General features: G+C 52.4%; 11 protein-coding genes and 2 long non-coding RNA genes across 27 annotated transcripts; 6 read left to right on the top strand and 7 right to left on the bottom strand.

Moving 5' to 3' along the window:
• The first annotated feature begins 13,650 nt into the window (after positions 1–13,650).
• Positions 13,651–52,948, top strand: SGIP1 (SH3GL interacting endocytic adaptor 1). Its single transcript, XM_063406991.1, has 26 exons — positions 13,651–13,656; positions 18,527–18,557; positions 19,844–19,907; positions 22,804–22,828; positions 25,346–25,402; positions 25,767–25,821; positions 26,650–26,825; positions 28,546–28,557; positions 29,042–29,053; positions 29,587–29,611; positions 29,945–29,996; positions 31,419–31,504; positions 33,254–33,346; positions 34,176–34,250; positions 36,329–36,775; positions 39,239–39,360; positions 40,093–40,219; positions 42,513–42,572; positions 43,332–43,391; positions 47,475–47,586; positions 48,583–48,738; positions 49,625–49,757; positions 50,044–50,246; positions 50,987–51,051; positions 52,028–52,192; positions 52,926–52,948. The coding sequence occupies exons 1-26, from the start codon at positions 13,651–13,653 to the stop codon at positions 52,946–52,948; spliced, it is 2,442 nt and encodes an 813-aa protein (XP_063263061.1).
• Positions 52,949–59,287: 6,339 nt separating this feature from the next.
• Positions 59,288–61,363, top strand: DYNLT5 (dynein light chain Tctex-type family member 5). The gene is made up of 3 exons (XM_063406791.1): positions 59,288–59,397; positions 59,474–59,598; positions 60,507–61,363. The coding sequence occupies exons 1-3, from the start codon at positions 59,361–59,363 to the stop codon at positions 60,708–60,710; spliced, it is 366 nt and encodes a 121-aa protein (XP_063262861.1). The 5' UTR covers positions 59,288–59,360; the 3' UTR covers positions 60,711–61,363.
• Positions 61,364–61,420: 57 nt separating this feature from the next.
• Positions 61,421–63,470, bottom strand: INSL5 (insulin like 5). The gene is made up of 2 exons (XM_063406790.1): positions 62,934–63,470; positions 61,421–61,670 (listed from the first exon to the last, which is right to left on the bottom strand). Exons 1-2 carry the CDS (start codon positions 63,106–63,108, stop codon positions 61,441–61,443), a joined length of 405 nt encoding a protein of 134 aa, XP_063262860.1. The 5' UTR covers positions 63,109–63,470; the 3' UTR covers positions 61,421–61,440.
• A 1,245-nt stretch (positions 63,471–64,715) lies between these two features.
• DNAI4 (dynein axonemal intermediate chain 4) lies at positions 64,716–79,902 on the bottom strand. Of its 6 annotated transcripts, none has more exons than XM_063406877.1 (17): positions 79,723–79,902; positions 78,060–78,174; positions 76,599–76,672; positions 75,792–75,871; positions 75,482–75,629; positions 73,617–73,756; positions 72,743–72,898; positions 72,046–72,306; positions 71,234–71,454; positions 70,100–70,186; positions 69,295–69,446; positions 67,979–68,136; positions 67,709–67,830; positions 67,027–67,125; positions 65,914–66,140; positions 65,145–65,298; positions 64,716–64,857 (listed from the first exon to the last, which is right to left on the bottom strand). In XM_063406877.1, the coding sequence occupies exons 1-17, from the start codon at positions 79,770–79,772 to the stop codon at positions 64,813–64,815; spliced, it is 2,289 nt and encodes a 762-aa protein (XP_063262947.1). In that variant the 5' UTR covers positions 79,773–79,902; the 3' UTR covers positions 64,716–64,812. The 6 variants fall into 6 exon arrangements, with proteins under 6 accessions (XP_063262947.1, XP_063262948.1, XP_063262949.1 ...); XM_063406878.1 differs by having other exon boundaries at positions 65,992–66,140; XM_063406879.1 differs by having other exon boundaries at positions 72,046–72,210.
• An 82-nt stretch (positions 79,903–79,984) lies between these two features.
• Positions 79,985–117,134, top strand: MIER1 (MIER1 transcriptional regulator). 3 transcript variants are annotated; one of them, XM_063406886.1, is made up of 14 exons: positions 79,985–80,256; positions 80,380–80,472; positions 93,106–93,130; positions 94,125–94,270; positions 98,421–98,588; positions 102,821–102,953; positions 104,737–104,801; positions 105,203–105,275; positions 106,894–107,045; positions 107,682–107,763; positions 109,142–109,236; positions 109,905–110,032; positions 113,093–113,229; positions 114,245–117,134. In XM_063406886.1, exons 4-14 carry the CDS (start codon positions 94,172–94,174, stop codon positions 114,568–114,570), a joined length of 1,458 nt encoding a protein of 485 aa, XP_063262956.1. In that variant the 5' UTR covers positions 79,985–80,256; positions 80,380–80,472; positions 93,106–93,130; positions 94,125–94,171; the 3' UTR covers positions 114,571–117,134. The 3 variants fall into 3 exon arrangements, with proteins under 3 accessions (XP_063262956.1, XP_063262955.1, XP_063262954.1); XM_063406885.1 differs by lacking the exons at positions 79,985–80,256; positions 80,380–80,472 and adding an exon at positions 80,889–81,295 and having other exon boundaries at positions 102,821–102,935; XM_063406884.1 differs by lacking the exons at positions 79,985–80,256; positions 80,380–80,472 and adding an exon at positions 81,053–81,295.
• A 334-nt stretch (positions 117,135–117,468) lies between these two features.
• Positions 117,469–127,065, bottom strand: SLC35D1 (solute carrier family 35 member D1). The gene is made up of 12 exons (XM_063406887.1): positions 126,809–127,065; positions 126,269–126,302; positions 126,111–126,197; positions 125,582–125,649; positions 124,933–125,004; positions 124,280–124,348; positions 123,862–123,964; positions 123,272–123,364; positions 121,077–121,144; positions 120,640–120,718; positions 120,387–120,469; positions 117,469–119,543 (listed from the first exon to the last, which is right to left on the bottom strand). Exons 1-12 carry the CDS (start codon positions 127,021–127,023, stop codon positions 119,435–119,437), a joined length of 1,080 nt encoding a protein of 359 aa, XP_063262957.1. The 5' UTR covers positions 127,024–127,065; the 3' UTR covers positions 117,469–119,434.
• Positions 127,066–130,572: 3,507 nt separating this feature from the next.
• LOC134555365 (uncharacterized) lies at positions 130,573–132,781 on the bottom strand. The gene is made up of 3 exons (XR_010081415.1): positions 132,276–132,781; positions 131,871–132,059; positions 130,573–131,364 (listed from the first exon to the last, which is right to left on the bottom strand). It is a non-coding gene; the product is annotated as an uncharacterized LOC134555365 (long non-coding RNA).
• Positions 132,777–137,928, bottom strand: LOC134555364 (uncharacterized). 2 transcript variants are annotated; one of them, XR_010081413.1, is made up of 6 exons: positions 137,797–137,928; positions 137,508–137,609; positions 136,749–136,878; positions 135,451–135,563; positions 135,190–135,307; positions 132,777–132,860 (listed from the first exon to the last, which is right to left on the bottom strand). It is a non-coding gene; the product is annotated as an uncharacterized LOC134555364 (long non-coding RNA). The 2 variants fall into 2 exon arrangements; XR_010081414.1 differs by lacking the exon at positions 137,797–137,928 and having other exon boundaries at positions 137,508–137,644.
• Positions 132,785–145,776, top strand: IL23R (interleukin 23 receptor). 3 transcript variants are annotated; one of them, XM_063406876.1, is made up of 14 exons: positions 132,785–133,652; positions 134,516–134,809; positions 134,902–135,025; positions 135,827–135,996; positions 136,496–136,641; positions 137,204–137,363; positions 137,939–138,021; positions 138,274–138,487; positions 140,108–140,302; positions 140,721–140,801; positions 143,112–143,162; positions 143,694–143,790; positions 144,180–144,270; positions 144,871–145,776. In XM_063406876.1, the coding sequence occupies exons 1-14, from the start codon at positions 133,595–133,597 to the stop codon at positions 145,462–145,464; spliced, it is 2,358 nt and encodes a 785-aa protein (XP_063262946.1). In that variant the 5' UTR covers positions 132,785–133,594; the 3' UTR covers positions 145,465–145,776. The 3 variants fall into 3 exon arrangements, 2 of the variants coding, with proteins under 2 accessions (XP_063262946.1, XP_063262945.1); XM_063406875.1 differs by lacking the exon at positions 132,785–133,652 and having other exon boundaries at positions 133,726–134,809; XR_010081412.1 differs by lacking the exons at positions 132,785–133,652; positions 143,694–143,790 and having other exon boundaries at positions 133,726–134,809; positions 143,112–143,632; positions 144,871–144,910.
• A 5,838-nt stretch (positions 145,777–151,614) lies between these two features.
• IL12RB2 (interleukin 12 receptor subunit beta 2) lies at positions 151,615–169,910 on the top strand. Its single transcript, XM_063406873.1, has 18 exons — positions 151,615–151,744; positions 153,767–153,832; positions 154,724–154,914; positions 155,530–155,647; positions 156,572–156,686; positions 157,412–157,587; positions 158,243–158,385; positions 159,505–159,649; positions 161,137–161,216; positions 162,976–163,192; positions 163,781–163,969; positions 164,576–164,677; positions 164,786–164,941; positions 165,887–166,024; positions 166,304–166,391; positions 167,113–167,212; positions 167,513–167,904; positions 168,321–169,910. Exons 2-18 carry the CDS (start codon positions 153,775–153,777, stop codon positions 168,367–168,369), a joined length of 2,457 nt encoding a protein of 818 aa, XP_063262943.1. The 5' UTR covers positions 151,615–151,744; positions 153,767–153,774; the 3' UTR covers positions 168,370–169,910.
• Positions 169,911–172,979: 3,069 nt separating this feature from the next.
• On the bottom strand, positions 172,980–188,715 carry SERBP1 (SERPINE1 mRNA binding protein 1). Of its 4 annotated transcripts, none has more exons than XM_063406869.1 (10): positions 188,245–188,715; positions 185,039–185,201; positions 183,820–183,957; positions 183,612–183,707; positions 182,967–183,041; positions 181,106–181,283; positions 177,642–177,689; positions 175,154–175,327; positions 174,228–174,266; positions 172,980–173,395 (listed from the first exon to the last, which is right to left on the bottom strand). In XM_063406869.1, exons 1-10 carry the CDS (start codon positions 188,603–188,605, stop codon positions 173,339–173,341), a joined length of 1,329 nt encoding a protein of 442 aa, XP_063262939.1. In that variant the 5' UTR covers positions 188,606–188,715; the 3' UTR covers positions 172,980–173,338. The 4 variants fall into 4 exon arrangements, with proteins under 4 accessions (XP_063262939.1, XP_063262940.1, XP_063262941.1 ...); XM_063406870.1 differs by having other exon boundaries at positions 183,612–183,683; positions 188,245–188,714; XM_063406871.1 differs by lacking the exon at positions 177,642–177,689 and having other exon boundaries at positions 188,245–188,713.
• Positions 188,716–203,221: 14,506 nt separating this feature from the next.
• GADD45A (growth arrest and DNA damage inducible alpha) lies at positions 203,222–205,209 on the top strand. Its single transcript, XM_063406866.1, has 4 exons — positions 203,222–203,472; positions 203,555–203,656; positions 203,729–203,942; positions 204,491–205,209. The coding sequence occupies exons 1-4, from the start codon at positions 203,231–203,233 to the stop codon at positions 204,602–204,604; spliced, it is 672 nt and encodes a 223-aa protein (XP_063262936.1). The 5' UTR covers positions 203,222–203,230; the 3' UTR covers positions 204,605–205,209.
• Positions 205,210–207,099: 1,890 nt separating this feature from the next.
• GNG12 (G protein subunit gamma 12) lies at positions 207,100–225,106 on the bottom strand. 2 transcript variants are annotated; one of them, XM_063406868.1, is made up of 4 exons: positions 224,974–225,106; positions 217,132–217,189; positions 208,582–208,701; positions 207,100–208,119 (listed from the first exon to the last, which is right to left on the bottom strand). In XM_063406868.1, exons 3-4 carry the CDS (start codon positions 208,675–208,677, stop codon positions 207,994–207,996), a joined length of 222 nt encoding a protein of 73 aa, XP_063262938.1. In that variant the 5' UTR covers positions 208,678–208,701; positions 217,132–217,189; positions 224,974–225,106; the 3' UTR covers positions 207,100–207,993. The 2 variants fall into 2 exon arrangements, with proteins under 2 accessions (XP_063262938.1, XP_063262937.1); XM_063406867.1 differs by having other exon boundaries at positions 208,582–208,698.
• Positions 225,107–234,082: the final 8,976 nt, after the last annotated feature.

The raw sequence follows: 234,082 nt of genomic DNA, 5'->3' as shown, positions 1-234,082 counted from the left end.
TCAAGTGGCACCAGGGGAGGTTTAGGTTGGATATTTGGGAAAATTTCTTCCTGGGAAGGGTGGGCAGGGCAGTGGGGAGCCCCCATCCCCGGAGGGATTTCAAATCCGTGTGGATGTGGCACTTGGGGACATGCTCAGTGGTGGCCTCAGGGCTTTTCCAGCCTCAGTGGTTCCATATTTCTGTCCCTGGTGCACAGCCCCGTGTCCCTCTGTCTGGGACGGAGCATTCCCTGGTTTTGATCCCGCCACGAGGATCTGCAGAATGCCGGGAGCCCTTTGGCAGCCCGGGGGATTTGGGTGCGGAGTTCACCTGGAATTCCCGCGGATGAGAAAGGAGAAGTGAAAAACGCGAAGCACTGACAGCTCTGCAGTCAAAAACAGGAAGGAGCCGGGGCAGGGCACAGAGCACAGATTTTATCGGGGCTGGAGCGGGGCCGAGGGCGCCGGCGGCAGCAGCGTCCACGGGAAGGGCAGCCGGGACTCCCAGCCTGGCACTGGGGACACTGGAGGGACAGGGGGTGGCCAGCAGGGACAGGGTAGGTGGTGGCCCAGCCGATGGGGTTTGAGATGGGTTTGGGCATTTTAGCTCCCCCAAATGTCCCTTTTGGGGCGACACAAGCAGCCCAAACCCACGAATTCCCGAGGTCTCCCTGTCCCCAGGCCCTGCTCCTGCTGCCCAATTTCCCGCTCTGCCCAGGGAATTTGTGCCACCCTGGTGTGGCACCGTCCCCGCCTGTGTCACTGCCCTGCTGGGGACGCTGGGGACAGCAAAGCTCCGCCCGCCTGGGGGCGGCGGGGGGCGGCAGGGCCAGCTGAGCACACGGTGTCTGCACATCTGCCCTGCCCTGCACATCTGTCCGGCCCTGCACATCTGCCCGGCCCTGCACACCTGCCCGGCCCTGCACATCTGCCCGGCCTTGCACATCTGCCCGGCCCTGCTCATCTGCCCGGCCCTGCACACCTGCCCGGGCCGGCCCTGCACACCTGCCCGGCCCTGCACATCTGCCCGGCCCTGCACACCTGCCCGGCCCTGCACATCTGTCCGGCCCTGCACATCTGCCCGGCCCTGCACATCTGCCCGGCCCTGCACACCTGCCCGGGCCTGCCCTGCACAGCCGCACAGCTCCATCTGCCGAGCTCCCGGCGCTGCACAGGGCGCGGGACGCTCCAGGGCCGGGACGTGCCCCGGGAACGGGGAATGTCCGCTCTGGGGACACGGCGGGGACACGCGGGAGGCGGCACGTGCCCTGCAGGGCTCACCCAGCGAGGGTGGCACAGCTGGAACTCCGCACAGCTGGATCCCTGCACAGCTGGAGCCCGGCACAGCTGGATCCCCGCACAGCTGGAGGGAGCAGCTCCAGGGCTGCTCTGGGGACTCCTCTGCCTTTTCTGCCCCAGATGTTTCCCCCACCTCTCCCCCCTCCCCATCCTGTTTCTTTTTCATGAATAAGTTAATTTTAGGAAGAATCCGATGTCCTTTATTAGCAGACAGGCCCCAAAGTGATCAGGATGATACCTAAAGGATGAGGATAGCTTGGATTTGAATGAAAGACCCTGCTGGCATTGCTGAAGCTCTGGGTTTTGTCAGGGCAGAATTTGTTTCTCTGGATTTCTTTACAGAGCTGCGAAATTTTACCTAAAGGAGGCAAAAGCTCCGTTCCAGTCCCAGGAATCAAAGCCCATAGGAATGGCCTGGGCAGGTGGAGAAACTCCTGCAGCACCGACTCCCAGGCGGGCTCGGGGGCGCAGGGGGATGGATCCATTCCCATCCTAAAGCACATTCCAGGCCGATGCTCCTGGGATCAAACCCAAAATGGGCTCAATAATATTTCGGGTGAGGCACGTGGTGTGAAATGGGGGTGCTGGCTGCAGGCCCCAAAGCCTGCATGAGGACTCTGCCAGTGTTCCTGAATGCCTTTTCCCCCCGAAAAGTAACGATTAATCAATTATCAATATTCTGGAGCACCCGGGGCAGCTGCAGCTCGTCCCCCTCGGGGTGGTGCTGATTGCCCTGATTAGGGCCGGGTTATCAGGGGTGGGATGGGGGCTGCTCCTGCAGCAGGAGCAGAGTGAGGCGGGGTCACCTGTGGGGTGAGCAGGGATGTTCCTTTGGGATTTTGGGGGCTGCTGGTCCGTGGGTGCTCCTGGGTGTGGCTGTGGTGGGATTTGTGGGATTGGAGTGGGAATCCAGCAGAAATTGAGGGGGAATCCAGTGGGAATCCAGTGGTGCCGGCAGGAGCAGCCCCGGGGCTGTGGGACCCTCCCCTCTGTGCCCCGGGGCTCAGCCCGGTCACCTCTGGCAAACCCTCCAGGGAGGCAGCGCTGGTTCGGGGGGTTAAATCCCTCCTGAGGGTCCCCTTTGTGTCCTCAGCCCTGGGGACACCGGGCTGGCAGAGGGGCCCTGCTGGCCAAAATGCGAGGTTTGGTGGCCCTGGGCAGAGCTGCTGGCCCACGGGGGGTGCCACCCTCCCTGTCCCATGTCCTGCCCACTGCTCGGTCCCACAAATGCTCCATTTTAGGGAATTCCTGCCCAGCTCCCCTGTGACACTGCCGTGGAATTGCTCATTCCAGAACGGATTGGGCTCCTCTGGGATTTCAGGGCTGGCTCCCAGCCTGGGCTGGGGTTTGGGGGTGCAGGGAATTTTTGGAGCCCTCCTGGTGGGGGACAGGAGGGGCCAGGGCTGCAGCTGCGATCCCGCTGCCTCCCTGGGGAGCTCCTTCCATGCGGGAACGCGGCTGTTCCCTGTGCCTGCTGCTGTGTCTCCATGGGAAACTCCTCTTTCCCAGCGCCGCTCTCCAGCCCCATCCTCCTCTCCCTCCTGGTCCCGGGCTCATCCCTGCATCCCTCGTGCCCTCCTGGCATGGAAGCGGCTCCGTGGCTCTCTGAGCCTGGGAAAACCGAGGTTCATGGAGCAGAAGGGAAGGGAGTAGGGGGCTGCTGTGTCCCTGATCCCGGGCACTGCAGGGATCCAGGAGCTGCCCCAGCCCTGGACACCCCTGGGATGAGCTGGGGGCTGGCAGGGGTTGCTCCCATGGATTCTCCAGCTCTGGGATGAGCTGGGGGCTGGCAGGGGTTGCTCCCATGGATTCTCCAGCTCTGGGATGAGCTGGGGGCTGGCAGGGGTTGCTCCCATAGATTCTCCAGCTCTGGGATGAGCTGGGGGCTCACAAAATGCTTTGGTTGTCCAAAGCACAGCGTGGGGCTGCCCCAGGAGCGTTTGGGGTGCACCCTCCCGGGTGGTGGCACCCAGGAGTCCCCGTGGTGCCGTTGGGTTTTCAGGAACTGGGGGTGGATTGATCCCCCCTGTGCCCCCCTGAGCTCGGGGAGGGTTGGAGCTGCCCCAGGGGGGTCTCCCCTCTCCCGGGGTCCTTCCCTGCTGGGGAGACCCTCTGAGGAGGGAATGCTGCGAACTGGCTCCAGGGAGAGCTCAGAGCCCCTGGCAGGGCCTGAAGGGGCTCCAGGAGAGCTGCAGAGGGGCTGGGGACAAGGGCTGGAGGGACAGGACACAGAATGGCTGTAAGCTGGAAAAGGGGGGATTTAGGTGGATTTTGGGCAGGAATTGTTCCCTGTGAGGGTGGGCAGGCCCTGGCACAGGGTGCCCAGAGCAGCTGTGGCTGCCCCTGGATCCTGGCAGTGCCCAAGGCCAGGCTGGAGCAGCCTGGGACAGTGGGGGTGTCCCTGCCCGTGTCTCCTGTAAATTCAGTTTTTTAGGGAAAGAGGCAAAAGGCTGAACTTCCCGGGAATGTCCATCCTGCCGTGCCCGGGGCTGCGGGAGCCCCTGGCCAGGCGGGGCCGCCGCTCCCTCCGCATTCCCGGCGGGATCAGCTCGGGGCTGAGCCGGTCCCCATCCAGGTTTAACCGCGGCCCATCCGCAGGGGCGTGGGGCGATATAAACAACCCCTGGCTGCTCTTAATGCCGAGGATTTGCCAGGGCCACGTCCTGCCCGCGGCTGAGGATTGGGGTTTTATTTAGCAAATCCCATCGCTGCTGCGGGGCCGGGCCGGGCTCCTCCGCCGCTGTCACATGGAGCTGTGGCTGACTCTGCCGGCGATGAGTAATGCGCTCCGTGACTCATTTGCTGCCTTTTTTATTTGATTTTTTTTCTTCCTTCTTTTTTTTTTTTTTTTTTTCTTTTTTTTTTTTTTTTTTTTTTTTAATCTTCAGGCCCTGGGCTTGGTCTCTTGCTGGCAGCTCCTGGCGCGTCTCCTTCGGGAGCTGCTGGAGATTTCCAGTGGTTTTTGTGGGGATTGTCCTCGTGGCAGCCCAGTGGGGTTGGGGGCGTTTTGGAAGTCGAATTGCAGGTTCCAGAATTTGGAAGGATCGGTTTTGCCTCGGGAAGAGGGTTTGGTGGCAGCTGCCCTCCCCAGGGATGTGGGAATGCTCCAGCAGGGGCCTGGCTCTCCCTGTGCTCTCCCTGTTTTTGGGAAGAGCCCGTTCCAGGAGCAGCCTTGTGGTGTCCTTGGGGTTCATTTTGGCCACAGGAAGGGCAGTTTTGGTCTGGCCCCATGGCAGGAGGTGTTTTATCAGGCTGAGACTTCCCTGGATGGATCCAGGGAAAGCTGGGGCTGCCTGGGATGAGCAGCAGCCAAAGGATTCCCAGGTGTGATGGGGAAGCCACCCAAACCCGGAGCTGAAATGGGAAAATTCAGTGAAAAGGATTTTTTAAATCCATGGCCTGGCCTGGAAGGGATTTGCTGGGATATCCTGGCTCTCCTGGTCTGGTTAAGGAAAATCAACCCCCTGGAGCTGTGGGAAGGGGCACTGGCTCTGTCCTGGAGCCACAGTGGGATCCCACGGGATGTGGGATCGCAGAATTCCCAGATTTAGGATTGGAAGGCCCTTAAGGCTCCTCCCATTCCAGCCCTGCCTTCCCCTGGGTTTGCTCCCCTGTCCAGCCCGGCCTGGGACGCTCCCAGGGATGGGAATTCTGGTGCCCTGCAGCTGCTCCATGAATTTTTGGGGTGTTATTTTGGTGTGTCCAGGAGGAGTTTGGGCACAGGAGTTTCCTGCCCACCCCTGGGACACGGTCCCACGTGTGCCAGCCTGGCTCGGGTGGCGGGCTCGGGGACAGTGGAACAACATTCCAGGGGTTGTGCTCAGCCTGGGATTACAGCCGGAATTCCCGAGGGCGCTGGGCTCCCTTCCCGCGCTGGAAGCGGGGCAGGCAGGTCACAGGAGCTCCTTGCAGGGATTAGAGGAACCATCTGTTCAATAATCCCGTCCTGTGGCCGCTGCTGTGGCATTTCCCACCGGCGGGGATGGGCAGGGTAGTGCTGGGGACGGGGACCCTGCTGGGCTCCTGTTCCCTCGCTGATTTATCCAGACCCTCGGAGACGCTCAGCTTTTGGATTAATTTTTTTTAATAGGAGGGAAAAATATTTGCTTTTTTGCCTGGGAGGGTTTCTTTTATCGTTGTTGTTTTGTTTTGTTTTTGGGTTTTTTCCCTCCAGAGTAATTATATTTTAATGCGGCAAAAACTTGTTTTTCATTCATGAAAGACAGCGTTTTATTTTATTTTTTTTTCAATGGGAAAAATGATGTGGGCATCGCTCCCGAGCGGGTGAAATCCTGCCGGGGCTGATCCCGAGCCGCCGGTGCAGGGCGAGCGGCGGAGGGGAGGTTTCCATCCCCGCTCCGCGGTCACGTTGAGCGGCCACACCGGGCAGCGCGGGCTGTCCCCAAACCACCGGGGCTGTGCCCGGCAGGGAGAGGAGGGGCAGGGGCAGCTCCGGCACGGGCTGCTGGTGCCAATCCCGGGTTTTCGGGGCTGTCCCGTCCAGCCGCGGGTGCGGTTTGGGATGAGGATCCCGGGGATGCGCTCCGGGAGAAGCCTGGGGGGGTTAGAGCGCCTTTTCTGCCAGGGGAAAAAAAAAAAAAAATCAACCGGACTTTGGGAGCTGGTCACAGCCGATTTTACCAGGGACCGTTTTTAAATCCCGAGTTTTCTTGGATAAACCAGGCGGGATGCCGATAATTTAGGCTGAGCTTTCCCCCGGCCCCAGCGGCAGCTCTGGGAACAGGTTGGGAAGGGGGAGAGGGACCCGCATCCACCCCGGGGACTCTTCCAGGGGAACAGGTGCCGGGAATGGCAGAAAAACGGGACACGGGGCAGGGTGGCACCCTGGGGACACCGGGCAGGGTGGCACCGCGGGGACACAGCCCAGGCCGGCCTCGGCGCTCGCAGCCCCCCCGCCGCCTCCCCGGCCTCTTTTGTTCCCCGCTCCGCTTTCCCTTCATGCGAGATTAATTCCCGGGCGCTGTTGGAAGCAGTCGGGGAGAAATTTCTCCCGCATCCTCCTTTCGGGGCTAATTGGTGGCGCCGTGACGTCAGCGATGGATTTGTCCCCGGGATGGCTGCGGGAGCGGCTGCGGGGAGGGCCCGGCGCTGCCCCGCTGCGTCCCCGCGCTCCGCTGCCTTCTCCAGCCGGGATTGATCCCCTTTTCCCGGTTCCCCATTCCCAGCCCCGCACGCTCCTAATCTGACAGCGGCCGGGAATTAATCGGGGAGGCTGCGATAGGATTAAGGGAGGGGGAAGTGCGTCACGAGGTGCGGACAGGGGTTCTGGTTTTGGGGAGAGCGGCGGTGGGGAGGGTGGAAAAGGGGAAAAAAAAAAAGAAAATCTGGGAAATAGGTTGGAGTGTTCCCGGGGGGTGTGTCGGGAGCGAGCGCGCATGTGAGGAGTGCGGGGCGGGAGGCACCGAGCCCGCCTCGTCCTCCCTTTCTCCGAGCATCCTCCGCGATGCCATCCTGGAGGTGATACAGGCGCAGCAGCATCCATGGCCTGCCCGTAGCCGCGGCATTCCCGCTTCCTCCTCCTCCTCGCCCTCCCCGCCGCCTGGGAAGCGCTGGCGCCGAGCGCTGCCGACCGGGGATCGCGTTCTCCCGTGTTTTTCCAGGCTCCTTGGGAAGTGAGGAATGCAATTCTGCCACCATGATGGAAGGTAGGTGATGAGCCGGGCGCGTTCTCCCCGCTTGGCGAAGGAGGAGGCACCGAGCCCGTGCCGGGGGGGGGGTGGTTTGATCCTTTCCGAAATCAAATAATAATGATAATAATAATGATGATAATAATAATCCGGCCGAAGCCTCCCCTCCCCCTAATCCCCAGCAGTTCGCGGCTCTGCCGAGCGGCAGGGTGGTGATATAATATCGAGCCCATCAGATTATTTGCAATTCCATCCCCAGCCCTGTGTAGGCAGCTCGGGCTGTGCGAATTCCCGGCTTTCCATGGAGCTGCCGCTTCCTCCCGGCCCAGACCCGGCTGGATCCGTCGGGATTTGGATCCTGGGATTATTATTTTACCCTGGCGTGCTGCACGGAGGATGGAGCTGGGGGTGTGCAGCTGTCAGATGCATTCGGTGCTTTTCCCTGGATGGATGAGAAGCGTTTCAGTGGGAAACAGGGGAATTGGAACTTGAGATGATTTTTATTTTCCCTTGCCGTGTCGTGGAGATGCAGGTCTGAGGAAGGAGGAGATGTTGGATCGGGGTTTTTTGGCATAAAAAATAGGAATGAGGAGAGAATATGGGCTTCAGGCTCAGGATGCTTCAGGGAGCTGTGTCTGATCCTGTGTGGGAAAAGCCTCTGGGCACGACAGGAATTTTATCCTCTGTCGTCTGTCTCGGCCGTATGTAAAGCTCTCCTTTATTATTTATCATTTTAATTCCTCCTGGAGCAGGGTGCAGGGAAAGGATGTCTTGGGTTTAATTATATTTCAGCAGGATGGATACTCCAGGGCCAATGAGAGCAGAATATCTGGAATTTTGGGGGGGATTTCTGGCCCGTTGGTGGCAGCAGCAGCAGGGCCTGGCTTGGTGGAGCCTCTTCCAGCCCAGGGAGCTTCCCGGGATGACAGGCAGAAATTGGGATGGTTCCCCGAGTATCCCTGAAATCTGGGGCTGCCCCCTGCCCAAATTCACCTGGAGAGGCCTCGGGATCTGAGGAATTTTATGGTTTAAAATATTTCCCTGCTCGGGGGGTTCAGGCGTCGTCACGGCCGTGTGTGGGCACATGGAATGGCCTCTCCAGGATGGGGTCTGGATGCTCTGGTGCCAAGGAAATGAGTTGAGGTGCTGGGAAAAGCCTTCCCTGCTTTCCCTGGTGCTGATGAGAGTCACAAGCAGAAGAGGTTTTAATTTTAGCCCGTGACATCAAACCCATCCCACGACAGGAGCAGGTCATGGCAGGGAAAATGCCATTCAAAACCTGGCTTCTCCCAAAATTCCAGCCTTTATGGAGGAATCAGTGTGGGTAAACTGAAGTTGTCTTGTTCTAGGCCTTGGTTTGAGTTATTGATTCAGTTTTGAGGCTGCTTGGGGGAAGTAAATTTGGATTTTGAGGCTCTTTTAGGATTTGGGGTTTTTGGTTTGGGGGATTTTTTTGGGGTTTGGTTTTATTCCTTGAGGATTTTGGCCTGGCAGGAGCTTTGGTCACTGCCCAGCCCCACACTGGGGATGGGTCCAGGGCTGGGGCACTGGGCTCTGGTGGAGGTGGAATCACCTTCCATGACCCAGTCATGCATGGAAAAGAAAATTGGGGAAAAATTACATGCTAATCATAAGAAGGGAATTATTTAACAGCTTGAAATGGTGTAAATCTTGATGCAAACCTAGAACAGCAGTTGGAAAATGAGAAACAATTCCTGGGGGGTTTTTTGAGTTTTGCAGTAGTTGGAAATTGGTTGGATTTGTGGGAGAGTGGAACTTCAATCTGAGATCCCACTGAAACCCTGGCCCCTTGCAGGTGTGATTTATTTAATATTAATTTAATTAACTCAATGATTTTAACAAGCTTGGCTTAATTGGAGCTGAAACTTCTAAACCTGGGCAAAACATGGAGAGTTCCTTGCAGTGAACATCTTAAAGGGGTTTAATTATTACCGTAATTAATTATTTAAATCATTTTTGGTGCTGAAGTGTTGGACACGGAGCTGGAAGTGGAGGCAGGACCTGAGGCCACCCATGGCCAGCAGGATGGAGCTGGCTCACGGATTCTTTTTGAATCCTTTTCCTTGGAAAAAAGAGAATTCACCTCACTGGGAACCGTGCAGAATGAGCAATTCTTGCTGGATATGGAATTACCCTCAATACATGGAATATTTTTTTCATTCTTCTGGGAGAAAAATGTTTATTTTTCATGGATGTCTGAAAATCCCAAATAAACCAAGTGTGGGAGATATTTCCAGAGCCCAGTCCCTGCTGGAGGACACCGAGGGTGTCACAGGTGTCTCCAGCAGCGGAAATTCCTCCGTGGAGGGGTGGGATGGTGGGATGCAGGAACATTCCATGGATTTGTTGTTCTTGGCGCCGCTCAGCAGGGTGGGAAGCAGGGCTGGGACGGGGATCAAACCCCACCACGTGTGGAATGGGAGGGGTTTGGCTGTTCCATGGGATTGTGAAAGGCTCGGAAGCGCCCCGGGCACGCGGCGGGGGTGAACATCGGGCACAGAACGGGTTTGACTCCTTTTGGAATCCTCTCCTGGATCTCCAGGGCGTTGGGAGGCTCCAGTGAGGTTTGGGAGTCGCTGCTCACTGGGGAGGAGCTCTGGGTGACGGGAGCAGATTGGAGAAGGAATTCCTGCTTTTCCTGGGGGCGCTCCCTGTGCTTCTCCACACCCCAAAAATGAGGAGAAGCCTTCCCAGAGCGGGGATTTCTCTGAACCTCTCCAAACTGGGAGGTTGGGTCACTCAGGGAATTCCCATGGGAATGTTCTGTGCAGCCAGGGATGGTGGAAGGAGTCCAAGCCACGGCAGGGGTGGGATGAGATGGGATTTAAGGTCCTCCCACCCCAAACCAGTCTGGGATTCTCTGGTCACGTCCAAACTGGGAATATCTTTCTGGAATCATCTTGCAGCCCTGGTGGTCTCCATTTTTGGAATGCTGGGCCCAGAGGCGTCAATGGTGCATCCAAAAAAATCCTTTTTGTTGACTGAAAATTGACTTTATTTTATTTTCAGTTTCAGTAAATTTCATTTGAATGTGTTCAGTGCTGTCTGCAGGACTCAGCAAGGAAATGACCTGGGAAAATTTGGAGGGTTTGGGATTTGAGAAGGTGAATTTGGGATTTTTTTGAGGAGGCAAATTTGGGGTTTTTTTCAGAAAACCACCAGCTGGTTTGATGGAAATATCAAAAATTCAGGATGGAAAACTATCCCCGAAAATTCCCAGAACACCGAATCAGGACCTGGATTTTCCTGTGTTTGGTCAGAAATCCACGGTTGTGCTTGGATCCAGGGAAAATCAGGGCTCGGTAGGACACCTCCACCTTCACCCTCTGAGATGGATTTTTCCAGACCTGCTGGAATTTTCTGCAGAACTGGGAAGGAAACAATTTTTTCAGGATGTAGGAGAAGATTTTTTTACCCTCCTCTTTCCATGCCCAGCCCAGGAAATGCTGAGCCTGATCCAGGGATTTGGCTCCTCTTGTATCCCAGGATGGGCATTCCCAAGACCAAAGGTGTCCTTTAGGATTTTGGGATGTTTTTGGGGGAACTTTGTGGAAATGGGGCCTTGGAAGTTAAAAGCTTGGAAGAGAAATGGGGAAAAGCTCTGGAGCTCTTGGGTTTGGGGTTCAAAGGGCAAAATCTGGGAAAAGAGATGTGGAAAAACCTTAAAAAAAAAAAAAGGGGGGGGGGAGGGAACCCTCCAAAAATATGGCAAAACCTAAAAAAAAAAAGAGGCAAAGCTCCTCCTTGGGGTGAGCCCAGTTTAAAATGTGCCCTTGGGCATCCAGAACTGGTGCCCAAACACAGGAATTTGGGTTTTCCTGCCAAGACAGGAATTTCCTGAGTGATTCACCGGCCTCAGTTGTGTTTTAAGGATTTGGGGAAAATAAAATTCCAGGTGAAGTCAGGTGCTGCTCACCTCGAACCTCCCGCAGGGTGGGGTTTTATCTGTTAAAAATGTGGATTTGGGTGGAAATCCTGCCCTAAATGTTGATGTTGAGCCCCCAGAGCTGTTGGAGATGTAAAATGGGATTTGCCCAGGGTTTATGGCAGGAATCCCAATCCGATATTGGGAGAGGAGGAACAGGAAGGAGAATGGGATTTATCCAGAGTTTGTGGCAGGAATCCTGACCCAATATTGAGTTTGGAAAGGAGAAATATGAAGGGACATGGGATTTACCCAGGGTTTGTGGCAGGAATTCCAACCCAATGTTGGGTTTGGAGAGGAGGAACATGAGGGAAAATGGGATTTACCCAGGGTTTGTGGCAGGAATCCTGACCCAATATTGGGAGAAGAGGAATAGGAAGGAAAATGGGATTTATCCAGAGTTTGTGGCAGGAATTCTGACCCAATGTTGGGAGAGGAGGAACAAGAAGGAAAATGGGATTTATCCAGAGTTTGTGGTGACAATCCTGACCCAGTTTTGGGAGAGGAGGAATAGGAAGGAAAATGGGATTTATCCAGAGTTTGTGGCAGGAATTCCAACCCAGTGTTGGGAGAGGAGGAACAGGATGGAAAATGGGATTTATCCAGAGTTTGTGGCGACAATCCTGACCCAATATTGTGACTGGAGAGGAGGAACATGAAGGAGGAATCAGGAAGGAGGGGAATGCAGAGCTCCTCCCCAGAGCAGTGACCTGGAAGCGCTGGGATGCTCCCAACCTGTCAGGAAGGATCCGTCTGCCTGCCAGGGACGGGCTGGGATTCAGCTCATCCCCATTTTCCCCGCCAGCCGATTTTAAACTCATTTCTTCAACCCCAGGCCGTGCATGTGATTTTTTTTTCCCCAGATTTGGGAGGAAAAACTCCCAAAAAAAGCCCTTGAGTGGGGTGCAGGTGGATTTTTAGGGGAGGGTTTTTTCCAGGAGCACAAAGTGTGGCCCTGTTTGCTGTGCCAGCCATTGAGGAGCCGAGCTCTTTGTCTGGAACCCCAATTCCGCTGCAGGCGGCTGTTCCCGGGCACTTCCGAAGGGTTTTCTGCTCTGGCTGTGGGAATGAAAGAGGATCCAGGCTGGAAGTGCTTCCAGCTGCTGCGCTTTTGTACTTAAATCCTCAAAAATGGGTTTATTTTCAGTTTACATTTAGTTTTAGGTGTTGGAGGGGGTTTTAAAAATTTTAATTTAATTTTAGGTTTTTCCCATTTTAATTTTTCCCATTTTAATTTTTTCGTTTTTCATTTGATTTTTCCTTTATAATTTTTTCCTGTCCAATTTTTATGTTTTTCCTGTCTAATAATTTTTATGGTTTTCCTGTCTAATTTTTATGTTGTCCCTTTTCATTTTTCCATTCTAATTTTAATTTTTTCTATTTTGATTTTAATTTTTTAAATTTTTTTTTCATTTTTAATTCCTGGAGCCAGAGATTTTGGGGCTGTGCTGTAGGAATTCCTGCCCTTCTCCTACAAACATCTCCTCCCCTGTACAGAAAGTTTTGATGTGGGATTGGGGAGGGGGAATTCCCAAAGTTTACACTGGATCAGCACTGACAGTGATAAGATGGTTTAAAAGCAGATTTTTAAATCCTGTATTACCTGGGAAATATTCCTTGCCCAGCCCAGCCTTGGAAAAGCACTTCTGGAATTGGAACTTTTTAATTTTTAAATTCTGACCTTTTTTTTTTTTTTTTTTTTTTTGTGTGTGTGTGTCATTTGTGTTTAATTTCTTTTTTTTTAGGCAATGTATTAAGGAAAAAAAATCTTAAAATTCTCTACCTACACATGGTCAGGAATATAAAACCTCTAGACGGGATTAATTTGTGGAAAATTGCAGGAATTTTGGGATGAGGTGGAGCAGGAATGATGACGTTTCCCAGCCTGCCCTTGCTTCAGGTGCATCAAGAATTTCAAGCAGCCCCACAGATATATTAAATATAAAAAATAATATATCATGTTCGATTTATGGGTATCATTAAAGGTGCACCTTGTTATTAGATTTAATATTAATAATTAATGAATAATTAATTATTAATAATAAAATCCTGGCATGGTTTGGGTTGGGAACAGCTCAAAGCTCATCCCATTCCAGCCCTGCCAGGTCAGGGACAATTCCTAATATCCCAATGTCCCAGCCTAGCCTTGGACACTTAAACAGCCTTAAATTAATAATATATAATAATATAATTATTATATTTAATTAATATATAAACAATAATATGAAAATAATATATATAATTAATAAAACAGTAGAAAATGCAATATATAAATATATAAAATAGGAAATAATAATATAGAATATATATAATATTCTATATAATTAATATAACAATATAATATAATTAACACAATGTATACTGCACAGTTAATTAATAAAAATATCATTAATGCTTGGTGTTTACCTGGCTGCTCTCACCTGGAGCTCTGCAGGGTGAGGATGGGAAAATCTCCCTCAGCTCAGAAATTAAACCTGGCTTTAGGTCAGGCCTGCTGCTCCTATTTTTAGTCCCAGACTTAATCACTGCTGGAGAATCCAGGTGCTCCTTGGGCAGCGGGAGCTGGATGGTCTCAGGAATTCCGGGCAAGGTTTGGGTGCCTCATTTTGGGTACAAACCCCTGGAAATGGGAATATTGCAGGGGTTTGGTGACCACACCGGGATGCTTTTCCTTTGTTGTGGCAGCCCAGGGGTTCCCTTTCCCACCTGGAAACCGGGAATGGGAATTCCTGGAGTGGCCTTGGCCACGGGCTGGAGCCAAAGCTGCTTCAGGCGAGGATGGAGGTGAGGTTTAACAAATCTCTGTTCCACACCCTCAAAAAATGGGGGTTTTCCCATAAATATTGTCAGAGCTGTTGCAGGGGATGGATTTTGAGGAGACTCTTTGGAAAACAGGGCTGGGACAGATGGAATGGCAAAAAAATTCTTCCAATAGGATTTTTTAATAGATATGGTTTTTTTTGAGGAAAAGATACCAACTTGGGGTTTTAATGTCGATTTATATATAATAATATGTTTTCAAATTGACGTTTCGGTGTGTGGGGAAGGGAAGGGAAGGTAACCGGGGGCTCATTTATCCCCCAAAGCCCTGAGATGCCCTGAAATGGCGCTGTGGGCGTGAGCGGGGGCTGAGGCCGGGCCGGGCGGGCTCGGGAGCGCATCCGGCCCGGCTGCGGCCGTGCCAGCGGGAATGAAAGGCACAGCTGTGCTCCTGGGAATCCTGGGGATCCTGGGGGAGCGATCGACCTGGGGACTGTCCCTCAGGATTGTCCCTCAGGATTGTCTCCCCTGGCCTGGGGACTGTCCCTCAGGATTGTCCCCCCTGGCCTGGGGACTGTCCCTCAGGATTGTCCCCCCTGGCCTGGAGATTGTCCCTCAGGATTGTCCCCCCTGGCCTGGGGACTGTCCCTCAGGATTGTCCCCCCTGGCCTGGGGACTGTCCCTCAGGATTGTCCCCCCTGGCCTGGGGATTGTCCCTCAGGATTGTCCCTCAGGATTGTCCTCCCTGGCCTGGGGATTGTCCCTCAGGATTGTCCCTCAGGATTGTCCCTCAGGGTTGTCCCCCCGGCCTGGGGACTGTCCCTCGGGATTGTCTCCCCCAGCCCTCAGGATTGTGCCTGGGGCAAGCTTGTCCCCATAGCCTCGGGATTGTCCCTGGGGATTGTCCTCCCACCCCAGTCCTGGGAATTGTCCCTGGGGATTGTTCCCCCAGCCCCGGGGATTGTCCCTCAGGATTGTCCCCCTGGCCTGGGGATTGTCCCTCAGGACTGTCCCTCGGGGTTGTCCCCACCCCCAGGCCCTCAGGATTGTCCCCGCAGCCCTTGGGATTTTCCCTTGTGATTGTCCCTCAGGATTGTCCCCCTGGCCCTCAGGATTGTCCCTGGGAATTGTCCCCCCCAGCTGTTGGGATTGTCCCTCAGGATTGTCCTCCCGATCCTGGGAATTGTACCTTGGGGTTGTCCCTCAGGTTTGGCCCTGGGGATTGTCCTGTGGGATTGTCCCCCCTGGCCCTCTGGATTGTCCTCTAACCCCGGGCCCTGGTGATTGTCCCTCAGGATTGTCCCTGGGGATTGTCCCTGCATGCCCGGGGCTCTCTGGGCTGAGGGTCCAAATCTGATCTCGGGGGAAGGTGGGAGCTGAGAGATTCCTGAGGAGCCTCTGAGCAGGGATTTGCATCCTTCTGCTGCTGGGTATTCCTGAAACCCTGCAGACATTGCTGGGATTTCATTGGGATGCGTCCTGCTGGTGCTGGGTATTCCTGAAACCCTGCAGACATTGCTGGGATTTCATTGGGATGCATCCTGCTGCTGGGTATTCCTGGAATACTGACAGGATTGCTGGAATTTTATTGGGATGCATCCTGCTGGTGCTGCCCTGGGTTTTAAGGAGAGTTTTTCTCCCCAGTGCTGAGCTTTGCTTTGGGCTCGGGCCTTGCCCTGTGTAGTTTATTCCATTTAAATGTGGAATATCAGTAATTTCCGTGGTTTGGGTTTTGTGGTGTTTTGTGGTTTTGTGGTATTCCCACATCCTGGGAATATTCTGCAGCTGGAATCTTGTCCCTGGTACCGGAGTTATTTGAGCTGAGCTCTGCTTGCAGAGTGATTTGGGTTTTTATATCTGGCTGTATTTGATGCCAGGGAGGTTTAGGTTGGATTTTTGGGAATATTTCCTCATGGGAAGGGTTTTCCAGCCCTGGCACAGGTGGAGTCCCCATCCCTGGGGGGATCTAACAGCCCTGTGGATGTGGCACTTGGGAACATGGGACAGTGTTGGCCTTAGCAGTGCTGGGAATGGTTGGATTTGATCTTGGGAAGCTTTTCCAGCCTAGAAATTCCATGATTCCAAACCACCCCTCACCGTGCACGGAGCAGGATTTCACCCCAGGGCTCTGGCATTCTCCAATCCCGTGAATATTTGGGGAGCTGGAAAGGGAGGAAGGTGCTGAAGGTCTGGGGAGGTCCTGGGAGCCCGAATCCCACTGGGAATGTGGTGCTGGATCCTGCTCTGGGACTGGGGGACACAGTCCCAAAGCCAGGGGTGGCCCCAGAAGCTCCAGGGATCCCTTCCCACCTGGAATGGGATGGGAGTTGGGAGAAAGGGGTTGGATGTGAGTTCAGCCCCCCTGGGAGGAGTTCAGCTCATCAGAGGCTGGATTCAGGGCTGGGAATGGGGCTGGATCTGGGATCAGCCATGGGATTTTGGATCACCTCTGTCCACTGGGACAGATCCACTGGGAATGAGGGAGAGCCTTCATTCCCACATTCCCATCCCTGGACTGACGCTGTTATTCCTTCAGTGCCTTTCTACTGAAATTTCTGATCAGGACCAAACTCTTCAGCATTTATTTGTGTTTTTTAAAGAAACCCAAGCCCAGGATTGTTGCAGCTCACTTTGATTTTCAAGGATTTATTTTCCTTGGAGCCAAAGGCAAAATGCCAACAATGTCCTGCTCTGGGGGAGTGTGATGGAACATCCCTTTTGCCTTTTTTGTTTCTTTTCGTTTTCCAACAGGGGGGAACTGTTGTAAGCCTGGGGAGGGTTGTAATCATAAAATCATGGAATTGTTCAGTGGAAGGGACCTTAAAGCTCATCCCATGGGCAGGGAAACCTCCCGCCACCCCAGGGTGCTCCAGCCTGACCTGGGACACTGCCAGGGATCCAGGGGCAGCCACAGCTGCTCTGGGAATTCCAGCCCAGTCCCATCCCACCCTCACAGCCAGGAATTCCTTACCAATATCCTATTTGGGATATTGGGAAGTGGCACTGGAAGCCATTCCCTGTGTCCTGTCCCTCCATCCCTTGTCCCCAGCCCCTCTCCAGCTCTCCTGGAGCCCCTTCAGGCCCTGCCAGGGGCTCTGAGCTCTCCCTGGAGCCTTCTCCTCTCCAGGTGAGCATTCCCAACTCCCCGGGTGCTGGATTTGTGGCTGGATCCCGGTGGCACCGGGGCCAATCCCAAAGGATTTTTGCCACAGCCCCTCCCAGGGCAGTGCAGGACCAGGCTCCGGGTGCTGCTGCTCCAGGGGCTCCTCCCTGGAACGGGATCTGGGATTAGACTTGGAAATGAGGGAAGCTGAAATATTAATGCTGTGTCGGAGGGCTCAGGTTATCCCCGAGCTCTGCTGCACAGCCAGGGGCAGGGGAAGCCTTTGGAATATTAGGAAGGCATTAATTAACTTAATTACCCAGAATAAATTGGACAAAATTAGAAGCAGCAGTGGCTGCAGCAAGGTGGTGACTGGGGCTCGGATTTTGTGCTGCAGAGGGTGAAGCAGTTGAGGGTTTTGGGGTGTGCAGAGGACCAAAAGTGCCCATTTTTGTGTCAAAATGGCCTTGGTGGTGTCCAGGCTGCTGCTGTGGCGGAGCAGGGGAATCTTCTGGGCAACCTGCAGAGACCCAGCAGTTGGGATGTTGATTTAGGGCCTTAAAATTGAATTTACTGAGAGACTTTTCCCTCTGGGAATGCCTGAGGGTTCCGGGAGCTTTGTTCTGCTGTGCTCAGCACAGGGAAGGTTCTTCCTCCTTTCAGTTCCCACGTCCCTGGGCTCACCCAAGGAAAATCCAGGAGGAATGTGCAGCTCTGTGTGGTGGGCAAAGCAGAGGCTGCCCAAATCCAGCTCTGAACGCCCCCATGCCTAAACCAAAGAAAAATCAAACCTAAGAGTGATTATTTCATTTCCCCCTTCTCTCCCTTCTTTCCCTGTGCTTGAGTCAGTCACAAGCCATAGATAAATTTTATCTTTGTGCACAGATGAAGTAGAATTCATTTTAAGCATTTCAATTTTTTTGCTTTAATCATCACAGAGAGCACCAATACTCTGCCTTTCCTCTTGGAGAGGTGTTTTCCTTATGAGTTCCATCTCCCAAGTGAATCATTTTTCTCCCTCAACATTTGGGGGTCCAGAGGCAGCAGCTGAGGGTGGAGGGTGAAGGACTGGATTTGGGAGAATGGGGATGGTTTGCTCCTAGAATTAAATTTTTGGTGCAGAAAATGATGTTGGCCCTTCTTAAGAATGAAACAGAGAAAGTTTCGCAGTGTTAAACAGTAAATTGTGGTTCTCAGATGGAATCCTTATGGATAGCAGGAAAAAGGGATTTGAGAGGTGAATAATGCCGTGGATTTGGAGAGACTTTTGTGTTTGAAGTGAGATGAACCAACACAGGGGTGGGTTCAGCCTGGGTCTGTCCTGGAAGTCCTGGAATCTCCAGTCCAGAGAATTCCACATGGAATTTCTGTGGTTGAAGGCTGAGATCTTTGCAAAAAGATTTGATTATTTTTTAGAAGGCCGAGTCTTGCCAGGACAGGTCTGAGGGTGCTTCAGCCCTAAAACCACCTGAGAGGGGGCTTGAGGAATCCCAACCCTGCACCTCTGGTTGGGGAATTTTCCTGTAGCAGGGAAGCTCCTGGGAAATCCCATTCCTGGGAAGTCCCAGCCTTGTCCCGCTCTGAGCTCTGTCCCTTTTGGTGTCCCCCTCGGGGCAGTCACTGGGATGAACGGGGTGGGTTTTTGTGGGGGATCTGCTCTCAGCACCCCTTTCCCCTCTCCTTTTTGTTCTCCCTTTCCCAAACATCCCTGTTTTTCCCCCAGTCCAGGCAGATGGAACTCTTACATAACGAGCTGCTGGACAAATTTCAGCCAGATTGGTTCTGCTTCAGAGGAGAGCAAACAGCAGCTCAGTCCTGGGGGGTTCTGCCCTTCTCGTTCCGCTCGGGGTTTGGAGGATGAGGATTTTCCAGGGGGGAGATCAATGGGAACATTCCTCTGTTATTTACGGACTCTCCTGAGCCTTGGTGGGCATGGGGAAAAGGATGGATTTGGGAAAGCAGAGCCATCCAGGAATGGGGCAGGATGGATGAGCCCGTGGGGTTCAGCTGGTTTTATGGAATATATGGATCCCACAGGCTGGAAAATTGGGATAGGGGAAGCTATCCCTGCCCATGGGGAACAGGAAAAGCTTTAAAATCCCCAAACAATCCTGGCATTCTGCAAAAAGAGGGAAAAGCTTGGAGAAACCCACCCTGTCTGCTTTCCAAGGGTTGTGGTGGTGCTGCTCCTGGGGCTCTGCAATTCCAGGATTTCCCAGCTGGCTCCAGGATCCTTGGTCCTGGGCATTGTGCAGATAAAAACCAGTGCTGAGCACAGCCAACCTCAGGGTTTAAAGTGGATTTTAACACCCAGGAGGGCTTTTCCTCCTTTCATCAGTGCCCACAAACAGCACTGAAAAGGAGGGAGTCATTAGGACAAATATTGGGAATATTCACTGGGAAATAAGAACCTTGGAACAAATATTAACTGGGAAATAACTATGAAACAATTAACTGAAATAAATATTGACTGTGAAATAATAACTGGGAAATAACTGTTGAGTGAGAAATATTAACTGGGAAATATTAACTGGGAAACAAATATTAACAGAGAAATAATATCTGTGAAACAATTCACTGGGAAATAAATATTGACTGTGAAATAATAACTGGGAAATAAATGTTGAGTGGGAGATATTAATTGTGTTACAATTATGAAATGGGAAATATTAACTGTGAAACAAATAGTATCAGGGAAATAATAACTGTGAAACAATTAACTGGGAAACAATAACTGTGAACCAAATATTAAGTGAGAAGTAATAACTGAACCAAATATTAGGTGAGAAATAATAACTGCGAAACAAATATTGACTGGGAAATATTAACTGTGAAACAAATATTGATAGTGGAATATGAAGTGGGAAATAACTCAGCCCCACACACTGGGAGGGAGCTAATGAGTGTTAAATGAACAAATAAATGGCAGAAACAAATGTCCACACAGCCTCTGGCAGCTCCTCGATTCTGTGATCCTCTGCCTTTGGCTTTTCCCTTTTTCACTGCATTTATGGATTGCAGCCGGCGAGGGAAGGAGGAACTTTAGGAGGATTTATTTTGGGGGTTATATTAATATTGCCTTTCCCTTTGTGTTCCTTTCCCCCTCAGGATTGAAAAAACGTACCAGGAAGGCCTTTGGCATACGGAAGAAAGAAAAGGACACTGATTCCACGTAAGCTGATCTGGGCTCATGGGATTTTAATGTGGTTTGCAGCAGGCAGGAGCTGCTCCCCTGTGCCAGCACAGGCAGGAATTTGGGGCATCCCAGGCCGTTGTTATCTTTGTTATCTCTGGATGGGGTTTTTGACAGCAAACACATTCCAGCTGTTTCCCTGCACACCCGGCCAGTGTGGGATTTCCTGGGAGCTGCCGAGGAGTTCTCAGTGCAGGGGGATTTTTGGGGACCATGGAAAATGACTCCTCGGAGCAGGAGCAGATTCATCTCTGCACAAACTGCTCCTCGGAGCTCCTTAGAGATGCAAATTCGATTTACACTGATGGTTTGGGGGGTGAGGAGGGTGCAGGGGCTGGTGCAGCACAAGGATTTCACTTCCCGGAAAATATCTGGCAGGGGATTCGTCCCACATCTGGTGGGGGATGCTCTGTGTGGGGACTGGGAAGGGTCTGGAGCCCCAGGAGAGGCTGAGGGAGCTGGAAAGGGGCTCAGCCTGGAGTAAAGGAGGTTCGGGGGACCTTGTGGCTCTGCACAGCTCCTGACAGGAGGGGACAGCCAGGGGGGATTTGGGAACAGGGACAGGAGAAGAGGGAACGGCCTCAGGCTGGGCCAGGGGAGGCTCAGGGTGGATATTTGGGACAATTCCTTCATGGAAAGGTTGTCCAGCCCTGGCACAGGTGGAGCCCCCATCCCTGGAGGGGTTTAAAAGCCCTGGGGATGTGGCACTTGGGGACAGAGGGCAGTGCTGGCCTTGGCAGAGCTGGGAGTGGTTGGATTTGATGATCTCCGAGGGCTTTTCCAGCCCAAACAATTCCATGGTTCTCAGCCGCCGCTGCTGTGGCTTTGGGGTGGATGTCCCCAAGGGCTGTGGAAAAGGAGCCTGTGCCACCACGTCCTGGGGACAGCGGGGGACAGGCAGCAGGGAGTCCCTCCTGCAGCTCTGCTCGGGTGTCTGTCAGCAGGAACTCTGAGCTTTCACTTTTATTCCGTTTGGATTTGCTTCCCTGAGCTGTTTTATGTCCTGGTGGGAGTTGTTTGGAGGTTCCCCATGCCAAGGGACACATCCCCAGGCCTGGCCGGGTGACCCTGGTGGCACTGGCAGCTCTGCCAGGCTTCTCCTGCTGCAAAGAGGGGCCGAGCGCAGGGGACACAGGGAGGTGCCACCCCCGAGGTGCCATCCTGCTGTCCCCAGGGATGGTGGCATCCATCCACCGAGCAGTGGGACAGCCAGGAGCTCCAGCTGGGTGTGAGTCCATCCATAATTTATCCGGATGGGCGGGAATGAGGCTCCTCTGCATCTTCTCCTCCTGGAAAACCGCTGGAGCCGGGGCTGGGCGCTGCCTTTACCCAGCGCTGAGATTCCCATGGCTCCATCCCGCCGATCCCGGCAAGTTGGGGACGGGCTGGCAGGGACAGCAGGGATCCCAGGGTGCCGGGGAGGTCGCGGAGAGGCCACCCCGGAGGACGCTGCAATTAGCAGCAGCAGTGATTAGCACGGCGGGGTCACGGCGCGGTCGCGCCCCCAAGGGCTTTTGGCGCTCTCCAAATCCCCGGCGGCAGCGGGGACGGAGCCGGGAGAAGGGAGGGATGGAAAAGGGGGACGGAGCCGGGAGAAGGGAGGGATGGAAAAGGGGGATGGAGCCGGGAGAAGAGAGGGATAGAAAAGGGGGACGGAGCCGGGAGAAGGGAGGGATGGAAAAGGAGGACGGAGCCGGGAGAAGGGAGGGATGGAAAAGGGGGACGGAGCCGGGAGAAGGGAGGGATGGAAAAGGGGGATGGAGCCGGGAGAAGGGAGGGATGGAAAGAGGGATGGAGCCGGGAGAAGGGAAGGATGGAAAGAGGGATGGAGCCGGGAGAAGGGAGGGATGGAAAGAGGGATGGAGCCGGGAGAAGGGAGGGAGAGATGATGGCATCTGCCACCCCCTGCAGCCACCCCCGGCCGTGGCCGGGCCACCACAGCCCCAGGACACCGCGCTGGGGTCCCTGGAGCTGCTGGTGGCTCTAGGGTGGTTCTGCTGGAGCTGCAGTGGGGAAGGAGCTGCTGCTCTTCCCCCCCTGGGGAGGGTCTCCACAGCAATTCCAGCTGGGATGGGGGCAGGGGGTGACATCTCTGTGCTGGGGATCACGCACTGAGGAGGAAATGCAAAAGCAGAAGGGATTTGTGCCACTTCCCAAGGATTTCAGAGGCTTTTGTGCAAAGAGATGGAGCCTAAATAGGAGAGGTGGGACACAAGCGTGGATTAAGTTGGGAAGATTTAAGGCATGGTCAGTAAGAAACCAAGGAGCTCCCGGCAGGGTTTCCGTGGTGCCCCAGTCAGGTGTGAACTGGTGGCACATCCTGGGCAGTGCAGAGAGCTCGGGATGTGCCAGGAGCTCTTCCACCTGCATTCCCGAAATCCCTGGGCATCCCTGGGCGGTGCTGGGATGTGGCTGCGGGGCTGCCTGAGCCAGCCCAGATCCCAAATCCCATAAGCAGCTGGGGATTAGGGCCCCGGAGAGCCTCAGCAGTTCCCGATCCATTCAGCAGAGAGGCTCTGTCCTTCTGGCAGGGCTGAAGCCTGGAGATGCCTCCAGGGGGGATTTTTGTCACCTGCAGAAGGATGGACACGGGGCAGGGATGTGGCAGTGGGAGGGGCACTGCCAGCCCCAGCAGCACTTCATTGACTGATAAACCCAAAATTTATCAGCTGATAAATTAATCATAATTAATAATGAGGGTAAAAAAAATTCTGTGACCTTGTGTGGGTTCCACGGGGAGCAGGTAACTCAGACATGCTGACCATGTCGTAATTCCAGTCTTTTCTGCCATGAATTGATTTAAAAAACACAATTTCCCTGAGTTAATTTGGTGTGGTTTGGGCACTAACCCAGCTCCTTTTTCTGCTCTTTCCAGAGGGTCACCGGACAGGGATGGCATCGTGAGTATTGTCCAGCCCTCTGCTCCTCCAGTGTCACCTCCCCTTCCACCACCATCAGCATCTGTGAACAGTTTTCTGCTTAATATAGAAAATAAATTAACAAACTCCATGTAAAAAAAGGCAAATCCCAGGTTTTCTACAAAAATATCAACAGAGGGAGTGCCAGGGGCAGAGGGATCAGGTGTCCTGCCAAAGCAGCTCCTCATCCTCGTTTCCAGCCCTGCTAATTGGCTTGGGCCAGATTTGCTGCCTGAGGAGTTCAGGGGAAATTGCCAGAGCAGCTGTTTCCAACCTCTATTTTTATTTTCTATATTAACCTGAAAACAAGGAGATATTTGTGGGGATTTTTTGTTTGTTTTGGTTTTTTTTAATGATTTCTGCTTGTATTCCTGGTGTTAGACTGAAATGCCCCTGCTAGAGCTGGGTAGGAGGTGGGCCCTGTCTCCTTTAGTGTTTGATATCAAAAAATGCTGGGTTCAGACTGGGCTTTGCTTCTTCAGCAAATCCAGACTTTAGAATTTCACCTCAAAATTAAGATGAGCTCCTTGTGAGGCTCAGCAGGGAGAGCAGAGCTGGGATATCTTTTAAAAAGATAAAAAAAAAATGGGGGATCAAGCTGCTCCTTGCAAGAAATCATTTTTGTTTTCCCCCAATCTGACCCCAAATCCTCGGCTTTGGGCCCTCATTGTGTTTTTAAGCTGCTTGTTAGGAAATAGAGATGAAAGTAAAGGTAGTGCCTTCAGCACGGCTCTATTCAGCAGGGATAAATTAATAACTGGCAGGTTTACGCTGGATAAATTAATAACTGGCAGGTTTAGGCTGGATAAATTAATAACTAGCAGGTTTAGGCTGGATAAATTAATAACTGGCAGGTTTAGGCTGGATAAATTAGTAAATAGCAGGTTCAGGTTGGATATCCCAAGGAATTTCTCCACAGAAAGGGTGGTCAGGGAGGAGTCCCCATCCCTGGAGGTGTCCAGGGAACACCGGGATGTGGCACTTGGTGACAAGGTGGGGACAGGGCACAGCTCAGACTGGATGATCCTGGAGGATTTTTCCATCTGTAATTCTGTGAATATCCCGGGAACATCCCAGGTTGTTCCCTCTCACAGCAGAAATCCCATGGGCAGCTTTTCCTTGCCAGGTGTGGGCAGAGGGGCCTCAGGTGTCCTCTCCCAGGATGCAGAAATTTTCCCAATTTTTAGGGAATAAAGTGAAGCTGCTGAAGGTGATTGAGGCAGAGGGATTGGAGGTGGAGACATCTAATATCATTTTTCATCCTCCAGACCCTTTTCCACATAATTTTTGCAGCCACTGGAGTGGCCAGGAGGCAAATCCTGACTGCTGAATAGAGCCCACAGGAAAATCCACCTTTAATCCTGGTGGAGCCACAGCTGAGCCTTCCTTTCCTGACAAATCCCTGTTCCCTAGCTCCTACAACTTAGTTTTGTGCATTTAAAAAGAAAAACCAAAAAACCCAGCCAAGGAGCAGGTATTTTAACCCTTTTTCTGCCACCCCCATGCCTGCAGCAGCCCAGCCCTCATCCCAATGATCCAACTTCCAATAGCAAAGCCGAGGGCACGCAGGAAGGAGGAAATAAAAACGGGGTAAGGAAAACTGAGCTCGGCTCCCAGCTCCCACAGGGGTGTGGAAAACAGGGAGTCACCCTTGCCTTGGAATCCAGAGCGCAGGGAAAACCCTCTGGGGCCAGCCGGGCTGGTGGAAATGGGGTTAAGTAGAAATGGAGGGGGAAAGCAGGAATCCCATGGAACAGCATCCAGAATTCCCACGGAACAGGATCCAGAGGAGGTTTTCCTGCTTTCCTGAGCTTCCAGGGAAGCTGCTCCATCCTTGGGCAATGTGGGGAGCAGAGATGTGGAGGTGAGGGGCTGGATCAGGGATGGGAATGTTCCCTCTGGAAGCTCAGGTTTGCTGGGTTATCCCACTCAGGATCCCAAAATCGTGGTGGCCACGGGACTTAGGATGGGTTTGGGTGCCCAGAGCCCAGCAGGGAAGGGTTCCAGAGGTGACGGATGCCCAGAGCCTCTTCCAAACGGAATTCCCTGCATCCCAGGCAGCAGTTCCTGTGTGTGTTGGTGTTTCATGGCATGGACTCATCCCAGAGCCTTCCCAGTGCTCCATCCCGAGTTCACAATGCCTGGCATGCGGGATAATGGGATCTGAATCCTTCCTGGGATTGTTCTTTCTTGGGAAGGGGTTTATCTCCCAGGAAATGATTCCCTGCTCCCCTGGGAGCTTCCACTGCTGCCAGCCCTTCCCAGGGGCTGGAACATCCCAGTGCAGGGAGAAACAGCCAATTCCTCCTTTTCCCTAAGGAATGTTGGATGTCCTCATAAAGAATATTCCAAAACTCCCCCTCCTTTCATCTCTCTGGGATGGGAGAATTCCAGAGACGGGGAGTGCTGCTGGATTTCTGATGAGGGTGTGGGATCCCACTCTGGGATGTGCTGTGTTCCTGCTTCCTCCATTTAAACCATGGGGATTTTCCTTTCCAGAAGAAAACCAACGGAGCCCCAAATGGATTTTATGCAGAGATCGACTGGGACAGATACGTAAGTGTCCCCTGGAGCTTCCAGCTGCATCCCATGGGAATCCCAGGCTCATTTTGGGCTTTTTGGGTGGAATCAGCTCTGTCCAGACACCAATTCCATACCTCGACCAGAATTCCCAGGAATGAGGTGGCTCTGGAGAGCTCTGTCCTGGCCCAGGGGCGGTTGCAGTTTATGCAGAGAAAACTTGGAGTTATAAACAAGGATTAAAACCTTTCCTTCTGCAAAATTAAGGGTGGAGTTTGAGGTGCCCTTTGCTCTCACAGGGGCCTGGGCTGTGCAGGAGGAAAGAGCTGCTCCAGCTTTCCAAGGGTTAACATTCCTAATTTTCCTGGTTTGTTTGGATTTTTGTTTGTTCCCTATCCAGAACTCACCCGAGCTGGATGAGGAGGGATACAGCATCCGACCCGAGGAACCAGGATATATCCTTTGGGTTTGGCTTTGCCTCTTGGCTTACAGCCTGGAACAGGAGCTGGGGTTCACAGGCAGGCCACTGGCTCTTTTTATGTCATTATTAATAATTATTATTAATGATTATTGTTAATTATTATTACTTATTATTCATTCTCACCTTTTGATTTTCATTTGGAGCTGGCACTCTGCAGGTGAAGCTGAATTCCCCAGGGAATTACCTGAGGCATTGGAATTGCCTTTGGTTCACTGCTATGAAAGGAGGAGTGGGGGAGCTTCCCATGGGATGGAGACCAAAATGTCCATGGTTATCCTGGAGAAAAGGAGGATCAGGGAGGAGCTTGTGGCTCTCAACAAGGAGGGGTCGGGCTCTGCTCCCAGGGAACAGGGACAGGAGGAGAGGGAACAGCCTCAAGTTCCAGGAGAGGTCCAGGTTGGAAATTTGGGAAAACTCCTTCATGGAAAAGGCTGGTCAGGCCTTGGAACAGCTTCCCAGGGCAGGGGTGGAGTCCCCATTCCTGGAGGGATTTAAAATCCATGTGGATGTGGCACCTGGGGACACGGGGCAGTGCTGGGGGATGGTTGGACCCAATTTTCTCACAGGGCTTTTCCAGCCTGGACAATCCCGTGAAATCCAGATGTGGATACAACCCCTGGGCTGGGTTTATCCCTGGGAGCAGCAGCTCCACCTGCTCTGGCTGCACTGGGATGCAGCAGGGACAGGCCCAGCACCATCCCCTCTCCCCATTTGGGGTCAGCACTTTGGAATCCCCAAGATTCCCACTCTCCAGCCAGCCTTGGAATGCCGAGGAAGGGAAAATTCCTTAACTGTGCTGTACCTACCAAAGGAAAGCACTTCTACTCGTCCAGCGAGTCGGAGGAGGAGGAGGAGGCGCACAAGAAATTCAACATCAAGATCAAGCCACTGCAGGCCAAGGACGTCCTGCGCAGCGCCGCCACCGTGGATGAGCTCAAGGCCTCCATAGGCAACATTGCACTTTCTCCCTCCCCCGTGGTGAGTCCCTCCCAATTCCCACCTTCCCCAGCTCCCGGGGCACGGCTGATCCACTGGGATCATCCCAGACTTGTCATTCTGCTTGGATTTGGTGTCTTTATTTTGGGGTCTGGCCCGCAGGGATGTGGCTGCAGGGGTTGCTCAGATATATTGAAATTATGTTTCCAGTTCAAAATGTCTGAAAAATTCCCTTTCCTACTCCTAAAAGAGATCAGGATGTATTGTTCCCTGATTTTTTTCCCTCCCTCTTCTCCTCATTTTTCAATGAGGAAAAAGGGGATTTTCAATCAAGGGGAATTTTCAGTCGTTGTCATTCAGGGTCTTGCCCTGATTCCCAAGCCAAGGAAGGCACCTGTGGGATTTTCCATGGGATTTTCGAGGGATGTTTCTCACCCTGGAGGTGAATCCAGGCTCCAGGCAGGAAAGGTCATTTCTCCTTAGTCCATCCTGGCACAGAGACCATCCTCCTCTATTTTCCCAAGGCTTGTTGAGATTCCTGTTGGCTCATCCCAATCTGTTCAGCCATGAAAAGATTGGATTCTGGGCTTTCAGGAGGTTGGAGTGTGGGCTTTAGTGGCTTCCCAGATGGAGATTTCTGTGATTTATAAATAACCTGCATCTGAAGTGTGAATGACTCTCCAAGCCAAACTGAAATAAAATCCCTGTGTTTTGTTCCTGCTTCCCAACCAGGGGGTTTCTGTCTGTTGGCATTCCAGGATTAGAAATGGCAGTCGGGTGCTTTGGGAAGCACAAAAAAAAGGGGGGAAAACCCAGTCTCAAAATGAACAATTCAATAATTATGATATTAGGAAAAGCAGATTCTCGTGGAACGTGCATTTCACCAAATGGGATTTTTGTCTGCTCTTTTCCGTGGTGTTGTTCCTGCTGAGGTTGGAGGTTGTTTGGGAAGGGGTGAGGAGGATCCCAGTGTGGGCTGGGTTCACTGCTGGGCCTGGGGGGATCCCTGGGGCTGCAGCCAGAGCCCCCCTGTGGAATGAGCTCAGGGAAAAGCCGGGCTGGGCAGGAGGATCCCAGATCCGGGTGTGGAGCCAAAGGGAGCAGATGGGCTGGGGACTGGGGCTGCTCTGGATCCTGGCACGGGCCAGGAAAGCACCAGAGCCCCGGGCAGGAGCTGCCTGCAGGAATCTGGCATCCACAGGAATTGCAGCTCTCGCTGCCAGCTCCCTGCCCCTCTCCTGGGCTTGTCTTCTCTCCTGAAGCAAAGCCCTGCTGGGGCACCACTGCGGGAGGGAGAGCAGAAACCCCACGGGTTGGGCTGGGAGGGACCTGGAATCCCCTCCCATTCCATGGCAGGGACGCCTGGCACTGTCCCAGGGTGCTGCAGCCTGGCCTTGGGCACTGCCAGGGATGCAGGGGCAGCCCCAGCTCCGCTGGGCACCCTGTGCCAGGGCTGTGTCTGCAGCCACCATCATTCCCAGCCCCCTGAGCTGGAGTTCTGCTGCCTTCACTGGGAATGCCCAGCGGGGCCTGCAATGATAAAACCATGGAATTCTTTCCATAAGATGGCTCAGACACAACTTTAATATTCCCAAACGCCCCCTCTCCCTCCAGTCTCCCATGTGATGGGTGAAGCTGGAGCACTCCTGTCCCTCTGCTTTGCTGTGTCTTTAACCTGACACAAATCTTTGATTCCTCTTTATTTTAAACCCCTCACCTTCTCATTCTCTCTTTTTTTTTCCCTCTCTCTGCCTTCTTTTAGAGGAAAAGTCCGGTAAGGAATGCAATTTTTATCTCCTGGAGTATTTTAACCCAGCTTTGTGTGCTCTTGTCCTGTCACTAGGGCTGAAATGCCAAAAGCAAATAACAAGTCCTGCCCTTCTAGAATGAAGTTTAATTTCCTTTATCGCTGGCTTGGAGCATCTTAAAATAGACTGTGCAAAAATAGAGCTGGGCTTGGCTCTGAGCGTGCTTTGGGTGCAAGGATTTGCACAGGGTGTGCAAGGGCTGGGTTTTACCTGGATTGTGGCACATCCAAAGGTAGGAGAGGGCAGGAATCCCACCCATGGTGCCATTGAGGTTTCTCCAAGAGAACTCAGCTTCCAGTGGGGAAATCCCCCCCATTTCCCAGGATTTGGGTTCCCCTGGGGGCTCTCCCAGGGTGACCCTGGAGGTGTGGTGGCTGTTGGGGACCCTGGGGTGCTGACCTGTCACTCTCTGACCAGGTGTCTCTTCTCTCCCCTTCTCGCTGACCGCAGCGGCGCAGCCCGGTAAGAACCCGCTCCTGGGACTGGGAACGGGCTCCTGGAGGGGTCCCTGCCCGTGCCAGGGCTCCGGGGTGGGCACAGGGCGTGGGGACAGCTGCCAGGGGTGTCACACACCCCACTGTGTGACCCCAGTGATGGTGGGACCTCGATGACGCAAAGGGGCGCTCAGGGATGGGAATCCCTGGAGATCCCACTCCGGTTCTGGGATGTCCCTGCTCCCATGGTTGGGAGGGTTTGGCTTTTGCTCCACGAGCCATTGGCACAGCCACCCATGGCAGTGCTGAGTGCCCATCCCCAGAGAGTTTAAAATCCCTGCGGATGTGGCACTTGGGATAACTCCGAAGGCAGCGGCGGCTTCGTGTGGCTCAGTGGTGTTCTGCGGGGTTTTCTGTGGGGTTTTCTGCTCCCTGGAGTTCAGCCACCTCTGGGAATGTCCCCTCAGCCAGCTCCTGCTGGGCTGCCTTGCTTCTGGGGTGACAAGGGCCATGCAGCCGTGTCCCCGTGCACCCCACTCATCCCTGTGTTTCTCCTTCCAGGGGACGATTAAAAGGAATTTATCCAGTAAGTATCTCCTGCAGCCTGTAAAAACATCATTGCACCTGCTGGAGGGGCTTTGTAGGGTGGGGGAGGGAAGAAGGGGCGAGTTAAATTTGGTTTGAAGTGGTCCTGGCAGAGCTGGTGGCTCCCAGGAGTTTTCCTTGGAGCAGGATGTGGGCGACATCCTCGGGATACCTGCAGCAGTGCAGTTCCCTGATTTAGTTCTGTGCAGAAATAAATTTGGAACCAAAAGCAGGTTTTTCCTGCCAGGATCTGCACAGCAGGGCGGGTGGGACGCCGGGTGTGACAGCCCTGGGGTGGGGATGTCACACCTCACCCGTGTGTGTCCTGTCCCAGGTGAGGAGATCACGCGGCCCCGGCGCTCCACGCCCACGCCAGACCCTGCCAGGTCAGTGCAGAGCTGGGCTGGGATTATCCAAGGTCCAGGATCCTCATCCCAGGGTGGGCTTTGGGACATTCCCGCTCACACAGCGCTTGGTGGGAAGCTGGAGGGGTTGGGTGGGATATTGGGAAGGAATCCCTGGGAGGGGGAGGAAGGGAATTCCCAGAGCAGCTGTGGCTGCCCCTGGATCCCTGGCAGTGCCCAAGGCCAGGCTGGACAGGGCTTGGAGCAGCCTGGGACAGTGGGAGGTGTCCCTGCCATGGCAGGGGTGGCCCTGGGTGGGCTTTGAGGTCTTTCCAACAGAAACCATTCCAGGATTTTGGCAGGGCTGAGGGGCTGGTGGTGGTTGGGATGCTCCATCCCTGCTCTCCACCAAAAGCTCCAAGGACGTTCCCTGGTGGAGCCACCTTGAGCCTGCTCTGTCCAGAGCTCTGTACAGCCGAGCTTTGGGGGATGCACTGATTTAGGACAGCAAACGTGCAAGGTTTGATGGAGCAAAGCCAAATCCCTCTGGGAATGTGCCCTGTGCAGCTCCAGGGTTCGACTCGAGGTGTGTTGGACCAGAGCAGGGTCCAACATAAACCAACATCCAATTTAGGTCCTATACCTAAACTTTCTGTTTAGGTATTTCTAAACAATGTTTATGTACAGAGCAAAGCAGTCTCAGTTTTTTTAAAAAAATGTGCTTTTATCCCTATATACTTTTTAAAAGACACCCTTACTAGCACCTCCAAATGTCCAGTTGGCAAAGTACTTCCCTTTCCCTGTTTCACATTTGGCGTGGCATTCAGTATTGAAACTCGGGGAGGAATTCTTATTCCTACCTCCAGAAAAGCCACATAATACAAAAAAAGCAGGATGCTCTTTGCATTTTGCATTTAAACTTTACAGATTTTCTTTCCACCCCATGATTTTTCTCTGTAAGTAGAGATTTAACTCTTACTTAAACTAAAAACCTCAAAAATCATGCATTTCTCATGATATGACACAAAAACTAAGGATTATAGATTTTCAAATTCAACCTTCCACCCTCAGAGTTCATGACACTGTGCAATACTTTCTTGCACTTTGTGTGAATAATCTCTGCGTCCCCCAGCTTCCAAACAGATGAAAGCCAACATCAGCACCCCATCTACAGCTGCCCTCTCCTACCCACAGAACTTGAGATGGTCCAGACCCCAAGTGTTTCTTTTTTTAAACCCTTTCCTGTGAAGTTTTGGGTAATCCCGAAGCAACTCAGCGTCCCAGCAGCTGCTGTGGCACCGCAAGGTTGGATCTGTGGTGCTGCCGCTCTCCTTTCCCCTTTCCCACCTGGAATTCTGTGTTTGGCCAGCTCCTCGTTGGCCTGGGATCAAACAAAAAGCCCTTGGAAAGGTCAGAGCACAAACCTGCCCCTCACGGCTGCTCTGTGCTCGTCTCACCCCACAGCAAGAAACCCACGGAGGACCCGGCGGCGCTGGCCCCGCTCTTCGGGCCCCCGCTGGAGTCGGCCTTCGAGGAGCACAAGCTGGATGGTGAGTCTGGGGGGAGTCTGGGGGGAGTCTGGGGGGAGTCTGGGGGGAGTCTGGGGGGAGTCTGGGGGGAGTCTGGGGGGGCCCTGGGGGAGTCTGGGGGGAGTCTGGGGGGAGTCTGGGGGGAGTCTGGGGGGAGTCTGGGGGGAGTCTGGGGGAGTCTGGGGACCTGGGACAAGGGAGTTTGGGGCTTTAGTGAGCTTGGGGTCGTGGTGAGTTTGGTGATGGAGTTTTGGGGACATGGTGATTTTGTGGCCGGGGTGAGTGAGTTTGGGAATCTGGCAGGTTTGGGGCCAGGGTGGGCAAGTTTGGGGCTGTGGCAAGTGAGCTTGGGGACCTGGTGATTTTGGGGCTGTAGTGGGTGAGTTTGAGGACCTGGTGAGTGAGTTTGGGGCTGGGTCGGGTGAGTCTGGGGCTGGGTCGGGTCAGTTTGGGGACAGTGTAAGTTTGGGGCTGGGATGGGTGAGTTTGGGGCCATGGTGACTTTGGGACCTGGTGGCATCTGGTGGCATGGACATGGCAATGTTCCCCAGCCCTGGCAGGGGTGGAGCCCCCATCCTGGAGGGATTTCAGAGCTGTGGGGATGTGGCACTCGGGGACGTGCTCAGTGTGTGCATGTGGCACTTGGGGACGTGCTCAGTGTGTGCATGTGGCACTTGGGGACGTGCTCAGTGTGTGCATGTGACACTCAGAGACATGCTCGGGGTGGGATTCACCGTGTGGGCTCCATGGGCTCCGAGGGCTTTTCCAAGAGGAACAATTCCCTGATTCCCAGATCCCAGCCCTCCTGCTGGAGGAGGAAGGAGCCCAGGCAGAGGGTGAAGGACAGGTGACGTCGGGCTGGCTGGAAACAGAGCAAGTGCTTAAGTCAATTAGTTAATTATGAGGTCTGGGCGAGATCCTGACAGGGAACAGCTCAAGAATAGCAAAACTCAGGATTTTCCAGTCCAACCATCCCCCTGGAGCAGGGGGTTTAACTCCATCCAGGATTCTGGAGGCAGCTGTTGGACAAACCTTGCACCCCTCATTCCCAGGAAATGCCATCTCAAAAAAGTCTTTTTTCTCTCCTTTAGCACACGGACACTTTGCTTCCTTCCAAACCCGATTTTTTCCCAAATCCCAGGAGCCTTGCAAGACTTGTTTTCCTCAAAACCAACCCCACTCATGCCCTGGAGGGAGCTGTTCCCAGAGATTTTTTCCTCCTCCTGGAGTCTCCGGGACCTCAGGGAGTGGCCACTGCCCTGGTAGCCTCGTTATGTCTTGTCCTTAACGACTCCAATTAATTCTTTTAATCAGAGCAATGTTTGCAAGCAGTCTTCTTGGAGATTGCAAAAATCTCCAAGAAATCCAAATTACATATAAAAATATTTCCCCCCCAGGAATACAATTATCTTTTCATTTTAATACCTGATGGGTTGGGTGGGTTTTTTTACATATCCCAAAATCCCAGACCACTTTTGCCATCAATACAATATTTTCCTTCCCATAACAAGCCTCCAAATCCATCCCTGGCATTGTTTTGTTTGTCAAGCAGCATAAGTGTCAAACTAATTGTTTGTCCTGCTTCAAAATCAGACAGGATTTTAATTATCCACCATGACAGAACCCTCTGTCTTTAATTAATGAGGTTTCTGTCACTGCCTGGGCCCTCTTTTCCCAGAGCCTCAGTGTCTCATTTGTGTGTTTGGGTGATTGGAAGAAAATATTTGAGTTTTTTTCATTGCTTTCAAATGTTTATTTTTGTTTTTTCAGCTGCCCTGGACCAGCCTGAGGTATGGGGGTCAGTCCAGCCCATGAACACAAACGTAGAATCCCCAAAACTTCCAAGACCTTTTCCAACTGGAAGTAAGTGACCATAAAAATAAATTAATATATCCAGAGATGGGGTCAAGGATTTGAGTTTCCCTCATCCAGGCCGTGCAGTTCCATAATATTTTAAATTAAAGGGGTTTTTCCCTTTTGTTTGACTCGTGGAATGGAGGAGGGAGTGGGATTGCTAAGGGATGGAGGGGTGAATGGATCCTGATCCTGTACGTGGTTACCTGGCTGGAAAAGTTGGGAGCTCCGGTTTTCCCAGGTTTTTCCAGGATAACCTCGGGAAGAGCAGCACAGCCCCGAGTCCCTGATTTTTATTGCAGCTTTCCCTGAGCCCGGGGCAGCTGCGGAACCATTCCCTTCGCAGAAATGCCCCTGTAAAGCATTGCTGGTTAATTAGCCACTGTTAATTAGCACCAGCATTCCCGATCCCCGCTTCACCTCCCGGATCCACTTGGGATGGGCAGGGGAGAAAGGTGGAGGCGGCTCCGTGCCTCGGAGAATCCAGGTTTAATTAAAATGCTAATTAAGGGGGTTGAAACAGGAGCGCAGGCTGAGACGTAGAAAAAAGGGGGGAAATCCCATCAACCCCCAAAAAATTGCACTTCCCAGTGGCAGGGGCAGGGATGGGTGGGATTTGGGGAAGGAATTCCTCCCTGTGAGGATGGGGAAGGCTGGGCTGGAATTCCCAGAGAAGCTGCGGCTGCTCCATCCCTGGCAGTGTCCGGGGCCGGGCGGGGCGTGGAGCTCATCCCCGCCTCATCCCCCTTTCCCGGGAATGCTGTTTGATGCTCCATGGGATGTCCCGCACTCCCTGCTGCTCCCCGGCTGAATTTCCCCTCTCTGTGCTCTGTTCCAGCCCCTCCGCCGCTCCCCCCGAAGAACGTCCCGGCCACGCCGCCGCGCACCGGCTCCCCCCTGCCCCCGGCCATCGGTAACGGCGCCGGGCACCGCCCCGGGGACACCGGGGACAGGGGCCACCCCCGGCTCGGGGGGGACACCGGGGACAGGGGCCACCCCCGGCTCGGGGGGGACACCGGGGACAGGGGCCACCCCCGGCTCGGGGGGGACACCGGGGACACGGGCCACCCCCGGCTCGGGGGGGACACCGGGGACACGGGCCACCCCCGGCTCGGGGGGGACACCGGGGATGGGACAGGTGCCATCCTGAGCTCTGGGAGGGACAAGTCCCATTCCTGGCTCTGGTGTGGCACTGGGGATGGGACAGGTGCTATCCCAAGCTCTGGGGTGGCACCAGGAGGGACAGGTCCCATCCCGAGCTCTGGGGTGGCACTGGGGATGGGACAAGTCCCCATGGCTGCGTTTTGGACCCAGATCTGGTCCCTGTGCATCCCCTTCCCTTGGCATTCAGAGAATTCCGGACTGGGCTGGGTTGGGAGGAGCTCATATCCAGTTCCCTGTCCAGGGACTCTTCCCACTGCCCAGGGTGCTCCGAGCCCTGTCCAGCCCGGCCTTGGGCACTGCCAGGGATCCAGGGGCAGCCACAGCTTTGAAGTGTCTCAGTGGATGCTGCAGTAGAAGCAGCACAAAGATATTTTTGGCTCCCAAGCTGGTCTCACCCTGGTGAAATTAATGTCCTTTACACCATCCCTGCCTTTGGATCAGTCACTCTGGGAAGGCAGTGCAGGATTAGCCTTAATATCCTGCTGAGAACTGGGATATATTCCCAATTCCAGAGCCCTGCCCCTGCCTGTGCTGAGGGAATAACGGGGTGTGCAGGGTCTGCCTGTGGCAGGGGGCTGCTCCTGCATTCCCTGCCCCCCAAATTCCTGCTGCAAGGTGGGAAAAGCCCCCCGGTGGTGCAGCCCAGGGCAGGGAGATGGTGCTGGGAATGAAGAACACCCCGAGGGCAGGGATGGGAGAGGGTTGGATGCAGCCAGAGGACAGCAGGTGTTTCCAAGCATATAATTCATGGTGCTGGCTGATGGAAAAGCAGGATTGGAGCAGGGAAGGCAGCGCCTTTGGAGAGGGCCCTGCATGGGCAGAGCCCCTGGGGATGAAACTCCTTTGGCTCAAGGAGCTGCCCTGCTCTGTCCATCACCATCTCCTGTGCTGCCACATCCCGATTTCTGTCTGTGGGAGCAGCCAGGCTGGCAGCGTGTCCGTGTCCATCCATCCATCCATTCCCAGCAGCAAATGCCCGATCATTTGCTGGGCTGTGCCTCGTGTATCTGTAAAGCAAGTGGCTGAGGTCTGGTTTTGTGTGGTGGAGCAAATTCCTCTTCTATCCCCCCCACCCTAAATGTGGAACCCAAAATAGGGGAGCAGGAATGGGGCGATGCTGCCACGAGGATCTCGGAGGGCATTTAGTGTTAGGATCTCCCTTGCCTGGATGTGAAGTGCTTGGCTGAGGGTCTGTGGTGCTTCTGGAGTCAGGTGGGAATGTTGGTGTGTGGTGGCTCAGTGAGCAGAGCCCTCAGTCCCCGATCTGTGCCCTCAAATCCCAACCTGTTCCTGCTTGTGGCTGGAATTCACTCCCTGTGGCTGGAATTCACTCCCTGTGGCTGGAATACACTCCCCGTGTGCGTCTTTTGCTGCATGCCCAGACTCCAGCAGTGTCCAACCAGCATGTCTAAATATATATATATATATATATTTATACCTGAGTGTTTATAAATATATATAGATAGAGAGAGTGGGGTGTGCCAGAGTGCTGAGTGCACACCTTTGATATCTGCTGATAACTCAGAGTTGCTGATAAGGACGTGATGTGGTTTAGAGGACAGAAAAGGCTGTAAATTCGGGGGGAATTTGGGATTCTTGGCTGTGAGTGCTGGCTCGTGGTGCATGCTCCCTCCTCCAGCCTTTGGATCCCACAGGATTCATTCCATGTCGCACCTGGCTGTGCTGGAAAACGTTCTTGCCCATGAATTATATAAATATAAATAAGAAAAGGTGATTTTAGAGCCTCTCCCGTAGAAGTAGAGCCCGTAGAGAGTAGCTCAGCCCTCGCTTAATGCTCGGTGTAAAATAAACCTCCTCTGACCACAGGAGGGGACCAGGCAGCAGCAGAGCCCAAACGGGACAAACTCCCGTCCATCAATGACTTGGACAGCATTTTTGGCCCCGTGCCGTCCCCCAAATCTGCTGCTGCCACCGCAGAAGACAAGTGGGTCAATTTTTCCGATCAATCCCCGGAAAACGCTCCTCCGGCACTGTCGCCCCGGGACAAGGCGCCGTCGCCGCCGGCGGCCGCGGGCAGCCCGGCCAGCGCTGCGGCCGAGCCTCCGCGCCCGCTGCCCTCGCCGCTGCAGCTGGAAGACGCTCCCAAGAAGCTTCCCGAGCAGCCCCACCTTAAGGATGATTCTGCCGAGCCTGTCGCCTCTCCCAAAGATTTTGGGCCGGGCCAAAGAGCCACCCCGCCGCCCCCTCCGCCGCCCACCTACCGCGCGGTGGTGTCGTCCCCCGGACCGGGCGCCAGCACGGGAAGCACCAGCGGTACGTGCTGTGAGCTCGGGTGTGCTTCGGTGTGGCCGTGGTGACCCTCCCGCCTGGCGCTGTCCCACCCAGCCGTGTCCCGCCATGCTGCCAGCCTGTGTCCCGCGCCTCCCGTGTCCTTCCCTGTGCTCCCGTGCGGCACAGAGGCTCCCGGAGCCCTTCCCACCCCAAAGCGGGGTGCGGGGTTGTTGTTGCTGCAGTTGTGTCCTCCGTGAGAATGGAAGTGTTTGAGGCAAATCATCTGAGCAAGGCTCGGAGCCAGGGTTTGTTTGGTTTTGTTGTTGTTCGTTTTAAATCACGTCCTCTCATCCCGGTAATTCAGGGGTGTGGATGGTGCTTGGTCCTTCCTGGCTCTGGGGATGGGGAGATGTCCCACGGGAGAAGCTGCTGGCTCTGCCTGCCTTCACCTGCTTAATTATGAATGTTCATTAGGGCACATGAGCCAGGGGAGGCTCAGTTTACTCACGCCCCTTGAGGAGCTGCAGGCTGAGCCTGTTCTCTCGGGGCCTGAGCCCGGCTCAGCCCCTGTGCCCTGCATCCACCAGAGGTGATTTTTGTGGGAGTCACCCCACAGAGCCTTGGGGAACCCGCACTGGTGGTGGGGCGGGTGTGCAGCCCCCAGCTCCGTCTCCCACCCCTGTCACCCTCCTCACGGGAGCTTGGCCTTTGTGTCACTGCCTGGGGGCTCTGTCACCTCCAGCAGGGTCCCCTGAGTGTGGCTGGTGCTGCAAGTGTGGCTTTGCTTCAGTGCTGGTGGCTTTTCTGTGCTGGCTCGGGGGGTGGCTGGGGTCTCTGTGGGGGCTGCAGTGTCCAGCTGGAGCTGGAACTTCTCCAGGAGCTTCCAGGAGCAGGAATTTCCAGAATCCTGCTGGAAACACCGGGATTCACCCTGCACTGCTCTCCAGCCCGTTCCCCACTGAGCACAGGATGGAGAAGTGCCAGGGGCTCCCCACGGGGGGAGGGATGGATGGAGAGGCTCAGCCTGTCCCAGAAGATCCACATCCCTTCTCCAGGAATTCCTCCTGCCTCAGTCTGGATTGCTTTGCATCCCCGGTGCAGCCAGCTGGGAAACAAAAGTGTGGACACAGCCACACAAAAACGGTGCAAATCCTCCAAAAGCTGCACCAGGGTGTGCGGCACAGATCCAGCACCTCTCCCGCTCCTCCCACCTTGGCAAAGCTCCTCTTTGGGTGCTGTGGAGCAGAGCCACCCCAGGATCTCCTCCTGCCTTCGGAGCCCGTGGCTGTCACCAAGGCAGGGTCACCGTGGAAGAGTTGGGTTGGAAGGGATTTCAAAGCTCCTCTTGTTCCACCCCCCTTCCACCACCCCACATTGCTCCAAGCCCGACATTCCAGCAGATTTCTGATTCCGTGCTGGTTTCCACATCCTACCAGTTGCTGGTGTAGGAAATATCCCTTCCCTGGATGGGAGCCACCCCCTGCCCAGGCTTTGGCTGCCTGGTGGTCCCAGAGCCCTCCCTGCAAGGCTCCATCCCCTGACAGTCCTGCAAGGTTATTTCCCCTCAATATTTCCTATTGTGTCAGACTTTTAGTGGGATAAGGAAGGAAAAATTCAAACTCTGGTTCCCAAATTAGGCTTTGAAATAAAAGTGGTTTGAATTTTGGAGTTGTGCAAAGGAAGGACTGGAGTTTACTGCCTTTAAGCCAGGCCCTCTCTTGTGTGAGCCTGCTCTCGTTCACCTCTTCTTGTTTCTATTATTCCAGCTTTGATCTTTGCTTAATCTGAGCTATCACCCAAAAAACATAGGAAATTATTCTCTTGTAAGTGGGAAAATGATAAAGTTTTCATCTCATCAGTGTGAGCCAAGCACAGAGCTGCTGGGCTCTGTGGAAGTTGGTGACAAACATTGGGTCAGTTTTCCTGGGAATGAGGTCTGAGTTCCCTCCCATTCCTGCTGCTCTTCGTGTCCTGGTGCCACCTCTGCCATCTCTGTACAGTTCTTGTTATAGCTGGACTTCTCCTGGAAGGAATTCCTGTGTGTGGAGCAAAGCAGGCTCCTGGATCTCCTGTGAAGGACCTGCTGAAATTCCCATTTGATGACAGAAATCCCCTTTGCAGCAGGGCCAGGGCCCGTGTGAGCCCTGGGATCAGCACCCCTTCTCTGGGAGACTCTTCCAGGGGTTGGGAGCTGTGTAATGCTCCCAGCAAATCCCGGAACCTTCCTCTTCCACCCTTAAGCTTCCCCCTGTGATGAGGATCCCTAATTGTGTCACCCCTGGAGGGGTTCACCCATCATCCCATCCCTCCTGCCCGTATTTTTTTGGGAAAGCTGCGAGACTCCTCTGATAATTTCACAGAGGGAACCGGGCTTTGAGCATCCCCCGCCAGGAATCCACGAGCATCGGCCCTCCTGGAATGCTGTGCCCTGGCTCGGGGGGGCTCTGGGGCGGGCAGCAGCGGGGGCAGAGCCTGCGGGGCGCTCACGGCTCCCGTTCCTTGCAGGTTCCTCATCCCCGGCCCGGCCCGGGACGCCGCTGGCCGCCTGCGGGACGCCGCCGCCGCCGCCGCCCCGGCCCCCGTCCCGGCCCAAGCTGCCCCCCGGCAAGCCCCCCGTCAGCGACGTGGTAGGTGGGGAGGGCTGGGGGCACGCAGGGCTGTGCCCGGGGCTGGGGGTGGCATTCCCGGCCTGGGACGGGAGGGAGCGACCCGCGGGCACCGGGAGGGGCCGGGCTTTTCTGGGATTTGTCCACCGGGGTCAATTCCCTGCGGGAAGGGCTCTGCCCTGCCAGGCTGGCGATGCCAGCCGCGGGTCTGCAGCCACGGCAAGGGCAGGGAATGGGCTGGGGTGGGAATGTGCCCCCGGGCAGGGTGTGGGGCAGAGCAGTGCCAGTGTCCCAGGAGTGGTGCCCGGCTCAGGGGGTGCCCAGCCCCAGCTGGGCCCTGTGTGCCACCCCAGGCTGCTTCAGGTAAGGTGTGAGGGCTTTAGGGTGGATGGTGAGGGTATGAAATGACCCCCAAAAGATCCCAAAGGTCCTGGGCAGCTGGCACCAGGTGGGCACTGCTCCGTCCCCGATGCTCAGCCCATTCCCTCCACCCCACAGCCCCTGGAGCTCCCATCCTCGGTGTGGATGGTGGGAATCTCAACACCCACCCCCACACCGTGGTGGGGATGAAGTCTTTTCCCAGCTCCAAGCTCAAATGCCATTGGTGCCAAAACAACTCAAGTCATTCAGATTTTTTCCTCTGGGACAGCAGCAGAGCAATCGGGGAGGGTCCAGGCAAAATTTGATTTGTTTGTTGCAAACATTTCTGTGCGGATTTTGTTTAACTTTGTGTTATTTTATGTTTCTCTCCAGTCCAGGCCTTTTAGCCCTCCCATCCACTCCTCCAGCCCTCCTCCGATAGCACCTTTAGCCCGTGCTGAAAGTACTTCTTCCATATCTTCCACCAATTCCCTGAGCGCAGCCACCACTCCCACCGTTGGTAAACACTCACAGCGCTGCTGTTCTTTCACCTTTCCTCCAATAACCCCCGAGGCTTTTCCATTCGCTGGAGCATTCTGTGGGGGCAGAGTCCTTAGTTCCCATCAGGGCTTTAAAGGGATTTGAGGGGGGTGATGGATCAGGAGGGTGATGTTGTGAGGGAAGTTTTTCCAAATGTGGTGGGAAACGGATGTTTGGTGAAAGTCAAGGGAAGTAGAATATAAAATGTGGTTCTGGGATGTAAACTGAGGCAAAATAAGCTTTTTTTTTGCCGGGGATGCTTGTGCCTGGAGGGGAGTGGGGCTGGAAGCCAGACCTTGGGATCCAGGAATAGTAAATCTCTTGGAATGTCTTAAATTCACACTTGCCCCTAAAGCAGTAGCAGGACAAGGGGTCTTGGAAAAGCCTCTTCCCAGTCACTGGGCATGTCCTAGAGCAGAACCAAACAATGCAGTTTCCTTTTGGAGGAGTGTCCTGAAAAAAAATGGGGTTTGCCAAAACCCCGGGGCTGAGATGAGGAACGGGAATCAAGTCTGGCTGGCAGCTCCCAGCTCCGGGTGCTGGGTCCCCCCAATGCCTCCCTCCTCCGTCCCCTCTGTCCCCTCCTGTCCCCTCTGTCCCCGCTGCCGGCGCTCCCCCCTCCATCCCTGCCAGCCCCTGGCTTCCTGCAGCTCCATCTCCTCCAGGAACTCCTCCCTCCTTTGGCTTTTCTTCCCAACCCTCTGGAAAACCCAGCCTGGCGGGAGCTCCCGTGCGCTCGGCCGCCGCGCCGGCTGCAGCGTTTGTCACCGCGGGGAGCGGTGGCACTGCCACCAAGCCCTCCTGCGGTGGCTGGAAGGTGCTGGTGACAAGGTGCTGGTGCTGGTGGCACCGAGCCCTGCCCGTGGCTTTGCTGGAGTGTCCGGCTGCGTCTCCATCCTGTCGTTGCTTCACTCTCAGGTGTTGTGGGTGCTCGTACCTGTTCCGGCTGTTGGTCACTGTCACAGCGCCTTGCTGGAAAAATGTCCCCTGGACAGTGAGCCCTGAGTGTCCCCTGGGCCACAGGCCACCGCTGGTGGCACTGGCAGTGGCCTGGAGCCGTGCCTGAGGGCACGGTGGCCACAGGGACATGGCTTTAGTGGAGGGGACAGCCAGGCTGAAGACAGGGACAGTCCCAGGGGCTGGGGAGGGTGATGGGAGCCAGCTGAGGGCTGCTCCTGCCACCCTCAGGCTCTCAGTTTGGATTTCTTTTTTTTCTCTCATGAATTTTTGGGAGCAAAAATCGCTGTTTGATGATTTACTGACCTCACCATGCTGAGCAGAGGTTGCTGGGCTGGGGGAGAAACGGGGATCCCACACCCTCCATGGAGGTTTCCTTGGAGGAGAGCCAAAATCAGGGCCCTGGGGCCACCCTGACGGGAGAACTCCAAATGGGGCAGCCAGGAGGAGCACCCCAGATTTTGTAGGTGTTGCACTTCCATAGATTATGCTGAGTGGGAAGGGATCCACTGAGATCACAGATCCAACTCCTGCCCTGCACAGACACCCCAACATTCCCACCCTGTGCATCCCTGGAGTGCTGTCCAAACGCTCCTGGAGCTCTGGCAGCCTCAGGGCTGTGCCCATTCCCTGGGGAGCCTGGGCAGTGCCCCAGCACCCTCTGGATGAGGAACCTTTTCCACTGGCATCCAACTTAAACCTTAGGAAAAGCTGGATGGGGCACAAGCAGAGACAGACAGGGTTTGGGATCTGGTTTGGGGAAGCGTCTCCTTGTCCCCACCACGGCCAGGGCAGGCACTGGTGATGGGTGAGCATTGGGGAAAACCCACAGCAGAGGAGGGAGAACTCCCAGTTCCCAAAAGAGGAAAAGCTGGGGTGGGAGCTGTGCAGGGATGGGCAGGTTGGGGCTCAGGGAGCACTGCAGGTCCCGGGGGGCTGGGACACCCCGATCCAGCTGGGGCTGGAGTCTGTCTCCACCGCATTCCCCGTCTCCCGTTCCCTGGGGCAAAGTCCAATGGAGTTTGTCCGCGAGCCGGGAAGGGCTGTTCCATCTCCGTGTCCTCCGTGCTGTTCTGGTGTGCTTTCCTCGTTGGCTGCATGTCAGTCTGGGCAATTCCTGGCAGAGCAAGGAGCTGTTTGGTTCCCGTGTCGGTGCCCCTTCCGTCACCTCTCTGTCTCTGCGTTGGTACAAGTGCGCTGCTTGGTTTCACTTGGGATCCGTGTTTTCATTCTTTTTGTGTTCTTTTTTTCCTTCTTCTTCTTTTGTTTTTTTTCTTTCTTTCTTTCCTTTGCGTTTCTTCTGCTTGTGTTATCAGAGGATGATGCTTTTATTGACAAACTGCCCGCGTTTGAACGGCGCAGTGAAACGCCGGCAGGTACTGTACTAGCAGGGAGTTTTCCAAGAATTCCGCCTCCGGAGCGGCACCCACCGCTCGCAGCACCTTGCATGACAGTTTCTCAGTGCCTCAAAGGACTCGGAGGTGGAAGGTTGGCACCTCCAGAATTCCAAAAGGTTCATTTAGCAGCTCGAAAAGCTGTTTGCCCACACCCACCCCCGCCCCGGCCCTCACACCCCGAGTTATTCCAGCGTGGTGGCTTTGGAGTGGGACGCAGGGAGCTGGTTGTGATGGGAAGGGAAGACTCCAGCTAGGATCCGCTGCTCTGTGTGCGTGTGTCCGGTTCTCCGCAAGTGTCGTGTCCTGAGATGCGAGCGCAAACAGCCACGTGTCACTGTCCCTGAGTGTCCCTGCGGGGTGGCGTGCGGAGCAGCATCCCGCCGGGAATGCTGAGCAGCGCCGGCCCCGCTCCGCGCAGGCAGAACCCGCGGACGGAGCGCATGAGCCGACAAACCTCTTCTACCGCGGCCAAAAAAAAAGCGAGAGCGCCCCTCCAAAGTGCTCAGCCGGCGGGCAGAACGACTCTTCCATCTGGGCTTCCATAGCTTTGCTTCCCGCTTTCTGTGTCCCGAGCCGGCGGCCGGGTGTCACGCCCCTGTCCCTGCACGTGTGACCGCCCTGCAGCGCCTCGCCCCCTCCCCGTAGCGACATTAATGACCTGCTCTGTGACTCACACTGTGTCCTTCTCTCTCCCTCTCCTTAACCTTTCCCATCCCGCTTCAACTCCTGGCCATACAGAGAATGAACAGCCTTCCCTCGTTTGGTTTGACAGAGGAAAGTTTTATTTGACTTTCGAAGGTAAGTAGTGCACAGCACGCCCGGTAACCACCCGCTCCCCTCGCTCTCTCGCTCCCGGGGTTCCCTTCCAAGGCTCCATCCAATCCAGCTTTCCAGGCTCCATCTAATCCAGCTTCCCGTGCGGAATGCTATGGCTACTTAGATGACATCGCCAGTCCGACCGGAATCGTTTTGATTTGATTTTTGTTCCATTTGTCCCGCTGATCTCTTTTTACCCCGTTGATTTCCTTTAAAAAAAAAATGGAAAAAGGAAAAAGAAAAAATCGGGCCCAAGCAAACCAAAACCCAAAGGAACACTCCGAATATTCCCAGACGGAGGTGAAAACCAGGGAGCGGAGCCGCTTGCACTGCCGAGGATCCTGACTCTGCCAGCCAGGGCTTCTCCGCACCCTCCCCGCGAGCTGCTCCTTCCCTGGGCGCGGGCAATTCAGACCCAGAGGTGTCGGCTTCGCTGCCTCCTCCCCACCTCCCGTCCCAGTCTGCGGCAGGAAGGGCTCCGGGAATGCGCCCCCGAGGTGATGCCAGCATGTGCTGCTGCTGGAGGTGCTGGAGGTTTTGGGGAGGATGCAGGGAGGGGAAGAGCTCGGTTTGGGGCTGATGGCGCCTTCTCCGAGCAGTGTCACATCCCGGAGAGGACAAAGGGGGAGCGACCAGTCCCGCTGGGCACTGAGCCAGCATTTGCATTTTAACACCAGAAGGAAAAGCAGGAGGTTTGCTTGCAGCAGGGAGGGATCCCTGCACATCCCGGGGAAGAACCTGGGAGCTGCTGTGGCGCCTGCAGGCAGAGCTGGGGGATGCTGCTGGCACAGGCCAGGGCAGAAGATGGCTCAGTGTGTGATTCCCTAAGTGTCCCCTCCTGCAAAGGAGTGGCCCAGGGTGGCCCTGCCTGGCTAGGGAGCAGAGCAGTGACCGGGGGTGGCACTGCCTGGCTGGGGAGCAGAGCAGTGGCCCAGGGTGGCACTGCCTGGCTGGGGAGTGACCCAGGGTGGCCCTGCCTGGCTGGGGACAAAAGGAGTGGCCCAGGGTGGCCCTGCCTGGCTGGGGAGCAGAGCAGTGGCCCAGGGTGGCACTGCCTGGCTGGGGACAAAAGGAGTGGCCCAGGGTGGCACTCCCTGGCGTGGGCTGCTTGGGGCCACGGAGCAAACCCATGCTGGTGGCAGTGATGGCTGAGCAGAACACAAGGCAGGGGTCAAGGTGGTGACCAGGGGGGTTGGGTCCTTCCTTTCCTCCTTTTTTTCCTTCATCTCAAGGTCCCCACTCCGACGGCATGTCCCAGTTAGGCCCAGGAGGGCTCGTGGAGGAGCTGCTCCCTCCTGCTGCTCAGGGCAGTTTTGCTGTTCCAGCCCAAATCCCTGTTTGGGTTTCCTTTCTCAGGGGCTTGTTGGGAGCTCTGGGAAGAGCTGAGGACAGCAGGGACAGTGTTATCCCTCAGCTCCACATTCCCCCTACTCCGCGCTTCCTTCCTGCCCCTCACTCAGTGCAGCCCCAGCACTGCACATTTGGGGTTTTCCTTGTGCCTTGGAATCTCAACCTTGCATTGGAATTTTTGGACTTGGTTCTGGTGGTGTGAAAGGTCTGGAGCATGGGGTGGGATAATCCCAGGACTGCAGGAGTGTGGCACTGCTGCTCTGGGAGGGGAGCAAGGATTTGCTCCAGGGGTGTCTTTGGGAGGATTTTCAGAAAATGTGTTGTCCCATGTCCTGCAGGTCCCCTCAGCTGTGGGGTTTGGGGTGTGGTGCCCTGTGGTTTTGGAGAGCTGCCCATGCCCTCGTCTGGATCTATGTCTGTTCTTCAGCAGGAATTCCATCAGGGAATCCCTACTGGATGTCCTGGGCTGTGGCCTCAGGAGCAGGAGGCTCGTTAGGATAATGAACGTGTGTGTGGCACCGGGGCTGCTGTGTGTGGGTGAGGTGTTCCTGCTGCCCCTCCCGGAACAGCCGGATCTGCTCCCTGAGCTGGATCCGCTCCCTGAGCTGGATCCCCATCCCTGAGCCGGATCCGCTCCCTGAGCTGGATCCGCTCCTTGAGCTGGATCCCCATCCCGGCACAGCCGGATCTGCTCCCTGAGCTGGATCCGCTCCCTGAGCTGGATCCCCATCCCTGAGCCGGATCCGCTCCCTGAGCTGGATCCGCTCCTTGAGCTGGATCCCCATCCCGGCACAGCCGGATCCGCTCCCTGAGCTGGATCCGCTCCTTGAGCTGGATCCGCTCCCTGAGCTGGATCCCCATCCCGGCACAGCCGGATCTGCTCCCTGAGCTGGATCCGCTCCCTGAGCTGGATCCGCTCCCTGAGCTGGATCCCCATCCCAGGCTGCAGCTGGAATCTCGGATTCCCCTGGGCCTCTCTGGGTGTATGACCACGTGTGGCTGCATCAGTTTTTTACACTTTTAGGCTGCATTGGGCATTGGAAGGGAAAATCCCTCATCTGTGCCTCTAGGAAAGAGCACTTAGGGTTTCTGCATTACACACGGGCGCCTTGGAAAGGTGTGAGGATTCCTCCTTGTTGGTGGAAACCATAACTTTGATATCCCCAGACTCAAAGGGTGATTGAAGTGACAGCAGTGCTTCCCCCCAGGAGATGTCACAACCCCAAATTTCCTGCTCCCAAACCCCCGCTATTCCCAGGGGCAGCAAGGGGAAGCAGCAGAGAAAGAAGGGAAGGGATCATTTCTGAGGATGGTTGGAGCAGAAGAGCTCACCAGGAACGTGACACGTTTTGCTTGGCTTTGCTTCCCCCTCATCCACTGCCTGTGGCAGTGCTGCCCTTCCCGGGGCTGGCATTGGAATTCCTGTGGCTCTGGAATTCCTGTGGCTCTGGAATTCCTGTGGCTTTCTGAGCAAACCCTGGACTGGATCCATCCCCCCTTCCACCCGCCTGGCAGTGACGGTGATGGAGTGAGGGTGTCCCTGGATAAGCTGCCCCCTCTGGAGTCCTTTGCTGTCCTTTTTTAGCTGGTTTGGGGCAAAAATAATCCCCTAATCCTCGTGCTTCACCTGATATACAGGATGTGGTATTAAAAAGAGGTTCCAAACTGGTGTACAGCAGGAAACAGATGAGGCTGAAGGGCAGTGACCTCCCCAGGATTTTTTGGGTGTCTGGGGGATCAACACTTTGGACATCTGGGCTGTTCTTTGGATACTTTCCATGGGGAAGAGGTGAGGGCTTGGCTGTGCCAACCCCTTGGAGGTGGGCACAGGACTTGTGCCCACAGAGGGTTTCCAGCACACCTGGAGCTCCTGAGGAGCACTTGCAGTGATGATTTCACCCTCAAATGTCTTTTGGAAACAGCAATTCCTGGTCAGAGAAGGGAAACCCGTGTGTGATCCCGCAGGGCTGAATTATTTTAGAGCCTGGTGAGTGTCCATGGATGCACAGCACCACCGAAAGAAACTTTTCCCCTTTTCCAAATCACAGAATCCTAGAATGGTTTGGAAATTAAATCTCAGCTTGTTGCAGCTCGTTCCAACTTCCACTACCCCACGTGGCTCCTGTCCAAGCTGGCCTTGGACACTTCCAGGGGTGGGGCGGTTTCTCTGGACAGCCTGTGCCAGTGCCTCTGTTTTTCTGGTTTCTGGTGCTTTGCAGGTTTCCTGTCGGGCACTGAGGGTTTCGTGGAGCGAGTGGGGCGTGGAGGATGCTCCCGGCATCCACAGGGCAGCAGAGGAGAGCAGAGCGTGCCGGGGGTGGCAGGAGTCCCCTCAGCTTGGGGGGACATCAGGGGGACACTGCCAACACCCCGACTGACCCCGGGGGCAGCCTGAGCTCCCGCTGGTGACACAATGAACCCCCCCAGCCCCTTTTTGCGGGGCCCAAAAAGCGACTGCAAAAACTGTCATGCAAAGCCTGCCGTGTGGCAGCCCCGCATGCTGCTCCCGCCTGGCCACCTCCATCCTTTTCTTTGCTTGCTTTTGGCAGCGGAGGGGTGGGGAGGGGAAAATTCATCTTCCAAACGTTTCAAAAGCCTCATCCGAAAGCCGGGGGGGATTTTTGGCGATGGTTTGCCCGTGCAGTCAGGCCGGGGGCACGGTGAGCCGCCGCGGTGCCCGGCGCGTGCCAAGGGGAGATGTTTGCTCTGTTGCAGGCTCGTCACGGGGGCCCAGCCCCCTGACCATGGGGGCTCAGGACACCCTGCCCGTGGCCGCCGCCTTCACCGAGACCGTCAACGCGTACTTCAAAGGGGCCGACCCCAACAAGTAGGTGCCGACCCCTGGGGGGGTTTGGGGTGGGGGTGCAGGAGAGGCTTTGTGAGGGATGAGGAGGGGTGATGCAGTGCACCCCGACACTCGAGCAGGGGTTCTTATGTTAGGAAAAGAGTTAAAGTTTCACTTCTAAGCTTCTAAGGAAGAAGAATTAGAAACTTCTATGCTTCCCTTACTATAACTGGCCTAGTGCCGAGGCAGAGGTACTTGTTGGGTCTTTGAGCTGTCCCTCAAAGAATGGAGCTGTTTTCCATTAGGCAACATGCCAAAAACTCTCCTGAATTGTTGAATACTTAAGAAAGAGCACAGAGATTCTCAAGGCTTTTCAAGGTGGCTTAGCAAGTGCAAGAGACCTTCTGCACTCTGCATGGCTGTTACTCTTTATTTTGAATAGTTTGTTATTTTCTTCTTCAATTAAAACCCGTTTGCCTTTTCAAAACACCTCTGATCAGCTGTCTCGCTGATTATTTTGGAGCCATTCCCAGGGAGTTGCTAGCAGCCCTCAAAGTGAGATGAGGGGCTAATAACCAGCTAGCCTCACACAAAAATTCATCAGAGGGGGACAGGAGGTGATGGGGCCTGGGGTGGCCAAGGGCAGGACTCTGCTGTGGTTTAAAAACATTTCATCTGTGGGAGAGGGAGGTGAGGACTTTGTGTGAGGAATCTCAGCACAAGGAGGGTGGCAGGGGTGGCATTCCAATTTCCCCACCTGTGCTTTGAGAGCCTCTGACAGATAAAACCCAAAAGGGCAGGCTGCAGACAAATTCATTCCACCAAAATGACAGCAAAAATAAGAAGCTTTAAGCAGGGCAGTGACAAGAAGATCCCTGTCAGGCCTTGTGCTGTTTCTGCTCTCTCTGAGGCCACCAGAGGCTCAGACTGGGTGGGGAGGGGGGGACTGTCCCCACGCCGTGCCTGGTGCCAGCCCTCCCTCGCTTCTGCATTTTGAGCCTCCTTTGCTCCCCCGGCTGTGTGTGCCGGGCGCTGCAGGTGCATCGTGAAGATCACGGGGGAGATGGTGCTGTCCTTCCCGGCGGGCATCACCCGACACTTTGCCAACAACCCCTCTCCAGCCGTGCTCACCTTCCGTGTGCTCAACTTCAACCGGCTGGAGCACGTCCTGCCAAACCCGCAGCTCCTCTGCTGGTAAGCCCTGCCCTCCCCAGCGTCCCAGGGGAGGTGGGATCATCCCAGAAACATCCTGGAGTGGTGCTGGGAAAAATGTACGGCCTGAAGCATCTTCCTTGGAAGCATGAGCTGATTTTGGGAATGAAACTCTCAAATCCTTAAATACTTGATAAAATCCCGGAATGGTTTGGGTTGATGGATCATCGGGATTACCCTGACAGGTATCAGGATTATCTCATGGGCAGGGTCACCTTCCACTGTCCCAGGTTGCTGCAAGTCCCATCCAGCGCGGCCTTGGGCACTGCCAGGGATCCAGGGGCAGCCACAGCTGCTCTGGGAATTCTATTCCAGGGCCTGCCCACCCTGCCAGGGAACAATTCCTGCCCAATCTCCCATCCAGCCCTGCCCTCTGGCAGTGGGAGCCATTCCCTGTGTCCTGTCCCTCCATCCCTTGTCCCCAGCCCCTCTCCAGCTCTCCTGGAGCCCCTTCAGGCCCTGCCAGGGGCTCTGAGCTCTCCCTGGAGCCTTCTCCTCTCCAGGGGAGCCCCCCCAGCTCTCCCAGCCTGGCTCCAGAGGGGCTCCAGCCCTGGAGAGGCTCCAGGGGCTCCAGCAGGGCTCCAAATCCTCCTGATGTTGGCCCCAGGGCTGGGGCAGCTCTGCAGGTGAGCTCTCACCTGAGAGGAACTGAAGGGCAGAATCCTCCCCTTTCCTGCTGCCCACACTGGGGGATCAGCCCGGGACTTGGGGGATTCTGAATCCCAGTGCAGATGGATGAGGACAAGGCGGAGCTGTGTGGGAGGGAGCCAATATTCCCTGTGGGAGATGGGATTGAGTCCTGTGGTGTGTGGAACAGCTCTCTCCTGCCCAGGCAGCTTATCCCAAGGGTTCATTCTCCTCTGTGCAGTGACACCGTGCAGAGTGACTCCAACTCCAAGGAGTTCTGGGTCAACATGCCAAATCTGATGACTCACCTAAAGAAGGTATCGGAACAGAAACCTCAAGCCACCTATTACAATGTGGATATGCTCAAATACCAGGTAGGGGTTTTTTTGTGAGATAAAACCGTGCAAAAAAAAAAAAAGTGTGCTGAATTATAGCTGTAAAAAATGGTGTTTCCCTAGTGCAGAGTGGAGCTAATGTGAGGTGGGGGCTTGTTGTCCCACTGTCCCCTCTGTGTGGCACTGGGTTGCCTGGCTTTAAGCCCAGGACTAAATTCAGTGGGAATTCAAGGTCTAGCCTCCAAATGCGATGTCCGGGTCTGTAAATTGGGATTTCTCCCTTCAGCCCTATGGAAACTAAATGTTTTTTCTGTCATTTTGGAAGGTGTCTGCCCAGGGTATTCAGTCTACTCCATTAAACCTTGCAGTGAGCTGGCGCTGTGACCCTGCAAGCACTGACCTGCGCATCGACTACAAATACAATACAGAGGCCATGACCACACCCGTGGCTCTAAACAACGTCCAGTTCCTCGTCCCCGTCGACGGAGGAGTAACCAAACTTCAAGCTGTGCTTCCTCCTGCTGTCTGGTAGGGATTGCTCATCCTGTCCCTGCCTAGAGTTCCCACCCTGCTGCAGGAGGGGCTGTGGGTGGGAGCTGGGGGGACGCTGGGGACCCAAACCTGCCCTCCTCTTGTAGGAGGAAACATTTAACCCCACTCTGATCCCCTGTCTCTTGCCATTCCCACAAGAAAATGGTCATGAAGAAAAGGAAGGGAGCTCTGCAGGCAGCAGAGCTTCAGCCCTTGTTTTGTGTTTTGGCTGCTTTATCCAGGGTTTAGAGGGATGCACAGCCAGGCACTGGCACAGGGTGCCCAGAGAAGCTGTGGCTGCCCCTGGATCCCTGGAAGTGTCCAAGGCCAGGCTGGAGCAGCCTGGGACAGTGGAAATTGTCCCTGCCTGTGGCAAGGAGTGGGACAGGATGAGTTTTAAGGTTCCTTCCAACCAAAGCAGTTTGGGATTCTGGGATTCCATGGAAGGATGTGTCATGCCATAGGCACTGGCACATTTCCATGTCTCTTGCCCATTGCTCACCTGCAATCCTCATAACAATCATACAATTACTTTGTTTGGAAAAGCCTTCTAAGACCATCAAATCCATCCATGAACCCAGCACTGTGGAACCCAAATCCAAGCTCCCAGAACTGCTGCTCCAGAGAGCAGCACCAGAGAAGTTTCCCCAACCACCCCCCAGCCTTTAGCAAAATTCAAATTACTCCTTGGCACTTTTTTGATTCCTACAGAAATGCTCTTCTCCGTGTGTTTGCAGGAATGCTGAACAGCAAAGGATATTGTGGAAGATCCCTGATATCTCCCAGAAGTCAGAGAATGGAGGTAATCCTGCAAATATGCACGTCATTAACTGGGACTCCTTCAGTCAGACACTGACCCGCTGCTGGTGCCGGCACACAGGCCCAGACACTCACATTCCTGCTGGGGCTTGCTGGGGACAAAGCTATTTAATGTTGGAGCTTAAAAAGCAGGGCTGTGTGCCACAGCGCTGCTTTGCCAACCACCTTGGCATCGCCAGGGGCATTCACACACCGGGCTGGGATGTGGTGGTTGCCAAGTCCTTGGCTCTCCTCTGTTCGGAGGCTGAGGCCCCACTTGAATCCCATTGCTGTCTCCCACAGGAGTTTTTCCATGTGGAAAGCTGTTCCTAGTGCTGGGATGTGTGAAAAGCCTGCAGGGAGGGTGAGGGGGTTTGGCTCTGCCCTGCCCCAGGGATGCTGCGGGGTCGGGCCCCGCCGTGGCTCCGGTGCAGCACTTTGGACAGGCCCTTGTCCATGCTGGAGCTGGAAAAAACTTTTTTTTTGACTTAGAGATGGGGCTCCTGAGAGGCATTTTTATTCCATTTTCAGTCCCATGAGAAGGGTGAGATGGTACAGATGTTACAATTCACGCCATCACAATCAGAAGCCAAACTATTTCCTAATTACAATCCATTATCAGCATTTCTTGGCCTATCAGCTTTGGTCAGACAATGCTGTTAATGCTTCTGAACCAATAATCTATTGAAATACCCCACATGGGTCTTGCTACTGTAAGTTTTATAGTTCTGTTTTTCCAAAATATCTAATCTATTTGCAAGGCCATCATTTGAAACTTGTTTCTAGCTCAGTTTTTCTCTCGCCAATGTCAGTCCTGTCCCAGTCCCAGGACTGACATTTCTCAGTCAGCACACTTCATCCCAAGTTTGCACACAGATGCACAAGGCAGTGAGAGCCTTCTGCCAGGCTTTGGGAATTCTGTAAATCCATTTCCCCTCTGTGCTGCCCCTCGGTGCTCACGGCTCTCCCTGGCTTTGCAGGCGTGGGCTCGCTGCTGGCGCGGTTCCAGCTGGCCGAGGGGCCCAGCTCGCCGGCCCCGCTGGCCGTGCAGTTCACCAGCGAGGGCAGCACCTTGTCCGGCTGTGACATCGAGCTGGTGGGCGCCGGCTACCGCTTCTCGCTCATCAAGAAGAGGTTTGCAGCAGGTGAGTGTCCCGGGGGGCTCCCTGGGGACAGCAGGGTCCCCCGGGCTGTGCCCGCACGCTGGCAGTGCTGGTGGCTGTGGCTGCTGCAGCCCCGAGCTGAGCTGGGGACACAGGGACAGCAGCTCCCCTGAGTGACATCAATCCTGCTGCCCCTTACCAGCCTGGATTTCATGGCTCATCCCTGCTCCTACGTGAAAGGCAGGGGCTGGGACCTCCAGGGCATCTCCAGGGAGAGCTTTTGCCCCGTTGCAGCAGAGAATAACGGGGATTTTTCCTCGTGTTCGTTCTTGCAGAGAATAACGAGGATTTTTCCTCGTGCTCATTTAACGAGGATTTTTCCTCGTGTTCATTCCTGCACAGAATAACGAGGATTTTTCCTCGAGTTCATTCATGAACAGAATAACGGGGATTTTTCCTCGTGTTCATTCCCACACAGAATAACGAGGAATTTTCCTCGTGCTCATTCCTGCACAGAATAACGAGGACTTTTCCTCGTGTTCGTTCCTGCACAGAATAACGAGGATTTTTCCTCGTGTTCGTTCTTGCACAGAATAACGAGGATTTTTCCTCGTGTTCGTTCTTGCACAGAATAACGAGGATTTTTCCTCATGCTCATTTCTGCACAGAATAACGAGGATCTTCCCGTGGGCAGCAGGGTTGGTGGAGGTGGGCAAAACCTCCTGGGAATCAGGGCTGCTCCCTCTCCCCTGCTGATTTCTGATCCCATTTCTAGGTAAATATTTGGCGGATAACTGATGGAAGCTTATGCAAGTCTGTGGAAAATACTATGGAAAATACCCAAGGACTGCTGTGCGTGGAACGGGTTTTAATTACAGTTTAAGGAAAATGAACTTAATCCTGCACTCGGGACATTTCTGTTGGAAGTGTCGACAACTTTCAGCATTTTTTTTCCTTGGAAAACACCGTCTTGACCAGTCCTCCAGTATTTACTTCTAGATGTAACATTGTTAATGGTTTTAAAATGTAATTATTGTATTTGTAAATTGTACTCATTCCAGTAAGGCTGTATTTTGGCAGTTAGACACTTGAGTTTTAGCATTTTACCATTCATGAAATGGATGTAATTTAAACTGTGGTATATAAATCTAATAGTAGTACTGTTGAATGGCACAATGCTTACAGAGGTAGATTGCATTTTGTCAATATATACAATTTAAATACGATACTGGTAGCTGTTATGAAGGGGGTGCCTCATCGAAAGAGAGTTCAGTAGAGCCCACAGGCTGATTTTATTTTCCTTCAGTCCTTAGTACGTCTCACAGCAATCAATAAAATCTCAACCTGCAGGTTTAGCTGGTCTAACTCCAGAAAATACTGCTGGAAGGGTGGAGGTTCCTAGGGCAGTCTCCCAGGAAGAAAATCTCACTTCTGCAAGGAGTATTTCCTCCAGATTTCCAACCCTGTGTTCTCTTACAGCTGCAGATTCCCTGTTGGAATTCCGGCAGCCTTTCCCTGCCCCGTGCCTGTGTATTTTGCAGGGATACAGATGAGGAAAGAAGCAGCAAAGAGGCTGGGTGGTCACTCTGAGCTCACAGCACTGGCACAAAATGTCATTGCTGGTTCAAGGATGCGTTTTCTGAGCTGCCTCAGGAGGTTCAGTTGTGTTTTTACGTTGCTTTGCTGGCTTTTTTTCTGCCTTCCCCCCCAATTTTTGAAAGCTCTACGGGTTTAGAAAATGCTTTAAAGAATTGCAGCTGCACCTGCTTCTCTATTTTAGCACTCAGGCAGGAAAATGTCTATGGAGAATCACTGGGGACAATTCCCCAGGGAGCAGGAGCAGCACGGGGGCTGCTGATGGCAGTCAGGGCAGGAGCCCAGCCCTGCAATGGGAGCAGCTGTCTTGTAGAGATGGGAAAACACATGGAAGTGCTAAACTGGAGAATGGGGGATAAAATATTATCCCTCTGTGTTTTCCTTTTCCCACTGTGCGCTGCTCATTCCCGTGGATCTCGGGCTCATCCTACTCCTGGCAACACGGTGGGAGCGTTGGTGGCATCCATGGTGCTGCAGCTGCTGAGCTGGGCTTGTTCAACAGGAGAATTTGGCAATATTGGGAGGAAAAACGAAGGGAGAATGAATCTTTTTGTGAGATTTAACACAGATGCACAGAGGAGCACAGGAGCACCCACTGAACGGGGTGCTGGTACTTTGGGAATGAGTGAGGTGACAAAAAATGCTGATTTCACAAGTGTTGCCAGGATTAGGGTGGTGCATTCCCAAACAGCCTGGGGGTGTTGGGAAGTGCTGGCTCATGGAGCAGTTTGATGTAGGGAAACAGAGATCTGTGCCCATCTTAAAATAAAAGAAGGAAATGTGGGGATATTTCAGGTGTGAGGTGGCTCCCAGGCTGAGATAGGGGGGTGAGCTGTGTGTGAGCTGACAAAAGGCAGCAGCAGGAAAGGAAAAGCACAATTCACTCCTGCAGCTTCCCACATCCTCATGGATTCTGGTTGGATGATTTTCCCCCTGAACTGGAAATTTGTATAAAATGTGGACATCACCCCTTTCTGACACGGAAATATAGGGCACACCCTAAGAATGAGGTTTATGGTGTATACAACTGTTCCAAACCCATCATTCCAAAAGAGATCTACAGCACAGACCTGAAAGGAAAAAGGATTTATAATGTAAATATTACCAGAACATAGAGATTTTACTTTATATTTCATTTGAAAGACAAGGTGTTTACATTAGCATTGGGTTTTTGAGTGCTTTTTGAACAGAAAAACCCATAACCCAAAGCTCCCAAGCTCATCCTGTTTGAGCTGGTGAACAAAACAGAGGTCACTTTTTTGGGATGCAGCTCCCAGGAATGGCCTGGGGAGAGAGATGGGAACAGCCTGGGACATTTTCTCCTATTTCTGGGACACGTGAGATGTGCCAGCACCCCCAGCCCCGCAGGGGCACAGTCCCAGCTCCAGCCACTGGCAGGTGACACCAACCCTGTGACACTGGCACCAAAAGCAGCGATCTGGGACAGGTTTTTCCATACTGCAGTTTTTGGCAGTGTTTTCTCAGAGTGCCCCAGGGAAGCTGGGTTTGTTGGGAGTTTGGAGAGAGCACCTGGCTCCAGAGAGGGACCTGTGGTGTTCAGGGCATTCAGGCTCTGCAGGCTTCACTTTGCTTTTTAGGTAGGAAAATCTGTGTTTTTTGGGGAATTTGTCTGTCTGGGGTTGCCTGCCCACTCATAGAGAGCACAGAGGTGACATGGCTGGGATTTGGTTTCATACAGATCCCAGACTGGTTTAGGTGGGAACAGATCTTAAAAATCCACCCCTGCCATGGCAGGGACACCTCCCACTGTCCCAGGGTGCTCCAGCCTGGCCTTGGGCACTGCCAGGGATCCAGGGGCAGCCACAGCTGCTCTGGGAATTCTATTCCAGGGCCTGCCCACCCTGCCAGGGAACAATTCCTGCCCAATCTCCCATCCAGCCCTGCCCTCTGGCAGTGGGAGCCATTCCCTGTGTCCTGTCCCTCCACCCCTTGTCCCCAGTCCCTCTCCAGCTCTCCTGGAGCCCCTTCAGGCCCTGCCAGGGGCTCTGAGCTCTCCCTGGAGCCTTCTCCTCTCCAGGGGAGCCCCCCCAGCTCTCCCAGCCTGGCTCCAGCCCTGGAGCATTCCCAGAGGGAGGCACCACAGCTCCTTTTCCCAGCAGGGCTTTTTTGAGAGGGGGCTCAGCCCTCTGGCACTGCCCAGCCCCGGCACCCCTGAGCTCAGCAGCACCAGGATCCATCTGAGTGAAGAGAAGGATAAATAAAGGAGGTGTTAAACCATAAATATGTGGATGCATGCACAGAAAGGCTTTAGCTCCGTTCCTTCCATGGACATTTCCCTTTGGACTCTGTCCTCAGCAACCTCTCCCAAAGGAATTTTCCCCTGGGAATTTGGCAGCCCACACCTGCAGGGTCAAGGTCCCGCTGACAGAGCAGGAGAGGTTTTTCCCCATGGACACCTTCAGACTTGGAATTTTACATGGTAGGGGCAGGATGTAAATTTTTTGCCACCTTTCTCTTGTTTGTTGCAAATACTCACAATTCTCAGCCAGATCATGGTGCTCCTTATGAGACCTTTCAGAGCAGTTTTCTACTTTAATATTTCTTAATAACTCTGAAATCTCTCAATAGTAGGAAAACCCACCAAATAATGAGCTTTTTGTTTGGTGTCTGCATTTGGTTCTTAAATTTATCACTGCCCTGTTTAAATCTTCTTGGTTTTGCTGTCATTTGGTATTTCAGTTAAATTAATTTGTCTTCACTCTGCTCTTTCAGGTTTTATCTATCAGTTTTTAGAACATTAAGTGGGAAATCTCTGGAAGTTTCTGTTGGAATGTCATCTTTATTTAAGCCAGGCAGAGTGGGGATGGGAAGGTACAGCCACCCTGCCACCCTTCCCGTGCTGCTCTCTGAGATTCCTCCAGCAGGAACATCCTAAAAAGACTCACCACCTCTCTTTCTCCCAGCAGAAACATTTTTAAATGGCTGGAGTACACTGAAAAGGTGACAGATTTTTAATTTACCTATGAGAGAGTCAAACTATTTTTCCCTGCCCTTTTGTTGTTTTTATGTGAAAATATCCTGGTTAAAACCCCCTAACTTTGAAGCTTGTCATGACCAAAATATGCAATATCATCTTGTTGTACTTTCCTGGTTAGAAAATACTGTCTCAAAGATTTCATTTCATAGCCAGAATTCTTCTGTTCCCCTTTTCCTCACAATTTCCCAAGGAAATGAATCCATGCAGAGCCAGGGAGGGTTTTATGATAATCAGGATTATTCCAGTCAGGATTTTAATTCTTCTTCCACTGCAAATCAAGGAAAAGATTTGCAGGAATGCGCCCTGCTCCTGCCTGGCTTCCCTTTAGGAGGGGTGATGCTGCTGGCAGTGATTTTTGGGACCACAGATGGATGGTGGTGATGCTCTTCAGAGGTTTGTGGACAAGCAGGATGTGGAACACACCCAATCCCAGTGAGGCTTTTGGGATAATTTGTCCATCCATTAGAAATCCCAGGTTTTCTGGGACAGCGGGATTGTTTGTGGATGTGCTGTCCTGATGTGGGTTCCTCATCCATGCAGGAAGGGGGTTTCACTCCCAAACGTTCTAAGGTTGGTGAAATCCCCTGGATGCTTGGATGACATAAAACAAACGGAGCTGTGCCGTGGTCTGAGCCAGGAATGGAGTCGGGATGTGCCGGGAAGCTCCCAGGGCTGATGGGAGGAGGGCCCAGGGTGTGGGACAGCCCCACTGTGACCCCCCAGCAGTGAATCAGATATCCCCAGGTATCACCCTAGACCAGTTCATGAACTCCCTCATGTATAAAATGTTTATAAATATTTGTGGATGAAGATACACAGGTCTATTTTTCAGATTTAAGTTAAATAAGTTAATGAATGGCTGGCCTTTTCTGCCTAAACGTGCAATGAGATATACCTTTAGTCTACGATGGCCTAGGTACTGCTTAGTCTGTGATGAAAACTTTGCTGCTTTCCTACTGTTCTCAGAGAAAAAAAACCTATAAAAGACGTACAGGTTTGTTGCACAGGGACTACTGCAGCGAAGCTTTGTATTTGACCACTGGTAATATGAATGTGTTGTATTGACTTGTTGAAGATAATCATGAAACAACATATTTTAAATGTTACTTGCCTTATAGATTAGAGTACGACTATGTGGATATCATTTTTGTAAATACTGTTTTTTATAAATGTCTCTCCTCCATCCTCCCCGTCACCCATTTCACCGACTCTCAAATATGCAATTATTTACCATGCAGAGCGTTGTGACAAAGAAATCCCCACGTCAGAACAAAGTTTATTCATTCTATACATAAGAACCACATGAAATACCCAACTGAGTTGCAATTTAAATGTGATTATTATTATTTTTTTCCTTGAAAATAAACAAAAAAACGTAAAACATTTCTTTTCCTGAGCGAGTTTTGCTTCCACCTGCAGGAGCACCCAGAAGAGCGGGCAGAGGGATTGAGGGCTGGCCAAAAAAAGGGTCCCTCACCCCAAAAAAGGGTCCCTGTTCCAAAAACCATCATTGCTGCTGGAGTTATGTGCAGTGTCCCAGCATGGGGACAGGTCGAGGGTGGCATGTGGAGACACACGAGGATCCGCAGGGACCATGGGGATGGATGGAGCTTGAGGGAATGGGGCTGTGGGGACATGAGGGGTGTGGGGACAGGAGACCCATGGAAGCCCTGGGGACACTTCAGGGCTGTGGGGACACGGGAGATCCCTGGATCCACAGGGATCTCGGGAATCTCTGTGGGCTCTGGGGACCCATGGGTGCCACAGGGACCCACAGCGGCCATAGGGACATCTGGGGGGGCTGTGGGGACCTGAGGAGGTCACAGGGAGCCTCAGGAGCCTTGAGAACATAAAGGAGCTGTGGGGACATGTGGGGACACTTGGAGGCCATGGGGCCACCTGGAATCTTTAGGTTAATGTGGGGACATGTGGGGAGGTGGGCAGCTGAGGGGATATGTGGAAGTTATGGGACCGTGCTGGGACCTGTGGAAGCTGTGGGGACACAGAGGGACCTGTGGAAGCCATGGGGACCTGTGGAAACTGTGGAGATACAGAGAGACTTGTGGAAACTCTAGGGATATGTGGGAGCCATGAGAACCTCTGGGAATTGGAAAGGAATAGAGAGACCTGTGGAAAATACGGGGACATGCGGCAGTCACGGGAACCTGTGGGGACACACAGGGAGCTGTGGGGACACCAGGGACTGCAGGAACGTGCGGAAACCATGGGGACACCCAGGGAGCTGTGGGGACATCAGGGACAGCAGGAACATGCAGAAACCATGGGGACACACAGGGAGCTGTGGGGACACCAGGGACTGCAGGAACATGCGGAAACCATGGGGACACACAGGGAGCTGCGGGGACCCGTGGGAGCCATGGGCACCTGTGGGGACACGCAGGGACCGCTGGAGACCCCGGGGAGCCGTGGGAGCCGCAGGAACACACAGCGTTGAGTGTGGGAATGCCGGGGGCCGGGAATGCGGATGGACGGCAAGAATCCGAAAGGATGGAGGCCGGGAATACGGAGGGATGGAGGCGGGAACGGGAACGAGGCGGGAACGGGAACGAGGCGGGCCCCGCTGCCGGCACCGCCTCCCCGCCTCAGCTGAGGGCGATGGAGGGCGGTGAAACTCCTGACGAGCCCGGCTCGGGTGGGTTTCGGTTGCCCTTTCAAAAACCCTCCAGCGCTGGGATTTTTCCTCCATAAACTCGGGCTTTGCCTCGCAGGGCCTGCCAGGCGCTTCCCGGTGTTGGCGGTGGATGAGATCCTGAGGGATGTGGTGGGCAGCGCCCTGAGGGAGCAGCGCTACGAGCCGGGGCCGTGCCGGGAGGCGGCCAAGGACATCGCCGAGGTGGGACTGGACATTGGGCCTCCATGGGGTGCCCCAAATATCCCCCGAAATACCCATAAAGTGTAAGATAAAGGCTGGAGGCGGTTGGGGTTGCTCAGAGGGGGGGTACAGGCATGTACGAGTTAATGAATTGATTTACAGGCTGGTTTGGGTGGAAGGGACCACACAGCTCATCCGGCCTCACCCCTGCCAGGGCAGGGACACCTTCCCCTGTCCCAGGTGGATCCAAGCCCTGTCCGACCTGGCCTTGGGCACTGCCAGGGGACGGGGACAGCCACAGCTGCTCTGGGCACCCTGTGCCAGGGCTGCCCACCCTGCCGGGGAACAATTCCTGCCCCAGATCCCATCCAGCTCTGCCCTCTGTTAGTTTAATACCATTCTCCCTTGCCCTGTTCCTGGAAACTGACTCCTTGGGAAGGCTGACCTGGAACAGAGACTGGACAGAGCTAAGAGAATAAAGCAGGTGTTTATTGAAACACCTCCAGGATACACCTTGGGCAGGACAAGAGCCTGGTTAGGGCTACACTCAAGGTGGACCCAAAATGGGCACAAAATGGGTGACCCATCACGAGGTCTCACACTTTGATAAGTTTTGGTCCATTTGCATATTGGGGTTTAATTGTCCAATTCCAGCTCCAGGCTGTGAGGTCCCATCCTTTCTCGTTCTTCCCTCCAGCCACCCTTGTTTGTGCTTTTGGGCTGAAAGTTGTCCTTGTGTGCAGCAGGAGAAGGATTTGTTTTGTGTCCCTGCTGTGTGCAGAGCTGAGTGACCCTGAGTGTGAGCTCAGAGCTGCACCCCTGAGCACCACAGAGTCTGAAATACAGGAAAGATCAAACTTAAGGCATCACTGCTATAAACCCATCCCCATCTTTGAACACGTGTGTACCAAATTTGTTTTTCTCTGCAGGTTGTTAAGGCGCGGGTGAAAGCCCTGGCGGTGCCCCGGTACAAGGTCGTGGTGGTGGCACACGTTGGGCAGCTGGGCGGGCAGAGCCTGCAGGTGGGCAGCAGGTGCCTCTGGGACCCCCAGAGTGACACCTTCTCCTCGTACGTCTTCCAGAACTCCTCGCTGTTCGCTGTGACAAATGTCTACGGTGTCTATTTTGAGTAGGGAGGTAGCTGAGTTTAACAGCAGGAGAAATGAATGTTCAGCCTGACTCTTCCTGTCTCTGTAGCTGAAAATGTCTGTGAAGGACCAAGGTACTCTCACCTGCTTTCAAATGTGAGCCTTTGGGTGAATGGAGTAAGGGTGCTTCCCACAGTTTTCTCTGGGAATTGGCTTTCTGTGACAGTTTTGTAGCTGATTGCTGCTTTCAGAACTTGTCCTGGAGGGGAAACATTTTCAGAATATTCCCTGTAAGTAATGTTTTCCAACATTACTGGAAGCATCTGGAGTAGGAGATAAACAATGAGTTTTGCCTGCCTGGTGTTGGGGCAGGTGCTGATGGTTCAAAGTCTCTCCTGTTGCAGCCATTCCCCACTGAGGTGAATCTGAATCTGAAACCAGACCTTTTGCTGCCCCTGTTTCCCAGCTGAAACCTGCTGTTAGGTTTTCCTGAGTCAGAGAGCAAATCTATCACAAATTACTTATTTTATTACATTTTAGGTGCAAAGCTGAAACTGGAGCAGTAGTTAGCTGGGCAGAAATACTTCATGTACTCATGACTAAAAGTTTAACCCACTGTAAACACTGTGAAATGCAGACAACCTGAAGCCACTTGCTGGTATGCACTGTGACATTTAACTCCCCAAACTACAATTAAAGAACACAACTGCAAGGATCGTGGTTTCTGTCATGATTATTTTAATCCCTGGAGGCTGTGGCACCGAGCTGCTGCATTTCAGCACAGGGAGCTGATCTCTCTCCTGCTGCAGCCCACGTTGCAGCAGGATGTGGCGAGCACGTTGGCTGCCTCACGTTTGTTCAGCTCAGAAGTTTTGCTGGTGCTTTGCAAGTCTTGCTCGGGTTTGACATCCTGGGGTTCCTGGCTGTGGATCCTCAGCTCTGCCTGTGCTGAGAAGTCAGCATCACCCTCGTCCTCCTGTGGGAAATGCTGGGGGTTTTCACTCCCTGTCGCAGGAAAATGAGAAGCTGAAAGTTAAAAGTCATGGCAAGAAGAGTAATTAATGCTTTTTGTCTTTACTAGAAAGACAGACCAAGCTACAGCCGGGGAGCTGAGTGTTACCCTCTGGTTTGAGCACCACATCACGGACTCCTCACTGTGAGGAATAATCTGTGATCACCATGGTAAAACTGAGTTCAGGGATTTATATTGGAGAGTGTCCTGTGTTGCATTGAGTCTTACACTGATATATTTACTTCTCCAGGAAAAACTGTGATTTGATGTGTCAGAGGCTCTTCACCAGCACGTTAAGCTGGACCTGGGGGGTTCCTTAGTGGCAGGTGTTGCATTAAGGCATCAGCTACCCCAAAATTCTGGGTGTTCCACAGAAATGACAATCCAGATGCAGCAGGAACACCTCAGTGCAGCTGGGCTGTAGCAGGTGAAGTAGTTCTCACTCTTTAAAAGCAAGGTTTTTCAACAGATTTTGAGGAGGGGGTTGCCCATGTTAGCGCTTTTGTATTTGTTGAAAGCTGCTGCTACAAGAGAATTTTCCAAAAATGCAGATGTAGGAAGTGCAGAAGCCTCTGTTGCTGTCATCTGCCTCAGTTATTTTCTTGTTCTCTATTTATTTTAACCTGTCAGAGATTTCTAGCTGTGCATGTAATGGTTGAATTTTCTGACTATCAAATTAATATTTTCTGAGTATCAAGAAATGTGCTAATAAGTATAAATATACACAAAAGCACGTGAAGGTGCTTAAATTGCAGAGTAGATATTCAGCATGCTTTAACTACGAAGTTTTATAAAGTTTCTGTTTCCTAGTGGGGAAAGTGAAGACCACAGTTAGGGACTTGCACTGACTTCAGCAAAACTCGTCACTGTCACTTGAAATGTGATGGCAGGGAGACTTTCAGTGATAGCCTTGCCTTGAATCCTGAGCTGGTGAAAATCCTGAATCAGGTGAGCTGGGAAATTCTTGGTCTAAATTATTTTTCTTTGGAAAAACAGCCCAGGACGCTGAGGCAGAGAAGGAGAACACGAGGAGCTGCAGCTCTTTGCTGGCTGTGGGGCTGGAGCTGCGGGGATTGAGGGGAGCAGGGTGTGCCGGTCCCCCTGGATCCCCCTGGATCCCCGGATCCCCAGATCCCCCCCGATCCCCCTGGATCCCTCTGGATCCCCCGGATCCCCAGATCCCCCTGGATCCCCCGGATCCCCCCGGGTCCCGGTGCGGCGGGCAGGAGCAGCCGGGGATGTCTCACTGTACTCACCCCGCGGGTCGTGGCGCTCAGCCAGGAGCCTTTTCCAGCGGGAGCCGCCGCAGGTGAACACCACGGCTCGGATGAAATCCCTCCCGCAGAGCCGCACCGCGTTCCCTTCCCCTGTCCCCTGCCGTGCCAGGAGCAGGAGAACCAGGCAGCCCAGAGCCAGCGCCGTGCCCCTCATGCTGCCAGCGCGGGGCTCCCCAGCCGGGCGTGGGCAGGGCAGGAGGGATTGAATGGGGAATCCTGCTGGAACCTTCCCGTTTATATCTGACCAACAGCTCACTGGGAGGGTGGCAATGTTTGCTAAAAACAAATAAACTGCTTGTTTCTGCTCATGTTTGAAGTGCTTTGGGATCTCAGTCAGGTGTTAAAGGTTTCTGAAGGCTACGTGGCTGCTTTACGGGAACACCTGAGGTGTAACACGTTTATGGGTATGGCTGAGGTGGGTGCAGTTAATGTGTGTTCTGGCAGAACTGAAGGGTGTTTATGACGTGATTGGTATTTAATGGGTTTGGTGTCTGTGCTCCCCACACAGCCTGATGCCCAGTCCTGATTCGGGTCTTTTTGTGTTGGTGATCCCAAAGAAAAATGGAATTAACTGGATGGAATTTTTAAATTCCACTTTAAAATGGAATTAACTCCTTCCTGTGATGTCTGCACCGTGCACCTCTTCATTCCCCAGCTTGTTTACTGGTAACTGTGGATGCTTGTGGGGAAAACCCTGCCAGTGCCAAGCTGAGAAAATCCACTGCAGAGGGGGTTTGTGGCATGTATTGGTACCCCAGCCAGCATTCCCAGTGTGCCAAGAGATGGGATGTGATCCTGCAGCACATGGAGCTGGGTCTCTGCTCAGGGAGCAGAGCTTGGTTCTGAGTTATTGATTCCTAATATTGGCTTCAGTGTATTTACGTTTCTATAAAAAAATCCTTGCAATAAAATGCCTCTAGGAGGAAACTTCTCAATTATATGGTCAGAAATTCCATGTTTAAGGACAAAATACATGAGGAACTTTGGAGACCTTGAGCCCTTCCTGGCACCACAAGGATTTTTCCAGCACCATAATGTTCCAGGTAATTAATTTTCACTGTGTGCAGGGTGGGTTATGATGTGTTGTAGAAAGCTTGTTTTTTAGCAGTAAGCAAACAGTCGTGGGCATGAATGGAAAATATAGGGTGTATTTCGGTCAGATTTATAATAATGATTAACAAATGATTCACCTTAATGAGTGTTCTTCTTTGGAACTCACCAAGATGAATTTTATGTCGGGGGAAGTTTGCATGTCCCCTGTCAGATGTGCAGCACACAGAAGGAAGTGGATGTTAATGCAGCACAAATGAGCCTTAATTCAGTGATGTGTTTGAGTGCTGGCTGTTTATTGTCAGGATAATGGGAGAGGCTGGATGTTCTGCATCTATAAAATACACCTTTCCATACGAAATGTGCTCAGCAGCAGGGCTACAACTTGTGCTTCATCACTCCTCTGGATGCTCCCTGTTTCCTGTGGGCAGGAACTGCCTGGAAATCCTCCAGCTGGGATTTTTTTTTCTCTTTCTTCTGCTCTGCCCCCCAAAAAACCAGCCTGGCAGCCAAATACTGCCTGCCTTCAACCCAAGGAGAAAAGACCTTGGGGGAAAAGCAGAAAGGGATAAAGGTCCAAGGAGAAAAGACTACAGAGACCTTTCCATGAGCAGGATTCTGGAGAAGCCATCCATGTATGAACACTGATGGTGCAATGAGGGGACTTCCAGGAGGAAATTGAGGGCATTTGAAAAAAGTTCCTAAGCAGTGTGGCTTCAAAGAGAAACTTTATTGATTAAAAAGGATAAGAAGTTTATGTTCATACTACAGCAAGAGTTTTCTGGAGGAGAAGAGATGTCAGCTACTGTTAAACAGCTCCAGCAGGAGCAACAATGTCACACAAGGAACCAACCTGGAAAACAAGAGGAAAAAGAGAAGATTCTTCTTTGGAATTCTGTTAAATCACACTTTTTGGCAGGCCAGCTCAGGTTGCATTTGTGCTGTCCTATTTGGCAGCATGCAAACCTTTCTCTTGTTTATAAAGGAAATGAATTCCCAGTGGTGTGGCAGCGGAGGAGCAGGAACCACCCCCTTTTCCCAGGTGCTGGAGCTGTGATCCCCCCACTGCAGTATTCCCCAGCTGGGTTTCCCAGGGTGGCCTTGCCTGGAAGGGCACAGGCCCTGTGGGCACGGCTGTACCTGCTGGGCGCTGGGGACAGCCAGGGCGTGCAGCTGCCACACGCCCACCTGGCCACTGCTGTCCCCCAGGAGCAGGCACTCGGCGTTCCTGGCAAACAGCAGTGAGCTGAGATTCCCCTCGGGGCTGGCAGGGCAGGAGAGCACGGGGTTGAAGCTGCAAGCCAAGAATTTATGGGTATCGTGCATTTATCAGCTGAAAAACTGCACATTTCACTGTTCTAGGTTATCTCAAAAATTGGGAAGCGAGGCAGTGTTTGGTTTGGGGTCTGCCAGAAGAAAAATCCCAGCTGCTGTTAACTAAGGAATCCTGCTTGTCTAAAATCTGTCCGAACTGGAGAGTGGTGGTTAATATTTTTATTAGATGAATAACTTGCAGGATGTGGCAGGGCTCTGGATCCACCAGGGCTTCACACTGTCAGTAACACAGAACCCAGAGCAGCTGGACAAGGCCACAGGTAACTGAGCCACCTCAACTTCAGACCATCCAATCTTTACCAAAGTAGCTCCGTTTTGTTATTTTCCCTTCTAACTCTGCCACAATTTCTGCAGAAAAGGGGCAGTTTGTCAGCTCCATGAGGCATCCAGCTCCTTCTCTTTTAACCCCAAATCTCTGGTAGCCACCATCTGCTTTTACACAAGGAGTATTTCAAATTGCAACGGTTTGAGGCAGCAAAGTGTGGAGCTGTAATGACCTGACAAAAATACTGATGAGGTAACAACGTGTGACAAATAAATGTCGGACTCTTCCTTGAGAAGAGCCCTTACTCACATGCTGACAGTCAGGTCCCAAATCTCCACCCTGCTCTCCTTCACTGCTGCGAAGATGAAGGGTGACTTTGGAGCCCACCTGATGTCGTGAACAAAAGCTGGGACAGAAGTGAAGGTCAGAAGGGGGGTGTGGGAATCCCGGTGCCACAGAAGGACGCTCCAGTCTGCAGAGCAGCTGAGGAACATCTCCGTGCTGCAGGGGTTCCAGGCGACTTTGTACACAGGGCCCTGTTTGGAGAGAAACAAAACAGAACTTGGCGTTGCTGCAGAGCTGCAGGATCCATTCTGATCTACCCGGCTGCTGCATTGTATCTCTACACTGAAGTAAATGTTTCATTTTATTCTGAACTTTTATGGGAGGAGCACCAGAACTTTCTGCATTTCTCTCACTGTAATTGGCCTGGTGCTAGCACAGAGAAACTTGTTGGGCCTTTGAAATGTTTCTCAGGGCCTGTGGCTGATTCTGTCAAGCAGCAAGCCAAAGAAATCTCCTAAATCATTAAGTACATAAGGGGGAGCACAGAGGTGCTCAGGGCTTTTTCAGGGTGTCTCAGCCAGGTGTGAGGGGCTTCCCTGCACGTGTGCATGGCTTTTGTTTTTTGTTTTATATTGTTTGTTATTTTCTCTTTAATTAAAACCTTTTCCTTTTTCAAAACACCTCTGATCAAGCAGTCTCGCAATTCTTATTAAGAATTATTAATTATTATTATTAATTCTTATTAATTAGGAAGTTGCTAGTCCACCCTCAGAACCTGGTACACCTTTGTGGGGCTCATTACACACTAGCCTCAAGCCAGATTGTATCACCCAGCCTTCCTCCCACAGGTAAGACTATTGAACCCTACACATTTCTGATTGCTGGCCTAAAATAAAGCCAGAACTAAAGCTTTAAACCAGTTTATAGCACCAGTTTTAATAAATTACTTGAAAAAATCCTGACAGAGTAGAGAGTAATCCTGTAAGACTGTGATGTTTTATACTATGGGAATTCATTCCCAGTATAAGAGAAGTTTAGGTTTCTTTTGTTGCAGATGTTCACTAAAAATGAGCAAAGAAACTGTTACATTTTTGAACTGAGCATTTCCTGCTGTCCTTGTTTACAGTGTGTACTCACCTTATGGCCTCTGTATGTCCCCAGAATCTGCTCCTTGCCTGAGCAAGAGCAGCAGTAAATGTGGCCCTCTTCTGTTCCAGCAAGGAAAATATCAGGATCCTGAAAGAAAGGGAAAATTAGCCCAGGCTGGATGAAGCCATCACTGGTGCAGAAATCATCCAGGGCTGGATGAGCTCAGAGCCAGAGCTCTGCAGAGCCCAGGAGGAGCTCGTGGGAGTGGTGGGGAAAGGGGAACCACAACGCTGCACATCTGCTGGGTGTGTTCTCCAACAATGCCCAACGTGCCGGGGTTTGACTCCTGCAAATCTCGGATTTTCAGCAATCCATGTGGAAAATGCAGGAATCCTTCGAGTGCTCTGTGGAGGAAGTACTCAGCAGGATGGGGAGAAGCTCAGCTGAGCCCTGGATGTGGGAGGTGGTGAACAAATTCTCCCAGGCTTGGCCATCATACAGAGGGGAACTGCCCCAAGGAAATGTGAGTAACATGGCTGGGAGGGCTTCTTTTACCATTTCACCCATTTGGGGTAAATCTTAGAAAGCAATTTATTTCAAAATTAATATGCTTTAAATAGCAGTGCCAAATCCTGGCTAGTTCCCATTACAGCAGCTCAGCTGAGCATCCCCCCTCTGCTGCAGAGTTCTCCTGGGAACACTTCAGCCAGGATGGGCTTTCTGAGCCTACCTCTGGGTGGAAGTCAAAGCACATCCCAGCTGCCTGCTGTGATATGGGAGCTTCACTTCTCCTTTCTCTCTCACCCGGGAATTTTTTCTTCCCACTTTCTGTTCGCTTGATTTTCATCACATCTGTGCAAAGAGCAGGAAGGAGGTTTTGTCAAAGAGGTGTGAAGGACTCGAGCTGCTTTGGGATGCCCAGCAGCTCTGAGATGCTTTGTGGGGTCACTGGTGTAAAGAATGTCAGCTGGGACCAGAGAGAGCAGTCTCAGGGGCTCACCAGAGCAATCCAGCCTTTGCTGGATGAACCACTGTGTCACTCGCCCATCTCCAGAGATACACATCAGTGTCTCTTTTTTGTCACCTGCTGTTGCACCTCTGTCCTGTTCCACCCACCTCAGCTGCCACACAGGGCCTTTGTGTTTATTCAGGGATGCACTGGGACAAAAGAAAATGCAGGTGGTAAATCACAGATGAGCAAAGACAATGCAACATGTTTGAAAAATAATTAAGCTTCTGCTTCGTAATGAGTGTTAAGTCTTGTAACAGAAATGTTTTGCTTTTCTTTAAAAAAATTGGTCTGAACATTGGTTGTTTTCTCCAGGAGAATGCTTCCCTCATTAAATGTGTTTGATAATTCATCTTGGGGCACTGTTTATGTGTTTGCACCATGAAATCAGTCTGCACCTTTAGACAGTGCCCGAAATGTGGGGAGCTGCCCTTAGGGCAGATGCTTCCCTTATCACCCACCCATCCTCTCTCTCATTTTCTTTGTAATTCCTGCTCACCCCTCACCTCTTCTGATGTTCTCTCCATTTTTGGCAAGAGGGATCAGAGAGAAAGCACCAAAAGCTACCACTGGTCTCCCCTAAGGATTTATTATCCAGGGCTGGATTGTCCCAGTTAGGACATGGAATATAAATGGTAGGTGGGGGTAAATAGCTGCAAGTCCTTAAAGGGCGAGGGAGTGGCACTCCTTTGTTGCCCCTGCTGGAGCCCTGGGCACAGAGAGTTCCAGACTTTCTGTGCTCACAGGCACTGACCCCCAAACAAACCCTGCATTGACCTGAGGCTGTGGAAAAGGCTCCCAAAATTGAGTGACAGCACTGGGACTGTGGGTGTGGAGTTTGAATAGCAGTGTGTGATAGCACAGGGTGCAAAACTCAGAGTTTAAGGGTTTAGAATACAGTAATAGATATAAAGCAAGATTGAGGTTTTAGGGCAGAGGCTGAGTCCTTCTTTTTCACCTTCTTCTCCATGGGTCTGGATGGTGTTTTGTAATTGGGTAGAAAAATCGGCATTGCGGGCCACGGGTAGTTGGATATTTAATTAAAAGTAAAAATAATTTAGGTGTCATCTCATAATTGGACAGTAGAGACAGAGACAGAGACATATTTTACTTTGTTAGCCAGAGCTCACAGCTTATGACACTGTAACACAGATAAGAATTAACAAACCCCTGAGCCCAAACACAGAACAGTCTCTCCTGCAATGAATCCCAGCTCTAACAGATAAAGAAGATAAAAATCCACGGGCCCTTCCCAAGGTCTGCCTGCCCAGAGGAGCCCCAGGGCAGAGGTGCAGCCCCAGCCTGACCTGCTGTCCAGCAGCGCGGCGTCCCCGCGGCTCCGCACGTCGTAGACGGCCACACACCCGCTGGCCATCCCCACTGCCAGGAGGTTTGGGCTCGCCAGGGAAAAATCCACGGCCGTGACGCCGTGCTCACAGCGGAAAACGCGCTCTGGCCACTGCCAGGAGAGAGAAACAGCAAAGGGTGAGCTGGGTCATCATTCACCTCTCTTTTCTTAACACCAAATGTCTGCTGGGAAACTCCCATGGTGGCCACAGTGACCAGAAATGATTCTTTGTTCTGGCTGGCTCTGTGTATTTCTTGCTACAATTGGTAAAATTAGGAAAAAGATAAAGATTGTGCAGAAATATGATACTGGGAAAGAAGTTAGGTAGGGCTACTCTGAACCAAATACCCAAAAATGGTGATGGTAACAGCAGGGAATCATGAGAGTATTTGATGTGGAAAAGATGCACCAAAGATTTGACTCTGCCTGGTTTAAGTTACTCTTAGATAGTTTTGGCCAAGAGAAGTCTGTAGTAGAAATCAAACCAAAATGTTGTAATTTATGGCAATCAGAATTTTTTTACTGATTTTTGTTCCTACAATTGAACTGAGATTGTAACTGAGATTTCCAATTTTTTTTTAATGCCTGGTTTTAAGAGGATCCCTTTTCAGATGGATATGCAGGGGTGTAAATGTTACATCTATGAAATTTCCTCACAGTGTTGTGAGAAGTTAGAGTAAATAATTGTAGTTAAAAGGGAAATAAGGCAGAAATTGTCCAGAGAAAAGCAGATTGCAGGAAAAGCAAACAAAGGGGCTCGTTACCATGGGGTTCTTCAGTGACCAACAGCAAGCCAGGCCTTTCTTCTGGTCCTGAGAATCAAACTCTCTGTAACCAACTGCTAAGAGATCCTGCAAGCACAGAGCAACAGCAACACCTCAGTTCCCCTTGAAGCTCAGCAGGAAATTTCCAAAGGCACCTTTGTGCCAAGGCAAAGTCTGGAATAACAAAGTTTCTGTCCTATGCAGGGGGGAACAGGACATACATTGTTCTATAATCATATTTTAATGTGCATTATTTAATGAGTACAGAAGAATACTTCTCATTTTCCCTCTCAGGGTTAGCTGTGAAAGGAGCTTCAGAGAGCACCTCAAACTCCTGGCTTTAGCTTTCCACAGCCCAGTGAGTTCCCTTCATTCCTTTCCATAGGCAGAAAAAAACACCCTAAAAACCACAGCAAGTCTTTAGCCTTCAGCTCAGTTAATTTTTCTTTTCTTGCACTCAATAAGTAGTTTGTGAAACTCACATTTTAAAAGTTGCTGATTGTTTGCCCTGTATTCTAAGCCTGAAGTCCCTAAACGTCTCTAACTTTTTAATATCTGGAGATTTGGTGCACTAAAACTATGAAATGGTCTTTATTTTCTCTTTTCCCTCACTGGGTTTCTGTTTCTCATCCTCAGCTGCTTTTTACCTCTCTGCCATTCATTATTTTTGTTTAATAAGTGAGTTCTGTTGGGAAAACAGAGCCTTACATGACCAGATTATAGAAGCTTTGGCTTCTGTGCTGTTACTGTGCATCTTGACCTTAAATTTTGAGGAATTCTGCTCTTTTGGGAGGTTCCTGTTAGAGACAAAGACGTGGTGTCTAAACCACCACAAATAAACTCCATCAATGATAATAAAGTTTAGCAGCAGGGGTTAAATTTCAATTTTAGAACAGACCAACTCTATTAACATTGGTGTTCGGGGTAAACTGGAGTAATAAATGCAATTCTGGGCCAATTAAAGCTGTGATGATCCATGAGTAGGGGAAGCCTAGTGCAGATTAAAGCAGCAAGAGCGAGGGACTGGATCCATCCTTGAGGTCCCTCCCAGCACAGCAGCCCAGGATGAGGATTTATTTCCAGCCCAGCTGCCTGTCTGGGCTGTGAGAGCTCAGGAGGGGTTTGTGCACTCACAGGGTTCACTCTGTTCCAAGCCATGCTGCTCACGCTGTGCCCGCTGGTTAAATCACACCTGTACCACCACAGCTGCTCCAGCCTGGGGCCTGCTCCTGCTGCTGGGCCTTGAGCTGCATCTGACAGAGCTTCCTCCTGCTTCTCCTCAACCTCCTCATCCTCATCCTCGTCCTCTTCATCTTCATCTTCTTCTGCATCGGTGTCTGAGGTAACAACAGGTTCTAAAATGCACAGATGTAGAATCTGAGTAGAAACTTCACTTACCTCACTCTAATTATCACACCACAAGAAAAAATCGCCCTTTTAGCAAATATTTTGCAGGGAAAGGAAAAGAAAAAGGGAAGGGAAGGAAAGGGAAGGAAAGGGAAGGAAAGGGAAAGGAAGGAAAGGGAAGGAAAGCAAAGGAAGGAAAGGAAAGAAAGGGAAAGGGAAGGGAAAGGGAGGGAAAGGGAAAGGGAAAGGGAAGGGAAGGGAAGGGAAGGGAAGGGAAGGGAAGGGAAGGGAAGGGAAGGGAAGGGAAGGGAAGGGAAGGGAAGGGAAGGGAAGGGAAGGGAAGGGAAGGGAAGGGAAGGGAAGGGAAGGGAAGGGAAGGGAAGGGAAGGGAAGGGAAGGGAAGGGAAGGGAAGGAAAATTTGAGGAATGAAGACGTCCTAACTTCTAAAACTGTGACTAAAATTGGCTGGGGACAGAGCAGACAGCTGGATTGGGCTGGAGTGAGCCAGGTAGGTTTAGCTGCCCAGCCAAAAGTGAGGAATTTCTGTGGAAAATGAAGAAGTTCTGGCTGGGAAGAGGCTACTGAGCAAGGAACCAACCTATAAGGACGGGAATCTTCCGATAAACTGCGAGCTTGGGTTGAAAAATGTTCTCCATGAGGATCCTCTCCATGACAACTAAATGCTGCTTCAGGTTTGCTGAAGTTAGGATTGCTTCTGCATGGCATTCCCTCTCCTCGTGGCTCCTGGCAGGAGCAGCACTCCCTGCAAGGATGAGGGAAGGAGCTGAGTCACAGAATGGTGGGATATTCCTGTGGAATGGATCCACAAGGATCATGGAGCCCAGCAGGTCCATACTGCCTGATATGAGATAAATGGGATAGAAATGCTTTGAACATGAAAAAAAACTTGACATAGAAAAATCAAGGAACAAGAATTCTCCACTCGCAAAAAGCAGAGAACTCAAAAAATTATTTCACTATGAGTTTTTCTTGCTATAATTTTATCCTCTTATCATCTTTTCTTATTATAATTTTCTTATATTTTTCAGATACTTCTGGAATTTTTCACAAATGGTGTTTTGCTTCTACTTTTTAAAGTGAGTACCAGCAAACCTTGCCCTTGAGTATTTCTCTTTATTTAATTTCTGATGGCAGTGTGCAGAGAAGTGCAGCCCTGTTAAAGACTCTTCAGCAAACTCTCTTACAGTTCCAGTTTTTCAGGAGGTTTTCCCCACCAGTCCCAGGGATGTGATGGTTTAGGAGGATGAGGACAGGGCAGAAATGGGAGATGTTACCTGTGGCAGGAGGGACAGCCACAGCCTGGCTGGGCTCTTCAGCTGTGGGAGGTTTGCTGCTTCTCCCTGCTGGGGCTCTGGGTTCCTCTGTCTCTGCAGGTTCTGTTTCTGAGGCCTTCAGCCAATTGTCCAAATCCCAGGGCGTCACCATCACCCCTGGAAGGAATTTCCCTGTCACCCAGGGCTCTTGTTTGGGTACATTACTGCAAGGAGCTTCCTACACCCCAACTGCTGGGCTGGGGGCTTTGGAAGCAGCTCTGGTTCCAAAGGGGTTGATATTTGAACTGATATTTTTAATATTTTAGTTTCATCTTTTAATTGCTAGCTTTTACAGAAAAGGTTGCCTGTGCTTAATAAGAATGATTAAAACAGATAAAATAACTTTCAAGTTCTCCCTGATGGGTGACCTGCTGCAGCTCCATCAGGGTTTTTTGGGGTGTGGCTCCCCTTGAACAGGGTCAGCTCCCACCCAAAATTTGCCTTGATATGCTCAGGGCTTGGAATGAGCCATGCTGATGCTCCAGGCACACAGAAAAGTTGCAAACAGCTTTTCAAAGCAGATCATTATCTACTTTTGGGGTTTATTCCCTCATTTTACATACACTAACACAAAGGAAAAGTGTTTGGAACGGCGTTCCCCACAATTTTTTTGGCCTCTTACACACAAAAATAACATTCTCTGGGAGTGTTAATAACAATTCTATTGCAATGGATTCAGCACTAAATTCAAGATTTAGGAGGGGCAGAAAAGGCCACCACAACCAACACTGTCCTGTCTGAACTTAAAGCTCTGGAACTGGAAGTTGAGGAAACATCTCCTGCTTAGATATGGAAGTAAAAAAATCCCTTTTTTAATTCTCCTGCCCAGGTTTACCTTTCTCTACCACAGTGACTGTCTCACATTGCACTTCCTTGGTTTTGGCAGCTCCAGAGATGGTTTGCACCATTTTTTCTTCAAAGTAATCACTGCCAATTTTAGCGTTGCAAATCTCTGCATAGATCTTATTCCTCTCCCTGGAAAACAAAGGAAACACTGGCTGCTGACTCCCTGGAAAAATTCTGCCTGGAATTCTCAGTGTCTTTAACAAGGAGTCAGCCAGAAGAGGCTTTTCCATGTCTTAAATTTTCTGCTTTTGGGATGGCTGGATGTTATTTCAGTTTTTGTATCATCTTCTAGCAGCTTTTTCTGATCTTTGTGATGTTGTTCTAAAACAGGAATGGCCTGTGGAGAACAGAACTCAAAAAAAGCAAAAATCCCTTTTCCAGCTGCCTGTGAATTTTGGGGGAATTCAGAGTTCAGGGCTCTCATCCCTTGGGAATGAAAGGGAGAGCAAGAAACAAAAAGAAAACTTCTCCTTTTTTATTTCAGCATTTCCACCACAGTTCTGGTAGTTCAGGGAGGAGCAAGGGGAGCTGTCTGCTGTGTTTGACTCTTCTTAATTAATAAATAATTAGAAGCTACACACAAGAGTCAATGCAGCAGTTTGAAATGTCTTCCTGTTTTCACGAAAATCAAATTATCACCCTCCTCCAACCCTGGATTTTCCTAACCAGGAAAATCTGCCATCATTTTTCTGCCATCATTTTTCTGCCATCATTTTTCAGCGGAAGGGAGAAAGGATTTCATTAAGAACATGGAGCTGTAAGAAATGGAGGGAGCAGAAACTCAGAGAAATGGGTGCCAGCTGACTTACAGAGCTCCCTGTCTTGGGTTGCAGGATGTAACCAGAGGTGTGTGTTCCATCCCCAGCTGTTAAACCCAGCTGGGACAGGGCTCTTTATCCCTTCCAGGACCCATCCTCCCTCCAGGGGATCTCTGCTGTCCAGGGGCCATCGAGGCTCCCTGCAGGGCTGATCCAATTCCATCACCCATGGGAGATGCTGCACCCAGGGGAGGAGCCCGGAATTCCCACCTGGATAAACCCTGGGATTCAGAGCCCAGCACAGCCTGTGTGCTCTGCATTCCCACCTGGATAAACCCTGGCATTCAGAGCCCAGCACAGCCTGTGTGCACTGCATTCCCACCTGGATAAACCCTGGCATTCAGAGCCCAGCACAGCCTGTGTGCACTGCATTCCCAATGGATAAACCCTGGCATTCAGAGCCCAGCACAGCCTGTGTGCTCTGCATTCCCACCTGGATAAACCCTGGCATTCAGAGCCCAGCACAGCCTGTGTGCACTGCATTCCCACCTGGATAAACCCTGGCATTCAGAGCCCAGCACAGCCTGTGTGCTCTGCATTCCCACCTGGATAAACCCTGGCATTCAGAGCCCAGCACAGCCTGTGTGCACTGCATTCCCAATGGATAAACCCTGGCATTCAGAGCCCAGCACAGCCTGTGTGCTCTGCATTCCCAGAGGAACACCAGCCCCATCTCACCCCACGGCACCTCCAGAGGGAGCTGCCCCTGCTCCAGGATCACCTCTGCTCCCACAGAGCCACAGCTGCACTGCAGGAGGGCTGGGCTGGACCTGACCAACAGGGTGTCAGGTTGTATTCTGACTGTCAGTGGGGTTTTTTTTTGTTTATTTGCTTTTTTGTACTACTGCGTTCATATTTTTAATATTCCTAGTGAAGAACTGTTATTCCTATTCCCATATCTCTGCCTGAGAGCCCCTTAATTTCAGAATTACAATAATTTGGAGGGAGCAGGTTTACATTCTCCATTCCAAGGGAAGTTCTGCCTTTCCCTGGCAGACTCCTGATTTCCATCCCAGGACACTCAGAGCTGACTCACAGGACTCTCTCAGCCTCCGCTGCCTTCGTGGACACCACAGCCGTGGGCAGATCCAGCATCCAGAGCGTGTCTGTCTCTGACAGGAAAATATCCACGCTCTGCTCCAGCTCCTCCTCCCTCAGGGCTGCTTCCCCCTGCTCCTGCACGGCTGCAAACCAGGGGAACAAACAACACCTTTGCTGCTCGAAATTAATAGAAAAAAAATCAATTCTGGGACTGCTGGAAGGCCCCGGGCTGGCTCAGGGACTCACAAAGCCCAGAATATATAATTTTATAGATTAAATTTCTAATTCTTGGGTGTGTTCTTTACCAGACAAGCTCAGAGTTGGATCTTGAGGTTCTGTTTCATCTGAGCCAGACTTGGTTGTTGATACGCTGCTTCCACGTGTCCTTCAGGGACAAGAAACAAACAGAAATTGTCTCAAAAAACTAAAAAAAGTGTTTATTTTCTGGAGGTACTTTGTATTTTTAAGTAATTTTTAATGTATATTTACATTAAAAATTACTTAAAACTTAAATCATTTACTCCTGGTTACTTAAATCATTTACTCCTGATATCCCAACCCCTGATATTGTCCTTTGGAACAGCCAAAACATGGAAAAACATGGCAAAAAAAGCAATATTTTCACCTCAGAAATCAATGTTTACAACTGCAATTATAAATTGTAAATATTTACAATTATTCCTTGCATTTGGATAATGCTGTGGCTCAGAATTTTTCATTTGAAACACCAATAATTATTTACCTTCTTTGCATGACTTAATTGAGTTTGTCAGCCCAAAGGCCACTGCCTTTGTTTTTCCCCTCTGTGCTGGAGGTTTGTAAATGAAAGTGGAGTTTTAACTTGGAATTCAGGAGTTTTAACTGCTTTTTTTTTTGTTTAAGAGCATTTTTGGAGATGGATGCACATAATCACACAGAGGTAACCTGCTTAAATAATATTATAGCAGAGAATTCTTATTATGTTAAACATATTTTGAGAGTTGAGCTGATATTTTTAATATTTTAATTCGATAATTTAGTTTACATATTTTATAATTTTGCATAAACGATTGTCTGCACTTACTCAATATCACTAAAACAGATAAAATACTTTAAAATAAAACTTTTCTTGCCTGGGCCCAGCAGCGTTTGGGTCTGGATGGAAGAGGGGATGGGGTGTGACATTCTTCCCCTCATCATCAAAAACCTGCAAGAAAATTGAAATAATCAGGATAACTTCCCCCTGCTCCCACCCAAGGAAGGATTTTTGGGAAAAGCCACATTCCTGTCACTGTCAGACCCCCTTCTGCTTCTCCCCGTGGCTTTTCCAGCTCATTTATTCCATAACGACCACCAAGGGGGAATTATTGATTCTGATTAATCCAGTCCAATTAACAGAGCAGCCAAATAAATCAGATGAATCTTTTTAATGACAGAGTTTAAAATATTTGAGTGCAGGTTGGTGAGGTGCTTAAATGATTCCCAGGTTACATTTGGGGAATATTCTGGATTTCGGGTGAAGACAGGAGCTGCTCCAGTAACAAATCTCAGATCAGAAATGTTAATTATTCAGATCAGAAATGTTAATTATTGTCAAGATGGGCTTGCCCTGCCTCTGGAAGTGTCCAAGGCCAGCTTGGAGCAGCCTGGGATGGTGGGAGCTCCCTGCCCTTGGGAATGGGATGAGCTTGGGGGTGCAACCCAACCATTCCAGGGCTCCGTGGTTCTTCCATTTGGGGCTTTTCCCACTTTTCCCAACCCAACCATTCCAGGGCTCCGTGGTTCTTCCATTTGGGGCTTTTCCCACTTTTCACAACCCAACCATTCCAGGGCTCTGTGGTTCTTCCCACAGGGGATTTGGGGCTCTTCCCACCTTTCCCAAGGGTGCCCAACCCAACCATTCCAGGGCTCCATGGTTCTTCCATGTGGGGCTTTTCCCACTTTTCCCAACCCAACCATTCCAGGCTTTCTGTGACCCTTCCCACAGGGGGATTTGGGGCTCTTCCCACCTTTCCCAACCCAACCATTCCAGGGCTTCGTGGTTCTTCCATTTAGGGCTCTTCCCACCTTTCCAAAGGTGCACAACCCAACCACTGCAGGGCCCCGTGGTTCTTCCCACAGGAGATTTGGGGCTCTTCTCACCTTTCCCAAGGGTGCACAACCCAACCATTCCAGGCTTCCCACAGGGGATTTGGGGCTCTTCCCACCTTTCCCAACCCAACCATTCCAGGGCTCTGTGGTTCTTCCATTTGGGGCTTTTCCCACTTTTCCCAACCCAACCATTCTAGGGTTTCTGTGACCCTTCCCACAGGGGGATTTGGGGCTCTTCCCACCTTTCCCAACCCAACCATTCCAGGGCTCCGTGGTTCTTCCTGCAGGTGGATTTGGGGCTCTTCCCACCTTTCCCAAGGGTGCCCAACCCAACCATTCCAGGGCTTCGTGGTTCTTCCATTTAGGGCTCTTCCCACCTTTCCAAAGGTGCACAACCCATCCATTCCAGGCTTCCCACAGGTGAATTTGGGGCTGTTCCCACCTTTCCCAACCCCACCATTCCAGGGTTTCTGTGCCCCGAGGGTGCTCCTGCACTGTCCCACCTGCAGGGCTCCCTGCCTGCCCACCAGGCCCTTCCTGTCTTTGGCTTTTCCCGGGAAAGCCGCGGAACTCCTGCGGGAACTCGGGGCTCTGCTGGCTCCGGCTGCCGGCCCTGCCCTGCCATCACAACATGAAATTAAATTAAATTTAATTTATTTTTTAAAAATTAAATTAAAATCGATCCGTTTTAATTTAAATTTGATCAATTAAATTAAATTGAGTATTAAAATTTTAAATTAAAATGGATCAATTTTAAATTAAAATGGATCCATTTTAATTTAAAATTGATAAATTAAATTAAGTATTAAATTAGATTTATTAAATAATATAAATTATCACATTTAATACTACATTAATGCTAAAGGTTCTACCATTGAGTTATTGTGATTCCTAATTTATTATAATGTATTATATACTACCAATTATTGTAAAGGATGTAAACCATTTATTATAAAGGATTTTTACGATTTCCTATGTATTATAATCAATTATATATTAACCAATATTTTAAAGGACGTAAACCATTTATAAGCATCTCTAATAAAGGATTATTATTATTTCTCATGTATTATAGTTTGTTATAAAATACCAAATATTTTAAAGGATTTTAACCATTTATAATAAAGGATTCTTAGAATTGATTATATATTGCAAATTATTTTAAGGGATTTCAACCTCTTATAATAAAGGACTTTTACCATTTTTATAGTATTTATTACATATTACCAATTATTTTATAGGATTTTAACCATTTATAATAAAGGATTCTCAGTGTTTTGTATAGATTGTAATTGATTATATATTGCCAGTTATTTTAAAGGATTTTTAACCATTTATAATAAAGGATTCTTAGAATTGATTATATATTGAGAATTATTTTAAGGGATGTAAACCATTTATAGTACAAGATTGTGGGACTGCAGCCATTTATTATAATTTATTATATATTAAAATTATTATATATTAATAATTATTCCAAAGGATTTTACCATTTATAAGAGAGGACTGCAGCCATTTATTATAATTTATTGTATATAATAATTAATTACATATTACCAATTATTGCAAAGGATTTAGACCATTTATAAATAGGAATTTTGACTATTTAACTTCTTATGCCTTATAATTTATTACAGAATATAATTTATTATAGAATTTACTGTAGAATATAATTTATTATACAATTCATTATCTATTACCCATTCGTTTAAGTATGTAAACCAATTATAATAAAGGCTTTTTGCCATTGATTTATTATAGAATATAATTTATTACAATTATAATTCATTAAACCTTACCCTTTATTTTAAGGGATGTAAACTATTTATAATTAAGAATTTTGCCCGTTTACGTAATTTACTAAATATCATTTACTATACAATTTATTATAGAATACAACTATTATACTATATAATTTAATATATATATATTAATATATACTGAGTACTACTCAGTAATACATTATTATTATGTATTACTAAGTATTTTAAGAGATGTAATCCATTTATAATAAAGACATTTTTCCCACTCATACATGATAATTAATGACCTATTATAATTGATTCTGTACTATAATTTATCATCTATTCCGAGGCATTTTTAAGGCGTTGAAGCCTTTTAATTTCAGTAACGTTGGAGCTTTAGGCCCGCTCCGCTCTCACTCACGGCGGAGGCCGCGGCCCGGCGGGGCCCGACATGGCGTCTCTCGTTACCATGACAACGCCGCCCAAGACGCGGCGCGGGGATTGGCCGCCAGCAACGGCGCCGCTGATTGGTCCCTGAGCGGCGCGCGGGCCGCGCTGTGCTGGCGGCCGCAGCCCCGGGCCGTCCCCGGCCCCGGTTCGGGTCCCGCCCCCGCCCCGTGTCACCGAAGCGGCGCTGCCCGCGGCACCGCCCCGCCGCCGGCTCGGCCTTCCCGCGGGGCTGCAGCGCCTCGCGCGGGGGGGATTCACCCTGAGTCAGCAAAGTCGCGCCCGCCGCTTCTCTCGGCACCGCCCGCGGGGACCGTGTGAGGGTTGGGGATGCGGCTCCTCGGCGGAGGCGCCGGGCGTGCGTGAGCCCGCGGCGCTGCAGGGGCACGGCCGAGGCGTTTAACACAAGCCGGGGCCGCGGTGTCCTCGCTGTGACACGGCCGCGATGCCCGACGAGCGCGCCGGGCGCTGCCCCGCGCCGGCCCGGGGACAGCGCTGAGCCGGGCAGGTGAGGCACGGCGGCTGCAGGGAGGACACGGGGAATTACCGCCCCTCCTGGATCTGTGCTGTTTATTTGGGGTGGGTTTTCGGGTTTTATGTTTAACCTAGAGCTGTTATTGTGTCACCCAAGAGCCTCACGCCCAGCGAGAGCCCCCGTTCCCTGAGGACCCCCCGTTCGCCTCACGGCCGATGAGACACCCCCCGCGCCTCTGCGGCTCCCCGCGTGAGTACGGCGGCCGCGGCCGGGCCGGAGGGGGGGAGCGGCACCGCGGAGCGGAGCGATGATGCGGAGCCGGTGCCGGCGGCGGGCGGGGCCGGAGGGGGCTCGGGACCGTGAGGGGCCGCGGCGAGCGGAGCCCCGGCACCGGCCGGGGCGTGGCCTGGGCACTGAATGAGTCCGGAGGGGGCGTGGCCTACGCATGATTGCCATGTGAGGGGGCGGGGCTTTTCCCTTGAGTGACGCGTGGGGGCGTGGCTCATACCGAATGACATATATGGGCATGAGGGATCTCGGCGGCCGCGCCTCGGCGGGGTGGGGGCGTGGCCTTGCGGTTTGAGTGACAGGCGGGGCCTGAGGCCTCGGTGACAGACGAGAGGGCGGGGCCTGTGCGCTGAGTGGCCGGCGGTGGGGAGCGGTGTGCGCTTTGATTGACATGCAGGCAGGCCTTAGACTCTGAGTGACGGATGGGGACTTGCCTGTGCATTGAGTGACAGGAGAGGGTGTGGCCAATCCCCAAGTGACTGGAAGGGGGCGTGGCCTCCACCCTGACTGACAGGTTGGACAGCGCTATATGACATAGGAGGGGCGTGTCCTGTCATTGACTGACAGGTGCGCTGGGCGTGGCCTCCTCTGACTGACAGCCGCGGCACGCGCCCTGCCCGCTTCCCGCGGTGCGCGGTGACGTCGTGCGTAACGTGGCCACGCCCCTCCCGCCCCGCCGCCGCTCCCGGTCCCGTCCCCGCCGCTCCCGCCGCTCCCACCGGGACCCGGCGGCGCTTCCCGGCGATGTGACGCTTTCCCGGGAACACCAGCGATCATGGCTGAGGTGAGAGCGGCGGGGGCCCGCCCGGGAACTTGTTGCGCGGGGCCGCAAGTTTGTTGCGGGGACCGGAGGCCCGCGGGCACCGGCGGTGCCGCCCGCTCCCCTCAGGGGCCCGCTCCCCCCCGAGCCCTCCCCGTTCGGGGCCGTCCCGGCGGCTGAAGGCCCCCGAGGGGAGCGGGCGGGACCCAGCGCGGCGCCTCCCGGTTTTTCTAGGACCGCGTATGCTAAAACATCGCTTTATTTCCTTTAAATATCTTTTTGTAGTCTTTAAGACAAAGGGGAATTGCTTAAAAGGTAGCGCGGTGTCCTGGCAGGGAGAGCTTTCTCACGGAATTCCCTGGATTTGGGGGGAGTTATTTGGGGATAAGGGGAGTTATGTTGTGGGCTATAATGGGGATGTAAGATGATAATGATGGGGAAATAATAGGGAAGCTGAAAAAAATCCTCTTTATCGAAGTGTTGGGTTGGTGGGGGTTGGATTTGCCCATCCCCATAGGATCAGCTTTTCCCTTTCAGGAGGGGGATTGGGACTGATGAATGGATATTCCATTAAGTTTCCCTCAAATTATCCCCAGATCCCACTCTCGAGGCTCTTTGCTGCTCCAACAGTATTGAAAAATATGTCAGACATGAAAATTTGAAGAGTACGTGTTGGAAAAGTGAAATCTGTGGGGCAGGTGTTGCTTCCAGGGCAAGCTGGAAGTGTCAAGATTCAATTTTACAGATGAAACTTTTCCCCCTGAAATTTCTGACTATATGGGGATTTTTCCTTAAATTATTTTCTCTTTCACTCTCAACCCAAAACTTTAATGGAGCAGTCTTCCTGTTGTTGGGACAACGTGTCCTGAGCTAATCTTAGAAGTTCTAAGAACCTGCCTGGGTGGTTTTGTGTCTCGAGAGGGAATCCCAGGTCTGATCCCAAAAAATGTGGGTATTAAATATTATTATTATTATATTACTCCTGCCTTCTACAGAGTTGGACAGTGGGGCCTTTGCTGTGGGCATCGGAGCACTCGGGGTGTTTGGCTGGAGGTTTTGTGCATTTTGTTCGTTTTCTCGTTAATTAACCCCAATATCAAATGTGATGATCTCGGTGTCCCACGGGCGCTGTGTCCTGTGGGGTGAGCTGTGGTCGCTTCCTGCCCGGTGTCCCGGCGGTGCCGGCCCCGGTGTCCCGGCGGTGCCAGCCCCGGTGTCCCGGCGGTGCCAGCCCCGGTGTCCCGGCAGTGCCAGCCCCGGTGTCCCGGCGGTGCCAGCCCCGGTGTCCCGGCGGTGCCAGCCCCGGTGTCCCGGCGGTGGCAGCCCCGGTGTCCCGGCAGTGCCAGCCCCGGTGTCCCGGCGGTGGCAGCCCCGGTGTCCCGGCGGTGGCAGCCCCGGTGTCCCGGCGGTGGCAGCCCCGGTGTCCCGGCGGTGGCAGCCCCGGTGTCTCGGCGGTGCCAGCCCCGGTGTCTCGGCGGTGCCAGCCCCGGTGTCCCGGCGGTGCCAGCCCCGGTGTCCCGGCGGTGGCAGCCCCGGTGTCCCGGCGGTGGCAGCCCCGGTGTCCCGGCGGTGGCAGCCCCGGTGTCCTGGCGGTGCCAGCCCCGGTGTCACAGCAGTGCCAGCCCCGGTGTCTCAGCGGTGGCAGCCCCGGTGTCACCGCAGTGCCAGCCCCGGTGTCACAGCAGTGCCAGCCCCGGTGTCTCAGTGGTGGCAGCCCCGGTGTCACAGCAGTGCCAGCCCCGGCGCTGGGTTTGCGCTGCCAGGGCAGGGAAATCCCTCTGGGAAGTGCAGCTGGGCACCTTTGGCTTTTTTTCCCTTTGTGGATGTTGTTCTTGTGGATGTTGTTCAGGGGTTTGTTGTTCAGGCCTTTGCCGTGTGGCAGTCTCGATATCACGCTCAGAGAGGAACAGGGGTTTTTTTCATCTTTGCCTTTTTGGAGGTGAATTCCTTGTGGTGTTTTGGCCTCTCAGTTTGAGGTGGAGGGGCAGGGGGAGCGTTTGATCCACATGAGGATGAGTCCAGGAGCACCTGGGGTTCATGCCGAGGCAACTGTTGCATTGTGTGGAGAAACAGTAATAATTTGTGATTTAACCAGGCAAGGTCTTGGATACAGTTCCCAGCTCAGTTTGTGTCCCTGCCCATGGCAAAGAGCTGGAACTGGGTGGTCTTCAGGGCTCCTTCCAGCCCAGACCATCCCAGGATTCCATGAATTTAGGGAATACATAGGGAACAGAGTGGGAATTCTCCTGAATTCTCCTCAGCAGGGCATTTTCCCATCACTCTGGTGTCAGCCACCTGCCTGGAGGAGCTGCAGATGACCAAAATACACATGGGAAAGGGTCAGACTGATGGTTCTTGCCCTCTTTCATCCTTCTCTCCCAGTTCAAAACCTTGTGCTGGCTGTTCTGAAGGGTGCACAGGAGCTCACCCTTCCTTCAGGAGCGATCCTGAAATTTTGTGTTGCAGAGATCAGTGACAGACACAACCCTCAAAGCCCAGCAGAACCCTCAAACTTGTTGAGTTGCACAGGAAGGCTCTTGAGAAAGCAGGGCTGGAGGCCAGAAAGTGAAACTAAATTCACCAAAAAGTGCTGCTTCACTTTTGCAGAAACAATTTGAATACAGGACAGACAAAGGAAAAAAAAAAGATTTTGAATATATATTAAATTTGGGATTAATAACTTGTGTTAGGGTTCTTTTTGCTTTTACACGATTCTTCATACTCCAACATGTCAGAAGTTTGTTCCAGGCATAAACTGGAAAGAAAATATCTCTAACTTAAGATCAGCTGAAGCTTTGTGACTGTTACAATATCCTGCATTAAGCTGCTTACGGGGTGGTTTTGGTGGAGGGAATGCTGATACACACAGATTTTCTCCAAAATAAGTATTTTAATGCCTCCTGAGAAGAAAAGACTGGGGCTGAAAAGCTTGATTAGCAGCTGAAAGAGAATGGGTTTTGTTAATTCAGCCTTTACAATGTCGGAGTGAAATGTAAGTGAGAGAATGAGATCTTCTGATCCCAAAAGTGGAAGAGCTGGGGTCAGACTTTTGTGTTGAGCAGAGGCAGCTCAGTACCTGCTGTAACTTCCAGAAGTGCCCAATTCCTGCTGCTCCTTTTGTTCCAGGAAGGGGTGCACCAGTCAGGTGTCTGCAGGCTCGTGCTGGGATCCTGAGCATGCAAAACTAAAGGAAAAAAGATGAGAGTTTGGGGTTTTTTGTTGTTCTTCAGTGAATTAGGAGGAGTACCAGGGCTGCTGCATGTGTGATCAGAGGTGAGGTGGGAGCGTTGGGGAATAAATATCCCTGAGTTTTGGTTGGGATAGCTTGGAATTAACTGCAGGCTGGTTTGGGTGCGGGTTGAGGTGGTCTGACAGGTCCTGAAAGGGGAGATCCTGCTCCTGCTGCTGCTTTTGTGTGGTGTCCCTGCACTTCCATGAGTTGATCCGTCTCTGCTGACAACCCAAGAGCTTCCTGCAGGACAAGCAGGGAAAGATCCCCAGGAGCTGCAGTGGGGCAGCAGGACCAGCCCTGGGGAGCAGCAGATCCCAGGAGGCTCAGGGAGACCTTGTGGCTCTGCACAGCTCCTGACAGGAGGGGACAGTGGGGGGATTTGGGATCTGCTCAGGAACAGGGACAGGAGGAGAGGGAACAGCCCCAGGCTGTGCCAGGGGAGGTTTGGGTGGATATTTGGGACAATTCCTCCTGGAAATGCTGCCCAGGGCAGTGGGGGAGTCCCCGTCTCTGGAGGGATTTAAAAGTTGTGTGTTTGTGGCACTTGGGGACATGGGGCAGTGCCGGGGATGGTTGGACTCGATGGTCCTGGAGCTGTTTTCCAGCCTGAAGGATTCCGTGAGTCCCTTCCCTGTGACTGATGCTGGAATTCCTGTTTCCCCCAAACCTCCAGCAGGCAGCCGGGCAGCTCCTGGTGGTTCTCACCCACAATCTTGGAGGTTCCTCAATTTTCTGACTTGCTGAAATAAGAACCTAAAGTTTTGCTTCTGCAGAGTGAATTTCAGAGGGGTTAAAAATCTGGATTGGCATTTTGTGGTATTGGTAAAGTATGGGAAGGAGCAGGAGCTCTCCTGTGGTGTCCATGGACAATTAAATGTCTCAAGCTAATTTCTTTGAATCCACTTCAATTTTACATTTTCACATTTCTGAAAGTTTAGTTGTTTTCAACCAAAAAATCAGTTTATTAACACTGTGTGCCTTAAGAAGTCATCTATAAATTCCTATTGTCTGGAAAAATTTCCCTTTTTTTCAGTGTTCTGCTTCTATCAGCTGAAGAATTTTAAACTTTGGGAATGTCACTGAATTCTGTTTCCATATTTTGAACATTACTTTCCAATTTCTATTTTGAACGGCTTCAGGACAGAATGCTGAAGGAATACGTGATCTGATAATTGTTCTTAGTAACCTTTTTGCATTCTTAGTATTTTTATTGAGCTAAGGTGTAGTAGGAAGCAGCAGTAAAGTTCACACAGTCACTGGTGTGTTTGCAGATTGAGGTGTTTGAACAGTCAGAGTTTTTGAGGAGGTCCTGGATACAGAACAAGGTCAAAGTAGATCAAATCCGGGTTTCCTACTGGTCTAAATCACAATTAAAATCAGGGTTTGACATCAGTCAGTCATATTTTCCCTGATTTGATCTTAGCTGTAGCTAATTGGGGGCTTTTGTGTCATTTTGAGCAGTGTTTGTAGAGCACTGCTCTGAGGTATCAGTGAACCTAACGGAGAGCTGGGAATTCTGCTTTTTCCCTTCCTTGGTGAGGGAATAAACCCCAGAGTGGTTGATTAAAGGCACTGATTGGATTCCCTCAAGGGAATTGCAGGCAATACATTGACACTCTGCCTTTCTAATCTTAAAAAGAGGGTGACCCTTGAGTTATTTTGTCATAATAGAAGAGTTTTGAGGATATTTTTTACATGTAATAAAACATTGATGTTTGTGGGCTTCCAGTCAGGGCTTCCTGACGCAGCAGAGGGATTTGGGCAGAGGCTGGAATTGTTGTAAAATTGTTTCTTTTTGAGCCTTTTCCTGGCCAGAAGCCCCAGGCTGCATTAGTATTTCCCTCCTAATCCATTCACGTCACAAATTGTCCATAGGAATGTTTCCTTGTGGTGCCTGGCATGTGACTGTGGCTGGCTTCTTCTGGAATTCTATAGCAGGAGCCGATCACTCCATGGAATCCCAGTTTCCTTAGCACGATATTTTAGATCGTTCCAAGAAGTTAAGGAAGATGCTGGAGTGCAAATAAATAGGGAGGTGTGGGATTGTGTCCTGCAGGTAGGACAGTTGTGATTGCCTGTGGTGTGGTGCTCCACAATCCTCTTGGAATGGGAGCTTCTCCTGGTGGAGCTGCAGGGATCATGTCCCGTCAGCCAAAGCCTTCCCTTGGCTGCAGCTGCCTCCTTCCAGCACCATCCTCAGCCTGCAGCACCTGCACTTCCAGAGGAGCCAATCCCTGGGGAAAATCCCTGCCTGGTGCTTCTGGAGTGGAACCCTGGGCAGAAGCTCCTTCAGCAGCCTGACATTCCCTGTCCCCAGCTGTGACTGAGCACCCCAAGAGCTGCAGGAGCTCCCCTTGGCAGGGGATTCAGGCTGGGATGGACCCGAGTCCTTCAGGGCAGGGATCCGAGGGGGGATCAGCTGCTGTGCTGGCACTCTGGTGTCACTGTCACCTCTCTGTCCTGCCCTGTCCCCACTGGACACTTCAGAGCCCCTGGCAGGGCCTGAAGGGGCTCCAGGAGAGCTGGGGAGGGGCTGGGGACAAGGCTTAGAGGGACAGGACACAGGGAGTGGCTGTAAGCTGGGAGTGGGTAGATTTAGGTGGATCTTGGGAAGGAATTGTTCCCTGGCAGGGTGGGCAGGCCCTGGCACAGGTGCCCAGAGCAGCTGTGGCTGCCCCTGGATCCCTGGCAGTGCCCAAGGCCAGGCTGGACACTGGGGCTGGAGCAGCCTGGGACAGTGGGAGGTGTCCCTGCCATGGCAGGGGTGGGATTTAAGGTCTTTTCTCCAGACTAAACACCTGCAGCTCTCAAAAATCTCAAAACTCGGCATTATGGGATGATTTGGGCTGGAAGGGAGCTCAGGAGGGCTCTGCTCTGACCTTCTCTGCTCTGAGGTCTCCCAGGCTTGCTCAGGGCTGTCTCCAGCCTGGTCTTGAAAACTTCCAAGGAAAAACACTGGGAAAAACTGTGGATACCGGGATCAAGTGTGAGGAGGGAATGGCCAAGCCAGGGCAGCTTTGCTGAGGTAGAGCCTTCAAGACTTTGATGTTCACATTTGGGATCTGTGAGTTCAGACATTGCACTTGATCTTTGTCTTCTGGAAGGACAGGAGTTTTCTCATGTAGCCACTAGAGTAAAAAAGTAAAAATCCATGGATGGAAAGGCTTCCATTTGAGGGATGTCACTGCAGTTTGGGCTGTGCAAATGTTCACAGGTAGAACTGGAAAAGAGCACCAGAGGTGGCTTTGCTTTTTTCCTTGCTTCAATATGTTGCTATTTTCTCCCCAAGATAAAAATGTGGCTTTTTTTAAATGTATATTTTAACACAAGTTAATTTGTAACACAACACACAGGGAGGGGTAGGCTGGGACTGTAGCCTTTCTCTTACGGAAAGGGACACATTCCCTCTGGAATAAAAGATGTTATTCCATATTTTACCAGTTCTTTTCCCCAGGCTCAACTCACAGGAGAGTTTATTAACTTTGGGATATTTTCCTTATTGCAGAGTTCAAGACCTGAACAAATTAATGGGCTTGTCAGGCATATTGCTATCAATATAAGGAGAATTTAATTCTAGTTTTTAACTGTTCTATGTAACACTTCAAGAGCTATTAAAGATACCTGAGTCAATTTGGACAGGATGTGTATTTGTCTTGTAGACACTGCAGATTATTCTGCAGATTTTCGGGTGTTTCATTATTCATCAGTTCTGTTCCGTGGTGTGAAAGGTGTCAGCAAAGACCTCAGTTCTGTGGGTAGAAGTGAAACTGTGCAGTGTCCTGGCCCTTCTGCTCAGCTGCTTTTGCTTTAGGGGAAAGAGAGAAAGCTCCGTGCCTTCCCCTTGGAGTATCCCCGTGCATTCCAAATGCTGGAATCAGCCCTGGCCATCTCCTGCCAGCGTGCAGCCCTGGGAATTGCCTGGGATAAACTCTGCAAGGCTGGTGCCTCCAAAGGCTGCTTAAATTAAATCAACTCACAGTGCCAGCTCCGAGGGGTCGGTTCACTTCCATCCAAATGGTGGGAAGAGGCAGATCCCAAAATCCAGGGAGATGTTCTGGGGGAACGCTGTGGATGTGTCCGTGTCTGTCCATCTCTGCTGCACTGACCTCTAGGACCTGTCCCATCTATTCCATATCCACACCCTGGGGAATGTGTGGGGTGGGATTTTTCCCATTTATTCCATATCCAAACCCTTGGGAATGTGTGGGATAGGATCTGTCCCATCTATTCCATATCCAAACCCTGGGGAATGTGTGGGATGGGATCTGTCCCATCTATTCCATATCCAAACCCTTGGGAATGTGTGGGATGGGATCTGTCCCATCTATTCCATATCCAAACCCTTGGGAATGTGTGGGATAGGATCTGTCCCATCTATTGATCTGTCCCATCTATTCCATATCCAAACCCTTGGGAATGTGTGGGATGGGATCTGTCCCATCTATTCCATATCCAAACCCTTGGGAATGTGTGGGATGGGATCTGTCCCATCTATTCCATATCCAAACCCTTGGGAATGTGTGGGGTGGGATCTGTCCCATCTATTCCATATCCAAACCCTTGGGAATGTGTGGGATGGGATCTGTCCCATCTATTCCATATCCAAACCCTTGGGAATGTGTGGGATAGGATCTGTCCCATCTATTGATCTGTCCCATCTACTCCATATCCAAACCCTTGGGAATGTGTGGGGTGGGATCTGTCCCATCTATTCCCTATCCAAACTCTTGGGAATGTGTGGGATGGGATCTGTCCCATCTATTCCATATCCAAACTCTTGGGAATGTGTGGGATGGGATCTGTCCCATCTATTCCATATCCAAACCCTCTGGAATGTATGGGATGAGATCTGTCCCATCTATTCCCTATCCAATTGGATACATACTGGAGATATACTGGATGTGATCTCCTGCCTGGTGGTTGCTGCAAGTGTCCCTAACCCTGAGAAGCCCTGTCGTTCCTGAGGTTCCTGAAAATACCCTGGAATAAAACAGTGGTGTCCCCGCAGTGCTGTGGTTTGGGGCTCAGTGTCTCCTTTGTCTCCTCACATGAGGTTTGTTCCCTTCACCCCTCCGAGCCGGGGTCTCCTGCTCTGGAGCATTCCCGCTCCTGCTCCGAGGTGTGTCCGTGCAGCAGCAATCCTTGGGCACTGCAGTTTCTCCTCACTGCCCACCAGTTGGGAGTTTCTGGGTGATTTCTCATTCCCTTGAGCTCACACCACACTGGTCACTGTTATCTGTGCTGGTGCTGCAGTTCCAGAGCAGTTGCAGTGTGGATTCCCTGTGGATTGTCAGTATCCCGTATTTTGCTGTCGTATTTTTCTCTCCCTGCCCTTGGATCCCATTTTCCTCTGGTGGGTAGCAGCTTTTTGTTCCCACGAGTGCCCTTGAGGTGGAAAGTGCTTTGTGCTTCCCTGGGAATGGCTGAGCAGAAAATGGGGATCCACTGAAGAACAGGGCTGGAATTCCTGTTCCGTGGCCATCCTTAGGAATGAGGATCTGCTGATGCCAGCACAGCCGTGTGATCTTAAACCAGACAGGAAAGTTTCATCACTGAATGCCCCCAAATCCATCTGCTGTCCCCTGGCCAGAGCCACCAGCCCTTGGAGGCACAGAACGGGACTGATCCCGCCAAGGAATTCTCTGGAACAGCTTCAGGCAGAGGATGCCCCCTTACCTTCTGTGCTCCAGGCTGGCACTGAAGGGATCGCCAGCTCTCCCTTTTCCACCTGTCCAGCCTCAAACTCGTGCTTGCAGCACCTCTGGCACTGCAGAGCCCGGGATAAATCAGGGAGAGGCTGGAAAAGCGGTGCCAGTGGCCGTGGGGACGGCTGGGCTGGCACAGGTGGCAGTGCCACAGCGGCGGTGCCAGGAGGTCACTGCTGCTTTGGGCAGAGCCGGGCATTAATAAAGATGGGCTGGAACGTGGCACTGCTTGGAGCTGGGAATAGAAGCAGCAGTGATTGGCAGCTCATGCCAGGCTGGACAGGCAGGAAATGCAGACGGGAGAAGCCACGGGCAGGGCAGGTGGGAGAGGGAACAGAGCAGAGGCTGCGTGTGGGGCTGGGGCTCCCTGAACCCCCACTGGCCCTGCTCTGTGTCCTGTTTCCCTTCTGAGTTAACCCTTCCCCAGAGCTTCCCTTCCCAGCCTGGAGCTGAGATCATTCCCTTGGTGCATGCACCAGCCAGAATTCCCCAGGGGTTACCACAAAATCACTATTAATTTATAAATCCATAAACTGCCTTCCAACTGAGACCTCCTCAAAGCTTCTCTGTTACATCAAAAATTACCCAGGAAATGTTTTCCGGTTTTGGAAAGAGGTTTTTTTGCAAAGTGTTAATTTGTGTAAGGGGCTCCCAGCAACAACACATTTTAATGGCCTTAATAATGGCTATTCCTTCATTCCATGAGGAATTCTCATTGTGGTTTGGGATTCCTTTAAAAAAATGTGTCCCTGAATTGAAGGAAAACAGGGAATTTATGCTCAGCTTCAAATGGGAATCATTTCTCTTAAACTGGGACTCACTGGCCCTGGAATCTGGGATATCCCTGGGTTGTGGGAAGGGGGATTTATACCTGGAGTTACATCAGAGCTAAAGCTTTAATAATTTCAATTTAAGAGGAGTTCTGAGATGGTATTTGCAGAATTTATTGTTTACTAAGGAAAATGTTTTATCCCTCATAAATAATATAAATGAAATAAATATAAATGAAATAAATATAAATGAAATAAATATAAAGAGATAGATATAGAGATAGATATAAATATAGATATACATATAGATATAAATATAAATTTCTCCCTCATAAATAATATAAATGGAATAAATCCTCCTCAGGCCTTTGCAGGCCTTTAAATCCAGCTCTGTTCCTTGGAGGGCAGAGTCATTTCTGGCAGAAGTTTGGAATTAAGGAATCATTGAATTAAGGTTGGAAAAGACTTTTTAAGGTCGTTGAGCCCATCCTATGTGTCAGCACCAGCACTAATCCATGTCCCCAAGTGCCACCTGCACCTGGTTTGGGACACTCCCGGGTTTGCTGCTGTTCCAAGGGATCCCAGCCCTTTCCATGAACAAAAGGAGGGCTCTCCATGGCTTTTTCCTGGCCTGGGAAGGTTGAATTTACTTGGTTTCCAACCAGTGATTGCTGCAATAAACTCATTAAGGCTTCGTTAATTTGTATTAATGATTGCATATTGCATTCTATTAATTACCCAGGTTTATCAGACAAACAAAACACCAAATACAGACCAGGCCTTGCTGGCTGATCCTGATATTCAGCTCCAATCAGTAACGCTGGACTCTGGAATTTGTTAAGATAATCTTTGCAAATAAAGGCTTTTTTTGGGTGTAGTGATTAGCAAAACTTCCCCTGGTGTTGTGCAACGATCTGCAGAAGTGTTTGTGGTGTTCACCCACTTAAAGTGAATTTCTGTGGGAATCCTGAGGGGCTGCAGGAGGGACTTGGGACAGGGAATGGCTTTCGCTGGCAGAGGGCAGGGAGAGATGGGATGTTGGCAAGAATTCAGTGTTTATATTCTGCTTTTTCATTATTCTGGACTCTTTTTGAGTTTGTTTGTGCATTGGACACTCCCACAAAAGGGAGGCAGGCGTGTAAGTGACATTATTCCCTCAGAAAGTCTTTTTCTTCTCACTTCGAAGAGCTTTTGATATAAAAGAACTTCAAATTGGACAGAATTTTTTCAGTTTTAGGTTTTGCTTTGCTGCATCACTAGGCTGAGTTGAGAAAGAAGCAAGGAGAGGGAAAATCCTTTAGAAAATCCAAATTTTCCTTGAGGACAGCATTATCTATTAATTAATAGAACAATATCCATGGTGCCAAACAATATCTGAGTTTGCAGGAGGTGACAGGAGCACCACAGGGAAAATTCAGCTTTCCTAACTTGGAAGTAAACACTTCATTACCCTGTGCCTGAAAAGAGTGGAAACATTTGCCTGAATTATCCAAACAAATGAGCTTTGAATGGCTGACATGCAAATTTCCCCCCAGGAGGTTAAAGATTGGCAAAGGGATAAGCAAGGGAAAGCAGGATTTTATGGAAGAATTTGTTTGTGGAGGTTAGAAAGACCAGGTTACCAAATTTTGGGCCAAAGAGGAGCTCTGGGACGTGCCTTGTTGGGGAAGTCTCATTTTCTTTCTCAAAATTAATATTTTCTGATGGTTTTTTGGTTTTTTTCCTCGCAGCTGGGTTGGAGATAGAGATTAAATTGATTTTTCCTTTATTCTGTAAAGAATTCTTACTATGATTTGGGATTCCTTTAAAAAATATGTCCCTGAATTGAAGGAGAACAGAGAATTTGTGCTCAAATGGAAGAATAATTCCTCTTAAGCTGGGACTCAGTGGCACTGGAATCTGGGATATCCCTGTGTTGTGGAAAAGGGGATTTATACCTGCAGTTAGATCACAGCTGAAGTTAAAGTATTATTTATTTATTATTATGCTTTATTTATAGATTATTATTTACAAATATTTGTTTATAAATATATTTTTCTACAGAGAGTTGTTCTATATCAGCTGAATTATTTGATTTGTACAGGTTCAACATAGCAAAAATAATTTCCTTTCTTTTCTTTTTTTTAGCCTTCTGTTGAGTCTTCAAGCCCAGGTAAATATTTGTAATAATTTCCAAAGATTTTGGCATCCTGTGAGTGGAAAATTTTTCAAGGAGTTCCTTCAGCTGGATTGTTGTTACCTCTTGAGGTTTTATTTCTTTCAGAGAAATAATTAATTGCTTCATAATTAAACCTTAGAGTCACTCCTCCCTGTCACACCCTCAGTGTGGGGGCAAGGTTTGGAGAATGGAATTCAAATTGTCCAGGGAAAAAAGGGGGGAAACATGAGCAGAGTTGGGATTAAAAATCAGGGGAAAAGGGGGAAAACATGAGCAGAGTTGGAATTAAAAATCAGAAAAGGGGGAAAAGATGGGCAGGGTTGGGATTAAAAATCAGGAGAAAAGAGAAAATATGAGCAGGGCTGGAATTAAGGGGGAAAAGATGAGCAGGGTTGGAATTAAAAATCAGAAAAAGGGGAAAAGATGGGCAGGGTTGGGATTAAAAATCAGAAATTGCTGAGTGACGTGTGCCAATTCCTCCATTCATGGCTTTGTCATTGTCCCCAAATGGAACCAAAGAACTGGAGGGGAAAAGGGATGGGGGAAAATAACTCAGAAATAAATCTGCATAACTGGGAAATTTGGTCAGGGTACATTTTGGAAAAGGAATTTTTGTCTTTGCAGCAGTAAATGAGGAGGGTGCCCGAGAGTAAAGGAGTTTTTGTTGGCTGAGTTTTTGTTGGCTGAGTTTTTGTTGGATGAGTTTTTTACTCTCTGTAGAGCTCCACTGAGGCAGGTTTGTGATTATTTCAGAGTGAACTGATCACAAACTGAATTTTCCAGACGGGATGTGCAGAAAGAGGGACCTGCTCCTTCCTTCCAGGCTCTCCCCCACAAAGGAAATCCCCCCGAATAACCGGCCAGACACAAATAATTTGAATTTTTGCTCACAATCCCGCTTGGAGCGTCACCTAAAGAAACAAGTGAAACCCCCCAGCTCTGTGAGGGTGTGATGGGACTGAAAATGTTTTTGGGAATGTCCCCCCAGGAGGTTCAGCAGCCTCTGATGACCATGAGTTTGACCCCTCTGCTGACATGCTGGTGCACGACTTCGACGACGAGCGCACGCTAGAGGAGGAGGAGATGATGGAGGGAGAAACCAACTTCAGATCTGAGATAGAGGATCTCAACAGGGTACGTGGCCTGAGGGAGCCCCAGCCAGCCCCACAAAACATGCAGGGGTTTGGATTTTTATTTATTTTTATTTATTTTTATTTATTTTTATTTATTTTATTTATTTTTATTTATTTTTATTTATTTTTATTTATTTTTATTTATTTTTAAAACTTTTTTATTCTTTATTCATATACTTTATATATTTTTATATTTATATATTATTTATTTTTATTTATTTTTAAACTTTTTATTCTTTATTTATATATTTAATATATTTAATATATTTAATATATTTTATATTTTATATATTTATATATTATTATATATTATTTTTATTTATTATTTTATCTATTATTTTTTATTATATATATATTATTTATTTTTATTTATTTTTAAAACTTCTTAAATTTTTATTTATATATTTTATATATATTATATATTATATATTTATATATTATTTATTATATATTTTTAATTTTTTTATTATTATTATTAATATATATTTTTATATTATTTATTTTTATTTTGTATTTTTTATTTTGTTTTATCTATTTGGAATTTTTTTTTTAAATCACCCCTAACCCATTAATCAATAAATAATAAAGGGAGGGGACAACGGCTGAATAAATTTACCAGAAATTGGGGGAAATAAATGGTGCATAAATATTAACAATGTGCTTGGCTAGCTGCTTTTTGCATCTGTAGGATTTGCATTGTAGAAGTAATATAAATTAAAATATCATCTGACTAAACCTGTGTATTCCAACTGCACCTGAGTAGTACTTGTAGATTTTTATTTTAAAGCAAACCCCTCATAATTCACATTTCTGACTAAACCTGTTTATTCCAACTGCACCTGAGTAGTACTTGTAGATTTTTATTTTAAAACAAACCCCTCATAATTCACATTTCTTGTGCATTTTGACACAAATATCTGTCTAATCTAGTGGAACACCCGGGAATATCTTCATTTATAGGAAGATGCAGAGGAAATGATGTCCAAAGCCTCTTTAGCATGAATGATTATGCCAATAGCACTTTAAATCAATTTAGTGCATTTAATCAATATTTCCAGTGTAAATGCTAATTTCTTTCTGGCTCTGCTGTCACTTCTGTATTGTCTTCTATTATTTTCCAGGCAGGAATAATATTCTTAAATTACCAAGTAGGTTCATTATAAATGCAAAGTAATTTAGATCCTGTCTGTGGCCTTGTTGGCCTCCAGAACAGATCATTAATGATTCACAGATGAATATTTGATGTACAAATCCTATTTAGCTTAAGTGATTCTGCCAACAGGATTTAAAATTAATTTACTCCATTTAATCTATATATCCAGTGGAAATCATCATTTTTTTTTAATCTGCTAATTTCCAGGTTGGTACTAAATGGAAGGCATAAAGATAAATAAATAGTTGGTGAATCTAAATGTTCTTCATGTAGATTAAATGAGGAATGGAGCTCCACATGTCCCTCATGTGGGGTTTAAATTGAAAATGTGCTTTTTTCTCTTTGTATTTCATGTAATTTCTCACCACATTACAACCCTTCCCTTTACTCCCTCACATCCAGTGGTTACCTCTGGTTATGGGTAAATAATAAATAAATACATTAATTTTTTTCACCTTTTCCATTTTTGCAATGCCCTGAAGTGATACAGAAATCCCAATTTGTGTTTTCTCTTGGGGAGTTGCTGGCCCTTGGAGCTCTTGGAATTGCAATGAACTATTTGAAATTAAGTCTCTTAACTTGAGAAAAATAAGATAAATATTTTAGGGGCACACATGGTCAGTAATATTCCTGTTCCATAACTCCCAAATAGCTACAAATTCCAGTAAAAGTTTGAATTTTTAATTCTCAGCTCCATGGATAGAATATTCCTTTCCAAAACGTCCTGGAGAACATTTAATTCAGATGTGATTTTTCTGCTAGCTCTGCTGCCAGGTTTAATTAAGAGCACAGGCCTTTCCTGTTGTCTGTGTCAGTAAAATATAAAATATTCATTCCCCAGAAAGTGGCACCGTGGGGAGAGGGAGTCAACATTTAATTCTTGGTATTGGCATGGCTGGGTGCAAAGCTTAACCAAAGAGCAGAGGAATAAAAATGGTAAAATGGCTTAGTTCTGTGACATGAAATGAAATAAAAATGAAATAAAATAAAAATGAAATGAAATAAAATAAAAATGAAATGAAAATGAAATGAAATAAAATAAAAATGAAATGAAAATGAAATGAAATGAAAATGAAATGAAATGAAATGAAATGAAATGAAATGAAATGAAATAAAATAAAATAAAATAAAATAAAATAAAATAAAATAAAATAAAATACACAGATAATAAGTGCTGATAACCCCTGCCACTCTTTGTTTTTACAGAGCACAAGCAACTCCCCTTTTGTCATTGGGATTATTGGGATGTTTCCAGAAATTAGATCAGTGCAGGCCCTTAGGATAGGAAGTCTAAGGTCAGCCAATAACTAAAAATATCTGATTATCAGCCAGCATGTGCATTAAATACTAAGAAAAAACTATTTAGAGCAAGCAGGCAACTCCAGATAATAAACAAAGGATTTGATGTTTTGAGAGACAATTTTTAAATGATCCCTGAAAATTTCTGTTAGGGGTGATTGTCCTGAAGGCTGGACAGTGAGGATTAATTTAATAAAGGAATTAATTAGCAGAGCCAGCAACTTTTATTAATAGTATTTATTAATAAAATGAAATTTAAAGTATTTATTAGTATTTTTATTAATAAAGGTAAGAGTTTGGGAGCCTTTCTTGTACTTGAATTAATTTGAGAATTGACAGTGGAAATGGAAATGTCTCCTCAGAGTGGACCAACTTTTTAATGATTTTTTAAATAAAATTTTTGAAGGTTTTAGCAGATTTGCTTCCAGCTGGGGATGAGTTTGGAGCCAAGCAGCTTCAAATAAATGAGAAATAAAAATTCCTGCTGCCCTTCCCTGGATGTCAGAGCCCCCTCACCCCATCCAAACTGGCAGGAAAAGGTGCAGGGGACACCGAGAGGAGCATTTGGGGTGGAATTTTATATTCCAGGATTGTGGAACTCTGTGGAATTGTCCCTGGAGCACAGCTTCCCCTAAAAGATGGAATTCCATGTTCCAGGCAGCTGCAGGAAATTTTTGAGCTGAATTCCTGGAGTCACTGCAGGAATTGCTGGAGTCACTGCAGGAATTGCTGCTTGCCCTGGGACAGGCTCCTGCCTCCCGGGGTCTCAGCTCTCTGTGCTGCTGACACACATTTCACCCATTTTTTCCACCAATTTGTATTAAAACCACAATTTCCAGCTGGTTTGGGGCAGTGGAAGGAATACCAATAAATATTCCAATAAGGAATGTGTTTGCTCTGGGTGTTTGATAAAACCAACCCCTTTTAATGAGCATTATGGCCCCTGGGAGATCCTGATGGGGTGGGAGTTCTGCTGTAAATAAATCAAGGATTGGGAAATCAATTATAAATATAAATTATATTAGCACAAAAACCCCTCACATTTTTCTTAGGAGCTCAAACTTCCCTATTTGCCAATCCCTCCCTTTTGGAATGACCATTCTTGGTGTAGGTGCCCGTGATTCCTGTGGTTTATGGGGAACTTTGATGCCATAGAGGAATTCCTGTGGAATCATCCCAGTTAATTCCCTTTTTTTTTGGATTTGGCCCAGGAGAGTGACATGCCCATCCAGGAGATCCTGTTGGTGTGGGGGGTCTGATGTAAATAAATCAAGGATTGGGAAATCAATTATCCCACATTTTTCTTAGGAGCTCAAACTTCCCGATTTGCCAATCCCTCCCTTCTGGAATGACCATTCTTGGTGTAGGTGCCCACGATCCCTGTGGTTTGATCTCTGTGATAATTCCTATGGAATTACCCCAGTTAATTCCCATTTTTGTTTGGATTTGGCCCAGGAGAGCGACATGCCCATTCAGAAGATCCTGTTAGTGTGGGAGGTCTGCTGTAAATAAATCAAGGATTGGGAAATCAATTATCCCACATTTTTCTTGGAGCCCAGACTTCCTGATTTTGCCAATCCTTCCCTTCTGGAATGACCATTCTTGGTGTAGGTGCCCACGATCCCTGTGGTTTGATCTCTGTGATAATTCCTGTGGAATTATCCCAGTTAATTCCCAGTTTTGTTTGGATTTGGCCCAGGAGAGCGACATGCCCATCCAGGAGCTGCTGAGCCGCTACGGCTACGATGGCACCGTGCCCCTGCAGGAGGAGGAGGAGGAGGAGGAGGAAGAAGAGGAAGAGGAGGAGGGAGAGGATGATGATGATGTCGATAACGATGACAACAGCGGCTGCAGTGGGGAAAACAAGGTAAATGTGTGCTCATTTGCATATGCAAATTCATGATTTGCATACCTGCACTACTCGGTATCCCAGGTCATGGCAGAGCTAGTTTGTAATAGAGTTGATTCCACAAACCTTCCTTTACTAATAAGATTTATTCTTAATTACCCATCTGTATTTCTCTTAATTGCTGTTAATTGCATCTCTCTCATCCCAAACTGAGGCAATTTAAAATCCATGGATGCAGGAATTGTCCTTCAGAACTTCAGTGCCATTTTAAACGCCTGCAGACACCAACTGAACACTTACTCTGAGTAGAAAAGCTGATTATTGAAGCTGCACAAGGGTGGAGCTGGATTAAATGTGGCTCTGGGTGTTGGAAATCCTGCAGGTTTTCCAGCTTGAGCCTTTTAAATTGTATTTTTCCAGCTTGGTAGTACTTGAATTAACTGAACCTAAGGCTTCAAGTGTCTTTGCAAAATGTTTGGTTTTGAGCTTAGCATCTTCAAATGCCTTTTCTGTGTTCTCTTCAAATAATTTTCTGATTTTAAAAAAGAGGTTTTTTCTGTTTGGAATGTGGAATGCTGTCATGGGCACAGCTGCTGCCTCCTGAATTCCATTAAGATCCAAACCCTTGGAACTGTCAGTGACACGAAAGCTGAGGCGTCAGTGGAGGTTTCATTTCCTATTGTGGCTTTAAAAAAGATCCATTCTGGGCTCTTTGTACCTTTCCCTATTTTAGAATCCCTGGAATGCCACAAGGGATGAGGAATGGCACATGTGAGTCAGGGAGTGAAGTCCTGGGATTTCCAGGCTGCTGTGACAGATGCTGGAGAGAATTGTTCTCTGTGGGGGTTGAACAGTTCAGAAGGAAGATCCAGAGTTAGACTGGATCAGGAGCGGGGAGAAACTTGTGTAACGTGAAGGGTGCAGGGAGAATTCCTTCAGGGAAGATTCTTTCAGGAGAATTTCCTCATGGAAAGCGTGGCCAGGGTTTGGAAGGGGCTGGAGTATCCTGGAGGTGCCCGAGGAGCCCCTGGATGTGACACTTGGTGCTCTGGGCTGGTGACAAGGTGGGGATGGGGCCCAGCTTGGCCTGGATGATCCTGGAGGGCTTTTCCAGCCTCAGCAATCCTGTGCAGAACCAAACTAAGGCCCAAGGGTTCATTTTGTGGAGCTTGGTGCTGTTCCAGCAGTGTCACTTCCTGCTGTGTCCTCACTTCCCTCTGTGTCCTCACTTCCCTGTGTCCTCACTGCCCCCGTGTCCTCACTGTCCCCTGTGTCCTCACTGTCCCCTGTGTCCTCACTGTCCCCTGTGTCCTCACTGCCCTGTGTCCTCACTGCCCCCGTGTCCTCACTGTCCTGTGTCCTCACTGTCCCCCGTGTCCTCACTGCCCTGTGTCCTCACTGTCCCCCCTGTCCTCACTGCCCCCGTGTCCTCACTGTCCTGTGTCCTCACTGTCCTGTGTCCTCACTGTCCCCCCTGTCCTCACTTCCCTGTGTCCTCACTGCCCCCCGTGTCCTCACTGCCCTTTGTGTCCTCACTGTCCCCTGTGTCCTCACTGTCCCCTGTGTCCTCACTGTCCCCCGTGTCCTCACTGCCCCCCGTGTCCTCACTGTCCCCCGTGTCCTCACTGCCCTGTGTCCTCACTGTCCCCCCTGTCCTCACTGTCCCCCGTGTCCTCACCGTCCCCTGTGTCCTCACTGCCCCCGTGTCCTCACTGTCCCCCATGTCCTCACTGCCCCCCGTGTCCTCACTGTCCCCCATGTCCTCACTGCCCTGTGTCCTCACTGCCCCATGTCCTCACTGTCCCCCGTGTCCTCACTGTCCCCCATGTCCTCACTGTCCCCCGTGTCCTCACTGCCCTTTGTGTCCTCACTGTCCCCCGTGTCCTCACTGCCCCCTGTGTCCTCACTGCTCCCCGTGTCCTCACTGTCCCCTGTGTCCTCACTGTCCCCCATGTCCTCACTGCCCTGTGTCCTCACTGCCCCCTGTGTCCTCACTGCTCCCCGTGTCCTCACTGCCCCCCGTGTCCTCACTGCCCCCCGTGTCCTCACTGCCCCCGTGTCCTCACTGCCCCCCGTGTCCTCACTGCCCCCGTGTCCTCACTGCCCCCCGTGTCCTCACTGCCCCCGTGTCCTCACTGTCCCCTCCTGGCACAGAGTCCATCCTGGTGTCCTCAGGGCTGTGCAGCACTGAGGGAGGCCCTGCCTGTGCTGTCCCTGTGTCCCACGGAGGAGCCACCCCTGTCCCTGCAGGGCCACCCTCCAGGGGGACAGTGCAGAGCTGGCACCTTCCTGCCCCTCAGGAGGGCTGGCCCAGTTCACACCAGTTCAGCCCAGCACTGGGATCAGGCCCTCCCCAGTCCATCCCAGTTCAGCCCAGCTCTGTGATCAGGCCTTCCCCAATCCATCCCAGCCCAGCACTGGGATCAGGCCCTCCCCAGTCCATCCCAGCCCAGCACTGGGATCAGGCCCTCCCCAGTCCATCCCAGCACTGGGATCAGGCCCTCCCCAGTCCATCCCAGTTCAGCCCTGCACTGGGATCAGGCCCTCCCCAGTCCATCCCAGCCCAGCACTGGGATCAGGCCCTCCCCAGTCCAGTTCAGCCCAGCACTGGGATCAGGCCCTCCCCAGTCCATCCCAGTTCAGCCCAGCACTGGGATCAGGCCCTCCCCAGTCCATCCCAGCACTGGGATCAGGCCCTCCCCAGTCCATCCCAGCACTGGGATCAGGCCCTCCCCAGTCCATCCCAGTTCAGCCCAGCACTGGGATCAGGCCCTCCCCAGTCCATCCCAGCCCAGCACTGGGATCAGGCCCTCCCCAGTCCAGTTCAGCCCAGCACTGGGATCAGGCCCTCCCCAGTCCATCCCAGTTCAGCCCAGCACTGGGATCAGGCCCTCCCCAGTCCATCCCAGTTCAGCCCTGCACTGGGATCAGGCCCTCCCCAGTCCATCCCAGTTCAGCCCTGCACTGGGATCAGGCCCTCCCCAATCCATCCCAGTCCATCCCAGCCCAGCACTGGGATCAGGCCCTCCCCAATCCATCCCAGTTCAGCCCTGCACTGGGATCAGGCCCTCCCCAGTCCATCCCAGTTGGATTTCAGGGCCCTGGGCTGGGCCCTGAGGTGCTGCAGGCACCAAAAGCAGCTGTGGGGGTGGAATAATTGTGGGAATCACTGAAGCTTTCCCTGCTCCGTCTCTCTCAGCCCATTTAGCTCCCTGCACTTAGCTGGCTTCTATTTTTAATCTGCTTTAAGCTGCACATGTGACAATGCTCTGGTGGTTGCTGGAGGTGCACAGATTCACCACAAACAGCCTCTGTGTCCAGCACAGACACAAAACACCCAAACAGCAGCCTTGGAAGCACCAAAAACGCATTTAAAAATACATTGCTAATTTTTATCTTCTCTGCTTGTAATAATTCCCATGGTTGTGGTGGTTTGTCTACAAATAAAGGAATTTTTTCTAATTTTTGGTCTTGACTCAATGTACTGAGGCAGCCCTGCTGTTCTGTGGGGTTGAACCACTCAACTCACACGGATTTTTATGGTAGGCACCATTTCCATCTAAATCCCTCCCCTTATTATTGAAAATTCCTAAGAAAGGCTTTAAAGAGCAAAGTAAAATTCCAAGTGAAATGAAATTCAGTAAAAACCACAAGGATTAAAAAAGCAAAGATTAGGATTTAATTTGGGTTCATATTTCTGATTTGTTACAGTCTGGCTGTTCTATTGATCTGCTTAAAAACAACCTTAGAATATATTCACACATTAAAATGTTACTAATAAAGGAATTTATTCTAATAAAGGAATTTATTCTAATTTTTGGTCTTGACTCAATGTACTGAGGCAGCCCTGCTGTTCTGTGGGGTTGAACCACTCAACTCACACGGATTTTTATGGCAGGCACCATTTCCATCTGAATGGAAATCTCTCCCCTTTTTCTTGAAAATTCTTAACAAAGGGCTTTTAAGACCAAAGTAAAATTCCAAGTGAAATGAAATTCAGTAAAAACCACAAGGATTAAAAAAAGCAAATATTTAAGTTTTACCTACTTAAAAAACAACCTCAGAATGTATTCACACATTAAAAAATAACATTTGTGGTGGCTCAGCCTGGACAAGCCACAAATAAAAAAGATTTGGGGATTGATCTATCGATAATCCAAAAATACAGCCAAAATCAGATTTATCACTGCCAGCGAGAGCTGAGCTGCTGATTATTTTCCCTGTTTGATTTTTGTTTTATTTTGTGGCAGGAGGAGACCATCAAAGATTCCTCAGGGCAGGAAGATGAGACCCAATCCTCCAACGATGACCCGGCGCCCTCGGTGGCTTCCCAGGACCCCCAGGAGATGATTCGCCCTCGGCGCTGTAAATATTTCGATACCAGTGAGTCCAGCTCAGTGCTCAGCCCAGAACTCCCAGCTCAGCTCCAGTTAAACCAGTGCTCTGGGCCAGGAATTCATGGTGTTCCCTAAAAATACCGAGTTCTCCTCTTCGTGCTGCTGCTGCTGCTCAGAACTGTGCTCAAAACGACAAAAAAGAGAAGTCCTGGGTTTAGCTGAGGGCTAAAGCTGCTCTGCTGGCTCTGTGGGAGGACAGGAGATAAAAACCCTCTTGGTTTTACAAGAAAGGATGATATTTAGGGGGAAAAATGAAAATTTGAAAATTGAAAATTGAAATTTTGCGGTTTAAACTTAATTGGTGTGCTCTGGTTATTTGCCAAAGCCTGGGCTCTGTCCTCATCCAAAGGGGCTCAGAGTCCACCTGAAGGGAAAAATCAACTGAAATTCCTAGAAATAAAACACAGATTTCCTCAGAAACAGAAGAACAATAAAATCTGGGAAAGGCCAAGAATTGTTAACCCTTAAAGAATGGAGGGGGCAGGTCACAAAGAGGAAAATTTGCTTCAAAAATTCCACTTTTGATTCTGTTGCCAGCATTGAACTGATCATTTTCATTCTTATTTTGTTTACAAATTGATTTCACATCCCCTCGAACTCTGATTTCCCTGGAATCTCCCCTGATGGGATCTGACCCTTTTGGGCTGCAGATAATTTATCTTTCTTCAATGAAAGTGGCTGTTGCTATTTGAAATTCCTTTTGTTCTGTGTTTGAACAAACAAAAGGTTCCTCACCATACCTCACACTTGATAATTATGAGTTACAACTTTGGAGAAATGCAATTTTTAATTTGTAGTTTATTTAAATCCAAAATTGCCAAGGAACCTTTCAATTTAAATGAACGAATTCCAAAATTGCCAAGGAACCTTTCAATTTAAATGAACAAATTCCAAAATTGCCAAGGAATCTTTAAATTTAAATTAATACATTCCAAAATTGCTAAGGAACCTTTAAATTTAAATTAATACATTCCATAATTGCCAAGGAACCTTTAAATTTAAATAAATAAATTCCAAAATTGCCAAGGAACCTTTAAATTTAAATTAATGCATTCCAAAATTGCCAAGGAACCTTTAAATTTAAATGAACAAATTCCAAAATTACCAAGGAACCTTTAAATTTAAATGAACAATCTTCAAATGTGTAGCTGTGCAGAGGATTGCAAATATCTTCAATGAATTCCTATTTTTAGGCACAGAATTCACTTAATTCAAGTGTATTGCATTAGGTTTGGGGTTTTTCACAGCTTTCAGCTGTGCAGAAAATGTAATTTAATGTATAAATAATTTTAATGCTGCTGCATCACGTCCTGTACAGGAACCAGCACCTTGTGAAAGGCAGCTGGGCTGGATCATAAAGAGCTTAATGCTCCTGCCAGTCCTTATCCCAAATAATCTCCTGGAAGTGCTGGAAAATAACAGCAGCAACCAAGCCTGAGCTGATGGAAAAGGGGTTGAAACCCACAAAAATATTCCCACAAAAATTTAGAATAAACTTGGATGGGGATGATTCAAAGCTGAAGGAAAAGAAATTTGGATTTTGTAACAAAAACTAGGGACGTGTTTATTTATGTCTCAATTTCTCAGAGCCTGGCTTGTATCTCAATCCAAACGTGGGTGGGTCATTTTTTAATCTTGTCACTGCTGACCCGTGAATGTTGTCCCCAAAAGTGTCCCTGGCCCTGCTGGGGGTGAGATAAGGAGGGAGGGAGCAGGGCTGGAGGCTGCTGGGCTCTGCTGCCCTTAAATGTCTGCAAAATTCCTTGCAGATAGTGAAATAGAGGAGGAATCTGAAGAAGATGAAGATTATATTCCCTCAGAAGACTGGAAAAAGGTAAATATTCAGCCCACATTGCTAAATAAAGCAGCAAATTAAGCTTTTATTTTACATAAATAACATTAAATTAATCCTAAATACTAAATAATCCTAATGATCATGAATAATTACTTAATCTGTAATTAATTATTAACTCTGAGCTCTGTGGAGCACCTGAATCCTCTGCAGTTTTTCCTCATAAATAGGAGAGTTTTGTTAATGAGAAGTCTTTAAATGCTCCCCAAACAGTCAAAAATCCATTTCCACATAGTTGTTTTAAATTTTGAACCTGCTAATTGCATTTTTAGATTTTAAACTATGAAAGTTTTAAGAGGGAAGGAAAAAAGATGTGGTCATGCTCGTGTTTGCTAACAAAAAATCTCAGGGTTGCTTCACTTCTCCTTTTTCCTTCCAACCAGGAAATCATGGTGGGCTCTATGTTTCAAGCTGAAATTCCAGCTGGCACCTGCAAATACAAAGAGAATGAAAAAGGTGAGATTTGACCATTTGTTGCTGTTTGGGATTCATGTCTAATTAGGAGAAGGAAAAGATTGGATTGATGTCGTGTGTCTTAATAAATGAGTGACAATTAGAGCCACCATCATCAAATTGTAGCTCATCCTGTACTTCAGCAGAGCTGGAAGAAGGGGAAAAAAAGGATTTTATTCTTGGCCTGGTGCCTCTTGAACCCCTGAATTCTGATTTAGGGATCCACAAAAGCTGCAACCTCTTCACTTACAGATTTCTTTTATGTAAAATAAAACAGATAATGGAGAAATTGTTCTGCTGGACCTGGATTATCACACTCAAAGGGCAAAATGCCACCAGCAGCCTTGGTTTTCAATTCTTGCACCTCTTCAATCAGGAATAAAAAGTTCTGCTGTTGTGGAATTTTTTTCCCAGAAGTTTTTCCCCTCATCCCAAGCAGAGGCTTTGGCTGGATGCTGTCAGGAAAGGCAGATCCAGCTGGGAGCAGAAAAGAAAAATTCTGCTGGAAAAAAGGAAATTCTGCTGCTCCTTCAGCCCGTTCCTGAGAGTTTGCTCACACTGCAGGTCAATGAGAATTTTTTTTAATGTAGTTTTGTGTAATTGAGTTTTTAAATAACCACCACAAAACCTGGAGCCTTCCTGGAATCCAAGCTGGTGCTCAGTTATCTGATTGCCCAGAGAAATTGTGGATTCCCCTGGAATTATCCCCTGGATCCCTGGAAGTTCCCAGGCCAGGCTGGGCATGGAGCAACTTGGGGCAGCAGAGCTCCCTCCTCCCAGTGGAATCCATGGAATTGGATGATTTTTGGGGTCCCTTCCAACCCAAACCATTCCAGGATTCTCTGAAGGTTCCTAGAACTCTTTTTTTTCTTGAATGAGCAGCCAAACATCAGCAGAGTTGGGACCTCTGGAACAAAAACCTCCCAGAAAACTCCTGGCAGCTGTTCCCGAAGTGTGTCCTGGGTGAAACGAAGCTGCTCTCTTTGCAAGACATTCAGTCATTTTCTTTACTCCTTTTGGGGGTTTGTTTCTCTTTATTTCCATGATAAAATACTTTTTCCGAGTGGAGATTCCTCTCTGAGCTCCCCCAGAGCTCGCTCCCTGTGCTGAGCGTGCTTTCCCAAGCTCTCCTCTTGGAATCAGTGCTCAAATTCCTTTCTTGCTGCTCTTTCTCAGGTTGTTGAAGCCCACAGACAAAGTCTGGATATTTTCCTACTTTAATAGCCAGAATTTCACTTTGTTTTACTACAGTCCAAAGCTTGGCTCAAAAATAAAACTGGGAAAATCAGGTGATATCTCCCTCGGACCACATTTCTCCATTAATTTCAGTTCATTGTGGCTTCCCTGCCCTCAGGCTCCTGTGAGAGCTCTGGAAAAGGTGGAGATGAAAATTCTGGAGCTGCAGGATGAGTTCCATAATCCAGAACCCAGATCATGCCAGGGACTTGAAGGCAAAGTCCAAACTCAAGGTCATTTGGATCCCTGCATCCATGAGGTGTATTCCAGATTAACGGTGCTCCAGTGATCTCCCAAGGCTGACCAGAGACAATAAACACCTTTATAACTATTTTATTTGATGGTAATTCTTTTGTTTGCTTGTGTTTTCCCTGGGTTTATCCAGTGTATGAAAATGATGACCAGCTGCTCTGGAATCCTGATTTTTTACCAGAGGATAAAGTGATAGAATTCCTCAACGAAGCCTCGAGGCGCACGGGGGAGGAGAAAGGCCTGGATGCAATTCCTGAGGGCTCTCACATCAAAGACAATGAGCAGGTATGGAAAAAGAACCACAATATTGAGTTCATTTTCTAGAATTAATCGTCTTTGTCTTTAATTTTACTCCCAAGAGGTGAAATTGGGGTTGAAACCGTTTTATGGTTCCTTGTGGAAATAGAAACTTGATGAGGTTTTTACCTCTCAGTGAATAGTAAACTGTTCACTTGGGCTTAATGTTGCTTTATATAAAATAAATATAGAACAGAAAATAAATAAAATTTTATATATATATTATATGTATATATTTGTATGAATTCATTCTCTCAGGTACAGAATTTTTCAATGATCAAATTCTCTATGAATGTGCACTTAATTTTTTATTCATACCCAAAAAACCCCCAACACATAAATTTTAAAAATGTGTGTAGTGGATGCAAAAGTTTCAAAAAACCCTCTCCATCAATTTTACAAATGTGTGGAATGGATAAAAAAGTTGCAGTGCTTTGCTTGGGCATTTTCTTGTTCTGTAAATAGAGATGTGGAAGTTGAAACACAGTAAATACATCTTAAATTACACTGGTTCATCCCCAGGGTTTATTTTTGATCTGAGGAGGTGTCAGGGATTCTCTGAGCGTGGCACAGCAGGGTTTGGGAGCTCTCTGGGGTGGTAAATGTGGATTTTCCTCTCTGCAGGCCCTCTATGAGCTGGTGAAGTGCAATTTTGACACTGAGGAATCCTTACGGAGGCTGAGGTTTAATGTCAAAGCAGCCAGAGGTGAGCGTGCCCTGAAATGGAGTTTATTTCCCAAATTTCCATTTTATTTCTCACCCAACTTCGGGATTTGTGTCAGCAGGCTCAGAAATTTCATTTAAGCTTCATTTAAATGCAGCCTGAGTGGATCTCTCATTGTTCTGTGGGAGAATGGAATTAGCAGAAGTGGAAATTCACTTCCTGGCCATATTTGATAAAAATTTCTGGGACTTCAGCAGCAACTTCACATTGAAAATTGCTTCTTAACAGCTCAACTGAGCATTTTTTAGGTATTTGATTGTGCTCTCCTGGACCTCTCAGTCATCACAGTGAATGCAACAAGCACGAGACAGGAAACAATTCCAAATAAAGGAGCAAATTAACCCTTGATTTTACAAAGTGTAGTGTTAAAAATCCTCATACATAAAATGAAATAATCCTAAATAAAGGAGCAAATAAACCTTTGATTTTCCAAAAATAACATTAAAACCCGATATGTAAAATGAAATAATTCTCAATAAAGGAGCAAATAAACCTTTTATTTTACATAAATATCATTAAAATCCCTGATATAAAAAATGAAATAATCCTAAATAAAGGAGTAGATTAACCCTTTATTTTCCAACGTGTAGCACTAAAACCCCTGATAGGTAAAATAAAATAATTCTTAATAAAGGAGCAAATAAACCTTTTATTTTACATAAATAACATTAAAATCCCTGATACATGAAATGAAATAATCCTAAATAAAGGAGCAAATAAACTTTTTATTTTACAAAATATAACATTAAAACCCTGATACATAGAAAGAAGTAATCCTAAATGAAGGAGCACATAAACCTTTGATTTTACAAAAATATAACATTAAAATCCTGATACATAAAATGAAATAATCCTAAATGAAGGAGCAAATAAACCTTTGATTTTACAAAAATATAACATTAAAATCCTGATACATAAAATGAAATAATCCTAAATAAAGGAGCAAATAAATCTTTTATTTTCCAAAAATAACATTAAAACCCCTGATATGTAAAACGAAATAATTCTCAATAAAGGAGCAAATAAACCTTTGATTTTACAAAATGTAACATTTAAAATCCTGATTATTTTGCTCTCCCCCTCCTTTAAACCTTTATTTCCTGGTGATCTGGAGGGTCAGTGAGGCCACATCAGGGTCAGTCTCTCCAAAGCAGCTCCTCCCATTTTCCATCGTGTCCTTCAAAGGGAAAATTCCCATTTTTATAATAAAAAGGGAAATTCCTGGGGGTGGTTCCTATGGAATCAGCAGCTGGAGAAAGGACCCAGCTCATCCCAGATCTTTTCTGTCACTTCAGTGCCTTTTAGTGCCTTTTTAAGGACCTATTTTCTTTATTGCCTTTTATTTTTGATTTTCCTGTAGAAGAATTATCTGTGTGGACAGAAGAGGAGTGCAGGAACTTTGAACAAGGGCTGAAAGTCTATGGCAAGGACTTCCATGTGATTCAGGCAAATAAGGTAAATTTTAAATGCAATTCTCCCTTTTTACATTTTAAGACAAAGCAGTTATGAATAAATTTTTGCCCTTCATTTCCTTCATAAAGAAATGGACAAAATTATTTAATTTTTGCTGTGGAATCACAAAACCCTGGAATGGTTTGGGTTGGAAAAGACCTTAAAGATCTCATGGGAAAAGACATTTCCATTATCCCAACTTTCTCCAGCCTGGCCTTGGACACCTCCAGGGCTGGATCCAGGGAGGAATTTTTTCCCAGTATTTACATCCAAATTGGGTTTGGATTTGATTTGGATTTAATTTGGATTTCTGGGTTTCTCAAAGCCCAGAATTTATAACTGGAAGTGCAGAAATCCTGCAAAAATCCTGTGGGAAGAGCTGCTTCCCTGGGGGCTGGAGAGACTCTGGACACCCTTGGAATTTTCCTTCTGGAGCTGCTCCTTCCCTAAGATCTCCAATCTTTACAAACACCGTTAATTTCTATTTCCATAAAATAACCCCATAACTTCCATAAAAATTCGAAATTTCAAGCCAAGAATTTCCCCTCTTCCAAGCAGCTTTGACTTGGAATTTCCCAGTGTTTTTTGATTTTTTTTTTGCTGTAAATGCTGGATTTTGGGGCCCAGAAATGCCTTTAAATTCACCCAGACCTTGCTGGCTCTGCTGCCAGGTGCGCACGCGCTCCGTGGGGGAGTGTGTGGCTTTCTACTACATGTGGAAGAAGTCGGAGCGCTACGATTTCTTCGCTCAGCAGACCCGCTTCGGGAAGAAGAAATACAACCTGCACCCCGGGGTCACGTAAGATGGGCCTCGTTTCATCTCTTGGGGTTAAATCTTGGGTTTGGCCTGCTCTCAGCTGGAAATCCGGGGATTCAGAGCCCAATTTGCAGCAGGAAAACAGCCAGAATGTGAAAAAAAATGTCCAAAGTGTGTATAAATAATGTGTAAAATGCATTTATTTGGAGCAAGGCCAACACTTTGCACCGGGGACCAATTTTATCTTGAGTTTTGTTAGGATTTGATTTGGTTTCTTTTCAAATGTCAGCAGGTTTTTCTTTCGAATGCTTGTTTGAATTAAATATATTTTCTCCAAAAGCATGAATCCCACATGGTTTCAGGTGGAATTTGTGGTGCATTCTTTGTCCATCATTCTGGCCAGATTTGGGGTATCCAAAGCTCCTTTTCCCATTCCCATCCCAGCTGAGGAAAGAGGGAATGTGTGAGCAGAGCTGCATTCCCAGCTTGTTCTGCTGCCCTTCATTCCAAAGCTCTGATTTGCCTGGCCCACTCTTTCCACTGCCTCTTGCCAAACTTTTTTACTTTTATTTTCATTCCTCATTTCTTCCTGGCTCCTCTGTTGATCCTTCTTTGGAATATTCTTGTTTCTCCAAACATTTCAGGGCTCTGGGACACCCAGAGTTGCCATCAGGGGCTTTGTGGATGTTACAGAGTTTCTTACCTGGTAGGGACTGTCTGGCTGCCCCTCTCCTTCCATCTCCTGGGGGTTTATTTTCCCCATATTTTCCATTTCCCCCGGTTTTTTATTTCCCCCCATTTTTCATTTCTCCCCTCTATTTTCTATTTCCTCCCCATTTTCCATTTTTCCTCTATTTTCCATTTTCCCCCCCCGTTTTCCATTTTGCCCCAATTTTCCATTTCCCCCCTATTTCCCCTCTATTTTCCATTTTCCCCTCTATTTTTTATTTCCCTGCTATTTTCCATTTTCCCCCTATTTTCCATTTCCCCCCTCTTTTCCCCCCATTTTCCATTTCCCCCCTATTTTCTCCCTATATTCCATTTTGCCCTCTATTTCCCATTTCCCCCTATTTTCCATTTCTCCCTTATTTCCCCCCATTTTCCATTTCCCCTCTATTTTCCATTTCCCTCCTATTTTCTATTTTCCCCCTATTTTCCATTTCTCCCCTATTTTCCCCCTATATTCCATTTTCCCCTCTATTTTTCGTTTTTCCCCTATTTTCCATTTCTCCCCTATTTTTCCCCGTATTTTCCATTTCCCCCCTATTTTCCATTTCCACCCCATTTTCCATTTTCCCCCTATTTTCCATTTCTCCCCTATTTTCCCCCTATATTCCATTTTCCCCTCTGTTTTTCATTTTTCCCCCATTTTCCATTTCCCCCCCATTTTCCATTTTCCCCCTATTTTCCATTTCTCCCCTATTTTCCCCCTATATTCCATTTTCCCCTCTATTTTTCGTTTTTCCCCTATTTTCCATTTCTCCCCTATTTTTCCCCGTATTTTCCATTTCCCCCCTATTTTCCATTTCCACCCCATTTTCCATTTTCCCCCTATTTTCCATTTCTCCCCTATTTTCCCCCTATATTCCATTTTCCCCTCTGTTTTTCATTTTGCCCCCATTTTCCATTTCCCCCCCATTTTCAATTTCTCCCCTATTTCCCCCGTATTTTCCATTTCCCCCCAGTTTTTCCCTTTTGCCCCATTTTCCATTTCCCCCGTATTTTCCATTTCCCCCCAGTTTTCCCTTTTGCCCCAGATTTCTGGTGTTCCTCCCCCAGCTCTCCCCGCCGTGCCGGGGCTGCAGCAGCAGTGTCATTAAGGGCTGGACTTGTCTGTTCTTGAATGATTTTGCAGATAAATTCAGGGAATTCAGGGTGTAATTCCAACATAATTACGTGTCAGGAGAAGCTGTTCTGGAGCTAATCCAGCCTTCCCACCACATCCAAAGGCTTCATCCACCAGCTCCCTTTGCTTCCATCTTCCATCCCTCCCCTGATCTGGAGCACTGGAATAAACGGCAGAGATGGGAATGTCCTGAACTCTGGAGTTTTTCATTTGGTTTTAACTTTACCCCTTTGGGGGGCTTTGTGCACAAATGGGATTTATACGTGCTGGAATGGTTTGGTGTTGGTGGCTGAGCAAATTCCAAGGGTTTAGTGCCTGAAGGGATCACCTTGGAAGCACAGGCCAAACAAAGGATTTGGGATCATGGAATGGTTTGGCTTGGGAGGAACTTAAAGCCCGTCCAGTGGGCAGGGACACCTTGCACTGTTCCAGGCTGCTCCAGCCCCATCCAGGCTGGCCTTGGGCACTGCCAGGGATCCAGGGGCAGCCACAGCTGCTCTGGGAATTCTTCTGGGAGTCATGGATGGCTCCTGAGCTGTGTGTGTGCCTGCAGGGATTGCAGGGATGGCTCCTGAGCTCTGTGTGTGCTTGCAGGGATTGCAGGGATTGCAGGGATTGCAGGGATTGCAGGGATGGCTCCTGAGCAGTGTTTGATTGCAGGGATTGCAGGGATGGCTCCTGAGCAGTGTGTGATTGCTTGCAGGGATTGCAGGGATTGCAGGGATGGCTCCTGAGCTGTGTGTGTGATTGCAGGGATTGCAGGGATTACATGGATGGCTCCTGAGCCGTGTGTGATTACTTGCAGGGATTGCAGGGATTCCATGGATGTCTCCTGAGCAGTGTTTGATTGCAGGGATTGCAGGGATGTCTCCTGAGCAGTGTGTGATTGCAGGGATTGCAGGGATTACATGGATGTCTCCTGAGCAGTGTGTGATTACTTGCAGGGATTACATGGATGGCTCCTGAGCAGTGTGTGATTACTTGCAGGGATTACATGGATGGCTCCTGAGCAGTGTGTGATTGCTTGCAGGGATTGCAGGGATTGCAGGGATTGCAGGGATTGCAGGGATGGCTCCTGAGCAGTGTGTGATTGCAGGGATTGCAGGGATGGCTCCTGAGCAGTGTGTGATTGCAGGGATTGCAGGGATGGCTCCTGAGCAGTGTGTGATTGCAGGGATTGCAGGGATGGCTCCTGAGCCGTGTGTGATTGCAGGGATTCCATGGATGTCTCCTGAGCCGTGTGTGATTACTTGCAGGGATTACATGGACCGGCTCCTGGACGAGAGCGAGAGCGCCGCCTCCAGCAGGGCCCCGTCGCCGCCGCCCGCCGCCTCCAACAGCAGCACCAGCCACTCCGAGAGGGACGAGTGCACCTCCAGCAGCAACCAGAACGGTGAGAGGGCTCTCCTGCCTCTGCAGCACCAGCACAGCCTGCTCTGGGGCAGGAGAGCCCACCCAGGGCCACCCCAGCCGTGGCAGGGGCACCTCCCACCAGCCCAGGCTGCTCCGACCCGGCCTTGGGCACTGGCAGGGATGGAGCAGCCACAGCTGCTCTGGGAATTCCAGCCCAGCCCCTCGCCACCCTCCCAGGGATGGATTCCTTCCCAGTATCCCATCCATCCCTGCCCTTTTAGCAGTTTAATACCATTCCCTGTGTCCTGTTCCTCCCAGTCCCTCTCCAGCTCTCCTGGATCCCCTTTCGCCCCTTGAAATGGCTCTGAGCTCTCCCAAAGCCTGCTCTTCTCCAGGTGAACACTCCCAGAGACAAACAGCCCATTTCAAGTTAAAACTGGTTTTTAAAAGCCCTTCCATGTTTGCATTTAGGCAGGGGCCTTGTCTGGAAGATAAATGCCCCCTGGAATTTCCTGTTACCCGAGATTTGTGAGTTGCCGTGTGCCCCGTGCCAGTGCAGAGCTGTAATTGCAGTGCTGTGGGGAGCCCTGAGCAGGGCACAGAGCTGAGGTGGGAGCTGGGCTCTGGGCAGCTCCTGCTGCTCCTCAGGAGCTGCTCCTGAGGGCCTGGAAGGCAGCTGGGAACGGGAGAGGAGCCAGGAAGGGAAATGAGGAGAGCTGAGCTGAGGGAGGAGCTGGGGGCTCACTGGGAGCGTGGAAATCACCTGGAAGCTGCACAGAGTGCCAGGTGAGGAGAGCCCAGCTGCAGCTCCTGCAGGCCTGGCACTCCAGGACATTCTGTTCCTTTGAAGGACTTGGAAAAACTCCCTGTGTCACCTGAATGCCCATCAACCCCACAGTGAGGAGCAGAGAACCACCGGATTTCTAATTTTAATTTTTAATTTTAATTTTTAATTTTAATTTTTAATTTTAATTTTTAACTCAAGTTCTGCTCTTGTGCCCCAGCCCAGGCCGTGGTGCTGTTGGGCTGTGCTGATGGGGATTCTCTGCCCCCAGGTGTCTCTGCCAACGGCCCAGGGGAGGTGCCAGGCAGGGAGGAGGCCAAGCCCGAGGGGCTGCACGTCAACGGGCCCTGCAGCGGGAAGAAAACGCCGCACACGGAGCTGGACACCAACGGCTACGAGCCCGAAAACCTCCCCAGCGAGCCCAAACTGCCCCAGTCAGCCCCCAGGAACGAGCCCGAGCTGGAAGAGAAGAGTGAGAGGCCTCTGAAAAGGAGAAGAATTAACAGCAACGGCAAGGAGAGTCCGGGTGCTTCAGAGTTCTTCCAGGAAAGCAACTCCCACGGGAAGCTGGAGGAACTGGAAACTTTGGATGACTGAGTGCTGGGAGCTGAGTTTATTCCTTGGAGTAAATTCTGGGTGTCTAAAATTTTCAGGGTTGATGGGTTACCTTCCAAAATCCAGTTCCATAAACAATCTGAGATTATTTTCGTTTCCTGAGACCTTCTAGTCGGCTCTAAAGATCCGATATTTGGGGTTTTTCAGTGCTGAAAAGCAGCAGCAGAATACTGAATTTCTCAGAGTTGGTAGTTGCAGTTCTGGGATAAAAGGCTCTTAAATATTTAAGGAACAAAGCAGTGAGTTGCTGCAAAAATATTCCCAGCCTAACACATTAAAGAATGTGTTAATACAGCATTTAATGTATAAAACAGCATTTAATCAGTGTACAAGTGAACAAAGCACTTGGGGCTTTGCAGGAAGTTAAAATAAAACAGGAAAAGCCAAGACAGAGCAGGCACAGAGACTTCCACTCCTGCTGGAGAGAGGAAAATGTCATCCCATCATTAAGGAACCCTCATGAATCCTGAAAGTTATGAGCACAACTATTTTTATATATAGAAGTTTTAAAAGGTAAATAAATAAACCAGGTCAGGTTTGTGTATGTAAAATTGTTGACATCAATGATGTCTTTCCATATTCTTTATCTGGGCTAAAGAAATACATTCTGTATTTTTCCAGATTCCTTTGTAGCCTTTGAAAGATTTTTACAGTACTTATGTCTTGATTGAACTGTCCTTTCTTAAAACAAAAGCTTGTATAATTTTCTTACCTTGTACAGTTGGTAAACTTTTATGAGAGAGTTGATACCCTGAGTCTAATGTCAGCTTCCTTTTATTTTGCTGAAGTCTTTTCTAAAAAAAAAACCCAACAAAAAAAAAACCCAAACCAAACCAAACCAAACCAATGGACTTAAAAGTTAATCACCAACTTGTTAATTTTCTTCCCAGAAACTAGTAAATAATTAACATAAGAATGGTTAGGAGGCATTTGATTTTGGCAATGTGTGGTTTTTTTCTTGTTTTTTTGGTAAATAATGTTTCGATTTTTGTTAAGCATGCTGCTTGCATTGCACACATTTCCTTGCTTTCTTCCTCCCTTTATTTGGAACTCCGAGAAGCTTCACAGCAGGCACATTCTGGAGTTTACTGAGCCCTCTTCAAGTTTCCACTTCCTGAGCACCACAGGGGGCAGAGCCTGCACCTGGGCATCTCAAAGGTCTTTTCCAACCTAGAAAATCCTGGGATTCTGCTCTGGTGCACAGGGAATGCTCACCTGGAGAAGGGAGAGCAGCAGCTTCAGATGGAGCTGTGCAGAACTCATTTCAGTGTGAAAACCTAAAATTCCTCATCGACAAATACAAAGTTTTAAACTGCAAGTCTTAAATTGAAGTTTTAAACTGCGAAGTTGTGGATGTAGAATTTACACCCAGCAATCAGGAACCTTTGAAATGCACAATCATGTTGGTTTTGTTTGGTTGTGTTTCTCAGCCCAGCTCTGCTCTGTTCAGGTTGGGGGTGATTGTTATTTGTGTCACTGACAGCCCTGTGTGCTCCTCCTCACAGGGCTGCTCTTCACCTGGAATTGGTTCTTTTCTCTTCAGGGTTTTGCTCTTTGTGGTTCCAGTTGAACTGAATGGTTTGAAATGGATGTTTCAGCCCAGACCCGCTGCTGAGGGCTTGGGCTGATTTGGTTTCTTCTCCACTGAACTTTCCTTGGACTTTGTGATCAGGAATGAACCAACCCTCGGGATGAGGATGGGGATGGATGCAGGAACTGCTGCTCCCAGAACCGTGGGGAAGGATCAGCTCTGCCATTCCTGTTCCTGGAGAGCCTCTGGGTGAGGTTCGTTAATTAAGGCCTGTGTTAATTAAGGAATGCAGTGATTAATGCCTGAGGCAGAGGGTGCTGTTAACTCTCCCCTCTGGTTATGAGCACCACCTCAGAGTTTCCTCTTAGCTCAAGGACGGTTCCACACAAGCAGAATCCTATTTTCAGTTTTGTTTTGATGCTCTCTGTTTGCGGTTCCAAGTTGGAAATACTTCCCAAAAATCCATAGGAAAGTTTCCAGTGAATTGTCTCAGGCTCGTGTGTGAAATCCAGCACTGTGTATATTTTCAGGAATGTTGCTTTGTTTTTTATCTTTCCTTTGTTTTCTTTTTTTTTCCTCTTTTGGTGATACTTAGACGAGACCTGACATTCCATAATCCACTATGTAATGCTCAGCTAGGCTTTAAGAATATTTAATTCTAATTTACCTTTTGTTTATGCTGGTGTTTTATACAATACCTTGTTCATGTTTCAGACTGCAGCCACTATAACTCGATAAGTCATTGCACTACTAAAGCTATTGAAAATCCTGGAATTCTGCTAACTTTGCTTTCATTCTCCAAGCCCTCAGTGCATTGGGAATCCAGTCCAACAGGAAATCCTTGGGCTTCCCAAAGGGTTCCATGTGCTAGAGAATCCCACAAACACACAAACCCTACAGATGAGTTTGATACTGTTTTTCCCCACAGTATTTTGCACTGTCAGTAATTCCCTCCTCTTACTCCCCTTCCCTGTCTGCAATTCTGGAAAAGCTTATTAAAATATTTTTAAACTTACTGTCTGCATCCAAAATTCCTGACTTTTCTGTTTTCCTCCAGAGGGGTGGAATATTTCTTCTCAGAGGCTGGAGAGCAGTGACTCTGTTACTGTGCAGTGAAACCCATGGAAACAAAACCCATTTTTCTGGATCAACTTCCAAGTGTTTCCTTCATTCCCCAGAATGTTTCCCACATCCCTCTTCCCTTCTCAAGGAATATTCAAAGCTGGAAACCCAGAATTGCCAACCTCACCCTGCTGGGGCTGTGAAGAGCCCCCTAAATCCCTGATTTATCCACCCCCAGCATTCCCACCCTCTCCAGCCAGGGACGAGAGGGATGAGGCAGGAGCAGCTTTGGTTCATTGGTTTATTGGAAGCAAATACAAAAATACAGAGGCACATAAATCCTTTCTGCTCTCATTCCTCACATCCACAGCCTGCCATACATTCAGATTTTCATCACTAAAATGCTCATTTTGTAAATAGATTCTCTATAGAAAACTTTTTCTAAAGTCAATTAATAGCATAGAAAATACTGTTAGAGGAATTCTTGGCTTTCCCAGTATTTAGGATCCAGCAGGATCCCAGCATGGCCAAAATAAGCTTTAAAAATCCTTCCCTGTCAGGACTGCAAATCTAACCAGTAGATTCAAAAATAAACAGAAAATCATTAAAAACAGACCTCTGTCAGAATCAACCTCCTGGCTGTGAACTCAGCACGGCGGAGTCGGAGCACACGGGGGGAAAAAAGGGATTTGGGAATTTGGGAATGCTGCAGCAAGAGGCAGGAGCAGGGGGAGCAACCCCAGCAGCACCTGGGTACTGGGAACCAGTATGGAACCAGTATGGAACCAGTATGGAACCAGTATGGAACCAGTATGGAACCAGACAGGGACTGGGGGCTTGTGCACAGCAGGAAGGGTTTGCCACCCTCCCTCCCTGGGGCAAAGCCGAGGTTTTGCTGGAATTTTGGGAGCCAAAACAAGCAGGGATTTCTTCTTTACTGTGCTCGGAGGGGGAACGCGCTGAGGCTGCTCCAGGACACCCCAACTGCCCCTTGTCCCTACAGAGAGCACAAAATTCCATAGGAAAAAGGGGAATTGTGGCCCTGGAATCGCTCCACAGCTTCCCCAGCACGCCGGGCTGGAGCTGCACCCACACACAAAATCTCCTTCCCACACAAAACCTTCCAAGAAACCCCAACAAATGCAGCTTTGCCCAACAGCAGTTCCAGCCTCAGCATCTCCTGAAAACCCCACTGCCAGCGCCTGGAGAAGCTGTTAGGGTACAAAAACCTCTGAGTACATTATTTACTACAAGTTTTTTAGCCAAGCTTAAAAACAATTCTTTTTAAACCAAAAGACAAGCCCTGGAAAGGAGTGCTGGGTCAGACAACCTTCAAAAATCACTGAACACTGCCCAGTGTGTTACAATTCCCATTCTTTCAGTGGGTCACAAACCCAGGGTCATTCACTCCATGGAAAACAAGAACTGTGGGCCCCCTGTACTTGCCAAAAAAGAAGATTTAAGTCCTTGTGCCCTCCCAGGGGTGGGAGCTGCAGGCTTTGCAGATTCCCTGGATGTTCTGGGCAGGCAGGACAAGCTCTCCTGTGATCCCAGCAGCTTCTCCCTGGTGCATCTTGGCAGCAGCTTTCCCAAATCCAGGGCTGGAGTGAGGGGCTGCAGAGCTCAGCAGCGCCAGGAAAATCCGCCAAGCCTCGGGAAGCCAGGGGTGAACACAGGCTCTGACAAAGCCAGGAGGGCAAACCCAGCTTGAAAAGTGGGTTAACAGACCAAAGAAACAGAAAGTGAAACAGAAAACAGCTAAAAATTCAGTCCAGAGAGCACTGAACGTTCATCCAGGAGCAGCTTCCAGGGAACGCCGGCGCTCGCATCCTGCGCGGTGCCTCGGCATTCCCGAACTTCCAGAGGGAGCAGGCTGGGCACAGAGGCAGCCCCAGCGCCCAGCCAGGCTGGGTGAGCAGATCCAGGGATCCCACGGAGCAGATCCAGGCAGGGACACCCCTGGCACGTCCCTGCCAGCAGAACCCGCGGCCTCGCCCCGCCCGCCGCTCGCGCCCGTCGCCGCTGCCAACTCCAGCTCGATTAGAAACCCGTTAATTCCTCCCGATCAGACTTAATTAGGCCCATCCTTCCCCGTGCAGGCTGCATGGATCTTCCCAAGGATTTGTGAAGGCAGCAATCTCGGCTGTGCAAATTAAGAGCACCCCCGTGGCAGGAGCCCCGGGCCCCTCCCACGCTCTGCCCGCGATCAAGCGAGCAGAAAGAGGTCGCTTCCCAAAAAAAGCCTCTCCCTGCTCACACGGAGCTCTTCCCTTTAATATCCATCTTGCTGCCAGCCTCCAGCTCCTTGTTCATCTGCTCCTCGGTGAAAGTGATGTAGGAATACACCAGGCTTCCAGCAATACTGCAAGAGATTCAGGGAACACATTGGGAATCAGCCACACAGCCAGGAAAAGCACAGGGAGCTGCTGGCAGCATCAATCTCCATGAGAATTCCCAGTTTTCCTCCTAAACTCAAGTGTTTTGTTTCATTCCTGCCAAAAGTTCCCAGCCTAGTGCTGGATCTGTTCCACCCCACAGGGATCCTGCTGCAGGACAGGAGAGACTCCCACAACACAGCCCAGAAAGACTTTTCTAATATGGAATATGAAATACCAGGTGAAATAATCCCCAAAAATTCTTCTGCTGCTGCCTTAATTCCAGCAAAACTGCAAGAGGTTCACAGGGAACACGTTTGGAATCAGCCACACAGCCAGGAAAAGCACAGGGATCTGCTGGCAGCATCAATCTCCATGAGAATTCCCAGTTTTCCTCCTAAACCTGGGTGTTTTGTTTCATTCCTGCCAAAGTTCCCAGCCTAGTGCTGGATCTGTTCCACCCCACAGGGATCCTGCTGAAGGACAGGAGAGACTCCCACAACACAGCCCAGAAAGGAAACTTTTCCAACAGCTGAATAATAAGAAATATCAGGTGAAAAAAAACCCAAAAAAACAAAAAAAAAAATCCTGCTGTCTTAATTCCTTGACTCTGCTTGGCAACTCAGGGAAAACTCAATTTTCCTGCTAAGATACTCCTGGATTCTCCTGGCTTTAAAACAAACCAAGCTTGGGAGCTTCCCACAGACCAAGCATAAAAAACCCAATTCCATGGAGGTTTTTCTGGGGGGAAAAATCCATTAAATCAATCAAATCATTTCAGTTTCACCCCAGTTTTCACTTACAAATTATAAATAAACCACTGCTCTTACCTGATATTTAGACCAATGAAGTTCATCCATGTAAAAATATAATCTCCTCCAAAAAACATCCCAATATAGGTTATTAAAATATTCTGCAAAGGAACAAGACGGGAGGAACAAACAGCCTGAGACACAGGAATGTATGGAAAAGGGAATTCATGGAGAAGGGAATGCAGGGGGTGGAACATTGGGGTTGTAAGGAGGGGTTAACACCATTCCCAAGGGATAACGTGGATTTTTGGGAGCAGGGAATGCCACTCACCTTAATGCAGCCAACTATTGTAGTTGTAAGAGCAGAGTTGTACTGAGTGCAAAGAACCGTGGAATACATCAAAATAAACCTGTGGGGAAGAGCCAGCGTCAGGGATAACCTGGAGCCTGGGAATGGCCTCATCCCACCACCCTGGCTGTGGAAGGAGTCCCTGAATTCAGGGAATGAACGGGGTGAGCTTAAGGTCTCTCCCAGCCTGAAGCATTCCAGCCTTCCCTGAGCCATTCCCATCCTTTCTCCAGCAGTATTTATCCCACTTTTTTAGCTAAACCTGCTCTGGAGGAGGCTGGGAGATGATTCCCACCCACCACAACTCTCAGGCGTGGTCTCCCTCACAGGGCTGGGGATTTAGGGGGATTTTTGAATACCAGGGCACCCCAATTCCCTGGTTCTGGAATGGAGGTGCCCTCCCTGCTCCCCGTCCTTACCCCATCACACAGGACAGCGTGAACTGCACGAGGAAGAACGTGTCTGCCCAGCCCTGGTACTCCACTGCCTGCAGGGAACAGCAGCTTTAGAGCCCTGGGAAGCACAGAATTCCCAGGAATTCCCAGCAGGACAAGGAGCAGCCCCCCAGCACCGCCTTTCACCTCGCAGCAGGAAAAACCAACTCAATTCCAAGCCTGGAATGACATCCCAGACCAGGGAGCCCCAGTGGCATCACCTGCAGCCTCAGCACTTCTGGAAAAGCAGGGAATGAGTCTCCCAAGCCAGAGGGATCTGGCTGTTAGCCAGAATTGGATCATTTTGGAATTCCCTCCCTGCAAACCACAGCCAGCACATCCCAGGGGAGCCGTGACCTCCGGAGCAGCTCGAGGCAGCCTGGATTTCAGGGAAGGGCTTTTTTCCTGGGCTTTTGGGGTCTGGGGAGCATCTGGAGTGCTGGATCCAGCCAGGGAGAGCCCAGAGGGGCCACAGGATCCTGCAGGGCCTGGGGAGCAGGGATCCCAGCCGGGAGCCGAGGAGGAGCAGCCAGGCCCTGCCAGAGGTGCCAGGGACAGCACCACGGCGCCAGGGACACGCAGGGACACACAGGGAGGTCCCTCTGGATGTCTGCAGACTCTGGGAGAGGTGCCAAGGTTGCCCAGGGAAGTGGGGGAGTCTCCATCCTTGGAGACACCCGGAATCCAAGTGGAATCCTGCAGAGGAGCCTCAGCCACAAGGCAGGAGCAGGGCAGGGCCAGAGCTGCTTCCCTCTCTCCCTTCCCAGCTGGACAGGGAATGCCGAAGCTCCCAGGGCTCCAGCCAGGCTGCTGGGAGTGCATTTCCCCCGGGAATGCCGAATCCAGCCTTGGAGAGGCAGCCCAGGCACCCCCTGCCCCGGGCAGGGCTCTGCTCACAGCACAGGGCAGGATGTGTTACCTGGGATGCTGCCCGGGGAACCACAGGAATTCCCAGATCCAGGAAAGGCTCCGGGCCCTTCCCAGGGGGGTTTTCCTGGAGCTGCCAAGGCGGAGGTTCCCGGCAGCAGCCCCGGCACAGAGCGCATCTTTGTGCCCGGCAGAAAGGGGCTCATTCAGGGCAAAAAGCAAATAAAAAAGGCCATTTCTCCCTGCGGCGAACAGAGGCTGCTCACAGCAACACCTCCCTGCCCTAAATGGGCACTTTTATCCCAAATCCAGCCCTGGAGGCGCTCCGGAGGCGGGGCTGAGGCACCTCCACCCCTCCAGCCCTGCTAATCCCAGCTCATTAATCCCGGCTCATTATCGAGCTCCTAACGAGGACAAAGCCACAGGGGACACAGGGGCTGGCAGCGCCCCCAGGGCACCCCCAGGGCGGGGGACACCTCCAGCCTTTGGAGGAGGGAATTTATCGGAATTCCTGGAACAAAACAGGCAGGAAAAAGGAATCTGTTGCTCAGGAGAGCCAGCTGCACATCAGTGAGTGCAACAGCAATAAATAATAATATTAATATCATTACTATTAATGTATTATTTGTTATTTATTATTATTCCTATTCCTATATTCTGTAATGTTAATATCAATATAAATATCAATATAAATATTAATGTTAATGTTAATGATAATAGTGATATTAGTAATAGTAGTAGTAATAATAATAATAAATAACTTCACGTATACAGGACCACAGGTAAATACTCATAATAGTAATGATAAAGATTAATTTCATGTATATAGGACCACAGGTAAACTATTCTCATTAACATTAACATTAATATTAATAGTATAGTAATTATAGAAATATTATTATTATTATTATTGTATTATTAGTAGTATTATTATTTTTATTTCTTCACATCTCCAGGACCACAGCCCCGATGGGGCACCACAAGCAAAGTGAACCCACATAGGAACTCAACAAAACAGCCCCAGCAAGAGGAGGACAGAAAAAAAAATCTGAAGGAACTCATTGATTCTAAAATTACTCAGCTTGCTTTAAATAATATTTGGGTTTTCTTCTTGCTCTCCACTTCCCTGTTCCTCAGGCATTACAAAAATGCCTGAATGGAGCAACTCTGTGGGTTTAAGCCCAACGTAAAAGCTGCAGTTCCTTTCTGCTGGTTTTGGGGTGCCTCCCCTTCCCCCAGCTCCTCCTCAGCCCCCCGGGCTGCCCATGGGGAATTGTGCCCCGAATTCCAGGGATTTGGGGAGGAGATTTTACCTTCTGTGCATCTCCAGTGACGTAGGCAATGGTGAGGGTGGGGAGGATCATGAACAGTGCGTTGTAGTAGAGCAGCCCGTACTTCCCCAGCTCCTGGAAAACACCCACGGCTGTGAGTGGGGACAGGAATTCACCCACACCGGGACTGGGACTGCAGCTCCATCCAGGGGGATTCCTTAAGACAGAGGAGCTGGAGGGTGGGAATTTGGATAGACCATGGAATTCCTGACTGGTTTGGGCTGGGAGCGACCTTAAAGCTCGTCCAGACAAAGGGCAGGGAACTCCCACTGTCCCAGGCTGCTCCAGCCTGGCCTTGGCACTGCCAGGGATCCAGGGGCAGCCACAGCTGCTCTGGGAATTCCAGCCCAGCCCCTCCTCACCCTCCCAGCTGGGAATTCCTTCCCAGTCTCCCATCTAATCCCCCCTTTCCCAGCTTGAAGCCATTCCCTGTGTCCTGTCCCTCCATCCCTTGTCCCCAGCCCCTCTCCAGCTCTGCACAGATTGTGGGAATGGGACGGGTGAGCCTCTCCCCTGTGCCCTCACAGACACCAAAATCCTGAAATCCCAAAGGAAGCCAGAGCTCATCCCACCTTGGAATCCAGCTTCTGCTTCACGTAGGCACCGTTTGCAGCTGTTAAGGCATCGTTAATGAGGATGAAAATGTATCCCTCCAGGTCGAATGCCAAGTCAGCACTGGAAAGGGAAAAAGCAGGAGTTCAAAAAGAGAAACCTTTTTCATTTTAACCCCTTTTAAATTTAAACCCCAGGCTGTGCAGGGACAGGGCCTGGAAGATCCCGTCCACCTTCTGTGGAGCCAGCAAGCTGTCAGGAAAAGTTAATCACCAGGTTGGTTGGGATTTGGGTCAGGAAAACATTCTTTCCTACTAGAGAGCATGTATGAGGGGAGGGGAAAAATCAGAGTTCAATCCTTTGGTTCTTGGGACACACCGTGGGACTCAATTCCCACTGCACGGACCCTCTGGAGATACGGGAATGGGGACAGCTCACCTGGCAGCTACAAATGCACCAAAGATCATGGCAAATACTGTCATCTGAATGCTCCAGGAAAACTTCTTCCTGCAAAAGAGACGCAGGAGGACACGGCATCAGCCACTGCTCAGTGCTTGGGAACGCTCTGAGGGCTTTGGAGAGGAGCAGGGGGAAGCTTTCCTTCCTGAGGAAAGGGGGAAAAACCCCAAACCAACCCCAAACCAACCGACCTGAGACAACTGTCTCTGGGGGTTTTTGGGAGATAAAAAAGCCTGGAGGAGCTGGGAGCTCTGCCTGGGGCAGAGAAGGGCCCGGAGCAGCCCCCAGCCTGTGGAGCAGCTCCGGGAAGGGGCTCTTAGTGGTCCCTGCAGGAATTGGGGCTGGCACAGCTCCCTGCAGCTCCCAAGTGCAGACACAGATGCACATCCCCGTCCCCGGCTCCCTGCGGACACCCGGAGGGATCGGGGCCGGCAGCTCCCGGATCGGGGCTGGCAGCCCCTGCTCCCTCCCTGCATCCCTCCCCGCATCCCTCCCTGCATCCCTCCCCGCATCCCTCCCCGCATCCCTCCCTGCATCCCTCCCTGCTCCCTCCCTGCTCCCGCCCGGCCCCGCCCAGCCCGGCCGCAGCCCCGGAACCCGCCCGGAGCCGCCACCGCGGCCGGGGCACTCACTTGAGCAAGAATCCCTCGGCAAACATCGTGAAGAGGATGGAAAACCTCCGCAGGACCGTGAACATGGGCAGGCTGCGGGGAAGGGGCGCGGGTGAGAGGGGTCCCCCTTCCCCACATCCCAAACGGAGCAGGGAGACAAAACCAGGGACTGCCCTGCCCTGAGGGACAGGAATTCCCTCATGGACATGGAATCGCTCCCTGTGGGAACGGCACCCACAGCCCCTCACATCTGACCCTGCCAGGGACGGGGACCCCAGAGACACCCCCAGACCTCACCCCACAGATGAGGGCCAGCCCTGTGTCCCCCCCTGCCAGGACAGGGGACCTCACGGACATCCCCAGACCCTAAGACCAGGATGAGGGCCAGCCCCGTGTCCCACCCTGCCAGAATGGGGACCCCAGGGACACCCCCAGACCTCACCCCAGGATTAGGGCCAGCCCCGTGTCCCCCCTGCCCGCGGGAAGCTTTCGGGACTTTGGGAGCACGCACGTGGCACATCCCGGCGTGGGCAGGGAAGGAAGGGAAGTGCCCGGCCCCAGCGGCTCCTGCCCGGTCACCCACAGCCCCGGGGCCCGGCAGGGCTCCCGGCGATCCCGGAAAGCCCCGGGGCCCGGTTCAGCCCTCCCCGCGCAGCAAACCCATCCCTACTTCAGCTTCTTTGTGCTGAACAGCCCGGTGATCTGGTTCCCGAAGTACAGCAGAGGTAGAGGAAACGTCTGCAAGAACAGCGGGGTGAGCCTGCGACCCCAGAGCACCCTCGGCGGATAAATATAGACGTGGAATCATGGAATTACTGCCACCCGCCATGGAAACCTCCACACGCACACACTCACACACACACACACACACACACACACACACACACACACTCACACACGTGTCCGGAGCTGCTCCATGGCCGCAGGATCCCGGGAACAGGCACGGACATCCCACAGAGCCCGCGCTGGGCAGGGAGCCCGGGGCTGGGGAGAGGAGCCCGGGAGGGGAGCTGGTGGCTGGGAAGGGGATTTGGGTGTCCGGGGAGGAGAGCTGATTGCTGGGGAAGGGGATTTGAGTGCTGGGGAAGGGGATTTGAGTGCTTGGGAAGGGGATTTGGGTGCTGGGGAGGGGATTTGGGTGCCCGCGGAGGGGATTCGGGTGCCCGGAGCAGGGAGCAGGGTGCCGGGAGGGGTCTCACCCGCCGGGGGATGTGTCTGTCCAGGTCAGGGAACTTGACCACCCGCAGCGCCTTCCCCGCCCAGAGCACGGCCACCGTGGCCAGCATCTGCAAGAGAGAGGGGGTGACCCCAGGGCCCCCCGGGCTCGGGGTGCGGGGACACGCGGGGGGACACTCACCTGGCCCAGCCCCACGCACAGCGAGGACGGGAACCTGCGGGAGGGGAGCACAGATCAGGGGGGCACCCACACCGGGGGTCCCACGGCCACGGGGACACCGCCCGGCCCGGCGGGGACAGGGGGGACACCCAGGAAAAGGATTTGGGGGTTGGGGTTTGGGGGGCGGCAGCCCCAAAGCAGGAGGTGCACGGGGGGTGCCGAGGGCGGGGAAGGAGCCGGGGCAGGGGGGGTGACACAGGGGGGTCCCGACCCCAAGGACGGGGGTGAATGGCGGGGTCCCCATCCCACGGGGGGTCCGCACGCCGGTCCCGGGGGGAATCCCCGGTCCCGGGGGGGTAACCTCGATCCCGGCGTGGGTACCCCGACCCCAGGGGCTGATTCCCGATCCCAGGGTGGGTAACCCGATTCCAGGGGGGGTACCCCAATCCTGGGGGCTGATTTCCGATTCCGGGGGGGTACCCCGATCCCGGGGGGTGATTCCCGACCCCAGGGTGGGTTGCCCCGATCCCGGGGAGGGGGTTCCCGCCGGCGCGGCCGTACCCGTAGGTGGTGAGGACGCTCTTGTTGACGACGACGATGAGGAAGGAGCTGAGGCCGTAGAAGGCGGCGGCCAGCAGGCGCAGGCAGAGCGGCGGGGCCGCCATGCCCCGCTCCGCATCGCCGGGCGCGGGGGCTCCGGCGGGGGCTCCCCCCTGGGCCGCCCCCTCGGGCCCCCCCCCGGCCGCGGCCGCGGGGCGTCTGCGCGGGGCCGACATGGCTGGGGCGGGGCGGGCACGGCGGGAGGGGCGGGCCGGGAGCGCGCAGCCGCGGGCACGGCGGGAGGGGCGGGCCGGGAGCGCGCAGCCGCGGGCACGGCGGGAGGGACGGGCCGGGAGCGCGCAGCCGCGGGCACGGCGGGAGGGACGGGCCGGGAGCGCGCAGCCGCGGGCACGGCGGGAGGGACGGGCCGGGAGCGCGCAGCCGCGGGCACGGCGGGAGGGACCGGGACGGCGGGGACGGGAGGGGAGGGGGGATGGGGGAACATCGCACGGAAGGTTGGGATGGGGGCTGGGGACATGGCACAGGGGTTTGGGACAGGGGGGTCGGGCAGGGAGAAGGGATGGGGGACAGCGATGGAGGGACATCCCACAGGGGGCTGGGATGGGGGCGGTGATGAAGGGACATCGAAAAGGGAGCTGGGATGGGGACATGGCACAGGGGGAAGTGATGGAGGGACATCCTACAGGGGCTGGGATGGGGGGACACTGAAAAGGGGGCTGGGATGGGGGGGCATCACACAGGGGACTGGGATGGAGGGCAATGATGGAGGAACCTGGGCGCCTGGGATGGGGAGCAGTGATGGGGTGGTGTCACAGAGGGCATTGGTGGGGTGGTAGCACAGGGGTGGGATGAGGGCATTGACTGGGGGGGACATGGCACAGGGGGCTGGGACTGGGGGGCATTGACTGGGGGGGGATGGGATGGGGGCATAGAGCAGAGGTCTGGGATGGGGGCCCTGGTAGAGGGACAAGGCACAGGGGGTGGGATTGGGAGACATTGATGGGGGGAATGGGATGGGGGAACATCGCACAGGGGTTGGGATGCAGTGAACAGCCGAGGGTCTGGGTGAGGGCACTGGCAGGGGAGGCCATCGCACGGGGTGTGGGGGGCACTGCTGGGGTGGGACAGGGCTGCTGAGGGGGCACAGCAAGGGGGGCATCCCATGGGATTTATAGGGGCAGCACTGATGAGTGGAACCCCCCGGGTGGGGCAGGGGGGGCATGAAGAGGGGAAGGGGGCGTGGGTGAGGTCACACATGGGGGGGCACCGGGCCCTGCATGGGGGGCACTGTGGGGACAAGGGGACACCAAACGCGTGTGCCTTGTGTGGGCAGGGGGACAGGGGTCCCTCTGCCCCTCCCCACAGCAAGACTGGGGGGCCAGGGCCGTGCTGGCACCGCTGTCCCTGACACGGTGGCCCCGGGGGCCCAGCACCCTGCCGGGTGTTGCCCTCGGGTGACCCCGCACGCAGGATTTTGGCACCAGCCCTTCCCTTTCAGAGATTAAATCTTCCCCTGCGGGCTATGCTCTGCCAAGTGGAAAAATCCCAAAACAAGGCAGCTCGGAGCACAAAAACGCCTCCGCCCTAGGGGACGAACGGAGGGAACAGATTGAGCGGGGGGACAAGGAGTGACACGCACACCTCCGCCCGTCCCCGCGGGGAATCGGCTCCCAGCAGCCCATCCCGGCCCTTCCCACCCGGCCACAGCTCAGCCCCAAGGGCAGAGGGTCCCGGAGCCCCCGAAGGGCTGCAGGGCCAAAGCTGCAGCGGGCGGTGTGGGGGGATGGAGGGTGGGCATGGGGGGCGGTGCAGGGGGGTGAGGGACCAGCCTCGCCTTGCAAACAGCAGCAATTCCATAAAACCTTGGATCATTTGGATTGAAAAAGTCCTCTGAGACCATCCAGTCCAACCACTCCAGCACTGCCAAGGCCACCATTATCCCATGCTCGTCCACACGGCTTTTAAATCCCTCCAGGGCTTTTAAATCCCCCCAGGGTTGATTTGGGGGTCGCTCCCGAAGTGAGGAGGGAAGGCAGCAGTGGGACATTCCTTGCCCGTGGCCAAGGCTGCGTTTCCAGCCCCATTTTGGGGAGCGTTATTCCCAAATTTCTCTCTGTCATGACCTGCCCGGGCACAGGCAGGGCCCGCCTTCCCTCCGAGGGCAGTGGGGCACGGCGGGCAGGAGCTGCCACCCGCCCCGGCATGCTCGGCTCCCCCGGCACTCTCCCCTCGCAGGGAAAAGCAAAAAACTCTGCCCGAACTTTCCTTTTCCCGGCTGGTTCATGTCCGTGCTGCCGCCCTGCTCACAGGGAAGGAGCAGGGGCTGTTCCCTGGCACGGGAAGGACAAACCGGCTTTAAAGTCCGGGAGCGACTTTCCCATATCTCGGGTGTCCTTTTAGCCTGGCCAAAAATCACAGTCAACCCCCCTGTGACATTGGCATCACCTTCCTTGTTCCTGCAGCAGGCCCCGGCTGTCCTGAACCCGCCGCGGAGCTTGGACTCGGGAAAATTTCCTCCTGCAGGGGCGGGGAGGAACCTGACCCTGCCCGGGGTGCGGTGCCAGGGGACTGACGCAGGCAGCGCTGCCTGCCAGCCCCCCCGGCACGTCCCTGTCCCCGGGGACCCCTCACCGGGGGGACAGGGAAGCCCCCGTGGGGACAGGGAAGCCCCTGTGGGGACAGGGAAGCCCCCGTGGGGACAATGTCCTCACCCCTGGCACCAGCCGGGGCTCAGGTGCCACCGCAGCTGTTTGAGATCAAATCCCCGGGTGTCACCTCGCAGTGCTGCCAGCAGGGCAAGAAGGGGACGGGCCTGTGCCGTGTCTGTGTCCCTCGTGTCCCCCGTGCCGGCCACAGCTCTCGGGGTGACACCAGAGCCGGCTCTGCCCCGCCCTGTCCGTGCTGCTGGCCCGGCCTGGGGCAGGGCAGAGATCCAAGCACCGGAGATAACAAATGTCAAACTCATCACTTCCCCCTCACCGCGTGTGCAGCCAGCGCCGGGCCAAGGCCCCGAGGGCTCCGGGCATGTCCCGGGAGGGGAAAGGGGCTGTGGAGCCTGGCAGCAGCAGGACAATGAAGAGGGCACGGAGGTGACAGTGACAGTGACAGCCAGGGGCTGGCAGGGCAGGGAAGTGCCAGGGAGATGCCATCACCAGTGCAGGAGAGACGGGAAAAGCACAGCAAAGCCCCGGGGAGCCGGGCTGGGGCTCGGTGCCCCAAAACCTGCGTGCTGCAGGGGGGAAGGCGGCTGAGCCCATCCCTGTGCCAGGCTGGGGAGTCCTGGGTCCCACGGTGCCATCCTGGCCATGCCAGCCTCAGGAGGGACTCTCTGCAGGGCACCAAAATGCTGGAAAGGCATTTCCTGGAAAGATTTCCACTCTGGATGTAGGATCACAGAATCCTGGGAAGGTTTGGGCTGGAAGGGAGCACAAACCTCTCCTTGTTCCACCTCGCACTGTCCCAGACTGCTGCAAGCCCTGGCCTCGGACACTTCAGGGCTGCAGGGGCAGCCCCAGTTCCTCTCCGCCTCCCCACCCTCCCAGGGAGGAATTTCTCCCCAAACCCAAGCTAACCCTGCCCCCGGTTTCCATCAGGCTCTGAGGGACAAAGCACAGGGAACCCCAGACATGATGCAGGAGGAGGTCTGGGCAGTGCAGCTGCCTCAGAGGAAAGCGGCAGCAACTGAGATTCCTGAGCCCGGGAAAGAGAAACCTGTGGGAAGGAGCCCGGTGCAAGCCCTGTCTCTGCTGCCCACGGGGCTCTGAGCTGCAGCTCTGAGCGCTCAGGAAGAGATAAGGACACATCAGTCAAACAGGAAGATCGGGGGCTGGGAAATGCAGGAAGCTCTGGCCTGTCCTGGGAAAGCCCCACATCCCCCGCACGGTGCCAGCTCCAGATGTGCTGGCTGGGCCCAGATGTGCTGTCCTCAGTGCCAGCCCAGCCCCGGGTGAGATGAGCTGGCTCCAGATGTGCGCGCTGGCCGGGCAGCCCCAGCCGTGTGTCCCGGGCATTCAGCACTCCCAGAACATCCCAGAGCTGAAATTCCCACTAAAACCCCCGGTCCTGCTCGGGGTGTGTGCAACTACACAAACCCACAGGTTCCTATAACCATCCAGACACATTATATACATCATTATATACATTATATACATCATTGTACACATTCTATAACCACACCGCCCAGCCAGGCTTCACCCCGCGGTGCTGGCAGGCTCCTGCTCTCACTTCCACAAAAAATCCCCGTGGATCAGTGAAACCCCGGGGCAGGCAGGGCTCGCTGGCAGAGGGAGGCTCTGCCTTTCCCCGGGTGGGTAAATTCTCCTCGCCGACATTTCCTCCTGCGAGGAGAGGCGGGAGCAGTGCGGGGTTTCCTGTGGTTGCAGTGTCTAATGAGGTTAACACTGTTTTTGAGGTTTAACTCTTCAACCGACACGGGAAAGGAAGGCCCGGGCTCTGCAGAGCCGGGGTTTGGGAGCAGCAGAGGGAGCCGGAGGGGTGGAGAGCGCTGGAGCATCCCCGGAGCATCCCTGGATCCCCCAGCGCTGGGAATGCTCTGCCTGTAACATCCCTGGATGAGCTGGGGAGCAGCACGAGGGGCTGACACTCGGCGCTGGTACAGACAACCCCATCCCTTCAGGATTATCCATTCCATGCCTCTGGGACCGGCAGGAAAACTCTCCAGCCCTGACAGCACCCGGGACTCTCGGCTGCGCTCCCGCCTCACACCCGGTGAGGAGAACCCAGGCATGCACCCGGGACGGGCTCAGCTCCACCCGGGTGTCTCCAGATCCTGCCAGAGCTTTGAGGCGCCCCTTCCCCCGAGGCTGCTGCTTTCAGGGATGCTGGGTTTTCCCACGGGCTGACTCAGCCCGGGAGGGAAACTCTGGGGCTCTATGTAGGTCAGCCTCACACTGCCCTCGCTCACTCTGCTGAGGCAGCTCCGGACACAGCGGAGGCTCCCGGTGCCGCCTGCCCTGGGACCTGCCAAGGTAAGGATTCCCCTGCTCCTCCCGGCTTCCAGCCCCTGCTTTAACCCCCAAATATCCCGGCTGCTGCTCCTCACCCTCCGCTCCTGCGTTCCTCCGCTCCTGGCGAGGATCCCGCGTGGTTCGGGTTGGAGCAGCTTCTCCCTTCTCTGCTGAACTCGCATTCCTTCAGCTCCCATGCATGAGGAGGCTTCACCAGAGATGAGATCAAAGCCCAGCACCTCCAGATGGCCTCGTTCCTTTGGCTTTGGAGTTTGCAGAGACCTCTAAATTGGAATAAAAAGCCAAATGTGATTCCCAGAGGAGGCAGCGCCTGCGATCCCTCCGAGAGCTGGGCAGGTTTAGGGTTTTCAGCTCTGCTCACAGGACCCCCAGTTGGATTTTTTCATTTGATCTGACTTGAAGAAGGTTCGTGGCCCTTGGGAACCGACAGCTTCTCTTTGTAGGTCAGGTAATAGGGAGGCACTTGAAATTTGACTCACTCATGATGAATACTTGATCAGCCCCAAAACCAAACCAGGTCACCTCACCCCGCACGAGAAACACCAAAGCACTCGCTGCTGCTGCTGCTGCTGCTGGCCTGGTTTGGGTGGAAAAACAGCATTTTGAAGCTTTTACTGTGGACTCTGGCCTCCCTCCAGGGAAACTTGCCATTCCTGACAGCAGGTACTGTGAGGGGAATGGGGAAAGGAAATGATGGATGTGGGGCTGGGTGTTCAGCCCCAGGGAGGTGAGTGGGGCTGCCAGAGCTGCTTCAGGGTCTGCTCTGTGCCCACCCCCCACCCCCAGAGGGGCCTGTGGGGGTGCTGGAGCCACCCCAGCTTCAGAGGATTGAGGGGTGCCTTGCTGGCCACTTCCAGGAGGATGCTTTTCTTGGAAAAGAGCAATTTCCCCCCGCTGCGTTTCCCTGGTCCTCACCAGTCTGTGCCTTGGCTGCTGCAAAGCCCTTCCAGCCCCACAGTCCCACGAGGCTGGGGAGGCTGGGGAGGCTGGGGAGGCTGGGGAGGCTGGGGAGGCTGGGGAGGCTGGGATTTCCCTCCTGGATTGTGGGAATCCTCCCAGGGAGGCTGTGGAGAGAGGCAAAGGGAGCAGGGAAAAGTTTCAGCCACTCCGGGATGCGGGCACAAGGGTGACTGCCTGGGGACAGGTGGGAAGGCCTGGCCCGGGATTCTGGGGCTGTCTCAAGGGGGTCTCTGCTGGAAGAGCCATTGCTCAGCCTGGGCAGGAGCTGTGGGGAAGATCTTAGGGGAACAGGGAGTTTCTATCCCATAAAACCATGTCTGAGCATCCCCGGGGATGGAGACTGCAGGGCAAGCCCTCAGGGCAGCAGCCCCACTCCGGCCACCTTTAAAGAGCTTTTCCTTGTGTTTAGCTGGAGTTTCCTGATTTCCAATGGAGCCCTTTGCCTCCTGTCCCTGGGTCACGCCTGGGGGGATTTGCCTCGCTAACCTTCAATCCCCCACCAGACATCCATTCCCCAGGATTTGTACCCCACGCTGAGCAGCTCCCAAGCCTTTCCACCCTTCTCAGGTGCTCCTGACCCTCAGGCACCTTTGGTGGGCTCATTCCAGAGTGTCCCCCCCTCTCCCAGCCCCGGAGCCAACACTGGGGATGGGTCTGAGCAGAGGGCAGCCCCCCCTGACCTCCCAATCCCGTCTCCTCCAAGGCAGGGCTGCTCAGATTTCCCTGGACAAACCCACACTGCTTGTTCCCCTCCCGGCCCTCCTGCCCGTGCTGGAGCTGGCTGCCCAGGAGGATTTGCTCCGTGGTTTTTTATCCCTCAGACTATGCTGCCCAGGCCATGGCACGGTCCGGTGAGGCTTTGGTGCTGCACCTCCTGCTCTGCTGCCTGTGCCCAGGTGAGTGACCCTGGCAGGGCCCCCACGCTGCCACCCGAGCTCCTGAGAGTCCTGGGGGGATTTCCAGGGGGAACAGGACAATGACAGAGCTGGGGGTGTGGAGGGGAGCATTGCAGGGGGTCCCATGCCCTGCAGCTCCTTCTTCCCTCTCTCCTCCTTGGAGTGGGGCCATTTCCAGGCTCCTGGGGCCATTTCCAGGCTCCTGGGGCCCCTGTGCTGAGCTCTGGGCTCTGCCCTTGCACAGCCCTGCCCTTTCCAGGAAGGGCAGATGGAGCCCGATAGCGCCCGAGAGCCGGGGCTGCTGCACAGCTTCATCTGATAGGGAAGGGCTGCGCCCCCGCCGCGCTAATCTGGGGGATCAGAGCTCGAGAGAGCTGCAGGTTATTTCCCTGCAGTCATCTGAACAGCAGAGCAAAACCCAAACTGGGTGAAACTGGTGAAACTTGGCTGTTTCTGGTGGGCTGGGATGAGTCAGCGGGGCCGGGGCTGCTGCGGGCAGGGGCTTCATCCCAGTCCCAGCCTGGTTCAGGCTGGGAGAGACCTCGGGGCACCTTCCACTACCCCAGGCTGCTCCAGATCCCATCCAGCCTGCCTTTGGACACTTCCAGGGACAGCCACAGCTTCTCTGGGCACCCTGTGCCACCCTCAGGGGGAACAATTTCTCCCCGGCATCCCCCATGAGCCCTGCTTTATCCTCACCCACGGGGCTCAGGGTGCCCAGGGCGGGGTGTCCTCCCCTGGCTGCAGGACCCGGCCGTGCTGCTGCTGCACCCCGGGCAGCAAAGCAGCTCCTGCGCAGCCCTGCAGCCCGCAGCACCCCCTGCTCCGCTGGGACACCCCCGAGCCCACCCTCTTTGGTGCAGGCGCTGCAAGCCTCGAGTGCAAGGGGCACGTCTGGATCGAGCCCGGGCCCGTGGTGCGGATGGGCTCCGACGTCTCCATCGGCTGCCAGCCCGCCCTGGGCTGCCCTTCTGCCCGGCTCCTCATCCTCCTCAACTACAGCCGCGCCGAGGGCGCCCCGCTGGCGCTGCCCGGCGGCGCCGCGCTGCTCCGGCTGCCCAATTTTCAGACGCCCTTCGCCACCGTCACCTGCTTCTCCCGCTGTGCCCGCACCGGCAGGGACCGCCTGGTGTGCGGCACCGAGCTCCGGGCGGGCTGTGAGTGCCCCGCGCCCCTCGCCGGGCCGGGCCCGCGGGGCCGGGCTGGGGCTCCCCCGGGGGCCGCGCCCTCACCCGGCCTCGCCCCGCAGACCCTCCGGACCCCCCGGGCAACCTGAGCTGCGCCATCGCCGAGGGCTCGGAGCGCCTGCAGTGCGGCTGGGACGAGGGACGGGCCACGCACCTGCACACCCGGCACAGCCTCCACCTGCGCAGGTGAGGCCCGGGCAGCGCGGCGGGGAGGGGGCAAGGGGGTGAGAGACACCAGGTGACACCCCTGGGTGACAGCCCCGGGTGGCACCCCCAGGTGACAGCCCCGGTGACAGCCCTAGTGACAGCCCCGGCGCTGCCGTGCCCCAGTTCCACTTCCTACCGCTCACGTTTTGTCACCTCCTGCCCGCGAACCGCGGGTTCCACCGCAGGGGGGTTTGAGCACCCGGCTCGCGTCCCGCCGTGCCCTGCCGCAGGGGAGCAGCAGATTCCAGCTGCTCGGGCTCTCTGCAGGATAAAGAGAGGCTGAACCAAACGCTGCCCAAACGCCAAAAGCAGAAGTCCTGCTTGCAGCTGAAGCAGAGGTGCTGCACGTGTGCCACAGTCCCGCCCTGGGATGCTCCCTGCCACCAAAGTCCCCAGGACATCACCTGGCATGTCACAGCCCATGCCAGGATGCTCTCTGCCACTGGAGTTCCCCGTTGCAGGCTTTCAGTTGTCCTGACTCAGTTTTAAAGACGTTAAATCCCATCACATGGAAGCTCTGTGAAGAGAAGGGACAAAGCTGCTGCCCAGCTCTGGGCTCAGACTGAACCGTGCAGCCAGAAAGGAAGGAATGGGTTCCCTTCCCACTGTGAAAACACAAATCCCCAGCAGCAGTGTCAGGGAGGGGACAATTTCCAGTTTGCTTTAGGGGTGGCAAACTCGGGTTTGGGGATGGCTGTGCCCTGGTCAGGAGCCGGGGTGGCAGTGCCAGCGGGTGTGTGGTGCTGGGGTGGCACTGATGGGGCTGCCTGCTGCTCCCAGGGTGCTGGCACAGGATGAGGAGGATGAGGAAGAAAAGATCTTCCCTGCAAACTCCCCCGTGCTGCTGAGAGAGCTGCACAACGAGAGCCACTACTCGGTGTGGGTGCAGGCCAGCAACGCTCTGGGCACCGCCCGCTCGGCCCCTCAGCACCTCAGCCTGCAGGAGCTCGGTATGTCCGTCTGTCTGTCCATCTGTCCATCCCTCCAACCATCATCCATCCCTCATCCATGCCCCATCACCCATCCATTCATTCCTCCTATCCATCTCTTCACCCCTCCATCCATCCATCCATCCATCCATCCCTCATCCATGCCCCATCACCCATCCATTCATGCCTCCTATCCATCTCTTCACCCCTCCATCCATCCATCCATCCATCCATCCATCCATCCATCCCTCAATCCATTCCTCCTTCCATCCATCCCTCCCTCCCTCCATCCATCCAACCCTCCATCCATCTCTCATCCCTCCATCCCTCCTTCAATCCATTCCTCCATCCTTCCATCCATCCACCCCTCTATCCATCCCTCCCTCCCTCCCTCCCTCCCTCCCTCAGCAGCACGGCGTGCTGGGGCTGTGCGCTGCCACCCACCCTGCCCTGCCCTGCCGTGTCACTTTGGGGACACCCCTGAGCACCAGGACCGTCCCCACCCCGCCTGTCCCCGCAGTGATTCCAGCCCTGCCCGTGCCCATCGGTGCCCACACCACGGACTCGTCCCCTCCCCGCACCACCACGCGCTGGAGGAGCCGCACGCGGCTGCACAAGGTGCACTGCGAGGAGAGGCACCGAGCCACGGGCACCCCGGAGTGGCAGGTGAGACCCCCGGCACCCCAAACCTCCCCCTGTTAAACAGACACGAGTCCCGGTCCTGCTGGAGACCCCACGGGCAATGGGAACATTCGGGGCCCTTCAGAACTCACCCCTGGCAGATCCCAGTTTGGGGGGCAGGAGCGCTGGTGCCACCCGAGAGAGCAGTCGGTCTCGTGGACAGGGTGAGCTCAGCTTCTTAAGCAACAGGACAGAATTCCAAACATTTCCCAAAGTTCCGCTCTGCAAGGACAAGGCACAAAATCCCCTGGGATGCTCAGAGCACAGCCCGGACAAAACCGCAGCGGGGCAGCTCCACCTGAGCCCTTTGCCAGCATCCCCGGCAGGGCTGAGCCCGGATCCCGGCTCCCAAAATCCCCGCGGTGGCAAAATCCCAGCGCGGCTGCGCCTGTGCCCGGAGGGTGGCACCGGAGGGGACAGGGTGGCACCGGAGGGGACAGGGTGACCCCTGGCCATGCGGACGGGAGCGCGGTGCCCTCCCCGTGCCCGGGGGTGGCGGTGGCAGCGGGGACGCTCCCGCTCCCCCAGGTCGCTGCTTGCCTTGCAGGTGGAGCCGTGTGAGGAGGCGGCCCCGGAGGGCCCCCGGTGGCAGCACGAGCTGCAGAGCGACACCCGCTTCGTGTTCCAGGTCCGGTGCCGGCTCAGCGCCGCCCGCGGCCCCTGGAGCGCCTGGAGCCCCCCGTTCCTGTACAGCACCCCCGAGGCAGGTGGGCACAGCCCCGGTCCCAGGTGGGCGCAGCCCCGGTCCCAGGTGGGCACAGCCCCGGTCCCAGGTGGGCACAGCCCCGGTCCCAGGTGGGCACAGCCCTGGCACGGCTGCCCGGGCTTTCAAAGCCCTGCGGAGGTGGCACCTGGGGACGTGGGGTGGCTCTGGCGGCGCCGGGGGTGGCCGGGCTCGATGTTCTCCGAGGGCTTCTCCAGCCGAGCAGATTCTATGATCTTTAGTGGCTCCCCTGGGCGGGAAAATCGCATCAGTCGAGGTGTCGCGACAAATCCCTGTCACCCTCAGCCAGCTCCCCCCTGCCCACGCCAGCTGGGGACCCCGGGATGGGCCCGGGCACGGCGGCTCAGCCATCCCGGGATGCCCGGGGAGCGCTGCCCCCCGCCCCGGTGCCAGCGGGGGACCCGGGCTGGTCTCACCCCAAAAAGCAGCAGCGCTCCCCGGTGCGGTGAGCTGCGCCCCTTCCTCCCCCAGCCCGGGAGGGGCATCCCGGGGGGCCGGGGCCGTGCGGGAGCCCCGGGTGCCCCCCGGTGTCTCACGGTGCCCCCGCTCCTCCCGCAGCCCCCGCCGCCGCTCCCGCCGTGTGGCGGCGCCTGGGCCCGGCCCTGCCCAACGGCAGCCGCGAGGTGACGGTCTTGATCAAGGTAAGGAGGTTTGGGACAGCCTCCGCCGGGTTCGGGGCAGCCTCCGCCGGGCTCGGGCTCTGCCGCTCCTCCCCGAGCAGCCGGAGGTGCCGCCCTCCCTGAGGAGCCCGCGGGGATGGGAGGAAAAATCCCATCTTGGAGCAGATTGTCTCCATCCTTTTCAAAGGTGTCCCCCAGCCGAGGGGACAGCTGTCCCGGCTGGGTGTGGCGCTGTCACACCCCACAGATCTCTGCCCATCTCGCCCCTCGCAGCCGCTGCCGGCCCGGGATGCCCGCGGGAGGATCCTGGGCTACGCCGTGTCCGCCGAGAGCCCCGGGGGCGCGGAGCTGCTGTGCCTCACCTCGGGCACGCAGTGCACGGTGCTGGTGCCGCCGGGAGCCCGCAGCCTCCTCGTCACCGCCCGCAACTCCAAAGGGGCCTCCAGCCCCGCCAGCATCCCCCTGGGGCGGGGGGCAGCCCGGGCAGGTAGGATCGCACCCGTGCCCATTGCGGGGGCTGCGTTTCACCCGTGACCACCGGGGGGAAATGCTGGACTGGGAGAGGGAACGGCCCCGGCAGAGCTCTGCCCACCCCACAGAGGGAGCACAAAGCCCTCCAGACAAATCCAGCCTCCCCTGGAGATGCTCTGCAGCTCCACATTCCAGTGTATGGGATCATGGAATTCTGGAGGGGTTTGGGCTGAGAGAGACCCTAAAGCCCACCTCAGTTCATTGTTCCGTGGGCAGGGACACCTCCCACTGTCCCAGGCTGCTCCAAGCCCTGTCCAACCCAGCCCTGGGCACTGCCAGGGATCCAGGGGCAGCCACAGCTGCTCTGGGAATTCCAGCCCAGCCCCTCCCCACCCTCCCAATTCCCAATCTCCCACCCATCCCTTCCCTCTGGCAGTGGGAGCCATTCCCTGTGTCCTGTCCCTCCCTGCCTTGTCCCCAGCCCCTCTCCAGCTCTCCTGGAGCCCCTTCAGGCCCTGCAATCTCAGCCCTTCCCCTCCTAAAGCTGCAGCTACAAATTTGTTTTTAAGTTTGCCCTGCCCGTGCTGGCTGACACCACAAAGGGTGCCAGGCTGCTCCTCTGCTCCCCAGAACAGCTCCTGCAGCCTCTGCCAACCCCCACTCTGAGCTGCCAAACTGAAAAAGAAAGGGGAAAAACAATCCCTTCTGAATCCTTTCAGGAGCACTTTGTGCTCCCTGTGCCCTGGGCTGTGGTTTTCCCCACAACCACGCTCTCCTGGGTCTGAGAAACGTCTCTGAATGAGCAATGGGAGGGGAAAGTCCCCTTCAAGCTGAGCACAAATACATGACTAAAAAGAAACTGAAGAGAAGAAATAAGGTGGAAAAACTCTCTAAGCTCTGATGTTTATCAGAATCGTGCACGTTTCTGGTAAGAAGTGACAGGTGGAGCCTTTCAGGGATGTGACGGAGGAGATGATGTGGGGTTTGGGATTTGCCAACATCTGGATGGGGATGAGCACAGCTGGCCAGGAGGCCCAAGGGCACATGGGCAGGGAATGTGGCTGGGGAGGGTCTGGAGCCCCAGGAGGGGCTGAGGGAGCTGGGAAGGGGCTCAGCCTGGAGAAAAGGAGGCTCAGGGGGACCTTGTGGCTCTGCACAGCTCCTGACAGGAGGGGACAGCCGGGGGGATTTGGGATCTGCTCCAGGAACAGGGACAGGAGGAGAGGGAACGGCCTCAGGCTGGGCCAGGGGAGGCTCAGGGTGGGCACCATGAAAATTTCCTAATGGAAAACTTTTCCAGCCCTGGCCCAGCTGCCCAGGACAGGGGTGGAGTCCCCATCCCTGGAGGGATTCAAAAGCCACATGGATGTGGCACCTGGGGACACAGGGCAGTGCTGGCCTTGACCTTTAAGGTCTTTTCCAACCAAAATAATTCTATGAAACACAGATCAATACACAAAGACAGATTTATACATATATATATAGTGTGTTTATAGATTAAACTCACCGTATTCTATAATTTCCCGTTCACCCCTCAGTTTCCAAACACCTCCACGAAAGCCACATTTGTCCTGGGCTTGGCCGAGTCTCCAGGGATGATTTTGGGGTGACAGCCCCTTGTCCCCTCTCTCCACAGAGTTCCCAGCCCCAGAGGCCGTGGAGGTGAAGGCTGAGAACCAGAGCAGGGTCCTGGTGCGGTGGCGGCGCCCCCAGCACCCCCAGAGCCCGCTCTGGTTCATACTGGAGTGGGTGTCCAGCCCCCCGCACGGCCAGGAGGAGCAGTTCTCCTGGGAGAGGCTCCCACACCACCAAACACACACCTACATCCAAGGTAAGGCACCCCGGGAGCCTCCTCTGCTCGGTGCAGCTCATCAGGGCGTCACCAACCCAAACTGTGGATTATAAATCCAAACCAGAGTACAAAGGCAGCTCCATTTGGGTTTGAGCCCCTGCCCACTTGTTTTTGGGGAGCGGGGCTATGAGGAGCCCTTGGGGAAGGAGGAGGAGGGCAGCAATTGGAGAATTGAGGGCAGGCACTGGGATTTGGGTCCCAGGGAGAGGAGGGGATGGGAAGGGAAAGGAAAACGAAATGAAAGGGAGCTGGCGGGCCAGGAGCAGCCCCAGACCCCCGCAGGCCGATCCAGCTGCTGTCACCCCTCGGTGAGAAGCCCCTGAGCGAGCCCGGAGCCCGCGGAGAGGATAAAAAGATTAAAAACACCTTTTGAAGGCACCCCCGGGTTTTCCCGCAGGGGCGGCGGCGGGAGCGGCCCTGAGCGTGGCGCTGTACGCGGTGTACCCCGGCGGGATCGGCGGGCCCAGCACCGGCACGGGTGAGGATGGAGGGGGGAAAGGCTGCAAATCCCCACGGCCTGGGGTCTGCGGGACTGCCGGGGAAAGGCTGCAAATCCCTCCCCGCAGCCCCGGGGAAAGGCTGCTCCTCTTCCCCAGAGCCCCGGGGAGAGGCTGCTCCTCTTCCCCAGAGCCCCGGGGAGAGGCTGCTCCTCCTTCCCCGCAGCCCCGGGGAGAGGCTGCTCCTCCTCCCCAGAGCCCCGGGGAAAGGCTGCTCCTCCTCCCCAGAGCCCCGGGGAGAGGCTGCTCCTCTTCCCCGCAGCCCCGGGGAGAGGCTGCTCCTCTTCCCCAGAGCCCCGGGGAGAGGCTGCTCCTCCTTCCCCGCAGCCCCGGGGAGAGGCTGCTCCTCCTCCCCAGAGCCCCGGGGAAAGGCTGCTCCTCCTTCCCCGCGGCCTCGGTTCTGCGGGGTTCCGTAGGTTTAGGAAGGGGAGAAACCCTCCCCAGCGAGCAGAATAGGAAAACAAAGGGTTTAATCAATGTAGAGATCAATTACATATTATAGCAATATATTATATTCTGTATTATATCAATGTATAATCAATTACATCAAAACCCCATCTCTAGCCAGTCTTTGCTCCCCTGCACAGCCCTAAACCACCCAAGGACCCCCTTTCCCTTCCCCAGATGCATTTTCCCTTCCCGTGGCAGGAAAGTGAGGCTGCAAATGCAGAGTTCACAGGGAAATGTTAAAGACAACCCAAAATATAGCAAAGAGCTTTTCCAGAGATCAACAGGGCAGACCCAGCTGCCCTTCCTCACCTGGAGGGGGTCAAGAATGGTTTGGAAGGGACACCCTCAAGTGGGTCAGGCTGGGAATGGTTTCAGGGGAGGGCACAAGCCTGCAAAGGAGCATGAGCATCATCATCATCATCATCATCATCATCATCATCATCACCATCACCATCGCTGGGGGTGGCTGTGGGTGTCCCCCAGAACCAGGCAGGTCCTCGGGGGGCTGAGGCCAAGCAGGCTCTGACCTCCAGAGCTCCCCCAGCACAGCCCGGGTGGGGGCTGAGGGCCAGGGCTGGGCTTAAATAGAGCCTGCCCTGGGCAGGGGCTGGGCAGGGCCAGGTGGGGCTGGGCAGGGCCAGGTGGGGCTGGGCAGGGCCATCGGGGGCTCTCAGAGCCACCTGCAGGTGACACCTGAGGGTGTCCTCAGCCTGTGCCACCTGAGCCGTGTCCCCTGCAGCGCCAGGGACCTGTTCCGTGCCAAGGCAGCTCCGTGGCTCTGCCTGGCCCCTCCCCGGGCTGGGGAAATGGAATCAGATATTCCTGGCTGCTCGCCCCTGGCTGTTGGGTGTTGTCCTTCTGTGTCACCAAATGTTTGTCAGGGATATTTGGGATCCCCAGGGAATCTCTGAACCTGGCCAGGATCACAGCTGGCTGCTCCTTTCAGCAGGAAGAGGCTTCCTGCCTGTGCTAGTTCAGTTTGTAACTGGGTGGAAACACCAATTTCTGTCATGGTTTCACCTTTGCTAGACTTTGCTAATTAGTGCAGTGGTTTGGGTGTTTACCAGAATTGTGCTGAGATGAGGTTAGCAGAAAAGCAAAGCAGGCCTAACCTTCAAGGGTACAAAGATGGATTTATCCTCAGTTTTTAAGGATCCTCTGGTATTTAACCCTGTGTGCTCACAGAGATGTATGAATTCTCTGTTAGCTGCATTGGCTGTCAATTTTAAAACTAATCACTAATTAGTTTAGCTATAACTTCTTAAAAAATCACTTCTCCAGTGTTAAACTACTACATTGCCATGGCAGGGGGTTCAGCTGCAGATCTTCCCCCACTGCACGGAAATAAAAATAAAAAAATAACCGGGAAATTCATTCCCATGGGGTTGGGAAAACACAGAATCCCCCTTGGGTTGGGTTGGGAGGGACTCAAAGCCCACCCAGTGCCACCCCTGCCATGGCAGGGACACCTCCCACCACCCCAGGGTGCCCCAAGCCCTGTCCAGCCTGGCCCTGGGCACTGCCAGGGATCCACAACTTCTCTGGAAAACCCTTTAAACAACCCGGGAATGCTCATGAGGAACGATGGAGCTCCCCAGGGGGCTGAATTCTTGTCTCCAGGGATGTGCAGGGGAGATGTTTTGTGGATGGGGCCAGTTGTTGATTAACATCTCATTTAATTGTGTCTCTGGGAAATGGGGCGCTGTGGAGAGCCCAGCCAGAGCTGGAGTTTTTCTCGTTACACCGTTATTTATTTTTCTGAAAAGATAAAACCAGGCTGGGTTTTGTGCCCCCACAGCCCTCTGAAGGAATCTCAGACATTTCCCCCCTCTCTGTTCCAGTCCCTGCAGAGGAGCCGCTCCTGGGCAGCACCCACAGCGAGATGTCCCCAGGTAAGGAGGGCAGCTCTGCCTTGCTAAGCCGGGCTTTCTGCTGGCCACGAGCGCAGGTTTAACCCAGCAGCACCGGGCAGTGGGAACTGAGAGCTCCCGGACGCTTTGGGGAGGTCAGAGCCAAGAAAAATGACCTTTTCCCTCCGTGGGGACCAAACCCAGATGCAGGGAGGGCCGTGGTGCACTCATGGTGTGCAGCACCCACGGAACGCAAACTTTGAGTTTTGCTTTCTAATGGGGTTAAAATACAACCAGGACAAGTGGGAGGTGCCCAAACCAGGAAAATTAAAATTAACCCCCACCAGAGGCTGATTCCGCCTGCAGTTTGAAGCAGGGCCTGTTCCAGCACCCCCTGCCCTGCCCTGGGGATGCTCGGCTCTCACATCCTCCGGCAAAGGTCACGGCGCTTAAATCGAAAGCAAAACCAGCACGGGCTGAGGAATTCACGTCAGCATTTCTGGCAGGAAATGGTGAGTGAGGGACTGAACCCCGAGCCCAGGCATGACCTGCTCCCTCTCCACCCTCTTGCAGACGATGACATCAGAGTTTTCCTGGGACTGAGCCTTGGCATGGTCGGATTTTCGGTTCTTATTGCAATTGCAATGTTTAAAAAGTCAGTCAGGAAAAGGTATTCCTTTCTCCTCCATGTCTTTTTTCCTCATTTCCAATTCGTCTTTTTTTTTTTTTTTTAATATATATAGAAGAAATATAAAATATCTTCTGGGATGTTTTAAAATCAACTACAGAGTCCTTTTCACCCCAGCCTGAGGGCAGTGGCACACATTTATCAGGCTGTGGGATGAGAGGACTTTTTGGTGCTCCACAGTGAGGCAGAGGCCAACAAAAGAAGTCAAATAAACACAAAATTGGTGAAATTAAAGACTGGGGAACCCAGAGTTTCCAAGGCTGGGTGTTCTTCAGTGTCCTTCCTACCCACACAGTTTCATCCTGCATGAGGAACATCTGAAGGATAATTTGGATTAACATTTGGGGTTTGGTTTTTCCCTCTCGGTGAAGGATTAAGGGCGCCCTGGTGTCCCTCTTGCCGAAGTGGCTCTTTGAGGACTTTCCCCACATGGAGAACAGCTCCGTGGTGAAATCACTCCAGGTGAGGGCACAGTTGTCTCCTGGCTTTGCTTCCCCTCAGATCAAAGCTTGGCTTCACAGAACCATGGAATTCCTCAGGCTGGAAAATCCCTCTGAGGTCGTGGAGTCCAACCATTCCCAGCAGTGCCAAGGCCACCGCTGTCCCCTGTCCCCAAGTGCCACGTCCACAGGGATTTTAGATCCCTGCAGGGATGGGGACTCCACCCCTGTGCCAGGGCTGGACAACCTTTCCACAAAGACATTTTCCCTAAAATCCAACCTCCCCTGGCATTGCCTGAGGCCGTTCTTCTGGTAGCATTCCTTGTCACCAGCCTTGTCACCAGCACCGTGGGGAGCACGGGTGGGGAGAGGTTTAAGCTCTGAGGTACTGGGAACTGCTCAGGAATCATTTCCCAGGCATTTGCAAGGTGTGTGGGAGCCTGGATGAGCTGAGGCCTTTAAACCCTCATTCCACACCCTCTGCATTCCCTGGCCACAGCTGCCCCGGGCCGGGAGGGTCCTTGGAGCTCATCCCACCCCATCCCCTGGTCCCAGCCCTAATGACAGCTCTCCCATTAATAAAATTTACCAGTTTCTTGCCACACTCACCATTTTTCCACAGGACAAGGGCGATTTCCCCAGTGAGAGCCTCCAGGAGCCGTTCCTGGCCTCCGGTGATCCCGCAGTCACGGAAATCGAGGAGGTGCCGGCACAGGAGCGGCGCCAGAGGGACACCAAGGCCAGGGCAGAGGTGGCCGAGCACAGGGAGCTCCCAAGGACCGTGGTGGCCCCCAGAACCCCAGCCCCAGAGCAGCTGAGTGCCTACAAACCCCAGCTCTCCCATGGGAACACGCTGGGATACGTCGCTGCTGGGATTTACCAGGCGCAGCCGCCCGCGGCAACCCCGGAGTTCCCAGGGACGGGAATCTTCTTCCAGGACTACACCAGCCCCGTGCCCCAGCTGTGGGAGCAGCAGGGAGGGGTACCCCAGGTGTGTCTGCTGGAGAAGATCAACCTGGTCCTCAACAGCAGCCAGGAGTTCCCGGTGCATTCCCAGGGATCCTTCCCGGGGAACCCCTGGCAGCAGAGGCCGCCCAGCGAGGCCCCGGAGCAGATGCTGGTCCCCGAGGAGCTGCTGTCCTGCCTGAGGGCCACCAGCAGGGAGCCCCTGGGTGTCAGCCCCTGCTTCCCAGAGAGCACGGGAGGGCTGCTCTGAGAGGAGCTGGAATTGTGGATGGAACCCCGGAGCGGTGACAGGGCAGTGCCAGCACCGGGAGTGCCGATGGAGGAACCAGCGCAGAACTCCGGGCTGGAATTCTGCCCCCTTACCCCACTGCGGGTTCCCGTGGCTGCCTGGGAATACCCAGCAAATCCCAGTTTTAACCTTACCTCACCGTGGCAGGAGCAAAACAGCCATAAAGCCTGGATTCCTGGAATGCCAAGCAGGAGATTCCTGCAGAGCGGAATATCTTCAATTACTGCTCAACATTGTCCTCTTGTCAAAGGTTTGGAGCACTTCATTCCCAAAGTTTTGGAGCATTTCATCCCCAAATGTTTGGAGCACTTCATTCCTAAATGTTTGGAGCACTTCATTCCCAAATGTTTGGAGCACTTCATGCCCAAAGTTTTGGAGCACTTCATTCCTAAATATTTGGAGCACTTCATTCCCAAATGTTTGGAGCACTTAATTCCTGGAAGTAATTGCAGCTAAAATGGATTTAAAAATCCCTCAGACATCCTGGCAGAGATGTGGGAAATATTTTGGGATTGTTCCTGATGAGCAGACACCGCACCAGGGAGGATTGATGTATCACAAGGGCACCAAGAGCATGGAATCTTTTCTGTGTTTCATTTTCCTCCCATTCCCAATAAAACCCCACTCAGGTAAGAACAAACCTCCACCGCCTGCCGGGCTGATTTAAAATCCCTCTGAGCTGGTCCCAGGCCAAACCCTTCTCTTTGGGTGAGGGATTTGTCACCCCTCAGCCTCGCTGTGGGAAGGGCATTGTGGCACAGAAAATGGGATTTATCAGGCACGAGATGAACTTGGATCTTCGGACACCCAGAAGGTGAAATGCTGCAGTCTCCTTCCTTCAGAAGCCCTGAAACAATTTCCAGGTGTTCTGGGATTTACAAAATATTCCCAAATCCTTTTTTTTTTCACTTTTCCCTCGGCACTGGGAGCATTTCTCCATCAGCTGTTACACAGATGGATTAATTCTGCTGTTTGTCCTCAATACTTCCAAACCACCCTCGATACTTTCCAAGTTCTGGGACTTACAAAATATTTCCAAATATCTTTTTTTCCCCCAATTTTTCACTGGGAATTTTGAGCATTTCTCCATCAGCTGTTGCACAAATGGATTAATTCTGTTGTTTGTCCTCAATGCTTCCAAACCACCCTCAATACTTCCCAAGTTCTGGGACTTACAAAATATTCCCAAATCTCTTTTTTTTTTTTTTTTCTCAATTTTTCCCTGGCACTGTGAGCATTTCTCCATCAGCTGTTGCACAATGGATTAATTCTGCTGTTTGCCCTCAATATTTCCAAACCACCCTGGTGTGTGCTGTGCTTGTTCCTTCCATACCCCGGAATCTGCCGCTGTTTCCAGAGGAGCCTGGCAAGGAGGGGGGGATTCTTCTCAGAAGCACCAAACAAACACAGAAATGTGATTGCAGCACTGCAGGGAGCCTAAAATTAGTGAGTGCTGCCTGTGCAGGAAGGAAATAGTACAAGAACAGCCACAGAACTTTGAGAGCCCAGGAGTGAGGGTTTTGATCAATGTCCACATCCTGAGCCTTGTGCTGCCTCTCTCACCTGAGCTGCCAAACCTCGAGGGGGGAAATGCTCCTCTTGCCAGGACACAGGGCTGCTCCTGGGGCTCAGGGGGCTGCGTGAATTTCCAGCCCCAGGGTCCTGGTTTGGAAAAAGATGTGTCTGCTAAGGAAGGCAGGAGTCTCTCTTGGAATGGAGAATATAAACTTCCTCCCTCTAAATCGTTATAATTTTGAAATGAAGGCGCTTTCACGCAAAGATATGGAAATAGGAATAACAGTTCTTCACTAGGAATATTAAAAATACAAATGTAGTAGTACAAAAAAGCAAATAAACAAAAAAACCCTACTGACAGTCAGAATACAACCTGACACCCTGTTGGTCAGGTCCAGCCCAGCCCTCCTGCAGTGCAGCTGTGGCTCTGTGGGAGCAGAGGTGATCCTGGAGCAGGGGCAGCTCCCTCTGGAGGTGCCGTGGGGTGAGATGGGGCTGGTGTTCCTCTGGGAATGCAGAGCACACAGGCTGTGCTGGGCTCTGAATGCCAGGGTTTATCCAGGTGGGAATGCAGAGCACACAGGCTGTGCTGGGCTCTGAATGCCAGGGTTTATCCAGGTGGGAATGCTCCGACCTCCATCCCATCAGAACAGGATGGAGGAGCTCCCACCACTCCCAGAGCTCAGCCAGAGGCTCCCCTGTGGGTCTTGTTCAGCTCTTCAAAAAGCTACCTTGGAAATCATTTAAGCCAAAACAAGAATAAAGAAACAATAAATAAATGTAGCACATAATAAATGATGCATTAAATGTGCACCTGAGCTGCAGTTTTGAACCCTTCATGCAGGAGGGCGTGGAACTCATTCTGGTTTGAGGTTGGCAGCGCAGAGAGCTGGGTTTAGGCTCAGCTTAGTCACCAACTGATGGCGTGACCTTCACTTGCTCCTTATCTGCAGAGTCTGGGTTACTCCAGCTGGCAAAGCCTCAGGACTGAAGGTCAAGGTCACCTTAAAGCCTTTGGGAAGAGCAGCAGGAGATCACAGGAACCTCCTCTGGGTAACCTGGCGCTGCTGGGTTTTACTCGGGGTGTGCAGCCAGGCTGGGAGCCCTGCAGGGCTGGGCTGTCAGTAAATTGTGGGAGAGATTGGGTGGCAGATAGGGGCTCTGCAGAGGCTCACACTGGATTTCAGGCTCGGAGGTGTCACAGAGCTCAGTAACACCCGGAGACCTTGGGGGATTTCTGAGCACACAGAGCAGAGATCAAAGCCCAGATTGTGACCAAGGCTCGTGCAAAGCTGCAAAGAAGTGCCTGGGTCAGCAAAACCCTTCTGAAAACGTGGCAGGGCAGAGCCAGCAGCAGCTGGGACGGCCCCACAACAAAACTGGGAATAATCACCACAAATGATGGGATTTGGGGGAGCCTCTGCCATCCTTGGGCCTGTGGGGGTTTGGATGAGGAGCCCTGCACAGGGCTGAGCTCGGGGGCACAGGCTGAGGGCAGGCTGGCCTTGCAGAGCAGAGGATGTGAGAGGTGAGGCTGTGGTCTGGGTCTCACCAGGCTCCCCGTCAGTGCCAGCTCTCAAATGTCATCTTGCCAGGGCAAATCCCACAGAATGGCACCGGGAGAGCCGTGGGAGCAGGGCTGGGATGGAGGAGCAGGGCTGGGATCGAGGAGCAGGGCTGGGATCGAGGAGCAGGGCTGGGATCGAGGAGCAGGGCTGGGATTGAGGAGCAGGGCTGGGATGGAGGAGCAGGGCTGGGATGGGGGAGAAGGGCTGGGATCGAGGAGCAGGGCTGGGATCGAGGAGCAGAGCTGAACACAGCACAGGGAAGATGAACTGCAGAGGTGATGGAGCAGGGGAGATCCTGTCACTGCTGCTCACCAAACCAGCCAAGCCCTTCCCCAGCAGAGGGGAGTTAACTTTGCCACAGGGATGTAGAAACCCCCCAGTCTGAGCCTCTGAAGGATACAGTGTCCGTGTGTTTTGTGCATCATCCCATTTCCCAGAGTGGCACCGCTGGATCCAAACTCTCCCTGCAGGTCCTTCCTTGGCTGGGTGTCAGCTCAGAAGGGAGCAGAACAAGGGGATTTTCCAGGCTGGGTGACTCATTCCACCCTGCTGGGCACAGCAGTGTCACCGAGAGTCACTGGCACACGGAGGGATGGAAAACACGGAGCCCCTGCAGGGGGGATGGCTGAGGGCTCATTCTGCTGTTGCAGCTGCGGCTCAGCTCTGCTGTTCCATGGTCCTGGTTCCAAGGAAGCAGAGATGGACACCAGAAGGAATTTACGGAGCTGCTGGAGAGAGCCCAGAGGAGCCCCGGAGCTGCTGCAGGGCTGGAGCCCCTCTGGAGCCAGGCTGGGAGAGCTGGGGGGGCTCCCCTGGAGAGGAGAAGGCTCCAGGGAGAGCTCAGAGCCCCTGGCAGGGCCTGAAGGGGCTCCAGGAGAGCTGGAGAGGGGCTGGGGACAAGGGATGGAGGGACAGGACACAGGGAATGGCTCCCACTGCCAGAGGGCAGGGATGGGTGGGAGACTGGGCAAGAATTGTTCCCTGGCAGGGTGGGCAGCCCTGGCACAGGGTGCCCAGAGCAGCTGTGGCTGCCCCTGGATCCCTGGCAGTGCCCAAGGCCAGGCTGGACAGGGCTTGGAGCAGCCTGGGACAGTGGGAGGTGTCCCTGCCAGGGCAGGGGTGACACTGGAGGGGCTTTGAGGTCCTTCCCATCCCAAACCATTCCACAATCCAGGGTTCTGTCACTCTCAGCTCATCCAGCCTGCCCCGGGCTGTGCTCGCCGAGCCGGGGCTGCTGCGGCTCCGCTGCCTCCGAGCCCTGGAGTGGCCCCGGGAGCCTCCGGCCGTGTCCCCTCGCTCGGTGTCCCCTCGCTCGGTGTCCCCCCCTCGGTGCTCGGGCCCCGCCGCCCCCGGACCCGGCGCGTTGGAGCCGCCGGGGCTTTCCCAGCGCCGCCAGCCCCGGGGACGAGCGGGGACTCCGGAGTTCCCCTGGCACCCCCGGGCACCGGGGCTGGCACCGGCACCTCCTCCCTGCCCCCTCCGAGGGGCTCAGGACAGCCCTGGCGGAGGGAACACGCGGTTTGACTCGCCGTTTGTCCGGGCCAAGGGCTCTTTCCCTTTTTTTCCCCAAAAGTTCTGTGGTCATGAAGGAATCGTAGGGAAAAGCAAGAGTTTGGTGCTTAAAAGTAAGGGAAAGGGGAAAGCAGAAAAGGAAAAAGGAGAAAAAAGAAAGGGAGAAAGGTAAAAAAGGGAAAAGGGACGAAAAGGGGGAAGGGAAAAAGGGAGAAAAGGGGAAAAGGGAAAAAAGGGAAAAGGGGAAAAAAGGGAGAAAAGGGGAAAAAAGGGAGAAAAGGGGAAAAAAGGGAGAAAAGGGGAAAAAAGGGAGAAAAGGGGAAAAAAGGGAGAAAAGGGGAAAAAAGGGAGAAAAGGGGGAGAAAAGAGAGAAAAGGGGGAGAAAAGAGAAGAGAAGAGAAGAGAAGAGAAGAGAAGAGAAGAGAAGAGAAGAGAAGAGAAGAGAAGAGAAGAGAAGAGAAGAGAAGAGAAGAGAAGAGAAGAGAAGAGAAGAGAAGAGAAGAGAAGAGAAGAGAAGAGAAGAGAAGAGAAGAGAAGAGAAGAGAAGAGAAGAGAAGAGAAGAGAAGAGAAGAGAAGAGAAGAGAAGAGAAGAGAAGAGAAGAGAAGAGAAGAGAAGAGAAGAGAAGAACTAGAAAAAGAAAGAAGAAAAAGGAAAAGTAAAACAAGTCAAAGACAAAGAATAAATACAAAAGAAGAAAAGAGAAAGGGGGAAAGAAAAAAACAAAAGCGGAAAACAAATATATAAAGGAAAAAAAAATCAGAAAAAAACACCAAAAACATTTTCAAAAGGAGAAGAAAGAGGAAATAAAAAAATCGAAGTGAAAAGGAAGCCCCATTGTTCTGTGGAGGGTGATGCGCTGGCCATTTCCTCCTGCCTGTCGCTGCTGCACAAAGCTCTGATCACCGGGGCGTCCGCAGCATCTCCCTGCAGCCTGACCGGGGGGGGATACCGGAGTGAACATTCCCGGGACATTCCCGGGACACTGCGGGGATACCGGAGTGAACATTCCCGGGACACTGCGGGGATTCCGGAGTGAACATTCCCGGGACACTGCGAGGATTCCGGAGTGAACATTCCCGGGACACTGCGAGGATTCCGGAGTGAACATTCCCGGGACACTGCGGGGATGCCCGAGTGAACATTCCCGGGACACTGCGGGGATACCGGAGTGAACATTCCCGGGACACTGCGGGGATACAGGAGTGAACATTCCCGGGACACTGCGGGGATACAGGAGTGAACATTCCCGGGACACTGCGGGGATACAGGAGTGAACATTCCCGGGACACTGCGGGGATGCAGGAGTGAACATTCCCGGGACACCCGCGGGGATACAGGAGTGAACATTCCCGGGACACTGCGGGGATGCCCGAGTGAACATTCCTGGGACACTGCGGGGATGCCCGAGTGAACATTCCTGGGACATTCCCGGGCCATTCCCGGGACAGCCCGGGCAGGGGCGGCGCGCATGGAGCAGCCCCGGGCAGGCGGGACGGGGCGGGATTCCCCAGAAGCGCCCGTGGTGTCCCGGGTTAAACTCACCCCAACCCCGGCGCGGCCTCGCGGAGCTGGAGCTGAGCTGGGACGGGCTCTGGAAAAGGAGAAGAGCCCCGGGAACCGATGAGGACAGAGGGGACACAAGAGGTAAAAAAGGAGCTTTTGATATTCGGAATTTTGGGGGGTATAGGCTCCCCCAGCTCCCCCCACCCTCCAGCAAATTAATGATAATTAGTGGCAGAAAATAATTTCCAGGCTCTGGAAAGGAGCCCGAATGTTGGTCCTGGCTTTGGGAGGGAGGAAAAGCAGCTGGAGGCTCAAACACAAAAATTGGGATTCCTGGAGGCTGCAAACCTTGTGTCCTCTCATTGCTAAGATGTTCCTCCACTGGGATACTGCCCTGGGATTTTCTTTGCCCCGGGACTTTCTTTTCCCTGGGATTTTCTTTTCCTGGGATTTTCTTTGCCCCGAGGTGCTGCTGCCCTGGGATATTCCTGCCCTGGGGTGCTGCTGCCTCGGGATGCTCCTGCCCTGGGATATTCATTATTTTGGGGTGCTCCTGCCCTGGGATATTCATTATTTTGGGGTGCTCCTGCCCTGGGATGTTTCTGCCCCCAAAATGCCTGTGCTGAGTTGTTCGAGGTAAGAAAAGCTGATATAACCAGTCAGAGGAACTGACTTTGTGTCATGCACGGCCCGAAAAGAGAAGGAACAATAACAGGAAAACATTCATTCATTTAGAACTCTGTTAAATGTAGCAATGCGCTGTGGGAGGGCTAAAAAAATGAGAGAAAACAAAAACCATCTTACTGAGAAGGTGAGATGAGAGTGGAGGTGTCTCTGGACAAGCTCTGCTCAGGGAGGGGCTGGGCTGCATTTTATTTTATATCCCCTCTTCCTCTTCCAATTCTTCTCCCTTCCCTTTTTCCCTTTCCTTTCCCGAGCCTCCCGGGGCCGGGATCCCCCCGCGGGGCCGAGGAGGGGCCATTCCCGACAGAGGGATAGCGGCGCGCTGGGAGAGGAACAGTCCCGCGGGATGCTGCTGCCCTGGGATGGTGCTGGGATTCCCATTGTCCTGGGATGCTCCTGCTCCGGGATATTCCTGCTCCAGGATATTCCTGCACTGAGATGCTGCCTTGGGATTTTCCTTGCCCCAGGATTTTCTTTTCCCTGGGATTTTCTTTTCCCTGGGATTTTCTTTGCCCCGGGATTTTCTTTTCCCTGGGATTTTCTTTGCCCCGAGGTGCTGCTGCCCTGGGATATTCATTGTTTTGGGATTCTCCTGCCCTGGGAAGTTTCTTACTTGGGATTTTCTCTGCCATGAGATGCTCTTGTCCTGGGATGCTCCTTACCTGGGGTTTTCTTTGCCCCGGGGTGCCGCTGCCTTGGGATGTTCTTGTGCTGGGATGCTGCTGCCTTGGGATGCTGCAGTCCTGGGATATTCATCGTTTTGGGATGCTCTTGTCCTGGGATATTCATTGTTTTGGGATTCTCCTGCCCTGGGATGTTTCTTACTTGGGATTTTCTCTTCTATGAGGTGCTCTTGTCCCGAGATTTTCCTGCCGCGGGACGCTGCTGCCCTGAGATGCTCCTTACCTGGGATTTTCTTTGTCCCGGGATTTTCTTTGTCCTGGGATTTTCCTGCCCAGTTCTCAGCTCGGAGCTGGAGGCTGCTCCTCAGCAGTTTCTCATCCTTTTCTCCGTCACAATTTACATTTTCAGCCCTGTCACAATTTACATTTTCAGCGCTTCCCGGGCCGTGCCCCTGACCGGATGCTTTGAAGTCGGGCTGGTTTTGCCTGGCCCGGGGTATTTTGGGCACCTTGCCTCAGAGGCAGCTGCTTGCAGGCTGTTTGCACAGCCCCCGGGCCGTCTCGGTTTAGTGGAAGGCAGAGCATTTCCCTGAAGAGCCCTGAGGGTGCTGAGATTGCTCATCCTGGCACCCACGAATCACCTCCAGAAGGCACCACGTGAAGGGGTTCGGGTGAGCTGTGCAGGGCTGGGCGCCACGGCCGCGGGATCTCAGTAAAACCAGGGAATGTTCAGCAGGAAGGTCTCACAAAATGCGCATTCCGGATTTTCCGAAGTGGTAAAGCAGAAAAACACGAAGATCTGGAGGTAACATCCCCACTTTTCAGGAGCTGGTGACAGGAATTCCTTTCTCTCTAGGCACCAAAATGCCATTTCCATGGATCGTGCCCTCAGCGCTTTGGTTGGTGCTGCACGTCACGGCAGGTAAGAGGGGTTTCCTCCTACAGAGCAATTATCTCTCAAATGGAGCACTCAGCCTAATTGGGGTGGGGTTTTTCCAGCTCCTGCTCCGAGTGCCAGTGAACATCTTCCCTTCTGGAGTTAATGAGTGATGTGGGGAGTTTGTTCGGGGTTTAGTTCAAGGTAGAGCTGCTGGTTCTGTGAGGAAAGGCACCGGGACAGGCAGAGCTCGTGAGCAGGAGAAAATCCCGTTCACAGAATCCCAGAATGGGTTGGGTTGGGAGGGACCTCAGAGCCACCCAGTGCCACCTCAGAGCCACCCAGTGCCACCCCTGCCATGGCAGGGACACCTCCCACTGTCCCAGGCTGCTCCAGCCCCAGTGTCCAGCCTGGCCCTGGGCACTGCCAGGGATCCAGGGGCAGCCACAGCTGCTCTGGGAATTCCAGCCCAGCCCCTCCCAGGGAACAATTCCTGCCCAATCTCCCACCCAGCCCTGCCCTCTGGCAGTGGGAGCCATTCCCTGTGTCCTGTCCCTCCATCCCTTGTCCCCAGCCCCTCTCCAGCTCTCCTGGAGCCGCTTCAGGCCCTGCCAGGGGCTCTGAGCTCTCCCTGGAGCCTTCTCCTCTCCGGGGGAGCCCCCCCAGCTCTCCCAGCCCTGCAGCAGCTCCAGGTCCGTCCTGTGCCTCCTGCACAGCTCTACTGACACGGGCACTTTTATAATCCCCGACCAAAGGAAGGTTCTGGCAGTTTTTACCTGGGGTTGTCTTGGTTTTTTGGGGACTGGGAGCGATCTCATGGCTGCAGATCCCTGTGCAGAGCCCGGAATTTCTCCGTCAGCCCTCTGGGGAGAGCCTTGCCGGAGCTCAGAGCGGAGCTGGGCTCCTGCCTGTGTTTGTTGTGCCTTTCCCTTGCAGGGCTGTGCAGGAGAGGGGCAGTGGGCGCCAGCAGGGCCGTGGGGGTCTGTGCCCGGGGCAGCATCACGGCCAGCAGCGCCCGCGCCGTCCCGAGTGGCACCAGCGTCACCCTGCGCTGCCAGCTGCCACCCACCCAGCCCTGGTGCTGGGCTGCCCTCTTCCTCAACCACTCCGAGCAGGCCAGGACCAAGGTGAGCCCCAAAACCCCACCAGATCGGGGGCAGAACCTCTCTGACCGAAGTGAGAAGGTTTTGTGGTTTGTTGAGGAGTCACCTCCGGGAGCCGCGCCAGACGATCTCTGCCCTCTGTTTATCCCCAGTCCTGCCCACTATATTTGTGCACGGCCCCAGCACCTCTCACTGCCCACTCGGTACCAAAATGAGGTTAAAATCCTTCAGGCCTGCTCAGTTGTTCTCTTGAATTGGGACAGTGGTCTCGAATTGGGTCAGTGGCCTCAAAGGATGAGGTCAGGAAAGTCTTCCTCACAGTGACCTCTCTGCCCTCCTGCTGCTGCCAGGTTTCCTGACCTTTGGCACCATCCAATCCCTCCTGTTTGTGATCAGTTAGCATCGGGTCCAGGTGCTGGTTCCATTGGTTTTAGTTTGTAATTATGAAGGTCCAAATATTTCATTTCCTCCTATAAACACAACTAAAACGAGCACATAACAGCAAGCAACACATCGTTCAGCTACAACTCAAACATCTAATAATCATTATCTTCTGCTTTTCTAACTTGCATCCTAATCGATATAAATTGCTTCCAACCCTTGGCTAAAATCTTAACCCTTTGAAATGCTGATTCACAGGGAGGCTCAGTGAACAAAACCCTCCTGGTCACCACCTATGGCAAGCACACCTTCACCTGCAGAACCATCTGTGGAGACAGGACAAGAGTCCTCTGTGGAGTCGACATCCAGTGTGGGAGTAAGGAAAATCAGAATTCATTCCATTTTCATAAGGAAAATCAGAATTCATTCCATTTTCATAAGGAAAATCAGAATTCATTCCATTTTCATACGGAAAATCAGAATTCATTCCATTTTCATAAGGAAAATCAGAATTCATTACTCACAGCTCCCCGTGCAGGAGGGAAGCCTCTCATACACGGGCAGGGGGTGGCTTTGTCCAGCACTGGTGCTGTCCGTGAAGGGCTACTGGAAATAGATATTGGAAATATTCAAAATATTCCTGGCTGGAATTGTGCAGCTGTGTTATTCCTGAAGGGAGAGAGGCTCAATGAATCTGCCTGCCCAGAGCAAACAACCTCCTCCCCACCCCGCATCCCTCAAAGTGTCTCCTAATGTGGGAAATGGATTTACACAGAATTCCCAAACCTGGCAGAAGGCTCACACTGTCCTGTGCATCTGTGTGCAAAATTTGGGATAAAAAATGCTGACTTAGAAAGGCCTTGGGATAGGACAGACACTGCTGAGAGAGAAATGGAACTGGAGACAATTTCAAAGAATGGCCTTGCAAATAAAACCAGATACTTTGGAGAAGCAGAACTGTGAAAGATGCACTGTGGTAGGACCCACCAGGGGTAATTTTAGATAATTGCTTTTAAGGTATTTATAGTATTGTGTGGTAAAAGCCGATAGGTTAAAAAATGTTTATAATGTACTGTAATTAAGAAATAGTTTGGGTTTTAACAGTGAATTATAATACTTGTATTGTTTTATTTTTCACTTTGCAACCCTGCAAATCCATTTCCCACACCCTGCCAACATCTTAGTGATAAACTGAGGGCCAGGCTGGATGAGCTCAGGGCAGCCTGGTCTGCCTGGGGATGTTGGACTGAAGGATCCTTAGAGGCTGTGATTTTAGGACTGACAGGAATTTCTGTTTCAGATCCTCCAGATGAGCCCAGGAACGTGTCCTGTATCCAGGATGGGACACGGGGACGTCCCACCTGCACCTGGGACAAGGGAGGGCTCACCTACCTCCCCACCTCCTATGGAATAGAGTGAGTGATGGGGGTGTAAATACAATTAATGCCTAATTATCCCCTGGAGCAGATTTCTGATCGTGCCCTGCAGCTCCCTCAGGGTCCAGCTAAGAGGCTGTGCCCATCCATCCCTTTGGAAAGGGAACCCTGTCCCCACACCCCCAGGATTTACCCTGTCCCCACACCCTTCAGGATTTACCCTGTCCCCACATCTTCAAAATTTACCCTGTCCCTACATCACCAGGATTTACCCATCCTCACATCCTCAGGATTCACCCTGTCCCCACAGCCCCAGGATTCACCCACACCTCACACCTCCAGGGTTTATCCTGTCCCCACGCTCCCAGGATTTATCCTGTACCCACATTTCCAGGATTTATCCTGTCCCCACATCCCTAAAGTTTATCCTGTCCCCACACCCCCAGGATTTACCCTGTCCCCATATCCCCAGGATTTACCCTGTCGCCACATTCCTAGGATTTATCCTGTTCCCACACCCCCAGGGTTTGTCCTGTCCCCACACCCCCAGGGTTTATCCCCACACCCCCAGGGTTTATCCTGTCCCCACACCCCCAGGATTTATCCCCACACCCCCCAGGATTTATCCCCACACCCCCCAGGATTTATCCCCACACCCCCAGGGTTTATCCTGTCCCCACACCCCCCAGGATTTATCCCCACACCCCCAGGGCTCCCCTTCCCTGCTCCACAGAAATCCACCCACACCTTTCCCTCTGCTCCAGGCTCTCCAACGGGACTGGTGCCTTTTGCTTTCCAGAAGAATCCCCGGGTCAGGTTCTGGGCTCTGCGGCTCTGAGCCAGCTGGATTTTGACTCCAATTACACCCTGGTGGTTTTTGCCTCCAATAAATTAGGGAATGCCTCCTCCCAGCCTCTCACCTTCACGCTGACAGACATAGGTGAGCACTGCCCACCCCTCAGTCAGCCCCAGAGCCTGGGGAGGACCTGGAAATACTCAGGACCTCTTGGAAAAACATTAAACATTAAACCTCTCGGGAAAATCACCCATCCAGCCTAAACCAAGAATCCTGTTTTCCACCTAAGCCTGGGATATTCCTGCTCCAGGATGTTCCTACCCTGGCACTGTTCAGTTTAAGCAAGGTTACGTTTAAATATTACTTACTTTAAATTATGTTAAGTTCTACTAAGCTTGGGCCCTGTTAAGTTTTGGTTAAATTTAAGTTTTATAAAGTTTAGATGATATCAGATTTATATCCTATTAACTTAAAATTCTATTACATGTACATTTTAGTTTTATTTAATTTAAAAATTAGCCTATTTAGCATATTTTAACAAAATATGTTGCCATATTAGACAGATAGATAAAATATTATCTAATAGATAAAATATTTATCTAACTTGCAAAGTTCAGTTATTTATTTTAGTTTGTATTTATTCGGTTATATTTATTTTGGTTATTGCGTTTAAGCTGATCCTTGCTTAAGCTAAACCGGGATTTTCTTTGCCCTGGGATTTCCTTTTCCCTGGGATCCCGGGAGCCTTCTGGGCCGTGCTGCCTCCCTGAGCCCTGTTTGTCTCTGTGTTTGGTGCCAGTGAAGCCGCGTCCTCCTGAATTTCTGGTGGAGTTTGACAATTCCTCTGGCACCAGCTGCAGCCTTTCCTGGCGGGATGGAGCTGGAGCACAGCACTGCAGGCTGAGGTACCGGCCCTTGGGCAGCCCCGGGGCCTGGAGCACGGTAATCCTCTGGGATGAGGGAATTCAGGGAATTCCTATTCCAATAATCCTCTGGGATGGAGGGAATTCCAGTAATCCTCTGGGATGAGGGAATTCCGGGAATTCCTATTCCAGTAATCCTCTGGGATGGAGGGAATTCCAGTAATCCTCTGGGATGAGGGAATTCAGGGAATTCCTATTCCAATAATGCTCTGGGATGGAGGGAATTCAGGGAATTCCTATTCCAGTAATCCTCTGGGATAGAGGGAATTCCAGTAATCCTGCTGGGATGGAGGGGATTCCAGTAATCCTCTGGGATGGAGGGAATTCCAGTAATCCTCTGGGATGGAGGGAATTCCAATTCCAGTAATCCTCTGGGATGGAGGGGATTCCAATTCCAGTAATCCTCTGGGATGGAGGGAATTCCAATTCCAGTAATCCTCTGGGATGGAGGGGATTCCAGACTGCTGGAGAGGAGAAGGCTCCAGGGAGAGCTCAGAGCCCCTGGCAGGGCCTGAAGGGGCTCCAGGAGAGCTGGAGAGGGGCTGGGGACAAGGGCTGGAGGGACAGGACACAGGGAATGGCTTCACACTGAAAAAGTAGAAATTTGGGTGGGATATTGGGAAGGAATTCCTGTCTGGGAGGGTGGGGAGGGGCTGGGCTGGAATTCCCAGAGCAGTCGTGGCTGTCCCTGTCCCCTGGCAGTGCCCAAGGCCAGGCTGGATGGATTTGGAGCAGCCTGGGGCAGTGGGAGGTTTCCCTGCCAGGGCAGGGGTGGCACTGGGTGGGCTGCAAGGTCCCTTCCCACCCAAACCATTCCATTGTTTCACGGGATGAAGTTTTGCTGTTGATTCCATGAAGTTTTTGCTTTAAGTGGCAAAAGGAGCATTTTGCTGGGGGCTGAGCAAATCACTCAAACAGAGATTTTGTTACTGGCACGGGAGAAATGAGGGATTCTCCAGATAAAGCCCTGCAGGCCTGGAGATCCCTCCCGCTGCTCCTTGAATTACTGAAGCTGCCTCACACCAGGGCTTCTCTGTTTTATTTTAAAGTTACACCTGAATTTTTATCTCAGCCTCTCACTGCCTGCAGCCCCCGTTTCCTTGTGAGCTAAATTCCAATTTCTCCATCCCCACTGAAGGTGGAAAGCTTCAACAGGGAGAAATATCATCTGCAGGGGCTGGAGCCTGACACAGCCTACGAGTTCCAGGGGAGCTGCAGGCTGCAGCCCGGCCGGGGGCTCTGGAGCGCCTGGAGCCGGCGGGAGAGCCACAGCCCTGCCGCGGGTGAGGAAAATACCCCAACCCCGACCCTGCCCCGGGCTCTGCATCCCCCGGGACAGCCCAGCCCAGGGGGAAAAACTGCTGCAAAGCCTAGAGCCACACCCTGAGCCAAGGGAGGGACGTTTCTGTAAGGAAATTGCTTTTTTAAATGAACAAACCTGGTGAAAACAGGTGAAAAGCTGCTCAGGAATTTCCAGAGTTCACTGAGAACAGCCGAAGGGTTTTGGGGGGGCTGGGGTGAGATGATCTTTAAGGTGCCAATCCCACCTTTCCAATTATGTGATTTCTGCCCTCCTGCTTGTCTTTTCTGCCCTTTTTTGTGAATTACTCCGAGCCCTCGGGGCCATTTCCCATGGCCCGGGGACAGCAGCGGTTTCTGCAGGGGGCACTGGCTGAGGCCGGAGGTGTGAACTCCTCCCTCCCTCCCTCCGTCCCTGCCTGCTTCCCCCACCTTCCTCTCAGTTTCCCCCCGTTCAGAGCACCCTGAGTTTGTGGTCACCGGGTTTTAGCTGATCAAGGAACACTTCGTGCCCTCAGACACAGAGCAAGGGGAGGGTGCGAGGAAGTTCTCCACAAGCTGTCTCGTACAAACCCCAGATCAAACCTTTTCAAGGAGAAATCCCTTCTCCCGCTCCTTTTTGTGTGAACTTGCCTCATTCACGTGGTGCACGGGCTTTTAAATCCAGGCTGGAGGGCAGCAGATGCAATCCCACACCCGAATTTTTCTGCTTTGAGCTCACGGTCGATGCTCTGGTTTTATTTCTGCTCCTGTTTCTTGTTTCTGCTCCAGTCAGTCCAGGACAAAGCTCTCCCAGCATCGCTGCCCTGGAGGGGTTTTTGCCTTTGCTGCAGCCCTGGGTTGTTCATCAGCTGCCCCCTGCCCCAGCTATTAACAATTAGCATTTGAATTTGATGAGCTGCTGCTGCTCAGGGTCCTCGAGGGGCCAAGCTCTCTCATCCTCTGCCACCTCAGCTGTCCTTGTGTATTTATCTCTGATTCTGGATTTTGGGAGCATCCCCAGCAGCCAGATCTTCCCTTGAATGCCATTTTGGGAGGTTTCTCCAAAATATCCCGAGTTCCCATCAGAACTGTGGGAGGAACTGGGGCTCTCAGCTGCCTCAGAGAAACTGTTAAGGGCATTTATTACTTGGAGCCAGACAGGAAAATCCTCCTCAAATTTGTGCAAAGACAGGAGGGAATGCTGTGCTTTGACGTGTGGGTTTCCTCGGGAGCCATCCTTGGGATTACTGAGGTCAGGATAAATCCAGCAGCAGATCCCAACTCCTCTCCTTGGGTTTATGGCTGGTTCTCCTCCAGATCCCCATCCCCAAAGCAGCCACAGCAAACACGGATTGCCACACCCTGCAGCATTCAGGGAGGGTTAAAAACTTAAATTCGGATTTTCTCTGGGGTTTTACCTCCTCGTTGTCTCCTTTGTTGGCTTCTGACCCCAGCCGTCGCCACTGCTCTGCTTTTCCTCCCGCTCCAGTGCCAAGGGGGATCCTGGATGTGTGGTACCGGCAGCAGGACCTGGGCCCTGGGCACCAGAACCTCTCCTTTTTTTGGAAGGTGAGTTCGGTGAGACCCCAGCAGAGGCAGTAAAACCCAGCCAGGTGAGAGAGGAAACAAACCCCAGAGCCAGGTGAGAGGGGAAACAAACCCCAGAGCCAGGTGAGAGGAGAAATTATGATTTTTAGGACTGCAGGAAAGTACTGAACCCTGGAAGAGCAGGGGGTTCACAGGGACAGGGACACAGACCAAGAGGCCCCTCCCTGGGAGGAGATTCATCACCACTTTCCTACCTACAATTTCATGGAATTTCAGAATTATTTGGATTGAGAGGGATCTTGAGCGTCTTGTTCCAAGGGCAGGGACACCTCCCACTGTCCCAGGCTGCTCCAGCCTGGCCTTGGGCACTGCCAGGGATCCAGGGGCAGCCACAGCTGCTCTGGGAATTCCAGCCCAGCCCCTCCCCACCCTCCCAGGGAACAATTCCTCCCAGGGAACAATTCCTCCCCAAAATCCCATCCAGCCCTGCCCTCTGGCAGTGGGCAGTCACTCCCTGTGTCCTGTATCCCGCCCTTTATCCCAAGCCCCTCTCCAGATTCCACAGCATTTTTGGGGTCTGCTGGGCAGAGCTGGGGGCTGTGACCCCACAGGGGACATTCCACACAGAATCTGGTTTAAAACCCACCAGAATTTGGTTCAAAACCCATTTTTTTTACCTGGGTACAAAACCTCACCGTGTTCCCCCCCACAGCACACACCGACAAGCACCAGGCTGCAAGTGAAAGCAGAAACTCTCATGAGATTCTGTGACCCCAGACGTTGTGGCTTTAGCTGGAAGACCTTTATCTTGCAGCACTTTCTTTATCAGGAGTGACTTCCTGCAGCATCATTCATAAACCAGGGTAATAAACTGCTTTTAGAGGTTTCACAGCAGCCTCGGAGCCAGGCTGACACTCAGGACCACTTCCTACCGAGGGTGTGCTCCTGTCCTCAGACAAATACCCAGAAAAGGGTTGGAAATTTAATTCCAGCGGGTTTGCAGTGCTGCCTCTGTCCTGAGCTGCTGCCAGAGCACTGCAAACATTTTGGTTTGTGCTTTGTTTCGTTATGACGAAGATCAGCCAAACGAATGAATCAATGCCACAGAAACATCAGGAAACTGAAACTGGGAGTACAACTGCAGGCACCCCCAGGGGTTAAACCAGGGTGTGGTGTTCCACACACTGTCAGAGATGTCTGCTCTGAGTGGTTCCATTTAAATCATCCTCTATGGTGGCTTTAAGGAAAATCCAGGATTTTCCTCCCAAGCAAAACCTGCTCGTTTTGGCAAATCCAGCTGGGCAGCTGATCATCTTCTTTTTCTTCCCTGTGAGAAGCGTGGCTGGAATTCAGGAAGGGTTTCAGTGCCCCCAGCTGTGCTGCTGCTGGGAAAATCAGCATCTCACAGCAAAGGAGCTCCACTAAACTGGAGTTCAGTGGGAAAAATAAATCCTGAAATGGTTTGGGTTGGGATGGACCTCAGAGCCCACCCAGAGCCACCCCTGCCATGGCAGGGACACTTCCACTGTCCCAGGCTGCTCCAGCCTGGCCTTGGGCACTGCCAGGGATCCAGGGGCAGCCACAACTGCTCTGGGAATTCTATTCCAGGGCCTGCCCACCCTGCCAGGGAACAATTCCTGCCCAATCTCCCACCCATCCCTGCCCTCTGGCAGTGGGAATCCATTCCCTGTCCCTGCACCCCTCATCCAAAGCCCCTCCCCAGCACCCCCAGGTGACAGCACCTTGTCAGAATCCAGTGACTGCTGCACTTTCCCCGCAGGCTCTGAGCAGGTCCGAGGCAGGAGGGAGAATCCTGGGATACACGGTGACCTTGGAAGCGCTGGAGCAGGGGGAGCAGCCGGCGCAGTCCCACCAGACCGGGCAGAGCAGCTTCTCCAGGGTCACCCCCAGGGTGGCGCACAGGGTCACGGTCACCGCCCGCACCCGCGGGGGCCGCTCCCGCCCCGCCGCCCTCCTCACCCGCCCGGGCAGCCCCGGTAAGAGCCCCCCGGGCACCCCCGGGGCCGCAGCGCTGCCCTGCCCGGTGCCGCACACCCTGCCAGCGCTGCGGTCCCTCCGCTTTGTGCTCAGCGGAGCTTTGGGAATGCTCAGATCCTCCTTTCCCTGTGGGTGAACACTGCCGGCTCTCCCAGCCTGGCTGCACGCAGGGAGAATGTCCCTGTTCCTCCTCTGGAATCTGCAGCAGCTCCATGTCCTTACTCATGGTCCTTACTCATGGTCCCTCCTCACGATCCCTCCTCGTGGTCCTTCCTCACGGTCCTTCCCCGTGGTCCTTCCTCACTGTCCCTCCTCCTCAGGGCAGGCTGTCGGGATGTGCGGTGCCAGCACCTCCCGGGGTTTGGGATGGCACAGCCAAGCCCTGCTGTGGGTGTCCGACCCACGAGAAAAGACAGGAATGTGACTGTTCCTGCCAGCAAACCCCTCACCCTCCCACCGGCACCTTCTGTGGAGCTAAAACCTCCTTTTCATCCTTCCCACGGTGCCCGAGTGGTGGCACCCAGCAAACCCCACTGGCCGAGGCTGGGTGACTTTGTGCTGACCCCGTTTTTGTTCTCCCCTGCCAGAGCTGCCCCCTCCCCAGCGCGTCTCTGCCGCGGCCCTGGGGAACAGCAGCATCCTGGTGAGCTGGAGCCCCCCCGAGGGCCCCGCCGTGCCCGTCGGGGGGTACCTGGTGGAGTGGGCACAGCCCTGGGGGCAGCCCCAGCACGCCTGGGTGAGGCTGGCCCGGTCCCAGCTGTCCACGGTGATCGCAGGTAAATGCCAGCCCGGGCTGGGCACGGCGCCAGCTCGGTGGGGAAATGTTTCAAGCTACAAGTCAGGGGTGAATTTGGCCTCCAAGGCCAGGCTGGGTGGAGCTTGGAGCAGCCTGGGATGGTGTGAGTGAACCTGCTGTGGCAGGGTGGCACTGGGGTGGGCTTTGAGGTCCCACCCAAACCAGTCTGGGGTTCTGTATTTCAGTATTTCTGTAATTTTTTACTAAAATCACTTCTAGGGATCCAGGGGCAGCCACAGCTCCCACACCAGTGACATCCACTGCCAGAGGGCAGGGACGGATGGGAGATTGGACAGGAATTCCTGGCACCCTGTGCCAGGGCCTGCCCACCCTCCTAGGGAACAATTCCTGCCCAATATCCCACCCAGCCCTGCCCTCTGGCACTGGGAAAACTTTAATTTTCAGCTCAATGCCCAGTAAGGCTCTGCTGGGCTCAGCAGATCAGAGAGAATTTCTTTCCCTTCTTTATGAAATATCTACCAATAATCACAAGATTTAACTCAGATTTGAGCAACCTCTGCAATATTTCTGCCCTGGCTGCAAACCCCTGAACAAACAACGCTGCAGTTGTGATTTCTGCCCCCAGAGCACATCAGAGATGAAGTCTGCTACCAGATCCACGTGTCTGCGCTTTATCAGGACAGAGCTGGGCAGGCAGCCTCAGTCAGGGCAAACTCCACGGCGCAAGGTGAACCCCAGGACCCCCAAATCCCTGAGTTTCCAGGACTCCAGCACCCTCCCAGGTGTTCTGAAGGCATTTTCAGCTCAGCTCTAACACCGGTCCCGTGTCTTGCAGCCCCCTCAGCTGGGCCCCAGATGTTCACCACCCCCTGGGCCAGCGGCGTCCTGGTTTCCTGGGAGGAGGTCCCGGGTCCCCAGCAGAGGGGCTGCATCACTGGGTACCACATCTACCTGCACAGGAGGGACAGGCAGGGCCAGCCCCATGTCCACGGTGGGTGCCCGGGGGCTGGAAATGCTTCCCTTGTTCCCCTTTCGTCACTGAAGGTCTCCAGTGAGATCATTCTAAGGCACTTTCAGTCTGGAACTATCAAATTTATCCCTGCTGTTTCTCCTTCTTCTTCTTCTTCCTCCTCTTCTTTTTACTCTTTTTTGTATATTTTTTAAATATTTTTAAATATTTTTAAAATGTTTTTCTTCCTTTTCCTTATCCTCTCTTCTCGTTCCTCCTCTTCTTGTTCCTCCTCTTCTCCTTCCTCTTCTTCTCCTTCCTCCTCTTCTTCTTCCTCCTCTTCTCCTTCCTCCTCTTCTCCTTCCTCCTCTTCTCGTTCCTCCTCTTCTCCTTCCTCTTCTTCTCCTTCCTCCTCTTCTCCTTCCTCCTCTTCTCCTTCCTCCTCTTCTCGTTCCTCCTCTTCTCCTTCCTCTTCTTCTCCTTCCTCCTCTTCTTCTTCCTCCTCTTCTCCTTCCTCCTCTTCTCCTTCCTCCTCTTCTCCTTCCTCCTCTTCTCCTTCCTCCTCTTCTCCTTCTTCCTCTTCTCCTTCCTCCTCTTCTCCTTCTTCCTCATGTTCCTCCCTTTATTCATCTTCCTCCTCCTCTTTTATTTCCTCTTAATCGTTTTCCTTTTCTTTTTCCTTATTCCTCTTCTTCCTCCTCTTTTTTCCTTATTCTTCCTTTTCTTTTGCCTTATTCCTCCTTCTCCTCCTCTTTTCCCTCCTCTTTTTTCCTCTTATTCTTATTCCTTTTCTTCTGCCTTATTCCTCCTCCTCTTTTTCTTCCTTTTTCCTCTTAATCTTCTTCTTTTCTTCTGCCTTATTCCTCCTCCTCCCCTTCTCCCTCTTCCCCTCTTCCTCCTCCCCTCTCCCTCTCCTCGGAGCCCTGTTCCAGCTGGGGGCGGTCGGATCCCGTGCCCGGCTCTCATTCCCACCCCCTTTTCCCGCAGCGGTTCCCGCGGGGAGCGCTCCCCGCTCCCTGCACATCCCGGACCTGGAGCCCGGGGAGTGCCACGACCTCTGGGTGACAGCGGCGACAGCGGCCGGGGAAGGGCCCCGGGGCAACAGCGACAGCGTCTGCCTGGAAAGTAAGGAACCGGCGCCCGTGGATCCTCTTTTCCACACTCCGGGAATGCTTTCCTGCTCCTCTGTGATCGCTGGAGCTCTCCAAGCGCCCTGGAGATCTCCTGGCTGCTGCAGATTTGTGGTTTCAGCCGGTTTTAGGATCTCTGGCATTCCTTTGCCTTCAAGCTCCAGTGCTGTGCTGTTTCCTCGGAGCTGGAGGGTGGTTTGTTCATGGAGCACAGAAGGATTTGGGTTTTTTCCATCCTTTTGGGGGAGCTGAATGGTGGCTGCTGTGATTGCAGGTGCTGGGGGCGGGCTGACCCTGGTGCTCACCTGCAGCTTCCTCATCCTCTCAGCCTGCGTTTGCTCCGTGCCTCCAGCAAGGAGAGCGTGAGTGGATCCATCGGCCGTGTCCCAGAAAACGGGGATGGGTATCAGGAGGGGTGGAATCCCAGGGTGGTTCGGGTTGAAAGAGATCCTAAAGCCCACCCAGTGTCACCCATGGGACACCTCCCACTGTCCCAGGGTGCTCCAGCCCCAGTGTCCAACCTGGCCCTGGGCACTGCCAGGGACCCAGGGGCAGCCACAGCTGCTCTGGGCATCCTGTGCCAGGGCATTTTAAAAACCTTTTCCCCCATCTAATCTAAATCAGCCCTCTTTTAGTTTAAACCCATTTCCCCTTGTCCTATGGGATGGTCATGCCCCTTCACAAGCAGGGAACAGTCAGGATTGTTCAAAATGAGGGTTTCAGAGTGCATGAATGATGATAAAAACAGGCTCTCAGCTTAAAATACATCTATAATCCATAGATGTTGTGAATTTTCAACCAGATCTTGAAACCAAATTGAAGGGGAGCAATCCTTGGGAGTTATCCCCACCCAGCCCAGAGCTCTGCAGGTCCCTCTGAGGGCAGATCCATGATCACACCTAGGTTAATTCCACACCCCAGGAGCACAAGGGTGCTGCAGGTCCCACCTGGGGGCTGCAGGTCCCACCTGGGTGCTGCAGGTCTCACCTGGGCGCTGCAGGTCCCACCTGGGCGCTGCAGGTCTCACCTGGGTGCTGCAGGTCTCCCCATGCACGTTCCCCATTGCATTTATCCCCCCTGCAGGTTCCAGTGGCTCCTGTCCCTCCTCCTGCCTCAGTGGCAGAGCAAAGCCATCCCCGACCCTGCCAACGCCTCGTGGGCCAAGAGCTTAACGGCTGCCAAGGTAAATTCGAGGGGGTTTGCATTCTAATCCCACAACCTTCATTAAAAACAAAAAAAAAAAAAAAAAAGAAAGAAAAAAAAGAAAAAAGAAAAAAAAAGGCAATTGGAGCCATGCAGGCCGGTAATCTCCTAGAGCAGCAAATCCAGCAATCTCTGGCAGCGAATAATCTCCGCTGGAGGATGTGCTGGGCAAATTAAACGCCAGAAGAGCTCGGAGATATTCCGTTTTTAGCCGCTGAGCGGCTGTGGGGAGGGAGCCCCGGCAGATCCGTGCCGGGATTCCCTCCGTGTGCCCCCGCAGGCGGAGCTGAGCGCTCCCTGCAGCCCCTCCCTGCCCAGCGGCTTCGAGGAGCCCGACACGAGCCCGGTGGAGGAGACGTGGGAGCGCCCCGAGCCCCCCGGCCCTGGGGACAAGCTGGCGGTGGGCAGCGCTGGCAGCGGGGGACACGGGCACTGGGCACCGCCGGGCTCGGCAGAGGAGCAGCAGCTCCCGGAGCTCTACCGGAGGCTGCTGGCGGAGCCCCCCGAGCCCGAGTACATCTCCAACCCCGGCACGGCGGCTCCGGCCCCGGACACCGCCCCCGAGCCCAGCCCGCTCCCCGCGCTCCCCAGCGCCTTCCTGGCTCCCGCCCTGTGCTGCGGAGGGAGCCTGACTCTGGACAGAGTGAAACTGGACTGCGGCTCCTTCCCCAGGTAGGCAGGGGGCGATGCGAGCCCGGCAGAAATTTTGGCACTTTACGGAGGATTTCGGTGTTTCAGTGTGAGCTCAGCCTGGGTTTGGGCACTTTACGGAGGATTTCGGTGTTTCAGTGTGAGCTCAGCCTGGGTTTGGGCACTTTACGGAGGATTTTGATGTTTCAGTGTGAGCTCAGCCTGGGTTTGGGCACCTTACAGAGGATTTTGGTGTTTCAGTGTGAGCTCAGCCTGGGTTTAGGCACCTTACAGAGGATTTTGATGTTTCAGTGTGAGCTCAGCCTGGGTTTGGGCACTTTACGGAGGATTTTGGTGTTTCAGTGTGAGCTCAGCCTGGGTTTGGGCACTTTACAGAGAATTTTAGCGTGTTTTGATGTGAGCCTGGCCTGGATTTTGCACTTTACGAAATCTTTCAGTGTTTCAGGACAGCCACTCCAGTCGCTCACATGTGACACCTCCAAGTGACAAAACCCTTCCCAGTCACAGCTGAGCTCTGCACGCTCTGGGATCAGAGGCACAGCTGGGGATGCCACAGCTGGATCTGGGGGATTTGGGGAGCCCTTCCCGCAGCCTGGGCTGCCTCAAGCCCTGTCCCACAGCCCGGCTGGGCCCAGCCCAGGATCAGAGCTGGGAATCAGCACTTCCTCCAGAAAGAGCAGGGAACTGCAGAAGGGAAGGACGGGACAGCTCAGCACCTCTGGTTCCTCCCCGGTGACACCAGAGCCCCGAGGGACACTGCCCCAGAGCCAGGCCCCTTCCTTGCCTCAGCGCAGGGCAGGAAAATTCCTCACCACAACTAAAAGCAGCAGGCAGGATCTGTACTCAGTCCAATGGATTGTCAAGAGGAATTTAAGTGATTTATTGGAGTGTTCTAATTACGGGCTGGAAGGGTGTTACACATTTAATGACTTTGTTTACCAGATGTGTGTATATAAATAAAATGTTGGAAATCTGAACTTGCCTTCCTGTTGTTCTCTCTGTTGTTCCAGCTTTACGTAGAACAATTAAAAACAAAGCTGAAATGCTGCAGTTAGAGATGGAGTAGTCCAGGTATGAACTTACCTGGAGCATCCTCTGCATCCCAACAAGCTGCTGATGCCACCATTCAAGTGCAGATTTGGGTACTGCCAAGCACCAGCTCAGCCATTTCTCTTTGGGCTCCTGAGGTCTGGTGTCACCTGTGCCACCTGGCTGGGTGTCATAAAGGAAAACTTCTCACTCAGAACGGGGACAGACATCCAAAAACCCAACTTGCTGCCTGCTCTCCACACCCTGCCTGGGAACCACCCTGGCACGAGGATTCTGCTTCAGCAGCACAACTCAAGTCAGCTCTGCAAACCAAACCAAACTAGAAAGGTAGATTAGATAATAGGAAAAAAGGGGTTTTTTATATATAAAACACTAATTTGCTATTCCTATCTTTCTGCATATTTTCTACCTCAACATAAGAGAATATTGGAATTCATCTCCTCTCTGTAAATCTCCAACTCAATCAAGATCTGGGGTTTCGTGTCCAGTCTTACTCCAAGAGACAAGGAGCAGAGTTTGTAACTCCAGTCTGGCAGTCTCCCAGCAATGGCTCTGAGCACCCCAGGAGTGTTTTCCCCTCAGGACACCCCTTCCAGCAGGACTGTGGGGTCTGGCTCTCCTGGGGACACCCCAGGCGTGGAGCCGGGGGGCAGAGCAGCCCAGCAGTGCCAGGGCAGGGAGTTTGGATCCTGGAATGACTCTGGGAAAGCAGCAGGCGGGCAGAGCTGCAGGTGGCACCTTTGGGTGTCAGTGCTGGGTTTGTTAAAGCAGAGCTCTGCCTGTGCAAACCCATCCCTGGGGGCAGAGCTGTTACAGGTGAGGGTGGGCTCAGCTCCTCCAGCCGCTGCCACCACACATTCCCACGGATTCCTGACATTCCAGGAGAATCCATGTCCTTTCCCACACAGCTAACTCCTGGAACTGTTCAATCAACCCCCCCTGCTCCCCCACCACCTCCCACCGTTCCAGCTCTGAGATCTCCTTCCCTGCTCCAACCTTGCCCTTGTTTGTCCCAAAGCCAATTTGCTTCCAGCTTTTTCTGCTCCCTTTTCCAAAGGATCAGAATTTAAAAGTTGTAGTCCCCTAGATTTGGTGTGACAGCAGGAGCAAGCAAGAGGACAGAAAATGCTACTGAACACAACTTCATTAATCATAAATAACCTACTCGGGAGATGCTTTTCCAAGGCAAAATCCATCCTGGGAATGGGAATGCAGCCTGGACTCGCTAGGACAGACCCCAGATGAGCCACTATGAACCTAAGTGGTTTCACCTCCATGTGTTTTCAGGACATTTTTTTTAAAAGAGCACGAAAATAAACTTTTATTTCAGTTAACACCCACCAATATTAAAGATAAATGTTCACAGTTTTAGTTCTTGACACAAATGGACTGAGGAGGCAAACTTACATCTGGCAGAAGAGCAGAAGGACCAGTTTTAAGTTACAAGCTGTGTTGAGAATCACTCCAGGTGCCATTCGGGAATGCTCTGGAGCAGGAAAAGGGAAAATCCAGCCCGCAAAATCACCTGGGTGGCAACTGGAACAGCAAACACAGTTTGGATCACGGAAGGTTTGTGCTGCAGGGAAGGCTTTGCTTTGTTCCTGTGTTTGCTGTGTTATCCAGAGTGTCCCCAAGGCTGGAAGTGCAGCACATCCCACCAAACCATGGCAGGGGGAGAAGGAACAGCTCTGTTCCTGCAACAGCCCCGCACTGAGAGCAGCCAGCAGAGGTGAACAGAGATTCTCTCACCCTCTGACAGAAAATTTGCCTCCTCCTCGTGCCTGGGGCTGGAAATGCAGGAGGGGGAACTGATCCATGATACTCCCAACACGAGCTCTGGTGGGAAACAGCTCAGGGAAAGCAAAGGCAGCTGCCAGCACCACAGCTGGGCAGGCTGGGATTCCACAGTCCAAGGTCTCCAATGCTTTTTGCCTGTCCTGTACGGTTTTTTATAAAAATAAGGTGTCACCTTTAGTTTTCTACCTACCTAATAAACTACAAATATGTTCCAAGCTGGCCAAAGAGGAAAACATGAAATAAAGTACGAGATCTGTTCCTATTCTCCTAACAAATGCTGATAAATCCCCTAAGAAAACCTCTTTATTAGTCATTCACCCAATGCTGTTTGTGTATTGAAGGGATACAGGAGGATGGAATCGAAGCTGTGGTGAGGTTGGATGGGGGAGAAGGGATTTCTCACAATCATTCTCTGGAAAAACATTCCCTGGTGATGTCCCAAGCAGACCCTGAGCACTGCCCTGAGGCAGAGCTGCGTTTGGATGGAGAGGGGAAGTGTTGAGGGGTTGGGTTGAATTTTTGGTGTCTCATGCACAGATTCCCAGTTTCTTCCTGGGAACACCTGGAGGAGTGCTGGGAATGCCTCAGGTACTGCTGTACCTGTGGGGCAGCCCCACATCCCACCTGGAATCCACGTGGGCTTCCAGAGCCACCTCCCCCCAGTCCCAGCTCCAGGAATTACCCCAAACTCAGGGAATGCCAACTCCAAGGACAGGAATTACCCCAAACTCAGGGAATGCCAGCTCCAAGGACAGGAATCACCCCAAATTCAAGGAATGCCAGCTCCAAGGACAGGAATTACCCCAAACTCAGGGAATGCCAGCTCCAAGGACAGGAATTACCCCAAACTCAAGGAATGCCAGCTCCAAGGACAGGAATTACCCCAAACTCAAGGAATGCCAGCTCCAAGGACAGGAATTACCCCAAACTCAGGGAATGCCAGCTCCAAGGACAAGGAATTACCCCAAACTCAGGGAATGCCAGCTCCAAGGACAAGGAATTACCCCAAACTCCAGAAATGCCAGCTCCAAGGACAGGAATTACCCCAAACTCAGGGAATGCCAGCTCCAAGGACAGGAATTACCCCAAACTCAGGGAATGCCAGCTCCAAGGACAGGAATTACCCCAAACTCAGGGAATGCCAGCTCCAAGGACAGGAATTACCCCAAACTCCAGGAATGCCAGCTCCAAGGACAGGAATTACCCCAAACTCCAGGAATGCCAGCTCCAAGGACAGGAATTACCCCAAACTCCAGGAATGCCAGCTCCAAGGACAGGAATTACCCCAAACTCAGGGAATGCCAGCTCCAAGGACAAGGAATTACCCCAAACTCCAGAAATGCCAGCTCCAAGGACAGGAATTACCCCAAACTCAGGGAATGCCAGCTCCAAGGACAGGAATTACCCCAAACTCAGGGAATGCCAGCTCCAAGGACAGGAATTACCCCAAACTCAGGGAATGCCAGCTCCAAGGACAGGAATTACCCCAAACTCCAGGAATGCCAGCTCCAAGGACAGGAATTACCCCAAACTCCAGGAATGCCAGCTCCAAGGACAGGAATTACCCCAAACTCCAGGAATGCCAGCTCCAAGGACAGGAATTACCCCAAACTCAGGGAATGCCAGCTCCAAGGACAGGAATTACCTCTATTTCAGGGTATCCCAGCTCCAACAACAGGAATTCCCCCAATATCTCAGGGTACCCTCTCAAACAAAAAGCAAAGGTAATTTAAAAACTTTCTTTTTTTCTTTTTTTTGCCAACAAAGCATCTTGTTCTGTTGAAGGAAAGGAGAAGGGAATAAAGGTCCAAAGGGGGAGTGAAAGGTGGGATACAGGAATTTTAAAAACCTGGTTTTCAGACCAGTTACTCACTGCTGGATCCATACACACCTATTGAAATCATAAACCAATGTGCTTTGAATCTTGATTTCAAGTATCTGCTTTCAATTTTCTGGAAAGACTTTGTGTAAACAAACTACCCAACAGAGAAGAAAAGATGACTGGTTTTCCATGTTGGAAATGAAGCAGTAAAACTTAAGGATTCCAGGAGCTCCTTCCACACAGCACTAACAGTCTGCCAAATTAATATTCCACAGATTCCATGGGCTGAGAAAAATCTGCCAAAGAGGAATTCAGGAAACTGAAGTAGTGTGCAATAGTTAAAACCTACTTTGGAGTTTGGGGAGAGGAAGGGGGGAAAAGTCTAAAATCCTGAATTAAAAAAAATGAACACAAATGAAGGGAAAGCTTTTAACTGGTACACACTGTTCACACCTATATTTCAAGTTTGGAAACGCATATTTTCAAGCAGCAATACAAAAAAGTATCCATGAAGAATGCATAATCTCTGAAAAAATTATGAAAACATCCCTGCTACCATTACATTTCTAAATACAAAACTTGACTACCATATTGTTGCTTCTGTGTAGCGAGAGAAGTTCATTTTCAAAACAGATAAAATTCAGTCTTTAGGTGTGAATGGTATGAATGACAGTCTCTTTTTTTTTTGTTTTGTTTTTCAATTTCTTAGTTGTTTTAGGATCCTTAAGCATGCAAGCCTCGGAGAGGAAGGCCCACCAGGGCAGGGTTGGCTTTATGACATCCAGTTTAGGACAGAGCTGGGAAAGCCTCTGGGTCATCTACGTCAGGAGCAGAAGCACTTGACTGAAAGAGAAACATCACAGAGTTACTGCCTTGAGGCAGAGCTGGCAGCACTTTGGGGCTGCAGAAATCACTACAAAAACAACCCTTTTTTTGATTTATTCCAAGGATTACAAAGCCTCCTATGGAGTTTTGTGGATCCAAGCTAACTGGAGAGGAATTGTAGGCAAATTGTGATGTTTGCACGTCATTTTTGCACAATTCTCTTTTTAAAGAGATCTCAGAATGGTCTGGGTTGGAAGGGACCTTAAAGACACCACGGAATTCCAACCTCCTGCCACGGGCAGATCCTTCCCTGTGCCAATCCTTACTGAGGGACACAACTGAAATGTTACAGAACTGGCCCTGTCTGGGGCACAAATTAAGTTTTTCATGATTAATTTTTCCCACTCAGAAACCAGATGCTGATAAAAGTAATTTTTGTGTCAAATTTTTAGCTCTAAAAATTCATGCATTAGCCAAGGATCTCCTTAGCAGTTTTCAAAAAAGTTTTTTGAAAGGCTCTGCACCACATCTAAAAACCAGGGCAGAGATTAAGAATTTCATACTCTTCACTTGGTCCTTGGAGAAGAATGGGAAGAGCCAGGACAGTGGAACTTCCTGTCATATTAATTTATCAAGAAATATATTTAAAATGAGAATTGCATCAACACCCGTGGCTGCAGAGTCTCTGCCTTGCCTGACTCCACAGGCCACAAACCAGAATTAAAAAGTAATAGCAGGGTTTAAGCTACAGGCTCAGCATCTCCAGCTGCTCAGCACACAGGAGCAGGAACAGGCAAAGAAAGGAGGGAAGTTTTGGTCCCTGATGCCAAGGAATGCAGAGCTCACCCACCTGGTTGGGCGTGTGGATCACATCAAACTCCTTGACCAACTGCAAGGAAACAAAGGCAACACAAAGTCAGGTGCAGGAGAACTTGGAATTTCTGGCAGCATTCTTGAAGGGTATTAGTGAAACAACTCAGAGCAAACCATCACTGTTTAATTTCAGGTCTTTGAAATATTCTGCTATTGTTGTCAGGAGAGAGCATCCCAACTAATAAATTAATATTTGTGAAGTCTGTGTCTGCTAGCAGGGACAAGGAGCAAACCTGTGTGATGGAAACCACAGCACACAGACTGAGCTCACTTCCCAATCAGTAACAATCTGATTGATGCCTCTAAGGCAAGAGATCCACAGTAAATCAGATCCTCACTGTAGCTGCACTACAGTGGCTGAACTGCAGATTCTCTCTCCCAAAGCCCTTTCAGTATTTTTCCAGGGTATTCCCCTGGTGCCTTAGCACCAAAGAAGGGAAAAACATTACTGGTGGCTAGAGAACCACCAGTAAGAGCCCTGTTTCCAGCTGGAAAATCTGAATTCCTCAGGTTCAAGGCCTGACATGCAGCTGTACAAGCAGTCCCTCACCCCCAGCAGTGACAATGCACACCCAGCCCAGCACTCGTGGTTCTGCTCTGGCACCAGCTGAGGCAGCTCATGGAACATTCAGACCTGTCCACACTGGAAAGTCATTTTTCAGGTTCAGACACAAAGACAGGCACTTCTTAAAAATTCCCCCTCCCTTTTTTGTGTTTGATGACAACACCGCTCCACCATTCACCCTTTTGTCCTGCCAACCTGGTTTAAGGTAAACTTTGCACAGAAGTGTTTTCACTCGGGTTTAGAGGGCGCTGTTTGCCGTCAGAGCATCTCCCCGGAGCAAGGGCGGATCCCCGCAGGGAGTGCAGAGCTCCCCGTGCGGATGAGAGCGCGGTGCTCACCTTGTCGGTCCTGCCCCCGCGGCTGGCCCTGCCCCCGCGGCCGCGGCCGCCCCTTCCCCCCCTGCCGCCGCGGCCGGGGCGGCCCAGGTCTCCGAAGTTGATCTCCAGCTGGGACGTGATGTCGTTGGCGGGCTTGCGGAAGTGGTGATCCATTACCGAGTCCTCAGCGTGGGCCTGCAAGCAGCGTTTGTTTCTCCATCAGCCACAGACAGCGCCCAGAGCCCCTCTGTGCACCCGCAGCTGTGCCCCTGCCCCCTCCCCTCACACCATCCCAGCACCCGCTCGGGAAACCCGGGATTTCTTAGCAACCAAAGTATTTCACCTTTCCAAGATAATTCATGAGTTCACACCATCACTGAGGCTGGAGAAGTCCTCCAGGATTGAGGCCAAAACCCCACCCTGTCACCAACCCAGCCCTTCTCTGGACACCCCAAACCTCCCTGGACAGCCCCTTCCAATGCCTGCCCGCCCTCTCCACGCAGAAATCCTTCCCAAAATTCCATCAGGGCAACGTGTCCCTGTGTCCCAGACCAGAATGACTCCCAGTACCAAGCCAGTACAGAATCTCATGTTGTAGAATTCTCATCTTGTGTCCTGGTTCCATCAATTCCTTTAATTCTTTTTCCACTCTTGGTCACTCATCCTTATTTTCCTCCCTGAGGATTTACACTTTATTCTCTTTAGCCCTTGATAAGTATTTTAGAGCAGGGATCTGCTGAGAATCCCTCACTGCTCTGCATTCACTGTAGCAGCTCAAGCACAAGGAACTGAAGGAGCTAAAGCAGAACCAGTCCCACCAGTGACCCTAGAAAAAGCAGATCTCAGCACCTTTGCCATGATATTCTCTTACTGGTTTGTTCCCAGTGCATTTGGAGGAAACCCGAACCTGGAGGAGCAAGGGATGCTCCCAGGAGTTACAAACACCAGCAACGTTGTTATTCAGCACCTTGGAAAATTTCAGTTACACGCTGAATCCCACCAGGTGTTTTTAAAGCAATTATTTCTCCTATTTTACACAAATATTTTTCCGTGTGCAAGCCAGTTTTTTGCCTCTAGGATAATACAAAAAATGTAAAAACTTGCCTATTACCTATTTCTAAAACACCTCAACCACGGTGTTTTAGAAACAAGGCAACATCCAACACTTTCCTTCCCTCTGAGCCCCCAACTCCTGGCACAGCAATCATCAGTTTCCTGGTTTTCCTACACAAATGTGCAGACTTTCAATCTTCCCAACTCCAGCTGACATTTCTGCTGTAGTTACACAACATTCGGACTTTCAAAGGCAACACGTTGTGTAATTAAGCCCTGTACTCTTTAATTAGCATTTGTGGAGCCTTCACAAGGGGATGGAGAGGTCTGGATTCCATGGCTCCTTCCCAATATCCCAGCTATCCCTGCCATTCCCCCTTGTCCCCTCCCTGATTAAAAATACCCCTCCACGCTGCCCCATTTCCACACATTCCACTGGGATGTATCCCACAGAACAGCTGCTCCCTACCCCACTCCTGATTTTATTCATTTCATTGTACACCCCTCCCTTGGAAATCTCTTTGCCAAACTTAGGAAGTTTGTCTTAACAAAGAAAAGTCATTTTTCTTTGTGGAGACACAGCAAAAGCCATGCCTCAGCCTGACGTGGCACTACTCAAACCTAACACCAACGCTCTGTAAAACACTACAGAACACCTTAGAGATGTTTTAAATTCCTTTCTGACTATTTCATGTTTTATCTTCAGTTTTTATCACCGCAGGTACTGAGATTCTATTTCCAACTACTGGTAGCCATGTGGAAATTCCCTTTTCTGAGGGGTGGGATAGGTGAATTTGTACAGCATTTCTGTGCATTTCCACCCCTATGCTGTTTTTATTTAAAAACAAATCACTACAGTTCACCAAAAACCATTGGATTTCCACAATTTGATTCTGGTATAACCACTGAACCAACAAATTGCAAATTCCCTACGTAACCTGATGATTTCTCCATCCAAAGTAATTAAAGCTCTTTTAGAACTCTAACAAAAGACTCAGCACATTGTCCTCAGTCTCTTCCATCACTTCAGTGATAAGCCAGACACGCTGAACAAGTTGAAACATTAAATTTCTCTGTCTTGGTGACTGAATAGTGCTCTGATTTAATAACTGATCACTTCTTGAAGGCAGTGCTGCACTTAAGGGTTTTGGGGAAGGCTGTCAAAAATGAAGAACAAACTACCAAGAGAGCCAAAGCAGTGATGGAAAAACAGCAGCAACCAAAAAGTGGAGACTCACGATGGAGGCTTTTATGATAAGGTTTGAAATCAGCAGGATGAGGAGCAAGGGGACTAAAACCATGCTGGGTGCTGGATGGTGCACAGTGAGACAACAGGCACAGACAGAAAAGCTCCAAGTTCAATAAAAGTCTCAGTTTTGGTGAGTTTTTAATATCCAAACTGAAGGGGCTGATGTTAACACCCAGGTATCAGCAGTGAGAGAGAAAGGATCAGTACCTCATGTGAATCCAGCAGACTCCCCTGCATTTCTGTCATCGCCTTTGTCTGGTGACAGTTGTGTGTCCACGCCAAAGTGACAAAAGGAACAAAGGGAGAAAACAGAAGGAAGAAATGAGACTCAACTACATACAGAACAACAGGTAATCAGGTCACACGAGCTGCTGGGTACAGATGGCACCCAGCACAGGGAGCAGCAGCAGCTGCGCAAGCGGCAGGGACAGCACAGGATGGATGTGCCAAGTGTGAGACAAGAGAAAGCTCAGACGGACACCAGGAAAAGCTCAGATGGACAGACACCAGGAAACGCTGAGGTGGACACCAGGAAAAGCTCAGATGGACGGACACCAGGAAACGCTGAGGTGGGTGGACACCAGAAAAGCTGAGATGGATGGACACCAGAAAAGCTGAGATGGATGGACACCAGGAAAAGCTCAGATGGACGGACACCAGGAAAAGCTCAGATGGACGGACACCAGAAAAGCTGAGGTGGATGGACACCAGGAAAAGCTCAGGTGGATGGACACCAGGAAAAGCTCAGGTGGATGGACACCAGGAAAAGCTCAGGTGGATGGACACCAGGAAAAGCTCAGGTGGACGGACACCAGGAAAAGCTCAGATGGACGGACACCAGGAAAAGCAGAGGTGGATGGACACCAGAAAAAGCTCAGGGGGATGGACACCAGAAAAAGCTCAGGGGGATGGACACCAGAAGAAAATTGCCCAGGAGCTGCTGGAAGCCCAGGCAGAGACCACACATGCAGGCTGGTCTCCAGCATGGCACAGAGTAGGAAAGAGCTGGGATGTTTGGATCACTGCTCATGGAAATCCTCCTGCAGAGCCTTCACTCAAGAGTCATTCCTCCCAGCTTGGAGGAGATGGATTATTCTTTTCCAAATATACTTCCTCATCTCCCACTGCAACCTCCTCTAGGGAAGGGACTGGGTTAGTGAGGAGGTTTGAAGAGGCACAGCAGGGACAGAGATCTGCTGGCTGTCAGATTTTCCAGGAGTTCTGGATTCCACTTTCAGGATAAATTTTAGGATCTGTCCACAATGTACCTCATTCCTGTTTTTTGTAGGAACTGAAGACCCAAGCCCCTACACCAGGCCCAGAGGAAAAGAGGATCTCTGTTTTATGGCATAACCCTGTGTCCTGGCAGGAGGCTCACGGGACCAGGGCTGCTGAAGGCCCTGGATTCCAGAACAAAGCAGAAAGAACCTGAGACTGAGCTGAGAGTTCATTTTATCAGTCCCTGACAGGGGAAAAAGAGACAAGACCTCAGGCAGGGCCAAGCACTCCAGCCCTCAGCGAGGAGGACAAGCAGGAGGAAAGGAAGGACAGCTCTTTCCCAAGACTGAGGCAGATGAGCAGAACCAGATCCTCATTCTCCCTTTTTTCCCAGATTCCTGGGAGTTCTCCAAGGAGTTCTCAAGCTACAGGAATGCAGGTGCTCACCACAATGCTTCAAATTTCTGAGGGATCTATTGGGGCACACAGTGTTTTTCAGCCATAAGATCTGGGGCTAGAACCCAAAATTTACCTATAAATCAAATCACTTCCACACATCATCTCCCTTCTTACCAATGATAATCAGATTTTTTAATAATTTCTTAAATCCTAAGCACATTCAAGAGGACAAAGACAGGAAACAGCAGGTAATTGGTGGTTTTTAAAAATATTTTGCCTTCCAAAGCTGCTCACAAAGGAGCTGCAGTGGAAGCTTCCCTAACGCCTGTATTATAGAGCTATTCTCCTATAATCCTGAGAGAAAATCCCCACACTGCTTCCCATGGGATCAGGGAACAATGAAGAAGGGAGATGGGGAGACACATCTGCTGGATGTACAATAAAGCAGGCTAAAAGCAGCTCCATTTAAAGGCACATTTGTTAATACCTCACTTTTGTGCTTACGCAGCAAGAGGCTGTTACCTTCTTATGTGATGGTGCTAAAAATATCCAACGTGTTTATTTGAGAAGTTCACCTCTTAAACAGAACAATCCACTAATTAAGTCAGGTCTTCCAGGGGAGTAATTTGATTACTCACAGTTTTTGTTCAGATTCTTTCATTTGTTATTGTTTTTTGCTTGGTTTTTTGGAGGGGTTTTGGTGGAGGTTTTTTTTTGGTTTTGGTTTTTTTTTGAGTTAACTGATTCAGTCTTCAAACGGAAAATACAGCCTGGATCTTTCTAGCCTCTAAATTTCTCACAAGTAGCATCGCCTTTACTATCACACATGTTTATATATCAAAAAAGAGTGCCCACAGATGAGTAAATGTCAAATAAACCTGATTCAGAGAGACTGAGGGAATTTGAAGAACTACAGGTTTAGTAATCTTGGTAAAGCACATAAATCCTTCTGTTTAATACATTCTTTCAGTACACTGCAACATAAAATGTAACTCAAATTCCCTTTTCTACCCCAGCCAGAGAGAGCAGCATTTAATGATCACTTCAGAGAACAGCTCAAAGCAGACACAGCCATGCAATCATTTCCAGAACTCAGCCACCCCACACAGCAAGAAAACAGCCTGATCTGAGACCAAACTCCCTGGGAGTCCAACCAGAACAGAAATGGAACTTTTACTGGACACCCTGTGTTATAGCCCAGCTCCCAGGTAAAAACTGGCAAGGTGTGAGAAAGCAGGAACACATTTTAGGAGAGCAGGCACTTCAAACGACTCAGCACCATCAGGATACAAAGTTGCAACCACCTATCTCTTAAGTGAGCTACTTAACATATTACAGAGTGCTAAAAACAAAGATTAAAACTAAAGATTAGCACAGCCCTGCATTACAAAACAAGAGCTCAGCACCTCCCTCCCTTGTGCATCTCCCCTTACCACTTTGGAACAGAATAATGAACATTATGCAATGCCTGACAGGAGAAACTACAAATTTAAAACAATTCTCCAGCAGCTCTGCTGAGTGTCACCAGAGCACAGGAATCATTTCTGCCTCCCCGAGAACTCGTCTGTGTCACAGCACGAAGGGAGGAGACACCCACGCCTCCAATTTCACATGCACAGTTTGGGGTTGAGGTCTCTGAGGCACGACCACTCTTCCCTCAAGCTGACATCACTTAGCAAGCACCGTGAATCTGTGCACTGCAGAACAGATGCTAAACAACACAATTTCCTTTTTTAAAAAGCAAACTTGACAACGTTCCCCTGCTACTCTCAACAAGAGCCAGCTCTTACAAACCCAAGGGCACAGCTCAGCTCCCAAACCCCACCACAGTCAGAATGGTGGTGAAATTGAACTGCACAAGTTCAGTTCTGCTGAAAGAATGCTGTTCAAATGAACAAGAATCAAGTTCAACTTAAAAAAACATGCTGTTCCCACCTTCTAAACTTCCAGCTACAGGTCAGCATCTCCCAGAATGGAGCTTCCACTCCAAAAAATGCTCATCAGTAACAAACCCTTCACAAAGTGGCCACTCCAAGCACAGAAAGGCACTTTACCTCCTCACTCTTTGACTTGTGGAGCACAAATCCTTTTTTCCACTGGCCATCAGCTCCCTCGTTTGGTTTGCGGATGTTGAACTCGACTTTTGCACGGTCCTTGCTTTGGATGGCTTTCCACTCATCCAGGGTCATTTCCTTAGGGCCTTCTTCCTTAACTTCTTCAACCTCATTCTCTCTGTGGTGAATTCATGGAGATTATCATCACAACCAAGCATTTACACTCTGGATACGATTTCAGAATCATCTCCTGGCTGCTATTAGGTTATAAGTTGAATTTTGTCCAGGATTTAGCAGTTAAGAGGTGAAAATATTAACACTCGCTTCCACCACAGGAAAATTCATCTCCTTTGGAGAGAGTGCCAAAAAAATTACACCCAGCCACCTCTGAGCCCAGCAAAATGTTAAAATTAAAACTGACCCATGCCATCAGATCTGCACATTACTGTTAATTTTAGTTCCAAATCTGAAAGCCTGACTTCTGTCGTGACTTGTTTGGAGCTCCTTCCCCCCTTTTTGAAATACATCTCTCATAAACATTCAAGTCAAGGCAGTGAGAACTCGTTCTTCCCACAGTTTTCAAGCTTTTTAGTATTTAAAAACCTAGATTTTAACCAGCTTTGGGTAATTTTCCTCCTTTGTTGAACCAAAGACAGTTATTCAAACAAGTTTTACTTCCAGCTAATTTGAAAAAATAGCAGCACACACCTCATTTGTGAGATACAGCACCTCTGCCTTGTGCCAAAGGCTATTTTAAAGTAAAACACACAACCACTGTGCTCAACAACAGATCATATTCCAGCTACTGGAAGCCTCTGGTCATTGTTCAGTGTGTTTATGCAACTGAATTTCTGATTTATAGGAAACCAATGCTGTGTATGTGCAGCAAAATGATCATGAAAGGCTCCATTTCAAAGGTTCTCATCTGGCAGCCATTAATTTTGAACAATAATGTAAAGGTTTTATGTCAAAATTACTGTATTTCAACTTTTTCTCACTGTGTAGGAGAAAATTATTTTTGACATGGGATGTAATCAGAAGTTATTTTGTTCAAGGTAAAGATTTCACTGCAGCCAAACATCCCACAGTTCTGCTGAAACACTGAGGGCAAAGACCCACATAAACCAGACAATTACAAAGTTACCCATGTGGAGATGCTTTTCTATAAAGACAAAGTTTTCACAGTGAGGCAATCAAGCCACAGCAAACACGTATGTCAAAATTCTGTTTGCCATTTTTTGAGTTCTCTACAAGCCCTCTCCTCATTAAAATACAACATTAGTCACACTAGGCTACAGTAAAAATTTGCATTTTTACACCAACTCAGTAGCAGTAAGGCTCCTTCTGCCTCTCTGGTTACTCTTTCATTCCTCCAGCCCCTGGTCCCTTCTGTAACTGTGTCCAAGGGAGATGGGAAGGGATCCAGGTAACTTTGAAAACCGCCAGGAGAATGGAAGATACAACCTTTCCCTACAGCTCAGTCACACAGTCTCCAATGCTGGTTTGGAAAATTAAGTTTAAAAAGTTGCCTTTTACTGGCATTTCTGTCCCATTTGCTTGGTGTCTCTACCTAGTCTGAGCACAGATGCTTTTGGGTCTGGAATTTGGAGCTGCAAAGATCCAAAGTGTATTAGAAATGATTGTTAAAAAATAAATCTGAAAGAGCCTGCAGGACACCAAGGAATGTTTTAAAGACAATTTCCAGACACGAAGATTTTAAGGAGACTCATTCAGCAGCACTGTGGATGATCTACTGATATTCTGAGTTTGGCCAAAGAAATCTGGGAATAACCAGCAGAGGTTGAAGGTAATGCAGCAGCCCCTCTGAAGCAGCCAGGAGCTCAGGAGGGGTGGTACTCACTTATTTTCAGAATCAGCAGGCGGATGCTCCTCTCCCTCTGGCGTTTCCTCAGTTACAGCTGACTGATCCAATTCACTGCAATTACATAACGTTGGGAGTTGGGGCATTTTTACAACTTCATCCCTCCTCAAAGCTACGTAAGATTAACAATCAAGATCTACTTGGATTTACTGTTTCAATAAGGATTGTGGCTCTCTGTGCCTTTTAAATTCTGTGCTTTTCACTTAACTAATGGTTTTCCCCAACGCTTCCTACTACCCTTCCTGAAAAGCTCCCGCTGTCCCTTCCAACACGAAATGGATTTGGGCATTAAAAATAAGATTTCAATGGGATAGCTGAATTTTTGTAACACAAAATGCACGTTTATCCTGATCAAAATTTACTAAAAACAAAACAGTCTCATTTTAACAAAGAACTGTTACAAAACCAGCACAAGACCTCCCAAACCTCCCCAAAATTCTGGTTGAACAGCGAAGCTGTTCTTACATCACGAGAAATCTCAGGGGTTTTAAACTCTGCAGAAGCGTGGCAAAAATCATGGAGATCAAAGGCAAAAAGGCAGCTAAATCTGGGTGTTCTGCAAGCCATAATTAGGGCTGATTAACACAGTGCTAATGGCTCTCTGAGCAATGACAGGTTACTCACGTTAGCTCGTCTTTGACGGTTCCCCAGTTGTGCGACCCGCTGCCGCCGCGCTTGTCCTCGTGCTTTAGGCCGCTGAAATGTGAATGTGAAACAGAACTAACAAAACTGAGTTAACATTATAGTGTCCAGAACACCTCAAAACATCAATTGTACACGGGGGGTGGGGGCAGGGAGGAGGCAGGAGGGACGGGAGCAGGGGGAGACTCACGATCGGTCGCTGCCGCTGTGTCTGTCGAACTCCCGCTTGCCGCGCGAGTCGAAGCCGTCGCCGCGGCCCATCCCGCGCCCGCGCCCGCGGCCCCGGCCCAGGCCTCCGCGTCCACGCATGGGCCGCTCCAGGATGGGTCTGGCAGGAACAGCCACAGCTCAGGATTCACTCCAAACACACACTGCATCTCATGTCTTGTCCTCTCTGAGGGTTTTATTTACTCAGTTCTGCTTGGATAACTGCTGTCTGTAAGCTGGGTCAAGTGATTCGCCTCCAAAAACGTACAGCGTGTTTCACGGTTCCTTTGCTCTTTGAGAACTTTTATTTACTTGTTTTTCCCTTGGATAATTAGTTTGTAGCTGGGTTCGGGCTCTGATTTCAAAAAAGTCACTCCCTCATCCCTGGAAGTGTCCAAGGCCAGGCTGGAATGGCTTGGGGTAACCTGGGATAGGGGAGGGTGCCCCTGCCCGTGGTTCGGGTTGGAACCAGATCACCTTTAAGGTCCCTTCCAACCCAAACCATTCTGTGGTTCTGTGATTTTAGAATCTGGAAACAAATGCTCAGGATTGTCATTTCTTTGCATCTTCTGGCATCAGTTCCAAAATTTCATCTTTGTATTGTGTTACACAATTAACTGATGCTACAACTTCAACTAAACTTGCTTTTATCCAACTTATTTTGAAAAGGATTTTAACTTTGCAATTAAAACTTTAATATTGAACATTACTTGAGTTCTGGCTGCCTCACAATACTCGAGACAATTTAAATTTCACATAGATCTAAGATGGCTTCACCACTTCCAGGTGTGAAGCCATTGCAGCCAAGGTGCAAACACCTACCTGGACAAACTTTAGCTGGCTTTAAGTCAGCTGTGCAGATTAAAGGCACAGCTGTAACAGCAAACAAATCTCATCCTGCAGGAAACAGCTCTCCTTGGGCTCCCTTCCTGAGCTATCTGCTATAGCTGTAGAGAAATACAGTGAATATCTTCATTTGAACCATAATTCAGTTACTCCTATGAACCTGTTCATGCACATCACTCCCAGCCTAAAACTGGAGTTAATTTGCAAAAAAATCCATGGAAAAGTGAAGTGTTATCATCTGCATGACAGGAATTTCATCTTGATTCAACTGTCTTTTTTACCTGAGCAGCAGAAGGCAGGACAGCCTGTGCTGCTAGAGCTAGGGAAGCAGTTTATCATCAAGACAAAACTCTTACTTATCCACGGAGAACTCTCCTCCCTCGCCCTTCTCCTCGGCGGGTTTCTCGAAGCGGCGCTCGCGGGGAGGCCGTCGCTCGGGTCTCCTGTCGATGGGTTTGCCCTCGCCCTGCTGCTGCTGCTGCTGCTGCTGATCAGGCCTCCTGCCAATCCTCCTTATCCCTGAAACATCAGGCCAACAATCAACGGAATGTGCAGTGCCCCACGACAGATACCGACCCCCCGGGACAGATACCCACCCCCCGGCAAACAAGCGGGAACAGAAGTTTTATTTCTGGATAAACTGAGCAATTCCACTTCCACCTGACTCTTCTCAGCCATGGTTTTACCCAGGATTTCAAATTGTGTTTGACTGAAAACTTCAGCAATCCCTGCTCAACTTTCAAGCAAAGATCAAGGTAAGCAAGATTTTATTACTAATTTTTTTCTTTGAAAGGCGCTTTTCAGGTAAAACAAGAGGGTTTCATTTGAAGAACACCCAAATGAAATGAGCATCACCTCAGTGGCCCTAAGAGAGTCAATCCTGTGCTCCCCAGGTCAGCCATCCTGTGCTGTTCTGACAGCTGAGCTCCATGATCTTGGAGCTGATGATGATCCTAAAGTATCCTGAGATTCTGTTCTTGGAAACTTCTGGGCAGCAGTGCCAGCACCTGTAGCAGGCACGTGTCACCTGCAGGTGCTGCTCAGTGACTAACCGGGGTCCTCATCCACACAGATCCTCCCAGTCCAACATTCCCTGACAAAGATTCTCCTCTGGTGCACTTCTCAAAATAGCTTAGGAATCCACAGTGCCACCGAGCTGCCCAGAGCTCTTCCTCCCTGCCTAGGCCTCCTAAAAGGGTTTTTCTTGCAAATAAAAACCTCCCATGGGCAATCTCTTCTTTAGCAAGCCCTCTCAAAGATCTAACACAGTTTTCTTTTCCACTCATGTGAAAGGCCTTGTTTACTCTTCTTTAAAAGATGAGGACAAGCACATTGCTGCTTTGTTATACCATTTTCTTGCCAAAGCACTGGCTCCAAAATTAACGAACCAGCTTTTAAAGTCAAAGATGATTTTTAATTTATTTTTTTCTAAAGTACCAAGTTCCTGCCGAGCAAGCAATGTCAAATTCGGGTGGGGCTCCAGAAGTTGCAGTTGTAATGATATCCAAGCCAACACACCCAGGTGAACAATGTCTCCCTCACCTTCCAAGCTGTATTTACCATGAAGTTTGCATGGCACACACAGCACCCTCAGCATTCCTGACTCCCTGGGGAAACAAGGGGTTAAACACTTGCAGAAGGGCTCTCCACGAGGACGGGATTCCATGTGAGGAGGGGAAGCAGGGAGAGTAGCAGGCATGCTGCAGAACTGGAATGGAACCGCCACGGCTTTTGAATTTCGAGTTCAACGCGCTGCACTCACAAAAAACCGGGCTCCTGCTGAAGCCTAACCCAAAATACGAGTTATTTCTCAGCATCGCCAAGCTTTGAACTGCTAATTCAGCAGGCAAATCACTTGCGGCCTCATGGAGTAGAGGAATAGCTTAAAATACATTCACACAGGAAACAAACCCTGGCACCAGGCACCTTTATGATGCCAGAACTGCAAAAAACAGCCGCGCACAAAAATAGACATTTTCAAACTGCAAATTGACTTTGTTTACGACACTGCTACAACAGCAGCCCCAACTTTCTCTGTTTCGCTACCACAACAAACCACGAAAACGCTTATTTTTCACACTGCCCTTGAAAACATGACGTGAAGATCGGAGGGTGAAGAGGAGCTGCCAGCCCTGGCCAAACCCTTCCAGTGATGCCAGAGACGCTGCCGTGTCCCGGGTGCACCTCGTGGGGGAATCCTGCACCTCACTAAGGCTTCCAGAGGACACCGGGAATCGGGACAAATCATTGCCTCCCTCACACAGAAAACTCCTAAGCGTTAATGAGCAAGAGACCCACGAGCAAAGAGTATTTCTAACAGAGTTCCTAAAATTGTCTTCTCACAAGGTGCTTTCGAGTAACATTTATAACACTAACTTTTCAAAACAAATAATATATTAAAACGATTTCTTTCCTGAACAGCGTAAAACAGTGGAGAATCAGCATCACTCTGTAACATATATGTGGAAGCTTTAAGATGCTCTCACGTAGCAGCGTGCTCTGTGAAAAGCCTGTGGAAATTGCACTTAACCTGTTATTCCCTCGCTCCCACGTCACCCGCTGTCACCACACTCCGATGCCTTTCAAGGATTCCTCTGAGGCCGGGCTGTGACCCAGGGCCCGAGCGCTGAAGTTTGGGCGCGGTGGAGCTGCCGGGACGGGAGGCCATGTGCCCGCATCCCTCCCTGTCCATGTGGGGCTCTGCCCTCCTAATTCCCAAATTCTGCAGACTGTTTATACTCTAATTTCTTTCTTTACACAGTCCTTCATGTAGGATTTCATACAGATTTACAGAAACTAAGAATTCATGCTAGTTATTATCTAAATATATATGAAGACAAGAAGACTGCTATTAACGCTGTTTCCCTAGAAAATGACCCAAACGGATTTTGGAAAGCCCAGGAACATCCAGATATCCTGTCAAATCCATCGGACCACCTGAAACACGAGTCAAGTTCAGGACACAAGGCTGGAATGGGCTTGGTGCAACCTGGACTAGTGGAAGGTGCCTCTGCCATGGCAGGGGCCGAACGAGTCAGGCCTTTCCATCCCGACTGTTCCAGGATTCCATGTGCCGGTTTAGATGGGATATTGGGAAGGAATTGCTCCCTGAGAAGGGGGGCAGGCCCTGGCCCAGGTTGTTCGGAGAAGCTGCGACCGTCCCTGGATCCCTGGAAGTGTCCAAGGCCAGGATGGACGGCGCATGGAGCAACCTGGGCCAGTGGAAGGTGCCCTGTGGCAGGGATGGCCCTTAAGATCCCCTCCAACACGAGCCACTCCACGATTCCCTTCACTGCTGAAATTTCGGATTTCGCGTTACCCCTCTCCCTCCCGCCGGCACCGCGGCCGCTCCGGGCGCCCCGCACGCCCGACTCCATTTTGCGCGGGCCGAGCCGCGGGACACGTGGGGCCAGGCGAGCCCGGGCCGCCGCCACCGGCCCCGCCGCCACCGGCCCCGCGGGCGGGCTCCGCCATGCGCGGCCCCACGTGCGGCTCGGCCCTGCCCGGGCCCCCTTTGTGCGGGCCGGGCCGACCCTCCCCGCCGAGCCCCCGGCCCGCTCACCCTCCTTCCGCAGCGGCGCTCCGGGCTGGCCCCCGCCATCCTCCCGGCGGTCCCCGCCGGCGAAGGGCGGCAGCGGGTTCTTGCGCTCCTTCTGCGACTCCCTGCGCAGCTGCTTGGCCGCGCTGCCCGCGCCGCCGCCAGCCTGGCCTGCTCCGCCGGCCCCGCCCGAGGAGCCGCTCTGGGCGCCCGCCGGACCTCGGGCTCCGCCGCCCGCTTGGCTCCCGCCGCCGCCGCCGCCGCTCTCCTTCCTCCGGCTCTCCGCCGCGCGCAACACCTCGAAGGGGTCGGACTCGTCATCGAAGAGCTGATCGAAGCGGTTGGTGACGACGCACCCGAAGCCCTCCTGCAGGTGTCCGGGCATGATGGGCCCCCGACGGCGGGATCCTGCGCGGATGCTACCGGGCCCCCCGCGCCCTGCTCGCTGCCGCACAAGATGGCGGGCCCTGAGGAGACGCGCTTCTCTTCCGGCGCGGCCACATCCGGGCACCTCCGCGGGGAGGGCGGGCGGGCGCTACAGCGCCGCCGGCGGCCGCGCCGCGAACTGCGCGCCATTGTGTGAGGCGGGCGAGGGATTTCCCGCCGTGGACTCTACCATCGGAGAGAGCGGGGGGGAATAGGTCGGCGGGGGAGGCGGGGGGGGACGCGGGGCGGGGCGGAGCCCCGCCCCGCGCCCCCCCCGCCTCCCCCGTCGACCCCCGCGCCTCTGGTACCTCCCGCATGTGGCCTCCCTCAGAAATAAGACCTAAAAAAATAAAGTGGAATTACGAAATTTGCCGTTATGAACTGATAAAAGTTGATTTCCAGGCCTTGATCTGAAAGTTCTACCAAGATTTCCCGCTTTCGTGGGCGTTTCTGGGCATCTAATTAGCGGACAGGCGTAGCAAGCAGTGTCCAGTGGAGGTGGTGGATGTTTGTGGTATTAATGCATATTAACATCCTGTTAGTATAGCAATATACAGTATAAATAAATACTGCATATTGGTAAATACAATAATATGTAATATACGGTATGTTATAAAATCTATGATAATGTATAGTATATAATAACATAATACATCATGCATAATACATAACATGCAGTACACACTTAATATAATAAATATTGTATATTAGTAATAATATATTGATGCAACTGTATGTCAGCATACCACTATAATAACATATGTATATTATATATACATATATATACTAGTATCTGAATATAATCAAAAGACACTGTATCAAGAGATAGATATAAAACATTATATATATGTAAAACATAATAAACAGGCACAGATTGGGCATGTCCTTCAAAACACAATTTGATTGCTCACAGTTTACACCTCCAAGTCATCAGAACATTTTGGCACCTGTTATAAAATAAACTTTGTGCTCAGCAAGGATGTTATTTCCAATATTTGCTTTGCCTGCTCCAAGAAGCTTGAAATAATTGCTTTAAAATTAATTTAATTACATTTGTTCCATTCTTGAATGCGTATTGCTCATAAATTCAGGCCTCAACACCAGCTGGTTTGGAAAACTCCATAGTTTAGTTTCTTCAAATAAAGGAAAAATTTTTAGTTTCATGGATTGTTCTTCTTTATATTTCCCTGCAGTACCACCGCTCCCTGTGCTCAGATTTTGGGAGGTTTTTGATGAAACCCCTCCTGCCGTGACTCTGAGGGGGATTGGAGCAGCTCCCCCCTTCTTGGGGTATGAATAATCACCATAAATTACACCCTAAGAACAGCACACGTTCTCCTCTCAAAGCCTTTTAGGGATGAATCAAATGGCACCAAGCAACCCCTAATTAAAGCTCGGCGTGGTGGTGGCAGTGACGTTTCCAGGAAAAGCCTGGTGCCCGTCACACGCTCCGGGCCCGCGTGGCACCGCACACGCGTTTCATGGACAAAACACGAACGATTCCCGCTCGCAGCCCTGACGTGCCTTTGCCAGATGGCACCGGCAGCTTTATGGGAGGGGATTTGCTCACGGAAATGCGCTGCCTGTCTCCGAGGGTTGGGATTTGCAACTCCGAGGGAAGCCAGAACATCTGCCTTTTGTTGCTTTTGAAAGGGCTGTGCACGTCCACCTCCCCTGTGCTGCTGGTGTTCGCTCAGTATTCCATAATTTTCCAGATTTATGGCATAACAGGTTTGGGGTGACACTTTGAATTAAACACATGCTGAACATAGGACCAGGGGAATGGCTTCCCACTGCCAGAGGGCAGGCATGGATGGGAGACTGGGCAGGAATTCCTGGCTGGGAGGGTGGGCAGGCCCTGACACGGGGTGCCCGGAGAAGCTGTGACTGCCCCTGGATCCCTGGAATGTCCAAGGCCAGGCTGGAGCCGCCTGGGACAGTGGAAGTTGTCATGGCAGGGGGTGATGATGAACATCAGAACCAGATGATCTGTCAGGTTCTTTCCAACCCAAACCATTCCATTCTCTGATGAAAACAGATTCAAAGTATTTAATACAAACAGGGAAATCGCTCACCACGTGAACACGATTACCAGAGCTGTGCAGTCTGTGTAGCAGGAATTGCAGCCTGCAGGAAGCTCCAGCTCAGCTCTGCACTCTCACACTCGGTGCTTGCACGTTGCTGTTTGCATTAAAACAGCCCCACAATCAGCCACATGGGTCAAAAGTCCAAAACACAACGTTGTCCATGAGTACAATTCACAGTTTTCAGGCACTTCTGGCCTCATGACAGCATTACCATTCCTAACATTAAAAGAGGGTGTTTAAAATATTTAAACTAAAAGGAAGCCTTTACACCAAGGGAAGATCCCAGTGCTGTACCCACACAAGAGTCGTTGATCATGTGAAGGACCAGGACAGGACAGAAGTCACCGTGTTTAGGCCTAATTTGAAAAGCAACACGTTAATTGGCACATTGAAATTGGTGCATTTTCCTCAGAGGACAGTCACAGCCTTGCAGGAATCCCAGCCCACGCTGGATCAGGACACGGATCACACTGCAACCAGCCGAGGGAAGGCAAGATCTGCACTCATCAGGCACCACCAGACAGTGAGGGAATGATTAAAAAACACACAGAGATCTTCCAGGAGCCGCCACCAAGAGCTGGGCTGGCTCCTTCCCTCCTCCTGCACGACAGATGTGTGTGCTCTCCGTTCCCCTGGAGCAGAGCAGCGTTTCCACCACAGGAGCAGGTTCCAGTGCTATTTCTGGCTGGGACACGCAGCACTCCGTGGATACCCCACCTAAGGAGCTGCTCCCGAGCTGCTGCTGCCCAAAAGAGGCCCGGAGAGCCTTCGGACACGCTGCGCTCCTCTGCTATTCCCAAGCTTTGCCAGCAGCTGTCAGCTGCCTGCTTAATAAGCAGGAATAGGAAATACAGCAAGTTCACAGCAGGGGGAAAAGTATTCAGCTGGGTCCTTGCTCCATTCCAAAACCACGCTTTTCCTAATTTCTGACTTTATAAATTTGGTTCGTGGGGTTTTCAGTTATTTTGCTGTCACCATAGGCAATATATGGACAAGGAGGGTGTTGCTTGGAGGTTTTTTTGACGTGAATCTTCCCTTAGGTTGGACTTGATCTTGGATGTTTCTTCCAACTTTAATGGTTCTGTGATTCTAGGCCTCAGGAAATACAGGGATTGCTTCCAAATAAAGTCAAGCATGGCCACCACTTCTGAGAATGAAAAAAATCACATATATCACAGAGAAATGTAGCAACTTCTCAGCTTGTATGCAGACATGGATCCCTTCTGAGAAGAGCTCCCAGAATTAACCAGCACTGCCCAGCTGGACAGCAGGAACGAGCAGGAGAAGGCAGAGCTCACGAGGAGATCCACGCTCTGCAACGCGTGTCTTTATCCTCCCACATATTCTGCTCATTTCAGCACATCACTGGTTGTTTTTTTTATTTTTTAATATGGCAGAAAACGCAGCAGTTTCATTATGAGCAGGGCTGTAAACATGTGAATAACAGCAGTATTTCTACCCTAAGTACGTGCAGTGAAAAACGCCCTCCCACAGCATTGCTCTGTGCTTTAAAATGTGCACAGACAAGCGAAGCAAATCATGCAGACACAGAACTTGGCTTGTAAATTAAGGCAGACTAATTGAGCTCTGCCTGAACTTTCTTCCCCTGAATCCCAAACAACCTGCCGAGCAAGTGTTCTTCCTTGGAGCAGCCAAGGTAAGAGGTATTTTTAGTTTGGAAAAGCAGCACTGGAGCTGTACAAAGCAGAAGGTCGGGTACACCAAACACTCCTTCTGTCGCTGCTATTTCTGTGAGCTGGGCTGATTCCTGTGAGCTGTGCTCCAGCCACCCCTTCCCTGGCTCCCAAAGCTGCGGAATGGTGGTGCCAGGAGGGGCTGGGGGATGGAATCATGGAATCCATGGGTGGGCTGGGTTGGAAAGACCTAAAACCTCGTTCCATTCCACCCCCTGCCATGGGCAAGGACACCTTCCATGAGACCACAGTGCTCCAAGCTGGCCCTGAACACCTCCAGGGATGGGCACACAGGAGCCTCCTTGGCTGCAGTGATCAAACACCTCCCTTGGAAACTGCCCTGGAGGAGAGAGGCTTTGCCTTCCTAATCTGGCAAGATGGAGAAGGGGAGAAAATTATGTTTCCCCTCCTAAGAAGCTCAGGAGAGCTCAGGCACACTGGGACCACAGTGCTGTGGGACCAAGGGGAGCCTCCCCATCCCAGCACCCGCCAGCTCCTGCTGGGCACCAAGCCCTCCTGCCTGAACCCCTCTGCCAGCTCCAGCACCCACAGCAGCTCTTCCCAGGGTCATTACTGGGGGAAATTAGGGATGAAAAATTAGGAGGTGCCTCCATGAAACAGCCAAAGGGCCAAGAGCAGCAGCGCTGAGAGGGCTGGGACATGCCCAGGTGGAACCCTCTGGTAACAGTCTGAGCAGAACTCTGCTCCTCCCTGCCAGCTCAAACTGCCTCTGCTTCCAGGGGCAGCTCCCTTCGTGCCCACTGCCACCTCCCACGCGCCTGAGCTGGCACGGCCGGGAATGCACCGGGACTGGAGCAGGGCCCGCTGTGCCTGGGAAAAGCAGCGATGCCGTGTTCTTCTCCCTGCCATGTTCTTCCCCCCGTGCTGCTTCGTTTCAGGCTGGCTGTGCCCGTGTCGCAGCCCTGTGGGCGGCAGGAAAGGGAACACGTTAAACCGCGGCTGCAGCCGGGCGTGGGGCAGCCCACGGCCGCGTGTGCCATGCTGAGAGCTGTGCTTCCCCCACTGCCCGTCCTGGAGCAGCTCAGCCTCCTGCTGACCCACAGCCACCGGCCTTGGTGCAGGGGGAATCTGGTTTCTGAGAGGGAAACGGGGGTGCCGGTGATGACCGGGACTCTCTTGGACATGGAATGCGCACAGGAGCTCCAGCACCTGCAACAGCCATCTTGCAGCAGGCTGACTCACTGCCCTGTATCCTGAACAGCCAGCCAGCCAAAATCTGGGCTGGCACTTTCCCTGGGGCACCGGGAACCTCTGGGGTACAAGAGTCAACCTGCCCTAGGGTGACATTGACACCAAGACCGTCCAGGGGACCCTCATGCAGTCACGGTCCCCCTGGGGAGGCGATGGTGGGGATGGAGCTGTGCTCTCCAAGCCCTGCCAGCAGCGAGCCCAGCTCGTTCTCTCCGTGCAGAGAACCAGCCCGTCCTGTTTGTGCACCCAGCTCCGAGCGGGATGGCCACGGGGCGTGGAGGGAGGCCAAGGAGCCGGGCCAGGCTGCTGAGCCGGCAGCTCTGCTGGAGCCGCGGGAATTGCTGCGGAGCTGGAGCGCCCTGAGTCACCCCACATCCACCCTGCCCAGCGTGGGGCTACACAGGGGCAGTGCCCACCTTCATCATCCTCATCCTGCCTGCTCACCCTCACCATCCTCAGCCTGCCTGCTCACCCTCACCATCCTCACCATACTCAGCCTGCCTGCTCACCCTCACCATCCTCACCATCCTCAGCCTGCCCACTCACCCTCACCATCCTCACCATACTCAGCCTGCCCACTCACCCTCGTAATCCTCAGCCTGCCGCTCCATCTGCTGCGTGGAGTGCAGAGTTCATCTGCCACACAAATGAAAAAGGCCTTTTTGTTCTAAAGAGCACAACACAGGGCAGGAACGAGTGTAGGTTTATTTTGGGGCACAGCCAAGGCAGGGTTGAGTTAAGGAAGACACAGTTTCCCACCTGGCAGCTGTGGGAGAGCGAGGAGCAGGAGCTGCACCAGCTGAACCTTGAGCCTCATGGCACTGGGATAACCCTCCTGGAGCAGGGATCAGTGCAACCCATCCCAGGCCCTCTGGCACCCAAAGCCCTCACACGAGGGGCCTGTCCCAAACACAACCCAGCCCCGGTGCTTTTCTTGTCCCTGCAGATGCATTTGACACAAAACTGACCTGAGCCAAGCTCTCCGTGCCAGCAGCACAGCCTGGGAACACCCAGGCACTGCTGTTTGCTCATGGGGCAGGGCCCCCAGCTCTCCTCATCCAACCTGATCCTCCTGCCTGCTTCTCCTGCTTGTTTGGGCTCTGGGAGGAGCCCAGCCCTGCAGGACCCCTGGGGAAGTGGGAGACACCCTTGAGTGCTGTGCAGCACAAGGGGCGACCCCACCATCAGCTCCCCAGCACTCAGCTGAGCACCCCTTTTCCCCGTTGTGCTTGATGGAAACAGGCTTGGGGCAAACTCCAGGATCTCGGTGGGGCTCTGGGCAGAGCAGGATGTGCAGGAGCAGCAGCTCCGGTGCAGAAACCTCGCACGTTCTGGGCGCAGGGTGATGCCACCTCTGCCACCAGCGCCGTGCCAGGTTTGGGCCGTGAGCCAGAGCTGTTCCTGCCAGTGCCGCCAGTCACGGACCAGGCTGGCATTGCCAAGCTGGCATTGCCAGGAGCCGAGCAGGGCACCGGCTCAGCCCACGTGCTGCTCCCGGGAGCCCTCGGACCACGCGTGCCCGGCCCGAGCAGCTGGCCTGGGTAGGGAAACACAGCAACAGGCGGATCAAACACACCGAAAGGAGGTCACGGAGCTGCCTCTGCTGCTGCTGCTCGGCGAGGCACCTACTCATTAGCGTGATTACAGGCACCCAGCTCTGCTAACGAGCGGCGTGGGCCGCCAGACCCGCACGTCTCAAGCAAGCCCCGGGGCTGTTGTTGCACGCTGGGCTCGGCTACGGCTCGGGTGGCAGCTTGGGAGGTGTCCCCACTGTCCCAGTCCCCTGCCTGCAGAGGGGACCCTGTGTGGCGGGATCCCAGATCCTGGTAGGTGCAGTGCAGGATCTCTGTGCATCCTTGGGGTGTAGAGCAAAGTCGGGGTGCTTCCCCAGCCCGGAGCTGAGCAACAGCCAGGAATATTGGGGTACAGAGAGCACCCTTGTCCATGGAAGTCACGGGGGGATGAAGGGGCTGGACCTCAGGGCAGCACAGAGGACGCTGCTCACAGGCTGAGCGTCCCGGGGCTGGCTCTCCATCACACACCATCCCTGAGGCATCGGCCTCAAAATGCCTGAGGAGGAGGTGCAAAGGCTCAGGGTGTGTTTGGGAGAGCTCCTGCCCAGGAAGTGAACCTTTGCCTGGATCCCACCCAGACCCCCCCTGGATCCCACCATCCCTCCTGGATCCCACCATCCCTCCTGGATCCCACCCAGACCCCACCTGGATCCCTCCTGAGTCCCACCCATCCCTCCTGGATCCCACCCATCCCTCCTGGATCCCACCCAGACCCCACCTGGATCCCACCATCCCTCCTGGATCCCTCCTGGATCCCACCATCCCTCCTGGATCCCACCCATCCCTCCTGGATCCCACCCATCCCTCCTGGATCCACCATCCCTCCTGGATCCCACCCATCCCTCCTGGATCCCACCCATCCCTCCTGGATCCCACCCATCCCTCCTGGATCCACCATCCCTCCTGGATCCCACCATCCCTCCTGGATCCCACCCATCCCTCCTGGATCCCACCCATCCCTCCTGGATCCCACCCATCCCCCTGGATCCACCATCCTGCCTGGCCCCTGGGCTGCAGGCACAGCAGACAAACGAAAGGTGCTCAGCCCAGGACCTGCAGCAAGGCCCCCCGTGCCCTCCCCATGCTGAGGATTCAACCCTGGGTGCTTCAGCCCCTGCCTTGTGTGGCCCATGTTCTGTCCCAGTGCTGATGCCCCACAGGGTCCCTTAGATAAGGACACAGACCAGCAGGGAGCTGCAGGGCTGGCGGCTCTGATAAGGCACCACAGGCAGTGCAGTCCCCAGGCTGGTGGCACTGCTGGCATCCCATCCTGTCCATGGCACTAGTTCGTGGTCAAGGTCATTGGATCACGGAATGGTTTGGGCTGGAAAGGACCTTAAAGACCATCTCATTCCAACTAATCCTAATTCTAATTGGAAAATTATGCATATTGAAAAAGAAAGTGTGTATTTTCTCAAGAAAATCACCCTTGTTACAGGTTCATGTTGAAGGATTGGCCTGACAGGTGCTGCTTTGGAAAGCAGGGGCAGGTCCTCATCCCCCGTGGCAGGTGGGAAGCAGTGTCACCCACACCCCGGTGACACTCTGGATGACCCTCCAGCCATCCACCCACACCCCGGTGACACGGTGACATCCAGGGAGCCCCCAGCCCTGCTCCTGCCCCACGGGACATTGCTGCTCCATGAGGCCAGGCAGGAAGCAGCTCCCTGCAGGTGCCCTGGGACACGTGCTGCTGCATTTTTCTGCTTCTTTCATCACCTCTAATTCCTCCTAAAGAGCTTCTGGGCTTGGGGCACAAACCCCACATTCCCCCAGGGCTCCCCCGCTCCGCAGTGCTGGACAGGTTTGGTGTGGAGATGTCATCCCACCCTGCTCCCTCTGCTCCTGCCGCTGCCTCCATCCTCCATGGGATGGTTTCTCACCCTTTCCCCTCCGGTTATGCAGCCCAAGTGGCTCCCTGGGGTGTTGGTGGCCCCCAGCCTGCAGCCCCACAGCGGAGCAGGGGGCTCAGCACAAGCAGACCCCAACCCCACTGCTCCCACCAGGCTCCCCATCCCGTGATCGAGGGCTGGGCTCACCGTTCTCTTTTTCCTTACTGCAAAACTACATTTAATTTTTTTACAAAAACCCGCGTTTTTCCTGCCTTGACAGAACCGCGATGTCCACGTTGAGCTCCCGGGTGCTGCCCCCTGTGCGGCCGCCAGAGGGCACCGGAGCGACAGCGGCAGCGTCCCCGCCGTGTCCCCGTCCCTGTCCGGGTCCGTGTCCCTGTCCGTGTCCGTGTCCCTGTCCGTGTCCCCGTCCCTGTCCGTGTCCGTGTCCCTGTCCGTGTCCGTGTCCGTGTCCCTGTCCCTGTCCCTGTCCCTGTCCCTGTCCCTGTCCCTGTCCGTGTCGCCGTCACTGTCCCTGTCCGAGCAGGGACCAAACCCGGGCAGGAATGCTCCAGCCCCAGTGTCCAGCCTGGCCTTGGGCACTGCCAGGGATCCAGGGGCAGCAGAGCTGCTCTGGGAATTCTATTCCAGGGCCTGCCCACCCTGCCAGGGAACAATTCCTGCCCAGTCTCCCACCCATCCCTGCCCTCTGGCAGTGGGAGCCATTCCCTGTGTCCTGTCCCTTCATCCCTTGTCCCCAGTCCCTCTCCAGCTCTCCTGGAGCCCCTTCAGGCCCTGCCAGGGGCTCTGAGCTCTCCCTGGAGCCTTCTCCTCTCCAGGGGAGCCTCCCCAGCTCTCCCAGCCCGGCTCCAGAGGGGCTCCAGCCCTGCAGCAGCTCCGGGGGCTCCTCTGGGCTCTCTCCAGCAGCTCCAGCTCCTCCTGCAGTTGGACCCCAGGGCTGGGGCAGCTCTGAAATAGAGTTTCATAAGCATTATATACATTTTATACTATATATTTTAATTTATATTTTTACATCTGCTCTCAAATAAACACCTCAGTTTCATTATCTCTACTGCAATGACCATCAAACTCTGGGCTCCAAGGTCCTTCCCCTTTGCTTTCCAAACACTCTTTCCACTCCATGCATTTATAGGAGACAAAATGAATCCAGATTAATGATTTAACACACCCCCTGAGCCCACAGAACACCAGTGGAGGTAACTGTGACTGGAGGCTGAACCACCCCAGCTCCCCGATTCCATGTGCATGGCTGGGGGCTGGTTTGGGGAGTTTCCAGCCCTCCCTCTGCTCATCCCGGAGCTCTCCTGCAGGCACAGGGCAAGCAAAGCTCCTGGGAAACAGGGAGCTTCCCTGCGGAGGCAGGACGGGACTGCTGGCTGTCTCCAGCACGCACACAAGGACGATTCCTTGTGGTGCAGGGCAGTGTTCCCTCACGGCAGCGCCACTCGTGTGCAGGTTTATGGCCCCACGCTGCCATTAAGTGGACAAAGTTTGTTTTTGTTTTACTGCGGCTCTCTCTGTCCCGGTCCCGGACTTCGCCCGGCGCTGCCCGGCCGGGTGATTCCCACCAGGGCTGCCACGTGTGCCCCGCATGCACAGGGTGGGGAAACGCCTGTTCCTGCAGGGAGAAGGGCTGGAGGGATGCAGGCAGGGCCAGGGGCGGCGGGCAGGGGGAATGTTCTGCCAGGAGCAGCACGGGTTTCTGCTGCCCTGAATTCACCAGGAGCTGCTGGGAGCTGAGCAGGGACTTGCTGGGCTGGGGAAAGAAAAGATATTCCAGCAGCTACCCAGGGTGGTGGGACGTGAGTGATCCATAAAATCACAGAGCCCTGGAATGGTTTGGGCTGGAAGGGACCTCAGACCTCATCCAGTCCCACTTCCCTGGGGAGTTGGCAGGGACACCTTCCACTGTCCCAGCCCACTCCAAGCTCCGTCCAAGCCGGCTTTGAGCACTTCCAGGAATGGAGCAGCCACAGCTGCCAGGGTCTCACCACCCTCACAGCCAAGAATTTCCTCCTAATCTCTAATCTCCATCTCCCCTCCCTCAGTTTAAAGCCATTAAAGCACTCCCAGGCTCTCACTTGTGTTCCCTGTTTGCAGAGCTCCTGCTGCCGAGCCCCAGAGTGCTGCAGCCAGGGAGACCCAGCTCCCTCTCAGCGATGTTCCAGCACCACGGAGGGCAGCAGGAATGTGCTGAGTGCAGGCAAATGGGGTGGGATAAACACACCCCGGGTCCCCCGGTGCCCCTGCCCTCCCACCTTTGGGAGAGGTAACCCCCAGTCAGGAGCCTGCAAAGGAGCCTGGAGCAGGCAGGAGGGGAATGTCTGTGCCAGGGAAGTGCCACCCCTGCTCCGTGCCACCAACTGGGCTCCCAGCTGCACTCCCGTGACCCGGGCGGTTGAGAAAGCTGCTGGCACCGTGCCCAGCTCCAGAGCCCAGCCCAGCTGGTCCAGACTGGCCCGTGCGCTCCCAGGTCTGGCCAAAGTCAAACCCTGAATGCAGCAGCTGAACCCCGCTTTTAGTTCTGTCAGGGATGGAGGAACTCCAAGGAAAACAGGGGGGGAAATATCTTCTTGCTCTTGTTGTGGTGCCAGTGTGGGTGGGACACGGCACTGATGGCGCCAGGACAGCCAGATCCTGGGGCAATCCCAGGCTCCTGCCCTGCTCCACGGGGAGGAAAAGCCAAATTTCCTGGGAGCCAGAGCCCGGGGATCTGCGCCTGTGTGGCCCTGGGGCCCTGGGTTAGTTAGGGATTCCCTGCTCTGGGAATTTGGATGTCCCTGGGCACAGCAGCGAGCTGGTGGCACCGGGGTCAGCTCGGTGACACAGAGCTGGTGGCACCGGGGTCAGCTCAGTGACACGGAGCTGGTGGCACTGGGGTCAGCTTGGTGGCACAGAGCTGGTGGCACTGGGATCAGCTCGGTGGCACTGTGGTCAGCTGGGTGACACAGAGCCGGTGGCACCGGGGTCAGCTCAGTGACACAAAGCCGGTGGCACTGTGGTCAGCTGGGTGACACAAAGCCGGTGGCACTGTTGTCAGCTGGGTGACACAGAGCCGGTGGCACCGGGGTCAGCTCGGTGACACAAAGCCGGTGGCACTGTTGTCAGCTGGGTGACACGGAGCCGGTGGCACCGGGAGAACGGCGGCTCCCGGAGCAGAGGCCGCCCCGGAATGTGCAAGCTGGCGTTTGCTTTGCAGCGCTCGCTGCCCCCGGTGTCCTGCGGATCCAGAGGGGACTGGGAGCGCTCGGTGGCCCCTGCACAGCAGCGTGGGGTGCCCGGGGACGCGCGGGGTGTCCCAGCAAAGGGACACTGCGGGATTTTCCGCAGCAGCGGGACGGTCACAAGGGGCCAGAGGGGCCGGACAAAGGTCCCACGTGGGACGGGCCAAGGCCGGGAAACAAGGGAGCGGATCAGGGACACCGAACCGGGCACAGCCGGGAGCCGAGGGAAAGGGAGCAGCAGCTCCCGGCACTGCTGGGACTCAGGGGCCGAGACCACCCGGAGGCAGCCCCCGGGAAGGGCCCTGGCCGGCTGCCGCTGGCTCAGGCAGGGACGGGGCTTTGTCACCTCTCACTGACACTCTTTGATGGTTGGTCTCATTCCCAAAACCTGAAATTAAACAACTCGACTCTTACGTGCGGGAAGCGCCTCTCCAGCTGGCCCAGACGTCCTCCCCAGCGCAGCTCCCACCCGGTGGGCATCTCCCACATCCCTGGGGCTTAACCCATTGCTCTCCAAGCCGCCTCCGACCACGGGCAGCCCGAGCCCGCAGCCCAGAGAACATTTGGGGTGAGGATCTGCCGGGTGGGGGAAGAGCCGAGCCCCTCGGCAGAGCCTGAGCCCGACACTGCTCCCGACCCCCGGCTCTGTGGGGGACACGGAGGGGAGGGCAGGCAGAGCCTGGAGAATGATGAAAGTCAGGATTAAAGGCCGGGGGAGAGCAAAACACCCCGGCCGCTTTTGGCAGGCGATGAAAGGAAGGTTTAGCAGCAGCTGCCAGCTGGGAGCTGACGGAGGGACAACTGCGGGTCCGGCTCCATCCCGGGCTGCCCAGGCCGGCAGCCACGGCCCCTCCCCAGCACGGCCACCCACTGTCACTGCCACTGTCACTGTCCCCGCAGCAGAGCTGAGACACCCGGGCACCTCCCGAGCTGCTCCTGTGGGAAAAGGGAGAGACAGCAGCACTGTGCCCAGCCGGGAAACCTGCAGGGAAAACGCAGTTCCAGAGCATTGCCTGCTGAGCCCGGGAGCTGCCGCCGCCCAGGAGAGAGAAAAGAGGCTTCAGCTGCTTCCCAGCTGCCTCCGAGACTGATTTAGCTCGGGAGCCGGCACAGATGGGGCTGCGGGGCCGGAGCACAGGCGGAGCCCTCGCCGCGGAGCCGGAGCCTGCAGTTGCTAATAGAGATCCAGCAAATTAAGCGAACTTAATTCGGAGGGTCACCACACAATACTCCCACCTGTTTTGCTGCGGTCCGGCCATCTGCCACCCCTCCACCTGATGCGGAAAGGGCTTTTTCCCCTTCCTCCCCACGCCGTGGGCTGCGTTGAGTCGTGTCGGGTCTCACCAGGCTGCAGCAGCGAGACGGGGGCAGAGCCGGCCCTGGGGGCTCTTGCAGAACAAACCCGGGGGAGGTTTCCTCCCGGAGCCGACACAACCCGGGGGTATGGAAATCACCCTCTTTATTCTGCTGCAGAAACCCTCTCATAGTCCCTGGAGTGTTCCAGGTTGGACAGGACTGGGAGCAGCCTGGGATGGTGGGAGGTATCTCTGCCATGGCAGGGGGTGGAATAAAACCATCCCAGAGGTCCCTTCCAACCCAAACCACTCCAGGATTCTGTGATATCTCATTTCCCAAATGCTCAGTGATTCTGCAGGAGGTGCATGGAGCCTGGCACCACTCTGCACATTGTGGAAAATGGCTCCTGGTGCTCAAGAGCTGGAGGAAAACACTGACATGAGCAAAACTGTAAAGCACACACTGCCAAAATCTCCATGAGGGACCACCAAGGGTCCCGAGTGCAGCCCTGCTCTGTGGAGCCAGCAGGAATGTGCCAGCCCTCAGCCAGGTTGGGAAAGAGCTCTGGCACCGGCTGTGGGAGGATGGAGGGGTTTGGGTGCAACAGCTGAGAAAGCTTTGACACAGCAGCCGTCAGGAGAAACCCTCCCCGGAGCTCTGCAGGGCTGACATGGGACATCTGGAGAGGGAGCAGCTTCCCGGACAAGCACCAAGTGCTTGGAAATCTGCAGAGGGAGAGATCACAGAACCATAGACTGCTTTGGGTTGGGAGGGACCTTAAAGATCACCCAGTGCCACCCCTGCCGTGGCAGGGACACCTCCTGCTGTCCCAGGCTGCTTCAAGTGTCCAGCCTGGTCTGGGACACTGCCAGGGATGGGGCAGCCACGTTATTGCCTGTGGCACTGATCGTCCCTGTGTCTGAAGGTTGGTGAGGCTGTGCCCTGAGCTCCCTGCAAGGAGCACTGCAAGGGGCAGTCCCTGTGGGGCAGGGGAGACAGAGAACAGCACCCACCGAAGGAGGGGATCCTGTCCCACTGCCCAGCTCAGCTGAGGCCCCACCTGCAGAGCTCCCCAGCCCTGGGGTCCAACTGCAGGAGGAGCTGGAGCTGCTGGAGAGAGCCCAGAGGAGACCCTGGAGCCTCTCCAGGGCTGGAGCCCCTCTGGAGCCGGGCTGGGAGAGCGGGGGGGGCTCCCCTGGAGAGGAGAAGGCTCCAGGGAGAGCTCAGAGCCCCTGGCAGGGCCTGAAGGGGCTCCAGGAGAGCTGGAGAGGGGCTGGGGACAAGGGATGGAGGGACAGGACACAGGGAATGGATTCCCAGAGGAGAAGATGGGATATTGGGCAGGAATTGTTCCCTGGCAGGGTGGGCAGCCCTGGCACAGGGTGCCCAGAGCAGCTGTGGCTGCCCCTGGATCCCTGGCAGTGTCCAAGGCCAGGCTGGATGTGTTTGGAGCAGGCTGGTCTCTGGTAGTGTCCCTGTCCCGTTCCCATTCCCGTTCCCATTCCCATTCCCGGTACTATTCCCGGTACTATTCCCATTCCCGTTCCCATTCCCGTTCCCGGTCGCTCCCAGCGGGGTCAGGCCCGGCCGGTCTCGGCAACACCTGGGCGTGGTCTCATTTGCATGAGCCAATGGGAGCAGGGTATGCAAATGAGGCGGCGCGGGTTGGCCGGGCGGGCGGGGCAGCGCTCGCGGGGCGCCTTTGTCCGGCACAGGCGGCGGGGCCGGAGCGGCCGGAGCGCGGCCGAGCCCTGCCCGCTGTCCCTGCCCAGTGCCCGCTGCCCCTGTGCCCGTGTCCGGCCGAGCCCCGTCCGGCCCTGTCCCCGCGCCCTCGTCCCCGTGATGACTCTGGAGGAGCTGCCCGGGGAGCGCCGCGCCGCCGGGAGGTGAGGCCGGGGGGGCGGCGGGGCCGTGCGGGGAGCGGCGCGGGGTGGCCGGTGACGGGCGGTGCCGCGTGTCCCGCCGCAGGATGGAGCAGGCGGGGGACGCGCTCGAGGAGGTGCTGAGCAAGGCGCTGAGCCAGCGGAGCCTCACCCTCGGCGTCTACGAGGCGGCCAAGCTGCTCAACGTGTGAGTGCCACCCCCCCGTACCCCCCGGTGCCCCGAGCCCGGTGCGCCCGCGGTGACGGCGGTGCCCCGCAGGGACCCCGATAACGTGGTGCTGTGCCTGCTGGCGGCCGAGGAGGAGGAGGCGGGGGACGCGGCGCTGCAGATCCACTTCACTCTGCTGCGGGCCTTCTGTTGCGAGAACGACATCAACATCCTGCGCGTCAGCAACCCGGCGCGCCTGGCGCAGCTGCTGCTGCCCGCCGCGGGCCCCGACCCGCCCGCCGACCTGCACTGCGTGCTCGTCACGGTGAGCCCGGGCTGCCCCCCCGGGGGACACTGCGGAGACACCCGCGGGGCGCCCCGAACCGCCGCGCCCGGGGCTCGAACCCGCGGCCGCAGCGGGCCGGCACCAGGGGTCCCGCGGGGCGCCCCGGGACACCGGCTGCCCTCTCCCCGCGCTCTGCTCTGTTTTCCCCGTCTTTCTGCTTTGTTTTCCCCCTCTTTCTCTTGTTGTTCTGTTTTGTTCGTCTTTAGTTTTCCTCTTTTCCCCCTCTCCTCTTTATTTTCCCTCTCTCCTCTTTATTTCCCCCTATTTTTTTCCCCTCCTTCCCCCCCTTTTTCTTTCCCTTCCCCCCTCCTTTTATCTCTCCCTCTCATTGTTTTTCGCCTTCCCTACTCTGCCCCAGAGTCCAAAGCTAAACTCCTCACATGCTTCCAGGCCTGACTTGTTTGTTTGCCTCGGTAGCAATTTCAGATGATTCACACTGCTGAGCTTTCTGCTGCCCTTTTTCCTCCCCCCCTGCCCTGCCGCTCTCGGGTTGTTTTTGCCGGAGCTTTTTGCCGTCCCCTGTGCAGAACCCGCAGGCGTCGCAGTGGAAGGACCCGGCGCTGAGCCAGCTGATGTGCTTCTGCCGGGAGAGCCGCTACCTGGACCAGTGGGTGCCGGTGATCAACCTGCCCGAGCGGTGACCCCCAGAGCCGCCCGACCCTCGCAGTTGCTCAGGAAGGAACTCCCTGCCCCGGCTCCAGCGCTCCGCGGGGAGGGAGGCAAAAATTAAACCCGACAACGACAAACAAAAAGATAGATTTGAAATGATAAAGCTAAAAGTGATGTCGTGGGGGGAGGTGTGGGGCTGGAGCAGAGATAAAAAAACAGGGATGAGCCCAGCCCGGCGTGCCCAGGGTGCCCTCCCGAGAACTGCCCTCACTCTTTCTGTCCTTAAGTGCCACTTAAAGTTCCTGCTTTGAACACCTTAACGAGCAAACAAGGTTAATCGAGGCCTTTTGCCAGCAATGTTGTATTTTTGGGATGTTAATTCTCACGTTTTTATGCTAAGATATATAATAATAATAATAAGTTATTTTCTGATATTGATGGAAAAATTATTTATACTTGGAGGTTTGAGAACCGAAACGCCCTCAAGCAGTTGCTCTGCAACCACAAATCTCCCAGCTGGCTGCAAAAGCAGCGCCATTAATATAATTGTTTGAAATTCGAGTGTTTTTTCGGGTTATGGTGTTCTTGTTTCGTGTTTTCTTTTTTTTTTTTTTTTGAAATAAAGTGTAAAATCAAACCTTTGGCCCAGGCTTTTATTTCCTTGCTGCAGGAGCGTGCAGGCACAGGGGCTGAGCAGCAGCTGCTTCCTTGTCCTGGCCACGGGCAAGGTCCTGTTGTGCAGCTCCAGTGTGGGTTCATTCCCGGCCCCTCCCAAGCAATTAAACGCCACAGCAGCCCATGTGCTGCAGGAAATGTTGGGAATGTTATTTATTTATTTTGCTTGAATGCTGCCACAACAGCAGCTAAAAAAAAATAAAAGGGGGGGGTTGCTGCCGAGGCTTCCACACTCCTGCTGCTGCTCCGTGGCAGGAGGGGAACCTGATTCCCTGCAGGAGGAAAACCCCTCCCGGTGCTTCCTTGCAAAGCCCCGGGATTTGTTTGCACCCCCAGCTCAGCCGTGCCCCCCGGGGCTGGCAGCTCCCGGTGCCAGCTCCTCTTTAATGACACAGCCAGGCTGGCACAGATGGCAGGGAAATCCAAACCCCCTGCTGCTGGCGCTGCCCGGGGACGCTGTGGGGACAGCAGTGACCCGCGCTGTCCCTCCCCGAGGGCACCCACGTGTGCCCCAGCGGTGGCACGGGGTCACTGTGTCCCCAGCCCGGGCAGGATGGGTGCCAGCCCGGCCGGGAGGGGAGGCTGGACCTGTTCTCCCACTCTGGGATGCTCCAGCATGAGGCCACCCTGTCCCTGTCCCTGTGTCCAGCCCGGGGCTGAGGACAGGCAGGTGCCACCCTGTGCCTGGGACACGGCAGCAGCACCATCTCCAGATTTCCTTCTCCAGGCTCAGATCCAACCCAAACCCCTCTGGTTTCTCCCAGTGCCACCCCAGCCCTGTCCCCACACCACAGAGTGGGTGGTCCTGGGGACACCCAGCACACAAATTCTCATTTTTCTCCCCAAATTAGCCGGCTTTGCCAAGGACAGGGGGCAGCCCAGGGATGCACCATGGTGGGCTCTCACATGGGTTTCTCCCAGCACCTGTGGGTGCAATGGTCTCACTTCCCCTTTTTTTAAAAATTCTATGAGGGCAGAATCTGTATCTTCCCCAGATTTTACAATCCCTGCCCTTTCTGGGGATACTGATGTCAAAAAGTGAAGTGCAAACGGAACCACCCCAGACTCCACGTGTCCCTGCAGACTGTAATTTAGTATGGCCAGTTTACCAGAAATCTCTGGATTAAATACTGTCAGATTTGGGTGCTTGTGCTGGACCAGCACCCTGCTGCAAGCTTTATTCAAGGGCAGACACCGAGAGCATCCCTGCAGCCACACCAGAGAGCTGGACTGGGCTGGGAACAGGCATCTCAAACCAAACAAAAATCCCAATTTGTTCCCAGATTCCTGTGGAAACAACCACCAGCAGCACCAGGTTCCTTCCCTGCAGCTGGGCACCTCTGGGCACAGCTGGACTTCTCCCAGCCCTGCACCCCCACACTGAGCAATTAACAGAGCCTAATTAATTAATTAACAGAATTCATTCTGACCAGGGGTGTGACAAACAGACACGGACACAGTGGAAAAGAATCACTGCAGAGCCACATTGTTGGTTTGACTGCCCCTAGAAAAATACTCTGGTTACAAAAAGAATTGGCACACAAGCACAGGGTAAGCAGCAGGTTTCTCTGTCAGGCTGATTTTAGGAGCTCTGCCAAAGAGATTTATTAAACAAAGTTGAATTTTTTAATCTGTATCAAAAGTGGGTTTATAATTTCATACAGAAATGACAAATATGCGACGTAAATGACAAGTGGTTCATAAATCCTGCAAATATCCTCCCAGAAATGCAGGGTTTAGGGCAGATCCCTTCAGCTGCCTGCACAGAAGGACATTTGCAGCCAGCTGAAGTCAGGACTATTTTTGAACCCTTCAAAATTTAATATATAAAGTTTATATATCTACACACACACAGAGAAAGACTTTTTTATTATGTGTATATATAAAATATATACTAGATGAAAAGGCCCTCCAATTATAAATGCATAACCACAAGCTGGAGATAATTTGGCATTTTTCTTGTTTAAAAATGTTTTTTTTTATAAAAATGAGTCAGCTTCTGACTCCCTGCACAGAACCCAGCTGGGATTGGGAGCGAGGGCAGCGTTCCTCCAGCTCTGCCAGGGCACTTCCAGCCTCCCAATCTTTTTCCATTTTTTCAAGGGTGTGTTTTGTACTAACACGGGTTTTTCACTCGAGTAGAAAATACAGCAGAATCCAAGCTGGAAATTCTGCTTTTCCAACTCTTGGAAAGCAGGGAAAGCATCTCTGATTCCCAGCTCTATCCTTTAAAAGCCCTGGGAAGAGAGGCCAGCGGGAGGAAGGCTGAGGCACAGCTCCCTGGAGCTCCCCAGCAGCTGCTACAATCATTTTGCAAGGTAGTTTTTGCTAGAAAATGCACTTTAAGCGTGCCTGTGCACAAACAGGTGCTGCCAGCACAGGCACAACCCCCCTCCCCCCCAAAAGAAATCCACAATTTAAAAAAATGTAAACCCAGTGATTCCATCAGGTCTCCACGACTTCGCTTTATCTGCAAAGCTCAGGCAACTTTGGTCGTGTTGGAGTTGGCAAATGCCAGCAGGACCCCCCGTGCAGAGACCCTGGAGCCCATTCCCTTGGCCAGGAAAGGCAGGGATTGAGTCAGAAACCTCCTCACAGAGCCAGGGATCAGCAGGAACGCCTGGGGAAGCTCAGGGAATGCTCTGGACAGGGTCAGGAGCGGCCACGGGGTGCAGGTACCTGGGGGAGTGGTGGTGCTTGGCCCAGCTGGGCTGGCAGGGGCTGGGCAGGACGAGCTGCCCCTCTCCTATAACAAAGTGCAGGTTTTCTTGTCCTTGAAGGGGTTCTCCGAGGCGGGGATGCCCATGAGCAGCGGGTCCTTCTTGGCGTGCTCCTCGCAGTACAGCATCAGGTCTGCAGAGGCTTTGGACACCTGCAGGATGGGAAAATCAGCATCAAATGGGGCTTCCCATGGGAATGGGATCAAAACTGAGGGGACCCAGTGGGTTGGGAGAGGTGCTGGGAGAGGGAATCGTTCTCTGCTTTGATCCCCAGGGGGTGAAAGAAGGGATGGAGCCCGGGGCTCTTGGCTTGGCTGTGACACCAGGCAAAGGCTCAACCAACAGGAGAGGCTTCAAAATAATTCCAGAGGAATTTTTAGCTCTCCTGGAGCGACAGGACAAGGGGAGATGGCTCCCCACTGCCAGAGGGCAGGGTGGGGTGGGATACTGGGCCACGAGAAGTGGATTTATTTGGAGTTGTTGAGATTTGAGAGGGGCAAACGCTGAGGTGCACAAAGACACCAAACCACACACACACACAGAGTTATCTCACTGTCCTACAGCTGGGAGGGGAAAAACAAGGAAAAGGAGGGGGAACAGGGCTGTGCTCTCACCTTTATCCTCTCTATGGAGGCCTCTATCCTGAGCTGCTGCACGGTCCTGCGGGCCTGGGCGATGTTGTTGGTGGTGGTGGCTGTTTTGCCAGACATCTTCAGGGCAGCAGGGAAGTTCTGCTGGGAAGGACAGGGGGTTGTTACTCCAGAAGGCAGCACAGCACCCTGAACTGCTTTTAGGCATCCACTACACACTGCGAAAAGTGATCTTTAAAAACTATTATTCTTACATCCCACAGGACCAATCAGCTAAATAACAGCTCTGGAAGTAAAACACGCTCCAAAGAAAAGCATGGAGCTGCTGTGCAGGTTTCTGAGCCTGTGGAACAGCTCTGGCCACAGCTTTGGCCACTCGATCCCTCCATCTTCAGCTTCCCCTGGGATTCCAGGGATCCCAGAAAGTGCTGGAAAGCCACAACTTCCCTGTGAGCTGCACCAAGGAAGGGGACGAGGTCCTGAGCCCACCAGAGAGTGAAAGCAAAGAGTGGATCATGGAGTATTGAGGTTGGAAAAGTCCTCTGAGACCACGGAGTCCAACTATTCCCAGCACTGCCAAGGCCACACTGCCCCATGTCCCCAAGTGCCACATCCACAGGGATTTTAAATCCTGCCAGGGATGGGCACGCAGCACTGCCCCAGGCAGCTGTGCCAGGGCTGGAAAACCTTTCTGGGGAGAAATAATATCCCTGGCACAGGCTGATCTCAGCATCCCTGGCTGATTCTCTACCAGGCAGGCGCAGTCCTAATGTCCAAGGCCAGGTTGGACCCTGGAGCTTGGAGCAGCCTGGGACAGGGGAGGTGTCCCTGCCAGGGCAGGGGTGGCACTGGGTGGGTTTTAAGTTCTCTCCCAACCAGACCAGTCTGGGACCCCAAATCATTCAGGTCTGTGGGAATCCAGGGAGTTTAGCCCAGCCCTGCCCGTGTCTCTGTCCTGTGTCCCTGTCCCGTGTCCCTGTCCCGTGTCCCTGCCTGTGTCCCTGTCCTGTGTCCCTGTCCTGTGTCCCTGTCCCGTGTCCCTGCCCGTGTCCCTGTCCCGTGTCCCTGCCCGTGTCCCTGTCCCGTGTCCCTGTCCCGTGTCCCAGTCTCCAGCAGGACTCTGCCTGCCCTGCACAGCCCCAGGGGTGGGTGCCCCTGGAGCTGGGTGTGATTCCCTCCTGGCTCTGCAGTGCCCCCAGCCCAAGGCAGCTCCGTGACCTTTCCGAGCAGCTCCTGCAGGGCTCAGGTTCCTGTCACCCAGCCTGGCAGCAGGGCTGCTCCCCAGCTGGTGCCCGTGCCAGCCCCCAGGCAGGGACAGCACTATCCTGCTCCCAGCCCCTGTTTTGAGGGGACATTTACTCTTCATATTTGGTGTCACTGAAAACTTATTTCCTACAGTAAATAGCAAGAGCATCCTCCTGCAGCCCATGGATGCTCCAGCCCCAGTGTCCAGCCTGGCCTTGGGCACTGCCAGGGGACAGGGACAGCCACAGCTGCTCTGGGCACCTGTGCCAGGGCTGCCCACCCTGCCAGGGAACAATTCCTGCCCAATCTCCCACCCAGCCCTGCCCTCTGGCAGTGGGAGCCATTCCCTGTGTCCTGTCCCTCCAGCCCCTGTCCCCAGCCCCTCTCCAGCTCTCCTGGAGCCCCTTTAGATGAAAAATGAAACTTCCAAGCAGGGAACTCCCGCAGGCACTGCCAGGGGTTCCACAGGGCTCTGCCTCTGTGCTCCAGCCTGTGGGGCTCCAACCTCAGCAGCTCTGGGATAACAAGGAGCTGTTTCACATGGACACAAAAGCACAGATCCACCACAAACTGAGCCCCAATTCCCAGTCCAGTCCTGCACTTTTCCCTTACAACAATCAAAAACTGCCCTGTGAAAAACCCATGGCAAAGCAATTAATTTTTATCCAGTAATGAATGCAGCTCTGAGGACAGTTCAGAAGCTGTTGATTCCTTTAACTTCAGTACTTTTTTTTTTTAAAGGTTATAAAGTTGCAAAATTAAAAGATAAACCTCTATAATAGATAAATTAAAGATTATCCTCTCATTTAACTGGGGAAAGGCCATGCTCAGCCTTCCCTGCCTCAGCCCCAAACCCCCTTTTGCCACTGGAGCTGTTGGATTCTCTGGATCCCTTCCCACCCCACATGGATTGACCTCCTTAGGAAAGCTCCAGTGCTTATTTTCCCAGCTGCTTAGCTTTGTTAATAAATGAGATGTTTGGAAAAAACAAAACAAAACAACCCAAACCATAAGATTTGAAAATTCAATTGCTGCATTTGCCCATCTCCAAACAAACACGAGCTTTAATAGCCCTCCTAAGATTACTAAATCTCTTCTGCAGGGAGATTTACAACAACTAGGTCAGCTCCCAATAAATCTGTTTTCCTTCCCAGTTCCTGGCAATGGATCCGAGCTGCTGCAGCCATGGGATTTCTCACAGGGCTTCACAAAACTCCCCAGATTTAAACTGGAGGTGTCAGAACTTTGCACAACCTGGGGGTTCAGAACCCTGGGCAGGGTTTTCTGGGGTGGGACGATCTCCCAGGAAGAGGATTTGCTCCCTGAAGAAACGACCCCTCATTGGGAGAGGGCACAGCTCTCATTTGTAGGAAATGATCCCTGGTGCTCGGCAGGCAGCCCTGAGAGCCTCCCTCACTCCAACACTTTCCCTTTGGGATCTCTCGTGTCCCACCACTCACAGTCACAACTCCTTCCTCTGTGCTAAATGCACCAAAAACAAAATTTCAGGAAGTTTTTCCATTCACCACCTAACCCAAAGCATGGCTGGTGATCCAGGCCAGGCTGGGCAGGGCTGGAGCAGCCTGGGACAGTGGGAGGTGTCCCTGCCAGGGCAGGGGGGCACTGGAGGGGATTTAAGGTCCTTTCCAGCCCAAACCATTTTGGGACTTTCTGGCGTGACCCCCAAGCAGGAGGGGGTTCCCTGGAGGAACACGGGGTGACAGCCTCGGTCCCCTGGGTGTGACAAAGCTGAGCAGGGGCTCGCAGGACCCACAGTGGTGGTGACAGAGAATCCCAAACCCCAGAGCAGCTGCAGGCACGGCTGCAGCTCTCCCTTGGGTCTGAGTCACAGCCTAAAACAAGACAAAAGGGTCAGAGCCAGAACAGCCTCCCCTGCCATGGCAGGGACACCTCCCACTGTCCCAGGCTGCTCCAAACCCATCCAGCCTGGCCTTGGACAATTCCAGGGATCCAGCGACAGCCACAGCTGCTCTGGGCAAGCTCAGGGCCTCCCACCCTCCCAGAGAAGAATTTCTTTCTCATTTACCCATTCAAATCTGAGGCCTGCAGAGGAGGATTCCCAGAGCTGCACTTTGCCAGGGAAAGACAAAAAATGTAGGAAACTCCCAGTGCACTTCCTGCAGCCACACACCCGCACTTCTTTCCTCCTTGCCACACCTGCAAACAGGTGGAGCTGCCCCTCTTCCAGAGAAAAGCCCCATTTTTCCAGGCCTTGCCCTATTTTTTTCCTCAGGCTTTAGGTAACGAGGTTGCCACGCAGCAGATCCCCAGATCCGCCTGGGCTGCCTGCCAAAGCCCAGCTCCTGCGGGATAATTAAACTCTGGACTGTCTTATTTACTCTCTTAGATCCAGGACTTGTGAAGCATCTGCCCAGTGAAAGGTAATTAAATCAGCACTGCTAAAGCAGGGCTGGGAATCTGCTGGAAATCCCAGCAGCTCTGCCTGGACAACAGCTCCCAGTCTGCTCCAGTTACGCAAAGCCAGCTCATACTGGAGCAGCACAGCCTGGCTGGCAGCAGGGTAAAGGCTCAAAGGTGTCTTGTAACTGTTTCTTTTGAAATAAAGCAGATTTTGAGGTGAATAACTCAAAACTTGGATCAACAGAGCAGGCTGGGCAAAACACAAACCAACAGCAGTGACAACCAGAGCAGCTACAAGTGTCACAAACAGCGTGTCAGCCCCTGGTTTTGCAGGGCTGGCAGCAGCGAGCTAAAGTTACAGCTCATCAGCAAATGCAGCTTTCAAAGGCCTCTCCCTTTCCAGAGCCACGGGAGCCCTGCTGTGGAGGATGGGGCAGAGAGGGGGAAAGGTCTCTGTGCCAAACTCGCCAAGGAAAAGGCAGGAGAAGGACACGGAGCGTTCCCAATATTCCCAGTGAGCCTGTGCCCCCTGCTTTGGGTGCCCTGCACACCCTGCAGTGCCACGGGAAGGGAGGGAGCACGCCAGGGAGTCACTGCTGCTGCTGCTGGAGCAGCTCCAGCCTGGAAATGTTTGGATGCTGCTGCCTGATAAACCAGGAACAATCACCACCATGGGAATTATCCCACTTCTCTTAAAAACTGCAGGAGCAGGGGGAAAAGAGGGAAACAGGCAGCTGGGCAAGTTCTGAGCTGCTGCCCCCACCTGAGCTCGAATTAAAGGTTTCAGTAACTCCACCACAAGTGCTGCAGGTTTCCCAGTGACACCATTCCCAGTCCTGCAGATTCCCTGGTGTTTGCTGGGAGAGTTTTCAGCTGGATCTGGTTTGTCACCACCACTAACACAGGCTGTGATTGCTGCCTCACAGCCCTGCCTGCAAAACCATTCTGCTCCCTCCTCCCTGGCATCCTTTCACCACACTGCCTTCAGCTGGGACCCTGCAAAAAATTTGGGAATAGCACCAGCAAATCCCAAATCTCAAACCCAGCTGCCTCCTCTCAGCGACTCACACTCCCCAGAGCTCACAGGAATAAAAAGGAATAAAAAGGATAAAAGTTTGCTTCTGAAAAAGCAGGGATTTGTCGGGCAGGAAGGTGTTGGGAGGAGGAAGAGGAAGAGGGAATGCATGGAGTGGCACCAAGCCAAGGGAAATCCTTATGGAGAACGGGGAAGAAGAGCCCCAGTGGCCCTTGGAGGGGTGGCACACGCAGGGGGGGATGCCAGGGCCTGGGCAGGACGCGGGGTGAGGTTTCCATGGGTGCTGGGGTGCTCTGCACGTGCTGCTTTCCCAGGAGCTCTGCCAGGCCCAGCAGCTGGTTGGGACTTGAACGGAGGCTGGTTTTCCTACAGGGCACCCTTGGGAGCTCAGGAGCAGGTTTGTCATGACTTGCAGAACCTGAAAGTGCTCCCAGCCCAAGCCAGGAGGCCACTGCTGGCAATAAAGGTGGGGGCAGGAATAAACAACTCAATTCTGAGCACGCATTGGAGCACAACTGGCTGCAGCAACAGATAAAACAACTCCACACAAGCACCACAAAGTCCCTGGAACTGTGATATTCCCTAGTTTTGATTTTTGGTTTTTTAGGCCTCCAGTGGAAGAATCTGTTGGAGGAATCTCAGTGTGCCTGGCTCTGTTTGCAGCCCAGGTGCTGCAGAGGATTTGGAGGTGACGTGTCCCCCCAGATCCTGCACAGCAGCACCGGGCACAAGGTGACCCACAGGAAGGGTGGCAGAGGCACAGAGCCCCTGCCAGCAGCAGCACCTGGGAGAAAGGGGCACCCAAGGGATGCCTGTGCCCACCTGAAACCCCAGTGGCCCTCGGGGTGCTGCAGCACTGACAGCCAGGGCCTGAGGGAGGGGCCTTGCCCCAGCAGGCCAAGGAATCCTGGACAGGACTTGGGAAGCCTGGCTGCTGACTCAGAGTGGAAGGGCTGGCGTGGAGGGGGAGCAGCCCTGGGCTGTCCCCTGCGTGTCCCCGCAGCACCTCTGGGCACGCTGCCATCCCCGCCCTAAAGCAAACACTGCCCGCCTGTCCTGCTGCTGCTGCAGCTCCCGGGACCCGCTGTCCCCTCATTAGGGAGCCCTGGAACGAGGCAGGCACGTCCCACACTGCTCCTGCTCCAACCGGTCCTGCCGGGGGAAGGAAGGAGATTCCAGCCAGACAGCCCCATCCCGGCCGGGCAGAGCTGCTCCCCTGACAGCTCCCTGCTCCCCTGGCATCTCCCTGGGCATCTCCCTGCTCCCCGGGCATCTCCCTGCTCCCCAGGCAGAGCTGCTCCCCGGGCATCTCCCTGCTCCCCAGACATCTCCCTGCTCCCTGGGCAGCTCCCTGCTCCCCAGACATCTCCCTGCTCCCCAGACATCTCCCTGCTCCTCGGGCATCTCCCTGCTCTTCGGGCAGAGCTGCTCCCCGGGTATCTCCCTGCTCCCCGGGCACAGCTCCCTGCTCCCCGGTATCTCCCTGGGCATCTCCCTGCTCCCCGGGCAGAGCTCCCTGCTCCCCGGGCAGAGCTCCCTGCTCCCCGGGCAGAGCTCCCTGCTCGGGACATGCAGCCAGCCCGGTTTTTCCAGCGCTGGGAGCAGCCCGGGGGCAGCCCAGGGCTCTGCTGCTCCGTGGGGCCGTGCTGACACCCAGTGGAAGCAGCGGGGCTGGAATCTTTTCCTTCTGCAGCGCCGCCCAAGAGAATGGGAAAAGAACCAGGAAAACCGCGGGGTCCCGCCCTCAACCAGCAAACTGAACTGGGGGAAAGTCAGGCAGGGATCAGAGATGCTTTGGGGTAATTTCTCTTGTTATGGGGCTTTTGTCCCATCCCTAGAAGGGTCCAAGGCCAGGCTGGAGCAGGGACAGTGGGAGGTGTCCCTGCCCATGGCAGGGTGGCACCGGATGGGCTTTAAGGTCCCTCCCAAGCCCAACCATTCTGGAACTTCCCGATCCTTATTCCCCACACAAGGAGCAGAGAGACAAGTGGTGAAATATTCCACAGATTTCTGGAAGCACCCTGAGCCCCTCCTGCACTTTGCAGACTGAGCACAAAATTCTGAAGTGCCAACTTCCCAGGGGAAATGGCAACAGGATCATCCGTGACCTCCCTGCTCCCATCACAGGAACCCAGAGCCAGAAGGATTTTTCCACACCTTCCCCAAACCAAGCTGTGAGTAGCAGCTCCCTGGTTCCTGGCAGGTGAGAAGGGCTGGGTTTTTAAACAGGGCTGGGTTTTTAAACAGGGCTGGGTTTTTAAACAGGGTTGCATTTTTAAACAGCTCTCAGGTGAGATTTACAGTTATGGCACAAATATTTTATATGCCCTAGAAAAAGTTTGGGTTTGGTGAAAGAAAGCAAGATCCTCCCCCAAGAATCACCTCTGGAAAAGGAAAGCTGCAAGATCTGGCAGCTGCAGGACTTGCAGTGGTTTTGGGGAGAATGGGGATGCTCTGGGATGCACCACAGCTGAAGGGATTGGGGCAGCTCAGATGTCAAACCCAATTTTCCTGCAGAAAAGGTTCCAGCAAGGCCCAACTCTGCTGCCATCCCCCTCCTGGAGGAGGTGCAGCAGTCAGGGCTGCATGAGAAATGGGAATTCTGGCCATGCAGACACGCCTGGTTTGCACAGGGAACTTGTCAGTGCAAACAGAGAATAAAAGCCCCATAAAGCACAGAACATTTGTGATGTTTCCTCCTTCAGAGAATTTTCTCTCACACTTGACAGTAGTGAGAGATTCTACACTAGAAATCTTTTTTTTAAATTATAAATAATGCTGCCAGTGTCTTAATTGGGGATTAAAATCCTTAATGATGTGAAATGAAAGGAAACAGACAACTGCCAATCTCTTCAGCAGGACTTGGTGTTCTGGGTGTTTAATTAAGGCTGTGTTCCTTCATAACCTGCACTTCATAAGTTATTCCAGCACCATCCTGCTGATCAAACCTGGGCTGCAGCTCCCTTTGATTTTCAAGGTCAGCCTCCACTGTGGGATCCTGTCAAACCCAATGCACATTTTGGGAGAGGAGCAGTGCAAAAACCTGCTTTTGTTTTCCTCTGCATTTCTTCCGACTTCACTTTTTACATCTTCAGCACACACTAAAAGTGACTTCCAGATCAAGGTTACTTTGAAAAACATCTGAGCAGTGCTATTTTAAAGGCATCAGCCTGAAGTCACTGGGAAAGGCAACGAACTGCAGGGCAGCTTCTCCACAGAAGGTCCCTGTTCCTCCCCACAGGGCAATACCCAGCTCATCCCCACTGGGAAAGAGGGGAAAAAACTACAAAGAGACGTTTGCAAAGAGACTTTCAGCTGCATCCCAACCAGGCTGCAAAGCAGGAGAGGGCTGTGCAGAAAGCTCCAGCCTGGCAGTCACGGGACGCAGCCTGGCCCCAGGTTCTGTGACCTTCAGCAGATTCTTTGTCTGCCACAGATAAAGGCGAGGACGCTGGTGGGAGATGCTCTGGGGAGAGCCCACGGGGCTCTGCTCAAAGGGCTGGGGAAGTGGAAGGATTTCAGCACCTCCTGGGCTGCAGGAATTTATCAAAGTGCCTGTTTTTAAGGCTGGGGGAACATAGAATAATTTGCATTTTTTGATGGTGAAACAAAACACATGTAGCACAGCAAAGACAGAAATGATGAAGACTTGCAGGCTGGTCCTTCCGAATCGGGGGAAGAAACAAGGAAAAGCTTCATTTCTGTGAGAAAAGCAGGTTTTTCTGCCCCCTCAATTCAACCCAAAAGCAGTCAGGCAGTTAAAAGAATGAGGTGAAAAGTGTCAGCAACCCTGCCAAGGACTTTATGTTTGCTCTGCTCCAGAATAGAATTAAACCACCAGGGTTTGGGACCTGTCGTGCTGCTTTGTATTTTGCATGAAAGAAAAGAACCAGAGTGGACTGGAAACTCACCTACATAGGCAGACTTGCTCCCTGTCCAGCTTGCCTTGATTTTATCAGTGTAATGATCCTGAAACAAAAATAAAATAAAAATTATAAGGATTTCACAGTGCAAGAATGCCAAAGCTGGGGGGGGGGGGGGGGTGGTGTTTGGCACTTGTGGTTTGATGCTAATCACAGAAACAATATTTTGAGATTGGAAAATCTACCTCAAACTGGGAGCAGCCTGGGACAGTGGAAGGTGTCCCTGTCCCTGGCAGGGCGTGGGACTGGATGGGGTTTGAGGTCCTTTCCAGCCCAGACCACTCCAGGATTACTTTGTCCCCGGAGACTCGGAGCTGTCAGCCTGCAGTGATGTGTTCTCCCAGCTGGGTTTAAATCACTGCCTAAACAAATCTGAGAGCTCACATTCCCTGTGGAGGCCTCACACACCCACAAAGAAACCTGGAATTGGATCATCCTCATATCCTGGAGCCCCTTCAGGCCCTGCAAGGGCTCTGAGCTCTCCCTGGAGCCTTCTCTTCTCCAGGTGAGCACCCCCAGCTCTGTGAGGGTGATGAAAACCATCAGGTGATGGGAATTCTGTGGGAGCTGGAGCAGGGAATGTATTTACAAGTAAAATCACCTTTCCTTTCATTCTGCTGCTGTGCTGCTGCCGGCAGCCCCAGGGCTGCACAATCACTGCAGTTCACACAGGCGTGCAAGCAGATGTGCCAGGCTCTGACACCTCCCCATCCACCAGGGACCGGCAATTCCCGTGTTATCCTTCCCTGGAATTCCCAGTGCAGCTCCCAGCCCTGCACACACCTCCAGCGTGGAACAGGGAGCAGAGGCAGCGGGCATTTCCTGAGCTGGCACAGCCAGGGCACGGCCGGATCCAGGATTGCCACTGACACCCTTTGGAACAAATCCAACCTCCAGTGCCAAGGGCTGCTGGAGCTCTGGCACCGAGCCCTGGAGCTGCTCCATGCCCGGCCAGGGAGTGAGGGCAGGCCTGGAGCAGCCACAGCCATCCCTGCTGGAGCCCTGGGCACGGAGAGTTTCAGAGTTTCTGTGCTGCTCACAGGCACTGACCCCCAAACAAACCCTGCATTGACCTGATGCCGTGGAACAGGCTCCCAAAATTGAGTGACAGCACTGGGACTGTGGGTGTGGAGTTTGGGTAGCAGTGTGTGATAGCACAGGGTGCAAAACTTAAAGTTTAAGGGTTTAGAATACAGTAACAGATATAAAGCAAGATTGAGGTTTTAGGGTATAGGCTGAGTTCTTCTTTTTCAGCTTCTCCTTCACGGGTCTGGGTGGTGTTTTGTAATTGGGTAGAAAAATCCACATTGCAGGCCACGGGTGGTTGGATATTGGGTTAAAAGTAAAAATAACTTAGGTGTCATTTCAGAATTGGACAATTTATCCTTAAAAAGCCTTGTAGAGAGAGAGAGACAGGGTTCCATTTTTATTCTCTTAGCTAGAAGTGCTGTAGAAGTCACAGTTTTTGGGACTGTAATTATAGGTAAGAATTAATAAACATCAGAGTCCACAAAATACTGTCTGGTGCATTTAATCCCAACCCTGGCAAAAGAAGATAAAACATGACAAACCCCTTCCCTCATTCCCAGGGAACAAGGGGGGAAAATCCCGCTGCAATTCCCAAGGGATGGTCCCCAGCAGGGCAGGGAGGGGGCAGGCAGCACTGGCAGTGTTCCTGTTACAATCACACCCCACTTCCTGCGCTGGAAACGGGATCACACTTTCAATAAGTGCTGCTCAAATCATTGTGTGGAGGAGGAAAATAAATTGTGTTAAGGACAGCCAGCCTTGCCACGGTCCTTGTCCCTGTGCCAGGCTTGTCCTGTCCACATCCAGCAAGGAAATCAAAATAAATAAATGTGACACGTAACCTCCCCCACGGACGCGTGACCACTGCACAGAATCAAAGTTTGAATGGCAAAGCTGCTGCTCTGCTTATCTGTGCAATATCCCAACCTGCTCACACCCCCTGGAAATCGTCAGGGAAAAATAAGAAACATTTTAAAATTGACTTGTGCATCCTGAGGGGGATGAAAACAGAGTCAAAACAACCACAGAGCACAGGGAATGGTTTGGGTTGGGAGAGACCTTCAGGGATCAGCCAGTCCAACCCCATCTTTAATAATCTGATAAGTAACTCTGGCTGGGGCTGCTTTCCACCCAGAGCCACACTGATACTCCTGCCTAATCAAAGCTCCTATCAAACCAGTCATAAAAACCCACAAACCCAGCATTGCTGGCATAGTTTGAGGCTGGTGTAATGCACCCCCTGCAAAAGGCTCCACTCAGAGGCCAGGCCATGCTCGGGAAGGAATAAATCAGGGAAGGGCACGTGGGCTGAGGAAATTCCACAGCTGGATGGGTCCCAGCCCCTCTGGCCGAGGCTGGCAGCACCAGCCAGGTCCTCCTGCACTGCGGGAGCTCCAGTTCCAGCTGGAGCATCCCTGCTTTGCACGAGGAATCCCTTGCAAGTTTTACAGCAACATGAACCAGATTCAGCTGAGACAAGGATGGTCCCTCTCCCCTAAAAGTCGGGGACTTTCTGCTTCTCCCAGCTCCAAGCTTAGACCAAAACCTCTGCCTTTGGGAGGGGGCTTGAAGCTACAAACAGAGCTGAAAATGTAATTTGGTATCTGTTCAAGATTATTTACAGCAACCACAGAATCACAGATTGGTTTGGGTTGGGAGGGACTCAAAGTTCACCTCATCCCAGCTCCCCTGCCATGGCAGGGACACCTCCCACTGTCCCAGGCTGCTCCAAACCCATCCAGCCTGGCCTTGGGCACTGCCAGGGATCCAGGGGCAGGCACAGCAAATCTTGGCACCCTGTGCCAGGGCTGCCCACCCTCCCAGGGAGGAATTTATCCCTAATATCTCATCCAAAGCTGCCCTATTTTTCCCTTTCCATGATAACCACCAGTCCCTGATGTTTCCCTGGTTCAGGACGCAAGGGCTGGATCCCAGGGCATCACCTTGGCCTTCTCTTGGAAACTGGGAGGGAGAATTTTCTCTCCTCAGCTTAAAGCACCAGAAAAACCTTCTGGTTATGTGCTCTGGGGGAGGCTGGGCACAAGGAAAACCCTCATTTAGATGTGAAAACCAGACCAAATCTCCCCCGTGTGCCCCCACTGGCTCTGCACAGGGAATGGTTCTGGAGAGTGAAGGGGTGATGGCACAGAGCAGCTGAGCTCAGCCTGGATCAGGGCAGCAGCCCGGGAATGCAGGCTGGGAATTCAGCAGGCTGGGAATTCAGCAGGCTGGGAATTCAGCAGGCTGGGAATTCAGCAGGCTGGGAATTCAGCAGGCTGGGAATTCAGCAGGCTGGGAATTCAGCAGGCTGGGAATTCAGCAGGCTGGGAATTCAGCAGGCTGGGAATTCAGCAGGCTGGGAATTCAGCAGGCTGGGAATTCAGCAGGCTGGGAATTCAGCAGGCTGGGAATTCAGCAGGCTGGGAATTCAGCAGGCTGGGAATTCAGCAGGCTGGGAATTCAGCAGGCTGGGAATTCAGGAGGCTGGGGATTCAGCAGGCTGGGGATTCAGCAGGCTGGGAATTCAGGAGGCTGCTCCCTTCCCAGCAGGACTCAGAGGGGCTTTTCCACCTCCAGGCACTCCGGAGAGCCAGGCTGGAGGAAAACTGCCCACGCAGAGCCAGGGCTGGAGCTGCTGCCGCGTGCCAGAGCGGGCAGGAAGGCCTGGATCACACATCCCAAAGGAAAGTGTGCCCGAAAGTCACCTGGCCCTGCACAGCAGCTCTGGAAAGACACGGGAGAAGGGATGGGAAGACAAGGGGGGTAAACAAAGGGGGAGCGAGGCTGGATCCTGCCTGAGCTGAGCTGAATGTTTGGACAAGGAGCTGATCTCAGCGGCCATGTCCTGCCGGCCTCAGCTGCTGCAGCACAAATAATCCTCACAACACACTTTTTTTCCCTTTCCCTCCTCCCTCTGGAGCTCCATCACATGCCAAGACGCTGATACGGACACAGGAAGCTGAATATAAACACATTGCCTGCTTTACCAAATATTCAAAGGAACACAACTAAAAATACTCAGCTGCTGGTGTCCAGGAACATCCCAAAGCTGTGACCCAGCCCCAGCCCCCTGCCTGGGGCTCCAGGAACCAGGGAGCTGGGATTTGGGGTCCACTGCACCCCAGGCCTCAGCCTTCATAGAATCCCAACTGGTTTGAGTTGGAAGGGACCTTAAAGATCATCTTGTTCTGTTCCCCTGCCATGGCAGGGACACTTTCCACTCTCCCAGGCTGCTCCAAACCCCATCCAGCCTTGGGCACTGCCAGGGATGCAGGGGCAGCCACAGCTGCTCTGGGCACCCTGTGCCAGGGCCTGCCCACCCTGCCAGGGAACAATTCCTGATTCCCAGTCTCCCATCTAACCCTGCCTGTTTCAGTTTTAAACCATTCCCTGTGTGCTGTCCCTCCATCCCTTGTCCCCAGTCCCTCTCCAGCTCTCCTGCAGCTCCTTCAGGCCCTGCAAGGCCATAATGAGGTCACCTCAAAGCTTCTCCTCTCCAGGTGAACATTCCCAGCTCTCCCAGCCTTTCCTCTCAGCAGAGCTGCTCCATTCCTCTGCTCATCCTGGAGCCTCCTCTAGATTCCCTCCAACAGCTCCAGGTCCTTCCTGTCCTGGGGCCTCAGAGCTGAGGCAGCTCTGCAGGGATGTCACCAGAAGATCCAGGAGTGGACCCTCCCCTCCCCAGGGACACCTGGCTGGAAGGGGTTCAGCAGCTCCACAGTGAGGAATCCTACATCCCCTGGGAATGCTGGATCTCTCCAGGGGATGGATGTACCCACACCACCCTCCCACCTCCCACGGGTGCCCCCACTGCTCCCCCACCTTCCTCCTTCTGGCCACCTCCCTAAAATCCCATGGAGAATCCCACCACAACCCAGTCACCCTCAGGATTTTTGCACAGCCTCTGTTCTTTCTCATCAATCCTTGCAAGATATGGAATGGAAGCTTTTTGCTGGTGCCATCAGTGTTGTCTCACCCTTCCAAACTGCCCCCCAGGTTACTCCTGAGAGCAGAGATGATGTGGGTCCAAGAGCTCCCAACACTGAGTGCAGGATGGACGCTGAGGCTGGGAAAAACGAGCCCCAGCTGTGCAATATTGCAAAATTCACCAAAAAGCTGCACAATTCCAGCAGTGCGGGAATCCCAAGAGTCCCCAAACATCTGCAGCTCCCATTTCCCAAGAAAAAGCGAGTCCATGATGACTTTCATGAACTGGGGGTGTTCCATCCCAGTTAATGGGTTTCACTCCAGTTCCTGTCCCTGCACAGGGGTATTGCTGTGCCAGGACACAGGAGCCAGCAGCCTTCCCCCATTCCCGGGGTTTGTGTAAGCACAGATGGAGTTGCAGCAACTCAATCCTCCCTGGAATACGGCTCCGTGGCTGGCCAAGGCTGTGCTGGTGTTTCCCTTGATAACTGTAAACCTTTGGAAATGATTCCCCCGCCCCCTGCAGTGATCTCTGCTCTGGCAAAGGGGACAAAGGGAAAGGGCGGAGGGGGAGGATTGATGGGGCTGCACCACGGATTTCTGGAGCAAGATGGATTTGCTTTCGCAACAGGGCACAAGCAGAGAGGGACACGCTGGGATTTGGGGAGCTGTGTCCCGGGAAGGATCCTGCACGTTCCCACCCCACAGAGCTGACGTGCTCAGCATCTTCCACGCAGCGCTCCAGCAACCTCACAGGGATGTGGAGCCACAGAAAAAGGAGGGAGAGGAACTTTTTGAACAGGCAGGGAGAGAGAGGACACAGGGAATGGCTCCCACTGCCAGAGGGCAGGGATGGATGGGAGATTGGGAATCAGGAATTGTTCCCTGGCAGGGTGGGCAGGCCCTGGCACAGGGTGCCCAGAGCAGCTGTGGCTGCCCCTGCATCCCTGGCAGTGCCCAAGGCCAGGCTGGAGCAGCCTGGGACAGTGGGAGGTGTCCCTGCCATGGCAGGGGTGGCACTGGATGGGTTTTAAGGCCCTTCCAACTCCAACCATTTGGGATTCCATAATTCTACTGTGTCACCCCAGGCCCTACTACAACATAGTAACTCAACATAAATCTGGTTCAAATATTCTGAGTATTTTTAGCAACAGAACCTAAAAGCTTAAGAACTTTCAGTACTTAAAGTCTTACCATATTGCCAAAGAAATCTTATATTAGAAAAAAAATATCTAAAACCTACAGCACAACTCAGTAATTTGATTTAACACCATGAGAGGTCAGTTGTTCTGCTGCCTGGGAGCCCAAGAAACTCCTTCAGGACAACAGGAGAATTTCATCTTTCAAGGAAAAATCCCCCATCAGCTGGGTGAATATGGAATGAGCTCACCCTCAGCATCAGAGCCCATGCATTGTTCCTGTCTGGAACTGACTGCTCCTTGATTAGAGATATCCCAAATGCTGCGGTGCATCCCACGCCAGGATGAAATACGGGATTGAGGAGTCATTAACTGCACACTAATCCCTCAATCTCATTTAGTGGCACCGAGAGCACAAAATCCTGCCACTGTCCACTACTCACCCTTTGCTCCCAGATCTGTATTTCTAAACCAATTTACACCCCAGACAAACACACACAAGTAACGTGTTCCTGATCCTGTGGTTTCTAAACCAATTAAAACACTGGAGAATCGCCTGGCAAATTGCTGGGAATTCCATTTGATGTGCCACACTAATTAAATCACAGAATCATGGAATATCCTGAGCTGGAAGGGACCCATGAGGATCTCCAGTCCAGCTCCAGGCCCTGCACAGGACAATCCCCAAATCCCACCCTGTGTCTCTCTGGCAGCCTTGGGGCCAGGACCATTCCCTGGGGATCTGTTCAGTGCCCACCACCCTCTGCAGGGAGAACCTTTCCCAGTATCCAACCTTAACCCCTCCTGACACAGCTCCAGCTCTTTTCTAAAAACACCAGGCTAAAATCACAATATACACCCAAACCCCTCTTTCCCCCCGCCCCCAAAAAAGTAAAGAATTTAAGTCTGCAGCAGAGAATCACAATTTAAAAGTTACTAAAGGAACTAAAGAGTTCCAGGAGTTGGGCTCAATGATCCCTTCCAACTCAGGATGTTCTGCAATTCCACGATTCCAAGCAAATTTATTGCTGCAGCAGGGTGTGTAATCTCAGTATCAACACGAAACCTCCTGCAGTAATGACGCTTCCCACTAATTAACCTCCTTCCCACACTCAGCCCACAACTCCCCGCACGTGGGAAACTTCCTCCGTCAAGCACAGCTCCGTGATTCCAAGGAAAAGCCATAGCCCGACGGCTGGGAAAACTAAAATTGGTAAAATTTAAAGGCTTTAGCTGAAAGCTGGGGTGGCCCCCGTGCAGTTGGAGCCGCAGCTCTGGGTATCCATAAGCGCCATGGAGAAGGTCTAGAGGGAAGGAGGGAAAGAGGCAGGAAGGAGAAGGAAAGGAAGAACAAATTGCCTGGTTTAGAATTATTTTTGCCTCATTAACCAGATTATTTTTTACATAATTAAGCAGATTTTGCCTCATTCCCGTGCCACACGCCACTTGTTGAACCACATCACGGCCGCGCGCTGCCTGCCGCCGGGAATCCTCCTCAGCACAACAAAAAATCGAGAAAAAACCATAAAAAACCCCCTCCAAACCAACCCCAAAACTACAAAACTACCCAGGCACCGCTCGGGCCCGGCCCGCCCCGCCAGGCCCGGCAGCCAAAGGGGCCGGGCTGGCGCTTCCCGTTGCCCCCGCGGGGCCGGGCGGGCTGTCCCGGGGGGCAGAGCTGGCTGTTCCCGGCGGGAACCCCCCTGTCCCGGGATCCCGGGATCCCGGTACTCACCGAGCGCCGCTCCCGGGGTCTCCACGGGCGACCGGAGCGGGAGCGGAGGCCACGCCCACCGAGCCAAGCCCCGCCTCGTTTCCCTTCGGCCCCGCCCACCCCCCGGGCCCGCCTCGCACGGGATGGGCGGGGCCGTGTGGAGGTGGGCGGGGCCTGGGCGGTGGGCGGGGCCGCGTGGGTATCCCAAATCCATGCGGAGATCCGCAGCCAGATCCGGTTTGTCCTGTTCCGAACGGGGATTCAGGCGCGCCGCTGGGGTTTGGGAAGGGGTTGAGTGAGAAAAGCGTGCGCCCGAGGGATCGGAGCACACGCGGTGGTTCAGGGGTGAGGGTGGTAGAGAATCCGGCGGGATGGAGGGGTTGGAGCATCGATATCCTGGGAATTTGGGGAGTAGGGGTTGTGGCGGTCGCCAGGGAGGGGCACATGTGGTATTTGCAAAGGCTTGTCTGCTGCCCGAACGAGCCCGGCGTGCCTCTGCTTGTGGGGCTTTGATCCTGGGATCACCTGGGAATACATTTGTCTCCAGAGGCAGGGGAGGGTGTGGAATAAAATTTAAATACGGGTTCCTGCCTGGGAGCTGCGGGAGGGAGAAGGGTTGGAAAATGAGAGTGTGGAGGCCCTGGCACAGATTGTCCAGGGAAGCTGTGGCTGCCCCTGGCAGTGCCCAAGGCCAGGTTGGACACTGAGGCTTGGAGCAGCCTGGGACAGTGGGACATGTCCCTGCCATGGCAGGGGATGGGCTTTGAGGTCCCTCCCAACTCAAACCAGTCCGGGATTCTGTGAAATTCCAGGAAAACCGGGGAAGATGCTGCACTGATCCCCATCACCACCTCTGCACGGGGTGTGTCCCCTTGGAGCATCCCTGCCCTGCGAGCACCAGGAAAATCTCTCCTTGCTCCTTTCCGTGGTTCTGCCCAGTGCTGTCACAGGCCGGTTGCTGCTGTCCCTGGCGCTGCCAGCGTCTCCCGGCTCCAGCCTGTCTCCGCAGCAGCTTTTATGGGAGAGGAGACGGGATCACCAGTCTGCTCGGCTCCTCTTTATTGCCATTCCAGCTGGGAACACAGGGATGCACAGGAGGACCTTGTCCTGCATTATGCTCCAATGAAAAAACCCAAACAAAACCTTTAGGCAGAAAAGAGAAGGAATTTCTCATTCGATTCCTGATCAAAATACAGGAATCCAGTTTTCCCAAATGTGGCCACTAGCCAGGCGGGAAGCGTTGCCCTCTCGTGGGCTAAAGCAGCAGCTTCCCACCATTCAGTCCGAGCAGAGAGCTTAATTAGCCAGCGTTAATTAACTACCTGTGGCCTCAGTGCAGCACTCCCCGGCGAGCAGCCCCTGACCTGAGCTCGTCGGTGTTCCCTGGAGCTTTGCCGGGGCTCCTGTCCCATTCCAGCCAGTTTGCCACAGGGCACACACTGGGATGGCACACTGAGGCATGAACTGGGCACACTGGTTGCACTGGGGCTCGTGCTGTGCGTACTGGGAACACTGGAGCGTGCAGTGGACACACTGGGAGGGCACACTGGTTTGAACTTTGTATTTTCTCTATTAAACATTCATTTCCCTTTCCACCAGGGGCGGGATGAAGACTCAGCAAGAGGACATCTCTCGTTTTTCCTTCCTTTTGTTCCCTCCCAAACATTCACCCAGTGGATGTCTCACCTTTGTCTGAAGGCAGGACTGAGTTATTTGGATCCTGGTGATACAAGCACGGGTTTCCCTTTCTCCTACAAAAACAAATACAGATGTAAATGTTTATTATTATTGTTATTATTATTATTAGTGTGTGGTAGTAGCCTAGATCAGGGCACTCACTCTTAGACATTGGGAAGGAATTCTTCCCTATGAGGCTCTGGCACAGGGTGCCCAGAGAAGCTGTGGCTGCCCCTGGATCCCTGGAAGTGTCAGCCTGGGATGCCCAGGAGCAGCCTGGGATGCCCAGGAGCAGCCTGGGACACTGGAAGGTGCCCCTGCCATGGCAGGGGGGTGGAACTGGATGGGCTTTGAGCTCCCTCCCAACCCGGGTGAGATACTGGGAGGGACTCGGAGCAGGACTTGGAGCAGTATCCAGGGTGGAATCCTGTCCCCCAGCACCATTTATCTCTGTGAACTCTCATTATTTCCTGCATAACAAGGTCCAGAGTTCAGCCAGGGGCTGCCTGCAGTGCACAGCCTGGGAGGTTTCACAGCAGCTCTGCTCTCAGGGCGCACTTTGGTCAGAGAAAGCAAAGCCAGATTTCTTCTGCCTGTTTGACACTGCTGCTCCTTCCCGCCTTGGATGCTCTGTATCCCAGAGGAGGTGGGGGATTCACTGAATGAGCTTGGGGGGCTTTCCCAGAAGGATCATGGAAATCTCTGATGCTGGAGAAAATGAGCCACATCACTCCCAGCCCCAATGATCCTGGCAGGAACAGGCAGAGCAGAAAAGCTCAGTTCTTGGACAAAATCATCAAAATTGTACCATGTTCCCCCTCAAAACCAACGAGTTTCCCCCAGGATCTTTGCAGAATGGGAATTTTGACTTGGTGGCTTTGCTGAGCTTGTATTTAACCAGCAACGCAGAGAAAAACAATCCTGAAAATAGCTGGGAGCAGGTGGGGGCTCACTCCTGGTTAAAGGCTGGTGCAGGGTGGAGGTTGTTATCCTGTCTTTCAGGAAAGGGGTGCCCCCAGCACCTGGGATTATCCCTGGGCATGAAGCCCAGAGTGACAGTCACAGAAAGGGACTTCATAAACAAAGCAGACAGCTGTGCACAGCCAGCAGCCAAGGAAAGCTTTCTCTGGAGCACAGGAGTAATCAAATTCCGCGTGGGAGAACCGGAGGTGCAGGAGACAGCGCAGTGTGATTTCCAGGACAGCCACCCCTCATCACTCCTCTCTGCAGGGCCACAGCCTGTGCCTGTCACCGTGGGCCTGGCCAGGAGCAGTTCCCGCTCTCCCCTCTCCATCCCTGCTACATCAACAGCTGCCGTTCCCTCCCTCCCTCCAGTGTCATCGGAGAAGGGACAGGAGCCCAGGCTCCCGTGGCTTTTCCCACCCTTGTCCCAAAGAACCAGCCCCCAGGAATATGGTCTGAATTCCCCTTATTTTCCCCTACAATTTATCATGCATTCCTTCCACAAAGGAATCCCTTAAATCCCCATCTCACTTAAATCCCCATCCCTGGGCTGCTGGACTCAGCCTTCCCTGGAAAAGGCTGTCCAAAAGGAGCACGTGTGGTAAATGGTCCTGTTTTGAGTGTCCACGCTGGACACCCCCGGGAAGAGCCTTGCTAAGGCTGTTTTGAGCAATCATTAATGCAACAAAAATTATTAAACACCAAACATCCTTGCGTTCCACATAACAAACACCAGCCACCCTTCAGCATCCTCTTTCTTGGGTGGAAAGACTTATTTTTCCACTAAAAATTACCCAAATGAATCAATGCCTGGAATTATGCCTGTGGGAATGAGTAATTTCTTACAGTTCAGAGAAATATTTCCCATTTTTGAACCATAATCTGGCTCATCTTTCCAGATAATCACAAAACCAGCCACTCTCCCCAGTTGCAGCTTGGCCAGCTGGTAAAGCATCTGACAGCAGAAATGGCTAAAACAATCTGAGCATTAACATCCCCTTATTTATTAATTTTCTTCCCTATTTTTGGGCCTTATATTGTTGAAATGACACATCAGGACTGCCCAGGGACAGACTTGTGTGCTGCAGCTCAGGTGTGCTCCTCCTCAGGGGCACAAGGAGTACATTCCATTGTTCCCTCACCTCCTATCAATCCCAGCAGGTCCATATGGACCTGGTACAGGGCTGGACGTGGGTGCAGGCTGGGATCTGCTCCATCCCCGATGCTCCAAGCAGTCAGGAGGATGTGGGCAGCAGGATGTGGGCAGCCAGTGCTGGCAGAAGAAGCCTTTTCATCACTCCCATCCCAGATGAGACCTTGGTCTTGATCCAAGGACTCCATGTGATGGATGGGTTTTTCCCTCCAAGGAGGGATTTTCACTGCCTGGGTGTGAGCTGCTCATCCTTCACCCACGGGCAGCCTGAGGCAGATAATGGGATGCAGGGGTTGGAGGAAAACATGTAGGAACAAAGGAAAGCCACAACGTAGGAGAGAAGAGTTTTCATATCTCCATCCTTAGATATTTTTAGTCTGAAAGACACTAATGCATCACTGAGCTATGAAAGGAAAGCTCCCTGCTGTTCCCCATGTCAAAGGCTTCAGAGCAGTGCTCTGCCTGCTTTGAAGGAGGTACCTGTGGGCACCTATATCCAGGTGTAGGAAAGCCACATCCCTTTGGCTGGAGGAGACATCACACACAGAGGCACCTTCCACCATCCCAGGGTGCTCCAAGCCGTGTCCAGCCTGGCCTTGGACACTTCCAGGGATCCAGGGGCAGCCACAGCTTCTCTGGGCACCCTGTGCCAGAGCCTCGCCACTCTCCCAGGGAAGAATTTGCTTCCCAATATCCAATCTAAACCTGCTCTTCTTCATTTTAAGTCTAATCCCCCTTGTGAAAAGCCCATCTCACAGCACAGCAGCTGCATTTTCCCTCTGCTTAAGGCTTGGAGCAAGTTCTCAACACAGGCTGCCAAGAAGAGATGGGCTCTGGTGGGACCCCACACCCTCCTCCCCACCTGGATAAGAGCTGAGGGCAATGGGAGGAGCAGTTGGCATGGTTGGGTTGGAAGACTCTGGTTCTGTGCTAATCCAGGAAAACACAATCATTCCTTTCCCTCTAATTTTCAGGCTTGCTGGAAGTATGAAGAGGACAACAAGCAGCAAATGGGGTGGAGGCAGCAGCCCCAGCCAGACCCTGTTCCAGTGCCCAGCTGTGCCAGCGAGGTTTGGCTCCACCATCACGGGACTGTGAACAAACCCAACGGAGCCACAGCAATGCTGGGCTCCCCTCCTTCCTCTGCTCCTCCATCCTTTCTGCATTATTAAATGTACTCCCATCTAATAGCATTTTACATCATCATTTTTCCCCAAAGTGGGAAAAAAGGAAACAATTAGGGGTGGGAGGTCTAGCCTGGCATGCAGCAGCACCATTAAGCAGGAGGCTGCTATGCTGCTGTTGGTCTGGAGCCTCTTTAGCATTTTCATTAGCTCTCCAAAGCTTTTGATGTCCCTAATTTACGCTACAGACACTGCAGAGGAGGCAGGCGATGATTAAGATGAGCTTTTACTCTTCTGGAGTGCACCGGGTACCTTGTGGCTACAGACCCTGCATATAAAGCAATATTGCTTATTATTCCGAGCTGTTTGTTACGTTAATCATGAGCCTGCTTTGCTCTGGGAAGAGGAATTGGAATACAGCAATATTCTGTCTGCTTGTTTTTAAAATACATGTGTGGGTGGACACTCCAGCTACTGCTCACATTTTTCTCTCTCAAGAAGAGCTGTTCGTGATTCTCCTCCCCAGTGTTTTCTCTTGACACTGATTTTGTTCGTCGAACTCGGGAAGGGAACTGCCTCAAGCCTTTCAACGAGTGTTGTATGGAAATAAGGAGTGCTAACTGAGAAATGCTTGAAACTCAACATCCCAGAGAGGAAAAGAATTTCTTCATGGAAAGGGTGGTCAGGCTGGACATTGGAATGGGCTGCCCAAGGAGGTGGTAGATTCCCCACCCAAGGAAGGGCTAGATGTGACACTAGATGTGACTGGGTGACAAAGTGGAGATTGGACACTGATTGGACTTCATGATCTCAGAGGGCTTTTCCAACCTCAGTGATTCCACAATTCTGTGATTCAGTTCAAAGCCACTCCTGCCCTCACTGTCTCAGCCTTTACCAGCCACCCAGGCAGCAGCGGGTCTTGGGATTCCTTCAGGATATCCCAAAGGGAATGCTCAGACACTGTGTTCAACTCGTGATCCAGAGAAGACACTACGGAGGCGTTGAAAGCAACTCAACAAGTTGTGCCAGCATCTTCTATGACCTTGTCTCGCCACATCAGACCTTGTAAAGAACCTTTCAGAAAACCAGAGAGTGCTGGGGTAGAACAAAATGAAAAAGGGAATAAAACAACCAACCTGATAATTATGAGTGAGTTCCCATCCAGCTCTCCAGACACAGACAATGTGTCAGGGCATGTCTCCAAACTGAAAGGTTTACAGGATAAACTGCTCCATAAAAAACAGGTTGTCACCAGCTCCTGGAAAAGCACTGCTGGAAACAGCAGGTAAGGCCAGAGCAGCTCCATCAGGAGCAGAGCAGCTTCTTCATTGCTGACAGACAGCTTCACCTGAATGTCCTTCATCAAAACATCAACTGAAAAACTATGGGTCTGTTACTTTTCTAAACTACACTTATTCAATCCTTCCAATCCCTCCAATCCCCTCACTAAAATCCACTCCAATGAAATGGATTTCCCTTCCTATATGATCAATAGATTGCACACACACAAACCAAGTTAGTTCAGTTCATATGGAAACAGCCGATCATATATTTTATTTATTAATACAGTTTTAATTTACAATACAATTAAGATGCACACCCAAGACATAGATTATTTACAGAGCAGGAAAGGTGGACACAGCAGGTGTCACTTGTTCCCCATCTGGTTTGGGTTTCTAAACTGAGACACCCAAAGGAGCACCCCAGCATCTCCATTGCCACACAGTCCCCGTCTCATGGCAACCAAAGGAAGCTTTGAATCATGGAATTGTTTAGGTTGGAAAAGTCCACTAAGACAATCCAGTTGAATCATTCCCCCAGCACTGCTAAGGCCAGCCCTGTCCCATGTCCCCAAGTGCCACATCCACAGGGATTTTAAATGCCTCCAGGCATGGGGACTTCACCCCTGCCTGGGGCAGCCCCTGCCAAGGCCTGAGCTCCCTTTCCATGGGGAAATTCCTGCTGCTGCCCACCCTGAGCCTCCCCTGGCCCAGCCTGGGGCTGTTCCCTCTCCTCCTGTCCCTGTTCCTGGAGCAGATCCCAAATCCCCCCGGCTGTCCCCTCCTGTCAGGAGCTGTGCAGAGCCACAAGGGCCCCCCTGAGCCTCCTTTTCTCCAGGCTCAGCCCCTTCCCAGCTCCCTCAGGGATTCTCCCGGGTGCAGGAATGCCTGAGCCTGTTTTGTTCCAATGGATTGTTGCTCTGACAGATCCCAGCCCTCGGAGACCTCCACACTGCGCACAGGGAACACACAGCAGTGCTAATGACACATTCCAGAACATCCTGGCTGTGTGAGTAATTGCAGATCCTTTGCACAGGCATCTCCACGAAGGCAGTGGGAGTTGTAGAGACATTATTAGGTCTCCTGACATTTTAAAAAGGCTCAGACAGAAGACGTCTTCGAGGGGTTTCAAAGGCTGCAATGGAACTGAAATAGTTTTTGTAATAATAACCAAACAACCCACGAGGAGCTTTGTGTAACTGCTTGGACATGAGAGAACAGAGACAGAAAATCCATGCACAAAGGCAGAGAGCAGAAAGGAAGAATTATGTCCAAGCAAAGCCATCAGGGCTGCTCCCACCGCCCCATGACTGCCCCAGGAGAGGCCACACAAAGGGTGACATGAGCCAGCACCACAGGTCCAGCACTGGGAGCTTTTCCAATAGGGAAAATCAGGAGCAGAGCTCTGTGCTGATCTCAGCAAGTGAGCATAACCTTTTGGACAGTTCCAAACCCTCCTGCAGAAGCTGGGTTTCTGAAATTGTAAGTGATACATTTTTCAGCTGAATCAAATGGTGTAAGGGCTCCAGATGAAACCAGGGCAAACTCCCCTGGCACACAAGGAGCCATCTGACCCATGAGGGTGTAGGGACAGCCTAAGGAGACTGGAAAAGCCGCTCAGGGCAGCACAAGAGACAAGGGAGCACCAGGTGCCAAGAGTTGTTCAAATGCTGTATATTCACATGGATACAAATTTCCGGGGTTTGTGTATTAGCCTGCAACATGAACAGAGACATCTGAGAGAAAAGGCCCTTCTATAGCACCTTCCATTGAAACCCAGACTGGTTTGGGTTGGGAGGGACCTTAAAGTTCATCCCATTCTACCTCTGCCATGGCAGGGACACCTCCCACTGTCCCAGGCTGCTCCAAGCCCTGTCCAACCTGGCCTTGGAGACTTCCAGGGATCCAGGGGCAGCCACAGCTGCTCTGGGAATTCCTCTGCCAGGGCCTGCCCACCCTCACAGGGAGGAATTCTTTCCCAATATTCCAGCTGTCCCTGCCCTCTGTCAGTGGGAAGCCATTCCCACTTGTCCTGGTTCTCCAGGGCCCCATATTTCTCACAAGCTCCCCTCAGATCATTCTCAGTATGAGTAGTTTCACAGTAAGAGCCTGAAAGCCTCCAGCACCTCCTGTTCCATATTGTGTTCACCCTCAACAATGAAAGCACTTCACTAGAAAAGTGCTATAAAAAGCAGCAATTCCTCTCCTCCCGTGTCTCATGTGTCAAGACCACGTTGCTGTGTAAAAATCAAACCTGTGGTGCAACATTGAGGTCTTTCAGTCTTCTGCTTGGGCTAAAACACACCCAAATAGGAGACAGAATCATGGAATTATTCAGCTTTGAAAAGACCTCCAAGACCATGGAGTTCAACTGTTCCTCAGCACTGACTCACATCCCCAAGTGCCACATCCACACAGCTTTTAAATCCCTCCAGTCCCTTCATTCACATGGAGTGTCTGCTGAAAGTTCTCATCAGAGAGGGGTTTGCTTCCAGGCGTAGATGCTCCAGTGTTATCTGAACTGACTCATTCCAGGCCTCAATTAAACCCCGGGTAACTTGGATGGAGAGGGGAAAATAAATATCTAATAGAATTCCAGGAGGGCTGGGAATAGGAGCTTCAGACTGCAAAACCGGGGTGATGGCTGGGCAAGGAAAAGATAACCAGCTTCTACATCAGTGGGCACTTGGAACCTCCCAGCTGCCCTCATCAGGAGGCAGCTCCTGCTCCAGGACACCAAGGATCACTCCTGGACTCAGAGAGAGAGCACGTGGAATATCCTGCCTCAGTGAACGGAGAAGTCGGAATAAGGCAGGAATCAAAGCCTGATTTTATGCAGATACAGCTGCAATCACTCCCAGAACTGCACAAGTCTCGGGAATTGCACAGCACACAGGAAAACTTCACTTCTGCCATGCAAAAACTGCAGCTTT

Source organism: Prinia subflava, chromosome 10 (assembly GCF_021018805.1).
Source record: "Prinia subflava isolate CZ2003 ecotype Zambia chromosome 10, Cam_Psub_1.2, whole genome shotgun sequence".
Classification (NCBI taxonomy): Eukaryota; Metazoa; Chordata; class Aves; order Passeriformes; family Cisticolidae; genus Prinia; species Prinia subflava.
The sequence above is the reverse complement of the archived record's forward strand: the minus strand, read 5'-3'. Positions and strand labels throughout refer to the sequence as shown.

Excerpts from the sequence above, each read along its gene's own strand:
- SGIP1 (XM_063406991.1), top strand. Across the intron at positions 25,822-26,649 it reads CCGACCCGAGGAACCAGGAT|CTACCAAAGGAAAGCACTTC; the intron begins ATATCCTTTGGG and ends ACTGTGCTGTAC. Across the intron at positions 33,347-34,175 it reads AAGACCTTTTCCAACTGGAA|CCCCTCCGCCGCTCCCCCCG; the intron begins GTAAGTGACCAT and ends GCTCTGTTCCAG.
- DYNLT5 (XM_063406791.1), top strand. The coding sequence starts at position 59,361 with ATGGAGGGCGGTGAAACTCCTGACGAGCCCGGCTCGG. Across the intron at positions 59,398-59,473 it reads TCCTGACGAGCCCGGCTCGG|GGCCTGCCAGGCGCTTCCCG; the intron begins GTGGGTTTCGGT and ends TTTGCCTCGCAG. Across the intron at positions 59,599-60,506 it reads CGGCCAAGGACATCGCCGAG|GTTGTTAAGGCGCGGGTGAA; the intron begins GTGGGACTGGAC and ends TTTTCTCTGCAG.
- INSL5 (XM_063406790.1), bottom strand. The coding sequence starts at position 63,108 with ATGAGGGGCACGGCGCTGGCTCTGGGCTGCCTGGTTCTCCTGCTCCTG. Across the intron at positions 61,671-62,933 it reads TGAGCGCCACGACCCGCGGG|GGAGTGAAAACCCCCAGCAT; the intron begins GTGAGTACAGTG and ends TTCCTGCGACAG.
- DNAI4 (XM_063406877.1), bottom strand. The coding sequence starts at position 79,772 with ATGGTAACGAGAGACGCCATGTCGGGCCCCGCCGGGCCGCGGCCTCCG. Across the intron at positions 69,447-70,099 it reads GGTCACTGAAGAACCCCATG|TGGCCAGAGCGCGTTTTCCG; the intron begins GTAACGAGCCCC and ends CTCTCCTGGCAG. Across the intron at positions 65,299-65,913 it reads TGGGACCTGACTGTCAGCAT|CTTCAACCCCGTGCTCTCCT; the intron begins GTGAGTAAGGGC and ends CTTGGCTTGCAG.
- MIER1 (XM_063406884.1), top strand. Across the intron at positions 105,276-106,893 it reads ATACAAAGAGAATGAAAAAG|TGTATGAAAATGATGACCAG; the intron begins GTGAGATTTGAC and ends GGGTTTATCCAG. Across the intron at positions 107,046-107,681 it reads ACATCAAAGACAATGAGCAG|GCCCTCTATGAGCTGGTGAA; the intron begins GTATGGAAAAAG and ends TCCTCTCTGCAG.
- SLC35D1 (XM_063406887.1), bottom strand. The coding sequence starts at position 127,023 with ATGTCGGCCCCGCGCAGACGCCCCGCGGCCGCGGCCGGGGGGGGGCCC. Across the intron at positions 126,198-126,268 it reads TGTGCGTGGGGCTGGGCCAG|ATGCTGGCCACGGTGGCCGT; the intron begins GTGAGTGTCCCC and ends TCTCTCTTGCAG. Across the intron at positions 124,349-124,932 it reads GCCGAGGGATTCTTGCTCAA|GAAGAAGTTTTCCTGGAGCA; the intron begins GTGAGTGCCCCG and ends TCTCTTTTGCAG.
- IL23R (XM_063406875.1), top strand. The coding sequence starts at position 134,119 with ATGAGTCAGCGGGGCCGGGGCTGCTGCGGGCAGGGGCTTCATCCCAGT. Across the intron at positions 138,022-138,273 it reads AGGTGACGGTCTTGATCAAG|CCGCTGCCGGCCCGGGATGC; the intron begins GTAAGGAGGTTT and ends CGCCCCTCGCAG. Across the intron at positions 143,163-143,693 it reads CCACAGCGAGATGTCCCCAG|ACGATGACATCAGAGTTTTC; the intron begins GTAAGGAGGGCA and ends ACCCTCTTGCAG.
- IL12RB2 (XM_063406873.1), top strand. The coding sequence starts at position 153,775 with ATGCCATTTCCATGGATCGTGCCCTCAGCGCTTTGGTTGGTGCTGCAC. Across the intron at positions 155,648-156,571 it reads AGTCGACATCCAGTGTGGGA|ATCCTCCAGATGAGCCCAGG; the intron begins GTAAGGAAAATC and ends TTTCTGTTTCAG. Across the intron at positions 166,392-167,112 it reads GTGCCTCCAGCAAGGAGAGC|GTTCCAGTGGCTCCTGTCCC; the intron begins GTGAGTGGATCC and ends TCCCCCCTGCAG.
- SERBP1 (XM_063406869.1), bottom strand. The coding sequence starts at position 188,605 with ATGCCCGGACACCTGCAGGAGGGCTTCGGGTGCGTCGTCACCAACCGC. Across the intron at positions 183,708-183,819 it reads CACAGCGGCAGCGACCGATC|TTCTGTTTCACATTCACATT; the intron begins GTGAGTCTCCCC and ends CAGTTTTGTTAG. Across the intron at positions 177,690-181,105 it reads ACAAGTCAAAGAGTGAGGAG|ACAAAGGCGATGACAGAAAT; the intron begins GTAAAGTGCCTT and ends AACTGTCACCAG.
- GADD45A (XM_063406866.1), top strand. The coding sequence starts at position 203,231 with ATGCAAATGAGGCGGCGCGGGTTGGCCGGGCGGGCGGGGCAGCGCTCG. Across the intron at positions 203,657-203,728 it reads GCGGCCAAGCTGCTCAACGT|GGACCCCGATAACGTGGTGC; the intron begins GTGAGTGCCACC and ends GGTGCCCCGCAG. Across the intron at positions 203,943-204,490 it reads TGCACTGCGTGCTCGTCACG|AACCCGCAGGCGTCGCAGTG; the intron begins GTGAGCCCGGGC and ends TCCCCTGTGCAG.
- GNG12 (XM_063406868.1), bottom strand. The coding sequence starts at position 208,677 with ATGTCTGGCAAAACAGCCACCACCACCAACAACATCGCCCAGGCCCGC. Across the intron at positions 208,120-208,581 it reads CCTCCATAGAGAGGATAAAG|GTGTCCAAAGCCTCTGCAGA; the intron begins GTGAGAGCACAG and ends CCCATCCTGCAG.